The 288,358-nt window shown below is 40.4% G+C and overlaps 1 protein-coding gene across 1 annotated transcript; it reads right to left on the reverse strand.

Moving 5' to 3' along the window:
* Nucleotides 1–321: 321 nt before the first annotated feature.
* Nucleotides 322–132,851, reverse strand: LOC136857359 (transmembrane protein 117). The gene is made up of 11 exons (XM_067135972.2): nt 132,728–132,851; nt 117,627–117,906; nt 109,052–109,134; nt 102,225–102,335; nt 64,775–64,911; nt 54,612–54,868; nt 42,722–42,883; nt 27,667–27,771; nt 20,648–20,770; nt 14,380–14,516; nt 322–5,455 (listed from the first exon to the last, which is right to left on the reverse strand). The coding sequence occupies exons 2-11, from the start codon at nt 117,886–117,888 to the stop codon at nt 5,369–5,371; spliced, it is 1,464 nt and encodes a 487-aa protein (XP_066992073.2). The 5' UTR covers nt 117,889–117,906; nt 132,728–132,851; the 3' UTR covers nt 322–5,368.
* Nucleotides 132,852–288,358: the final 155,507 nt, after the last annotated feature.

Here is a 288,358-nt window from a genome sequence, read left to right on the forward strand (position 1 = left end):
GGATAAAAGTGACTGAATGGGCAAATTTCTAGAAAACATAGCTCAGAGAATTACGAGAGTATGAAGGATTATTTGATACTGGAATAATGATTATAAGGGGGTTCCCCAAGGCAGTGTCATTAGACCTTTATATATTCTTATGTATGAATTGATGCCTATGGGACACATACAGATCGGTAAGGGTATGCACGTGATTTCTAATGTTGAAGACAACACACATACCCAGTACCAGGGCTAGATGAATTAATTGATCACGATTAAATGTCCCGAATCAAGTTGGAATTGAACTCGAGATCCTTTGCACCAAAGGCCAGAAACAATTCAAAACATGCCATGATAGGTTCCACGAACAGAAAAGTAGCGGTCCACCCCAACCGAAAATCATAGACAAGACTGCCTGTATGGTTTTTCGGACAATACCACAAAATTATTTGTAAATATTTTAGTTAAGTGCTATAGTTGGTGGGTAGCTTGGTCACTGGGAAATGTAGTGGTCTGGTATGATCCCTTCCTGTGGATAACACGCCTCATTCTCCAGTTCAATGCTGTATGATTTGTTAAGGACAAGGCAGGGCACAGTGATTTGTTGTGTTCGACGCCCTAACAATCACTCAGTGACTCTGTGTGTGTCATTGTGACACAGGACAGTGCATCTCCATGACTACGTACTATCGCGTATTAAGTTCCACCTTTTCTTCAGAATTAATAACATTGAGAAACACAGTTTCTGACTTGCCTAAATTTTTACTATAGCAAAATACACACTTCTGAAAGCAAACTAAACATCGAACTACTCATTAACAAAACCACGTAGCAAATTGGTAATAATTCACATAGAAAAATAGCCATTTCAATTCCAGATTGAGACCCTGTTTGGTTAGTAGGAAATCAACACGTGAAACTAAACTAAATGTTAGGTTTTGTCTCTTTGTGACTAGCACTTTCACGGTATCTCCTTTGTGTGTGGCTGATCTTTAGTCCTAGTAAGTATTATTGATGTCACAACTGTTGTAATAACGTCATCTTGTTTCATTATACGTAACATAGAATACTTTACACTTTTACCATAATATCAGTGTTTCCTGAAATACTAAGGGTGTTCCTAAAATACCCTGTAAAAATTCAGCAGAGTTGGCTTCCTTATATCTAGTGCAGAGAATAAGGTCATGAAAACATAGGGACAGAAATCCATTATTACCGAGATATCAGTCTATCAAGTATCATAAACTGTATAATTAGAATATAATTCATACACGATGGCACTCCTAAAAAAGCATTTAATTCTGATCAACGAATAAGTAAAGGTGGATGAATTGCATGGCCTCCACACTCACGTGACCTGAACCTGCTAGACTTCTTTGTGTGGTAGTAATTAAAGTCGCTGGTGTTCGCGACTGCTGTAGTGGATAAAGCAACACGCGTCTTAAGCGATAGGAAAACAACCAGACCTTTTTGACCATGTTCATAACACATGGAGATGATGAGCAGAAGCCTGCATTATGGCTGGGGGTGGGCATGTCGAACACTTATTATAAGGTTATCAATAGAGTGCATCATTGCAGGAAATTCAAACTAAATTAATTCCAGCTTACGTTACCTGAGATATCTCAGCAATTGCGAATTTTCACACCTACATTCATATAAAATTTTGTCTCCTCTATAGAAGAGGAATACAATCCTGCTATTTCGTCATGTATTTACAAAATACATTGCACAGGGACGAGTCAGCAAAAGTGTTCACCTTTAATAACTCTTAAACAGTTAAAGATATCGATAATCTATTTTCAGTATTAGCAAGAAGCTCGTAATCGAACTTGCAAAATTTTTTCAGGGTGTGGATATCTTCCAGTGCAATGTACGATTCTTTATTTTAAATTAAACCACTCTTTTTACACCAGACTTAGAAATAAAATAAAATATGATTATTTTCAAAATTTGACAATTACTTATCAGAAAAAAATTATATTTTCCACCATTCCTTCATCAGCTATTAGGGTCTACTCAGATGAATCACTAACAAGGCGGGCATACAGTTCATTTACCTTCTGATATCTACGGAAGTTATTCTCTCTCTACTGTGCCTTAAACACAATGGAGACAATGTATGATTAAAAACCTTTAATATCGCCGTATGTAGCAGGTAAAGGAAAATGGATTTGCGACGTCTAAGGAACAACATTTGTTTGAATAAGGTAACCCGCTGCTGGAAAATAGAGTACATTACGTTTGAAGATACAGCAGAGACCCGGTTAATCGCGGTACGAGGTACATCTTAGAAAGAAAGAAAAACATTTTTATATTTTTATGTAGTGACGAACTGCATTGAGAGATTCTGCATTACTATCTGTAACTGATACAGACTCCTCACTAAGCTGAACTTCTAATTGGATAGAGCTTTAAAACCTGCGTATTGACAGACATAGCGGGCCGTGAACACTTCGCCAAGCTTTTGTGTACATCGCGGAAACGTTAAAGTGACCATCCCCCATCTCCCTCAACAACTCAAACTTGTTTCCTGCACCCGCTCTTACAAAACCAGTGTCCGTGTTTGAATTTTAGCTTTTGTCAGACAATATCCTAGTTAAGTCTTGAATTCTGTGCAGGTGGTGTGATGTCACAAAAAATAAAAGTGTACTCTGGGATAAACTGAACATACTCGATCGTGTGAAAAATGAAATGTCGAATATGTATTTTTTGTTTCTTTCATAAAATTGTGTTCTTTTGCAGCCTACCATCTTCTTCCAGCCTATAGGTCATTTCCAATTACCGCGATTAAGCTATAACACGGGGTAAAGCATACCCCACCCCGATAACCGCATTAAACCGAACTTTATCTGTATTTCGTTTTCTTCAGAAGTAACTTTCTTCTCAAATTCGGAAGGTAATCACTCCGCTCAATTGACTATCTCCTTATCTCTACTGACAGGTACAGAAAACAATGTATTTTAAGAAACAAAGCGAGTGTCATAATCTCTGCTTCTCTGACCGAGGTAATTAACTACCTAGAAAAGTACTGCATTAGGTTTTCAATATCCTCCATACTTTACGAATTGTTCGAGCTGAATTTTTTGTTGTCTCACCCTGTACACGAGAATAAAAGTCATAAATATCATAGCATTTTTCAAATCATAAATAATCGCCTGCAGATAAATGTATTATTGTTAACAACACAGAAAAGCCTAGCTCTAACTTTACGAATTGTTCGAGCTGAATTTTTTGTTGTCTCACCCTGTACACGAGAATAAAAGTCATAAATATCATAGCATTTTTCAAATCATAAATAATCGCCTGCAGATAAATGTATTATTGTTAACAACACAGAAAAGCCTAGCTCTATACTCGTCACCAAGGCAAACATTTAATATCAGCTAATGAAGTGGAGATGTTCTTACCGTACCGAGCACTAGAAATTATATTTTGAAGGACTGTCTGGAGTCGAGAGAACTGTAATTGAATTAATTGCTATGGTAAACGTTACATGAAACATCATTTGAGAAGCGAGTCTTTCCGGCACTGTTTAATGCATCACTTTTTGGAAGGGATGAGATAACTGAGTGGGTGAGGGAGGATAAGGAAACGGGTCTGGTTACAGAACACGTGATCGTGTGAATTTGCCGAAGGATAAGGAAATAACGATGTCTGTTTGTAGCAGACACGCTGGAAGAGATGAGGATGGGTTATTGCTAAAAGGGGAGAGATATATTCCTCAGATTTTTCGTATTACAATCAGTCTTTCTGGATGTTAATAACAACAACATTCTACCATGAGGAATGATTTACGATGGACCTATAATCGTAATATTGAAAGATGCGTTCTATCAGTTCTCATAAGTAGTTCCATTTACTGCCGGCCTGGGAGAGGAAAAAGGAGTAAGGGATATGTTTGCAATGGAAACGAGAGCGGACACACTGCGGATGCCATGGAGATAAGCCTGCTGGTCGGCTTGTATAGCTTGGAGTTGCGAAAAATCTCACTTCTGAGTTACGTACAGCAGAACACAGCGGTCTGAATGAACGAATAAGTGAGCCGGAAGCGAAGGGAAGGAGAAAGGAATGCAGGAATGTGGCAACACTGTGCAATGCCCCTCCCTCCAGACCTAGCTGTCAAAACGCTTCTTTTAATATTACGGGTTTAACAAGGTCACTGTCGGTAGTTCTAAGTGAGCCATCTTTTATGTATAGTACATCAAGGAAATGAATGGATTCACTGTCGCTCAATACTTCGAGCTGCGAGCACTGTCTATAGTCTTCCTTCGTGGCGGTTTCTCCGACGAAATTAGAAGGCCACACCTCGCAATAATTCAGCACGCCATATCTTGAACTGCCATAACACCGAGGATACTGGTTGAACACATGTTGCTCCCAGTGAAGACCTCTGCACTCTCCTTGTCCTGGACCACATTTTTCGCTGACAACTGTCACTGCACGTAGGTTACTCGCTGTAACGATCCTTGCAGTTTCCTTGTCCAGGTCCACACCTCTCACTGACAACTCTAATAGTACACAGGTTACTCGTCATAACGAGCCTTGCAGTCTCCTTGTCCTGGTCCATATCTCTCACTGACAACTCTAATAGTACGCAGGTTACTCGTTATAACGAGCCTTGCAGTCTCCTTGTCCTGGTCCACACCTCCCACTGACAACTCTAACAGTACGCAGGTTACTCGTTATAACGAGCCTTGCAGTCTCCTTGTCCTGGTCCACACCTCTCACTGACAACTCTAACAGTACGCAGGTTACTCGTTATAACGAGCATTGCAATCTCCTTGTCCTGGTCAATATCTCTCACTGAAGAATCTCACAGTACACAGGTTACTTGTTGTAATGACTCTTGCAGTCTCCTTGTCCTGGTCCATACCTCTCACTGAAGAATCTCACAGTACACAGGTTACTTGTTGTAACAACTCTTGCAGTCTCCTTGTCTTGGTCCAAACCTCTCGCTGAAGACTCTCGTAGTACACAGGTTACTCGCTGTAACGACCCTTACAGTCTCCTTGTCCTGGTCTATACCCCTCACTGAAGACTCTCCCAGTACACAGGTTACTCGTTATAACGAGTCTTGCAGTCTCCTTGTCCTGGTCCATACCTCTCACTGAGGACTCTCGCAGTACACAGGTTACTCGCTCTAATGACCCTTGGAGCTTCCTTGTCCTGGTCCAAACCTCTCGCTGAAGACTCTCGCAGTACACAGGTTACTCGTTATAACGAGCCTTGCAGTCTCCTTGTCCTGGTCCAAACCTCTCGCCGACAACTGTCACTGCACATAAGCTGCTCCCAGTGACGAACGTTGCAGTCTCCTTGTTCTGGCCCACAGCTCGCGCCGACGACTAGTGAGGTCACTGTCTTGGAGGCTGGACCAGCGGTTCAGCTACCTGGAACTGGCCTCTTGGATCTTACTCTCCTTCTCCTTGCGACAGGACGGCGAATAGTGGGAACGGTCTGCCACGTGGTGAGACTGAAAACAGGAAATATAGTACAACAGAATTAATATATGTAACCAAGTTTTACGATCTAATACAAAATACAATAAAAAAAAAGACAGACATACAGGGTGTCCGGTAAATGGTAAAGCAAGACGGAAAAGAGGCATGAAACGCCTCTGAAGAAACAAACTTAGCATAAGGTGTAAGGTGCGGTATAGTTTCGAGGATATAGTCTGTTGAAACTGCGGTGAAAGACAACGTTTATTGGCCAGTGCGTGGCATGGACGCGGCTTGGCATGTGCTTAGTCAAACAGTTGCTCCACTCGCCTCGGTTCTTCGTCGTATATGGCAGAGGAAGATAGCAGATGACCCAGACACTCTAAGTGCTCGTTTTATTTCCCAGGAGTGTTTACAATACCCCCTTGTGAAAATCATGTGCGATTTTGCCAAGATCCGAAACTACGTTCAGCATAGATCAGTCTTCGAAAAAACGATATTAGCATTTCATCGCACCCAGCATATTCGTGAGTATGAGTTGCTCTACAATTTAACGGACAACCTGCATGCAACAATATGTATCCAAGACCTACTTATGGATGCAAGACTTTGACTACTAATAGAAGGCACATAAAATAACTGGAAAATCTCCACCTGGGCTTTCTTAGAAGAATGTTCTTCCCAATCCTATATAGAAGGGGCATATTTATGATATTGTATGTGTATATGGGGGTTTGTAGTGTGTTGATGCTGTTGTTTGGGTCATCAACCCATAAGACTGGTTTGATGCAAGTTACCATACCCTCTTATCCTGTAGTAACCATTTGATTTCTGTTTAACTACTATATCTACTTGAATTTGTTTGTCGTATTCATGTCTTCGCACACCCCTAACTTCACTCAGAAACTAAGTGAACAAGTGTCTAAAGATATGTTTTATCATTCTGTCCCTTCTTCTGGCCAAATTTTACTAAATCGTTCTATTCTCGTGAATTATATTTAGTATGTTTTCATTCGTGATTCGACACAATCTTTTATTCTCTTCCTTTCTGAACAAGTTATTGTCGATATTTCACTTTCGTACAATACCTCGCTAGAGACGTATGCCTTAAAAGTCATCCTTATAAATTCTATATCAGTGTTCGAAGTGAGCAAATTCCTTTTCTTAAGAAAGGCCTTCCTTGGTCACCCTAGTCTGAATTGTATGTTCTTCTCACTCCCGTCATCGTTTAATATCCCGGTACCCAAGTAACAACATTCATCTACTTCCAGATCTTCTGCAGACTCAGATAAAATAACAATATTATCGCCAAATCTCAGAGTGTTTTCCTAGCCTTGGGTTGTGATTCCCTTTCCAAATTCCTATTTGATTTTCTTTACCGCCTGTTCGTTATAAACGAGGTGAGTTTGGTGAATTTTGAAAAAGGTCATTTTCTAAAATGTAATTATTACGTTGCATAACGAAATTCCTTTTTGAAGAGTACTTCCTTGACGTATTCATACTAAAATATAGTAATGTGGAGTTTACTTTTTGCGAAGTTGCAGTTTATAAATGTATACCTATGTAGTAGAGTCATTAACTTCGTGCACTGGCCGTCTAGTGTCGCTGTGGTGCACTACAGCGGAGAGTTTGAACCACAGGATGTAGCCGTGGCAGTTCTTCCCTAGTCCCGGCAAGAGGTAGTTGCGTGTATATAGTATAAGCAGAACTAGTAGTTGAATGTCAGCGGAGAAATTTGACACTGTCGTAGTTTTTAGCAATTTTATATTCTGTCAAACATGAGGCATATCCTCTAGCGAAACGTTTGAGATGATGAAGTTAAAATCGCCCCGATCACCACGACGGTAAAAAATTGCGAAAAGGCCAGTCAAAAGACTATGTGATCCTTGAACTGTTAGCCCCAGTCCACGAACATATTTACTGTAGTACATAAGTGTACACTGTGCTGCCTGAACTGTCGGTGAAAGTCCAAAAAGTTTTGACTAGTACATGAGTGCATGCTGTGTTGCCTAAACTGTAGGTGCCAGTCCAAGAAGTTATTGACTAGTACACATGCTGTGTTGCCTAAACTGTAGGCGCCAGTTCAAGAAGATTTTGACTAGTAAAACACTGTGTTGTGCTGTGTTGCCAACACTGTGAACCCCAGTTCATGAACTATCGGCCATGCGAGCTGCTGCTAAAATGCCGGGGGCTGATCTGTCGGCTATGTCTTTCTTTCGCCTGTTTTCTAATTCCTTCTGCACGTTGGCAGCATAAGTAATACCGCAAGAAAGATTGAAGCTCTGCTCTCTGAAAATATCGATAACCTGCGATAGCGATATCAGCGAAGTTTTATAAAACCTTCCGTTCGACGCATTGTAAGTTTCGAGCGTGGTAGCCCTGCAATCTGCCGCTTCGTGTCACTTGCTTGTTATCTTGCTAGATTATAATTATGTTCGTTTATTTACTTCCAATAGTGTAGAGATGGATAAGTATATACACAATAATTTAATATTAAGTTATTCATTAGAGAATAAATTTTTTTTTTTTTTGCTAGTCGCTTTACGTCGCACCGACACAGATAGGTCTTATGGCGACGATGGGACAGGAAATGGCTAGGAGTGGGAAGGAAGCGGCCGTGGCCTTAGTTAAGGTACAGCCCCAGAATTTGCCTGGTGTGAAAATGGGAAACCACGGAAAACCATTTTCAGGGCCGAGAATAATTTAACGACTAACAAATATTCGAAGCAAAGAAGAGTTTATTGTGTATTTAACCTGCGTGTGCATAATTTTGTAAAAATTCGTAATTCCCCAAAAAGTACTATCAAAAATTGAGTAAAACATTACTTTTTAATTCAAAATTATCTGAATATTCTCCCGAAGGTATCATACTCATGATAATAATACACTATAAATATAAAGCTTACGTCAAATTTAGAATTTTAAGTTTTCAAAAAATAATAAAAAGTTTGTACACTTTTAAATGAAGAAAATGAAGCTCTATTGCAGTTACAGTCATACTCACATGTTCTCTATTCACCTGTGCGCTACAGAAAAATCAGATATTTACCTCCAAAAGGTACAGTAGGTAGAAGAATGTTTTTCCTTAGTGTGTGCATTTTCGTTAAAATTGTTTTGGCATTCCTAGCGCAACCACTACATTACAGCCTGGCATCAAAAGTGTTTATCTAGCAGCTGCGAATTTGCTTACAACTTAATAATGTAATGTACTTCTTGACCACCAAATCTCACCTCGATGTCTGGGGGCTCGATAAGATACGGTCCCTTGTGCAGTACCGTGCAGTATTTCAGTCTGTCGGAAATAATACAGGATTAATAGAAGTAGAAAATACCTGAGAAAACATTTAATTAAAAACAGAATGACCTATTAAGTCCTTGAAAGGACATCATCAGATATACACGGAATTGCAACATAAATGTTTTAAAACTTGTCCGTAATATTCACCAATTCTTACAATAACATTATTATTATTATTATTATTATTATTATTATTATTATTATTATTATTATTATTCTTATTATTATTATTATTATTATTATTATTATTCCCAACTAAGGAGCATGGTTGAACTAATTGAGCTGATGTTTTTGCATTTTTCTTCACCCAAAATCTCTTCATCCTCTCTTCATCCTTCGGATTCGATTACCGTATTATAATACCTTAGTTTTACTTTCCTAGATATTGTTTTTTTTGTTATGTCATGTGTTAGATGTTCTGGTGTTGGTTTCGTCTGCAAATTGGTGATTTCTATTAGTGTCCGGAATTTACATCTATCCCATATAATTTCCTCGGAGATGTTCGTTCTTAATGAAACGGCAAGTTTGAAAATTATTTCAGTCATTCTATCCTCTCTCATTGTGAAAATATGCTCATAGAATTTCAATCACTTTTTTCTGGAGGTGCGAGAAATTTTTTCGGCATGACAATATATTTCCTGGGATTTCCTTTTCATCCAGATTGAATATCTACAAACTTAGTTCAAGAATTTTCCTTTCTTGATTTTCTGTCTTTGATTAACGATTTCGGATGCATATAATCCTTCGGATTCGATTACTGTATTATAATACCTTAGTTTTACTTTCCTAGATATTGTTTTTTTGTCATGTCAAATCCAGGTTCTAATGGGCCGTACCCCTAAAGTTTATGCAAAACTCATAGCATTACCGTTGTGCAGGCTAGAGTATACTTATTACTCACTTGTGTATCTTTTCATTCTAAGCTATTAATGCCTAAAAATCCAGACTCTGCTAATAAATTAGTAAGAAGTATAATAAGAAGAAGACGTGTACATATTTCTTCCGGTTTTTAACTACGCTTTCTCTAATTTGAGTTGCTAAGTTAAGAAAATATAGATTTTATGACAGCAATAACTCACACGGTTCATGATAATGGAGTACCGAATGCATTCCTAACGGTCTGGTGTATTTGTAAAAAATATGAACTGAACATTTGTGTTGTTAGTCTTTAGTTTTACCTTCTTATGACATTAAATCAGTCGAAGTGTCCGCTGCTAAGTTGGTGGCAGATTATGGAAGAGGAATATAAATTGACCGTAATAAAAAAAAGAATAGCTGGGGGATTTTTTACCGATCTGTGATTATGGTGATGATAATGATAATGATGATGATAATAATAATAACGGAATGTGTGCCTCTGAATGAGTAGGAAGGCTGGCGTAAGAGAAGTTGAGAAGGTTGAGAGAAAAAGACTTCGCTAGATAATGAGTCCACAAATTGTAAATGGACAATATAGGGTATGGGGCATGAAGAACTGTGTCTGGAAAATGAAGGACCAGTGGACATTATTAGAAAAAGAAGGACCGGAATTCTATGGACACCTTTTCAAAATGGACGGAAATCTTTCAGGCACTTGATAGTAGACCTAAAATTTCTGACAAATAGTTCCAGAAGGTGAGGAAGGACTTCAACACGGTTGGACTATGGCAAGAGGACATCCCCGATCCATGACAGTACCAGTTAAAAATCAACAACTTCAAGGCATTCCATGAAGAACAAACGCAGAACAATTGCTGTATGATGGAAATATGGCAGGCTGGCATGGAAAGGATGCAGCGATTCTCGGCTGAAAAAATACCTTCCAAAAATGTCTAACATTTATTTATCACTAGCATATGTACCCGTTCTTCGCACGGGAATTGGTCATCGATTTCAATATTCCTTAAATAAGGTATGCGAAGTTACATGCCTGTATTTAAACGTTTAATACGGCATGTTAAACGGATATTCTTACGAAAGCTCGTGACAGTAACGTGAAGTACGATAAAGCAGTGCAAAGTGGAGACAGAATGGGGTAGATCGCAGAGTTTATTGAACGATACAGTTCCTGGTCCAAAGTTGTGCGTAATTCTCTCTACTACTCGGTTAAATATTATGGTTCATCTGAAACCGGGAGTGGCGCTATGGCTGAAGACCTTGACGATAACCTCTCTTATCATCTGTTCTATCGAAAACAGTAAAATGGTTCTTTAGTTAGAACATTTAACCCAACTTGAAGTGACATGACAGTCTGTAAAACAATCCATTAATGATAACTCCCTTGTTATCCTCCTATTGAACAGGTTAGTAGTTTCCCATTAATGTTGGTCCTCGGACACTCCCGGCACTAAAAGCCATACGCCATTTCATTTCATTAAGGTTGGTCATGTACGTTTTGGGGAAGTGTAAAAATCGCTGCTTCGACTTCCTCTAAACTCCCAGACCAATCCGGGATTTAGAAATAATAGTGACCCTAATACTTACCCAAGGACAGATAAAAAGGTTCGTAGAAATATATAGAGTAGTTTCCCAGTTATAAGACCTCAACAAACGGAAGAACAAACAAATTGACAAAAATGGTTTCAAAATCCGCTCAGAGTTAGACTGAAAAACGGTCCGTTAAAGATATCTCCCTCATTAATCCTCGTATCGAAATGATGCACATCAGAAAAAAAAGTTTTGTAAATTGCTTTCTATTAAGGCTGGTGAATTTCCATTGAGTTTGGTTGTGTATATTTTTGGGGGGAGTGCAAAATCAAGGTTTCGGTTTAGTATAAACCCCCAGTCATTTCAAAGATTTAGAAACAATATTGGCCATAAAACCTACCCAAGTACTGGTGGATTCTAAATATGAAGTTTGGTAGAAATATATCCAGTAGATTTTAACTTACAAGAACTCTGACAAACAAACAGACAAACGGACAAAAAGCACCAAATCTAAAAAATATGCAAGTGGTCATTATTACACCTAAAACAGATAAATGAATGAAAAATTCGCCAAAATAGTCAATGTACAGACACGCGGTCTTTTGTTTTTTATTTATATAGATTTAACGTGGTCTTTACTGGCCCTAAACGGATAATAATAATAATAATAATAATAATAAGAAGAAGAAGAAGAAGAAGAAGAAGAAGAAGTATTTCGACCCCCTCGGTTAAAACGTCAGGCAAATAAAGAGGGATTCTCTAAATTACAAGAAACCTACCGAATCACCTGGATTCGAAGTAACAAAAACATCTAGGAAAGTAAAACTAAGGCATTATAATACAGTAATCAAATCCGAAGGATTATGTGCATCCGAAATTGTAATCATCGGCGGTAGATCGTTAATCAAAGATATAAAAAAGCAATGAAGGAAAATTCTTGATCTAAGTTTGTAGATATGGAATCTGGATGAAAAGGAAATCCAGGGAAATATATCTTGCCGAAAAAATCTCACACACCTCCAGAAAAAAATGCAATTGAATTTCTATGAACATATTCTCACAATGAGAGAGGATAGAATGACTCAAGGAATGTCCAAACTTGCCCTTTCATTAAAAACAAATTAATGTTACTCTCCCTACATTACGGTAGAGCGAGCTAATATCCGACCTAATCTCTTAGAGGGGCACAAGTGTGGATTTGGTCCAGTTTCACGGCCCTTCCTGAAGACCACCTTACGTGGAGGAATGTATTAAGTCTTTTTGATGGTTGATAGCGTTTGTTGTACGACATCGAGGGAAGTATTCAGTGTCTGTAATCGCTGATCATTTTAGCCAATCTTTTGTTACTCATCCGATGGATATTCCGGTGAACTTGAGATGTCTTTTTCTTTTTTGATTCCATCTGTCAGTTCATTAATATGTGTTAAAAATGTCTTCATTATCCATTTTCTTCCACAGGTAGGCTGTTTTTATAGTGTCTAAAAACTTTCATAGATTTTTCCACTCTTTCTCATCTTCTCAGCTTCTGTTTTCCTAAAGTTAATCATTCGGATGCGTATAATGTTTCTGGCCTTATCATGGTGCCTTACGGTCTTGATTTCGTTCTGATGAAAAATGAATTGTTGTTGTATATGTTCTGTGTGAGTTTGTACACTATTCCATCTTCCCAAACCGATCTTTATTCATCTCTGACCGCCAGGCTGTACCTATTCTCCAACATATTCAAATGTGTCTACTTTCTTGACAATCCCGTGTTCTATTTTGCAATTTGTCGTTACATTAATTATTTGAGTCTTTCCATATGATAACTTGAGGCCTGATTTTCGTGCTATTTCATCAAGCTTGCGTAGCATCACTTCAGTTTGCCCTCCTGTGTCCTGTTCAGGTTGTGCTTCATGTAACCCACTCTAATGCCAGTTGTACCCTGTAGTTTTATTTTAATTACTTATTTTTGTCCTGTTTTCTATGGCGTGACTCAGGCTATACAGCCTGTTATATATATATATTATGCCCAACCGTCATCATCATCATCATCATCATCATCATCATCATCATCATCATCATCATCAGCCAGTTCCATCATTACATGATGTGGCCTCTTTAAGTAGTGAACTCAGGTAAGTCTTTAGCAGAACTCTCCAGGTGAAACGGTCTCGAGCAGTTCTCTGCCAGGTAGCTCTGTCTTTGTCCCATCTGTCTGGCGGTCTTCCTCTAGGCCTTTGATGATCTCTTGGACTCCATTCTAACACTAGATTCGTCCATCTGTCATCTTCCCTTCGAGAAATATGTCCAACCCATTGCTATTTTAAGGTGTCTGTCTGTCTGTCTGTCTGTCTGTCTGTCTGTCTGTCTGTCTGTCTGTCTGTCTGTCTGTCTGTCTGTCTGTCTGTCTGTCTGTCTGTCTGTCTGTCTGTCTGTCTGTCTGTCTGTCTGTCTGTCTGTCTGTCTGGTAGGTCATCAGCCCAGAGGCTGGTTGGATCCTCAAATAGCACCACAAAAGGTTAAGCGGTTATAAGGAAACCGCAAAAACCAATGGCAGCACCAAAATGAGGCGTACTAGGCAAGACGAGGAGTGAGGTAGTTTGTCATTGCTTTCCTCACTGGGTCAGAAAGTGCTATTGCAGCACGACCGACCCTATGAGCAACACCTTTCATAACACTCAGATGCACTAGTCGTGCTCTGAATGTCATTACTCAGCACCACCCATACCCCAGCAGCTTCCATATTGTCATAGTCATGGATGTGCCAAGAGATGGATGCAAAAGTACTGTATCCATCAAGAAATGGCAGCAGGCAAGGCTTTCTCTGAAGAATGTCATTAACTTTAGTGACTGATCTGATGATATCTGCTCTCTTCTTACCTTTCCTTGTTAAATTCCACAACATACTAAAATTGTGTAACATATACCAACTGGAAAATCTTATCATCTAGTTCCTACGATTAATATTTGCATGAAGAAAGTAAAATTGTCTTAGGATATTAATGTTTACAACTTTTTCTTTTGAACTGCTGAGTTCTAGGAATGTATTTAATTTCAGCCGGCAGGGAATTCCATAGGCAGACAGTGTCGAGGATGAATGAATTACTGTAAACAGTAGTGTGATGGGCATTCTGTTCTCCATACTCCAAACAGCATTTTCAACTTTATTGTTATTTTATGTTGATAATGTTTAATTATTTTTATTTTATTTTTACGAATAATCCGCAAACCGCATAACTTACATTGTCTTGTCAATCTGAAGTTACTACTCACCACTTGATTGGACGGGAATCTTCCATACAGCGATATCAGCGCCACGAACAGCGTGAGGCCAATTCCAGAAGGAATAAAAGCGGTCCATTTGACGGACAGTGGATAGTTCATGAACCGTGAGTTCATCTGCATGTCCTCTGAAACAGACAAATAAAGCATTACTGTATCTGAACTGTGAAGGTACCTTCAATTTCGTTACATAACAATTCGGTTCTTAGCCGTTAATAAGTAGAAAGAAACTCTCCTGGCCAGAGAGAGGGCGTTACCCTCTAGGTGGCCCGCTCCACCCCTTCAGGTTGGGGAATGAAAACTTTTCGACGAGGAAAGAAAATCCTAAGCCTGTTTCAAGTCATTCGACCGGATCAGAATGGGATGAATGAAGCCCCCATCTAGTGGCGAGGATAGAAATTGTGCCGGTTGCCGAACCCCGTCGCACTTCTTCAGGGGCAATGATTGATGACTGACAGATGAAATGGAATTGGAGAGTGTTGCTGGAATGAAACATAACAGGGAAAACCGGAGTACCCGGAGAAAATCTCCGCTTTTTTCAGCAAAAGTCTCACATGGGGTGACCGGGATTTGAACCACGGAATGCAGGGGGTGAGAGGCCAGCGCACTGCCACCTAAGCGTGAGCCCGTTAATCACTAATGCGAGATAAATATAACGTATTACGACACTTCACTAATTTATTATATATTTAATGCGTCTCAGAAACGGCGTTCCCTACGAAAAAGGAAGTATTGAAACTAAGGCGTTTGAGATGTGGTGCTGGCGTCGAATGCTAAGAAAACCTTGGAGTGATAGAGCTGCAAACTAGAACGTTCACAAAAAGCAAAAGAGAAAATCAGACACGCACCTTGGTTGAAACCTTAAACTAGAAGATGCTGGCAAAAGAACGGAAACGCTTGGAAGACATGCATGTTACCCACCAACCTTAGGGCTGATAAGAAGAGAATACAGAAATATTAACCTCTCTGAGGAGATTCGGAGGATAGAGACAACATTTTCACATACCGTTCCATATTGACATCCCACTCAGAAACAATCCTGTTCTTAGCCGTTATTCACTAGAAAGAAAATCCTAAGCCTGTTTCCAGTCATTCGACCGGATCAGAACGGAATGAATGTAGCCCCCATCTAGTGGCGAGGATAGGAAGCTAGGGATGGCTGAAAAATAACGTACCATTTACTTTATCACGTTCACGTACTTATAACAGTTATAGTTCGTAAAATTAGTTTACTATCACACGCGTCTAAATTCTAACAAACATAATTCTAAGAAGAATTGAATCCAAGATAGATCCTTTACTTACTGAAGATCAATTTGGCATTAGGAAAGGAAGAGGTACGAGAGAAGCAATTCTTATGATAAGACTAATATTAGAAAAACGTCTAAGGAACGGTAAGGAAACCTATGTTGCTTCTGTTGAACTAAAGGAAGCATTTGAATTTTTTTTCTTTTTTGCTATTTTGCTTTACGTCGCACTGACACAGATAGGTTTTATGGCGACGATGGGATAGAAAAGGCCTAGGAATGGGAAGGAAGTGGTCAGGGCCTTAATTAAGGTAGAGCCCGAGCATTTGCCTGGTGTCAAAATGGAAAACCAGTAAAAACCATCTTCATAGCTGCTGACAGTGGGATTCGAACTCACTATCTCCCGGATGCAAGCTCACTGCTGCGCGCTCCTAACCATTTGATAAAGTAGAAGGGTATCAGTTATCTCAAATGTTAAAAGAAAGAGGAGTCAAATGTAAAGACAGGAGACTTATCTGGAGTTTCTACAAAGGAGAAGTGGCGGTGATAAACTACGGTGGGTAAAAACAAAAAGAAAACATAAGAGAAGGTGTAAGACAAGGATGTGTCCTCTCACCAGTACTATTAAACGGATACATCCAGAAATCTCTAGATGAAGCAAGGGAGAAGTTACGAGAAAGAGGTGGTGTTAAGACTCAAGGAGAGACAATAGATACAATTCGTTTCGCTGATGACATAACAATAATAGTGGAGAGTGAAGAACAATTAACGACAATGCTGGAAGTAATGGATAGTACTTTTACATATGGATAAAACACGAAAATCTACAAATATTACCTTAAAACTGAGGAAACAGTGAAATAAATTAGTGTCTAGCAGGCAAAAACTGTCTCAGAGGAAAGCGACATCCAGATCTACAAGACGGTTTTCCTACCTACTCTCACAAATGGTGCTATTTAATATGGACCATGCTGGAGATGCATGAATGTAGAGCAGGGGTGCTCAGCTGGGCGCCCGTTGAGGCCAGCCCAGTGCGGCCGGGCTGGCCTGACGTACATGCGGGCAGCTTACGTAGCAAGCATACGCCACAGTGAAGCAAGAGAGCGAATGTACTTTGCAGGGAAGGGAAGGAGCATTGACGTTCAATTGTGACTACAAAGCTCTCCTCCACTATTCAGCGAAATGTTGATTGGGGTACATCACTTTAATAATAAATTAAAAAACTAATATAATTCCAAGAAATTCGACCTTTCCAAGATATTCAGTTTGATTTATACTGCGTTCGATATGAACAGTCAGTTTCATTTTCTAATATTTATTCATTCGAAGAAAACTGACACTTTATGATTTTTTGTTACAATGTACAAAGGTAGAGGATTTAAGCGTACAAGCTACGATTTACGATTCCTTGGATGGACATGACAATATTCCCTTCTTAAAAAAGGTAAAATTCCTGATATTCATTAAGCAAAAAGTAATATAATTACATCATTCAACAAGTTTACTGCTTGATTTTGCACAGTGTAGTAGTGCTGTGTGACTTTCTCCGTTTACTGAATTTCTGAAAACAGTATTTAAAAGGTGCCCAATGATAAAAGCTAGCCTCTAAATGGCGAGGGGACGTTTCACCACGAGTGAGTACATAGATATTTACTGTCCAAGATTAAAGTACAACAACAATGTAAATATATCTGCCAGAAATAAATAAACTAACTGATCTTATTCCCGGTAAGCATGATTGGATTGTTGGTGAGTTTATCAGATAATTTAAACCCAAGCCGCAGCTTATCCACCTTAACTCCGTGTTATATTAGACATGTTTCTAAAGCACCTCTTAAAATGTAATAGTGGAAACTGTAATTCATTGCGTACATTATAAAAATATTTGAGGTTGTACGCCTAACTCTTTATTGTATCCGTTCAAAATACATAGACTTCAATGACCGTAAATAACTTATTTCTTACAACGTAAATTGAAAAGGACGTGGATTTCTGCCCTCTTTCATTATTTTCTGCCTCCATTTCAAACTCGGGTATCGCCACAGTGATCGAGAGTCCTGGGAGACTTCGCCCAACCTTCATGGCCTGTGACGTAGCCACGTCACTAATTGAACAGCATACGCTCATCGCCTGCCAGCCCGCCCACTTACAGTGTAGTGCGCCCGCGAGACGAAATACCGAACGTGAGCATCTCTGATGTAGAGTCACCGTCTCAAGAATGAACAAAATAAGTAAGACCAGAAGAAGCAGAATAGGAAAAGCAGCAATCGGAGAAGGGTGTAATCAGCAGTACATACCATACAGAGGCAAGTCTTGATATGGCTGGACACATTAGAAGAATTTAGCCGCTATTTGACGCAAATCTTAGGGTAGTCCAAGAAGTCCGGGAAGGAACGGATCCGGTACGTCGGAGAGTGCCAGAATAGAAGAAAAGAACTCTGCAGCTCGGTGGGGGTTGGAATTCGTACAGAAGTGCCCGGGATGCCCGATGCTCAGGGGTAGAAGTAGAACAAGAAGGAAGGGAAGACGAAAGCGAAAAGAAATTAATCCATAAAACCCAAGAATTGTAAAAAGTAGAAAATATAGTTCAAATGTAGTTTGCATTATCCCTCATTCAGAGAGGGGAGGTTTGTACCCCCACAAACCCATCCACTCTCTACGTCCCTTAGTCGAACCTAGGCTCAACAAATTACCTCTATAGTATGTCAAGGAAAACGCCGAACTACTGAGGTGGCAGAGGTGTAGTACTGCAAACACGCACGGGCGCAGAGGTGGTCGGTGCACTAGTACAATGGGCTTGGGTTAAGTTATTATTATTATTATTATTATTATTATTATTATTATTATTATTATTAAAATTATTATTACATACATCGCAAATGGTAAATATCCCGGTAGCAATGGTCACTTACAGTAGTGTAATAATAAAGTAAAGTGAACATAATTACCCATTATCAACAACAACAACAACAACAACAAGAATACAACAAGCAATTCCACCGAAAGAAAATATTACAAGAAATACTGCTAGTTTAACTAGTACCAAGAATACGAAACTGAAGCTGGTTATTGCGCTGATATTGCCGATCGCCGCGTACCACGCTGAGATATGGAAAAAATAAAACAGCGGACAGGAAGAAGAAGCGCTGGAAATGTTGGTCTACCGGCCAGTCCCACGCATATCTTAGACGGAGCACCAAACCAACGCTTCAGTTCTTGAGGAGAGTAGAGTCAAGGAGAGGCTCATGGAGAATATTAACGGAGCATTCTTGATATACTTCGGCCATATTTCAAGGAGGAAGGAAGCCATGGAGAAGATGGTGGTAGAAAGGAAGGTAGTTTAAGTTATTTCATCAATTCACAATCAAGGTCTGAATGCATTCTCTCCAGTTGGTGGCTATCCGTGACTGGGAGAGAGGTCTTGGAATCGAGTCCATTCATTCATAAACTCAGTCATTCATCCGTTCAATTATTCATTCATTCATTCCTTCAGAGAGTCAGGAATTCATTCATAATAAATGCTCAATTCAGTCCATCAAGGCATTCACGTACCCAATCAATCACTTATTCACCAGTGAATGTACTCTCCCCAGTTAGTGGCTATCCGCGACCGGCTGAGTACAGTATTATTCATGCACGACCACAATTCAACCATGAAACCATCCAGTTACCAGTTCATGCGGTCATCCAATTCAGTCATAATCTACAGGATGACCTAAAAAGTCCGTTAACATTTGACGAGGCAATACTTTACGACATATTGGAGACAAAGTGGTAATAATTGACACACATGATTGGCACGACATGGGGTTTTATTGACACCAAAATAAAGTCACAAAATGGCCAACAGATGACGCTTAATACGATACACAAGCAATAATTAGCATAATAATAGAGGTTTAGCAAAGACGATGTTCTTTATAACACACACTCAACATGTCAGCCGTCATTCATCGACAATACTATAGTCGAGGGACAACGTTGTGAGCAGCACTGTACAGCATGTCCGTAGGTATGGTAAGAAATTTCCATCGGATGTTATATTTTAGCATCCCTAATGATGTCGGATGATCGCGGTAGACTTCCGACTTCGGGCAACCCCACAACCAATTATGAAACGGATTGAGGTCAGGCGACAGAAGAGGCCACACCACATCTAACGCCCGCATCTAATGCCCTCTATTACAACAGCTCCTTTTATATCGTACACTTATACCGCATACCGTATGCCATCTGTTGGTCTGTTTACGCACTCATTATTGGTGTCAATAAAACCCCATGTCATGCCAATCATGTGTCAATTATTACACTCTCTGCCTCCAATAATCTGTGAAGTATTGCCTCGTCAAATGTTAACGAAAGTTTGGGTCACCGCGTGTAATGTAAAGGTAGGATACTACATAAGACTTGTGACACAAAAGTGAGCCTTAAATAACCTGAGGAAGGGGAAGATACATGTTGTCCTAGACTTTATGACATTGTTAACGTCTAGGACAAAATAAATTATATTTAGTGTAGTAATAGTCAAACAATTGGAAGAGGAGAATTTAATGCATGTATTGAATTTAACGAATTGCAATAAAAGAATGCTCTCTCCCAGTTTCAGGCGATACGGAACTAGGGTATGGGGGTATACTATTCTAGAAAGAAAGGTACGAGGATGGAGACTTCAGGAGCGGGCACCTGCGAAGTGGGTCGATCGGATAAGGGCTCTTGTTCGAAACACTTTTTTCAAGGCTTCGCAACTGGCAAAGGTTGGTCAGCGTGGCGAAAACTCTCCAACTACTAGTGACATGTCACCACGCCCTGCAAGGCCAGAAGAGTAAAACAGAAGGAAAGAGGGCGATCGAAAGAGAGAGAGACTCAGTAAGAACCGCAAAGCCAAAAATCATCACGTAGTTTGCAATGAACGGGCAGGTGGAGGCACAGTGCCATCACCGGTAGTTCGCGCGAAGGTTAAGTACTACTCGTGGTTCGTGAAACAGTAAATTCTTAAAGCATGGTAAACTCACCCTCGTATAACGGCATGTTAGTCTTGTGGTCCGTCTGACTTCTGCTCTCCCAGGTCCAGAGTGAGGCATTTCCTGTGTTGAGCAGCTCCTGGTCGTTCACTGTGCGCACCTTGTCGTCCGGTCCTGCAACCAGCATAACACCTAATTAACGTGGCCAGTAGAGCCAGTCAGTTGGCAGACGCGTATTATTGCAAATACGCACGGGATCAGAAGTGGTCGGTGCACTACTGCAAGGGACCAGTTTATGTTGAGCTGTGAAAATATATGAAGGGTAGCAGGCAAAAGCCAAGAGAGTTCAAAACTGACATTATACACGAGAAACGAATACACTTTCAAACTAACTCAGATGCTTTTGTGACAGTGCAAATAATTCTTTTAAAATTTTTGTAGAATAATTACTTTTCATAAACTATGAAAATTATTATTAATTTACCAGTACAATTAATTATTTAATTAATCAATGACGTGCCTTTGTTGTTTTTCCCAGGATGTTATAAAATCTTTGCCTGTACAATTAATTATTTAATTCATCAATGACGTGCCTTTGTTGTTTTTGCCAGGATGTTATAAAATCAAGCCGTTTTCAAGCATTTGCGTTTTAGTATGCAATTTATGTAAGAACACAGAACTATCATGACAAACTTTATTCTAAGTCAAAAGACAGAACAAATTGAGGCAGAACACATTGTGTGCGTGCGCTGATTGTCACTTAAATTGCCTCTATTGGCTATTATCGTGGTCGAGATAGACTCAGGTAGTTTTTCCAGTGCATGTGGTTTCTTCAATTATGTAATAAGTGGAGGGTGTTGTGTTTTCCCCTATAGTGATGAAACAGCCAAGACTGTAGCATGCATTCCTTGGACTCTGTTGGTTTTCTCCTGTACCCTTCATATTGAAGTCGTGTATTTACCATGGTAAAAATACAAGAGTGTAGTAGTAAAATAACACCAATTTACACGAAATGTATATCCTAGGGGGACACTTATTCTCAATTATAGGCTATGGAGGAATGGCAAAGTGTGTTATTTATGGCAACGTGCTGTACTATGTAATAAATTTCAACATAAGTAGTAACATCATTATTCTGCATACTATTCTAATGCATATGAGAAAAACTTCTTAGCTGTTGGTCTCCTTGGAACTCCATTGTCTGGCTGTACTAAAAATCAGTTTACCTTTTGACTGAACCGATTCCTGTCTTATATTCCTGATTTATGAATCTGGGATTTCACCTGGTTGTATCCGTGTTATCCTCTTCAGTTTTGCGATGTATGTCGCGATCTTGTGTGAAATCCTTGTTCCTGGGAATATTTGAACGTGGCCATATAATGTTAACCTTCGTTTTCTGATGTCTGCTGACAGATTGGACGGTTTCTCTGTTGATTTACGGTGTTTCAGCCTGTATTCCCCTTTCGTTCTTTCCGGTCGAAGAATTTTCCTCATGATCTTTCGGTCTTCCTTCAGGATGTTCTCCAAGTCTCCGTTTCTATTGATGATCAGCGTTTCGCTCTCGTACAGTACTTCAGTTTGGATCACCGTAATATAGTGTCTCATCTTTGTGAGTGTGGACATGGACTGTTTGCTTGTTCTCCCATATGCTCTCTAAGGTTTATGTAGGCGAACTATATGTGCTTTCTTATGTACCCATGCTGGTTTTAGGATCTTACCGAGTTATATGAAGTCTGAAACACATTTCGTCTGTCGGTATTTCTTTTTTATGAATGTTGAATCTTGTACAAATGAACTCAGTTTTCTGGAATGAGATTTGTAGCCCACCTTTTTCAGCGCATTCCTTGATGACTTCTATCTGTTCGATTGCTGTAATTTAACTGCCCGCTAGTACCACTAGGTAGTCTACGAAACCCAAGCAAATGATCTTGATATCATCTTTAGTTCGTCTGAGCTGAGTGGGTTTTCAGTGGTTCACATATTTTATTCTAAAATGATTTTACTTAGGACGAGGTTGACAAGGAGTGGAGACACTCCGTCACCTTGTCGGACGCCCGTAATAATCTCAAAATAATCCGATATTTCACCCAAGATTTCAATTTTGATTTTATGTTAATGACGATTATTATTAATAATAATAATAATATTGGTTTTACGTTCCACTAACTAGTTTTACGGTTTTCGGTAACGTCGTGGTGACGTAATTTAGTCCCACTGAGTCTTTTGGGTTAAAAGTAAATTACCGACACGAGGCTGACGTGTTTGTGCACGCTCAAATACCACCAGACTGAGCCAGGATCGAACCTGCAAAGTTGGGGTCAGAAGGCCAGCGCCTCAACCGTCTGAACCACTCATTCCGGCTTCTTCTTATTATTATCTTTATTATTATTATTATTATTATTATTATTATTATTATTATTATTATTATTATTATTATTATTATTATTATTATTATTTGTCCAATATAAGCATAAAATCCATCATAAAAATGTGTGCTTACAACATGTCGGGCATGCTAATAGAAAAACTGAATTTCTTAGTATTTACACCAAGGAGCATCAGTCACTCGGAGAGGTCGTAAGGGTAGTGATATTGTAAAATTCAAATTTCATCTCAGTGTTGTGAAGGATCACCAAAATTCATAAAATATGCCAATTATCGAATTTTTCGTAAAGGGATCGAACACAGATCATTGCGAGATATAACACTCAACGAATACCTCCGGGACACGAAAAAACAACATTTTAAGGCCCTGAAACCAATCGTTTCCAAGATATTTACACAAGGATCACCACACCCCACCCCCACCCCCAAACTCTGGGAAACTGATCAAGTAATGGCCAGCCGTGACCATGGTAACGCCAGCTCAAGATGTCCTCCTCAACTTTCCTTCTAGCCCTGTAAAAGGCAGTGTCAAGACATGGCGGGACTAACTTACACAACTGTTTATTTTGTGTTGCCATCTCTTGACGTCCTCAGGAAACGCTTCTTGAAGTCTTCAAGGCCTCCTGTGACAGCTTACTTTACAGATGAATGTTGCTCTATGATACAATCTAGCAATTAATTATATCGAAAATTAACCTAAATTCCGTTAATGCTTTCGAATGTGGATTACTTGCTTCAATCGTATGTATCGTAGTTGGCCATTCCACTTTGCCTCCTAATTCTAAAATGATGCCTTTATTACGTCTTTTGTTGACTCTCTTTAATCCAACCTGTATAGGCTTCGTCTTAGTCGTAGATTAAAGCAATTGTAAAGTCAAATGTGAATCCTTCACCTTAACTTCATAATAAGGGAAATCATAACTACATACTTACTAGTAAAAAATAAGCTTTTACCATGACGAATATAAGACCAAGTGTAAGGACTGAGCCATTATAGCATGGTAGTCTGTGGTCCCGCCGCTGCAAGCGCTGCAAGCGATTATATCCAACACATGCTCCTGTAGTTCTAGCAAGCCGGGTACAGAAAATTGTGGAAGACGTTATTGTGTGAGATATTTCAGTAAAAAAGTTGAATTATCTTTTGTTTCAGATACCAAACTCAGTTCATTGCGTGTTGTGTACTTCAAGCATGTATCTTATATGGCTTGATTAACTAAATAGTTCAGCATGCCGTACTGCTTTGTGCCTGGCTGTAAGTCAGGCTATGGTAGAGTAGATGATGATATGCGATTTTTTTCACCTCCGAAGGAGATAAATCAATTTGAAAATGGGCCAGAGCTATTCCACTGAAGGATACTGAGTTAATGCCTAATAGCAGAATTTGTCACGTTCATTTCTCTGACGATTTGATAGTAAAACCAGTTAATTTTATAGTGAATAGTAAAAAATTGGATATCTGTAGGCTGTAGTTCTTATTTCTATGCATGATTTTTTTTCCATTCTACCCAGTCGTGGTATTTTAATTGTAATCTCTCATTGTTTTTTTAAAAGATAGTATATATACTTATCAGTTACGCAGTAATACGTTTCCTGGGGCATGACTCTTAAGACCAGCTGATCGGTACTGTGGAGCTTGCTCACTCTAGCGCTGCTTGGCGGGGCGCGCTTGAACTAGAGGAGTCCTCACACTTGTTCTTATATTCGCCTTGCTTTTACGATGACTGTTAACAAGGCTCAAGGTCAATCACTGAACGTAATAGGGCTCAATTTGCTCCAGGGTTGAAACTCAGAGGAATGTATACATTTACGCTCGTAAGAGTGCGATACGTAATATCGTTTATCCAACCGCAATGGATTAATGATTTTACAGTTAGAATAGATGTACAAAGCTAACGAAAAGATGTAAGTAATTGAAGACCTTCCTGGAATGAGGATGTAACCAACCCATTTTTGAAAAGTAAGATTTCAGTGACAACAGGGTGTGTCACCACGGCTCTATGCTGTGGTGTCATATTATGTCTTACATTTGAACTTCAAGCTGGTTTACAACCAACAGAACTTTGTCCTCCGTGGTGTGAGCATGGAACATCAGTCAAGACGGTGCACAGTGCTTGTGTTGGTTCCTCACCAGGTGTAACAGATCATTTAAATAAAGGCCAGAGACGAAATCACATGTATATTTTGAAATATTTTCTTGACATTTTTGTTATTTTCATTGTATGTATGTTCAGTCCTCGGCCCTAAGGATGGTTGGATCCTCAACCGTTCCACCATCAGCTGCCATAGATGGCCTAGGTATCACTGAAAAGGCGTACTAGGGAAATGAGGAATGAGGTAGATTCCTGTTGCTTTCCTCACAGAGCCAGAAGTTGCTATTACATATCAGTCTGCCAAGCCTACTGAAATTTTATTATTTATTTATTACTTTTATTGTTTTATTATTTATTATTTTTGTTATTACACTAATGATATTTGCTATTATTTATGCTCCAAATGCATGTACAGGATTTCTCTTACACACGTAAGCCATGTTGCAGTTTGTTTTCCATTGCATAACTTCCAATTGATACATTACTTTTGAAACCTTAACAATAAAATATTGTTTTAATACATGAAATCATGTGTACACTTGCAATTGGTTCATGTACTTAATACCAAGGAAAAAACCTCAAAAATAATTTTCCTCTCTCCTGAAAAATTACTAATTTGTTGGTTACATCCACCGTTGCCAACCGTACGGTCTGAACCGAACTTTCAGGTTTTCAACACTCTATGTACGGTGTGCGGTTTTGATGTCAAACCGTAGGCCTACGCGCTATACACGTTTCTGCAAAAAAAATTTAATGAACATATTATATTATTAGAAATGTTCAGATTCTGTATATACGGTACCTCGTTTTCTGGACATATATAATGCGGCCTCCATTTATCCTGGGACCTCCCGAGCTCTGAATATTGTGATTCTCCTTTGAGCTGGTTTCAGATCAACCAATGAAGCGCCTGAATAGTCTGACACGTGGGATTTTTCTATCTCACTCCGCGGCCCGGATTACGCTACTTCAAGCTTTATTAACTGTGGATCTCGTAGCCGTGTATGTATGTTGGATATTCAGCCCGAAGGCTCGTTTGATCCTCTACAGTTCCACCATCAACTGTCATAGATAGCTTAGGTGTCAATGAAGAGGCATACTAGGGAAGGGAGGAGTGAGGTAGTTTCCCGTTGCTTTCCTCACCGAGCCAGATGTTCCTATTACATATCAGTCTGCTAAACCCACTGAAACGCATGCACCAACCGACCCTATGAGCTATATTTTAACATCATTCGTAATAGGGACTGGCTGCATAAGGAATGGTATTACTAGCATCACTCATACCTCAGTCACTTTCATACTGTCCAAGCCAAGGATGAGACAGAGACAGATCAATAAAAGTAACAATTTTATTCTAGCCCATACCAGAAGACATAGTGCACTGTAAACACTATATCACGCCAGAAAAAAACATCTTGTAGCCGTATATTTGCTCAGTCACAGTCTTAGATGAGCCCACACCGAACTCCGTCAATCGTTTCTTAACCAGTGTAAAGTGTGGTGTAACACTAAACATGTGACAGTGCAGGGACCGGTTGTAAACTCTTACGGATAACGTGATTTCGTCAAAATTTGGAATAATATTGTGATGTACTTACAAACTCTTTTTCGTGACAGTGCAGTGCTTCAGTTTATTGTTAGTTAACTTATTATCTATTAATATTAAGCGTACATTATTTTCTTTTTCGTTTATTTTGAATTTTAAGTAAGTAAATATGCCGTTAACTTCTGATTCCAAAAATAAAGCAGGTCGTTCGACACCCAGAAAATTAAAACTTTGTTAAAACACCCAGAGGGAAACAAAAGTACACCGAGCTCGATAGCTGCAGCCGCTTAAGTGCGGCCAGTATCCAGTATTCGGGAGATAGTAGGTTCGAACCTCACTGTCGGCAGCCCTGAAAATGGTTTTCTGTGGTTTCCCATTTTCACACCAGGCAAATGCTGGGAATGTACCTTAATTAAAGCCACGGCCGCTTCCTTCCCACTCCTATCCGTTCCCTGTCCCATCGTCGCCATAAGACCTACCTGTGTCGGTGCGACGTAAAGCAACTAGCAAAAAACAAAGTACAAGCAGTCGTGGGAGGGTATAGAAAGTACAATAAGTGAATGCGTCCTAATCCAACATGTGAAGGAAGGCCGAAGTGTATATTTTTTCGTTTAATTTCAGTTAAGTGTTCCTATTTCACATTATTGCTACTTGCTATTATGAACACATTCTATTGAATTTTAGTGTGTTTGGGTGAATATTAGTACTGTACGGTTTTACGATAAAGAATACGCATTACTTTGAATTTCTGTATAGTTTTTCAATTTTCGAAGGTTGGCAAGGCTGGTTACAACCTTATTCAGGGCAAGTCTTCAATTCGTAATAACTCCAGAAAGTTACAAGACCGCAGAAGAAGAAACGGAATTGAATTTCAATTTGTGATAAATTTTTAAATTTTGTTTATAGAATATTACATTCTGTTACCACAACAGCTCATGTGTATTATTTGGTTACCTCTAAACTTTGCAAGTGTGTGTTTGGGGATATAAATTAACATGATACATTGCGCGTGGAAACCGCGAGAAACTGCGTGACATAGAAGAACTTACCCACATACTGGCCAAAGTCGGGAGGATGGTAAAATATCTGGTTCTTCCACATGTTGAGGTCCAGCAACATCACTAGGAAGATGATCCCGTAGTTGAACCACTTGCCTGAGAACACAATCAGTTTCTTATCATAATAGAGAACAACCTTTATACTTTGAACTCTTACTGGAACAGAGTTAAGTTTAGGACTTATGACGGGAAATTCTTTTGAACAGCTGTATAGAAATCACCACAACATTAAATACACTGATGCCACTGTTGTATGAACATCCTTGCAGGAGGTTGTTTGATTTATTTCCACAAGAGGGCTGTGTGTCTCACTGTGTGATATTCAATAGCAAGTGATGGTATAATGACGTAATCATACCAACCTTGTTAAGAAACATTGTGTTCGTATGGAACCAAGTTTCCTGTTACCGAGGGCACAATTTAGCGTGGGTTAAATTTGTATTCTATTGCTAAAGGAAGGAGCAAGATTTTCGGGAGGATTGGACTAAAAATCGCCTGCAACAATACCAAGACTCTGAATACCACCGTGGATTGGAAAACACCAGAAGGTAGAAAAATTATCTTGGAGAATATGTAAAATGAACGAACAGGTATAAAAGAGAGGGTGAAAAATACCCACCTTGCGACCAGAGAAGTGTACAATAAAATAAACATATGAACAGACTCAAATTTCAGGTGCTACAAGATAACAGTAAGGAGCGCGGGATTGTACGCGGCCGAGAAGATGGCACTAGGAAGGCATGGGGAAGAGGAAGTGGAGATAGAAAAACAAAATGTCCTGATGATCTCCGAAGGAAGAAGGCTCAAAAGAGCGAGATTTGCAGGACATATGCTCAGGATGGACATAGAGTGAATGACTAGAAGAGTACGGGAGACAACGGATGGGACGAGAGGAGAGACGGGAACTCCGAAAGGACTGGACTCAGATGGGGATCGAGGTGAAAAGGGCGGAGAACTGGAAAAATAAATATGCACCAACCAATATCCCACAGAAATGTAGAAGAACGGGATAGAGAAACACCAGTGGGGCAGACAAGAGAACTGAAAATATCAGCTGAAGAACGGGAAAGAAAGAGAGAGAGGAGGAAGGAGTGATGGGAGGAGAGGAGGAAAACCCAAACCATGACAAAGCTGCCTGTGGTCCTACAGAGGCCGTAACGAAAGAAGAATAAACTATCCACGAGAAATCTCTCTTTCTTTCGTTCTTCCTTTCTTTGTTCTTGTTTTCTTAATCCGTTTATCCTCCATGATTGGTTTCTCCCTCGGATTCAGCGAGCGATCCCACCTCTACCGCCCCAAGAGCAGTGTCCTGGAGCGTGAGACTTTGGTTTGGGAGGTACAAACGGGAAGGAGGCCCGGTACCTCCCCAGGCGGCCTCACCTGCTATGCTGAACAGGGGCCTTGTGGGGGAGGGGTGGCAATAATGAAAGGGATATACAAGGAAGAGGGAAGGAAGCGGCGGTAGCCTTAAGTTAGGTACCATCCCGGCATTTTCCTGGAGGAGAAGTGGGAAACCACGGAAATCCTCTTCCAGGATGGCTAAGGTAAAAATCAAACCCCCCTCTACTCAGTTGACCTCCCGAGGCTGAGTGGACCCCGTTTCAGCCCTCGTACCACTTTCCAAATTTCGTGGCAGAGCAGGGAATCGGACCTACTGGGTGGCAGCTAATCACGCTAACCACTAAACCACAGAGGCGGACTCGTTCTTTATTAGCGAATTCATTTCCTTTTCCGCAGGTTCTCCCACTCCCAAGTAGGTTGCAGGTGTGACGTGTGTACCACATGTGGACTTGGACCAGATTTACGGATGGATGCCCTTCCCGACACCAATCCTGTATGGAGAAATGTATTCATTATTGCGAGTTTTTGTGGTGGTTGCTATGTTGTGTGTGAATGAAGAGATTTGTAATAAGACAAACATAAATACACATTCCCCGAGTCAGAAGAATTAACCTAGTGAGACCGAGAATCAAACCAGGGATCCTTAAAATATCAAACACTGACAGTTACTACTAAAGTAATGCATAATGTATGCGCATACAATCAGGATCTGATTTACAAAGTGCCGGGTGGAGTGGCTCAGACGGTTGAGGCGCTGCCCTTCTGACCCCAACTTGGCAGATTCGATCCTGGCGTGGTCCGGTGGTATTTGAAGGTTCTCAAATACGTTTCTCGTGTTGGTAGATTTACTGGCACGTAAAGAACTCATGCAGGACTAAATTCCGGCACCTCTCAATCTCCGAAAACCTTAAAACGTTAGTGGGACGTAAACTCAATAACATTATTATTATTATTATTATTATTATTACTATTATTTACAAATTCTGGGCTAGAATATTTTTATAGGAATGCTACCAGCGTAAATAATCTAGGTGTTTCTAGGAATTAGTGTGCAGCTCCAGAGCTAAATGGTTAGCATTCTGGGCTTTTGGTACAGAGGGTCCCGGGTTCGAATCCCAGCTGGGTGCCGTCTCCATCATTATGAATCGTCTTTGGTACGGTCCCATCTCACACATATGTAGGACTTCTACTAGGAAATGATCTGCACCGAGCCTTTCCAGAGGCCATACCCCGTTGTTGTTATTATTATTATTATTATTATTATACAGTACAATATGGAGAGCCAGTGTGACCATACGATATTGTGATCAGGGAGGATTTCAGCGATGACGGTTCTGCACCGAGTAGATCTTCACCCTGGAAACTATTCTCTAGTTAAAATATGTGAGGGATGTGAACTTCGCCGTGGTATTTGTCGACGTCAGAAAGGCTTACGACTCAATTGACCGCCAGACACTCTTCTCAGTGCTGCAAAAACGAGGAGTGGACTACAACACAAGCACCATCATCCAACAGACTCTACAGACACCTCCTCTAAGGTAAAATTCAGAGTAGAACTGTATCGGAGTTTCAAAATCACAACTGGCATAAGACAAGGAGATGTCCTCTTACCTGGTCTCTTCAATTTGGTGCTCGGCAAAGTCATAAAGACCTGGGAACTTTCACTGAGCAATTTCGGAATCAAACCGGTTACCATTGGAACAGAAACAAGGAAGATCGAGATCAGGAGCCTGGTCTTCGCTGATGACATCGCCATCCTAACCAACAACTCTAAGGATGCTGCAGTTGCTGATCAATCCCTGCATGAGACAGGGGCGAAGACAGGATTGCACATATCATACGACAAGACTAAGTACATCGAGAGTAAGCACCCCGGGAAAGCTCCTATGACGACCATCTATGGAAAGATTGGAGAAGTCAATCGTATCTTGGCGAATGGGTCCACCCGAACGGTAGAGACGGAACCTCCATCTTATCCAGATGTGCCAAACTCAACGCAGCATAACAACTGTCGCAAAAACGTTACAACAAGAAGTGCATTTCGAAGAACGGCAAACTATGCCATTACAAAACTTGGTTTCGACCCCAGCTTTCATATACCTTAATGATGAACAGGAAAGGTACCATGGACGACCTGAACAAAAGGCGAATATTCGGAACATTCGTGGACCAAGAGGGCTCCCAAATGGAACCTACCAACTGAAAGCGAACTCTGAATTGTACTAACAGTTGAAAACGGCTAACACTAGCACACGACGTAGGCGGCTGAAGTTTTACGGACACCTTCTGAGAATGGAGAACAGTAGGCTTACGAATAAGATCATCTCACTCATCAAAAGCTCAATAAAGTAAAAGAAGACTTAGCTTCCACTGGGATTTCTGATACTTGAAAATGATCAGCTCGTAGTCTCTCCTCTACCAGACCTCTTCGCAAACCTCTTTCGCAAAGGAAATAAAAAAACTAATAATAGAGCTCAAGAAGTATAGCGAAGGAAAGTGAGCATCCATAAAGAACTAGACATAAACACTACCTAGTGGGCTTAAATCACTAATAATAATAATAATAATAATAATAATAATAATAATAATAATAATAATAATAATAATAATAATCAGTATTATTATTATTATATACCAGGATAGTTGGCCGTGCGGCACGGCTGTGAGCTTGAATCCGGGAGATAGTGGGTTCGAATCCCACTGTCTGCAGCCCTGAAGATGGTTTTCCGTGGTTTCCCATTTTCACACCAGGCATGTGCTGGGGATGTACCTTAATTAAGACCACGGCCGCTTCCCTCCCACCCCTAGGCCTTTCCTATCCCATCGTCATCATAAGACCTATCTGTGTCGGTGCGACGAAAAACCAGTAGCAAAAAATTATAGTGTATAATGTATAATGTATAATATATCATTATTATTATTATTATTATTATTATTATTATTATTATTATTATTATTATTATTATTATTATTATTACAAATTATTGGAAACTACATCGTTCTACTGTTTTGGTTTTCAAAATGTGGACTTTCAAGAAAAGCATTTGAAAAATCGGGTGAGTTTAACAAGAAATCAGTAAACATAAAAAAATCTTGTTACTGGAGCGATTTTCCTAATAAACATTGCAGTGCACTATTTGATAAGAAAATACAGTGGAACCTCGATATCTCGAATCACCTCAGTCGAGTTATCGAAATTTGGAGATATAGAGAATACCGTTTTTCAGCATGTACTGCACATAACTGAATCATATGTATCTACGGGCTTATACTGAATACATTATTTTTAAGAGTATTTACAAATATGCAAACTCTATTTTAGGGCATCACTTTAATTTTAACCTTTATTACAGTCATTTTTAGAAGACAGGAAACAGTACATACGGCAGTGAAACAAGGAACATACCTCCGTTAACACCTTTATCAAAATCCGTTAATCTCTTCTGTTTGTTACTGTTAACCTTTCCTCCCTTCACGTTGAAACTTCTCGTCAATACCACGCAGCCGAGATTCGTAAATGGAGCTTGTCATTTGCGACTTCGGGGGAGTTGCTTTCGTATGTGACTGGTAATTAATTCGCACCCGAGAAACAATGAGGTTTCGCCGATTTTCCGATCACTAGAACTTCTAGTTTTTCGTTTCCCGTCATATTCGCTCCCAGCATCACTGTAACCCTTTCTTTACTTGTTAACTGTTCCTCACAAACCACAAATGCCGTATTGCACAGTTAATGTTGCACAAAATTCGAGTTACAGAGTATTTTTTGCTTCAAGGGGGAAAAAAGTTCATTGGAGAAATCGAGAAATTCGTGTAACAGAATTTGGAGTAATAGAGAAAAAAATACACGTGGATAATAAGACAAACGGCCGGGAAATTTATGTTACTTCGAGATACTGAAAATTCAATTAATGGAGGTTCGAGATATCGAGGTTCGACTGCAGTAGATTTATTTAAGAGATGAAAATTTAAAATGGTAAAAACTGTGCATGAACAGTCAAGATAGCTACATAATGACACTTCTTATAGAGTAATGCAAGAGTTTTTCTTGATGAGTGGTTGTTATAAAAACTTTCCCGAGCAGCCAGAGAGAAATTACATAAAATATTAGAGGAATTTGGAGTTAAATCTAAATTAGAAAACTTAATACGGGAAAGTTTTACAGATATAGATTCAAAAGTAAATTAAAAAATATATAAATACGGGTGTACGGCAAGGTGGTGGCTGATCGTCAATAATGCTCAACTGCATCCTAGAGAAAACTGTAACAATTTGGAGTGAAAAATTAAATGAACATAAAATTTTCACCGATAACTTTGGGGAGAAGAAAGTGCTGAAATTAATTCCCTGGCATTGGCAGACAATTTTGCTATACTTTTAAAGTGTCTGACAGATGAAACAAAACAAATCAATCTCTTGTAAAAAAAATAGCCAACAAAACAGGTTTGAGAATCTCTGTAGAAATAAACAAATGTATTATAAACATTAAAACCGCTCCAAAATTTTTGACAAATAATTCAAGAAAATAATCAATCTATTCAAAATGGTTTTATAAAAATCTCCTGTATTTTTCCTTAATTTATTCCAGTCCCTTATTCCTCCTCCTATAAATGAATATTTGCCAAAATCTGTCCTCTTGAATTCCAACTTTGTCTTCATATTATGATCTTTCCTACTTTTAAAAGCTCCACCCAAGCTTATTCATCTACTTGAGTCATTCCACGCCAACTCACCACTGACAACTCGAAACATACCACATAGTCGAGCATCACGTCTCCTTACTCCTAAGTCCTCTCAGTCTAAAGTTCGCAACACTTCAGTAACACTGCTCTCTTCTCGGCAATCACCCAGAACAAATCCTGCTGCTTTCCTCTCAATTCTTTCCAGTTCTCGCATCAAGTAGTCCTGGTGAGGGTCTCATACACCAGTGCCATACTCTAACTCCGGTCTTACTAGAGATTTACACGCCCTCTCCTTTACATCCTTGTTACAACCCTAAATACTCTCATATCTATGTGAAGAGATCTGTAACCTTTCTTAACTACCTCATTCGGTTGCGTCACTTTCTATAACTTTTAGTTTCTCCAGCATCATCTCAAGAGCCTGATTTCTGGCATCCTTCTTTATATACTGCTATCTATGCCGCAAACAAGTACAGAGTGCCAAGAAATGTTTTCCGAAGTGCCTATATGCTGCTGCGCGAAGTGACATCAGCAGTGAAGTTGGCACCACGGCTGCTGCCGCTTGTATCAAAACAAAACAAACAAACAACAAACATTAAACTTTGTGCTCACCACAATAATTCATAACAGATGCTGCAAGAGTTGTCCTTGTATTCGAAGACAGACTTCAACACGTCTACACATATTGTCGGAGACTTTCGCTAGAGTTTCTTGCGTAATGGACTGCATACATGTCAGTTCATCAATCCTTTCTCGACTCTTAAAAGCATAGGCCTGTCTGTTCCCGGTACATCATGAACTGAGCCGATCACTCCAAATTTACTGATTAAATCCCCAACGGTATCGCAGTTAGAACACGCTGAATCAGGATACAGCGCCTGAAATTCTAGTTTTACATGTTCTGTAAACCCATCGCCTTCGTGGAAAACGTATTCCAACAAAATACTTTCTCTTCAGTAGTAAACACTACCGCTTGTACCCTGTTGCTCTATTCCAATAATCTATCTGAACGCTCGCTTCATGCAATAGCCCACAGCTCACACGTGGAGCCTTCTCTGCACTGCTATCCTGTCAACCTTGGGCTATCGTTGAGTGAGCGTAACAGGTATGACACCGTGCTGCCAAGTAAACTGCTGATGCTACCTTACCCAGCAGCACAAAGGCACTGCGGAGAACATTTTCTGGCATCCGTTATATTTTTATTTAGTTCCAAAAACTCCGCAATAACTTCCCGCTCAGTAGTCACGTACTGTATGTAGGTCTGCTCTGGTCAACTGACGAGCCGACCTGCCTGACAACGCTCCAGACGGTCTGATTTGGTAAGGTGGTCAGGTGGTCGAATTGCGTAGTCGCCTGACTTCACCCGACTACCCGACAAGAGTTTCATCGGACGACACAGCTACACAAAAACCTGATTTAGAGCCTGATCTGACCATATCAGATTGTCTGGAGGGTCTTTAAGAGGGGATAAGCTGGGCCACAGTGCAGCAGATCACACTTCAGGTCAGTGCTGGACAACAACGACTTGTGAGCAGCCGTAACATCTAGAACCATCTCCTCGCCATAGGGTACAGAAGTAAGCGACCAACATCCCTCTGCTCATCACCAGTTACAAGGCACGACGACTGACTTGGGCAAAGGAACACCGCCATTGGACGCTCAGAGCATGGGGAGATGCGTTGCGGTACCAGTTGGTACAAGCTGATGACCGGGTACGGTTGTGCCGTTAACCACATGAAGCAATGGATCACTCTTGCAAACAAGGCACGGTTTAGGCCGGTGGTGGTGTTATCCTCGTATAGGCAGTGTTTACGAGGGCTGAAATGGGACCTTTGGGAAACCTCCCTCACCAGAGAACATTGCATTGTTCATCTCCAGCATCCTGAAGGCTACAGGTAAGGTAGAGGGCCAATATTTTGTCCCTTAGCAGATTTGGACTTAAATTCAGGAATATTATGGACAAGGCTACAAATTGGTATATATATTGCTGAACATATTCTCCACTTAGGAGCAAGTTACAATGAAACTGTTATAATGTAAGATAGTCAATATTTGACATAAATACAAAAAAATAAACTATCAAAATTTGTTCGTAATTTCGTCCCCCACCAAATTTATGAAAATAATAATTAATGTTAATATATTTTTCTTTCTAACCATACCAAACAATTTTCCTATAATATATTACTTGAAGGCCATTTATGAAAACTATTTTCTTGGTATTCTTTTTAATATACTCTTTCAGCGTTGCTAGTGAGATGTAAAACGCTTTACTTGCGCGTTTCTAACCCATTATCTTGTCCCTTAACATCCTTTCTCATAGCCTCCTTATCCCATAGATTGCATTTTCCCATCTGATAATAATAATAATAAGAAGAAGAATCTTCATAAATAACAAACAAAATGAAGGGGGAAGAAATTACGAACATTCCCTGATATAAAGGCGAAAGACAGGCATTTATACAAGTGAAGGCACATGCTTCCCCTAGTGCACTGTCACTGCATTGTCCTACATAAGAGGCTTGCAGTGTTGTCCCAACGACGCACTAGCCGCCAGCGTCTTGGAAAGGTGTACCAATCCAACTGATGAGCAAACTGCTACACTGGGGTGAAACGCTGGCAATTTCACGATTGAAAAAGCCTAAAAGGCTTAAATGTTCTTATTCCCTGATTTATTATAATGGCCACTACAGTAACTCACGCCAACCACCTCACGCCGGTAACTACACTACACGACTGAAATGCAGTCCAGTATTTCATAAACATATCAGTGTTCACTCTAGGAATAACAGACCTTTAATTTGAATGCTGCACAGACTCAGCTCAGCATGAAAAATAAATCCTCCTTGTACACGGAAACTAAACGTGGTGCACACGACCAACTCTCACAACAAGACAATGGGATGAGGCCACGCGAGTGCGCGCGGTTAAATATTAGGTATCAACCGTGCAAACTGTAAATTTCTAGTAGCATGAAATTAGGTGCGGGGACGGAATTTTGACGCCCTACCTCATATATCCCACTCATCGCTCCTCCATTGTGGCTGATTGGTTCGAAGAGCACTCGACGGATGTAAAGATGCTTGCCTACACTCGAGGAGCACCAATGTCAATCCCATTGAGCACATGATGGGCCTAGTATCAAAAGCCGCCAAATCCATTTACCCTACTTTCGGCTAACTGCAAAAAACTGTCCAGAATAAATCATTATTCAGAGAAAGATTTGATATTACAATTTTAAATTGGCCATTTATCGTAGAATTTTTAAATATAACAGTTTTATGGACTATGGTTTTCTTAAGTATTTATGAAGCAAAGCCCAGGAAATTTGAATGCGGCGGTGTTTCATACTGAAATTCGGATTTAGTGGGTTCTGAAACAAAGGAATGAAAGATTTGAAAATACGGATAACTCTGAAAGAGCTGCTATTACTTGCGTAAATCAATAATCACTTATAATAATTAATGGTTACTAGTTTGAATGTCCGCCTCTGTGGTGTAGTGGTTAGCGTGATTAGCTGCCACCCCCGGAGGCCCGGGTTCGATTCCCGGCTCTGACAGAAATTTAAGAATGTCAGGAGGGCTGGTATGTGGTTGAAATGGTACATGCAGCTCACCTCCAATGGGGGTGTGCCTGAAAAGAGCTGCACCACCTCGGGATGAGGACACGAGTTTACTTACTTTACTAGTTTAAATTAATTCAGATTTCTAAAAACAGAGATTCACTACCACTTATAAAGAATAGTATCACTTAATTATAATGCAGTTCAAAAGGCATTATGAAAATTAAACGTAGTTTGTTTACACTTTTCTTGCATTTACTTTACATCTGTGTCTATATCTTCTTCATAAACTACAACGTCTTCATTTTCTTCAGTCTGAAGTCCTAGACCTTCCTGTGTTTGTAAAGCAGAATAAAAGTGGAACAGGGCCGATGATCTTCGATGTTAGGCCCCTTTAAAAAACAAGAATCATCATCAAAAGTGGAACAGCTCATTGTTTCTTCATTCTTCTCCAAATCTTTCTGATAGTAATTTTGAGACCTCATTCAAAGAGAAGAGAAGGCTTCAACAGTGTGACATGCGAAAAAGCAGTAAACATATACTGAGCGCATGCTGGGAAGTCATGGGAAGCACTGATTGGCTGACGGGGATTTGACGGCCTTCGACACTACAAATGTCACTACAGGTATGGGATTTGGCGGTTATTGAAATTTAGCCTTATATTTGACTATGCATTTTAATGTTATATGAAAAAAAGGATGGTTGGATTGAATTTCTCGGGGTAAAAATTGTCAGTAGTGATGTGTAATTTCATTTTTTCAAAAAACAGATTTGGCGCCTCACATCTGAGGTGCTGTCGCTATTGATATGCGTGCTCTAGACATTGCTCCGACAAATCGTCGTAGATTATGGGAGGCTGTGCAGAGATTATGGATCAGTATGTCTCCCGAACACTTCTGGTGTCTTGTGGACTCTATATCTCACCGTATCGCCGCCGTCATCAAGGTGAAACGGGGTACTACACGATATTTGCCAATAATGGGCACTCCAAGGATGTGAATATGCTTGCCTACCCCTGAGGAGCACCGATCTCGATCCCATTGAGCACAGAGTCTCAGCTCACGTAGGAGTTTCATTAATAACACCAGAACACCATCAGCCACATCAAGTGCTCTGGCAGCAACAGTCTGCACCGTAATCGGCCAACAGAAGGAAGTTCAGCACATACTTCACAATTTTGGCCTGTCTCGAACACCCTGAATCAGATAAGAACTGGAACAAAGTCTACACTCAAAAAATTGGGTTATACACAGATAATGACAGTGGTGCAATTCTAGACCTTGAGCATCCAAATTGCCCTGTGGAAACGCATCTTTAAGATTTCAGTACAGTCAGCGATAACCTATTGTGGCTGCTTGATACTGGAGCGCTCTCAACATTTGACGATACTTGGATACGGTCATCATCATCATCATCATCATCATCATCATCATCTGAGTTGTTGTCGGGAGTAATGTGCGTGCCCTTCACTCTGCTCCGACCAATCTTCGTGGATTATGGGAGGTTGTTCAAAGAGATCATGGATAATTACGGTTGCCCAGCGCTCCCGGTGTCTTGTGGAGTCCAGTGCCACGCCACATCGCCACCTTCATGAAGACGAAACGGGGTGTTAGACGCTACTTTCCAAATATATCTAATTCAATTACTCATCAGGTAGCCCGAATGTCAATGTTGTAATAGGTTAGAATACCAACATACTAGAGCAAACAAAAGGTATGCTCTACTCGGACAACAATCCTGCTATGAGATTTGCATAAACATTAGGGTCCCGACCTATTTGAACCCCTACAATTTATGTTACTCTATATACATTACGGAAGAGCGGGTAGACAACACTTCCTACCGGGCTCTACTCATCAGTGTACAAAAATGCAAGCCTTTGTAAGCATTTCGCATTATATAGCTGTTTCGACAAATCACGAATCCTACGGGAAGATTTTCAGCAGTTTAGCATTGAGGACACAGGCTCTTTGAAGTCACAGCATTCTATGGCTCGCAGAGTACAAGTGAAAAATTTCACAACAGATCCAAATGTGTATGTGAAGAATGTTATATCCGGTATGGCGAAAGAATTTATAAATATTTATAGGAAACATTACTTTGACACCATCATGCGTATTTATGGCCAGCGAGCATCAGAGCGCCATAAATTATGCACATTTACGTCAGCTGCCCAGTGTGGAATATTTAATTTACTAATATCCCAACAGACAGGTGTGTGTCTCTATAGGGCAAAGAGCAGACTAGAGAGAAAATTGACCGAGCTCGATAGCTGCAGTCGCTTAAGTGCGGCCAGTATCCAGTATTCGGGAGATAGTAGGTTCGAACCCCACTGTCGGCAGCCCTGAAAATGGTTTTCCGTGGTTTCCCATTTTCACACCAGGCAAATGCTGGGGCTGTACCTTAATTAAGGCCACGGCCGCTTCCTTCCCACTCCTAGGCTTTTCCTGTCCCATCGTCGCCATAAGACCTATCTGTGTCGGTGCGACGTAAAACAACTAGCAAAAAAAAAAAAAAAAAAAAAAAAAGAGAGAAAATTGCGTTAATATCACAATGTTACTGTAAACACCTGCTATTTGCTGAGGGTGCGTTGAGTGATATTGATTCGTGTTAGTGAGGTGGGTCACATTTAATCATCAACCCCGTGTATACATTATTTTACAGATAATTGATAAAGCTGGACTCAGTAACTCGGACGGAAGAGCGCTGGCCTTCTGAGCACAAGTTGGTGAGTTCGACCCCAGCTCGGTCCGGTGGTATTTGAATGTGCTCATATATGCAGAATGATGCCGGTAGATCTGCCGATTCTCAAAAGAACTCCTGCGGGAAAAAATTCTAATACCTCTGAGACTCTTGAAGCCATAGAAGGAATTTATCCACAGTATCCCCTGCTAATCGTAAGAAGCGATTTGTTATTGTTATTCACTATCAATATCACTATCACTATCAGCCATATTCAATCGTTTTAACGATGTGGCCTCTTTAAGTCCGAAGCAAGGTAGGTTTTCATGAGGTCTCTCCATCTGGAACGGTCTTGAGCGATGTTCTGCCAATTGATCCCAGTAATCTTACGGATGTCTTTATCCCATCTGTCCGGTGGTCTTCCCCTAGGTCTCAGATGATCTTTCGGACTCCACTCAAGCACAAGCTTTGTTATTGTTATTATTATTAGTAAAATAGTGTTATTTTCTTTACCTCCAAATAACTATTTTGCGGTTCTCTGAGACGCCGGAGTGCCGAAATTGTGTGCCACAGGAGTTCCTTTCTGTGCCAGTAAAACTTCCGACACGAGGCTGAAGTATAGGAGCACCTTCAAATACCACCGGGCTGAGCCAGGATCGAACCTGTCAAGTTGCGGATCAGAAAGGTAGCGCCTCAACCGTCTGAGCCACTCAGCCCGGCTATTATTATTATTATTATTATTATTATTATTATTATTATTATTATTATTATTATTATTATTATTATTATTATTTACGAGGGTAAAATATCCCTCATTGTCTCACAATTAATGTGCCTTAAATTATTTTGGGGTTTCACTCATTTTCCTTCGTTGGACGAGTTGGCCGTGTGGTTAGGAGTGCGCTGCTGTGAGCTTACCTTCGGGAGATAGTGGATTAGAACTCCACTGTCGGCATCCCTGAAGATGTTTTTCCGTGGTTTCCCAATTTCACACCAGACAAATCCTGGGGGTTGTTCCTTAATTATGGCCACGGCTGCTTTCTTCCCACTCCTAGCCCTTTCCTAACCCATCGTCGGTGCGACGTAAGCAACTTGTAATCGTTTTTCTTTCGATTTAACGGAACTCTTTATCTCGCTTGTAGATAAAGCTAATGCTTGCATTGTCGGTGTCACCTCCATGTCGTAAGAGACTACTAAGAGGGAAATAATCAGAGGATCAGTACGCGCTTGTAAGGAGCGTGCAATGTATCCAGACTATGATCACAAACATTTAGGTGCATTCAATTTATGGAGATTGTAAATCATTTGTTGTATGACCTACCACGTTATTCTTTCTCATCCCACTCCTTCAGCAACGGATGAGGGAACTATTTCCTGCTGCGCTTTCTTCATTACCAGGTGTATCCATAAGATTTTTCCGGATTTTGTGGTTGAGAAAACACGTAATTTTCAAGGTAAATTCATTGTTGGTTTATTTAAAATATTTGCCAACAGCTTCTACACACTTCGCCCATTTTTCAGGTAAATTATGAATATTATGCCAGAAAAAGTGCTTGTGTTTTGTAGACAATCATTCGTCTAGCCATTTTCCAACTTCCTTGAAATTTCTGAAGTACTGCTCTGTGAGCGCGTAGCCCGTTGATGCGAAGAGGTGATAGTCAGATGGAGCCAGATCGGGGCAGTACGGCGGGTGCGGAAGGATGCCCCATCCAAGCGATTTCAAGGTGCCTTTCACTGGTTTTGCTGTGTGAGACGGCGCATTGTCGGGTAACAAAATCACTTTGCCATGTCTTCTGGTCCATTCCAGTCGTCTTTCGATCATGCGTTGTGCATTAACGGTTTAACTGGCTTCAAGAGTTCATAATACTTTTGTGGTCTACCAGAGCGCACACTGTCTTTCACATTGAATTCGCCACGTTTAAATTGTCAAAACCATGTCTCACATGTTCTAATCGACGGAGCGTGTTCACTATATGTTTCTACCAGCAAACGATGATTTTCCAAATCCTTTTTATCTTTTGATTAAATAAAAAAAGCAATGCGTGCCGCAATAGTTCTTTTTCAGTTACAAAAGTTCGACATGATCACTGAACGATACAACACATACGCTAGTGTTTGACAGACTCAACTTGTGTGTGTTGCTAGTTTAATGTCAGACGAACAAACTGACGTATAGTCCGCGCACCTTTTAGCGATATTTCGTTGTACGGGGCGGTGGAGTAAGGAGGGACCTCTTACGGTTCCGGTAAAACTGCCAACTGAATGAAAATGAAATCTGAATTGAATCGATAATATGATCGATCGATATTAATTCTCTAAACCTTTATTATCTTAAGCCAACAACTGTATCATACACACCTTATATAACATTATATAACATTTGTTGATGCGAATCTTGTTCCCAGCATGAATTCTATAGTTTGGCTTTGCTGTGTAAACAACAACAGTAGGCCTACTAGTACGTAAAGTGTACGCCAGATGTTACACATCGATGCATAAGCGATTCATAGTTTGTGTTTCAAAGGTTGCCGATACGAATCTCGAAGATGCCCGAGGTGGACCTATTCAGCACTAGGGTGTCCATGTATCGCTAAAAGGTGCGCGTACGGTATGTGTCAAGTTCATACGCTGCGTACTGTTCGCTTGCGCTATCTCTTAGTGAAACCGGAAAAGACTTATGCATACACTTGGTAATCCGACGCAGCAAGGCCAACATCAAAGAGTCTACTTCCTTGAACTAATGGGTACTTTATTCTAGTGAGAAGGGCCATGGGAAAGTCACCTGTGATATTGACTTCAGCATACTTCCACTTGAGGGTGGCGACGCTGAAACCTGGCAAGTTGACATGCAGAGTGGTGGTGAAGTGCGGGAAATCCCAATCCTGCATCACGATCAGCAAATCCATGACGAGGATAAAGGAGGCCAGGAAGGCTCTGGACAGCTCTGAAACGAACAACACACTTTGAGAAAGAATCCATGTAATAACTAATAAACAAAACAACAAATAAATTATTGTTTAAACTTAGGGAATAAACAACTGAATGCATAAAGAGTGGGAAGAAAAAATGGTCTTCCAGATTACTTTTGTGGTTGTCAACCATGAGGTTCTTTATGAAATAATAGAAACTATTACCAGTCACAAGTTTCAGAGATTTTCTCCATCGTCAGGTGATGAGTGATGACATATCATTGTTGCTCTACTTGATAGACAAATGTTTGCAAAGAATAGTATACTACTGCATTGAAGAGTACGGCTCTTCAATCTCTTAATAAATTGGGCCACGCGAAATAAAATCAGCATAAATCTAGAGAAAACAGTCCAGTGGTCAGGAAAAGTGGAAGAATTACACAGAATGGCACTATTCTTTTCGAAGAAGAACCCTTGAAAATTGTCCACGCCTGAACATACCTAGAAATTACCCTACAACTAACGTCTAAATCATTCCGCATACACACTAAGGAGAAAGCTGTAACAGCGACCAAGGCAATATTTGATATTAAGAATATCAGACAATTAAGCATCGCTATAAAACTTCTAGAAGTCAAAATTATCCCAATATCGTGTTATGACATAGAATTGACCTGGGAAAGCCTCAGCTTATCAGATCTCAGGACATTGGAAAGAGTGAAATCACGATTTTTGAAAGTTACACTTGGACTAGCAAAATTTGCCCCATCGAGGCTTGCATATTAACTCGCAAAGGAAACCTTTTTAATGGAGGATCTACGACTAAGATTCTCAGTCCCATCACAACAGTAAAATGGTAAAAATTACTTGGAAGAAAGGAAAGAGAAGAGAAAAGAAATATGACCGAAATTCTACGTCACAAGTGCAATGGCGGACCAAACACGGATGCAACCTAACCAACCACTCACTTCGACACATAGCTACCATCACAAAATATGTAGGACTAAGACATTCCATGAACCAAGTCGTGATTGTGTGTGTGAGATATGAATGCTGTGACAGATAACACGAAATTAAGTGCTCAAAGAGAAAAATCTCAACCTTGTAAATCTTAGCTACATCTGTATGTACAACTGTGCGCGTTTCTTGTATTATTATTATTATTATTATTATTATTATTATTATTATTATTATTATTATTATTATTATTATTATTATTATTGTTATTATTATTATTATTATTAAGAATGTATTACATCCATGTTGGATCAACTATAGGTCTATGACTTGTCAGAAATGTACAGTTGCCCATAAAGCTTAATATTCATTTTCATGCAGTGAGTATGTGTCGTCCAGAAATTTGTCTACTTGGGCTCCATGATTTCCAATACAGGAGGCAGTTCCGATGAAACCAAGAGAAGAACGAACCCTACTGTCGACAGCCCTAAAGATGGTTTCCCGTGGTTTCCCATTTTCACACCAGGTAAATTCCGGTGTGTACCTTAATTAAGGCCATGGCCGCTTCCTTCTCACTCCTAGCCCTTTCCCGTAACATCGCCGCCATAAGACCTATCTGTGTCGATGCGACGCAAAGCAATATTTAAAAAACAAAAATTGAAGAAGAAGAAGAAGAAGAAGAAGAAGAAGAAGAAGAACGGCCATGGCCAGGGCAGCCACCACAAAGTAGGGTAGGATTTTTTAAATTTTTGTTATTGCTTCAAAGATCCCATGAGCTTATGGTCTTATTGGAGCAGTACATTAAGGAGCTGGCACAGTTAACAATACATACCTACATACATACATACATACATACATACATACATACATACAAACATTATCATTATAGACTGTTATGCCTTTCAGCGTTCAGTCTGCAAGCCTCTGAATTTACTAAACGTCGCCACAATCCTCGATTTGCAACTAGTGTTGTGGCCTCATTTAGATCTATACCTCTTATCTTTAAATCGTTAGAAACCGAGTCTAACCATCATCGTCTTGGTCTACCTCTACTTCTCTTACCCTCCATAGCAGAGTCTATTATTCTCCTAGGTAACCTATCCTCCTCCATTCGCCTCACATGACCCCACCACCGAAGCCGGTTTATGCGTACAGCTTCATCCATCGAGTTCATTCCTAAATTAGCCTTTATCTCCTCATTCCGAGTACCCTCCTGCCATTGTTCCCACCTGTTTGTCCCAGCAATCATTCTTGCTACTTTCATGTCTGTTAGTTCTAACTTATGAATAAGATATCCTGAGTCCACCCTGCTTTCGCTCCCGTAAAGCAAAGTTGGTCTGAAAACAGACCGATGTAAAGATAGTTTCGTCTGGGAGCTGACTTCCTCCTTACAGAATACTGTTGATCGCAACTGCGAGCTCACTGCATTAGCTTTACTAAACCTTGATTCAATCTCACTTACTATATTACCAACCTAGGAGAACACACAACCTAAATACTTGAAATTATCGACCTGTTCTAGCTTTGTATCACCAATCTGACATTCAATTCTGTTGAATTTCTTACCTACTGACATCAATTTAGTCTTCGAGAGGCTAATTTTCATACCAAACTCATTGCACCTATTTTCAAGTTGCAAGATATTAGACTGCAGGCTTTCAGCACAATCTGCCATTAAGACCAAGTCGTCAGCATAGGCCAGACTGCTTACTACATTTCCACCTAACTGAATCCCTCCCTGCCATTTTATACCTTTCGGCAGATGATCCATGTAAACTACGAACAGCAAAGGTGAAAGATTACAGCCTTCTATAACCCCCTGTAAGTACCCTGAACCAAGAACTCATTCTACCGTCAATTCTCACTGAAGCCCAATTGTCAACATAAATGCCTTTGATTGCTGTCACATGATTTCTCTAGATCTACGAAACATAAACACAGCTGTCTATTCCTCTCGTAGCATTTTTCAATTACCTGGCGCATACTGAAAATCTGATCCTGACAGCCTCTCTGTGGTTTGAAACCACACTGGTTTTCATCCAACTTACTCTCAACGACTGATCGCACCCTCCCTCCCTTGCAAGATGCCAGTGAATACTTTGCCTGGTATACTAATATATATATATTATTATTATTATTATTATTATTATTATTATTATTATATAATGCATTTGCCTTCCTTTGTGCCTATATTTTCATTCTTTTTCTGTGGGCTTCCTTTCTGTCTTCAGAACAATTTTTTCCACTCTTCTTCTGTGGTCTTTCCTCTTGTTAGACTTGCCATTTGCAAATTTTGGATTTGAAGATTACGCAGTTTTGGACACCTGCTGGTGTAATTCCTGCCTGTCTCAAATCGGTTTTTATTTCTCCAATCCATTTCATTGTCTCTGTTCTGGCTTTACTCCTGTTTCCATAGAAATCGACTATTTTTATAAGTATGTCTGGACGCATTCTTTTATTGTATCCATAGAATCTTAACCTGGGGTTTCTAATTTCATTGTGAATATTTAAGTATTATTTTACTTCCTGTCGACCTTTCAGTCGGTATTGTACGTCGGCGAGTTTTTGGCCTGGAATTTTTCTTATGATTTTGCGTTCCTTTTTCTCAGTGTTTTCTATGTCTGCTTTTCTATTCACAATTCGCGTTTCTGATCAATACATATATTCTGGCTTAATGACTGTATTGTAATATCTTAGTTTTGTGTGCTTGGAGATTTTTGTAGATATTTTGGGTTAGTCGCTATGCAGTTTCCATCTTTTGGCATGTAATTTCATTGGCTTTTGTTTCGAGTCCATTTTCCTGAAGTGTTTCAGCAGGATACTTAAATTATGATACCCGTTCAATTTTACCATATATTTCGTCCATATATTATTTTGATACTTATTTATTTCAGGGCATGTATATTGTCTTTTCAAAAGTTATCTGAAGAACGATATTTTTTTCCACAGTTTCATTTAGGAGTTCAGTCCGATTTTGGGCTGTTGAAATATCTCGCGTAAAGGTTCCTAGGTCGTCTGCAAATGCTGTGCAATATATTGCTAATTTTCCTCTGCTTGACGCGATTACTGGTGAATTTTGAGGACTAATTTCTGTTTGCGGCAATCTTGTATCACTTTTTTAAAGAATCAGTTGAAGAGTAAAGTGAGGGTCCATTTCTATGTCTTACTCTCGTTTGGGTTTCAAAGAGATTTTAGATTTCCTCCATGAATTTAACCAGGTCTCTTTTATGATTGCAAGTGTTTTCACGTCAAGATCTTGTTTTACAATATTTGAAAGAGTGAACCATAGCCTTTTCTAAATCAACAAATATACAGACTAATGTTTTGCTACAAATTCACTCATGTCTTAGGATTAGCTTTAGGTTCAAGATTTGCTCTGGACACGATCGGCCTGGTCTGAATCCTGCCTGGCATTCTCCGATTTGTGGTTCAAGATGTTGTTTTGCTCTATCTAGAAGACACCGAGATAGAATTTTGTATGCAACGGATACTAGTGAGATTCCTCCGCAATTGTTTACATAGGTTCTGTCTCCCTTCTGGTGTAGTGGGTGAATTAATGGACTTTCCAGTCTTCTGGGATTTGTTTTGTTTTCCAAATGTCTTGCATGATTTTTGTGACTCCTTTTATGGTGTTCGGGTCTGCTGATTTGAGAACTTTAGCTATAATTCCATATTCTTCTTCTTCTTCTTCTTCTTCTTCTTCTTATTATTATTATTATTATTATTATTATTATTATTATTATTATTATATATTTATATACATATACATTCGTATAGCCCCTTAAGGAGCACGTGGAACCATTAAATAGCACTGGTATTCTTCATCTTCTTGTTCTTCTTATCTTCCCAAAATTTCCTCATCCTTTCACTGTGGGCCTGCCCGTCTTTCTTGAGTCCATGAGTTTTTGAGTTTCAAGCTTTTCTCAGATGGATTCGTGGGTGCAAATTTATGGGTATTGATCTTTGTCTGTATGTATTCCTTGTGGTTGCCATTGGATCAACGTCGACTACTGCGAGGTCCTTTTGTGCATCCACTACCAGCGAACTTTGGTTTGTCGGTTTCCAGTGATAATAAGAAATTATTATTATTATTATTATTATTATTATTATTATTATTATTATTATTATTATTAGCACCTGCTAACGTGTCACGAGCCACCACTGCTGCCATTTGATAACACGATATATTATGTAGTTCGTTCTAGGAATATGCTTTGCTAAAGGCGGTACTTCATAGTGGACGAGGCGTTAGTGTTCCCGAGGCAGTCCTAATCTCAAAGTATTATCATAGCTGATAATCGGTGAAGCCCCTAGCGTTGTGAATTAATGAGTAATGTTTACTCAATAAGGAACGCGCAGGCTATATCGATCGCACCTGCCGATGGTCCCCATGACAACAAGTTGCTAGGTTACAACACCCTGACCTCTTCAAGCTGTGTTTACACACATCTGTCGCACTTTATTTTTCATGCAGAAGTGGCTTCCTGCACGCGTTACTCCGTGCTGCGCTGAAGGCATTTACAGTTTGAACAAAGATATGTGCACACTGGTACAGTCATTTTTTGAATGAAGCAACACCGTAGTTGTCCCATGCCTACAATTACCATATCGACGGCTAAGTTATATAATATTGGAGGGCATGTGGGTACTATATTGATACAACAGCCACGTTAAACTGGAAGTCGCGTGTCTATGATCACGTTATAAAGAGTCATATAAAACTGGAAGTCATGTCTGTATGGTCACGTTATCAAGAGTCATATAAAACTGCAAGTCATGCCTGTATGGTCACGTTATCAAGAGTCATATAAAACTGGGAGTCATGCCTGTATGATCACGTTATCAAGAGTCATATAAAACTGCAAGTCATGCCTGTATGGTCACGTTATCAAGAGTCACATAAAACTGGAAGTCATGCCTGTATGGTCACGATATCGAGAGTCATATAAAACTGGAAGTTATTCCTGTGTGGTCACCTTATCCGGAGTCATATGAAACTGGAAGTTGCGTGTCTATAATCGCGTTATCAAGAGTCATATAAAACTGGAAGTCATGCCTGTATGGTCACGTTATCAAGAGTCATATAAAACTGGAGGTCATGCCTGTATGGTCACGTTATCAAGAGTCATATAAAACTGGAAGTCATGCGTATATGGTCACGTTATCAAGAGTCATATAAAACTGGAAGTCATGCTGTATGGTCACGTTATCAAGAGTCATATAAAACTGGAAGTCATGCTGTATAGTCACGTTATCAAGAGTCATATAAAACTGGAAGTCATGCCTGTATGGTCACGCTATCGAGAGTCATATAAAACTGGAAGTCATGCCTGTATGGTCACGTTATCGAGAGTCATATAAAACTGGAAGTCATGTGTCTATGATCACGTTATCAAGAGTCATGTAAAATTGGAAGTCGTGTGTCTATGATCACGTTATCAAGAGTCATATAAAACTGGAAATCATGCCTGTTTGGTCACGTTATCAAGAGTCATATAAAACTGGAAGTCATGCCTGTATGATCACGTTATCAAGAGTCATATAAAACTGGAAGTCATGTGTCTATGATCGCGTTATCAAGAGTCATGTAAAATTGGAAGTCGTGTGTCTATGATCACGTTATCAAGAGTCATATAAAACTGGAAGTCATGCCTGTATGGTCACGTTATCGAGAGTCATATAAAACTGGAAGTCATGTGTCTATGATCACGTTATCGAGAGTCATATAAAACTGGAAGTCATGCCTGTATGATCACGCTATCGAGAGTCATATAAAACTGGAAGTCATGCCTGTATGGTCACGTTATCAAGAGTCATATAAAACTGGAAGTCATGTGTCTATGATCACGTTATCAAGAGTCATGTAAAATTGGAAGTCGTGTGTCTATGATCACGTTATCAAGAGTCATATAAAACTGGAAGTCATGCCTGTATGGTCACGTTATCGAGAGTCATATAAAACTGGAAGTCATGTGTCTATGATCACGTTATCAAGAGTCATATAAAACTGGAAATCATGCCTGTTTGGTCACGTTATCAAGAGTCATATAAAACTGGAAGTCATGTGTCTATGATCACGTTATCGAGAGTCATATAAAACTGGAAGTCATGCCTGTATGATCACGCTATCGAGAGTCATATAAAACTGGAAGTCATGCCTGTATGGTCACGTTATCGAGAGTCATATAAAACTGGAAGTCATGTGTCTATGATCACGTTATCAAGAGTCATGTAAAATTGGAAGTCGTGTGTCTATGATCACGTTATCAAGAGTCATATAAAACTGGAAATCATGCCTGTTTGGTCACGTTATCAAGAGTCATATAAAACTGGAAGTCATGCCTGTATGATCACGTTATCAAGAGTCATATAAAACTGCAAGTCATGCCTGTATGGTCACGTTATCGAGAGTCATATAAAACTGGAAGTCATGCCTGTATGATCACGCTATCGAGAGTCATATAAAACTGGAAGTCATGCCTGTATGGTCACGTTATCAAGAGTCATATAAAACTGGAAGTCATGCCTGTATGGTCACGTTATCAAGAGTCATATAAAACTGGAAGTCTCGTGTCTATGATCACGTTATCGAGAGTCATATAAAACTGGAAGTCATGCCTGTATGGTCACGTTATCAAGAGTCATATAAAACTGGAAGTCATGCCTGTATGGTCACGTTATCAAGAGTCATATAAAACTGGAAGTCTCGTGTCTATGATCACGTTATCGAGAGTCATATAAAACTGGAAGTCATGCCTGTATGGTCACGTTATCAAGAGTCATAAAAAGTGGAAGTCATGTATCTATGATCACGTTATCGAGAGTCATATAAAACTGGAAGTCATGCCTGTATGGTTAGGTTATCAAGAGTCATATAAAACTGGAAGTCATGCCTGTATGATCACGTTATCAAGAGTCATATAAAACTGGAAGTCATGCCTGTATGATCACGTTATCAAGAGTCATATAAAACTGGAAGTCATGCCTGTATGGTCACGTTATCAAGAGTCATATAAAACTGGAAGTCATGCCTGTATGGTCACGTTATCAACAGTCACAGAATACTGGAAGTCATGTGTCTATGATCACGTTATCGAGTGTCATATAAAACTGGATGTCATGTGTCTATGATCACGTTATCAAGAGTCATATAAAACTGGAAGTCATGCCTGTATGGTCACGTTATCAAGAGTCATATAAAACTGGAAGTCATGCCTGTATGGTCACGTTATCAACAGTCACATAATACTGGAAGTCATGTGTCTATGATCACGTTATCGAGTGTCATATAAAACTGGATGTCATGTGTCTATGATCACGTTATCAAGAGTCATATAAAACTGGAAGTCATGCCTGTATGGTCACGTTATCAACAGTCACATAATACTGGAAGTCATGTGTCTATGATCACGTTATCGAGTGTCATATAAAACTGGATGTCATGTGTCTATGATCACGTTATCAAGAGTCATATAAAACTGGAAGTCATGCCTGTTTGGTCACGTTATCAAGAGTCATATAAAACTGGAAGTCACGTGCCTAAGTGATTACGACGTAAAATGTGTGTGGAGGACGGAGCTAGAGCCAGGGCTGTAGAACAGAGAAGAACTCTCGCATTAGCCGTAGTGTCAGAAAAGAGGTACGATAGTTGTGCAAGCGGGATGCAGTGAGGAGGATATGAAAGACAGTAGTGTACCTGAACGTATTTATTACTGTATTTGAATTTTACAGTTTGTTTTTACGTCAAACCGACACAGATAGGTCTTATGTTGACGATGGGACAGAAAAGGCCTGGGAATGGGAAAGAAGCGGCTGTGGCCGTAATTAAGGTACACACGGAGCTCGATAGCTGCAGTCGCTTAAGTGCGGGCAGTATCCAGTATTCGGGAGATAGTAGGTTCGAACCCCACTGACGACAGCCCTGAAAATGGTTTTCTGTGTTTTCCCATTTTCACACTAGGCAAATGCTGGAGCTGTACCTTAATTAGGCCACGGCCGCTTCCTTCCCATTCCCAGGCCTTTCCTGACCCATCGTCACCATAAGACCTATCTGTGTCGGTGCGACGTAAAGCAACTAGCAAAAATTAACGTACAGTTCCTGCATTTGCCTAGTGTAAAAATAGGAAACCACAGATAACCACCTTCTGTGCTGCCGATAGTGGAGCTCGAACCCATTATCCCCCGGATACAAGCTCAAGCTTCGCGCCCCTAACCGCACGGCTAACACGCCCGGTATTTATTATTATTAAGCAAAGGTCTTTCAGTAGAATTTCTGTTCACTCTAATGTGTAGTTGGAGGAAGGGTAGGAAGGAAGAGTAATTGGGACGCAAGAAACTTTATGTTCCGAAGGGACAGAGAGACATAATATGTTTGTGGAGGACTGAGTTAGAGGCAGGGCTGTCCAATGGAGAAGAACTCTCGCATTAAATGTGGTGTCGGAAATGAGTTAAGATAGTTTGCCAATGCGCTTATGTGAAAGCGAGATCGAGTGAGCGAGATATGAGAAAGTGTAGTATATCCGGACTTTTTAATATTAATGGAGAAATTTCTTTCAAACTTCCCGATACTTAAATATTTCTGAGAAACACTACAATGTAGAGGGAATACACATGTAAAATTTGAACTTCCCAAATCGTCGTCCACCTCCATGGGTAAATGGTTAGCGTGCTGGCCTTTGGTCACAGGAGCCCCGGGTTTGATTCCCGGCAGGGTGGGGAATTTTAACCAACATTGGTTAATTTCGCTGACACGGGGGCTGGGTGTATGTGTTGTCTTCGTCATAATTTCAACCTGATCACGGCGCGCAGTTCGCCTACGAGCGTCAAATCAAAAGACCTAAATCTGGCGAGCCAAACATGTCCTCGGACACTCCCGGCACTAAAAGCCGTACGCCATTTCATTCTTTCCTAGCTCGTCAGGAAGTTAGTAAATGCTCTCGGAGAGATTCACATGATCTGTTTGCCCGGCTGCTTGGATGAATGGTCAAAGTAGCGGTCTTCGATTCGGAAGGACCTAGGTTTAATTCCCAGGCAGGCCGCGGATTTTAACTACATACAGTTAATTTCTCTGACTAGGATATTGGATTTTTGCGATCGTCTAAATAAGAATCTTCATCTACAAATATCACATTACCAATCACCCCAGAAACGCGCAATACAAGGTGTAACGAAAAAGGCATGGCCACACTTCCAACACAGATTCCTCACACGTAGAGGAAGAAAATATTTTATATGGACGTGGGTCCAGAAACGATTTTTTTTCATGTTATAAAGCATTTTCTTTACAATTATGAGAAACACAAAGGAAAAGAACGAACCTGCGTACCCTATAATGAAATGTCGTATGGCTTTTAGTGCCGGGATATCCCAGAACGGGTTCGGCTTGCCAGGTGCAGGTCTTTCTATTTGACTCCCGTAGGCGGCCTGCGCGTCGTTATGAGGATGAAATAATGATGAAGACAACACATACACCCAGCCCCCGTGCCATTGGAATTAACCAATTAAGGTTAAAATCCCAGACCCGGGCGTGAATCGAACCCGGGACCCTCTGAACCGAAGGCCAGTACGCTGACCGTTCAGCCAACGAGTCGGACTGCATGCCCTATGAAACTATTTCTTATGTGAGATGTCCAAAATGCCCTCGTTAACATTCATACAGGGTGTTTCACTCAAAGTGGGGCCGGCGCAGCGCAGCGCAGCGCAGCGAGTAGATGGGCGAGCTGAAGGTCAGACGAGCACGTGGTAACTCGCTGAGTTTGGGGCGGGAAAGCGCTTGTATGAATCGCCTCTAAATAACAAGCTCACATAATAATGCAGGATCAAAGTAAAATAATATATACACTTTGTCACAGAGAAGATGCTGGAAATGTCCTCTCTCTGCATCTACACATTTCTGGCTTTATCTAAGGAAATAGGTAGCCTCAATTTCTCTCGTGATATTTTGTTTGAGTTCATCTACAGTGTGAGGGTTTATAGCATAACCTTATTTTTCAATTTTCCCCATAAATAAAAATCGCAAACCGTAAGATTTGGGGATCTTGCGGGCCACAGAGGTTTACTAATTATTGTTGTCAAAAGTTTCATAAATTGTAGTTAATGACTCGTTAGTCGAATGCGTGGTTGCCAAGTCTTCCTGAAAATATCCAGACTGGCATTCATTGTCCGTCAATTGTTATAAAATGGTACGAGAATGTCATTCCTATATCTCTGTCTAGTGATTGTGGTTTCAAAAATTATAGGTCCTCTTATCCTGCTTGCAGTTACTGCCGCCAGCAGTCCCATTTTCACACTCTAAGAAAATATGACGAGATAAATTGAGGCTATCTCGGTAGATGAATTAATGCGTATGAATGAGAGTTTCCTTAGATGAAGCCAGAAATGTATAGATGCATGTGGAAGACATTTTCAATATTTTCTGTGACAAGGTGAGAAATTATTTTACTTTATGCGTTGTTATTATTCTGTTATTTACATGTGATTCATGAGGGCGCTCTCCCGGCCCCAAGCTTAGCGAGTTGTCATGTGCTCGTCTGACCTTCAGCTCTCCCATCTACCCGCTACGCTGCACCGGCCCCACTTCGAGTGAAAGACCCTGTACATCCATCAGCCCGCCGTCGCATTAAATCGCGGATGCATTGGAAACAAAACTAGTTCTAACATGGAAATACAACGTTTCTTCTTCTAAGTGTGAGGTATGTGATCTCAAAGTTTGGTGATATAAAACACATCCCTCCGACATGCATAGGGAAGGGCAGCCAAACTTAAAACTTGGCTTATTAACGCTTGATTGGGGAAATGATGTATCACCTGTAGTGGCCAGGAAGTCTCTGTTAAGATGGTCCCACGAGATCCAGTCGCTGACGATGAGCGTGACGACCACGGAGGTCGCTACCACGGAGCCCACCCAGAAGATGAGGATACGAGGTATGTTGGAGCGTCTCCACAGCTGGCGGAAGCGCGTCGCCCAGTTGGGGTATAGGTTGTCCTGGAGCATCATATCCGTCACCATGAGCGCCGTGATGAGGTCTCCGAGCCACGTCCCGCAAGCTGCTGCCTTCATCACACTGCACACATCATCATCGTAATCATTAACATCGCCATTACTACAAACCACAAGTTAAGGTATTTATTTTTTGCTAAAATAGGCAGGCAAATAAGCACGTAACATTTATGAATTAGACAGTAAAGTTATTAAAATAGGCATTTCTATTGACTAAAGTAGGCACTAAAATAATAAGAATGCTCTAATGTAAGCTACGTAACACACATCTCCAACACAATTCAGTACTTAATCTTACATCCCTCTGTGGGTGGGGATGACAGATTAACGTCAAAGGTATCCCCTGTCTGTTGTAAGAGGAGACTAAAGGGGGATCATTGCCTCTCAACTTGGGAGTGTGGATTAGCCACCACGGTTCCCCTAGCTGAGTCTGGTGTTGCTCCCACTTACTTGTGTCAGGTTTCTCGCTCTTAACTTTCCTGTCTAACCTCCCTTGGTCAACTCTTGTTCTTTCCCCACCTCGACGGTAGTAGATTTAGATCGCCTGGGGAGTCTTTCATATTCACGCTCTTCGTGGGCCTTCCCTTTGCTTTGCCGATACCTACATTTTTCGAAGTGTCGGACCTCTTCCATTTTCCTTCTGATTAGTGTTAGTATGACTAAATGTTATTTTTTATCTATAAATTCAAAGCCGGTCCCGCGGTATAGGGATAACGGTGCCTGCCTCTTACCTGGAAGCCCCGGTTTTGATTCCCGGCCAGGTTCGGGATTCTTACCTGCATCTGAGGGTTGGTTCGAGGTCCACTCAACCTACGCGATTGCAATTGAGGAGCTATCTGACAGTCAGATACCGGCGACCGCTCTAAGAAACCAAGAATATCGGCCGAGAGGATTCGTAGTGCTGACCACACGACACCTCGCTATCTGCAGACCTTCTGGCTGAGCATCGGCCGCTTGATAGGTCATGGCCCTTCGGGACTGTTTGCATCATGGGGCTTGGTTTGGTTTTATTAAGTTAAAATGTTTTTTCTTTATTATTAATACAGTACTTTGGAATTATATATGTATTCTTTCCATTGATTAATTTTAATACAAAAATAACTGCAGAAAACATTCACAACAACTTAAAAAAGGCATTGAACTATCAAATTGGCTACGGAAGCTAAAATAAAGCCAACAAAAAGCAAAAATAACTTGCCCTACCGTTCCCAAACGTGCGGAAACATGTTTCTCTCCATGTGGCACCAAAAAAGAAATGTATTTTGTCTAACTTCCAGCCTCTAGTCATTACATTCACAAACAACATCCATCACATACAGAGAAGAATAATGTATCAAATTTCCTTTGGCAAATCAAATGAATAAAACTCAAATTGAAAACTATAAAATTATTTGTATCTAACAAATCCTTTTCGAAAGACAACTGTATGGAATTTGGAGTCGACAAGAGTAGGATTCAGTGCATCGCAAAGATAAAACTGGCTCAGGGCGTATGAAACTATCACCATTGAATCAGTCTCATGAGGGGCAGCGACGATTATTGAAGGGGTTGTAAGTATTTGAAGAGCGAAATTTTATTGAACACACACAATTCATAGAATATTATACTAAATTTAGTAACTACTAGCTGATGTACCCGTGCTTCGCTACGGTATTCTCAGAAAGACTGTCTTAGTGATTTTTTCCAATATAAGTCAACGTAGGTCAGTAGGAATGTAGCGATTAAAAGCAATGCCATCATATAACATACTCGATTAAATGAGGAACCGCACATTTTGTCACTTTTAACGAAACGTACGAAGGTGCCGATCTAACAATACAAAGTTCCATTGCTGGAATGTTCAGGCCGCAGACAGCCGCGCACAATTCTCTGCCATTATTCCGTCAAATATGCACACCCCACATTCCAGTCAGTGCCTCAGAATAGGGTTTTTTTGCTATTTGCTTTACGTCGCACCGACACAGATATGTCTTATGGCGACGACGGGATAGGAAAGACCTAGGAATTGAAAGGAAGCGGCCGTGGCCTTAATTAAGATACACCCCGGCATTTGTCTGATGTGAAAATGGGAAACCACGGAAAACCATCTTCAGGGCTGCCGACAGTAGGGCTCGAACCTATCCCGATTACTGGATACTGGTCGCACTTAAGCGACTACAGCTATCGAGCTAGGTCCTCAGAATAGGGATCCAATAGCTGGAACCAATGTTGAACCAATGTGTTACGTACCAGTAGAATCAGAAAATGTATGAACCAGAGGAATAGCATGCTAAACAAAAAGTTATCTAACTTCCCCAGCTACTTCCGGCCAATATTCAGACAGGCTGTTATACACGGTACGCAGCAGTAATCCTATCTACTGGATATGAGTGGCAGCAGAAGACACAAAGCACATCACTAAAACAATGGTCAATGTAATATTATTGTTGATCAACTTATGAGCTTTCTACATTCTAAGCCTTCACATTTAGTTTTCTTCCGACTCTGTGATATTAGGGCATCTTATAACATTATTTATAGTGTTAACTGTAATTACTTATTTCCCGACTTCACATGCCAATTTTCATTAGATTCTGTTAACCCATTTTCTCGCGACTCGGCGCTGATATGGACTTAGCAACAAAAATCCCAATTCATGAATATATCTGTTATCATAGCCGGTATGTTAAAAATTGATAAGACATAAATGAGCGGAAATTTAATACGTTATAACTTAAGTTATGCAATACTTACCCATACGACCACTAATAACATAAATATTTGAGAATTAAATATTAGACCTTTCGCTAAACTACCATTTCACTCAGCGTGAATAAAATTATTTATGGCCTAGATTGTAGAGGCTTATTCTCCGACTTTACATCCCGACTTTCATTAAATTCTCCTCAGCCGTTTTCTCGTGATGTGCGTACATATATACATACATACATACGTACAGACAGACAGACAGACAGACAGACAGACAGACAGACAGACAGACAGACAGACAGAGTTATGAAAAATTAGAAAGAGCATTTCCTTGTTACTGCGGACACGACCGATACAGAAATACCATTATTTTTAAATTCTGAGCAATATGTAGACGAAACTCTAATTTTAATTATATAGATGTCATCACTGTTGTAAATTTGTATGTAGTATAAGTAACTCTTAACTTGGCCGATAGATGGTACAAGTTAGCAGCGGAAAAAGAAGAAATACAACAAGGCAGTGTAAGTCGTGTAATTGTGAGACACTTGAAATTGCTAACATCCACACATAACCATATTTTCTGCCTCTGGTTGAGAAAATCTCGTGGATCGGAAATCCCTTCTTTTGAGACTGAACATGAACTGCATTCCCTTGAAGACGATCAACTATCCGAAGTATTTTGGAAGAAAGAAAGTGAAAATGAATGAAGTATGACACTGATGGAGAATCAGATGGAGTGGCATGTTGAGCTCCAGGAAGTTCTACACAACTCCAAGTCTGAACGACTTTTGTGTCCATGACACCCCCTATACCCTACAATTTCTAGAAAGAAAGTACTTCGTTTAATGCCTTTCATGACAACATATCTGTGTGAACGTACCTTTTCTGCTCTCACACAAATGAAAATGAAGTACAGGAATAGAGCTATGTAGAGGCTAATCTTCGGTTCGAGTGACTACAAAGTACAGGAATAGAGGTATGTAGAGGCTGATCTTCGGTCCGAGTGACTACGGAGTACAGGAATAGAGCAATGTAGAGGCTGATCTTCGGTTATAGTGACTACGAAGTACAGGAATTGATTTATATAGAGGCTGATCGGTTCGAGTGACTACATTTGTAAAACGCTTGGTCTCTGGAAAACAATACTATCTCTTTGTCCCACTGATCCAACAGCCGCAACGAGCGATTTTTTCAAGGAAGTTTCCAGGTCCAGACTAGTGTAATTATAAGCCAAGTGACACAGTTTTTTTCTAATTTCTGTGCACGTATAAAGTATATTTATGTAAATGAAGTCAAATTAAACTTTCAAATAAATTACATATTAGTATTAAATTATACGAATAAAATTAAACATGGTTATCATTACAAAATTCTGTTTTTTTGTTTGTTTACTGAATGCAGTCTTATGTCCTGTGGCTGAGGAAACATTGGACACGCATGTGGTATGCTCAGGGGCCACAAGGACTAAACGTTCGGGGAACATTGATCTAGAATACGATGAGATAAGGCCTCTTTGATAAATAGAGCCTTCTACTTGTCTCTCAATCATGGCTATCCATTAATACATCACATCACTTTCCATCACGAAAGTAGCGATACAAAATATGCGACGCGATGTTACCTAGCAAACGTGCAGGCTGTGATGTGAAGTATTAACGGATGGCCATGGCTGAGAGACATATAGAAGGCTGCTTAATCAAGGAAGCCTCGTCTCATCGTACTCTATAGAACTGATTAGGTCACTTGTGGAAGATTCATAGGCCCTGAAGCAGTTTCCCCCTTTTGATGCACTGAATCCTACACTTATCGACTCGAAATTACATAGAGATTCATTAGATGCAAATAAATAATTCGTTATTAATTTCAGTGTCATTTATTGAAAGATATATTTATGATAATTCACAGAGGGAAATTTGACACTTTTTTAAAATTGTATTTCATTGAGAGATCTACTGCATTGGTGATTGAATTTTAATTCAAGATTTGTTGTAAATTGTTCTCTGGAGAAGCTTGCAATTAGCACGGTGTCAGTAAATATTTGGCGGGGCAGTCTCTTCCTGTTCATTTCTAAGCCATACTTGTTCAATTCGAGTTTTAGGAAGGGGTAAATTAGCGTGTTGGTAAAAGCTGAAGGCGAACTGCAAGTTATGATGGAGGGTATTTTAAGAGTGGGGGAAGGAGTCTGGAATCAAACTGAACATTGGCAAGTAATGATTTGATTCCAAAATTTTAGGTAGTAGTAGGTTAGAATGCCGGCCCCGCGGTTTAGGGGTAGCGTGCTTGCCACTTACGCGGTGGCCTCGGGTTCGATTCCCCGCCAGGTCAGGGATTTTTACCTGGATCTGAGGGCTGGTTAGAGGTCCACTCATCCTAAGTGATTACAACTGAGGAGCTATCTGACGGTGAGATAGCGACCCCGGTCTAGAAAACCAAGAATAACGGCAGAGAGTAATCGTCTTGCTGACCACACGACACCTCATAATCTGCAGGCCTTCGGGCTGAGGAGCAGTCGCTTGGCAGGCCAAGGCCCTTCGGGCCTATTGCCCCATGGGTTTTGGTTTAATAGGTTAGAATGCCAACTTATTGAAGCGAGTAACCCGTATAGTCTACCTGCACAAAGGTTATGCTATGAGTTATACATTAATCTTCAAGGTACGGGGTGCCTCCGTGGCTCAGACGGCAGCGCGTCGGCCTCTCACCGCTGCATACCTTGGTTCAAATCCCGGTCACTCCATGTGAGATTTGTGCTGGACAAAGCGGAGGCGGGACAGGTTTTTCTCTGGGTACTCCGGTTTTCCCTGTCATCTTTCATTTCAGCAACACTCTCCATTCTCATATCATAGCATCTATCAGTCATTAATAAATCACTTTGAGAGTGGCGACCCCATCGTACTAGTAGCCTATATCTGCTTCATTCATTACATCCCTGATCCGGTCATTGGCTGGAAAACAGGTTGTAGGTTTTCTTAAAGGTACGGCCAATCAGAGCCCCTAGAATTTATGTTACTCTCGCTACATTACGGAGGAGCGGGCTAGTCGGTACTTCTTTATGAACGGATTACTTTCGATTCTAATCAATTACTGCCCAAAATGTCGGGGTCCAGGGATGATTATATTTAAAAGGAACTGTACACTGTTATGTATCACTAGAGGGAATGCTACTAGAACAATGTAGGTCATAGGGTCTATCAGTATTTGAGAAGTTTGGTGACTTGGAATGGAAGCTGTACTGAGGAAGTCAGAAGAAGAATTTCTGCGGGAATCAGAGCCTTTGGAAGCATAAAAGTTTTGCTGGTGACCAAGAGGTTGTAACTTGAATTAAGAAAGATATTTGGTAAGTGCTTCGTTTGTAGTGTGGTGTCTTACGGCTCTGAGACGTGGGCGAGAAAATTCCTCGGAAATTTCTGAAATGTGGTTGTAGGGAAATAGAAATGGATAGACAGAATTAGGAATGAAAATGTGCTGAGGAGGGCAGGACAAGAGAGGAACTTGATGAGAAATACAAACAAACAAAAAAGAGGAAATATCTTTGCCGGGCTGAGTGGCTCAGACGGTTGAGGCGCTGGCCTTCTGACCCCAACTTGGTCAGGTTAGATCCTGACTCAGTCCGGTGGTATTTGAAGGTGCTCAAATACATCAGTTTCGTGTCGGTAGACTTACAGGCATGTAATATATATTATTATTATTATTATTATTATTATTATTATTATTATTATTATTATTATTATTATTATTATTATTATTATTATTATTATTATTATTATTATTATTAATCTGTTTACCTTCCAGGGTCGGTTTTTCCCTCGGACTCAGCGATGGATCCCACCTCTACCGCCTCAAGGGCAGTGTCCTGGAGCTTCAGACTTTGGGTCGGGGTCTACAACTGGGGAGAATGACCAGTACCTCGCCCAGGTGGCCTCACCTGCTATGCTGAACAGGGGCCTTGTGAAGGGATGGGAAGATTGGATGGGACAGGCAAGGAAGAGGGAAGGAAGCGGTCTTGGCCTTAAGTTAGGTACCATCTCGGCATTTGCCTGGAGGAGAAGTGGGAAACCACGGAAAACCACTTAGAGAAAGGCTGAGGTGGGAATTGAACCCACCTCTACTTAGTTGACCTCCCGAGGCTGAGTGGACCCCGTTCGTGGCAGAGCCGGGAATCGAACCCGGACCTCCGGGGGTGGCAGCTAATCACGCTAATCACTACACCACAGAGGCAGACATTTTTATTATTAAGTTATTATTATTGGAAGTAATAACAGAAAGAAAGGAAAATTGTAATGCTAACAGATGAGAAGAAAGGAAGAAGATACTAACGAATGAAGGAAGATGCTGAGGACCGAGAAGAATGGACTTGATACCTGTCCGAGGTCAGATTTACAGAAGAAGATGAAGAAATTACGTAACATGGCTCTGACGTAAAAATACAATAAACGTTGTAAGCGTTTGAATTCCAGTATTAATACTATAAAGGTCTGTTGTGTAATATTATTTGCTTGAGTGCAGACACGTTCTAAGTTGATATTAGATCGTGTTCTTGTCAGCTCCAGAGCAGTAAACTGTTATCATGTAAATTCAATTTCCTCGTCACCAAATCAATTATTTCACTACTAGGGGCGGCCTTGATGTCACTTCCTGCAAAGATCTCTGTGAAATACGAAACACTGTCTCGCATTCTCGTGTGTGAACTACTCTAGGGGTGTTGCTGATCCTATGACTTTTTCACACTAAGTTCGAAGAGCTGAGTCCTTACGGCTGGGTCCCTCGGTGACTACGCCGTCTCTCAATATGAAGGGAGAGCAACGTGTAGAGAGACCGTTCAGACCCTCTGAGACGTAGCTACATACTTCTGTTTATATAATAACATGCATGTGTTTCTGCACTGGGGACAGGGACGTAACGAATGGGATACGCACCCGACTGCCAAATTAAAAATTCAGGCCCCTTTAAATAAAATGTAAAAACCTATGAATAAATATGAATTTAATTACAGGAGGTGGAGGTAATGCAGTCAAGTTATATGAACAAAGGGATTATTCATTATCGTGTGATTGTTAAAAATAATGTTTAATAAGTTTTATTTAATGAAGCCTCCGTGGCTCGGGCGGCAGCGCGCCGGCCTCTCACCGCTGAATACCGTGCTTCAAATCTCGGTCACTCCATGTGAGATTTGTTCTGGACAAAGCGGAGGCGAGGCAGGTTTTTCTCCGGGTACTCCGGTTTTCCCTATCATCTTCCATTCCAGCAACACTGTCCAATATCACTTCATATCATTAATCATTCCCCAGAGGAGTGCGACAGGCATCGGTAGCCCGCACATTTCCTGTCCTCGCCGCTGGATGGGGGCTTCATTCATTCCATTACTGACCCGGTCATATGACTGGAAACAGGCTGTAGATTTTCATTTTCATTAGGTTTCATTTGACGGTCTCAGTGGTTTGACATCTAAGGTGCTGAACTGTCAACCATGAACAACTACAGAGGAATCACACTTCTAACGCAGGTAGTTAAAATACTGAAAAGGATATTAGAAAGAAGAATGAGAAGAAAGGTTGAAGGAGAGTTACAAGAGGAACAGTATGGTTTCAGAAGTGGAAGATCTACAGAGGATCCAATCTTTAGCATGAGACAGCTGATGGTAAAGAACTAGGAATATGGAAAGTATCTGGTCATGACTTTCATAGATATAGAAAAGGCATATGACAGAGTCCCCAGAGAGAAGGTTTGGGAAACCATGATTAAAAAGATACTCCGAAGAGAAATGTTAGAAATGGTGCAAGCAATGTACAACAACTGTGTTAGCAGAGTACTGAACACAGTTGGAAAGACAGAATGGTTTAGGAATAACACTGGACTAAGACAGGGGAGTGTGCTGTCACCCCTTTGTTTATTATGGTCATGGACGAAATTGTAACGGAAACACAAAGGAAGCCTATGGAGATAAAGAGATGAGGGTACTACTGTTTGCAGATGATGATGTGATCTGGGGAAAGAACAGCAAAGAAGTGCAACAGAAATTAGATTAAGTGAACGAAAAAATTGAGAAGTATGGCATGAAAATCAGTACGGAGAAAATCAAGACTGCAGTGATATCGAGAGGGGAAAAGCAAGAAAAGGGCACTGTGAAAATTGGAAGTCAGAGTCTGAAAATTGTGGACAGTTTTAAATACTTAGTAAGTGAATTAATGTAAACTTCTACGGTTACGCTAATTTCTAGATTTCTCGAAGCAAACGTTTCTCCCTATGAAGCAAAAAATACTCTGTAACTCGAATTTTGCACAACATTGACTGTGAAATATATCATTTGTTGTTTGTGAGGAACAGTTAACAAGTAGAGGAAGGGTCACAGTGATGCTCGGAGATAATATGACGGGAACCGAGAAACAAACTTCTAGTGATCGAGAAATCGGCGAAGCCTCGTTCGTTTTCGGTTGTGAATTCATTGCCGATCACGTACGAAAGCAGAATCTTGGCTGCGTGGTTTCAAGCCTACATGCAGAGGCAGTCGAATATAAATTACAGCGTTTCTCACCAGCACTAAATGTTGTTGAAAAGTATGTGGAAGAAAAGAAAGTTAACAGTAAAAAGCAGAGGAGACTAACGATACGAAGGTACGAAGGTGTTTTTCTTGTTTCATTACCGTATTCTATCTTCAAAAAAGTTTCTTTAATAAGAGTCAGAATTAAAGCGATGCCGCAAAATACGAGTTTGTGAGCATATTTTTAAATACTGTAAAATATACTGTATTCAGTATGAGCCTGTAGATACATATGATTGAATTATGCGCTATATATGCTCATAAACGGTATTCTCTATATCTAAAAATTTCGATAACCCGAAACAAAATTTAGATCCCAACGTGATTCGATATATTAGGGTTTCTGATGGGCCGTACCCCTGATGGTTATGCAAAACTCATGGCCTAACCGTTGTGCAGGCTAGGGTATACCTTTCTTTTAAATTTGAATTACGTGGCACCTCAACAGATAGTTATTATGGTGACAAAGGGGTAGGAAAGGAGTGGAAAACAAGAGATCGTGGCCTTAATTAAAGTTACAGCACCAGCATTTGCCTGGTGTGAAAATGGGAAAACAAAGAAAAACTGTTTTCAGGGCTGTCGACAGTGGGGTTATGTACCCGATATCTCCTGAATTCAAAGTTACTTGTTACTCGCTTCAGAAAATTTGCGTTCTAACCTGTCACTCCATAAAACTCGGAACTCTAGATAGACATCCATTTGAAGTATCTGTGTGTATAGATGCACGTTGTGGAGGTTCCGTACCTGGCATTGGTGACTCCCATGTGACTGTTGATGAGATAGTCTTTGTTATCGTACCACAGCATTAGCAGCATGTTGTAGGCGTGAGAGAAGACGTACAGGGAGACGATCACAGTCAGGAACATAGTCATCCATGATCCCTGGAACACACGTCAATTATGCACTATTATATCTATTGTAATCACAAAGAACAAGGAAAAGGTTTAAGAATCAATGGATAATGGACAAAGTGTGTGATTCTGAAATATGGCATTCTAATTGGTGCGAATTCAGAAAAGGAAATGAACAAAATATTTGCTATGTGATGCTCTTGAAAATAAAAACACATCAGTTTCAGTCGGGTCAGGAATGGAATGAATTAAGCCCCCATCTAGCAGCGAGGATAGGAAATTTGCCGGCTACCGAAGCCTGTCATGCTCCTCCGGGGCAATGATTAGTGATTGACAGATGAAATAAAAATTGATATTGGAGAGTCTTGCTGGAATTAAATTTCCAGGAGCAAAACCTGTCTCGCCTTCACTTTGTCCAGCACAAATCTCACATGGAGTGACAGGAACCCTTAAGATATTACCAAAGTAGGAGAGCTTCTTGATCATAACAGCCTTACACAGTTCTTTTTCTTTACACATCCTGGTCAATATCTCTAACCATCTGATACGAAGCATACCCACATTTCAAGTGCTTCTATTCTTCTCATGGTATTTTCTGTTATGGTCCAGGATTCCACTCCATACACTACGATGGAGAACACACACAGTAGCACCGTGCTATCCTAACACGAAGCTGCAATGGAAATTCTCTACAACAGAGAACTAGACGGAGGATTGTCAGGTACCAAAATAGGCTCAAAAGAGCAATGTCAATTTATATCTTATAAGAGTTGTATAGTGTTATTTGAATAATTCAACGTACTATTGAACCCATGACCTTTGTCCAAAGGGTTCACTATATACGAGTTGATCATGTGCATAAGTACAGAAGATATTATTAGTAAAATTGTGTAAATAATATAAATTTATCAGGTATGAGCTCTGAGTTTAATAGAAAAATTGTTACTGTAAATTGTATAATACTGTATTTTAGGAAAATGTCTTCTTTTCCTCTTAATTTAAAATGTAGTGATTGATAATATATTTTTGTGTATGATTTTGATTTGATGTGAATTGAAATGCTGCCCTGGCCTTCGCAATGCAGCACTCCATTCATTATGAATGGTCTCAGTTTTCGTTGACGACGCTGCCAAGGTACGCCATTTTCTCGACCGTCTGTATTGGAACTCCGCTGAGCCACAGACCTGGATCTACGACAGGGCCTAGCTCACAATTATGTTTCCTTATGTTCAAGTTTAGACAGGGGTATTCACATGTGTCCGCTATTTCTGACAGGATGGCCTCATTTGCAAATAAAGTATTTTGAGACGAGACGAGACGAGACGAGATGTGGTGTGGTGTGGTGTGGTGTGGTGTGGTGTGGTGTGGTGTGGTGTGGTGTGGTGTGGTGTGGTGTGGTGTGGTGTGGTGTGGATAGTAATTTCAAGGTGGGTAACAATTTAATACAAGATTAGTTATCCATCTTTTACTCTTGGACTGACATGACTCTGAAGTAGAGTTCAACCAGTCAGGCGACTTTTAAACCGGTAGTCGTAATACTGAAACATGCGTTCTGTCAGTTCTTGGAGGTAGGTCCGTTTACTGCCAGCCTTGGTCGGGAGAAGAGAGTAGGGAATATCGCTTCCATGGAAACGTGGGCAGACCCACTGCGGTTGCCATGGAGATAAACCTGTTGGCCGGCTCGTGTTGTCTGGAGTTGCCAAACCTCTCACTTCTGAGTTACGTACAAGAGAAGACAGTGGTCTGAACAAACGAACAAGTTATCTGGAAGCGAATGGAAGTAGAAATTAATGCAGGAATGTGGCAACACCGTGCAATGCTCTTCCCGCCATCCCTATCAGTCAAAGCGCATATTTTGATATTAGGGTATAATAAACAGTGCGGAAGATAATTACAGTACGGTCAGGTGTCAATTACTTATTAGAGCGAAATAAAATATAATTGTTATAAAATCATCCTTCAGATCAGTTCTGAAACAAATTAGCACACATTACTGTGGACTTCGTTTTACATTAAAGAGTCGAACTTGCGAAGGGAGTAGGGGGTGTGGTTGCAATGGAAACTAGAGCGGACCCACTGTTGTTGCCATAGAGATAAACATGTTGGCAATGTTTCTCAGGCGTAGAAACTACTAACAGGACTATGACACTGAACTTCCCACCTCCTTTCCTGCTGAACGGTTAGTGCTCAGGCCTTCGGTTCACAAGAACACTGATTCGAATCCCGGCCGGGTCGAAGATTTTAACTGTGTATAGCTAATTAATCTGGCTCGGGGAATGGTTGTGTGATTTGTCTGAATATCAAATATGAAGAGGAGAGTGTTGCGGTAAACACAAACAATTATCCACCACAGAAACGTGCAATAGTGATTACATCTCTCCACATAACATTAGCATCAGGATTAGCATCCTGCCATAAAACTGGGCAAATTCATCTCAAATTCTGATCGCAGCAACTTGGGAAAATCCCCAGGAAAATAAAGAAAACCTAAGTCGAAGGTCCAATTTCATATATGCCCAAAAATGTTTGTGCCCTGTGGGGCACCCTTTCTTATTTTCATCGGTGAGCTCAGAGCTCATAACATTATAACCCCTTCAATACCTTGCAAAACTCAATAATAATAAATAATAATATTATTTCGTGTGGCTATTTCTAGCCTGGTGCAGCTGTTGTTCTGCACACCCTCCGATAAAGGTGGACGGCATCTGTCTTGTATACGATTCTGCGTGTTGTTGTCGGGAAGGATAGTGTGTATGTGATGTGTGAGTTGCAGGGATGTTGGGGACACTACAAATATCCAGCCCCCGAGCCAAGGGAATTAACCGTAGGTTAAAATCTCCGATCCGGCCTGGAGTTGAACCCGAGGCTCTCTCAGCCAAAGGGCACTACGCTGACCATTCATCCAAGGAGCGAGAAACTCAATGAACTATCGCGAGATACACGCAATTAGATGCAATTATTCAGAGAAAAAATCTGTAAATTTCTGCGGCAGATGTTCAGATTAAATTCCATGGTACTCGGATGTACTCGCAAACATTTCACCGGTACTGTAAGTGTCGTGCACTTCAGTTTTTCCTCTTTCATTACAAAGTTCGAGCCTACAGCGTCTCAGCTTACTAAACTACGTTCGACGTTTCCTGGGACTATCACATCATTCACGAATATCTACCTTTACACGACTCTGAGTAAATATAAATCATACATGAAAGCTACGTTCAGAAATACACTCCACTATATTTAGAGTCTATTTTGGAGTTGGTAACATTCATGTCCGAAGTGAAAGTAATATAGCAGGTATGCCAACAGGAGATGTAATTTCGATACCATTGATGATCCGTGTTCGTTGTGCACGGCCTAATAGAGGCAGGGCTTATCTGTAGTCCGCACGTAGTCTGCAATCAATAGCTCAAGGATTGGAGCTTCCTGGGATGAGCCATGGAACCCGGCTCACACCAAGTTAAAGTCGTAGTCTAAATAGCCTTTCAGCTTAATAGATTGAGTGAAATATGTTAAAGTTAATCAATCTCTGAGTACTCCGATGAAGATAATAACGAGGGTACCACAGGGCACGGTATTAGGTCCGTTATTATATATAATACGTATTAATGGCCTAGAGAAAGCTGTGGGTAACGGCGAACATACGTATTTTGTAACATATGCAGACAACACAGCCAACTGCAGTATGATGAGGAAATAGCTGGAACCTAGTCGGATAGAGAGCAACTCAAGTGCTGCATAAATTTAAAGTTTGGTGATAATCTAATTATTCATTTAAACATTAACAACACAAGATTTATTTACTTTAATAACGCAGACAAGAGATTATTTTGAAAAATTCGACTGTATGCAACGTCAACCGTAAATGTAATTGTAACCGTAGCAAAATATATAAGTAAGTAATGTTAAGTATTTGAGATTATTTATTGATACGAACATTAAATGGGAAAATTTAAGAAAGAAACCCAAGACAACTGTCTATATATTTCACCATTTAAAATAAATGGCCAATATGAAACTCGTGAGAGAGTTTTACTCCACTTTCTTTCAGTCTATTCTTAGCCATAGAATATTGGCAAGTAATCAATAAAGTGGAAGGTGTACAAAATCGTATATTACGGATAATGAAAGAGAAAAATCACAACTATGTGGTCAATTATATCCTGAAAGAAATATTTGTAATGTAAAACAGATGCATGCATAAGAAATGTAAAATTATTAAAGGAAACAAAATTTTAAGCATTAATCACGAATATTCAGCACGCAGTAAGATGATCAACCGCAAACAAAAATTAGTGTAACAAACTGCAATTTCTTGTACTTCATTCCAAAATAATTTATTGTCCTCACCGATTACTTGTAAACCTTTGTTTCTTCTTGATTCTTCTACCGCTTTCACCGAACCCCGTGGGGTCGCAGGTGTGAACTGGGTCACACATATGCTGATTTGGCCCTTTTTACTGCCGGATGCCCTTCCTGTCGCTAACCCTATGTGGAGGGACGTAATCATTATTGCGTGTTGCAGTGGTGGTAGGTAGTATAAAGTGTTGTCCGAATGCGAAGATAAGATTGTTGGGACAGGCACAAACACCCAGTTCCCGAGTCAGAAGAATAAATCAGATGCGATTAAATTCCCCGCGCCGGTCGGGTCGAAACAGGGACCCTCTGAACCGAAGGCCTCAACGCTGAGAATTCAGCAAGGGAGTCGGACATTATTTCTATACAGGTAATGTTAACGAATAAATATTAAAAATTTGCAATTTCCCCCTCCACTCCTTCCTTAATATTGTAACGGCACTGTACACTAATCAAATAATACTGTATATAGCTTCCTGCACAAGCCAGAAATCCCTGAACTTAATCACTAGTTTACAGAAAATTCCATGAATAATACGTAACAACAACAGAAACGAACATACAAACAGAGAGACAGATAGATTTTGAAATTAACCCGCTATAGATTTCTGTTCGCCTAAGGCCAGATATAAACGAAGTATGAGACAAACAGTTCAAGTGCACAGTCAAAATTATTTATATAAATGTCTATAATACTAAAAATTTAAACAACATAAATTTCTTCGAAATGATGTTACGCATTATGAAAATCCGCGAACAGAAGTTCTGGATTCTTAATGAGACAATGCTCGTCAAACAAATCGCAACCAACTTCCTATTTTCAATGAAATCTGTTGGCAAGAGGATCTTTGTCAGAACGCCTGCCGACTGCAACACACTGAACGCACTGATACTGCGGGTAGCCCTACTATCCTCATTAAGGATTTATGGCATTACAGCAAAAATCGCACCGATTTTCCTATCGTGATCGTAGCCTTAAGACCTCCAGTATCACGTGGAATCCGAGCCACAGGAACGTGAATTTTGAAATAAAAATGCTACATGTGTTGGTTGGAATCGAACCGCTGTCGCCTCGGTGAACACAACAATTCTCAGCTCATAAGTTGCCCTAAAAGAAACGTGTCGAATAATGAGCGTCTGCATGAAATCTACGCAATTAGACAAACTTTGTAAAGAAGCAGTCCTCTCTTCACCAATCATCCAAATATCAAGCTATTGAAATCACTGACAAATTCAAGCAGACCTTTGACGAAGGAGCAGATGATATCTCCGGTAGACCTAAAAGTTGAAATGAAGAAGTAGTTTCTTGTCAGAAGTAATCATAGGCCCTTCAGTCTGGACATCAATCAATCAATCAATCAATCAATCAATCAATCAATCAATCAATCAATCAATCAATCAATCAATCAATCAATCAATCAATCAATCAATCAATCAAACAAAAAACAATAAATCAATGAATGAATGAATTAATTAATTAAATAATCACCATTGATCTGCATTTATGGCTGTCACCGACGTGGCGCATTTCCTAAAACAATATCAAAGAAATTGAAAATTTGTCAAACATCTCCCTTGGGAAATCATTCCAATCCCTAACTCGTCTTCCTATAAATGAGGCTTTCCCCAATTTGCCCAAAATTCCAAATTTATCTTCATATTACCATCTTCCTTACTTTCAAAAGATCCACTCAAATTTATTGTCCCCAGAGATCCCGAATGCCTTTCTGTAGTAAGTCCATAGGTGTACATTGTGTTGCCTACACTGTAAGCGCCATTCCAAGAAGTTATTGACTGTATTACACGAATGTACGCCTTGTTGTCTACACTGCAGGCACCGGTCCGCGAACTTATAGACTAGTAGTATGACATCCTATGTGCATGCAGCCAAGTTCAAGATGTGAACCACATCTGAACTGCGCTGCCTGTCCATTCTTGTCTACGCTTGAGTCTTTCCCGGAATGAGGAGGTAAAATCTACGTTAGGAATGAACTCAATGAATGAAGCTATACGTGGCTACGATGGTGGCCATGTGAGGCGAATGGAAGAGTATAGGTTACCTTTGGGAATTATGGACTCAGTCATGGAGGGTAAGATAAGTAGAGGAGGATGGGTAGTCCTAGCTTCTAATAATTTAAGATAGCAAGTATGGAACTAAACGAGACCACAAAGGCTTAACAGTTTACAACGTAAGTGTATGCAGAGTATTTCAGTAAAAGTAATTGAATTACTTGTAACGATTACATTCCTAGTTACATTCTAGTAATTGTTATACATTGCACGGAAGCCGAAATGTGAAAAAAATAGATGATGAAGAGAACATTTTCAGTTCTCCTACACCAGAACCTCTTCTTCACCAGTTCTGGATGAGGTATTTCTTTACCTCTCCAGTACTGTTAAAGACATGTCAACGATGTTCTCAAAATTAAACACAGGTTCTTTTTCAAGTGGCCCTGTAGGGTGTCTTTTCAGTAAATGCAAAGATGTACTTTCCTCTTAAGACCTTGAAAATTAGCGATGAGAATATTAAGATCAAATTACATTATTTTCAAAGTGAATTGAAAATCATTTCACGCGTTTAAGAGTCTCTCCTCACTAAAATAAAAATGATGGGAAAATATCATTTCAAAAATTCCTAATAGAGGCAGGGCTTATCTGTAGTCCGCACGTAGTCTGCAATCAATAGCTCAAGGATTGGAGCTTCCTGGGATGAGCCATGGAACACGGCTCACACAAAGTCGTAGTCCAAAATGTCTTTCAGCTTAATAGATTGAGTACAATTGTTAAAAGTAATGAAGGTAATAACAGGGAACGGTAGTAGGTCCGTTATATATATTACTGACCTAGAGAAAGCTGTAGGTACTGGCGAACATATGCATAGTGTTCTTAAAATTAAACACAGGTATTACTTCAACTGGCCATGTAGGGTGTCTATTCAGTAAATTCAAAGATGTACTTTTCCCCTTAAGACGTTGAGGATTTCCTGCTTCAAAAAATTAAACCACCACTGAAATTTTATTTCTGCCTACATTTTAATCATTCTTCACAATATGTAATATAAATACGTATTATATACGCCAGTAAAATATCAGTCTGATACCGTCAGAATTCATACCTTAATATGTTCCCGATCTTGTAAACAATGTTTTCAATTTGCCCACGCTCTCCCCACTCCTAATTTTAGTTCTCACGAGCATATTGTTTCCTGGTAGATTCGCAATACCTGGATCAGAATTTTTAGAATGTCTGTAATGTTATTGAATAACCCAGTAGGCTGATGGTGTGTCTGTAATGGTAAATGAGAACCCAATATTTACAAGGAACGTCTGTAATGTTATTTCAAAACCTAGAGTACAATGAATTATTTTCCGTGACACTCCTCTATCTTGCTCTATCATATATAATATATTAAAATTATATTGATAACTCTGCAAAGTTTCAGTATTCTTTCTCTCAAATTGTGGGTTCTGTGCATTTAAAATTATGTATTATCAGTTATATCCCCTCACTCCTTAAAGAGAACCACGAACAAATTGGCTGTACGTACACCTCCGACCCTCAAACGCTATAGGTAGTGAAAAACCCACAATCTCCATACATACGTCGTAAAATAAGGATTAAGAACAGAAGCTGACCATATTTTGTTTGGCCATGGCATTGCTTTTCTGTACTTTTGCGTTTGACTGTTATCTGTAAGGCAGGCCTGTCAGACCCTCAGGGGAGCCCTCCTCACCTCGTACAAGACCGCACTGACCACTAGTCCCGCATGAGATAGTGAACTCTACAGCGCTATCGATCAAGCTAAAGACGAATGAACTCTAAACTTTGCGTCTGTCTGATATTTCTGTTTTAGAGTTCTGTCCAGAACTAAACCAACGAACTTTCAATAAATGTAACATACATTTTAATGAGACATTATTAGAAATTTGGTGCATTGGTTACTAATTTCATTCGTAAATTCTAACTGAACCTGAATTTTAAATCGAATTTGTGGAGATTGGTACGTATACTTGTCGTGACCCAACAATTGCCAAGGGTCATTAGGCTCGAATGCTTTCTAGTGTTGGAGTCGAATAAATCAGCAGAGCTTTTAACCTCCTGAGGCCCGGTGTCCTTTTAAAAGGACACTATTTAAAATAAAATATCCCGCAAAAGAAATATTTAAAAAATAATATAAATAAAAAATGGGCATATGTTTGTGTTCCAATTTTCTTTGATATTCATTAACGTTGCTGTGGTATGCTTCTCACTTCACTGTATCCGACCAAGATGCTGCTAGAGAAGTACACACCTTTATAAGATTTGACCGAAAGAGAAATATGTCCTGGACCTCAGATCATCACTGACATACAAAGTGGTCTAATAGCCCCTTACAATTCTTGAAGATATGCAACCAATCGAACACCCAAGTTTTTAGGTTCGAAATTGCTTTTCTCGCCACATAAATCTGAAAAGAATGTAAAATCCATCAACCCTGCGCGGAAAACCAACTCATGGCTAGTCTGTATTCTCACTTTTATACTCGCATTCTCCCTCTCTCTCCGTATCTCTTTCGCATACACAAATGCGCACATAAACTGAATAGCAGATTTACCCTTCCATCAACCCTTTAGACTCCCCATATAAAGAATTAGATGACATGGCGATGAGTTAAGTCCCCCACGGTTTTTTTTTTTTCTGAAAAGGGCATCTGCTACTAGAAACTGAAGAGAGGGGCACGTGGACAAGTAGCGGGGCGGCAAAATCTCCGCATTGTAACACACGTTTCACTCAATTGGCCTGGTCTAGCAAGTGCAATAATTGTACCTGGCTGAGGAGGAGTGAGTAATTAGGGTCTCCAGAAAGTGCTGCACCCTGACGTCAGCCAGTGATGGTGGAAATTCTTCCCAATGTGTACAGGTTTCCTGCAGCACATACTGCAACTCGGAAAATCGAATACGCAGAACCTGTCGTAATTCATAGTCTTGTTCAAATGTCTTTTACTAAACTGCCTTACCCCTGCTACCCGCTACCAGTTTTGTTCCACAAACTCACAGGACCACCCGCATGATCCCGATATTGCGATTCTGCCAGGAAACAACAAGCTCGTGAGAACTAACAACAGCAGTGAGGAGAGCGCAGGCAAATTGGAAACATAGTTTACAAGATCTGGAACGTGTATTTTCTCGAATTTCTTTACTTTAAATTAAATACCGTGCATGTTAGGTAATTTTGGTGTGCACTTGCGAGTATTCCAATAACGAGGCGCCGCCACTGGCCGCAAGCTACTTAGGCCACGTGTTCTGACGAAATAAAATGTTAAGATTTGCTTGACTTTCGTTTATGAGATATCGGCTTAATACTAGTTATAATGTTTGTAACCGCAGGAAGACAGCAATGAAAGTTTATTTGGACCTTCTCACTTTATTGTAAAAAATATTTATTTTGATTTTGTATAAAATTGTATTCAATAAAATTTTAGATTGGCTGTTTACAAAGTCTTATTTATTTTATTGTAGCAAAAATTATCACCTTCTCTGTGGATCCCAAAATTTTCTTTCGGGTCAAATTATTTTGTAACACACTGTAGTATTATGCACAGTGCATTTTACATAGCGTCAGCAAGAAAGAAGAGCGAATTTATTGGTAGGAATTAAACTATTTCTTATTGGGTGAATATGTTCTTCTGGAGGTGACTACTGCATTGTGATTGGTTTTCCTTGGTGGTTGCACAATTTCCGGTTTCTCGATCTGCCGGGCTGAGTGACTCAGACGGTTGAGGTGCTGGCCTTCTGACCCCAACTTGAAAGGTTAGACCTGGCTCAGTCCGGTGGCATTTGAAGGTGCTCGAATACGTCAGCCTCGTGTGTGTAGATTTACTGGCATGTAAAAGAACTCCTGCGGGATTAAATTCCGGCACCTCGACGTCTCTGGAAACCGTAAAAGTAGTTAGAGGGACGTAAATCCCATAACATTATTATTATTATTATTATTATTATTATTATTATTATTATTATTATTATTATTATTATTATTATTATTATTATTATTATTATTCTCGATCTTGCCATGCTTCTTCGGCGGGAGCGACGTAGAGTCTGTGCGTTTGAGTTTTCGTGCTCGACTCGAGTTCCCCGCTCAGAACTTTGGCCATCTCAGGGTAAGCACTTTTCTTTCTTTCATTATCGGTTTTAACTTAACTTAGATTTAAATGTAATACTATGATTTATTTCATAATGCAGGAGCTTGCCTTCGAATTTCACGTTCACCGCTAATTTTAAAGTTCACGATGTCTTAGCTTTACAGCTAAGATTAAGCTCATCTTTCTTTGTCTTTCAACCTTTTCGATTATTTTAATGTTAATGTTATCCATCGGGTTTGCCATCATTGAATTCCGCTTCACCTAATATAATTGTATTCCTGCCTCATCGACATGAAGTATTTCAGCGATGATGCAGTTAGCGCTTATCTCTTGGTTAGCGTAAAATTTTATTATGATTTTGGTTTGTGTAGAATGGGACTAGCCCTTATTTTAATCGACACGTGTCGTCGGAACATGTTCAAACATGTTTAAGTTTTGTGCCGAAGCAATTTTAACTTGTAAATTATTCATCTAGCGCACTGCCCGCGTGTTTTGGCAAGATATGTTCAATAAGTATTTTATTTATTTATTTATTTATTTATTTATTTATTTATTTATTTATTTATTTATTTATTTATTTATTTATTTATTTATTTATTTATTTATTTATTTATTTATTTATTTATTTATTTAATTTTCAGACGATTGAGGTTACTAAACTATCAAGGAATATCACACAATTCAAATTCAGTAATCCAGCTAAAAATAAAAAATAAAAAGTAAACAATTATTCGAGTGAAAATGTAGAGAAAATAATCCTTACCGACAAAGGTATATAGAAGAAGTAGTGAAAATACTTCAATGATTTATTTAAGAGGGTGGTGCGTTGAGGTGAAGTCTCAAGATCGATATTGAGGCTTTCAGTGTAAAATATGTATGTCCCAGCTCACAATACTCACACCAAAGCGTTGTAAGTCGGTGTAAGTAAGTCGTAAGTAAGTGACAAACCAGTGGTTTGAAAGAGTATCTGTAATGTTGACTGAGAAGCACTTTTAACTATCTCTGTTAACCTATCGGTTTGTAATTAACATTACAGACACTCCTTCAAACTACTGGGTTCTCCAGTAACATTGCAGATACCCCATCAACCTTCTGGGATTTCAGTTATCAAAAGAAACACCCCGTACTATACTGGGATCATAACAAACATTACGAAAATTCTGACAATATAACATATCTTATTTCAATCTTACAGAACATTTCCTCATATAAACAGTTTTGTGCCTGAAGCACTGTCTTTACAAGTGTCCTATTAATTCTGCATATTAAGTTGGATTTGTCCATGCTGTACGCTCAATCGACCGACGTCTAAATATATCTGGGATGGGATAGTATGCAACGTTTGGTCAGACCTGACTGCGCGTAAGACAGACGGAAAAGTACACAGGCTGCACGTATATCGATTGATAATTTATTGAAGGAAGAGCGCCGCAAGAAACGCAGCAACAACCTTGCTCTACAATACAAACATGCAGCCTTAGCACTGCAATCCCCTCAGACACTCCATCAGCAAGCTGGCCACTCCACTAGCATTACAGACACACTGTCAGCATGTTGAGGCGGGTTGAGTGGCTCAGACAGTACAGCATCGACGTTCCTTCAAACTGCACGAAACATTCAATAATAATGTGCAGACACTCAATATCAAGAAAGATCGCACGGGTCGTAGATACACTTTCGTCAAAAACAACTGAACCTATAGATATACGTAGTGGACTCATTAAGTTGGTGGACTGGCCGCCTAGTGCTGTCTGGAGGTTGCTGTGACAATTCGTTGCTAGTCCCAGGCGTACTACAGTCTACAACTTTTTGGACTGGCACCTACAGTACAGGCAACACAGTGTACGCCACTGTACTACTGTCAGTACGTTCGTGAACTGGCCCTAACAGTTCAAGGATCAGATAGCATTTTGACATGGCTTTTGAAGTCTTTCTCCCGTAATGGTGATCCGGGCGATTTAAACTTGATCATCTCAAACGTTTTGCTAGTAGATTTGCTTCATTTTTTGCAGAACTTGAAATTTGTCCGCTGCTCAAACTACGACATTCTCAAGTTCCGCTACTGACATTCAACTATTCTTCACAAGAGAGACCGTAGTTCTGCTTATACTGTAAGCACGCTGGGACTAGTGAAGAACTGTCACGGCAACATCGTGTGGTACAAACTCTCCGCTGTAGTGCATTACAGCGACACTAGGCGGCCAGTCTACAAACTTAATGACTCTGCTACGTATAACCGCACTACGCACCATATGATATCCCTTACTCCTGTTTGGAAGCATTTCATTCTTTATTGACATTTTTTAATATTTTTCCCAGAATTACGATAATGTTCTTTTAGTCTTACATTCCGCGATTATTTTCTCCTTCTCAATATGTTTCACTCGAATTGTTACTTCTTTGTAGAATTTGTTACCCTTGTTCTGAATCTCTTTATCCCAGTATCATCCCATTACTATTCTTTTAAGCATCATTTTAACTTTCATTAGCCAGCAATCATCATTTAAATGTTTCTCCTGGTGTTGGTATGCTAAATTTAATATTTCCCTCCCGTCTTCCCTTCTTAATCTCGGCCAGCATGTTCATACCTTTCTAGCTATATCTAGTATTATAGCTCCGATATTAACTGTATATTCTGGTAGACAGATATTTCAGATTTACTAATTATATCTGCTTCTTTTTTGTCTACTTAAGGTGAGTCAAGACTGAATATTTGAACTTCTACAATTTACCACTATCAAAAACAACTATAAAACCCAACGCCCCCCCGCTCCAATTGGCACTACAGCCCTTGAAGGGCCTTGGCGTACCAAGCGACCGCTGCTCAGCCTGAAGGCCTGCAGATTACGAAGTGTCGTGTGGTGAGCACGACGAATCCTCTAGGCCGTTATTCTTGGCTTTCTAGACCGTGGTCGCTATCTCACCGTCAGATAGCTCTTCAATTCTAATCACGTAGGCTGAGTGGACCTCGAACCAGCCCTCAGGTCGAGGTAAAAATCCCTGACCTGGCCGGGAATCGAACACGGGGCCTCCAGGTAAGAGGCAGGCACGCTACCCCCACACCACGTGGCCGGCAAATTTAAAACGCAAGGACATATTAATATGATATAGCCCCACAGAAAATTCGGAGTTGATTAGTTGAGTGGTTGCAAAGTTATTGACAAAAACACGTTTAATATCTTGCATGGGAAATGCTCATTGAGCCACAGTTTTCATATCTTGGGCTATGATTCGGCAGACTCGTCAAACAGAGTCATATATTTCATACCAAATTCGGTTTTTTAGTCGGGTATTAACTGTTTGATATATTTTTATTTATTTTCATTCAATAGGCAAAAATCTAGTTTCGTGCCATTTAAGGAGTAAAAATATAAAGTAATATTGAACTTGTAATAAAATGCAGAACAATGTTTACTTCCTGTACATATTCAAACATTATGAAAATGTCAGGTGAATTCTATCGTAAGGAGCATTTCATGCACGGCAAAGAGCTGAAAAGAATTTAAGGTACGGTAAATAAAAGCAACTGAAAGGTTTAAGAAACTTTAAAAATTCCCAGGACTGTAAATTACTCCCTCAGACTTCTTCCTCCCATAACGCATAGCCTAGCTCTACTGCAAGGTAAATATATTCCAGCGGAATTATTGAAAGGGTAGTCCGAAAGATCTTTGAAGATAATACTGTCTGACAGCGCGAGAGGAAGGGGCGTGGCCTTGGTCTATGTACCCCTAACCGCTACCTTTCAAATACAGCATTTAGAGCTTTAAAATAGGGAAAACTCATAACGCAATTTGAAAGAGGGATTTTTAGACTTTAAAATTAATTTTTTTGGGTCAAAAGTCACAACATTTCAGTCAACACTCCCCTCTCCTATCTCAAATATTTTCATGTAGCTTATAGTCAGTGTTTGGCATCTTCTTTCCAGACACTCCGAGCTAGAACGAGCGGCCAACCATTTCAGTTTAGCTCATCTTTTTGTTGGTCACACATCCCATTTGGTGTTATTGTAATTACTAACTATTTTATTGACCACTTCAATTTCTATGGTTTCCAACCACCACCTTTCATTTTTTAAATTTTATTTCTTTTTAAAGTTGAAAATATTTCTTAGCAGACAAATTAGGGGTCCCCAAACTACGAAAAACGAAAAATTAAGTAATTTCCTCAATTGTGCAAATAAGTTAAAGGGCCCGGAAAGGTTTAAAATTGCGAGCTCTGGATATCTCCATCAAACTAAAAAATAAATTTCGAAAATCACTTCCAACCTAAATGGACTTCCGAAAAAGCAGACTAAAATCGCTTCTTTCCCTATTCGTTTTCGTTTTTGAATCAGATACTAGCCAAATTAACGTATTTACATAATAATTTCTGTAATGTCTTCCTTGGTTCAAGACCCTCAGGTGTTTTTATATTTTTTAAATGTCCACACCGAGTGTAGTTATAAGGGCTTAAGTGAAACTCTGCATTGACTCACATTAGCGTTCGTAGTGGTGCTTAAACAAAACAGTGGATTGACTCCTAGTGCTCAGGCAGTTAGGTCACTTCATCAGCCCAGAGGCTGGTTGGATCCTCAAATAGCACCACCGAAGGTTATGCGGTTATAAGGAAACCGCAAAAACCAATGGCAGCACCAAAATGAGGCGTACTAGACAAGACGAGAAGTGAGGTAGTTTGCCATTTCTTTGGTCACTGGGTCAGAAAGTGCTATTGCAGCACGACTGACCATACAGAAAAAGGAAAACTGCTAATGTAATCGGCCAGATAACGATGATTAAGAAAAGTATTGCAATCTTGAGGAATAAATAAAGAATATATTCTCATAATTTTTATATTTTATTTGTCCGGCTCCATGAATAAATGGTTAGCGTACTGTCCTTTTGTCCAGGGGGTCTCAGGTTCTATTAGCGGCCGGGTCGGAGATTTTGACATTAAAATGGTTAATTCCCTTGGCTCGGGGATAGGGTATTTGTGCTGTCCCCAACATCCCTGCAACTCACACACCACACATAACACTATCCTCCACCACAATCACACGCATCTACCTACACGTGGCAGATGCCGCCCACCCTCATCGGAGGATCTGCCTTACAAGTGCTGAGGAATAGCCACAAGAAATTTTTGTTATATTTTATTTGCCTAAAATTCGCAGCTCATATCCCTAGGATGTTTTCAACATTAACTTGCTTGCCTGAAGGGCTAGAACTGTGGATTTTTAACAAACCATTAATTCTGATACTTGGTTTTTAGTGTACATTTTCAAATTCCATTTTCTGCAAGAAAAAATTCTTTATACTGATTTGCTTATCGAGTGATATCAAAGACTGGGGTATGAATTTCTCTATTATTCAGACATGGGAATGTCCTATTCTCCTTCCCTTCATTGTACAAAAGATCGTTACTAAAGATTGGTGATAATTTACAGTACATCCCCGCTTAAGCCCAATATTTGAATGCATCTCTCCCACCGCTACGTCGTCCTTTACAAGCACCGGTGACTTGAGATAGTACTGGGTAGCGTTTGTAGAGTAAAGATAGAGAGAGATTATGAAATAGTTAAACAAAAATCGGATCGCACAGGGTACGACTCCAAACTTTTTCGAGGTACTAATAAAGTATGTGCCAAAAGAGAATGAAGAAAACCAAGCACAAAGTTAACTTTTAGTATAATGGTTGCATTGTTGATGTCATTGTGGTTTTCATCAAGGTAATTATGTGTTAATTGCATGTGAAATGTCTTAGGTTACAATAGATTAAATAAGTGGGCGTCGCGTGGTTAAAATATTTGTGTGTTCACACAGAGCTGCCAGTTGATTTTTTAAAAGCCGATGTATATGCCTAAGTTGATCCTCAGTCGGTCAGTACGTTAATGGAAGTCGTAATGCTGTATGTCGTCAATGTTAAAGTAGCTTAATAAATGAACCTTTTTCTCAGGAGCCATGTAATGTAGGAAGATGATTTTTTAATATGATGTTAACTAATGTCTGTTACATACACTGATATTGAATAGTTTTAAATATATGCTACAGAAAAGTTATGATATTTTAAAAGTTTTCCCCAATTTTAAATGTTTTCTTCAGGTATTTTATCATACAAAATATACTATTCAGGAAGTGTCAACCAAAGTAGATCCACACTACCAAAACACTATCATAAACATATCATGGAAATACAACCAGTAGTTTCTGAGAAAAGGGAGCATTTCTTTCGTAAAAAGTGATTTTTAATAAATTTAAAAGTAAAAGCTTCGGTTAATTTCGCCTACTACAGAAGAGACGCTTTAAAATCGTCCGCCAAAACAACACTGCATCTTGCGATTGCAGCTCAATCAGGGTGACCAACTATTAAAACATATATTTCACTACAAAACACGCCAAATCACAGCCTTCTAGAGTAAATAGTCCCTGAGGTATGTGTAAATCAGTGATACATTGAACAAAACGTGCCTTGAAATAGAAGTAAATCAATATATTAAATAAATTCTTAAAAATATTAAATATTCGAATATTTGAATGAAACAAATGCCACAGTAAACAGAATGATTCACATGTTAATAAAATGTAATATGGTGAAAAGTGTCAAAATTTGCCGATTTGGACCTTTACGGCTTCTATTAACAGTAACTCAGTTAGGCTATGTAGTATCGCCGCTTTGGTTCATTACGCATTAGCTACTGTCAGTACCACGGACTACGCGATACGTCCTGCCATTTTTGGGATTTAAAAAGAACTTATAAAGAACGCATTGGAAGCGGATCAGCGGTCCGTAATCCACTGCCTGCTCGATATGAAGCAGCCATCGGATGCATATCGAGCAGACAGTGCTGTGATCATATTCGCCACTCACACAGTATTGCCCCTTCAAGTTCTAACTATGCAATACACCGAAGTTGGAAGTTCAAAACGGGGTTGAGATCGACTGACGCGGCGCGTGATTCAAACGGAAACAGAAAGTGAATCGGCACATACAGCTTCGTAAATACGTTTTCAGCGCACAGAAATCTTGTTCTCATCATACAATATCGTGTAAATTTCAAGCGTTTTAGGATTAGCAGGGTGTTCACCTGCTCGTGTGATCCTTAAGACGAGACGCCCCTGGATTAAATGTTTCTTCCTCAGCTGCTGAAGTACATTAGCTGTAGGCTGAGAGCATTAACTCACTGATTCATCCATTTTACTCATTCATTCATTCATTCATTCATTCATTCATTCATTCATTCATTATTCATTCATTCATTCATTTATTCACCCAGCAACAAAGGTTTTCTCTCCACAGTTGGTGGTTATCCGTGGTGGGGAGAGGGACATTTAGTTTTTATTCATGCATGAATTCATTTCATTCATTCATGCATTCATTCATTCATTCAGTTAAGAGAAATGAATCAATGATTGCAACTAATCGATACTCTTTATTTGCCTTTGGCAAACTAAAGATTACACTCTGTAATATTCATGGGTAAGCTTTTTACGGCAATCAAAATAACCATCTTTTTTAACAGTTTCCGTATTTATTTCCGGTTACATATCAGGTTACAAACCACTAGCCGACTTATAAATGCAGTCTACTGCCAAAAACCCCTTAAGATTCTTCTAAGGAATGTCAGCTCCAATGAGGTTATAAGTTTCGTCAACACGCGCATGATATAGTTAAAAAAGTCTTTAAAATGTTTTTCAAACCAATAACAAGGGCCATAAGACAACAGAAACTCATCACATTCCCAGAATATACGTGACTTACGCTAACAAAAGGAATACTCAATTTATTAAAACTGCATTGAGTGTGACATCAAAACTATTTTTAGCTATAACCATTTTTAACTGCTAAAAATGTTTTAATCCATAACTAGAGGATCCGCGCTGCCCCGAAACGTCTCGTTATAAATAGGTCCGATAACTTTCCTTAATATAACTGTCGTAGACATATTGTTTTTCCTGCCCTTTTCAATGGTTTTATGAACATTTAATAAGAAGCACATTATGGTATGCCACAGTTCGTAGTCAGAATTCATCTATTCTGACATCATCACGCCGTCTGTTTGGTAAAACTCTGTCCATATACTCGCTTTTTATGCTGCAGTTCTTGATATAAAGCTTGGGATTGTGTCGTAGAAAACGATGGTATTTTTAATCGCAGTTCTATATAGAACGGTTTTTTGTGAACTCATAGGTTAGTCTCTAAGGAGAGTTTTTTTCCGACAGAGAACTTTTTAAAGATACATGGCCTTCACTCTTTCTAGTGTAGGTAGGTTATCCTTCGATAGGTGTTTCCAGATAATATCCAAGGCGTATACCACGATGGCGTCTGTTTGTATGAAGACTTTCTGTCTCTTAGCAGCATGTAACTTCTTAGGAGCATTCTGCCATCTGTTGAATATATCTGGAAGCTAGGAAATGTTACAAAATCAAAGAGTATCTAGCACGGAATAGTATTCTTCCGTGATCAGAGGAAGTGTATACTCCCTGGATTGACAGGTAGTAATCAAACATGGCTCATCAAAACATTAACGGAAGTGTTAGTCGCTTAGCCACCTGCTAAGTACAGAATGCATTGCGGGTTAGGGCAAGCCTTCGCCTGCAATTATTGGATTGATCATTTAATGATTTTATTTTTTGATCACTCAAATTTGGCTGAACTTGGATGCCTATGAATGTCTCATGATTCACCGGCAGGTAATTCCGGAGAGAATGAAACACAAATGAATCAAATCGGTCCAGTAGAACGGACGGACGGATTTGCCAAAGCTGTTTTAGTAAACTCTTTTAATATGTAGATTTATTAGTTTCATCCCGCCTCCTATTTCCATAGCACATTCCTTTGGTTTGAGCTACGTTGATTATTTTTAAGAATTTCAAATGTCTTTTTAGAATTAAGAAAAGATGACTAGGTCCTTACTTCTTGTAAATAGTACATCTAAACAAGACGTTGCTGATAATGTCTAGTCACTAGACGAAATATGTACTACAGTTTTAGCTTGCCAAAGGTAAATAAATAGCATCGATTAGGTGGAATCATTGATTTATCAACCATCAATTGTATATCACATCGACACGGATCATGAGGATGATAGTGTTACGAATAAAACTCCATCTGTTCCATTACTCTAATTTATTTCAGGATGGCCTAATAAATAGGCTACACATACACATATTTAAACACAAACAATTCTACACTAATTAAGAGTCGATTTACGAATCTCTCTACCTTATGGCACAGCAAGGGTCCAGCCAGTTCTTTTACCTGGGACGCTAATCCTTACTTTCACTTTCCCAAAATCCAGTCACCTCCTACAGCCGCTGTGCGTAGACAGCTGGATTTGAACACAGTGCTACTGGCTATACAACACACGACGACTATTCGTTGGTTCGGCTCCACAGATGTACTTCCCACAGTCCCATGTAGTGGACGACTGAACAGCTCAACAGTATTCAACAGCAGGACGATACTCACAACAGCGAACATTAACACAGGCCCATTTATCCTCGCACTAACAATAGCTCGTTTCCTCGCTGGCTTACGGCGACTCTCAGTCCACAGAATTACACGAACACACAGTACAGTCTACCGTTCTGTCCCCTCCAGTTACACACTCACTGGTCTCTCTGACACCACTACAAAAGCTCCTGGTTCAGACCCCGGTGGGACATTAGCGACAGCCAACACCTCTGTCCCCCACAGCCTAGCCACCGAATCCCAACACACCGAGTCTCACACGGAGTCAAACACTGACTCCGAGTCCAACACTAACTGACTCTCCGCGGCAAGCCTCCCTTTTTATAGCTCGCGTGATTTGATCCAGAAATTTCGCGATGTCACTGCAGGCAGAACTCCTAGGAACTCACAGCTAAGCCGGCAGCCGTGAACAATACACGGAAAGGCCGCTTCACCTCACAGGCCAGCTGGGAGATTCCAGGTCGTCTGAGTTACCAGCTCCTTCCTGGAAGTACCGAAAGGAGCTACCACGGAGCTGGTACGTAACAATAGTTCGCAATTAATTAATTAATTCATTCATTTAGTTATGCAATGTACCAATATAATCCATCCATCCATCCACCCGTCCGATTCAGCCCCTCTAAAGTGGCCCGTGAGGTTAGCATTGCCCTCGTACGTAAGGGTATGACGACATAACTTCACCTAGCGGTCAGAAACACTCCAGGTTAGCCAGTGAGGCTAGAATTGCCCTATTACGTGTGCGTATGACGTCATAACCTCACCTAGGTGGGTCAAAAGTACCCCAGATCATTCCCTGACCAATTAGGTCTCTCCAATGGAGTCTGTGATGTTAGCCTTGCTCTCGTACACAAGGTTATGACGTTATTCCGCGTTCAATTGTCTATAACCTACGTAGCCTTACTAATCAACTAGGGGTCAATGACCACGTGGGAAAATACTGACTCAGTCCCCATTGTTCTAGAACATACATAGCTCATCTACTTCGGCCACACTAACTTTTATTGCTATTGGCAAAGGTAAACAAATTCCCTGTGATGTCATAAAATTCTTGTCAACTGAAACTTGTGTACCATCAAAATTTGATATTGAAAGCAAATAAAGCTTATTCCTGACGTTTGAATTCTGTTAGTGATTTACACTTAGTTATAGTAAAATGTTCAAAGTTCATTCTTGAAGTTTCAAGCAAACGCTCAATTCAAAATTATAATGAAATAAGTAAAGTTCCTTCTTGGAATAATTAATCAATTTGACTTATTATGATAATAAATAAAGTTCACTCTTGATGTTTTAAATTGAATGCCTAATTCAGAAATTATCGTCAATTAATTAGAGTTCACTCTTGAAATAATCAGTAAAATCCATATTACTCAAGTTCTAATTCACTGTAAAAATATCTAACGAAATTGCTAAGTTTCGATTGCATTCTATAAATATCCTTCAAAGTTCTTTCCACTCGTTAGCAAGTTCATTTCAGCTTTGGAGTAGCTCTGGTAACACTTAGTATTACACCGGCTTTACCTACAAAATTGAAAGTTATTTGAGAAATTGAAAGTCACTTGAGAAATTGATAGTTACTTGAAAAATTGAAAGTGACTTGTGAACTTGGAAATTAAATTAGAAGTCACAGTTCATAAAGTTCGAGCTGACTGTTCTTTAAACAACACACATGCATATCACCTTTAAGTTGTTCTGGATCTTGAAGTTGCTGACTCCGTTTGACTGCATCCTCACAGCTCCAGAGTATCACGTATCCGCCGGAGACCAGGAACACCATTACCATATGTCCCCCGACGATCCAGAACACCATCACCACGTATCCTCGAAGCTACCACGTCCCACGATGGAAGTTTACACGATTACACGGGTGGTTAAGTCTATGCATGTGACGTCAAATTGCTCACGCCACTTAGTGTGTTATAGCACTGTGGGTTCATAATTAACAAGTGTAACATTCGTAGAGATATTTCACTTATGATATTTTGAACCAAGGTTCCACTTAATAATGCGATCGAACCGTCACTGTCCAACTGCACAAGTTCGATACGCTGAATGCACTGTGTTCCTGATAATATCGTAATGTTCAATTACACAGTCTATGTTCTCTTACAGAAAACAGCCTACCGCTTATCTCGCACACCATAAAGTATTAATGCTCACTTTCACGGTCTATGTTCCCTTACGTGAAGTAATGGGCACGTAATTTTAAGAAACGGGGTCCTAAATAGCTGGTCACTTGCAAAAGTTCAAATACGTAAATCTCTTTTATTAAATTTTAAATCACCGAGCTCGATAGCTGCAGTCGCTTAAGTGCGGCCAGTATCCAGTATTCGGGAGATAGTAGGTTCGAACCCCACTGTCGGCAGCCCTGAAAATGGTTTTCCGTGGTTTCCTATTTTCACACCAGACAAATGCTGGGGCTGTACCTTAATTAAGGCCACGGCCGCTTCCTTCCCATTCCTAGCCCTTTCCTGTTCCATCGTCGCCATAAGGCCTATCTGTGTCGGTGCGACGTAAAGCAACTAACAAAAAAAATTGTAAATTATGTTGTTTACTTACAGTTCTGTAGCACACGGCACGAAAATAATATGTCGCAATGAAAAAAGTATAACACTTGTGTTTTCAAGCAAGCAACGTAATATGTTAAAGTGTTTGAATGCTTTTAAATAAGTCCTTTAGAAGTGGACGAAATATTTAAAGTATAAAATTAGACTGTTGTCGCAGTCAAAGTCCACGCCTAGGCCGTACCTCGAAGTTACAGACGTTCGGAGTTTGGCACTCCACGCACTAAATTAAATCACACTCGCCGGTACTACGTCATGCAGCAGACCTTCAGCGGTCTCTGTTGTCGGTCTATGTGCGTAACATTGAGTTTCCAGGCTGTCCTTTTATACAAAAGCTTGACCCTGGGCGTGAACGTCATGGATATCGCCCGGTATTTTAATATCTCAGTATCTCCGTGAAGAATGCAGCTATCGACTTGAAATTTGAGTACGGGCTATTTGTTATTGCCAGCTACACGATCCCGTTGTCCATTTACAGTTATCTCATCAGGAATCAGGGATAGAAAAAAAGCTTCTAGACCATTCCTTTTGACGTGCAGGCCACGTGTTCAGTGACGTCACGGTCGTGCCTTCACAAGCTGCAGCCGAGCTTGTTAGCAGCATGCTTTGCGTCACGGGCTACAACGGGCACAATTTAAACTTATGAAGCAGGCCGTGTGGTCTCCAGTTCGATCACGGGCAATTGCAGGCGTAACCGGATGGTTTCTCTTTCAATATGAAACTATAGGATAATTAAGGGTATATCCCTCTCACTCCAGTTCAGTAAAGTATGGAGTGAAAGACATAGAATCGTCATTTCTTTTTTTGCTAGAGGCTTTACGTCGCACCGACACAGATAGGTCTTATGGCGACGATGGGATAGGAAAGGCCTAGGAGTTGGAAGGAAGCGACCGTGGCCTTAATTAAGGTACAGCCCCAGCATTTGCCTGGTGTGAACATGGGAAACCACGGAAAATTATCTTCAGGGCTGCCGATAGTGGGATTCGAACCTACTATCTCCCGGATGCAAGCTCACAGCCGCACGCCTCTACGCGCACGGCCAACTCGCCCGGTCCTCAATTTTTAGGGAATATAACGCATCGCCTCATGATATAAAGAAATGTAAATCGGTTAAATATATTAAGAAAAACTAAATGAATATTACTACTATACAAATATATTAATATAACTCTACAGTATATAACTTACATTAATTCATGGATATATAGTCCATATTTAATATTTTATAGCCATGCAATATCTCAATATACTTCTGAAAATCTATGACCGAGCTCGATAGCTACAGTCGCTTAAGTGCGGCCCGTATCCAGTATTCGGGAGATAGTGGGTTCGAGCCCCACTGTCGGCAGCCCTGAAGATGGTTTTCCGTGGTTTCCCATTTTCACACCAGGCAAATGCTGGGGCTGTGCCTTAATCAAGGCCACGGCCGCTTCCTTCCCACTCCTAGGCCCTTCCTGTCCCATCGTCGCAATAAGACCTATCTGTGTCGGTGCGACCTAAAGCAAATAGCACGAAAATCTATGATGCTAACACGTTAAAAAAACTATCTCTTACTTATCTAAAAATGTATCTGTCACTTTACTGACAAAGCGTCCGACTCGTTGGCTGAATGGTCAGCGTACTGGCCTTCGGTTCAGCGCGTTCTGTGTTCGATTCCCGGCCGGGTCTGGGATTTTTACCTTCATTGGTTAATTCCAATGGCTCGAGGGATGGGTGTTTGTGTTGTCCCCAACATTCCTGCAACTCACATACCACACATAACACTATCTTCCACCACAATAACACGCAGTTACCTACACATGGCAGGTGCCGCCCACCCTCATCGGAGGGTCTGCCTTACAAGGGCTGCACCCGGCTAGACATTACCACACGAAATTATCATTATTATTATTATTATTATTATTATTATTATTATTATTATTATTATTATTATTATTATTATTATTATTATTATTTATTGACAAAGCTATAATATCTTAAATTAAGTATTGTGTCGCCTTAACAAAAGTATGTACTGTACCGTCCCTATCACGAGCTATAGGCTAATGGGACATTTTGTCACCGACATATAAATTTAAAAAATACTTTCTCTTGTCTGTACATTTTTTGCCCCCTCTCGTAATTCCCAATCGCCACTACTGTGTCATGATGTTTAACTTTCATAGCTCAGTGTGACTGTAGTATGAGTGTTTACTGTTGAAGACATTTGGTTACTGATGTAATCATTATTTAGATATAACTGTAGTTATTTCCTGCAATAGCTACTCTATTGTTTCTAATTTCTCTGGACCAAGCAGAGGCATTTCAAAGACGCAGATTAAAGTTGTGCCATAACCTGCATTAATTTTTTGTAACTCATTTTTAAGAGTTTGTGTGTCCCGTAGACATTTCACGTGCAAAACTATTCAAAATGTGCCATAACTTGAGTTCATTGTTTGTAACTAATTTGTAAGGGTTTGTGGTGTGACCACTGGAGATAATAAAAGAGTTTCTGACTACGTTTCCCGGTATTACAATTCGGGGAGCAAATTTGGCACAAAGTGCAACCCTCGCACGCTCTTGCAACAAAGGAAGGTGCGCCTGCCAGACGGTTAAGGTCAAAGCAACCTTAGTGTTAAATACATTAATATTTTAAATACTTTTCCATACAGAAGGTCGTACGGGATCTCTCGTGACGACTCTGAAGGCCGCTGGTGGCGGCGTTATCAACTTCAGCACGTCAAAACGGGGAGTGATGATTCACGTCTGTACTGAGAACGTGTGTGTAGAGTTACCGTGACATTAGCTGCAACGATGCCGAAGCGGATTGACCCTTACTGGAAGGGCCACACAACAGCCCTTTCCGATACTAAATATATATATTCTGCAATCCAAGGAATGTGAAATAAGCGTTATTTATTTATATCAAAGAACGGGATCAGTGCCGTATTGAATTAAAAAGGCAAAGGTCGACTGGGCTAAACTCCAGAGGAAAGAAATAGGTAAATGACCAGTCACCAGCCGTACACTAGAAGTGGTGACGAAAGTGAAAGCCCTTGTCTCAGGTGGTAACCCCTGTCCCTCAAAGGACTATCGCACGTAAATTGGGGATTTCTGTTTCAACAGTTAACACCATAATGAACAAGGATATACAATTAGAAAAGCGGCACAAGCGCTGAGTTCGCAAGCTGTTGTCTCGTCGCATTTTGGAACGCCGCACTAACGCAAGAAAGCTGTATGAGGGCTATCTGGCAGCGGACAGATGGAAAAATATGGTAACATTAGACGAATCAAACGTGTATCTTTGTGATAGTAGCAAACCCCACTCGATTACTACCTCCCTAGAGACAAAAAAATGTCAAACATTGTATAAAGAATGCCAGCCAAGGGGGTTCATGATCATCACTGGATACTGCTACAACGGCAAGTTAACCATTCGCCGTGTCACTAATAATGTGAAGTTGAACTCTACATACTGTCAGCAAGAGGTTTTAACACTCACCTACAACACAGATAACCCAGCACTGTATGGGAAGCCGAAAAATGAATTATAGGTAGCCTACATCAAGATAAAGCATCCAGGCACACCTCTCGTTCGACTTCTGTGCTCCTAGAGAAAATGAAGATAGAAACTGGAATCCGTGCAATTCGTTTTACTGACATTGCGATGAATGCACGCGATGGGTTACCTATGAACTTCTGTACATTTGGACTCCTAAAAACGGCCTTAGGAAATAGACGTCCAAGCACTAACAATCGCCTCTGGAAAGCCTGTCAGGAGTGGGATAAGATAGACTGCTAGCTCTGCGAAAAATTCTGCTGCAATGGAAATTACGTTGTCGGGCTATAGTTAGACCTCCTATGTGATAATATTTCTGGAGGTATACTGACCCGCAGCACATACATTGTGAAGAGCGAGAATGCCTTGACTACATGCACACAATATTGCACCTTAGATGACAGAACCTCACCGGCCAAAGTTCTAAGCTAAAATATTTCACATAGGAGGTTTTGTCCCGGCAGCGACGAATTGCTGGTTTTCCAATTGAGCATGATCATCGGCGGAGACATGGCTTTTCATAACCTATTCACCATTCAAACATCGTCCCCAGAGATACCGAACAACCTTCTGTATTTTGGTAAATTTAATTTTATATTTTCCATACTATGTCTGCCTCTTGTTATGCGATGCAATGTTGAACTTACAATGCGTGCTACAGCGCGGAGTCAGATATCCAGTTATTATTAATAGATTACACTTTTACTTGCCCGTGCTGCTCTGTATTTTTAAGCATGAAACTTGGAGCTGTTAGGGGGGCATTGCACCAGAGCTGGATATGCCCTATATTTGTTCAGCTCCTGTATACACAACACGAGGAGAGGCGAATGAAATGGAAAGGAACTATCCTCGCTGCATAGAAAAGAAATAAAACTTACGATGGCCTGAATACGTAAACTAAAAGCGTTCGGAATAAAATGAATGTATAATCGATAGCGGGGAGCAGGTGGAAGTTCAAGGACTGCTTTCAAATAATCGCTGAATAGAAAATTGGATATCTTGAACAAATACACCGGGAGCCTTGTACTTCACCTGAGGTCCGAGGCAAAGCTCTTTACGTAACACAATAACTTATAATATATGGAACGTTTTTGTATATTATTTTAAAGAATTCCGAGGCTGCCCGTCCGAGGCGGTAAAGGTGTGCTCGGTTCGACTGTAAAGAAGTGGGTTCGAACACCCGTCAAGAAGTGGAAACATTTAAGAATTGACATTTCCGTTTCCGGAGGTACACATCTCTCTTAGTTTCTCTATCCTGTGCCGAATATATGCAAATTTATCCGGTACACGCAAAAGCACAGAATTAAGGCTTAGATCGCGAGAGAGAGAGAGAGAGAGAGTACAGATTCTCTGGTTGTTCCGCTCTTAGCAGCCTTTTATGACATGCGGTGTAGTGGCGGCGAATAGGGTAAAGGGGGTGGGAGGCATTCCCCACTTTATGGAGAAAAGTTAAAAATGCTGAGAAGGTAGCGTGCCTCCATCCTACACTAAGGACACGCGTTTATTTCCCGACCAGGTCAGAGACTCTTAACTGGTTTTGAGGGTTGGTTCGAGGTCAACTATGCCTATGTGATTACAATTGGGGAGTTATCTGAGGGTAAGATAGCGGTCCCGGTGTAGAAAGCTAAGAATATCGGCCGAGGGGATTCGTAATCTCGTAATATGGAGCCCTTCAGAGTTTGCATGGGTTGCTCCATGGGGTTTGGTTTTTTAAGGCTATGTGGTGATTATTTCTGACATAAATATCTCTTTTGGCTTGGGGTCATCCGAAAATTTGTGTAAGCGTAACGCGACAAAATGCTTGACGGAAGTGTAACCATAGCAACCGTGCAGGCAGTGATACAAGGTATGGATGGATGGTCAAACAATGTTACCTAGCAACCTTCGAGGCTATGATGTAAAGTATGGATGGTAGGTCAGACAATGTAACCAGCAACCATGCAGGCAGTGATACAAGGTATGGATGGTAGGTCACACAATGTTACCTAGCAACCTTCGAGGCTATGATGTAAAGTATGGATGGTAGTGCACCCATCAGATGAGTCTGATTGGCTAATTTTATTAATTATATTTAATAACTAACAGTAATAGTCAGGTAGGTAAAGATAAAGGACAGCATTAGAATTTTCTAGTAGCCAGTGCGTGAGAACAAAGCCTTGACAGAAGCCCACGCTTCCTTTCTTCTCTAAAAATAACTTGATATCTCTGAAACACCTGTTGTTGCACCAGCTTTGGAAATTACGCAGCAGTAGTGGAAAAATACTGGGGAATGAGTGAGATAGAGAATCGCGGTCCTAGATACCTGAATTCCCTTGATTTGGAATAGACCCGTCCATACAGTTGAATAACGTAATGTGTGCTCCAATCAAATCACTGAATTCATATATTTTCAAAAGTAGCGCGATAAAGTTGTGTGTAGCTCATTAATAATCCAGGCCAATAATTAATGAAGATTGTGTCACAATAGGATGTCAATAATTACTGAAATAATTCTTGACCAACTTAATGCCATATTGGATATGAATTGAAATATTTGCGTACTCAGATATTGGGTCACAACAAGAGTGGAAATCCCCTGCCGGTGTGGAGTTGGTTCGGTAGCGCAAGAAGAGATATAGTCCGGGTAACGCCAACGGGATTGTGAGATAAATTACGAACAATTCTACGAGCACGCTGTGTTACTGTGGTGACAAGCAACTATGGAAATTTTATGTGCAAGGCATTTCATTTTTGAGTAACTTTATTTTGGAGCTACCCTAGCACTATTTTAGTTGGGATTTTATGTGTCAAAATTAGTATTCTTACGCCGATAAGTGCGCCAAACATCCCCGAGAGACAGTTTTCCGCTAGTTAGTCAGCATCCGGAATGTCAGCGTGACCAGACGTGTTTTAACCTCGCTCCGTTCTTCGGGTACAGTTGCATTGAGTTAAGTGTATTCACCAATATATTTGAGATAGAATCAAGTTTTAGAAGTACAAGCTGAGTTGGAAAGTGTTTGTAATCACATTATTGAGTTGATTAACAGATTAACATATTTTATAATGTTCAATCTACGTAGTGTTGAAGTGAGACTTGAAATTGTGCAGTAGTTGCGTCACTTATGACACAGTTGAAATATGTTAGCCCGAAGGAGAAGTTTGACATTCTAATAAGTACGTAAGCTGTAGTTGAGTGGAGAATATTTTCGCCTGCTACTTTGAGCAGTCAGTTGGTTGTTGGAACGTTGTGTGGAGAGGACACACTTTCACTATCTACATAGATTTAGGTCGAGGGGGTGCGAGACCCCACACAGTTGTCTAGTAAACGCACAGGAAGAACAGATACCGCTAGAGACTACACTGCACCACCAGTAAGTTTGAACGAGTGCTTAGAACGGTAAATCATGCTTATGTTACCAGGCATTTGAGCACTGTGTAAAATGTATATAGTGTAAATGTTTAGTGTTATAACAAGTTGCCTATATCAGTGATATCATCAAAAGAAAACGTGTGCAAAGTGTTAATACTGGTGATAATTAGTACGTAAGCCAATAATGGATACCAGAAGACGCAAGATTGGGATAACTATGTCTGTCATGAGTCTATAAACACCATGACCGCTTCAAGCCCGGGTGGCTGTAAGATGCCAATAATGTGAGTACAAATCTCATATTTCTAATAGAATCTAAAGCTTTTCTTTGATAAAATATCTAGATGTAAAAAATATGCGAGTGACTGTGATATAGTAAGAAGGCCCGAGAACATAGCCAGATATTTAGGGTAATTCGTTTCATGATCAGTGTAGCTATTATTATTATTATTAATATCATGTGTGATATAGGTTGGAAGTACAATTTGATCCTTTAGTATCGTCTGAAATATATTTATTTTGAGGTAATCTAAAATAAGCGGTTTTTGTATATTTGCTTTATTATTATTATTATTATTATTATTATTATTATTATTATTATTATTATTATTATTATTATTATTATTATTATTATTAGCACTTCATATATCCATACATTTTATTTGTTAAATGCAGACGTAGATACCGTGGTATTTGAATGATGAAGTGAATTAACGATGAAACCATATCTATGAGAGTTACTGTCGAAAAATTCTGGTGGGTCGACAGTAATGAATACACATATGTTTTTGTTATGGTAGCAAGTACCATAATTAAACAGTTGGGTGGACAGTACTAATAATTAAATTTGTTTCGAGTAATTGAAGTGCTCTTGAGCAATAGGCACGATATTGGGTGACGGCAATATGTTTGAGATGTTGAAAGGTCCATATATAAGATAATATAGTGATACACGACGTTATTTGCTAAGGAAAAATAATAAATATGGTGAACATATTCTGTAGTTTGACTGGAAATAAAGGTATCCAGCGTGATAGCAGTGATGTAAATGAATACATGCAGATTGGAGTAGAAATGACTCCATAGTGAGAAATATAATGGGAAAATAAGCCAGTCAATGATAATGTATGATTCGAAAGGACCAATTGACGTTTATACTATTTTAACTGTGACACAATATCGCGTACTGAGATAGAAGTTATCATACACGTTTGAGTGCAATTTTAATATTATGTTGGCAACACTGAACACCCAACTGAGCTATTCTGAATGCTTCCTAGGGCTTGCTAGTTGGAACTACTTTCGTTGATTACCACCAATGGTTATTATTATTATTACTATTACTATTATTATTATTATTATTATTATTATTATTATTATTATTATTATTATTATTATTATTATTATTATTATTATTATTATTATTTAAAAAACTTTTTTGCCTCTTATTAGCAATTATTAGGTGCATTTTTATTGTCTTTACACTGTCAGGGTATTCTATTGTGTGTGGACCACGATAATAATTATTCCGAGTTGTGGTCAATTTTCAGCTAATTATAATCACTTGGGCGCTGAAATAAACCAATAATTTGGTATGAGGATAACGATATGAGGATTTGTCAATGTATATTTTCTGTATATATTAGCACTAATTTATGCACTAGGTTATTGTTTCTGGCTGTGTATCTCGCGTGGTGTACATAGTAGATTAATTTAGAGTATAATTTATTTTAAGTGGGAGAGTGTATTTCTCTCCAGATTAATTTAAGTTAAATAGAAAAAAACACTCGCATACATGGAAAAGCAAAGTTTTAGATTCTCATACAGCAACAACCCATGTCCGTCGCCTGAGTTACATGTTACTGAATTCTAAGGTTTAAAATTATTGTTTAGTGTACCTGGAAAGAGGATATTTAAAATTATGAATTCCATATGGGAAGTCAGTAACACTTTTATTCAGATCAAGGTTATTATTATTATTATTAATATTAAAAGACCTGTTTTGGAAAAACGATATTTACGCCTTTACACAGTGAATCAGGTATTTCGTTGAATTATAATCTATCCTGGAAAATATTGTTTTATAAATGAAGAAAATTCAGTAAGCTTTATTAATGAAATTTTGAATACCAATGGTATGTATTATGGTAAAATGAATGTTCGAAGGTACCAGATATGAACACATTATGGTGTATTAGGATGGTGGTTTAATAGTAACTGTATTTCTATGTCAGGTTATAAGATGATGATGATGATGATGATTATTATTATTATTATTATTATTATTCATATTGGTTCTTACTATTTAATATCTTACCAGTGCAATTCACAGGTTATTTGGAAGGCCTGATGAGTATAATATTAATCATTTGAGACAGTCAATTGTGGATTTAATAATTAATTCAATATTAACATTTTTATATTTTTCTATCCAATTTATCTAATGCTTTGTTATCAACAGTATTGAATTTGGTGTATAATTATTAATATTCTTAAGGATTTATTCAACGATAGCCAATAAAAAAATATTCATAAAAAATATTATTATTATTATTATTATTATTATTATTATTATTATTATTATTATTATTATTATTACTGCATATTATTATTATTATTATTTCAATGCGTTGCTAATTCATTTGATATTATGAGGTCGGAAGATTTGGAGTCATAATATAAATGATTTATAATGGTCAGCTACGTAATTAATTAATTAATTAATTAATTAATTAATTTGATTGCAATTTAATTAGTTAAAAATTAATATTTTTACAGTAACTTCTTGTAGGTTTGTTTGTAAACTTATTTTTATATTTGGGGAGTTATTAATAACATTTCTGGACTATGATTTACGGAGAATCGTCATATTACTTCAGTTATTATTATTATTACTATTGTATTACATTTTCATTTTGGTTTTCCAAAACTTTATACAGGTATTTGTGATACATTGTGGAGACATTTCTGAGTTCTTTTAAATGGTTTATAATGCATTTCAGTGATATCATAAATTTTTATTAATTAATTAGCATCAACATTTTTATTTATTTAAATATCTTAGAAGTATTTGTTATTATTATTTCGACAGATGACAAATAGTATTCCGACGATTAACTTGGGTTATCCACATTAAATTTCATTCACATCGGTATTATTATTATTATCAAATATTTTTATTGTTATTATTACTGTTATTTATTGATCCACCTGTTATATGAACGCTAATAGCTGGTAATGTCTACAGTCACACTGATATCAAGGAATTTTGATGAACAAATCTGGAAATTATTATTTGATATAAAAAGTAAATAATTAATTATAAATATTTTTTTTTTGAAATTAATAAATGAAGTGGTCATGTGTGTTAGTAAGAAAATTTTTTCTTTGTATAGTCTCATAATGTAATGACATGCTATTAACAAAATTTATTTCACATTTTTATAAAATTGTCTTCATTTTTTTATTTTATCAATAAAATTTTATATACACATTTAAATTGAGATCAGTCTGTGTCATAATTATCATAGTGAGTAGTTTTCCTGATGCACTATCCCTATGCATCCCTATTCGACGACGGGGGACTGATCGCGCCTGAGAAGAGGATCTCACACATCTTCGGTATTTTTTTTAGGGCAGCCGAGGCAACATTTGGACATCCAGTAAATACCGAAGGAGCTCTGCAAGGGTGCAGTAGGTCAGACAATGTTACCTAGCAACTTTGGAGGCTGGTATGTAAAGTATGGATGGTAGGTCAGACAATGTTACCTAGCAACCTTGGAGGCTGTGATGTAAAGTATGGATGGTAGGTCAGACAATGTTACCTAGCAACCTTGGAGGCTGTGATGTAAAGTATGGATGGTAGATCAGACAATGTTACCTAGCAACTTTGGAGGCTGTGATGTAAAGTATGGATGGTAGGTCAGACAATGTTACCTAGCAACCTTGGAGGCTGTGATGTAAAGTATGGATGGTAGGTCAGACAATGTTACCTAGCAACCGTGCAGGCAGTGATACAAGGTATGGATGGGTGGTCAAACAATGTTACCTGGCAACATTTAAGGCTTTGATGTAAAGTATGGATGGTAGGTCAGACAATGTTGCCTAGCAACCGTGCAGACTAAGTCTTATGGCTGGTTGCCATCTGAAATTAGCAGCCGTTGATGGACGGCCATGACCGGGAGAAGTGAGCTACCATTCTTAAAATTAATCGCAGGGAAAACTGAAAGATGTCCGCCACTTCGAAGAATTAAGGTATCGCCAGAGAAGGTGAAAGGTTACGAAAGGCGTGAAAATGAAGGACTCCTGGAACATCGCAAACCTAATATCGTCGGAAAGGAATAAAAGTTGACCGATTGAGGTCGCATACGATAGATGAAGGTGAAGAGCCTGGGATAAGTTAGTGGAAGTAATTTCATACTCAAACACGGGAATCGTGGTTGCTAACCCACGCTACCCTTTTAGTCGCCTCTTAAGACAGGCAATAGACACGGGGGATGTATTCAACCACTTCCACACACAGGGGGTTCTACGGGTAACGATTAAAGACTACCTCATAACGTGAAAATGGAGAATAAATAAATAAATAAATAGCCGGGCTGTGTAGCTCTCAGAGTAGAGCGCTGGGCTTCTGAGTTCAACATGGCAGGTTTGAGCCGGTGGTATTTGAAGGTGCTCAAATACGTCAGCCTCGTGTTGGTAGATTTACTGGCACGTAAAAGAACTCCTGCGGCACTAAATTCCGACACGCCGGCGTCTCCAAAAGAAAATAATTATTTAATGGGATGTAAAACAAAGAACATTAGATATTACAAATAAACACTTGTTTATAAAATGCTATCCTATGCTTTGGTGGGAAAGAAAGTAGGAGCTAATTGAATTCCCAGCCGAGCCATGTTTTCTTCGCCTGTTCCATTCATCACTTGCTAACTTCACGGAGTGATTTAGGAGGCTTTGAGGTGAGATCACGTCTGTCAACACAATAGTGCTCCTTTCAACAAACCCATCCGGTGCTGTGGCGCTGAGCACATTGCATGGCACAAAACCATCCCAGGGTGGTTGACGCAGCCGCAGGCTTTTAGCTTCAGACAGGGTGCGCACTGCGCAGGCAAAACATTGTGTTTGTTCCAAGCTGTTTTGGTCACGCAAGAGTTCTGTTTGTTTGTTTCAGCCACCACAGGGAATCCAAGGTGAGACAATTGTGGGTGGACATGCAGAATATGTTAAACATATCTTCCACCTGCATGTATACATTTCTGGCTTCATCTAAGGAAATTTTCATTCATACGCATTAGTTCATCTACCGAGATAGACTCAATTTTTCTCGTGATTTTTTTTTTTTTTTTTTTTTGGAGTTCATCATTTTTAACACCTACTGTGACAAGGTGAGAAATTATTTTACTTTCATTATGCGTTACTGTGTGTGCTTGTTATTTACATGCCATTCATATGGGCGCTCTCCCGCTCCAAGCTCAACGAGTTGCCATGTGCTTGTCTGACCAGCTCGCCCATCTACCCGCTGCGCTGCGCCCGCCGACCGGCCGGCCCCGCCTTGAGTGAAAGACCTGTATATTAACAAAATAAATAAATAAATAAATAAATAAATAAATAAATAAATAAATAAATAAATAAATAAATAAATAAATAGTAAATACATAAACTATTTTTCCTATCACATGCTCTTTCATTTTATTTTGTTTCCCTTGTATTAAAAGTCACGTAGCTTTTCATTTATAGGAGAGAATTTTTTTGAAAATTCGTGTCTTGATCTCGCTCTCGATAAAAACATGAAATCAAATCTTTGCAGAACTCATTTTTCTGTAATTAAGATACGTATCTTCGTAATGAAGCCTCTATGGCTCAGATGAAAACGCGCCGTCTTCTCATAGCTGGGTTCCGTGGTTCGAATCCCGGTCACTCAATGTGAGATTTTTGCTGGACAAAGCGGAGGCGGGACAGTTTTTTCTCCGGGTACTCCGGTTTTCCCTGACATCTCTCATTCCAGAAACACTCTCCAGTATCATTTAATTCTATCTGTTAGTCATCAATCATTGCAACAGAGGAGTGTTACAGGCCTCCGCAGCTGGCACAGTTCCTATCTTCGCCGCTAGCTGAGGGCTTCATTCATTCCATTCCTGATCCAGTCGAATGACTGGAAACAGGCTATGGATTTTCACTTCATCTTCGTAATAGCGCAGTTGATATAAGAAGGATATTATGACACACTTAAGAGATGAATATACGAATTTCGTGATTGTTCTGTATTTAAAACCAGTCACGGCCACAAAACTGGTATACATTGGTCGATGTCTTCTTCCTCAGAAGACATCTCCAGTCTTGACAACTGACTCACTGCTTCCATTGTATGTGTGTTGCAGTTGTTCGAAACAGCCGCAAACACTTTGTCTCAGGTAGTTTCAGGCAGTTTGCGGCACTGTTGCTTCAGCCTTTAAAGAGGCTAAGGAGGTACAGGGAATAAAATACGTGGGCGCACGGAACAGTACCCGAGCTGCCGTGCAATCGACTACCTCTCTCACTGGCAACCGCTCGAATCGACTGTGCATTTTGATATTGTAGATGGTGAATGAGGCACCTTCTTTTTTAACCGAATTTATAGGAAGAGTAGATTGATTTGTAAGTAGTGTGTATTAATTATTATTCAAATCAACTTATCCAGGGCCCGGATCAGTAGTGGCGACTGGGAATTAGAAGTAGGGGGGGGGATATTTACTGACAATAAAATGTAGCCGGGTTTGTGGGATACAGCGGGCGCGGGGGAGGGGGCATATAAATCAAAACTGAAAAAACATAGCTACAAAATTGTAAGTGTTTTATGTTCTCTGAGAGAATTTCGACAGACAGGCTCCAAATCAAACTTAAGTGCGGTAGTAACAGTTTTTCGAGATTTGTGTTGAATACTATAGAATAAAACTTTCAGCAAAGGAACAATATTACACATGTATTAAAATTAAATGGAAGTACGGCGTGATTATACCATTTTGTTTGACTGCACACTAAGAACCTATCAGACACTAAAGAGACTGCCAGACAGACGAATGCATGTGGCAAGCGGGTCTTAGAGCACATGCAAAGTCTCCACTACTTTCTGTGACGCTGTACAAATCGGTTAGCCACGACGAACGACATTTTGTGCATATTTCCGCAAGTAATTTTGTTAATATTTAAAGAAAAAAGGAAATAATTAGCTGATAAGGCAGTAGGGCTTGTACAAGCTGCATTTTTCTTAAATAATTCCTACAATTCATAGAATAAATGGAATAAAAATGATGTGTTTTCTCCACAAAGTAGGAAGAGGGGTGACTGCCTCCTCTCGCTCCCACAGTCGTAGCCACTGACCAGGATTTTATGTAGTAATAGGTTAAAATGCAAACTAATTGAAACGAGTAGCAAGCATACGCTAGCCTGCACAACGGCATTGCTATGTGTTTTGCATAAACATTAGGAGTCCGTCCAGACCCCTAGAATTTATGTTACTCTCGCTATACTATATAAGAGCGGGCTAGTCGCCACGTCCTAACAACAAAATTAGTTTGTGTTCTAATCTCTTATGCCTATAACTTGTCTTCAACACTAATATAACAGTGATGTTCTAAGTTAGAATGCTAACATAGCGAAGAGAGTAACAAGTACACTCTAGTCTGCATAACGGGTGTGCTGTGAGATTTCCATAAACATCAGTCGTACGGCTTATTAGGACCCCCTAGGAATTATTTTACTCTTGCTACATTTCTGAAGAACGGGCTAGAAGAAACTTCCTACTCGTCAGATAACTTAACTTATTACTGGGAAAACATCTGTCCTCTAGTAATAGCCATCTAATTTGTGTCAGCGATAGAGCCTATAATTTTCATTTTTTCTTGTTTAGTAAATCGCTGTGTTCGGCCGAGTAAGAAGCTAGCAAATTCTTAGTGGATGTTCGAGTTACACGTAGAGATAGTTGGTAACACTGCTCACCTGGTCATCTCGGAACATCTTGAGCCGCAACAACGTACTGCACAGGTAGCCATGTATCAGGAGCTTTCCCAGGATCATCCCACACAGGATGGCCAGCAACCACATCAATACCTGTGAATATAACATACACATGTCACTTCACTAATTTGAGGAGTTAACATCCTGGGAGCGAAAAGAATTTTTAAAGTTATGCTATAAAAGGGAAGAGGTAGTGGAAAAGGAAAGAAAAATTCTAAGAAAAATCTGGGGCCCATTAAAGCCTGAAAATAGGGAGTTCAGACACAGGAAGAACGCTTCCCTCAACAAAAATTAAGAAACTGGAAGAAATTCGCATCAGGAAGTCGTAAAAATTTAAGAAACGAGATTTCCACTTGCGGAGGTGCACGTGGCCCTGAGGTTCACTCAGCCTACACCAAAAATGAGTACCAGGTTGTGCCCGTTCGCATCTCGTAGACCATTTACAAAATGGCGGCGTAGGAAGGTATGGCCCATGCGATCTATTAGAGGCAATGAACTTCTCATTAATGCGGTATATAGAATACCATGCACGTCTCGGAACGGACCAATTTGGAAGACGCTACAGGACAGTAGAGGGTCAATTGGATTGTTTTACGAAAAATATAGCAGCGGAGTAATTGTTAAAAAAACTTATCTCTAAAAAATTTTCATCGGTAGAATAAGGACGCAACTCCAAGCCAAGCTTCACATCTGAAGATTATTCAAGATTTCTGAAGAAGATATTGACTATTTCATGATCGACGTTCAAAACAGACGAAATAATTCACCGGCGCACAGTATAAGAAGAGCCGAGATATTACAAAAATAAGTAAAGTACGGTGAGCTACATCTGACTTGGATCCCGTGAGCAACCATTAGCGAAGAAGGACTCACTGTATCAGAGGACCGATAACTTCGTATGGGCAGAAGATTATCCCTGTTGAATTTAAAGAAGAACAAAAGTATATTTCGAATTCTGGAGAAAAAGGCTGTTACATAAATTAATATATATACGGAGAACTTATTTCCGACTGAAGAAAATTTCATCCCTAAGAATAAGAAATAGAACAATCGATTGGGATAGATCATTAAATAAATGGAATATATCATGACTGATTTCTCCGCAGAAAGAATTTTCTTTGCTGTCTGCAGAATTGGAATGATGACTGCTTGCTAAATCTACAAGATGGACTGAACTGGGGAAAGGTACCTTCCCAACCAGACGACCAGCCGATGATGGGAAGGCAACGGCCAATCAGACGACCAGCCGATGAGGAAGTAGGCAACGGCCAACCAGACGACCAGCCGATGATTCGGAAGGCGATGTCCACCCTAAGATCCAGATCCTAACAGAGGGTCTAACCACATCCAAGCAATGGAGCGACAACCAGACCAAACATAACATCTAACGAGCTAAGTCTTTACATTTTCTAGTAGAGTAGTTTCTTTCAATCTACACCCTCACTCTGACTTCGGCATGTGCTGATTAATTGGTGATATTTATGAATCAATTAATAACGTGTGTGAATTATAAAGTGAAGTGTCAGATATTTAAGGCTATAACATAAGATGGCAGTGTAGAATTAGTTCTATTATATCGTATACATGCTACCGCACTTGCACACAAATAGTAGAAACCATGAGTAAATGAAAGAAGTGTTTCCTGTGAAGATCCGATAGCAATGAGTCTATACAAGTCGTGAAACTTCGATTGATTTCGTATTAGTTGTACACTGATTACGTCACGATTTACCTGCGCGGCAGACATGAATATATTTAAGTTACGTACTCCTTACTCTATAGAAAGAGGGCATTGAACTTCGATAGCTGTTAAAATATAAGAGGTTATTGAAATGCGTTTATAATAAGGCAATTCTAAGATGCTTGGCATAGAGCTTTAAGAGTAATCGGCGATATGCGTACGGTAATAAGTATGCCAGTGGTGTGATAATGTACTGTATATTGAAATGGTGTTATAATATGGTTATTTCTCGGAGTATATTAAGGAATATTTGAAATGCAGATGTTTGTTTATGTGCTGCGGTATGAAAAAGAATTGCTATTTGCTGAGGAAACGTTACGTTAGATTAACATGAGGTGAGTTCTGTGTCACACAAAAAGAGTACGTTAAAAGAGTGCACATCGCGCAGATGACCCATTTTAAGGTAAGATTGACATGTACTATGGTAGAATTGTGAATCGTGACAGTTTTATCTGACATTGGTAAATGCTGTGTAGCATATACGAGAGAGTTCTTTCACATACGGTTTAACTATGCTCATGGCTAAGTCTACTTATGATATGCTCTCTTAAGTTTGCATTCATAAATCTGAACTCTGATTATTTGGTCCATCTTCTTGAATACGCTTAAATAACAACTCACGGGCTAAGACAATACCTCCCTAGAGCCTACGACATACGGCTCCTAGCTTACCATTTTCCTACTCATTATATTCTTTAAGAACTTCAACTCAATTCATCTCTGCGTTAAAAGAAATAAATCATCTATCTAACAGTTTAGGTAGTTTCCGATCTACACACACCTCCACCATCGGCTCGATGTGCTTTAGCTATCTCCTATTACTCAATATCTCTCATGTATGCGAGCTACTCAACTCATATGGTCAGTACAGAATGAAATTAATACGCATTCATATTGAAATATGTCACCGCACCAGTTTTGTGATTTCATAGTCACGCTAGAGTTTACTTGGGAGACATATAAGCAAAGATATGCTCAGATTTATATTCACAATCTGACTTTATCCCATTTAATTATTATTACGCTTCATTCTAGCAAACTAAACGTTTTTATCACACAGAATTGACTTAAGTGTGGTGAGAATAATTAATGTAATTATCGTGACAGTATTCACATCAACAGAAAGAAGTATTTAAATGGAGACTGTGATTACTCAGTGATCTATTGAATATAATTAGAGTAATTTAAACTCATTTCGGAACATGATTACGAATATAGACATAAATAATGAAGGTGAACTTGAACATTGAATGAGAATGAGTGTAAATAATTTAAAAATCTCAATTATTTTACTTTTATTTCAGCCAGCGCTGACTCTGATCCCTTATGCATAAAGGTTATCAAGCTTATACTACCCAGAATCCACATCAACTTTTCATTGAACGTTATTTTATTCCAATAAATCTTGTTATATTATTTTTCTAGAAAGTGTCTGTGTTATGAATTCTTTTTGGTAACACCTAGTTTATAAGTTAGCTGGTAAGTTAAGTAGACATAAGTAACTGAAGGATTTGATGAATGAAAGAGATTATTTTTGAGATTTTCGGCCGTTGGTACTTACTCGAGCGAATAGATTCCCCAGTGATACGTGTCTCAGCAGACCGAGTCTCTTCCGAAACCACGTTAAAAACAAACTAATATAAAATCTCAGATTTTATGAGCGATAGATAGAATACCCTGAGAAGAAATAGAGCTACCGGGAGAATAGTGTGCAGACCGCATGACAGCGGGCACAAGGTTAATTCCTAGGGGCAAAGGCGGCCGGGCGTAGAGCTAATCACTCTACCCCACCAAGTGCCAAGGTTACGGATAGTGGAATCCTTTACCCTCCACCACTCCAGGAGCCTTCATGGCCTGTACGGAGATGACTTAGTGCTCTTTCTCTACATACCTTAGCTTCAAATATGTAATTATTTAAAACTCTCTTTCCACCATGTATACTGCTCCAGAACTATTTCTTTCACTACATGCATTCTTTTCAGAACTTCTTCAGTCAATAAACAAGATTAGGCCCTACTATTATTTGTTGTTTGGGTTCAAAACTCTCTTCATCCTTCTTTTAATTTTTCCTACATTTTCAATTTAAGTTCATGTTTTCAACAATTACTAACACTGCATAAGCTAGATTGCTATCAGCTCCTGATAGAGGACGAAAGACTGAATGACCCGTTAAAATGGAGGAAAAACCAAGAGAAATATTAGAGGTGAATAAAAAGTAACCCCATGGCACTACAGCTCTTGAAGCACCTTGGTGTACCAAGTGACCGCTGCTCAGCCCGAAGGCCTGCAGATTACGAGATATGTGTGGTCAGCACGACGAATCCTCTCGGCCGTTATTCTTGGCTTTCGAGAACAGGGCCGCCATCTCACCGTCAGATAGCTCCCCAATTGCAGTCACGTAGGTTGAGTGGATCTCTAACCAGCCCTCAGATGCAGGTAAAAATGTCTGACTTTGCCGGGATAGAACCCGAGGCCTCCGGGTAATGTAAATGGAATAGTCGGCATAAAAAATGCAAAATAATATCAGTATTGATTACTCTTAATTTATTTATTTTCAGGATGTAATAAGAAACAGCGTGTTTATAGTTGTGGTGATTTGACACTGCAGGATATGGAAGAATTTTATGCAGCCTTTTATACCAACTATTCAAAAATAGACCAAGATTAATTCGGGTCCGAGTGGAGAAATATCAATTATTTGTCATTTTATAAAGATGCTGTGTAGGGTAATTCCTACTCAAATGAAGACCGCGAGGAATTACATCATCCCACTAAAGAGAACGATGACCTGAGGATTTGAACTGTTGTGTTAATTTTGATTTAATGTTGGAACATTTTCCATAGCAAAGAAAAAGGTCAGTATGATGTCACTAAGAAACGCGTTTGAGTTTTAGAAAGCTATTTGTAAAATTTTACATTTTTATGGTAATGATAACAGCATTTCAAGTTTATGATTTCTGCTTACAGGAATGTACATAATTATAATACGTTCCTATTACTTTAATCCAAATGATGAAGTCATTTTCAAAACTCTCTCATTCCAGGGTACAATTCGGAAACTTTCTACATCCAACGAAAAATCTTTAATAATTTCGCAAATATCGAGCCTTGATTCATAATTATGGCTCTAATAAATGTGTGTTCGCCCAGCTATAAAACTGAAAAAAGTTGGCCACTGCCAGCAAAACGAAAGGAGTTATTAGATTTCCGCGACTATTACAAAAAGGTTTATTAAGAATGTAGGAAGTTTTGGAAGTGGAGCCTTCATATGCATAATTCAGGAGTTTACTTCGAGGTAGATTTGTATAATAATAATAATAATAATAATAATAATAATAATAATAATAATAATAATAATAATAATAATATCGTGTGGCTATTTCTAGCCGGGTGCAGCCCTTGTAAGGCAGACCCTCCAATGAGGGTGGGCGGTATCTGCCATGTGTATGTAACTGCGTGTTATTGTGGTGGAGGATAGTGTTATGTGTGGTGTGTGAGTTGCAGGGATGTTGGGGACAGCACAAACACCCAGCCCCCGAGCCATTGGAATTAACCATTGAAGGTTAAAATCCCCGACCCGGCCGGGAATCGAACCCGGAACCCTCTGAACTGAAGGCCAGTACGCTGACCATTCAGCCAACGAGTCGGACAGGTAGATTCGTGTGACAGTATCTAGAACGGTTTTTGTTTGTAAACGAGTGGAAAGGTAATTATTATCAGAAATGTTCCAAGAACAAAGCTAGATAAATTTTAGTTTTTGAAGATCTGACGGGAAATATTGAAAACTCCTGCATGAATAATTAGAACAATACATCCAAGCTTCCAAGCTATCAGGTTTAAAAATGTATATCCTAAAAATTCCATTATCTATGCTATAAGAATCAATATATTTTATTTCCTAATCATATGGCACGTTTTACGGAGGGATGCCCTTCCTGACGCCAATCCATGTTGAGGAGATAATGAGGATTGATGAATGATGGTGATCGAAATTGGGCAAAGAGGTGGAAGTAATCAGTTGTAGCCTATGAATAGTAACCGTCTAGGCATTTGCCTAGAAGTTAGAATTGGAACATTTCCTTTAGTCGAGTAAGTTGTATTAATTTATCATAATTTCAAACCAATATATTGGTTACTTTTTCTGCAATGATATAAGATCGCTGAACACAATTTTCTAACCATGTTAGTATGCCATGCCATAAAATACTGCAGAAGTGTATTTTCTGTAAAGAGGTAGAGGATGAGTCAGAATTGTAAGATCATCCGGCTAACACTTACTCCATTTGACTGTTAAGAAAAAAAAAGCCAGAAAGAAGATATGACCTCCTGTACAGGATGTTCAAAATGTGCAACCTTGAGAATGTCAAGAACGACATAAAGAGCAATTTATTTGTGGGCACCATTTAGTCTAACTTCATTGTGTTCACAAACGGCGATCGCTTCATTAATTGTTATCTCTGCTTTGTATAATGATTTGAGTCCAGAACTTTAAGCTGTAACAGGTTCGAATGCAAACTTCCTGAAGAGTATAGCAAATTCTTTTCTAGCCGCACTACAGTTAAGTGGAGAGGGCTGCATAAATTTCATGGTTATAGTGGGTGTACCCCACCCGAGCTAGACGATATTTTCTACTCGCTTAAATCTTACTCTAACTTACAGTGTTGCAGCCTGAAAATCGGAACTCTAACAAGGACCATGTCTAGAACGTCTTAATGTTTGAACGCAGTCATATTTTTACAGTGTGTGTATAATTTAAGTTCTTTCCCACACTGTATAAAGCTTCTTTTACACTATAAAGCTGAGTTTTGAACCACTGTCAGATACAATACTTTAGGTATCTTGCAAATATCAGTGAAATTGAAGAGGTTCAGGCTTTCCCATTGGCATTCCGCCAGCATCTTGGAAAGGTGTGGAAATCCAAGTGACGAGCCCACTGCCACAATGGGGTGAGTCGCTGGTAATTTCACGATTGAAAAAACCTTAAGTGTTTGAATATTTCTATATGAATTTGATTCCTTTGCATTCTATAGATCTTGTGAACAGTGAGTCAAGGCGGCAACAGACCTACCTTGATGAGGGACCAGCGCCACTCTGGAGGGTACTTGGTGAGCACAAAGCTGAACACATTGCCGACCATCGGGATGTCCGACTCTGAAATCAATCAATCAATCAATCAATCAATCAGTCAATCAATCAATCAATTAATCAGTCAACAATGAAGGGAAATACCAAAAAATTGACCATCCTTCAAAACTCGACCACTTCAGTCTTGAATAAACCCACAAACTTCGGATCATTTTTCAGCCACTCTAACACTGATGATTCGCGCCAGGAACATTCACGTTAAGAACAAATACTACGTACAAAGAAATCTCAATACAATGAAACCAGACGGAACAGAGAAAATGAGGATGTAACAACGCGACAGGCCAAATTCTCAGGACACATTCTTCGCACATAGAATAAAAATATGACACCTCCCTGACCTCCACACTCTCCGGACCTAAATCCACTAAACTTTTATTTGTGTGAGCATTTGAAAGTTCATGTGTATCGAAGCCAGGTACAAGATTCAGAGAGTCTTCATGTCCGTATTGCTGAAAGATGCGAAACTATATCCATACACAATACTCTAGCACATCCCGGCGAAGGTGGGTGGATATATTATTCCGGGTGGTTCACCAGTCCCTTATATTTTTCGGATATAGGTAACCTGACTAACGCGTATATCATATGCACCCGGAAAACATTAATACCTGCTTCTTTATGGCCTTAGTACAACTATGCCGTTTATATAATGGTCGCGAATATGTTAGAAATCATTAGCGGCAGTGTCATTTCTATATGATTTAAACTATAATGAATGTGTAAAACGATCACATCTGCGAATAATACTATCTTAAGTTTGGAGAGGAAGTGTCTATAAGGACTACAACGTGCTAGTTAAGCGCCATCGCTCGTGGTAGCTAAGGTGGCAAAATCATGCATCACGCCAAAACAGAGCGCATCCCTTAAAACTAATAGGATAAAAATATTGATTATTATGTTATCCCCACTAAATTGGAGCACCTCTATCGTTAAAGAATTGGCCATATGCTGGATTCGAACCACTATGCTGCCGACACTCACACACCATTTTCTCCATCCCTTAACCGATTCGGCCACAAATACGTATGGCCGTTCCACCTCGAAAGTTAACCTCCGTGTCAAAGTCTTCAATGATGTTTTACAGTGTTCATTAAACATCTCTACATTACAGAACACGTGACATTACCTATTAATTCGATCGTATTACGGGTACCTGTTGTATTTAAAGGCGCAATAAACCACATGTTTGCAGAACGGTCCTTAATATTTAGCGCGGAATTGTGCATAGTGGTTTTTTTCCTTTGCTAGGTCCATGATTCAATTTACAGTGATGACACACAGGTAGCGGAGAGATTTATCCATTATAAGGAGAAATGTCAATTTATTTGGTGCTCATAAAACAAAATTATGAGGATGTTTAGGTTATACGCGTTATTTGGGTTGCCTTTCTCCGAAAAAATAAGGGGCTGCTGAATCACCGGGTATATCAACGTAAGAAACAGTTTCATGTGATATGTTGGTACATTTTTTTTTCCTGTGTGTTCTCCATCATTATTTTACTATATATTGTAGAAAATGAGTTCTAACATGGAAATAAATCGTTTGTGGATACGTGTAAGTATAAGATATTTTTACGTGTGAGGGACGTGTCCTCAAAGTTTGATCATACCTCATTGTTACATCCGATATTGTTGTAGAGGGGTTATCTTTATATCGAGGAGTTAGCATTAATTCATTGGCAATTTGACAGGTGAATAGGTAAACATCCTACAATTGAACTCCATTAATTACCTCACATTTCATAACATTTAACTCCGACAAATACGAGGTTTCAGAGCACAAAACACAAATAATGCATAAACATTAAAACTAGAAAATCTTACCTCGTATTCAGTTGGCAACGGTGTACTTTTTCTTCGCATCAGCAAAGAATTACAATCGAAGACAAAGATGGAAAAGGGGTGAAATTGCCAGAAACATGTCTTCGAGTAAACGCCAATAATACGTAGTTCCCGAGCACAATGGCACTACATCTAATACATTTCATATAATTACATAACAATATTTAGCTTCTGTAAATTTCATTTCTTTAATGAAGTGGCTCAGAAATTAGAAAATACACGAGTGATAGCACACTGAGAGAACAGAAGAATTGCACATTGGACTGTGGCTCTACGTACCAACTAAACTAATGACCTCAGGCACATGCATCACCATATGCGGTGTGGCCAATACATCCCCTTATCACAAAAACAATTTTTCATATTTCGGTACCTTCCGAAATGATGCAGGACAAAAGAAGGCAATGAAGCACGAGCCATATGAATTCATAAATGTTTGTGTATGTTGGGTATTCAGCCCGAAGGCTGGTTTGATCCTCTGCCGCTCCGCCAACAGCTGTCATAAATAGCCTAGGCGTCATTGAAGAGGCATACTAGGGAAATGAGGAGTGAGGTAGTTTCCCCATAAATGTTTAAGATAACGAAATGCTACTGCCTACAAATTGAAATTAAATCAAGATCAAACAATTACTGGCATTTGAAGTTACTTTTGCTGATGTTAGATTTTGCTGATTTTTTTAGTAGTCTTGACAATTATTTATCTATTACAATTGAAAATTTTGCACTGAATTAAATTTTCAAAGGTAATTTATGTTTTCGGTATAAAATTATAAAATGAATTTAAAGAACAAAATGTATACTTTCAGTTCTTGATTTTATTGCAAAAAGGAACCTCAATCTGCAATTGAGAGCACTCATGCTAAAACCACATAAGTCCACTTTTGATCATAAACGAGGTAGAACATGCATAATTGGAATTAAATCAAGATCAAACAACTACTGGCATTTGAAGTTACGTTTTCTGATGTTAGATTTTGCTGATTTGTTTAGTACTTTTCAATTATGTATATATTACAGCTGAACATTTTTCACTGAAATAAACTTTCTAAGGTGATTTCTGTTTTCGGTATAACATTATAAAATTAATTTAAAAACCAAAAAGGAACCTCAATCGTCAATTGAGGGCATTGGTGCTAAAACCAGATAAGACCACTTTTGGTCATAAACGAGGTAGACAATGTGCATGTTTTGGTGCATGAACCAGACTTGTATGGACTTATCTGAAGGAATACACCTACTTGCAAACATAGCTGTGGTTATATTTGGGGCAAGATTCTGATAAGTCTAGGATTTGTCTCGTTTTGTTCATTTTGTTACAACTGTTTGTTTACCGGATTTAATGTGTTTTAATTTTTCTAAACTGTTTGTTCATATGCCGCTTATACGCTAGAGTACGACATTGATAATATCTTGTGAAGTGAGTGATTGTTTATTTAATTAAATGAGACTATGGTCAGTACGAATATTTATGTTGTTGTTCGCAAACGATGCACCCAATCACTATTAACCCCGCTTAAATTTTACGGATATAAAAAAAAATTAGATTATTGGTGCAAAAAAGGATAAGTTCAGTTACAAATATAATATATTTCTTATAGGAATACATACTTATTTTTGCTTCCTTTCCTAGTATAGTTCCAAAGATATACAGAAATCAATCAGTGCAACTGGTTTTCAAAAATTCCAAAACGTTTGCGAATAACACTTTTTTTTAACTATCTCAAGAAGTGTCATTTTTGTCTTGCCTTGTTTTTGCACCAGTGCCCCCCAATTTTCAAAACATTCTTTCTGGAATAAAACTGGCTTAATTATTATTTAGTTATTTTTCCTCGTTGAACCGTGTTGTTGTTTTCTGTACAATCCGTACAGTTTGCCGAAGTTTCGAATACACTGCAGTATTCTTTTTCAAGGCGACTGAAATACCCCTACTCGATCGGAGGTAATCAGTCTCCCAGGCAGTAATCAAACTACGACAGTGGTTCGTGACCTCAGTCTTATATATCCTACCCTTTCTGGCTGACGTAAACCCCCTGGCTGTCTAGTGAGAATTCTCGAAAGTATGTGTCACAGCCAGGTAGTGGGACTTGCCCGCACTGTTATGTAATTAGAGGTTCATCCTGCGTGTTTATGTTGTGGTCCATATGTCTTAATCTACGTAATACAGGGATCCAAGAATTGCTGATTTTATATTTATTCTAAATTCATATTGCTCGGGTGTTTCTTGATTTCGATAGCCTCAAGGATTTTCCTTTTACAGATTCCAAGGGATAGCTGCTAGGATCTTGGCCTTGTCAAATTATATTCCGTGTCTTTTTTTCTTAGAAATGCTTGGCCTCAGCTGAAATACCTATGTTTTGGTTCTTGGTGTGACGGATGTGTTCCTTTAGGCGCGTGGAATCAGACGTTTCGTTTCACCGACATAGAACGTTCTGCAGCTACATTCAATGTGGTATACTCCAGGAACCTGTAGTTGTATTGTGTCTTTTACTGGTGGGTTTGCTTCCGGTGTGGTTTATACAGGGTTTTTATGTCGTAGTTATCCATTACCTTGCCTATCCTCTCTGTAGTGTTTTTAATGTATGGAAGTATCTCTGTAGGCAAAACACAGATATCTCATCTGTAGCCAAGCATTTCTACGAAACAAGGCACGGAATATAATTTGACAAGACCAAGATCCTAGCATCTATCCCTTGGAGTCTGGAAAAGAAAATCCGTGAGGCTATCGAAATCAAGAAACAACCGAACAATATGAATTCAGAAGAAGGATATAAAATCAGCAATTCTTGAATGCCTATATTACATAGATTAAGATGTACAGATCACAACATAAACACGCAAGACGAACCTCTAATTACATAACAGCGCGGACAAGTCCCACTACCTGGCTGTGACACGTACTTTCAAGAGCTCTCGCGAGACCGCCAGAGGGCTTACATCAACCACAGAGGGTAGAATATATAAGACCAAAGTCAGGAACCACTCTTGTAGTGTGCTTGCTGCCTGGGAGACTGATTACCTCGGATCGAGTAGGGGTATTTCAGTCGCCTTGACAAAGAATACTGCAGTGTATTCGAAACGTCGGCAAAGTGTACGGAGTGTACAGGAAACAACAACACGGTTCAACCCGGAAAAGAACTAAATAATACTACACACTGTGAAAGCTTCACTTCTCAATATGGCTTAATTATTGTTCATAAAAGTGTAAAATGTGCATTAAGTGCAGGTTTAACAAAATTATAAAAGAATAATTTGTATAATTAAGATGACCAGTTCCATGGCTAAATAGTTAGCGTGCTGGGTCTTGGTCCAGAGGGCCTCGGGTTCTATTCCCGCCTGGGTTGGTGATTTTAACCTTCACTGGTTTATTCCCATGACTTGGGGTCTGGGTGTGTATACAATCTTTATCTTTAGAATTCATCATCCTCATTCATCGCCATCCTCATATGCGCGCAGGTCGTCTATACGGCATTAGCTCCAAAGACCTATACCAGGTCTCTTCGGAGGCCAAACACCATTATATTATAAATTAAAATTAGACATATTATTATGTTGTTTTTTTTTTTTTTTTTTTTTTTTTTTTTGCATTTTTCTCAAAACCATAGAAGAGTAACTCTGATCCCCTTCTGAATTAAGCTGTTCTAAAATAAAATATGTGAGTGCTATTCAAGATGCAATAGCACTTCAAACAATGGTGACGTGTTTTCCTGACCCTTCACATCGTGCAGAGGTCTGGGCTGAAAAATGTGCAGGTTCTCTGTATTTCAGATCTTATTGCTCTGTGAACTGGCATATTTGCTCAAATTAAACCATGCTTCGTCACTCTTCAAAATAAAGTTCGGATCCTCGATACCATCGTGGACACTATTCACTAGCCAATTGCAAAATCTTATTCATGCCATGGCATCTCTAGACTATATGTTATGGACTGCAATATTCGCTGAAAATGCGAAATACCACTTTCCTGAGTTACTCTCCGAAGCGACTTATATGGACTGACTTGCAATCTTGATTGTATCAGGTGTATGCACAAGTTTTTCCGGTATTTGTGGTAAAGAAAACACGCAATTTTCAAGGGAAATGATTTTTTTATTTATTCAAAACACTCGTCATCAGCTTCTACACACTTCGCCCATCTTTCAGGTAAGTTATGAATACCATGCCAGAAAAACTGCTTGTCTTTTGCGGCAAACCATTCGTCGAGCCATTTTTCAATTTCCTCGAAATTGCTCAAGTGCTGCTCTGCCAAATCGTGCACTATTGATGCGAAGAGGTGATAGTCAGATGACGCAAGGTCGGGGCAGAACGGCGGGTGTGGAAGGATGTCCCATTCATGGTGTCTTTCACTCGTTTTGCTGTGTGAGAAGGCGCATTGTCGTGTAACAAAATCACTTCGCCATGTCTTCTGGCTCATTCCGGTCGTCTTTCGATCAATGCGTGATTTAAATTAGTCATTTGTTGGCGATATCGTTGTGCATTAATGGTTACGCGGGGCTTCAAGTGTCTTCGCACTTCCGTGGTCTACCAGAGCGCGCACTGTCTTTTGCATTGAAATCACTACGTTTAAATTGTCTCACATGTTCTAATCGATGGAGCGTGTTTATCGTATGTTTTCACCAGCATAAGATGACTTCACACAGCCTTTCTCTTTTGATTAAATAACAAAATCAATGCGTGCCGCAAACGTCCTTTTTCAGGCACAAACGTCGACATGATCACAGACCCTAGTGTTTGGCGGACTCAACTAGTGTGTGTTGGTAGGTTAATATCAGACGAACATGCCGACGTATGTGTCATATTCATACGGTGTGTACTGTTCGCTAGCGCCATTTCATAGTGAAACCGAAAAAGACTTATGCATACACTTGGTATATCTTCTAACTTCTCCTGTGTGATAGCTGTTCTTCTTCGCTGTTTTTCTATCTAGTTGCGGAACCAGTACTACGAGTTGTTGCACGTAATGTTCTGGTGGTACTATAGAACCGGAAAACTGTCTATGAAAATTTCGGAGGCACCTTTTACAAATTCTTCTTGTACAAATGACACTCGACCAAAAATATTATCTGTGCTACATTGTATTTGACCATTGCGATATAAACCTCACAACATACCTTAAAAGTTCAATAGTCACTAGCCAAGAGTCTCGAAGCTGTCAAGACCTCATATGACTCCAAGCTTGACACAAGCCATATGGCGCTCGGTGTGGTGTTCCTGTAGACTCTGAGCAGAAGTTCTAAGCCTTAAATTATCCTCCCTGCATTATAATCATTATCACAACAATAATTTATTAATCTATTAGCACCTAAATGAACTCCGATCCTGTTTGGCCGAAAAACTATTTATAGAAAAATTACATTATGTAAATTATGATAAATTTTGGTTCACAAATCAATGTATATTCTCTGTCTTAAAATGATGTGATTGACACCAGGCGTCGCCGTGAATACAATTTTCCTGGGTGTTTTTGCATCTTATATCCATTTCCATTTTTAGTCCGTGTTCGCACAGCATCACCTCCAGCAACGTCATCACTTTCTGCGTTAATAATATCTTTAATATCACTAATAATAATAATAATAATAATAATAATAATAATAATAATGGCGTATCGCCTCGTGCAGGTCTTTTTCTAGTAGACGGCCTATTAGGCGACCTGCATGTCTGTGAAGATGAGGGCCCTACCTAGGTTTATTTCTAATGTTGAATACGCTACACACACACACCTCGAGCCATTGGAATTAACCAATTACGGTTAAAATCCCCGACCCGGTCGGAAATCGAACCCGGGACCCTCTGAACCGAAGGCCAGTACGCTGACCATTCAGCCAACGAGTCGGACTTTAATATCACTTGAAACCAATCACGCAAACCACTATTATCACTGCAATCTTTGTCTTCATTGTCACCGTACAAATTCGACTTACAATCATATTTGTTTATGATATAATGAATTTTGATATTCATTTCTTTATATATAATGTTATTACAGTATATATCACTCCTTGTACTCTGCACGGGAGCGTTCTCGCATAACATTCTCTGTGAAGTATTGGGGATGCATTATAAGCACATCAAGAACCATCTCTTGTCTGTCACGCAAATTACGAACTTTTTGAATACTCAGACGGAATAGATTTTTTTAATGAAAGAAAAGGGAACTAATAGTAAAAATTTGCAGTATATAGCTTCATTTCAAACCAGTGTAAAACTTGTGAAACATTAACTTCAATGCATATTTTGTTTCTATATATATTTCTATATAATCAAACTCAGTCCCTTAGCCGTACATTCCTTATTCCCTTCACAAACCTTCAAATCTACCCCCCAGTCACCTTGATCCTCTACCAAATCTCCCTATTTCACAGAATCTCCTTTCCAGATAGAAGGCGTAAACTTCTAGGTATTAATTTGTTTCTATATAATGTTATAATTCCTTGTACTCTCCCCTTCAGGGAGAGGAGTGGAAACTTGTTAGCGAGCGAGCCATTCCGTATGTCGGCTTTCGTTCCAAAATGGCAGTGTGCGGAACTGTTCCGTACGTCGGTGCCAACGGGCTAACAATTCCAAGTATTTGCTCCTCTCTCCATCTCTCACCACATAACGCTGCGGGTCACGACCCACAGTTCGGGTAACATTGGCCAAAAATAATTACTGTACCTGTATGACTGTGCGAGATGGGGTCCTCGGCGAAGAGCAGGAAATTGCAGAAGATTACGAAGTAGGTGATGAAGAGTCTGGGGTAGGGGTGCTGGAAGTAGTAGCGGAGATCTCTCTTGTCCAGGAGCTGCAGTTCCGAAGACGTGGGCGGAACCACAGGACAGGAGGGGACTCCCACTGCCGACAGGCTGGCCAGCATGACGCTCCTCCGTCTCTGAACGGCCTCGCTCTCCTCCCAGCTGCTCGCTTTACGAGCCACCATCCCGTACTGGTTCGGCTTCTGCTGGAAAAGTTGTATTTACAAACTGAACACTTAGAACGAAAAACTACAGAAAGTTCAGTCTTGAGATCAGCAATAACTTCGTTCTCTGTCTTCATTTCTCCTGAAGGATATATTATGAAAGGATATATGCAGCATTTAGACAATAAATTAAAAAGGTATCTTCAGCTTCGACAAATATCCCCATTAGTAAAATATTATACAGGGTCATTTTTTTAAGTTCTGTGCGAGTGTTCAGGGAGGTACACGGAAAGGAAATAGCACGGCTGGGTGACTTATTTTCTTAGATATATATTGCTTCATATCCATGTGATGTGATCTAATACAGTAGCGATTAAGCGATAAGTCCCACGCATTTACCGCTATAGTTTAACACCTGTGTACTTATACTGTGTTCAAGGTGTTAGCTTTGCAAAAGCATAGTTTCTGTATGAATACAAAAGTTATTGTGTGCTGAATGAGTGATGTATACAGTAGAATAGCGTGTACTCATTCTGTTGTGCTATGCGAAGCATTCTTCTGTCAGAGAGTGACGCTTTCGATTCATTCGCAAATTTCCTAGCATCGTCCCTCCCCATAGGAAAACGGTTCGTAATTTTGTGAAGAAATTCCACACCACCGGCTCCATTCTTAACAAGAAAACACTCAGGAGACGAACTGTTTCAATAGAGTAACAGCTTGTGAAATAGCAGCTCTCTTGGAAAATCCATGTCGCGTCTCGCCGTAAAGTTTAAGGTGTCATCATCTTCTGCCCACGAAGCAACAAATGTCTTAACTCTATGTAGGCCTACTCTGCAGAACGTAACACAATACTTCACATGTTTCTAAAACTGCCGTACTGATTAAAACCGGTGACATTATAGCGGAAAACTTTACATTTTCGAAATGTCTTCCAGTTCCAGGATGCCTCAATGTCACTGCTAATCTCCCTGCCACCGATAATGTGTGTATTCTGCCTTATTAGAAAAGCATCTAACCATCCCAAGTAATAATTTATCAAACGTACCCTCACTCATTCGGAGGTCGTTTTGATGACCTTCTCTGTATATTTATCAATTTCTCAAAAGTACCCTCACTCATTCGGAGGTAGTTTTGATGACCTTCTCTGTATATTTATCAATTTCTCAAAAGTACTCTCACTCATTCGGAGGTAGTTTTGATGACTTTCTCTGTATATTTATCAATTTTTCTAAAGTACCCTCACTCATTCGGAGGTAGTTTTGATGACCTTCTCTGTATATTTATCAATTTCTCAAAAGTACTCTCACTCATTCGGAGGTCGTTTTGATGACCTTCTCTGTATATTTATCAATTTATAAAAAGTACCCTCACTCATTCGGAGGTAGTTTTGATGACCTTCTCTGTATATTTATCAGTTTCTCAAAAGTACCCACACTCATTCGGAGGTAGTTTTGATGACTTTCTCTGTATATTTATCAATTTCTCAAAAGTACCCTCACTCATTCGGAGGTAGTTTTGATGGCTTTCTCTGTATATTTATCAATTTCTCAAAAGTACCCTCACTCATTCGGAGGTAGTTTTGATGACTTTCTCTGTATATTTATCAATTTCTCAAAACTACCCTCACTCATTCGGAGCTAGTTTTGATGACATTCTCTGTATATTTATCAATTTCTCAAAAGTACCCTCACTCATTCGGAGGTAGTTTTGATGACCTTCTCTGTATATTTATCAGTTTCTAAAAAGTACCCTCACTCATTCGGAGGTAGTTTTGATGACTTCCTCTGTATATTTATCAGTTTCTCAAAAGTACCCTCACTCATTCGGAGGTAGTTTTGATGACTTTCTCTGTATATTTATCAGTTTCTCAAAAGTACCCTCACTCATTCGGAGGTCGCTTTGATGACTTTCTCTGTATATTTATCAATTTCTCAAAAGTACCCTCACTCATTCGGAGGTCGTTTTGATGACCTTCTCTGTATATTTATCAGTTTCTCAAAAGTACCCTAACTCATTCGGAGGTAGTTTTGATGACTTTCTCTGTATATTTATCAGTTTCTCAAAAGTACCCTCACTCATTCGGAGGTAGTCTTGATGACTTTCTCTGTATATTTATCAATTTCTCAAAACTACCCTCACTCATTCGGAGGTAGTTTTGATGACTTTCTCTGTATATTTATCAATTTCTCAAAAGTACCCTCACTCATTCGGAGGTAGTTTTGATGACTTTCTCTGTATATTTATCAATTTCTCAAAAGTACCCTCACTCATTCGGAGGTAGTTTTGATGACTTTCTCTGTATATTTATCAGTTTCTCAAAAGTATCCTCACTCATTCGGAGGTAGTTTTGATGACTTTCTCTGTATATTTATCAATTTCTCAAAAGTACCCTCACTCATTCGGAGGTAGTTTTGATGACCTTCTCTGTGTATTTATCAATTTCTCAAAACTACCCTCACTCATTCGGAACTAGTTTTGATGACTTTCTCTGTATATTTATCAATTTCTCATAAGTACCCTCACTCATTCGGAGCTAGTTTTGATGACCTTTTCTGTATATTTATCAATTTCTCAAAAGTACCCTCACTCATTCGGAGGTAGTTTTGATGACTTTCTCTGTATATCTATCAATTTCTCAAAACTACCCTCACTAATTCGGAGCTAGTTTTGCTGACTTTCTCTGTATATTTATCACTTTCTCAAAAGTACCCTCACTCATTCGGAGCTAGTTTTGATAACTTTCTCTGTATATTTATCAATTTCTCAAAAGTACCCTCACTCATTCGGAGGTAGTTTTGATGACCTTCTCTGTATATTTATCAATTTATAAAAAGTACCCTCACTCATTCGGAGGTAGTTTTGATGACTTTCTCTGTATATTTATCAGTTTCCCAAAAGTACCCTCACTCATTCGGAGGTAGTTTTGATGACTTTCTCTGTATATTTATCACTTTCTCAAAAGTACCCTCACTCATTCGGAGGTAGTTTTGATGACCTTCTCTGTATATTTATCAATTTATAAAAAGGACCCTCACTCATTCGGAGGTAGTTTTGATGACTTTCTCTGTATATTTATCAGTTTCCCAAAAGTACCCTCACTCATTCGGAGGTAGTTTTGATGACTTTCTCTGTATATTTATCACTTTCTCAAAAGTACCCTCACTCATTCGGAGCTAGTTTTGATGACTTTCTCTGTATATTTATCAGTTTCTCAAAAGTACCCTCACTCATTCGGAGGTAGTCTTGATGACTTTCTCTGTATATTTATCAATTTCTCAAAAGTACCCTCACTCATTCGGAGGTAGTTTTGATGACTTTCGCTCTGTATATTTATCAATTTCTCATAAGTACCCTCACTCATTCGGAGGTAGTTTTGATGACTTTCTCTGTATATTTATCAATTTCTCAAAAGTACCCTCATTCATTCGGAGGTAGTTTTGATGACTTTCTCTGTATATTTATCAGTTTCTCAAAAGTACCCTCACTCATTCGGAGGTAGTTTTGATGACTTTCTCTGTATATTTATCAATTTCTCACAAGTACCTCACTCATTCGGAGGTAGTTTTGATTACCTTCTCTGTATATTTATCAGTTTCTCAAAAGTACCCTCACTCATTCGGAGGTAGTTTTGATGACTTTCTCTGTATATTTATCAATTTCTCAAAAGTACCCTCACTCATTCGGAGGTAGTTTTGATGGCTTTCTCTGTATATTTATCAATTTCTCAAAAGTACCCTCACTCATTCGGAGGTAATTGTGATGACTTTCTCTGTATATTTATCAATTTCTCAAAAATACCCTCACTCATTCGGAGGTAGTTTTGATGACTTTCTCTGTATATTTATCAATTTCTCAAAAGTACCCTCACTCATTCGGAGGTAGTTTTGATGACCTTCTCTGTATATTTATCAATTTCTCAAAAGTACCCTCACTCATTCGGAGGTAGTTTTGATGACTTTCTCTGTATATTTATCAATTTATCAAAAGTACCCTCACTCATTCAGAGGTAGTTTTGATGACTTTCTCTGTATATCTATCAGTTTCTCAAAAGTACCCTCACTCATTCGGAGGTAGTTTTGATGACTTTCTCTGTATATTTATCAATTTCTCAAAAGTACCCTCACTCATTCGGAGGTAGTTTTGATGACCTTCTCTGTCCTATATTGCATTTCCCTCTATAACTCCATACGAGAATATTCTCATTTTCAAGCCATCTTTAACCCATCGTTTGCGTTTAACACTGTGTTTCATGCAGAGTGCTAATATGATAGCTACACATGCCCGTCTTTTATGATCCATTTTGATGGAATACGGCAATGATCAACAAGTGGACAAGTACTGACCCGGATATTGACAGAAATAGTGATCATGTGAGGTCTCTACAATTCTGATGTGCAATGTCGGTATTACTGACTCTGTATTATTGATCGGTATTACTGACCGTGTAGGGTCCACTTAAGAGAACTTTGCACAAGTTATTTCGAACACACGGGGTGAGATTCGCCGAGTGTGTGCAAACCACATTACAAGGTGCCAGGCGTGTTTTACAGCTGAGACAGAATATTTTAAACACCAAATGCAATGCCAGGTAGATTTTAGGCTAATAGTTTCAGTAGAATTAACTTTCCCTAAATGCGAATTGCAACGATGCAGTGGAGAGGTAAGGCGCACGTTATACCGGCTAGCGACCGAGTGTCATTGCACCAGCCGTGCCGTGCTCTGAGTTGTGCTACAACCAAAGCTTAAAAAACTGTATTTTGCTAGGAGTTTTGAGAGCTTAGGTTCTCTGAAAGTAAGTAGTCGTTAGCGTGCGAGGTGAGTGTGTTTTTGGAGTGTACTATCGACGACTTGATTACATCTCACATTCATTGGAACACCCTGCATTTAGCTATGTCTATAAAAATGACACCTCAGATATTTATAAAGAAAAAGTAATACAAAAAAACTACTCTTCGAGATGATCACTTTCTATAACTGAAAAGAACATTTTCAAGGACATGCACCCCATATTATATTTTGCGTGTGTGTTTCCGTCTGAAACTGGCTGTTATTTGCAATGAATGAACATGTACCTCATGCAAAGAAGAAATGTTTTCACAGTTGAATTATAATATAAATACCCAATACCTATCCAAGAAGGAGTACAACGAGTGCGACCAGCCCTCTGCAATTCTTTTGAAGATATAAATATTAGAAGGTACGGAGATTGGTGGCAAATTAAATGGAACAATGGTCAGGATTATTTTGTTGATTAGCAGGCAATATTGGCAGGAAGTCCATCCTAACAACAGTGCCTGATCTCCAGAAAGAAAAAGAAATGGTTTAACACGCTAAAGACCAAATGTTGGCGATCTCTTCAAACATTCTAAAGCTAACAATACATGATACTACGAGTTCAAGGATTCACTGAGGATGGTAGCAGTTGGCGGAAACCAAGAATCGGATGACTCAAGCAAAGTAGGTGGAGAGTGCTATGTAGAAACAAGTTCAATCTTCACTTTCCTGTAGGGATTATACATACATCGTCTAGGCCATACAGCTGTATTACTGCGACTCCTGGACGTCAAATAAAAGTGACATAATACGTCTGGTGCCTTTGAAATGAGTTATTTCCGAAAAAAGTTTACCTGGACAGATGACAGTTCTATGTTTAGTTAAGGAAAAGATATCTCCGCTCAAATCAATATCCAATATCCAAACGGAATGCTCACACTCATCAAACATCTTGCACCAAGCTATGTAAGCTGAGTCTATAAAAATGACAGTTCTGATATACATAAAGAAAAATCAAATTCAAACAACTACTCTTCAAGATGCTCACTTTCTCGGACTAAAAGAATTTCAAAGACATTCACCTCATATTACATAAGGTAAGGGTGTATTCTGCCCGAATGCAAGTCCGAACCTCCGCAGAGGTGTGCCTGAGGCGGAGTTTACGTACGGTAGGGTGTCCAGTTCCTTTCCGATCCTCCATTCCCTTACCCCACACCAAAAGCGCGTGGCAACCTATCCAAATATTGACCACGCCCAATGTTGCTTACCTTCGGAGATCTCATGGTATCCGGTGTTTCAACACGGCTACGGCCATTGACTCATACTACATGGTGGGCAAAACAAAAGTGACCCGTCTAATATTTATAAGACTGACGCGGAAATTACCGGAGGTAATGAACAGGAGAAGTCCGCCTCTGCAGTGTATTAGTTAGTGTGATTTGCTACCACCCCCGGAGGCCCGGGTTCGATTCGCGGCTCTGCCACGAAATTTGAAAAGTGGTACGAGGGCTGGAACGGGAGCCACTCAGCCTCGGGAGATCAACTGAGTAGAGGTGGGTTCGATTCCCACCTCAGCCATCCTGGAAGTGTTTTTTCGTGGTTTCCCACTTCTCCTCCAGGCAAATGCCGGTATGGTACCGAACTTGAGGCCACGGCCGCTCGCTTCCCTGTTCATTGTCTATCCCTTACAATCTTCCCATCTCCACGACAAGGCCCCTGTTCAGCACAGCATGTGAGGCCACCTGGGCGAGTTATTGGTCATCCTCCTCAGTTGGACCCCCCTCCCCAATGTCTCATGATCCAGGACACTGCCCTTGAGGCGGTAGAGGTGGGATCCCTCGCTGAGTCCGAGGGAAAAACCTACCCTGGAGGGTAAACAGATTAAGAAGAAGAAGAAGAATAAACAGGAGAACTCACCGTCACAGGAAATTCTGGAGACCGTGATTTCGATGCACCAAAGAGTTCCTGTCACCTGTCTGCGCGTGCTCACCTCCCGCATGCTCAACACGCAATAGTTCGTCTGGACGCTTTAACGCACGCACAACACTAAATTTGTAAGAATACAGGTGCAGGTCCTTTTAGAGAATGTTTCTACACGACGCTCTCTTAATTCCCACTTGCACAGATAAACGGCGTTGAGATTTCGTCGGACTTCGAGGTTTCCCTTCACTCGAGCAATGCTTGCTGTTGTTCGAACTCCTTTCAAATAGTTACGGTTTTTATTCGCTACAGAGCCTGTTTCAGGTCATTTTGCCACTAAGATTTGCATTGCAGACTTTGCTGGAGGTTTTGCCTGCCAAAACACTTCCAGTCTTAAACTTTTGCGCCTAGAGTTCTGTACGCGTTTTCCACGAATCGTGCATCGCATAGCACTCAACGCGCTATTTTATCGTGAGCACCATTTCGTGTTACATTCAACTGGTCACTAAACAGGTCTGCTCCTCTCACTCACACAGCGACGTACTCGCGAGATGCGCACGTGCAAACATGTGACAGCAACCGGTTGGTGCATCGAAATCACGGTTGCCAGCATTTCATGAGATGGGCACTTCTGCTGTTTATTAACAAGGGTCAGTTCCGCGTCAGTCTTATAAAAACGGTATTTACCGGGCCATATTTATGTTGCCCACCCTGTACAAGCATTTTGCGTATGTGTTTCAGTCTGAGCCCGGTTGTTGTTCGAAGTAACTACAAAAGTACCTTGTTTTGTACTGTTTTTAACTATCCGGATCTGTGTTGAGGAGTGTTTGTGCAAAACGATTTATGTGCCAGGGGGCCTAATTTTCATATTTTCATTGAAAGCGTTTTATGTTATCTCGCTGATACTGTAGAATAGTGATGGGAATATCGAATGTTCTAAACTATCGGCAGACTAACGATTATGAAGCGTAAATATCGAGTGGAAATATTCGATTGTTTTCATTCGGTTTGATTTTTTTTTTTTTTTTTTTGCTATTGGCTTTACGTCGCACTGACACAGATAGGTTTTATGGCGACGATGGGATAGGAAATACATAGGAGTTGGAAGGAAGCGGCCGTGGCCTTAATTAATTTGCCTGGTGTAAAAATGGGAAACCACGGAAAACCATATTCAGGGCTGCCGACTGTGGGATTCGAACTCACTATATCCCGGAACCGAGCTCGATAGCTGCAGTCGCTTAAGTGCGGCCAGTATCCAGTATTCGGGAGATAGTAGGTTCGAACCCCACTGTCGGCAGCCCTGAAGATGGTTTTCCGTGGTTTCCCATTTTCAGACCAGGCAAATGCTGGGGCTGTACCTTAAGTAAGGACACGGCCGCTTCCTTCCCACTCCTAGCCCTTCCCTGTCCCATCGTCGCCGTAAGACCTATCTGTGTCGGCGCGACGTAAAGCAACGAGCAAAAAACTATATCCCGGATGCACGTTTACAGCCGTGCGCCCCTAACCACACGGCCAACTTGCCCGGTCGGTGTGCAATTGGTTTTAGAAAGTAGTAAAATAGGTTTCGTACTGCGGTGCTCGACAGCTAGTAACTAGTAATAAGTCATTTGCTAGTAACTACAAAGATCGAATGTTGAAATGTGGATTGTTGTGTTATACTGCCGATTTGCACAGCATGTTTGCTTTTTGGTAGTGATATAATCGGAAACATAGACTAGTATCAAATGTTACGCAATATTCGAATGAAGTGATCGCAAACAGAAATACATTGGTTTATAAAGTAAGGTAAAAGTTCCCGATTAATGTAATTGTGGTCGTTATGTTTCAGTTTAGATGAAACGCATTTTTGTGTCCAAGAACCACAAGTTAATGAATGTTTGATCGTCTATTCATAAAATAACAAACGTTAGGTGATTTCATACCAAGATTATGGTTACACCTAATTTTAATGACTCCGCGTATTAAAGAAATGTGAATATAGCAAACTAAACTAAATGAAAAGACAGCATATTTTTCCAGGACCAAGTAACACTGCATATACTGTATTACTTTTAAAATAATTCCACTGAGTTAAGATTATTGTTCAATCATTAAGAGGTTCATTGTTAGTACATGTAAAGTATATATAAAAACTATAAGATGATTATCTCTTGATAAAGTGCACAATATTAAACTTGCATTCATCTTTATACAAGTTTGAGTCAGTCTGCGCGGGGGAAATAAATCCGAACGTATTATTCACTTTATTAGTTTATGTTTACATCATAATTCGCCCCTGACAAGGGGTTCATGCCAAAGAGTATAGAATGTACTATCAACTCTGACCTCAGCGCCGACAAGTGGAAACAACAGGAAATTGCGATCCAACTGAAAAATCGAATGCAAACGAAAACAATCGATTGTAACGGTAGTTGACGACTATCGAATAATTCGGTAGTTTTCATTCAATAGTACCGTCACTACTGCAGAAACTGTCAGAAGTACCAAGCGTTCCAATTTAGTTGTTGCAAAAGCATGATCTAACACTTTCCATAAGAAACGATATAAGTGCCATCGACATGTATTAGCTGTTGCTTGTGCTATTGTCTTTAAATCTGGATTTACATAAAAGAACTTTATTTTTGGTACGAACATTACGCGGGCAGAAGTAAAAACAGAATGGTACTGATGACTACACAAGGGTATTTTAATACAATACGAAGTAGAGTTATTAAGTTCGTGGACTGGCCGTCTAGTGTCGCTGTGGTGCACTAGAGATAAGAGTTTTCACCACAGGATGTTGTCGTGACAGTTCTTCGCTTGTCCCAGCAAGAGGCAGTTATGTACATACAGTATAAGCAGAACTACGGTCTCTGTTTAATGTCAGCGGCGGAACTTGAGAATGTCGTAGTCTGAGCAACTGACAAATTTCAAGTTCTGGAAAAAATTAAGCGAATCAGCGAAACGTTTGAGATGATGAAGTCAAAATTGCCCAGATCACTATGACGGGAAAAAGACTCCAAAAACCAGGTCAACGGACTGTGTGATCCCTGAACTGTTAGCGTTAGTCCACAGTGTATACTGACTGTAGTACATACACAGGTGTACACTGCGTTGGCTACACTGCAAGCGCCACTCCAAGAAGTTATTGACTATAGTACATGAGTGCACGCCTTGTTGCCTACACTGCGGGCGCCACTCCACGAACTTATCAACAGCAGTAATATGTATTAAATTCCTCATTACAAACCACAGCTATGTGAATGTGACAGGGATTTCGGTATAATAAAAAACGAAACATGAAGTATAAACCCAGGATTTCTGAAGAAATCCAGGAAATGGCCAGGTCAGCCAAATTGAAAAATTCATTCACAGTCCTTGACATGCAACGAGAAGAATTTTATGATATGAGTGCAGTGGCTGATAAATATAATCAACACATCAAAGCTCAAGCTAACCAAACTAACTGCAATAAGAATGTGTAGTGCTGTCACTATTCTGACCAAGGACAACCTCAGTGGAACTGAGTAATGGGGTACGAGTTCAATCTTGAAGATAAGTTACAAAATGTGGGATATGAGATGTCTGGAGAATGTTCTGTAGTTCATTCCTTTAAACAATACAATTGGTGATACAAAACATAGACCATCTGTCTATTCTTGATTTTAAGGATAAAACATACCGCAAGTGTTATAGAAATGTATATGTCAAAGAAACAATTTACACTACATGGAAGACAACATTATTTCAATTTCGGACTCAAGTCGAAATGTATTACAGTTTTCCCTTTCAGTGCTGGTTATTTTCATGTACCACTTAGCTCGTAACGCCATAATTTCTATTTATATGTTTCCCGGCATGCGCTGATGATGAATGGGATGTCTAATAACTGATTTTCTCAGGGGTATTACTGCTTGCAGGCAAGTTACGTCAGATACGAAGAGATAACTACCAACGACCGCTCGCTGCATTGTTCCTCAGCGCCAGCCGACTAATCCGCCCTCTTGTGTTAGTAAGACTCGTTTTCAAACGCATAATAGTAGATAGATAGATAGGTAGATAGATAGATAGATAGATAATGCCTTTATTGGTGGTGAAGTTAGGGCTCAAGGCCCTCTCTTCCACTTAACCTGTAGATGAGTATACATTTACATAATTTATAATTTCGAATACAAATAAAACAAATTATATTAATAATAATAATAATAATAACAATAATAATAAAAGAAATTTAAAATACACAAAATAACGTACACTTAAATTATGTAACTGCAGTAATCCATTCATTCATCTCATTCATTCCTTCATTCACTCAACAATTATCCAACAAGTCAGCGGGATCTACCCAGCAAATGCTCGCGGCAAGCCACTTCAAACTTGCGATGAGAAGGATTGTCCCTAATGTTCGCAGGTAGCGAATTCCATGACCTAGACACAGATATTATGAAGAAGCGGTTGTACACAGCAGTGCGGTTTACAGGTATAGCAAGAGAGGACCCAGATCTTGCATTGTGTTCATGATAGGACGAGAGGTAAGAAAAAGATGAAGACAGATAGTCGGGAGTATTAGTGGAAAGTACTTTGTGCAGAAGTGATAACATGTGAAGTTCACGGCGCTGGTGCACTCGAAGCCACGACAGCTCCTTATAATAAAGTGATATATGAGCATCATATCGCAGATTAAAGATATTTCTTACGCAGCTATTCAGGATCCGGTCCAGTTTCTTGTCACTGTCGCAGGTTATTTCAGTCAACACAATGTCACAGTAGTCGAATATAGATAGTATAAGAGAGCGAATTATTTGTACTTTAAGTCGAACAGAGAATACATTAGCGTGCCGTTTCAGGGGATATAAGCATTTATTTACTTCATTACATGTGCTTATCACCTGTTGAGTCCAATTTAGGATCACAGTCATAATAATTCCTAAGTTAGTCACTGAAGTAGAGTAGGGTATGATTTTATTGCTTAAAATTATTCGGGATATGTTCTTTTGCTTGAGGGAATATAGGTTTTTACTGGTACCGATAATAATAACTTGTGTCTTATTTGGGTTCATTAATAAACTGTTTTTATCTGCATACTCACTAAGATGTTGAAGGTCGGAATTTAATTTAGTAATTGCAGTATCAATATCACTCTGTTTTGAATGATAGTAAATCTGTACATCATCCACGTGCAGAATTTAACAGCTTTTGATATATCATTAATTTGGATGATAAATAACAGTGGTCCCAGGACCGACCCTTGAGGTACACCGTGGGTCTTGCATTGCCATCCTGAACTCATATTTCCAACTGTCATTAGTTGCCGGCGATTTTCAAGGTAAGATGAAAAAAAACGAAGTGATACACTATTAAAATTTAGCTCTCGAAGTTTCTGCAGTAGTAACTGAGGATTGACAGTGACGAAGGCACTAATGAGATCTAATAATGTCAGTACAGTCACGTCCCGCTGGTCCATTGCACGTCTAATATCATCTGTCACTCGTAGTAAAGCTGTCGCAGTGCTAAGTCCTTTCCTGAAGCCGGATTGAAAGGGATTATGGAGGGAATACTTGGTAAGGTATTCAGTAACTTGTGTATAAACTAGACGTTCAAGCACCTTGGATAAGGGTGGTAGAATGGATACTGGACGATAATCTGAAGGAGAATCCAACTTGGAGCTCTTCGGGATGGGTCTAATTAGTGCATCTTTCCAAACATCTGGGAAAACTCCGTTTGTCAGGCAGTAGTTAAATATATGAGTTAGTATTGGCAGAACAGCTCCTAAGATATCCTTAATAAGCGATATACGAATGTCATCATTACCTGTGGCATTAGATGTTATAGCGTATATCACACCTTTAACTTCATTCGAGCGGACATTTCTAAAAGAGAATTGCTCATACACAGACTGCTGTTGTAACAAGGGTAGTGAACTCTTAGGGAAGGAGGTAGAGGCTATTCTTGGCCGTGCGAAATGATCATTTAAAACCTCTAGCGATATGCTTGGTACATGTTGCTCTACGGCTTTACCTATACCCTACGTGCGTAATTTACTTCATTTTTGTCTAGGGCTGTTATTGTTCATCAGTTCCTGAAAGTATTTATATTTAGAATTCCTAATTAACTGCTTGGTTCTGTTTCTAAGAATCTTGTATCGTTCGAAATCATCTGTGTCATGCGTCAGTCTGATTTGTCTATACAGTTTGTCACGACTGGCCATAGCAGATCTTGTATCGGCCGTTAGCCACGCGGAAGAATGGCGGGTGATTCTTACCTGTTTCTCTGGTGCGTGCTTGTCAAATATTTCCAGTACCAGTGAATTGAATTTATTTACTTGGAGTTAATGTTCTGAAAATTTCATATACTATCGCAAGGCAAGTTATATGCATCGTGGCGTAGTTTATTCAGGTCCATGTGTCGTAAATCTCGTGTTGTAATGTAGCGTAGTTTGTACTTAGGTAATCGTGTAGAATAACACACGTACAATAGGTCATGTGAAGAGATGCCAGGAGCAGGGATCTGTCCGTGCTTAACTACTTTTTGAGGTTGATTTGTCACAAGAAGATCAATTAAGGAATGACTTGTGCGGTCAGAGTCATGAACGTGATTAGTAGCATTTAGGGGTAAAAATTGTAGGCTGGTGATATATACATCTTCCTAACTTTAAATTTATATCACATATGTTTAGTGTTCACAGGTATCAAAAACAGCTGAGTACCTGCGCAGGATGATATTCTTTCGTTTGACAAACAATCTCTCGTAACTTATTATTGAAACCACACTAAAAGTCATGAAACTATACTGAAGTGTGCTCTTTGATCTGCTTTTATAAGCAAAATAATACTACCCTTTAATTCATATATGGAAATCCAAGGTATAAGTCAGTAGAGGAACATGTGGCATATTCTTGTTCTTTTAACAGATCGGTACAGAACTGTCTGATGACGCTGCATATGGGTACAATGATAAATTCTTTCCTATTATATTGGTAAATGCAATGAATATTCCATGAACTCTAAATTAATTTTTCAATGCGGAAATGCCCTTCTTTTATTTGATTCCGCGTAAATTCAATGTTTAGAGAAATATGGTAATCAGATGCTGTTGATGGACAGTCCCTTTCATTTTATCTCATGTTGGAACATTCAGTTTTATTTCAGTATTACTGTTAAGGAAAGTATTCATTCAGGTAACTATCTTACCTGCTTTAAGAGTTACGAAAGATATGATGGTTTTCAGACACCTTAGTTTCCCACATTAACACAATCTTGATCGAGTCTCGTGTACTATTTAATTTGTATTTAAATATACATGACTGCCGGGTAAGCTGGCCGTGTGGTTACAGTCGCGCAGCTGTAAGCTGCATCCGGGAGATAATGGGTTCAAATCCCACTGCCAGCAAATCTGAAGATAGACTTTTCGTTTTTTCCCCATTTTCACACCAGGCAAATGCTGAGACTGTACCTTAATTAAGGCCACGGCCGCTTCTCACTCCTAGGCCTTTCCTATCCCCATCGTCGCCATAAGGTCTATCTGTGAATACGTACCACTGGTATTTGGTACAGCAGCACTACAGTTGCTGCTAGTGTGTTCAGTAACCACGAATACACAGGCATAATTTTAATCTCTGGAGAATCTGGTGGGAATGCAGCCGAAGCTCGCGGACGGTATGAAGATGAGTTTCCAACTAAACACCTGCCATTTATACACGTATCTTACGAACACAGTTGCAATTAAGAGCTAATGGATCGTTCAAGCCACATACTACATGCAGGGAACTTTTCTGTAGAGTGAAATATCTGTACGTGAATAAATCGATGAATTATTAAACGTTATTTTCTGCGTCTTTGGCGTACTTTCAAATGCACCCTGTTACAGGTTCTGAACTTGTGAAGTAAAATGATTGCTATTTGTTTCACATCCCGAATACAACGCGTTGTGGCGCTCCTTTGTAAACCAGCGGTTAGACATCCCATTCATCATTATTGCATACGGGACACTTATAAGTAGAAAGTACGGGGCTGGAGCGACAACTGGTGTATGATCCAGAGTAAAATGTTTTAATAAGAATTAACCATTAAGTAACATTCGAGATACATTTTTCATTTCCTGAAAAATTTGTCACATGGCACTTAAATCGTTTCCCGCAAACACTCTTCAATTATAGAAGTTATTAATGTTACTGGAAGGCAATACTTACCCCCGTGCAGTAGCAGTCTCGCCCACAAAGGCTGGCCTGTTTTGTAAGTCTGTGAGCTTTGGTGGAATTACTGCGTATAGAGGCCGTATCGAGCACAGCTGATGTGAAAGTGGACGAGTTGGGAAGAGCTGATGGACATCCCTGAGGGGCTGAGTAAGTCAGCGGTTGCAAGACCTCCAGTTCGACCCCCTCGTCATCCTCGTCTGCATAGTGGAAGTAGTTCTCATAAATACTGGTCTTAGTGGGCGGCCTGTCGTCGTCGAAGACAGTGTCCTGGCGCTTGAGGGCTCGCGGGGATGGGGTGGGTGGCGGCGACGCCGTAGCGGCACTGCTGTAGGAGCAGGTACAGGAAGTGCAGGACGTCGTCGATGCGATGTGGCGCTTGCACGACACGGCGGGGATGGACACTACTGGAAGACAAGCTGGAGCGGGGTGGTGCTGCGCGGGTACGGGGTTGCCGATCAGCGGGTTCACGTGCAGGTTGATTACCGGGGTGCCGTCGATATGGACAGACCCTCTGGCGCTCGCATCGCCCATAGAGGAGCTGCGGGTGCTACCATCTATGTACGCCATGTGCTGCGAGACTCGGCCCCAAAAGTCCACCATGCTACAGGCCAGCGCCCCTGTCGTCTTGCAGCTGGTATTGCTGTCGCTCCGCTCCTTGTGCTGGTTATTGTTCCAGCTGTTCAAGGACAGAAGCGACTTGCGCCCAAACCCAGAAGCCATTGTTTTTATATACACTTTTTAACACTTTTCCAAAAAAATAACTTCTCAAATCACTATACAGTAGAAACTTGGAGTTCACTTGCGGTGATGTACAAATCACAGGTTGGTTTATCACTTTATATACAAAATAAATAAAGAAAGCAAAAGGTCCTGCTACAGACGAGAGAAGGAGCAGTTTTGTCTAGCCTATGCCAGTGGCGAAGAAGGCATGGCAAAACGGAGAAGGTTCATCGAACGTCATTCCTAATCCTTGCTGGATCTGGCTTTGGGGAGCACCAATTTCCTCTTCTTGTGATGTCTCCTCAGCATGTTATGAGCGGCTGGCAGCTTCAAGTCACGAACTTCCACATGAAGCGCTTCCATCGATGAGGTGAGACGGCTAGAGGCCACTGCACCTGAAAAAAAGACAAAAAGTCGGTATTACGCGAAGGTTGTTCAGAAACTACATTGTTGCCTTACTGGTCTTTCTCTCCTCTAAAACGTCTAGCAATATCCTAGTGTGTCTATTATAAGCAAACCTTTACATCATCTTTACAGTATTTTGTAAGGTACTAAAGGATTTCAATTCGTTCCGGATTCCTTATAATATTTGAACATATTTCAGGAATATTTTCAAAAATATTTTAATAAATTATTGAATCATTTACACTCCTAACCTGCAGCTACCTTTAAGATATGAAGCCTATCAGATGTATACATCCAATTGGTTTCATATTATTAATGGATATCAATGCATTTTTAAATTAATTTATATTTCCTTAAAATATTAGATTTAATTCGTATCTATAAAATCAAAACAATAAGTTTATTTGTTCGATATGCAAATCAACACGACTGCTCAGATCAGTACCAAAATGTACACCACGGCGCATGAGGAATTCGGACAGATCGTAAAATTCAAATTTGACCTCCATGTTGTAAGTGAGCATAAAACAAAAAAATATATGAAATAGGCAAAATATCAAAGTTGTCGTACAAGGATTAGACACAGCTCATTTTACATCCATCGCTGCGAGAAACAATTCTCCAAAGAATCACATTTTACGAGTAGTTTTGTAAATTCAGTGCATTAATACCATCAAGTGATTTTTAACATTACATATTTTATGAATATTACATACTTCACTGATACTTATTACATTTGTATTTACATACTCTGATATTACATACAAATGTGGACCCTAGTTATGACGTTAAAACTTAATCCGAAAAACCTGATTGTTTCACAGACAAATGCTTCTTGGAGCACCTATGCATACATACATACATACATACATACATACATACATACATACATATATGGATACATAAAAACTGTTTTGCAATTTTGCTAGTATGGGCTTTCAAATAGCTGCTCAGTTTTTCAGGCTGAACTCTGGACCATAAAAAATGAAATGCTGTGGTGTAAAACTAACAACAAGAATATGAACACACTCAGTTATTCGCAAGCATCGTTGAGCTCCATTAACAACAAGTACAATATGAATCCAACAATCGCTAGTACAATAACAGAAGCTGAAGCTGTATGTCTTGGACTTTTTTTTTTTTTTGGTCATACAGGATTTTATCGAAATGAAAAAGCAGATACTTTAGCAAAATTAGCCGCCACATCAAACATCGGAATTACATATGATGAATCTCCAGTTAAGCGACAAATCAAGAAATATATTATACACCAATCGAACAATGCATGAAAGGATCTGTTACAAGAGAACTATTCTTCCCCGAAGTTAGAGATCGACTTCAGCGTAAATTATTAGTGCCTAACTTTGTCCTAACCGGTCGAGTTGGCCGTGCGGTTAGGAGCGCGCAGCTGTGAGCTCGTATCCGGGAGATAGTAGGTTCGAATCGCACTGTCGGCAGCTCTGAAGATGGTTTTCCGTGGTTTCCCATTTTCACATCAGGCAAATGCTGGGGCTGTACCTTAATTAAGGCCACGGCCGCTTCATTCCCATTCCTAGGCCTTTCCTATCCCATCGTCGCCATGTGTCGGTGTGACGTAAAGCAAAATAGAAAAAAAAATTGTCGTAACGCAATTTCTATCGAGACGTGGAAGATTTAAATCTTACTTTGAGCGATTTAAAATCCAAATTACAGATGGATATCATTGCTTTTGTGGTTCTGTTCCTACTGTGGATCATCTACTTTTCTCCTGCCGCGTGTTTGGAATAAAAACACTTATATTTGAGTACCACCTGAACAGTTGTGACCTTGTATTTTCTAAACCACTGTGTGATATTTTCGAGAAGCCTTGTTGTTATAAGCAATTCTTAACATTCATTCAGCACATCCTTAACAAACTGAACTCTTAATCTTCCGTTTTGAAATACTTTTAAGAACTACAGCCCTAAAAAACTAGAGCCCTAATGTCCTCTTGTGAAATAGGGCTCCATAGTGTACTACATATTCAATAATAATACACACTAACTCACTACTAGCACTGCTTTGGAAGTGAGCAGAGTATTTTCTTGTGGCTCTGGAAGTGCAGTAAATTCCATGAAGCACAGTTCCTGGGATATTTCCGCAAGAACTCCAGTTTAATTTATTGCGTTCCTCTACTTCTGTTCTTCCGTCTGACCGACCACATGCTCTTACCCGCTCAAGTAAACAGCACTAGACGAGATCAAACGGCTGCGTTTAACCTGCGGCCAAACTTTAATACCCACCGACACCAGCACTGGAGTTGTTGTGATAGATTCCTGCAGTGTCCATCAGTTCAAGAACAGAGGAAAGCCTCTGATGTCGGTCTTGCTACTTCGTACTAGTGAAGTGAATGTAGCGGAAAAGAGTTCCTTCATACGGTCACTGCATTCCAGAAAACCTATTTCACAGTCAGAAACAATACCATGACAGGGTATAAAGTTGTTTACCTAGCCTTCTGTCAAATTGTTTCAAAGAAGTTAGAAGTCTTCTGAACATCTTCCTTGGTAAATTATTCAAATCCTTAATTTCTATTCATATAAACCGAATATTTGAGTCGTCTATTTGCAAAATCATATCTCAAAATTTGAAATTTAAATATTCTAAATAATTGATGATGATGATGATGATGCTTGTTGTTTAAAGGGGTCTAATATCTAAGGTCATCGGCCCATTCTAAATCATTATACAAATAAAACATTGATATTGTGTAACATTAATTAAAATGATATGTATAAACGATTAAGCAAAGAAAAATAATTCTAAATCTCATTATTTATATTTTATAAGTTTTTAAGGTTTCCTGAAAATTTAACCATTTGGAGATGGCCGGTTTGGAAATAGACAGCTCATTTGATCCAATGTTTCTTTTGAATTCCAACTTTATCTTCACTTCCTATTTTTCTATTTGCAAACACAAATAGAAAAGGATCTGCAGGTGTTCGCTATGCCCTTCTCACTGGATGTGCAAACTGTTAGACCAGAACTGCAGCTAAAACTGATTGACTTCCAGTGTGATACACAAATGAAAGATAGTGTCTGTAAATGTGATTCCACGTCATCTCTTCACTAAAAGCTGAGAACGCACCACTTTGTAGAGAAGCTCATCTCCTCAATCCCAAGTCTTCTCAGCCCAAAGTTTGCGATATTTTCATACCTAAAAACAGGCATCGTCAATCGAGAGCGAAATGCCTTCAGAGCCAGTTTGCTTCCCGCTCTCGAGGAACAAGAGCAGCTTAGCGAGCAAGTAGGGGAAGTGCATGACGTAGTACGTACTGCAGGCCAGTGGCGCAAAAGTGTAGCACATCTTCCTGGACAGGTTAGATTGCGACACGATACGCGTCAACTCATATGAGGTGACAGTAGTGTGTTTCCGTCTTTATCCTCACACCATACGACGCTCAAATATAGTCCATTAACGTTGCATTTACTATGGGAGAGAGCTCAGCATAGCGTAGGCCATCAACGCCAGCAAGTTTCAAACTTTCCTGGGAAGAGGAGTATTTAATAGTTCAAGAAAATAACACAGCAAAATGTTTAATATGTAATAAGATATTGAATCACATGAAAAAACGTTATAAGATTATAAAGAGGTTTTAATGTCACTGTATGATGATTTTGAGAGTAGATTTCACGATATTGGGGCATTAGAAAAGGATCTGCAGGTGTTCGCTATGCCCTTCTCACTGGATGTGCAAACTGTTAGACCAGAACTGCAGCTAGAACTGATCGACTTCCAGTGTGATACACAAATGAAAGATAGGTTTGTAAACACAAATAGATTGACTGAATTTTATGTTCGTTTTCCATGGGAGAGATTTCCTAGATTGTACAAATTTAATTATCAATTTCTTCTTGTAGGTATATTCGGATCAACTTATTTATGTAAACAGATGTTTTTATTAATGGAGATTTGTAAATCTAGACACGGAAGTAGGCTTGCCGATGAAAACTTGAAATCTATTTTGCGACTAGCCAGTACGCAAACGATAGTACCAAATATTGATACAATACTATCAAAACGAGCCCAAAGGTCCCGTGATGGAGTACACCAGTGATATGTTTCAGTTCGCGTGTTTAATTTGTTATCATAGTCATAAATGCCATACAAATATTGAAATGCATGTTAATGAGAGTGCAAAGACTATGTACAAATCACATAAACTGTATTTTATTTCGGTAAATGTACGTGTCCCAAAGCTTCAGTTAATCGTGAAAATGTATTTATTCAGGAAATATTGCACACTGCTGTATATTTACATTGTCAATGAATAATTTGCTTGTCCTGTTATGCTCTGTAATCTGTGTCCTGTTCGCCTCACATGATCCATGCTCCAAATTATTATTATTATTAATATTATTATTATTATTATTATTATCATTATTATTATTACTATTATTATTAAAAAAATTTCATATGGTAACATTTCCGAGCGGCAAATACAGTACGGCCACGGTATGCAACCCGCCTGTCCGCTGCTCTCTTGTCACGTGACAGACAGCCGTCCCGAGCAGAGCAAGTAACACCAGCTTTCTAGAGCAACTACGTGATGACGTCTGCCTAAAAAGAATGCCACCAAAACTTATTCATTTATGGCAAGGATACATTGTTGGACTTACAGCCTTTCAATGACAGAGTGTTTTATTATGTTTATTTATTTACTGCGCAATGGAGGATTTCTAAACCCAATTACAGCGGCAATTGTTTACATACGTTTATTTTTCAATGTTTCGATTTAATCTAATAACCTAATATCTGTACTATTTTAATATTAGATTTTCATTGAGAAAGGAACAATATTTCATATGAAATCTAATTTAATCTTTACAAGAAAGAGTAAAATAAAAAATAAAAATCCTTTTTTCATATCTAAACTATTATTTTATTCTGGTTCTAACACTTATAATTATGGTATAGGGCTTAATGCAGAATGTTTAAAATACATTTTGTGGTTCAAATCAGCATTACAAGTTATTTAGAGAGTTCAGTCAATGGACAGGTATGATGCAGCTCTCCATCCCACCCTAACCAATGTTAACCTTCATTTCTACGTAACTACTACATCCTACATCTCCTCTAATATTTTTGCCATATGTATGGCTTTGCCTACCCCTAATGTTCTTACCGCCTACGCTCCATTCAAAAACTAACGGAACAAGTCTTGGATATACTAAGATGTGCCCCTTCCTCTGATCAAATATCGCCAAATCGTTATCTCACCAACTCGATTGAGTATCTCTTCATTTGTGACTCGATCTACCCTTTTCGCATTCAACATTATGATGTAACACCACATTTCAAAATGGTATATTCTCTTGTATTCTAAGCTAGTTACTGTCCATGCCTCCGCTTGTCACTTGTAAATAGTCGAAGTGAAAAAATAAATCTTAAGAAAGGCCTTTCTTGCATTTACTGTGTGCCTTAGTTCCGTCAGCGTTAGTTATTCATGTGCTCCCTTCAAGACTTCATTTCCTAATCTAATATTTCCAGCGTCACCTGGCGCGTTATGATGAAGCTCACAGACGTGTCACCCGAGGGAACATCCCTGTATTATCTACTCAGAGCGGAGACACGCGTCAAGGACGAGAAAGTTTAACTGGGGCAACCCTCCACCGCCCCACCAGTCCTCTATACATCTAGTACGATAGTAGCCAACCCGGAGGAAGTACCCGTTCTCTTATCGCTTTAAAATAGATCGCCGAAGAAATGTTCAATGTTCGACAGGGGATAGTTAAAAATATTATATAACATACAAGCCCACTTTGTCAAGGTTCAATTAGTCCGGACTTGACTTAATCCTGACAGCCCTTTAATAATAATATATCAATGGAATTACAATTTCAGATCCATGATTTTCAGTTTTGCGTCTACTGTCAATGATACAAAATCGTCAACTTGGATTAACTCGTGGAAGAAACGTTTATTAAATGAAGAGGTTGAGCCAGATACGGCTGTATTACAAATAGTTTCCCGCTGCTTTCCTCACTGAGCTAGACGTTGCTATTGCATATCAATCTGCCAAGCCCACTGAAATGCCTGCACCAACCGACCCTATGAGCAATATTTTCACACCATTCATAAGAGGGACTGGCTGCATAAGGAATGGCATTACTAGCATCGCTCATACCGCAGTCACTATCATATTGTCAAAGTCAAGGATGAGACTGATACAAGTCAAGGAAAGTAACAAGTTTGTTGTAGTTCATACTAGAGGACAATGTGCACTATAAACACTGTGTCTCCCCAAAAATTGATCTAGGCTTACAACGTGTTTCACAATAAACCCTCGATAAAACGTTCCCGTTTATAACGCTAACTCGAGTAACACGTTCTTTTCGCATTATACCTAGATATTTCCCATACGATACCATTATAAAACACCCCGTTATACCGTGTTTTTAAGGAATATTTTCAGTTAATTGTTAGCAAAGTTCGGGAGAACGGAAAAGGTTCTTCGTCCTAAGTGTACCCACATACCTAAAGAACACTGTGAACTTTGCCTGGAACGAAATACTGGGTACAGTAGGTCGACTTTTAGATCTCGAAATCATATTATCTTAATCTTCAGTGTACACGGAGTACACAGATGGAACAATGCTGTAAAGGCGCGGAGAGGGCAGTATAGGAATTCTTGAAACCAAGTTGTCACATACCCACGTAGAAATTATGGACAAGGGAGTGAGAGAACAAGACTTCTCATCACATCTCTGGACAATTCTAAGATTTCCTTCTTTTTTTCTTTTTTCTTTTGTTTTTGTTTTTGCTATTTGTTTCATGTCGCACCGACACAGATAGGTCGCATGGCGATGATGGGATAGGAAAAACCTAGAAGTGCGAAGGAAGAGGCCGTGGCCTTATTTAAGGTACAGCCCCAGCATTTGTCTGGTGTGGAAATGGGAAACCACGGAAAACCAGGGCTGCCAACAGTGGGGTCCGAACCCACTATCTAAGATTTCCTATTGCGTCCTGTGTACTGAAGCCCTTCTATTATGAGTATGGAAAGGAAAGAGCTTTCCTTATGTCATAAATTAGAACATTTATGGAAGTGCGGTGATAAACACCAATCTTAACCAGAAACAGCTCGTTGATTCGTTTTGTGCGACCGCTTATACGGCTAGACCTACTCCTTGAACGTACGGCAAACACGGATTACTCTGTACATGCGATGTACTTCCAGGACTTCGTTCACTTGTATCCGGACATGTCTTCACGGACGGAGTGAGTGTTGGATGCTCGTTCGTCGCCAATCCTATCAGCATCATGATCTCGCTTCCTAATGTCTCTAGCGGGTATACTGCAGAGATCTTCGTCGTTTTGAAGTTTGCGCTAAATCAAGAAGTAGACAAATTTCTCATGTGTACCTAAAACAGACACTGGTGCAGCGGATTCATGACCTTCTAGCCAGGCTGTGAGGTGCTGGTACTAGAAACACTTTCGACTGGCTTCCATGCCACCTGGGGATTGAGGGGAACGCAGTTGTGAATGAAGCTGGAAAGGAAAGGTATATTTGTTCTCAGCTACGTCCTGGCGTCCTGGGAATCAGAGTGCCTAGCTATCCGAACTCCAAACAAGCTGAAGGCAATTAAGAAGACAACTGCCGTCTAGTGGTCCTCTTTCCGACCTTCACGGAGAGAGGCCTTAGTATTATGATCATGGAATATCTGCACACGCTTATCTCCTAAAGATAGAAGGCGCCCCAATGTGTATTTGTGGTGCCGACTTCGCCGTGGCCCACATCCCTACAGACTGCACCGATCTCTCTGGCGTAAGACGGAATCTTGGTCTGCAAGAGACGCTCGAACTCATACTAGCGGATGACGAGAATACTGCTGATCTCGTCATTCCCTTTATGTGTTAGAGTGGATTAATAAAGAGCGCATACATTTCAAGCATTCTGTTACTGAAGGTTTGGTGTGTTCGTGTCCTTTTTTCCATAATAAAATAAATCTTGTTACACACAGGCTATATTTGTTTTTAACGTCGGAATAACTCATCGAAGGTTTTCGTTCGAGATTGGAACGGTATTGCCGTGGCCTTGATTAAGGAACATGTAGCTTGTATGAAAATAGGAAACCACGGAAAACCATCTTTAGGGCTACCACCGGTGGAGTTCAAACCAAATATCTCCTGAATGCAAGCTCAAATTTGCACGACCCTAACCGCACGGCCAACCTTCTCGGTGTATTTTTAAGAGGTAGGTAATGAAATTAAGTGAAAAAAATTAAATAAATCGTTTCATTTTATTTTAAAATTTATTGTTAAATTTCCCCGTTGAATAAATATTTTTATTTTATTTTAATTTTTGTCCCCACTTAATTTGATCAGAGAAGAGAGTTACCTATATTTTGTACTTCATCTTAAAACAAAAATCCCTACCACCACGATTCACTCATTCGTTAGCGATTCAATGGTCTGCATTAAGAACGATATTCAAAAATCATGATTTAGTCACTGCAGACCCGACCTCAGAAGGATGTAACACTGTACTGCTGTGCAAAACTTAAGGACGAGGCAGATAAAGCAACATAACATATCAACCACTCGGTGGAAAATGAATGAAAGTCTGGTAACATGTTTCCAGGTTTCTCCCGCACGTGCTTAGAAACCTGGCGTGAGGTCAACGCGACTATAGCCCCACAAAACGAGGCAGTTGAAGGAGTCAATCAGCAAGCTGTTACGGTGCAGCGAGGTGGCGTTGATCATTACAACATGGCCCGGAGACAACATTTGGATGACACGGGGAAGAATCATCCGGAAAATGGAAGAAGGACAAAGTGTGACGAGTGTAGTCCAGGAGTTTGGTATTGCTCAAAGCATTGTTTCACGTGCATGCAGAGCGTGCCGAACCACAGGAACTCCTTCCAGAATGAGAGGAGGGGTCGATCACGGTCAACTACAGCAGCAGATGACCGCTGTATTGTGCAACAGGCAAGAAGAGACTCACAGCGGATGCAATTGCAACCACATTTAACAGGACTGCAAGGCACGCAGTCTGACCCTCCACAGTGACACGGCGGCTTCATGGGGGTGGTCTTATTGCCCGACGACCATTACGTGGTGTTCCGTTGACACCCGCACAACTGTGGCACCGTTTGCGATGGTGCCAAGAGCATCAGGTCTGGGGTCGCGTGCTCTTCTCAGATGAGAGCAGATTAAGTCTGAGTAATTATCTAGACGTACCTTCATCCGACGAGAGGTATGAACACGTAATGCACCCAGGAACATTGTCGAACGTGGTCATTGTGGTTGTCCAAGTGTTATTGTGAGGGGAGGCATAATGTTACATGGGCGTATACCGACTTCCAAATCTTTGAACGGAGTACACTCACTGGCCAACGTTATTGTGACAGTGTACTCCTTCCCAGTGTGCGTCTTGTCAAGGGTGCATTCGGCCCTAACTTCATTTTCATGGATGACAATGTACCACCGCATCGAACAGCGCAGGTGGAGGAGCTCTTGGAACGAGAGGAGACCCGGCGAATTGACTGGCCTGGCGGTTCACCAGACTTAAATCCCATCTAGCACGTGTGGGACATGTTAGGCAGACGTATTTCAGCACGTCTACATACATCAACGAACATCCAGCAGTTGTCAACCACGCTGCTGGAGGAATGGAACGGCCTACAAAAGAACTGCTTACCAATCTTGTGCCCATCATGGGAACACGTTGCAGAGCATGCACCTCTGCCCTTGGAGATCACGCACCCTTTTAAGAACCATGTTCCTTCTTTTGTGAAATCCAGGGGACCATCATGAGTCGCAGTGACTTACGTGTAATTTATTGTCTCTTTATAAAAAGTGTCATTTTTGTTCATCTTATCCCATATTCCTTTCAGTTGAATACCGTACCATACTCTAGCAGTTCTTCCTACGTATGGTTCAAATTTTATCGAGCTACGTTACTTGGCAGTATACAACATGCGAAAGTTACTTTCGTCCTGCACAGCAGTGTATATGTACAATGTGGTGAACTGTATTTTATGTTACTAATATATTTGAAACAAAAAAATGATACTTCTGTATATTATCTCCTTTACAGTAAGAATCAAATTTACCGAGCTCGATAGCTGCAGTCGCTTAAGTGCGGCCAATATCCAGTAATCGGGACATAGTGGAGATCAAGTCCCACTGTCGGCAGCCCTGAAGATGGTTTTCCGTGGTTTCTCATTTTCACACCAGGAAAATGCTGGGGCTGTACCTTAATTAAGTCCACGGCCGCTTCCTTCCAATTCCTAGGCCTTTCCTCTCCCATCGTCGCCATAAGACTCATCTATGTCAGTGCGACGTAAAGCAAATAACAAAAAAAAGAATCAAATTTACATTATTATTATTATTATTATTATTATTATTATTATTATTATTATTATTATTATTATTATTATATTGCTTAATTCCTCCACTTTTAACCCTTTTTCACTCCGGTCGACTCCTCTGGCAGTCGGGAGGGAGCTGTGCCTCATAGCCGGTCGACTGCTGTAGAAGTCGCGTGACTTTCGGCTGTTTTCCGTTTCGCTACGATAGACTTCCGGGGACGTTCGGCCCTGGAGGTCTCTCGTGGATGACTTGGGAGTCTATAGTTACGGCTATGATCACCAGATGACAGGAGTAACCAGTTCGAAGACGAAATCAATGTGTCCGGTATGCTACTCACTTCGCGTCTCGTTGCTCCCCTGTGCAGACGTACTTGTGTTTCTCGATTTAGCTTTCAATCGCTTTAAATTGTGAAAGGCCTGATAACGGAGGAAAGATATGCTGCGGAGGAAGCTCTTTCCCACATATTGGGTAGTGAGTTTGAAGAAGATGACGATGATAGTGATTTATCATCCGATTCTGGTGACGGAACGACTTCAATCACACCTTCAACTTCAGGCAAGTTTTCTATTTCAGTTACCATTTCGTCGTCTAAAAGGCCAGCTAAAGATGAAGGTAGTGAGGATTAAGACCAGGTGCCTGAACTACCGAGCAGAAAACTAAATTGCAAAAAAGAAGAACCTGAATCCGAAGAAATATAATTTCGACGCAGCAAATTCCGGACTGAAAAGTTTAATACGATTATCATAACTCTTCTGTGTGGGGATATTAATAGATACTTTTCTCAAAAGATGGATGCAAGTGGAATTCAGCATTAAATATAAAATAAATTACGTTTAACCTCTTCCTGTTCTTTCCTTACGTCGCTAGCCGTGTGCGGACGGGAGAGCGGAGCGAGACAAGTATCCCGTACAGCGGCCCCGGTGAGCCACTCGCTGCTCGCGTCCAGAGGGTCACGCCACCGTACTCGCTACGCCTCTGTGAAAGGGTTAATATCCTGTATTCATGCCGCCCCTTACGCAGCGATTTATCGAGGTGTCACAGAGTTTAGATTGCATTATGTTTAATCTAATTATAACAATGAACGCTTTCAATGCAAAAGCGTATTGTAGGAATGGCTGCTTGTGAAAAAAAATGTGCCCCAAGGCTTGGAATTTCACCAACTCCACAATCGCATCTTCATTTATGGGCCATTTCTCGATCATTATTTAGAGAAAGGGATTTTAGGCATTGAAAAAATAAAATGACGCAAGGCTTTTAGTGCGGAAGTGTCCGAGGACATGTTCTGTTCCTCGGGTGCAGGTCTTTCGATTTGACACCCATAGGCGACCTGCACGTCATGATGAGGATGAAATGATGATGAAGACAGCATATACACCCATCCCCCGAGACAGAGCATTTATCCAATGATGGTTAAAATTCCGGACTCTGCCGGGAATCGAACCCGGAATTACTGTGACAAAAGGCCAGCACGCTAACCATTTAGGGATTTGAACTTTTCAGGCACTACTAGGTTATAATGCAAACATATTTGAAAAAGGAGCAAGTATCGTCTAGCCTTTGTACAGATATGTAGGTGAGTTGCATACCTTTTAGGGGTTCAGATAGATCAGATCCTTTCCCTAGTCATCATGTTAGTAGCATGGCAGTCTATTGATGAGGCTACGTTTACTTTAGTTTACAGCTGCTAATGATGATGATAATGATGACGTGCACATAGAGGGCGTGGACAGTTTTGAACCTTGACACTTGACACTTCTCGACCCTTGCGGCAGATCGATACCCTCCCGTACTCTCTCGCTACATAGATCGCGATAAGCAAGGAAATCGGTGACATTTCGCACTGTGTGCGCTAACTTAATACACCATACTGCATATTGTTTTCAGACGAATGTATAATGTTCAGAGAAATCTGAATCTTTGTCTATAATAGGTTATTACTACAGGCAGTATATTTCGGCAATAATACGTTAGAATGTAAACATACTGAAGTGAGTATCAAGTAGTCTACCTGCACAACGGTTATGCTGTGAAGTTTACATATACATTAGGAGTATGGCTCTATCAGAACGCCTAGAATTTATGTTAATCCCGCTACATAACGGAAGAACGGGGTAGGCGACACTTCCTAGTAAATCAAAAGACCTGCACCTGACGAGCCGAACATGTCCTCGGACACTCCGGCACTAAAAGCCATACGCCATTTAATTTCATTTGTTGTTGTTGTAGTTGTTGTTATACTGTAAATATATTGTGAACAAAGATGACCTTCGATTTAAAACGCTAGGAACTTACACATCGATCCAATATTTATTTTATACCCAACCATTCGTAAACAGTATGGATAATACGGCCCTTGGCGGATGGTATAGTTGCCTGTAGGGAGCAAGCATTGCAGGTAAATTGATTTCGAAACGTACTTCATAACTTCTGAGCATATTTTTATGAAAGCATGCACCATGACAGCAGATACCATTCAATTGCCTTTCAAAGTGGAATGCGAGGGGAAGATATATATCTACCAATATGTGGGTCGTTGGGCGTTCCGGACTCGTGAATCACATAAATGCAGTGAACTCTCAATAATGTATCTGTGATGGGTTTTATATAGGATACATGAAATACTGTTCTCAACTCCGACACGGCACGGGAAAGTACCGGGTAATTTCCCCAAAATAAATCTTATACAGTAAAACTTGTACTCGGCGGAAACCCAACGGCTCGGAAATGTTTTCCGTTGTATACAGGATTCCGTTTCGGAAAGGTAGTAACAAATAAAATAAAGATCATAAGTACACACCTCTGTCAGATAATTTAGTACTAGATTTATATGTGCGCTAGTAGATACAATAACGACACTAATCACACACTTATATGCACTAGTTCATCAGCACAAACACAAATCCGTCCTTGCCTAGAAACACCAATAGCGATACTGTACAATACCGTCATTTACTTCTTCCAGTAATCTATAATTTTACGCTGGACACAACTATACCTGGTGGCGCGGTTCTCATGGAAAATCATATCGAAACAATTTTTGCGTTATTTTTCACTAGCGAAAAAGACTGAATGTCCTTTACGGCTGATAGAGCATATCGGTAGGACGTCACGTGACATAAACCATCTTATTTGTCGTCTTCCTTCTCGTCATCATCGGCATCCTTTTTCCTTTCCTTTTTTTCTCTTTCGTTGGAGATGACGGGTGACGAACTCTTCGATTTCTTTAGCACCGCCTCTGTCTCAGCTTCTAGATCAGGGTTTTCCAAATGGCATCCCGCGGGCCTCGTGCGGCCCGCAAAGCCATATTTTGTGCCCTGCGAGAGCTTTAAAAATATATTTTAAGAAATGTGAAAGAAATTTTCAAAATTATCCCATAGCACGTTCAAGAATTTTTTTTACCCTTTATAGACCCAAGTCAATATTACTTCTTTTATGAATTCACTTGGCTGTATAGATTATTTCTGATTTCAAAACCGAAAATCCTAACTTCGGTGGAGAATGAGCCCTCACAAATGCCAGTTATAGATCTTAACCATTGTCAAAATGGCTATGGGATCCTTACCAATTCTTGAACTCCATGCCAACTTCATTGTCGACATTTCATGCAACGTAGCATGCAATGAATATCAAGAAATACTTATATTCTCATTGGTGTAAGGAGCAGTTTCAATTCGTCTTCCCTCAATCGTAGTACTGGATGGTACACAGAGCTGCACACTCCTGGAAGTACGCTGTTAGGGTCAACACTGTTCCCACTAAATTGTCGTTCTTTAAGTTTTGTTTTGACTACATTATTAATTTCAGTTTTTCTTTCGGACATTTTCTTTACTTCTTGTCCCTTGTGAAAAATTAATTCAAATGAACTGACAGTGTTAGGTGCTCCTCTTCAAAACTGAATTGTCCTGGGTATAATAGTGGGTTTTTTCATTTTATACAATGATAAAGTAGTGTTTTAAGCAACTAAAATGATTGAACCTTCATTTCTATTGAACTATGCATATTTTTTCATACGGGTACTTCTGCTCTATTTACATAATTTACGAAAATCGGCCCATTATTCAAATGCAGGCCTCGAGCCCATAAAAATTCGAAACCCCTGTTCTAGTTCAATGGCCACACAATATTCTACATTGATATTACCATAATTAAACTGTCAAATTCCTAACCAGAATTGGTTCCCTTGTCCACCGATGTGCGCCCTGTTCTCTAAACTTCCACCCAGTTGTAAACTGTTTTCCGTGACGGCGCATGTTCCCCACAGACTACCACCAAGCGCCGATGAGTTTTCGCAGTGGTCACGCCTTCCTTCCACAGGAACCATGTCGTATAGCGCTGTCCCTGGCGGTTGCTTACCATGTTGTCTGCTCCTACGCTGCCAGTGTTGTTACGAAATGGCTATGACGAGTGCATTCGTTGGCTCCTGTGCGTGTGCTGCTACCAAACGGTGGAACAAGGTACTAGTTACACATTACCACCTTCAAAAGTGAAATGTGAACCATACCCTGTCGTACAAAAAATAAAGTGTAAAACATCATAGTACGCCCCTAGTATTTATTTATTTATTTTTCTGAAGATTACGGTCGGCGGATGCAGGATGGGTCTCGGCCCACAAGTGGCCACGGCTGGTGTGTGGTCCGACAGCTCTGCACTCCGACCGGCCAACCGAGCAGTGGAGGGGGTGGCCAAGGCACTACTGTGGCTCTGTGCCTCTATATTCTGGAGATGGAGTAGGCTGGTCTCCACCGTCGGCTGCCCAGATAATTGTTTCCATTTTCCGGCACTAAGGCAAATGCCGGGACAGTTCCTAGTATAGGAACCCTCTCATCTTCTCCGCACATCTCCTTCTCCGATACAAATCTCCTGGCCTGAGAGACGGCGTCGCCGTCCAGGAGGCCCGCCTCCCCTCTTCAGGGGAGGAATGAAAGCATTTAGTTGTAGTAGTACATCTATAGCTCATTCCACTTCAAGAAAGCAGAACTGCTCTTATGGACCTACAAGGAGTAAACACAGCCCCCTCTGAGACACACATAATTCCTCGTGACTAAGGGATATTATGATGTTCTTTGGAATGTATTATGAAAGATAGATAAAAGGGATGAGGTATTTTTGCCCTGAGTTATTAAAAAACTACAAAACATTTCCTTTTTCAAAAATACCTTTGTAGGGAGGAAGCGCGATGGCGGTAACAGCCATAGCTTCGTTGCCTTCCTTCATTTTCCTTCTTCTGTGTTGCTCTGGTACAAGCCTCGTGTAGTCCCTCACTCTGTGAACCGCCGGCAGCTCACTTCCGATAGTCGATAGCCGATAAGCCTACATGTGTGATTTCTTTAATATTAATGCTGTGATATTTCGCAGAGTAATCTACAGTATTCATTTGTTGCGTCCGTCTTCTAGTCTTATTGCCTGGAGAAATATATTAAATGAAATTCAATTCATCCCTCACCCCCCGAGCCCATAAAATTATTTGTATATTTATCTCCAATTTGTCTTACACTTCAATGTTGAGGTTTCTTATGTGCCGTGGTTTACCTCTGGTTCTGCATAAACCAAAAATAAACCTTGTAAACCTCGCGTCCCCTTTAGTTCATAAAAGCAATGTGCAGTTTACTTTCTTCAGCTTTTTGTCTTAAACGTAAATACTGAATTTCACAAATGTATTGTACCGGGAACGCCGCTACGAGAGAAGTCCGAAGTATGTTTGTTGAACTTCGCGCGAGATGGAAGGTAGGCAGCCCGCCGAACACAGTGACGTACCCAGCGAGTGACGTGGCCGCCGTAAGCCAGCTATCCGCTACCATATATGGTAATGTTCCAGCTCATCCTCAAAAGTACATTTTGAGCTACTTTATCGCTATTTTGACACTGCCGTCTTAAAAGCCTTTACAATGGACATCATCTGTTAAGATTTCAAGAAAATCCACCGAGTATTATAGAAGTTATAAGGGTAGATAGTACCCGAGTTCTAGACACTTCCATGCGAACGTGTATAAAAGGAGGACCACCCGACCTACGAATTCAGTGTCTGTCACTCCGCCGTCTCTGTGACACGGGTGACGGGAGAAGTATTGTGTGTGTCGAACTTCTAGTTGACAGCCTGCGAAATACAAGTATTGGCGGTATTTTCTCTAAGTGTTGTATCGGGACTTTATCATATTCTTGAAGTGCCTGAATGGGACTTTATTTTTTGCGACCATCGTATTGGAACTTTGTCATATTGACGCATTGGAACTTTTTTTTTGAAGTGCCACATAGGGACTTACTTATTCGACGACGATTGAAAGGACTTTGAATTTTCACGAGTGTTGTGTACCGCATTGAACTTACGTTTCAAACTTATTCGAACTTGTATTTTTTTAATCAATTTCTGGAACATTGAAATTTTCCGAGCATGTAGGATGAACTTGTGCCCTACCAACATAAACTTTCATGTGAACGATGTGACTTGTTTTCTCAAGTGCCTCATTGAATTTACGCCTTGTAAAGACTATGAAACTTAGGGGACATTCAACATTACGTTTAATTGTGAAATATGCAATACTTTCCAAGTGCTGCACAGGGACTTATGTTTTGATTCTTAAAGACTGTGACAATTCAGAATACGCATATCGCGTTCCCAGAAAGCCTAGAACTTTCCAGTATTTTGAGTGATCCATAATTTATGAAGTCAGACTTTTTCTTTCAAATATTATTTTCTTTAATGGCTATTCACTTCGCCTATTGACGGAACAGGACAGTTTCCGAGTGCTACTTATTCAGTTCATTGCCAATATGTTTTAAATCTTCAGAACTATGCGTTTAGGACTGCAGTGACAGTAATCCTCTAGAACATTCTGACTTACAGTGGGCTTGCATTATGAACTTGCATTTCTACCAGTACTTGTTCTTCGAGTGATTATTCCAGAACGTTTTGATTTAATATCTGGAGTGCAGTAACCATAATTAAAAGGTCATATCTGTTCAGACAGTGCCCTGAATGTGTGGAGTGCCGTGCAGGAAATTCTAGTGTGAATTACGTCTCGAATCGAACCCGGGAACGTGTGCCAATCTTCGAAACATTCCAGAACGTCGGGACATTCCAGAACGTCGAGACTTCCAGAACGTCGAGACATTTCCAGAACCTCCAGACATTCCAGAACTCCTCATCCGAGCAGGTGAGGTCCCTGCCCAGTCGATGTCCAGCACCATCCCAGGACTTGGAGGTACCAACCAGCCACGACACTTCCACGCTGCTGTACGAAGGTGATATGAACTTGCTTTTGATGATCAATAAACTCAATTTATCAAAAGAATCTCTCAAATTGATAACTATACCTCTCTCTGTACCAGCTCCAATAATAAAGCCACTCCCTAGGTTAAGAATCATGCTCGTTAATTTAATATCAAGCGCCTTAAAGATTTGAGCACATTTTTACAGGTACAGTATGTGTCTCCGTTTTCCCGTGATAGTGTTGAGCAGAGCCGTTCGATATTGCAACCACTCTGTCATAATAACAATACTGTTTTCTTAACATGGAATGAGCTAGGGGCCCATGCAGATCTCTAATACCAAGTTTGACACTGATCCTTCTGTACAAAATCTCCTCAGTTCTTTTGCCATAAAGTACACGACGTGGAAGACTGAATCGATTTGTTTTTCATTCTTCAAGAATTTAACTATCAATCTATATTCACTACCTGTGATCCGCTATTAATCGATAATGACTGGATAAAGTTTTACTATCCTTTTTACTCAATTTTCTCACTCTTGAACTAGTTGTTTTTTAATCATTTCTTAATAGCCTTTACGCACCTGTTCACAAAAAGATTTCTCTCTCTCTAGTGGCTCGCTAATTTCGTATTTCTATTATCGTTTTCGATTAGCGCACACCATTACGTCGAAATTAGCCGGAAACGTTGTTAGCTGGCAATTACCAGACGCAAACTACAGCTGGTCAGTACTTTTGCAGACAACAGCATTACTGAGATTACATAGCAAAAGACCATAAAATTGATTCAGTGACAGGTCACAGGAAATGAGTCCCTATCTTCGACCAGGTCAGAGTTGGTTTGTTTTTGATAAGAACAAAAGATGAATACAATTATTTGGTGTCACTACAAAAATATCAAAGCTTGTCCAGACCGTGAATGTCCTTAGAGGAGTGGAGGTAAAAGGCTTCCACTATCCGTAACGTCAGCATTAACAAGGGAGGTACAGTAAAACCTCGTTTATCCGTACTAATTGGGACGAAAGGCAATCTGGACAATCGAAAATCTGGATAATCCGAGTTATATGGGTAAGAAGTAGGGCTCGAAACTTCAGGATTCCTTTTCTCTCGAGTGTCAGAAGAGGACATAAAATGGTAGGGTTTATTTGTTTTTTCTTGCCTTTTTCGGTATTTTTTGGCTTATTGGTCCTTTTTTATACTTTCTTAAGGTCTTAATGGCTTTTTTGCAATTTTATCTTCTTTCGAATACATTTGTACTGCCCATTATTAATTCGATTCATTAGTTTATCCATCACCACTTATATATCTCTTTTTTGTCGTAAATACATTTGAATTACCTTCCACTGGGATTTCTTATACTGATGACTCAGACCGCCCTAAATTTTGTAAATTGGTAAATTTGTGATCTCCTCTACCAAAAGTTGTTAAATCTCGCAAACCTCTTTCAGAGGAAAGGAAGGAAAAACGAATAGCAGGACTAAAGGGGTATTGAGAACGAAGGCGAGGAACTACTCATAAGCGCACCGTAGTGGGCTTAAATCACTAATAATATATGGTTTTTACAATTGGCTTTACGTCGCACCGACACAGATAGGAAAAAATGCCTCGGAGTGGAAAGGAAGTGGCCGTGGCCTTAACTAAGGTACAGCCACAGCATTTGCCTGGTGTGAAAATGGGAAACCACAGAAAACCATCTTCAGGTCTGTCGACAGCAGGGTTCGAAGCCACTATCTCCCGGATGCAAGCTCACAGCTGCGCGGCCCTAACCGCACGGCCAACTTGCCCGGTCTAATTATAAATTTGAACCATATCTGAAAAGAAAGTACATTAAATGAAAATGAAATGAAAAAATGAAACGGGTACTTGAAAACAATCACGTATCAAATTATGTGCAAGATAGGTGAAATAATGAAAGTAGAAAATTACGATGTGTGTATTTTTGAGGAGAAAGATCTCACTTGATTCAAAGACGAGACCCAACATAATGTATGCTCATCTGGGTTATTGCAGGCGAGAAAATGGTGGGTTTTATTTGTCTTTTTCTTGCCTTTTTCGGCTTTTATCATTATTGTTACTTTTTAGCCTTTTTAGGTATTAACGGCTCTTTTGCAATTTTGCCTTCTTTCGAATACATCTTTACTGCCCATTCTCAATTCGAATCCCTGGAGAGAATTTCCTTGATGTTTCACGACGTGCTGTTTGAAAACAGACGATCCTTTACACCTAAGAATCTGGAAATGATTATTGCGATATACTGCAACGCTAACTGAGGTAAGATTTCCGCATTCGAGTTTCTGTAACCCTGGTGTGGTTAAGCTAAGTATGATTCCAGTTATACTAATTTCAATTTCTTTCTCCGGGATGTCCATTGCGGGTTCGGTGAGTTCATTCTAGCTGGAACAAAATATTTCATTCTAAATTCTGCAAGAAAACAAAAAAATGGAATTCCTTTTTTAATATGTTAATCCAAAAGCATATACTGTCGGAAAGATGTATTTCACTTGTAAGTTTTTGCATTGAATGTTGCATACCACCAAAAAATTTGCATTTTTTCTTCGTTAAATATGTAATTAAAACTAAAATTATGAATTAATTTGTATCGCATTTTTACGTTTTTTGTCAGTTTGGGGGTACTTTTTGATATTTTTAGGAATTTTTGAAGGTTTTTAGGCAATTTATAGGTATTCAACTTCCGAGTACTAGGAATAAGCAAAACAAAATCCTTAAATAATACTGGAATAATACCATGAAATACAGTTTATGACGAGAAAAACTGTGTTTTGTAACAAAATTATTTAGGCTCCATAGTATTGTTTTCAAGACATTAAAAAGTATAAAAATCTTAATCATCTAACATTTAACAAAGAATTGGTCCACTGTCTTCTGTTTCAAACACGTGTTGCGTTCGAATGAAGCACGGAGTGGTGTCGAGCTGACGTTCCAACTACATCATGATATTTTCCATCTGCATGTATCGTTCACTGTTGTGGTGCAATCTTTCCCTTTTCGTCCACGTCATCTTATTTCTCACTGTCTGCTGTAGATGTGGATGCCGCTACAATTCCTTCTTCCGTCATAGTGTCGTAGCCACTATCATACTACGTCATCGCCCTGTGACACTCCAGTAAATTTTTCTTATCTTACATTCTCGGTAAATACCAGGCGATAGGAAACCGTGGTATTGTCATTAACTTGTTGCACCATTGGTTTCTAAACCGTGGTTTCTTGACGCTCGTTTTCCTCGCAAGTAATTCAAAGTAGTATTCAGAAGGCAGTGATGAGTTCGACAGTCACTTGTCTTTAATTTATCCAGAAGGCAGTGATATTTTCTACAGTCGTGCGTCTCTAATTTATCCAGTTCCCAGTTGTTTACGTTTTGTCTGGAACCGTCAATTGTCTTTTAATTTCTAGGACGAATATTATTTAAATTATTTTACACTAGTATAAAAAAGTTTTATAATCACTTTTCTCCTTGTCAGCATCAGTGTAGTCATTTTAATGTTGTAAATATTTCTTAGCAAACAAAGTAGGAGTTCCCATACAACTGAAAACGTAAAATCAAGCATTTCCTCAATTGTGCCGAAAGTTGAAAGGATAAACAGCCCGAAAGATTTCAATTTGTGAGTCTTGTATAGCTCTATCAAACTAAAAAGACTAATTTCAAAAATCACTTCCATTGTAAATCCAGTTCGGGAAAAACAGCTTAGATTCGCTTGTTTCTTTACTCGTCTTCTTTTCGATGCAAATCCTAGCCAAACTAATTCTTTCTGTAATATGTTCCTTTGTTCAATACCCTCACGTACGTCTTGATCTTTTTAAATGTGCACACCGAATGTAGTTATAAGGGCTTAAGTGGAACTCTGCATTGGCGCTCGTAGTGATAGAAAAAGACAAATTGTTAATCTAATCGACCGGATAACGATTATTAAGGAAAGGATTATCAGTTTTAGGAATAAATAAAGAATATATTTTCAAATTTTATCGTATTTTATTTATCAGAAAGTCGTAGCCCATATCCCTAGAATTTTTTCAACATTGAGTTGCTTGCCTGAAGGGCTACAACTGTGGATTTTTATCATATCTATTATATCTATTCAAAGAGCCAAAGATACCCGTATGCCTTAATCTCGAAAACCATAGATTAGGGAGAGGGTATTATTTATTGTAACCGTTTCATAATTTGTGATACATGCAGTATACAAAATTAGAAGGAGTAACTTGAGATAACTATTGAGAATTGTGTTAATAACTGGTACATTCGATGAATATTAATATAAAACAGATGATTAGAGATTGAACAGAGAAAGAATAATGCAAACTGAATGTTTGACCATATCTCTTACAGACCCTTATTTCTAACTTTAACTTTGTTTCGTTAAGTTAGGAAGGGCGAACGAGATCACCAAATTTTAGTGCATTCGAAACTGAAATGCTCACTGAATTTAGATTACTTCTTGGTAAAAGGATTATTTCTCTGGAACCCGAGTTGGTCACCTATTAATTGTAAGAAGGGCCCCACAATCTCTGTCTCTCTGTTCATCATCCTCAAAATATTGTAGATACAGGATATGCGGTGCCAAATCCATTTTAACGATAACATCACGGCACTTTGGATACACACAATGCGCACTAGCACCAGCGTCTTGGAAAGGTGTAGCATTCCAACTGACGAGCCCACTGCTACACTGGGGCAAAACGCTGGTAATTTAACGATTAAAAAAGCCTAAAGGCTTAATGACAATGTGAGTCTATCCATATATCCCTTTCTCACGACCGGTACACTTTTAAATCGGATCACGACAATTTTGATGCACGTAATATACAACTTATTGCACTCGTGAAGTTAAGTAACGTATGTGTGCCTAAAAGCCTCGGTTAGCTGTTTAATCGCTCCCTCATGACCGGTTAACTTTTAACCGCGGTAAAACGCCACAGATTTCAAAACCGGGCTTGAAGCAACACAATTCATTTTACGTAGGCAAGTAAATAAGTATTTGCAATTTTGCTCTTTAGGTTGACTGTATGGCGTTGTGTGCGCACCAGCCTCTAGATAGCACCGTTGTCTACGTCTGTGGTAGGTTTCAGCATTATCAGATCAGATCATAGAAGACTTTCAGCACAATGCGGGGACTAAGTTTTGTCACAGTGAAGTGTTTACTACTGGAATGAACAGTTCAAAATTGGTCAAATAAGCGTGAACGTTGAGGAAGGATTCGGTCGTCCATCTGCAGCCGTAACTGATGCCAATATTGAACAAGTGCGTGATATGATCCTGAATAACAGACGAGTGACTGTTCTACGAATTTCCACTCCTCGTACACCCTCAGCCCACAAGAAACGGATTACGGAAGGCTGTTCTTCCATGATGCAAACAGAGAGTGGTGCGGCCATCTTTACGTCGCAACAACGCAAGCTGTAGTGATCTCATAATGCTGAAACCTAGCACAGACGTAGACAACGGTGCCATCTAGCGGCTGGTGAGCACACAACGCCGTAGAGCCAACCTAAAGTCAATTAGAGCAAAATAGGTGGTCCTTATTGACTTGACCTCGTAACTATGATAAGCTATCCATTTTACCACTGTTAATAGTAAGCGAGGTCGACGCACCCGGGCATTAAATTAAAATAAAAAATAACAGTACAGTAATACATAATTTTTTGGCACAATTAAGCTGCCTCTGTGGATCAGTGATAGAGTGTCGGCCTCCGGATCCCAAGATAGCGGGTTCAAGCCCGGCAGAGGTAGTCGGATTTTTGAAGGGCGGAAAAAAGTCCATTCGACACTCCATGTCGTACGATGTCGGCATGTAAAAGATCTCTGGTGACACATTTGGTGTTTGCCCGACAAAATTAATTAAATCTCAGCCATAGACGCCCAAGAGAGTTTCGGTTTACTCGGTCTGCCATCTAGTGGGCCTAGAGTAAAACGGAACGTCGAAATTGACGAGCAGACAGCCAGATGGCGTCAAATTGAAATGTCTGCACACGGTAGCTGAGGCCATACGATTATTATTATTATTATTATTATTATTATTATTATTATTATTATTATTATTATTATTATTATTGGCACAATTTATGCAAGAACTGTACTGTGAATCAAATTATAAAGTGAACGTTTGGCGCACTTATAGCTACGTTATTGCTATCATAGTTCAAAATGTTTATCTAATGTGAACATCAAATTAAACATTATCTATAAATCAGATCCGTATTATCCAAAATCCAGATCGATGAGGGCCAAATAAACGAGATTTCACTGTATTTGCGTTGGGCCATACAGAGTGCATTGAAACTTGCTAGAATGGTCGATTAAGACATCACAACATAACTGTCTAGTACATTACCACCAACAAATTTGAACGAGCATCGTCTCTTAAATATCGCTCTCTATACGTAGAAATTCAAAAGCGGTGAGAAGATGTTATTAATACACTTACGTGCAATGAAATAAGAATCTCAGCTCACTGTTAAATACACTGTCCGGGTTATTTTTGCCTGGGTTAATAAAATATCATATAAATAATATGCGCGTGTATATAAGCAGTAGATGCACAATACTGCGTACTTTACAATACTATATGTGGCAAAACAAACAAAACTGCAGGGTCTCTCATAAAAACCCAGTGTCTGTACTCTGCGCCCCGGCAGATGTAATATGAGAGGCACCGCATAGTTCTTGACCTTGAAAGCAGTCTGCACGTGTTCGACCTGGCAAGCATGAGTCGCCAGTCTGAATCTCAGCTGTTATCACGGTCAGACAGTTCTCATTGCAACACCGTATTTTCTGGTTTCATCTTAGTGGTCGTGTGGACAGTGCAAGACGAATAAAGTGGGCCTATTCTATTCGAGACGACAGTAAATGCAGAGAAGTACCAAGATGACATTTTGACGCCGTTCCTCCATCAGTTAAACGGAAGAAGAAAAATCGCGTGGCCAACAAGATTCAGCCCTTGCTCATACAGCAGAAGATTCCATTCTTACAATCTCGGAAGTGTTTGTAGACAGAGTGATCAATGCTGGTCTATTTCCCCCTCGTTCTACAGATCTAGCAGTGTGTGATTTTTACTCGTGAGGTAAAGTGAAAGAAATATGTACCGAACAAATCCTTACACATTGGAGGAACTGAAAGAAAACATTACGAATGAAATCAGAAACATTACAGTGGCAAAAATCACTCGTGTCAGCCAGAATGTGGTTATCAGATACAATGCCTGTATAACCCAGGAAGGACGACACTTCTAGCGTCTTTTATAAGGTAAGATTTCATATAAGACTGTATACATGCTTATAGCAGGGCGGCCGCGCGACATAAGTTCGGCAGAGGCAGCTGCCGTAGCGCAGAGTACAAATACCGTACGTTCGGTCTGAGTTTATAAGAGAGACCCTGAATTCTGCGGAGTTTGTAGCAAAGAGGTGAGTGAAATATGTTTTATATTCCCTCCTAAGGAGTTAATTAATTATTAATTTATGAAAGAATTTCGCAAAGTATTTTGTGTGGAGTGTGGTATCGTATGTAACTGAAACATGTACGTTAAGAAAGAAAGATACAAAGTATTTGGAAATTTTGAAATATGGTTGTGGAGAACAATGAGAAAAGTGAGGTGGATAGATAAAGTCAAAAATGATGAAGTGCTGAGAAGAAAAGACACTTGATGGAAACGATAAGGAAGAGGAAAATATCCTGGTTGGGTAGCACACTACGTAGAAATTACCTTCAGCAGAGCATGATGGAGGGGAAAATAGATGGAGGAAGAGAAAGAAGAAGGTTTGGAATGTTAACAGATGCGAAGCATGGTAGAAGCTATGAGCAAGTGAAACAAGATGCTCAGGACAGAAAATTATAGAGGATGTCCAGTTGATACCTGTTTCAAGACATTCACAGAAAAAGAAGAATGTATTATCAATTTAGCAATATAAAACACATTTTAATTTATAAATGTCCTTAAAACTATTAAAAATTGAAGCTGCGTGAAGTACATTTTAGAACCTATATTTTTCACATTTGAGAGCCTATTTTAGGCACCTAAAATAAAATTTTAGAACCTAATAAACTGAGATCTATTGATGACTCTAATTCCAGATAGAACCCCAACTACCCAGCCCTAAAACATATCCATGTTAAAAATCTGACGGGCCCTCCACGGAATCATGTCTCTACCCAGTCACAGTCGTCGTCGTCGTCGTCCGTTGCAAATCGATGTCTATGAATGTCTTCACTTCGAACATGGGGCTGTAATCAATACACAGTGCTATGAAGATACTTTGCAGAAATTGAGGCGCGCTGTAAGGTCAAAAATTCCAGGTATTCTATCGAACACCATTTTCCTTTTCATGGCAATGCCAGCCCCCATATTTCCAACTTTGCGAAAAATGCACTTCAGAGAAATTGGGGGAGGGACTCTTCAACAACCTCCTTATATATATAATGTGTGTACCTTTCGACATTTTCTTCATCGGCTTAAAAGCCAGGTGTTTGAAGTTCACATCCATTAATTGGACTGCCCTTTTATTTCCTGTGGACGTAAATGGTCTGAAAGTCAATTACACCAGCATAGCGTGTGACATTTTCGATGCGACTTGTGTCGCCGTCTATGCTTTCATTACATTTCCTCTCAGCAATTTGCTGGGGCGGTGTTGAGTTATTTTTAGCGACAGTCTCCGCTAATCAATCTTCCTGCCCTGCCTGTGTGTTTTAGATCGTACGGCTCTTCCTCGCCAACGTATATAGCAGCATCAAAAGAATAAGTACACCCCATTCATTTAGCCGTACATGGAGGATCTTAAATTGGAAATCCTGCCATTCTCTTTTCATTTCTTTATTTGAGATCTGTGGCGCCTCCTGAAGTTTGGTGATGGGCATTCACACATTTAACTTCAAAAGTGTACGGCATTCGTACGAATATGAGCTCGGATGACGGTAAAAAATAGGATCATCATCACTTCACTTGTAGGCACTCTTAAGGGAGGACCTACACCTTTGAAAGAAAAATGGGATAAATTAAACTTTTTCCGCAGCAATGGAAACTAATACTAAAAGGAAACTTAGTTATTCCTTAATAATATGCCTACATATTTAGAAAGCATATAAACCTATGCCATTATATACCAGGTGGCTCCTGAACTCCGTACTTTCTACTTATAAATGTCCCGCATGCACAAGTGTTGAATGGGATGTCTACCAACTGATTTTCACAGGGGCACTACTGCCAGCGGGCAGGTTACTTCTGAAACCGCACTGTCGCGCTCGCAGCATGTTACTCATCGCTACAGGTCCAATGCACCCCTTGTATTAGTAAACCTCGTTTTCCACCCCGTAGTTCTAGGCTGGTGTATGGTACAGCCGCACTATATTTTCTGTCTGCATATCGGCAATGGCTAGTATGTTCAGCAGCGAGGAATACACAGGCATTATTTTAATCTGGACAACCTGGTCGGAATGCAGCCGAAGCTACAAACAGACGTATGCCTTCTACACACGTATTTCGTCGAACAGTATTAGTTTTTGTTTCATACTAGCAATTCTTTTTTCGAGTGGAATTTCTACACGTGTATACATTAATAAGTTATTAAATTTTCTTTTATACATAATTGGCGTGTTTACAAACAGTAGCGGTGATTACGGGGTGGGACGAGGATGGAGAGTTGGCCCCCCGCCCACTTTGTGGAGTAAACATTACATTTTTATTCTACTTTAGCCAGTTGGAACTAGGAATTATTTTTAAAAAAGCTATTTGTACAAGCTTTGTTGTCTTATATGCTAATTCTTTCCTTTATTTTCTTTAATTATTAACATAATTATTGGCGGAAATAGCACAAAATGCCGTTCGTCGCGGCTAATCAATTTGAATAGCGCTACGGCAAGCACTGGAGACTTTGCATGTGCTGTGAGGAAGGGAAGTAGGGGTACATATCTTTTGGCCAAGGCCGTGGACACTGAGTTCTAATTCACCCGTTTCCCGCGCGCATTCGTCAGTCTGGCAATCTCTTTAGTGTCCGTTAGTTTCTTAGTGTGTATTCAATTACTAAATGATTTTTAATTGCATAATCATGCCGTACTTTTATTTCACAGTACCGGGCAAGCTGGCCGTGGGGTTAGGCACGCGCAGCTGTGAGCTTGCACCCGGGAGATAGTGGTTTCGAATCCCACTGTCGGCAGCCCTGAAGATGGTTTTCCGTGGTTTTTAATTTTCATGCAAGGCAAATGCTGGTGCTGTACCTTAAGTAAGGCCGCCGCCGCTTCCTTCCTACACCTAGCCCTTCCCTGCCCCATCGTCACCGAAAGTCCTATCTGTGTCAGTGCGACGTAAGGCCAATTGTAAAAAAATATTGTATTTCATTGTAATTTCAACGGGAGATAATACCAACTTTACATTCACAGGACTAAATTATTTCGAGCATGGGTTGGCAACCACGGGGCCCTTAGTTGAATCCTGTCATTTATTCCACTTACTTGTGCCAGGCTCCTCAACTTAGTCCATACTATCCGAAGTTCTTTGGTCAACTCTTGTTCTTTTCCGGCCCCGAGTGTATTAGAGCACTTGACGCCTAGGGAGTCTTTCATTTTCACGCCTTTCGTGGCCCTTGTCTTCCATTTTTCTCTCTGATTGGTGTCATCTAGAAGATGGTTGCCTACTTGTATTTCCTCCTAAAACAATAATTACCACCACCAGCACCAGATACAACATGAGCTAGAATCAGCGAAGTCCATCAAGATAAATATTTTTTCATGAAGTTACTCTCAAGTAGTTAATTTTCTTGTAAAATATCTTTTAAACTTAACCATTGAAGCTAGCTCCATGATTCTACTGTATTATCTTCTTGTTCTCTATGAGATATACATGCATGCACAATATCTTAAAAACTTTCAGAGTTATCGGAGAAAAGATTCTGAAAAACAAAATTTACGGGCAACGAGAAACAAACTTACCTATAAAGGGCTTGCTTGGGTGACAGGGCTTCATATTTATGGCCATAACTCCGAAAGTACTGAAGATATTATCAAATATTTTGCACTGTTGTACAGAGGAATGTTCAATTTTAAATAAAAAATGGAATAAAATTCGCATTTTTGTCGTTTCCCGTCTTAAATGCTGTTAGATATATTCATTAACATGCGAGGAACAAGATTGAGTGCAAAAATACTGCGTTCTTGTCATACCTAATTTCATAGTGTGATTTATTTATTTATTTATTTATTTATTTATTTATTTATTTATTTATTTATTTATTTATTTATTTATTTATTTATTTATTTAGCCATGGCAAAGTTAGGACTCGTGGCCCCTGTCTTACAGTTAACCACATAATTACAACATAATAAAGAAATACTATCATTTTAATTAGATACATAATCAAGATAATGAGTTAGAATAATACATCTCTCGAAAACGTAGGCCTATTAGGGTTCGTCCTACCTGTGAAATAAATACTTCAGGTCGTGTGTCACAAGAATAGTTATGTATATGTTTTGAAGTGCAATTATTTTGTGTCACAATGTTAATTCATTTATAAGTTTCGTTCAGCTCCACAAAGTGCAGGTCATGTCAACAGGTTCTCTATCGCAGCAACGATAAGAAAGCTAGTTGTTTCAATATCGGTACCTCAGGTTGGTATAGTTAACATAAGAAACGTGTAAAAGTAACCTCTTTGATTTCGGTAAGTGGTACATGTGAAGTAATTTGTAATAATTTATGAAGTTACATAACATGACATAGCTATACAGTGAGCTAAATAATGAATATTCAACACCCTAATATATACCCTGACTGATGGGTATCTATGCATCTTTCAATTACTCGTAGATTGTTTTCAGCGTTTTAATTCTTTAGTACGTTATCGATAGTGAGAACGAATACAAATACAGCTTGCATAAAGGATTATGCAAATAAACCACGATTCATTCATAGATTTACTGCTGCGTGCAAATTAACATAGCGTAGATTGGATTCATTTCCGTGGTATTGTTGATCGTTCGAATGAGCTCACGTGAAGCACAACAACGCAGCTCAACTGTTCCAAGTTCCCGCCAGATGTGTCATTTCGTACTTTGGAAGTAGAACTGTTTATATAATGAAAGACTTTCTTGGTTCACGTGGCAGCACTAACACCCCACTGATGCTCTCAATTATAAGTCAATAAACTCGAATAACTAGCAATATATTCCTCCTCTTGTGAGGGCATTAGTGTACATCCACGATATCCGCTGCCTGTTGTAAGAGACGACTAAAAGGGACCTCAGGGGTTATTAACTTGGGAGCGTGGGTTGGCTCTTAGCTGAGTCCTGGCATTGCTTCCACTTACTTGTGCCAGGCTCCTCACTTTCATCTCTCCTATCCGATCTCCCTTGGTCAACTCTTGTTACTTTCCGACCCCGCCGATATTAGGTTCGCGAAGCCTAGGGAGCCTTTCATGTGTGGTTAGGGGCTCTCAGCTGTGAGCTTGTATTCGGGAGATAGTGGGTTCAAACTCCACTGTCTGCAGCCATGAAGATGGTTTCCCATTTTCATACAAGGCAAATGCTGGGGCTGTACCTTAATTATTTACCTTGATCATATTGTTCTTGTTCTGTATTCTAATGTAATTTTTGTAGTGTACTGCAATCCGAATATCCTTTCGTTTTATTTTTAGAATCTGTTTTACATCGCACCGACACAGATCTTATGGCGACAATGGGATAGGAAAGGACGAGGAGTGGTAAGGAAGAGGCCGTGACCTTAGTTCAGGTACATTTGCCTAGTGTGAAAATGGGAAACCATGGAAAAGAATCTTCAGGGCTGCCAACAGTGGGGTTCGAACCCACTATCTCCGGGATGCAAGCTCACAGCCTCGCTCCCCTTAACGCACGCCCAACTCGCCCGGCAATCTGAATATCAACATAATTTACTTGTATCAATGTCCTTATAACGAAAAGTCGCACCGCATAGACACAAGTACGTTCATTCTGTTCTATCACTATTTTGTAATTATAAACCCCCTCCCCTCCCCGTCGGCCGTTCCTGGCTACGCTACTGCTAGGATTTCATAAACTCATCTATGACTGATTTATTTTATTTAAATTTATTCTTACTCGAAAATCTACTGTACCTTTCTGACGTCCAAGGTATATTTTATATCATATTTTGAACGGCCAGAATAAATAGGTTGCGTTGTTCAAGTACGGTACATGCTTTTTCGTATATTTGACGGTGCAACATACGTAGAGCTTGTTACATAAACTAAAAATAGGAACGCAATTTTGTTATTTGACTACTTCAGGACATTACACAAATAATGATATTTTCTAATGCGAGGTAATTATGGGCAGAAATGCTGAAGTGTCAGCTATGAAGACCTCATTTACTGACAGTGGTACAAACGAAGTTCTTTAATATACGAGGTGTCTTTATGAGTTGATAATAAAGCTTTATATAGCCTAGTTTGAACACATCGGGGACGCTGGATGAAATGAGCAAAATGCATCACTTTCTAGAAGTTATAACCCAAGGGCGATTGATGAGGAATAGAAATGAAGAGAGCGACTCTACAGAATTGCGGTCAATAATGTACAGCCGAGATGGAAATGAACATTTCGAGTGGAGTTCATAAGGCAATAGAAGAAGACCAGTCACGTTGAAAGAATAAACGACAACGGCTTAACAAATCTGGGTCATTACAGAGCCATAGGATGAGAGAGCAGAACACTCAAGCGAATATCGAACAATAAATTCCCTAAACCTAGGAGACACTAGAGACTAATCCTAAGCGATGATGACACAAATTAATCTCTGTGGATGGGAGATTACGTCGATAGAATCCCTCGTGGTGATCCCCAGAAGGCTTTCAACTTGAGCGTTAACTGGCAACCAGGAAAATCCTGCCTCATTCTGGTATTGCTTCGTCATATTTGGTGCAGGTTCCTATGTCTTATCTTTCCCATTCTACCTCCCTTGGTCGAATTTTGTTCTCGTCATGCCCTTCGTAACCTTTCCCTTTATTCTGATCTTTAATTCTTCTACGAATCAGACTTCTGATAGGAGCAAACAGGGGACCGTTATCTAACTGAACTACCATGAACATTTATGGGTAAAATATTAGCATTTTTCAATTTATTTTTGTCTTTAGAGAATAAAACTCCCTCTATAATTATGTAAAAATATTTCGGTACTTGGATACATAAATTGATACATCGATATTCATTAAACACTGTCATGCCTTTCAGAGTTCAGTCTGCAATCCTCTGTCTATTTATTAAACACTTCCACAATCCTCTATTTGTTACTAGCTCTGTGGCCTCGTTTACACTCATGTTCATAAAAACCAGAACACCTTTACAGACTAGGGACAGGAAGTTCATATTCACAGGACATGTCCATTAGTACGTTCTGAAGAAATGATTAGTATTTGAATCATGTCGACCCTCAGGTTCAAGGTCCACATCGATATCTCGGCGCACCACCACCGACTGGTAAAATGTGCCTGCGGCTCTCGTTGTCGCTATAAACCGAAGGTAATGGATCAGTGTGACTTGAGTATACGTGCAGGATGCCTCGCAGACCGTACCATCAAATGAGTGAGTTTGAAAGAGAGCGTATTATTGGCATGAAAGAACGTGATGCCTCCATCCGGGAAACTGCTGCTCGTGTAGGACGAAGTATGTCGGCAGTGCAACGGGTGTGTGCAGAATGGTTCACAGAAGGCCGTAGAACACAATGAGATGGGTCTGGTCGTACCACCCAGACACCCGCCCCCGAGAATATCGACACCTCATCCGAATGACAATGCATGACAGATCTGCGTCCTCCCCGGCTCTGGCGAAACAGTGGAACAGTGTAACACATCGTACACTATCAGGAGTGTCAGTCCCTCGCCGTTTATTGCCGTGTGGATTACCGGCGCGTCGTCCACTTCTCCGCCCACCTTTCACTAATGTGCATAAACATGCTAGACTGCAGTGGTGTATGGAACGACGTCACTGGGGACAGGAATGGCAGCAGATAGTGTTTTCGGACGAATCCAGGTTCTGTTTGTTTGTACATGATGGCCGCATTTTGGTTCCCCCAGACAGTGGGAGAAGCATCACACTGACTGCATTCGCACAAGACATACAGCGCCAACTCATGGCCTTAGGTGTAGGGTGCTATTGGGTACAACCACAAATCACAGTTGGTGCGTGCCCTGGGCACTGTGACCAGTTTGACCTACGTGAATGATATTCAGCGACAGTAGCCATACCCTTTCTGCAGGACACCTCAGACGTCATATTTCAGTAGGACATTGCGCGACCACGTATTGCTGCACGAACACGTGCGTTCTTGTTGTCACAGGGTTTCAGACTGTTGCCCTGACTCGCCCGATCACCGGACTTGTCGCCAATCGAATATGTGTAGGATATGGTGAAACGACGGGTGCGGCGCTGTGACCCAATACCAACCACCAAAGATGAACTTCGGAAGCAGGTGAATGCAGCATGGATGGCTATACCCCAGGACGCAATACGCGTTAATGCCATCCGGCGTAGAACAAGTTATCAGTGCCCATGGAGGACCCACTGCCTACTAGACAACAGGACACATGCAGAACCTAGGTGACTGAAATTGGAACAATTTCTGAAGAACATACTAATGAACATGTTCTGTGAATATGAACTTCCTGTCTCTAGTCCTTCAAGTTGTTCTGTTTTTTTATGAACGTGAGTGTAGTTCCAAACTGCTTATATTTAAATTGTCACCATAGTCTCCCACTACTCTCCTCGACCGTGTCCTTTATTCTCCTATGTGACCTAACAGCCTCCATTCATCCCCCATGTGCCCACCATCGAAGCCGGTTTATTAGTAAAGCTTCATCTATCGAGTACATTCCTAACATAGCAATACTTTTGCTGCCATCATTAGTTCTGTGTTCTGTGTTATCTGTGCTGAGACTTGGACCGTAACAGAAAACACCACCAAGCAACAAAAATCTTTTATCCTTTTATCCGACGCCTGCTCAGAATATCATGGTTTTATAAATACCTAATACTCGAGTATTCCAACACTTCAGGTCATACGCAACATGGTTTGTTTGTCCAACCCTTGACCCGTTTCTTTACGGAGTCGGGTATGAAGTGACATGAATGTATCGTGGCGAGTTTTTGTGACCGGATGCCCTTCCTGACGTCAACCTCATCAGAGGAGTTAATAAGATGAAATGAATGACGTGATATATGATAGTAGGGAGAGGGTGAAACCCGGTGCTGGCACATAGCCTACTCCTGTCGAATAGCACCAAGAGGTCTGCTCAAGGCTTAACGTCCCCATCCGACGGACGAATCACCATCAATAGCGTCATATTCTCTCACTCCATATGAGCACTGCGCAGAGATTTGGAATTGAATCCAGGGTTTTGGCACGCAATCACCACCTCTCCTACCCTGCCGGCCAACATTCTGATGGTGAATTTTTTTTTCGACCAACGGAACTCGAAACGGCTAACCACGGTGTCAGACCGTGTTGACTTCAACGCTTTAACGATCGTGGTTACCAGCCGGGCTAGGTCATGTACATCAAAAAGAAGAAATTATGACCATATCGTTCGAAATTATAAGGTAAAATTACAAGATAAAATTATTGCAAGGGGAAGTAGAGGAAGGAGAATATCTTGGCTACGTAACCCACGAGAATGATGTGTGCTTAGTGCCCCCACTCTTTTCTGACTTGCTGAGGACAATAATCAGATCACCTTGATGACAACCAACATCCCATGAGGATATGATACCTCCCCCTTAGCATAGTAACCACCACCTTCGTCACTGTCACAGGAACCATCTACCATGGAGAAACTTCATCTTTCTAAAACGGGTGAGGTGACCACGTTACATCGGCTGAGTCTGAAGTACCTCTCCCAACAGAAGACAACATAAACGTACTTTCAAACGAACACTATCATCTGATATGTTCAGTAATGTTCCTGTCACACTGAACTATACGGTACGTTATGCTACTCTGTCTGCTCACACGACAAGGTGTTGCAGGGAAACCTAATCGAGGCGTCAATGTGCTATGTAAATTAGGACAGACCCTTGATCCTTGAAGTACTCCCCCTAGGGAACTCCAGTAACGATGCAAGCGGTGTAGGCATTATTTATAGCGCAAACACGATTCCAACAACAAAGCGCCTGTTCCTTCTTTCTTCTTCTTTTGGGCTTGCCGAGCTAAACCTTTACGTGCCGATGTGTTTAAAGGAAAATATCAACTTATCTTCCCCAATCCCGGATTTATTTTCAGGACTGGATTGAGAATATAAGATACGCTAAATCACTTATAAGATGTTTGTATGCATAGCACAAACAGGGGCGTAATGCAGTGATCACATCTGAAATTATTTTCTGTGTAGTTGAACTCAGATAAAGTAAAAAGATCTGAATGAATATGTTAGTTCGCCACTTCAGCACCACAGAGACGTTACTATCAAAAGGAGAGATACCATCGCTCGATATAACTCATTACTATCAGTTTCCTCTTGTTCTGAATGGCTCAGACGGTTGAGACGCTAACGTTCCGACTAACTTGGAAGATTCGATCGTGGCTCAGCCCGGTGGTATTTGAAGGTGCTCAAATACGTCAGCCTAGTCGGTAGATTTAAGGACATGTAAAAGAACTCCTGCGGGACAACGTTCCGCCATCTAGGAATCTCCAAAATTGTTAAAAGTAAAGCGCGAAGTAAAAACAATAGCATGGTTATTATCTTGTTGTTCTTCATCTCTTTGTATGTGGATTCTGACTAAGCTATATGTTTTGTACGTCTACATCACATGATACATGTTTAATCTAACAAAAGAAACATGTTTGTAATGCCCCGCACCTTGATATCCTAAACACAAACACTATGAAGTTATTCGAGCCCTGTTTAAAAATATTAAATTACGAACTTATTAAGCGATATAATTTACGATCATCTAAAAGAAACGTCTATTATAACCTTATCCTCTGTTGTTGATGCTAGTTAATGACTGAAAAACTTTATCTACATCCTGAATTACTAGGTACTCTGTGCGCACAAAAAAAATCAAAGTCACCTCCATACAGGCTATGAAGGCCCTTGGAGGAGTGGAAGGTAAAGGCTTCGGCCATTGTTAACCTCGGAACGTGATGGGGTAGAGTGGTTAGCTCTACGCCCAGTCGCCTTTGCCCCCAGGAATTAACCTGGTACTAATTTTTGGTGTAGGCTGAGTGAACCTCAGGGCCATATGCACCTCCGGAAGTGGAAATCTCGTTTGTTAAATATTACGACTTCCTGACGGGGATTCGAACCCACGTCCTTCCGGACGAACCGACTCTGTGCGCACAACGAATAGCAATTTATCGTTGTGCAATTCTACATTAGTATAATATCTTGTAATGCAAAATATTTCGATGACAATAATAATTTCGTGTGGCTATTTCTAGTCGGGTGCAGCCCTGATGAGGGTGGGCGGTATCTGGTGGAGGATAGTGTTATGCGTGGTGTGTGAGTTGCAGGGATGTTGGGGACAGCACAAACATCCAGTCCACCGGACGAGTTGGCCGTGCGGTCAGGGACGCGAGGCTGAGAGCTTGCATCCGGGAGATAGTGGGTTCGAATCTCACTGTCGGCAGCCCTGAAGATGGTTTTCCGTAGTTTCCCATTTTCACACCTGGCAAATGCTGGGTCTGTACCTCAATTAAGGCCGTGGCCGCTTCCTTCCTTTCCTATCCCCTCGCCACCATAAGACCTATCTGTGTCGGTGCGACGTAAAACCACTAGCAAAAAACACCCAGCCGGGAATTGAACCCGAGACCTTCTGAACCGAAGAGCATTGCGCTGACCATTCAGCCAAGGAGCCGGACAACGTTTCGATTAGTCATGTCTAAAAATAGGATTTTAGGAAGTAATAGGTTAGATTTTTCCTATTCGTTTTTACATTCCACTAACAATTTTTTGACGGTTTTCAGGGACGTCGATATGCCGGAATTTTGTTCCGCAGGAGTTATATTACGTGCCAGCAAATCTACCGACGCGAGGCTGACGTATGTGAGCACCTTAAAATACCACCGGACCGACCAAGGATCGCACCTGCCAAATTGGGGTCAGAAGGCCAGCGCATCAACCGTCTGAGCCACATAGCCCGGCTAATAGGTTAGAATAAAAACTAATTTGGTTATCATAAAGTGACGTCTAGCCCATCCTTCCATAGTGTAGCGAGAGTAGCATCAATTCCAGGGGTTCTGATGGGGTTTACCCGTACTTTTTATGCAAACTCATAGCATAATCGTTGTGTAGGATAGAATACACTTGCTTCTCCCTTCAGTAAGTTTTCATTCTAACGTATTACTCCCTAAAACTCTCAGCTCTAATCATGTCATATTCCTTCCTGTCACAATCTAAGCTTGCGACACCTGAACGCCCAAGAAAATGAATCGTCGGAGGATATGTTCTTTGAATTATGGCTCTGGAGGAAGCTCTTGCGTATTCCACGGACAACCAAAATCCCTAACAGAGCCGTACTTGATCTTTCAAACCAACGATGTTAGTAAAAGACAAAGAGTCACGAAACAGTATCTTTAATAATTTGGTCTTGTAATCCATGCTGATTCTTTGGAAAATTTGAACATCTTTGGAATATTAAGTGGTGTGCAAAGAGGCCACCCAAAAATGCGTTGCATTGACAATTAAAAACAGATAGGTTAGGGTAGTTTCTGGACAAGAACATTGGTCTGGACTGGTTAGGGTTGGGCCTGGAGGAGACCATTTATCTGGATAGGTTAGATTAGTTCCTGAACCAGACCATTGGTCTGTAGGAATCGCCGAGACTAGGTATATAGAACCAGCAAAGAGGAAGCCACCAAGTAAGAGTCCCGAAGTGGCCTTGGACCTCTAGTTACCTGTGTAACAGCACTGGTTGGGGTAGGGTTAGGGCGATAGCAGCGCATTCTACGTTGGCTAATGGTCGTGGGAAGCTGAATTACAACTTCGGGTACATAAAAAACAGGGGGCGACATTTCAAGCACGATAGCTACTCCGTTGAAGATTCCGGCAGGCGGAAACACCACTTCGCGGGATATCTTGCCGAATCCCTCTTTAAGAGCTCCTTCCCCTTAGACGCGAGGGTGCACGAATACTTTATCGATGCTGCAGCCCTCCCTTCACTACATCAAGGTAAGTTTCCTACAAAATTATTCTGATTGTGTATTAGACATTCTTTCCTTTACATGTTCTATTTCTTTGTGCTCTTACTCTGCCAGGGATATAACTATTATGATTGACGGGAATGACGTCACATCCGTCTTTAAGTTAGTCAATAGGAATGCAAGTAGCTACTTTAGCAATGGACAATGGCGAGTGCTGCTCTTTGTTAGGTTATAAAATTAAATGTACTTCTGGCGGCGGGCTAGTGGGTTCCTAGACATCGCAATAAACACTTCTTTTCTATAAAAGGAATCCTAGGTAAGGATTTTTATACATTCTACTTCCTAATAATGTTAGAAAACATCATCCAACGTCATTAATTGGCGTGGACACAGAACCGACAGTGCGGTAACCAGGCAACCAGTATTCGTCAACTGTCTATACTAGGTCTTCGTCATCTTCTTTCTCACGTTATTACCGTGGGCCAGAACAATACCTTCTATATACAGCAGGTACAAATGGCGCCGCGTTTAAAACGAGTTTCCAGCATCTTTGACTAGCGTTTCGTCTAGGTCACAGTAAAGCCCCTTACACACGGTAACGTCACCGAGGACAGTAGAATTTTTCTCATAATACGTATCTTGCGATCATTTACGGCCATAAAATTGTGCGCTAAATTAGCGACCATTTTGTTGGACGTAGAATTTAATATGTGGGGTTCTCTGATAACATGGCATGGGAATGTTGTGTTCTGGATCAGCTGCCATATTGTTGGACGTAGATCTTGACAGGTAAAGCTATCTTGTGGCATGGCATGGGAATTTTGTGTGCTGGATCAGCTGCCATATTGTTGGACGTAGATCTCGATGGGGGTTGGAGCTATCTTGTGACATGGTATGGGTATGTTGTGTGCTGGGTCAGCTGCCATATTGTTGGACGTAGATCTTGATAGGTAAAGCTATCTTGTGGCATGGCATGGGAATGTTGTGTTCTGGATCAGCTGCCATATTGTTGGACGTAGATCTTGACAGGTAAAGCTATCTTGTGGCATGGCATGGGAATGTTGTGTGCTGGATCAGCTGCCATATTGTTGGACGTAGATCTCGATGGGGGGTGGAGCTATCTTGTGACATGGTATGGGTATGTTGTGTGCTGGGTCAGCTGCCATATTGTTGGACGTAGATCTTGATAGGTAAAGCTATCTTGTGGCATGGCATGGGAATGTTGTGTGCTGGACCAGCGGCCATATTGTTGGACGTATGTCTCGATGGGGGGTGGAGCTATCTTGTGGCATGGTATGGGAATATTGCGTGCTGGGTCAGCTGCCATATTGTTGGACGTAGATCTTGATAGGTAAAGCTAACTTGTGGCACGGCATGGGAATGTTGTGTGCTGGATCAGGTGACATATTGTTGGACGTAGATCTTGATGGGTGGAGCTATCTTGTGACATGGCATGGGAATGTTGTGTGCTGGACCAGCGGCCATATTGTTGGACGCATATATCGATGGGGGTGGAGCTATCTTGTGACATGGTATGGGTATGTTGTGTGCTGGGTCAGCTGCCATATTGTTGGACGTAGATCTTGACAGGTAAAGCTAACTTGTGGCACGGCATGGGAATGTTGTGTGCTGGATCAGCTGACATATTGTTGGACGTAGACCTTGATAGGTAAAACTATCTTGTGGCATGGCATGGGAATGTTGTGTGCTGGATCAGCTGACATATTGTTGGACGTAGATCTTGACAGGTAAAGCTATCTTGTGGCACGGCATGGCAATGTTGTGTGCTGGATCAGCTGACATATTGTTGGACGTAGATCTTGATGGGTGGAGCTATCTTGTGACATGACATGGGAATGTTGTGTGCTGGATAAGCTGCCATATTGTTGGACGTAGATCTTGATAGGTGGAGCTATCTTGTGACATGGCATGGGAATATTGTATGCTGGATCAGCTACCATGTTGTTGGACGTAGATCTTGATAGGCAAAGCTATCTTGTGGCATGGCATGGGAATTTTGTGTGCTGGATCAGCTACCATATTGTTGGACATAGATCATGATGCTACATATTTCTTTCGATTCATCCGAAATTTTATCTCCACTGTGAGTGGAGTGAAATGAAGCATTATCTGTACGCCCTGCATGCCGTAAGGGGCTACTAAGAGGGGAACAACCAAATAATCTTTACTCGCTCTCTCGTCTTCTAACCCCCAAAAATATCCATGATTCTATGCTTTTCCGGAAAATTTACATAAATTTCCCTTGTGTTATCATACTATGTATCAAGTGTGATTATTGCTTCAATCTATTCATCGTTTATGGTATTTCTTCAAGAATTACATTTATTTCCTTTGAATTTCAATATGATCAATCAGAAATTATAAAGCGATGACCTTTTTAACTTTTTCCAAGTTAAAATATTCGTTATATTTTTAGAAAAGTCTTGCTCGTTTTTCGCTAAATCAACTCCACCATTACAGCGCAGTGGTAAGACCTTCGGTTCTATACGTATCAGAATACTTATTACATAATAAACAAACAGCCCCTACGAAAACTATATCAAGGTTGTAGAACGCAGTTAAAATGTCAAAAAGTATATAGGAGAAGGCACAGTGAAGAACTTTACCATCATAAAGAAAATATAGCAACAGCCATGAGGAAGACAAGACCCTGTTCGATGGTCACCAAGAACGACTGGGTTAGCAAAGACAAATATAATCGAATTAACAACACAATCTCCAAAGACCATCTTATGTCGAGTGGACAAAACAGCTCAAAAGACATATAGACGAAACAAAATCTGTCCATCACTGTACGGACCAACAAACATCCTGGAACCTCTACCACTAATTACGCATTGTCCAAGAAGCCAATAGATTCGACAAATGATAGCACATGTAGCTAGAATGAAAATAAATTGGGCCTGAAAGAGAGCCTAGGTAAGATGAAACAACGTGGTCCATACATAGCCTAAATGACGCGGGGGTAGAAAAAAGGCTTATTAGACCTATACTTATTCATCTGATTTCCGAAACTAAATTAGCTAATATCTGAAAATGCTGAAAGAAATGTGTAAATTCTCGGGTTGAGTGTGTCAGGCAGTTAAGGCGCTGGCCTTCTGACCCCAACTTGGAAGGCTCCATCCTGGCTCATTCCGGTGATATTTGAAGGTGCTCAGATACGTCAGCCTCGTGTCGATAGATTTACAGGCACGTAAACAACTTCTACGGGACTAAATTCCGGCACCCCGGTATTTCCGAAAACCGTAAAAGTCGGACGTAAGGGCAATAACATTATTATTATTATTATTATTATTATTATTATTATTATTATTATTATTATTATTATTATTATTATTATTATTATTATTATTATTATTATTGTACCGGGCGGTACACCTCCACGCCGCGAATTCAAATATTGCGCCAGTTGAAACCTCTCTACAGGAGAAACTCTGAACTTTAAAATCTGTATTAAATCAAAGGTTTCTCGGAAGATGTCTCTACTGTAAATTTTGAAGTGTTCTGAACTATGTCTATTTCGATTTGTACTTGTTTGCTCTGTAGCAAGAAGTGTGGACATTCTCTTCTAGATGGCACTACTTAAGAACTATAATTGTGCACCCTAGTGCGAAGTGAAGGAACTGGGTTTTTTTTTTAAGAAATTAGGTATTCATAAGTTTGTTCTTTGTTAAATTTCTTTTAGTCATTTTTTGGGTTGGCAGTATAACCCTTCTCTTTCCGCCAGTTTTGAATTTAACCAATCATTAATTTCTGTAATTAATTTTCCTCCAATCATAGCTTTCTTCCTCAGGTTTCCATGTGTAATTCCTAGTCTACCAATAAAGTTGAAGGGGTGTGTCTTTTTCATTCTTGAAAGGTCTCGAATTTTCCACGAGGGTATAAAAACTGCTGATTTTCTGGTCTCGGGGCCACTTCAGTAACATATTTCGCAGTGTGTGAACGTATATAGCAGGGGGCGGGAAGCGCCTCTTTCTCCAAGCAGCAGTTCATCTACAAGGTAATGGCCTGTTAACATCTTCATTTCTTGCTAGCTCAGCATTTTTAACCCGCGGGGGAAGGTTCGAATCCTTTTTAATGTAAACCTTACTGTATTCGTGTAAATTAGCCGCAATTTGGGATAGAGAGTGCTTAACCCTCTCGAACTCCCCTTCATTTTGAATTTGAGGTGACTATGTTTTCGTAACCGTTTTTCTCTTCCTTCTTAAAGTCTTAAACTTATTTGCCAACTAGTCACCTCCCTAGTATGGGATTAGCCCCTGTATAACTGGCCGAGTGCCACCTAGGTTTTAAGAAGTTTCATGTAGGAGTGCAAGCTACGCCTCCAGTCAATTTGGTTTTTTGGGCCATTTAATTAACCCAGAGTTGGTTTTCTGTAGGCCCTGTAGGTTGGGTACAAGATACCCCTGTTTCATTGTATGTGTGCCTTAAGGGCAGTTAGGAATGAAGCTTGTTGTAGCCTTTGATAGGCTTGTAAAATTGAGAGCGGGTCTGCTCTTTTCATCTTAACATTGTAATTAGGAGCAAGTGCTCCTCGTACTTAGGGGTTTTCTGCCCTTTAGCTATTGTGGTGGTGAGCTGAGAGCTCAGAAATTAATCTTGGGGCTAGAAGCCCAAATCTTGTAACAATTGTAATTTCTTAAATTGTTTTCCCGCTACTTAGTACCTGTTACTCTGTTGTTGTTATCTGTTGATTTTGAAAAGAAAATATAACCTTTGTTAAAGTTTTAAATTAACTTTAATTTCGTAAGTTGAGACCTATTCCCGCCCGCACCTTCTTTCACCTCTAACTACCACGGATAACTCCGTAACAATTATTATTATTATTATTATTATTATTATTATTATTATTATTATTATTATTATTATTATTATTATTATTATTCAATTGTAATTGGAGAAATCCAAACAAGAGCAGTGCCAAAATTCAGACAAGACTAACAAAAGGTGGGACTGGTACAAAAATAGTTATCGGAGCTGATAATCCCACTGTTCCTCCTTTAAAACAAAAGTAAGAAACACTGACACACCGCACCTGGAAAGGAAATAGAAGCTCCACCGTAATTACCAGCGCAGCCTCTTGACACGGCCATGCGGTAACCATGGAGACTGAGTGATGACGTCACACCGGTCTCAGACAATGCCGTACTTTCTTTGTACCATTTCAACTTAAGACATTGTACTACCACTACATTTTGAGGTTAAGTATGTGGCGGGTATAAAACCCTTGTGTTTGGTGTTATCTACAAACAAGTTGTTTGTCAAAACTGTGCCAAAAGTTAAACAACATGTTTTTCTTTCGTTTCCGCGAACTTTTCTTGAGAAATATTATATTGCTAACACGTGGTTTACTGCCGCGATAATTACGAATCTTAATATAAATAAAAGACATTGTATAATTGTTTGTTTATGTGTATGTGGGTTTGTTCCATACCTCCTCGTAAATCACAGGGCTGGTATCAACAAAACTTGGTATACATATTACGTACTATCTGGAAAATATACTGTGAGGGTAAGATAACTCTAGAACCACCAGGGGTGACGTGTAAAAATAATCCAAACTAGTGCCGAATCGACAGTTTACGGGCATCGCTGAGATGAATAATGAAATCGGAATGCGGGATGAGAAGGGGTGGAAAAGATGTCCAAAACGACCACGATTATGGATGTATGTTTCCAGCGTAGTTCTCAACCAAACTTGGTACACATATGACTTAATATTTGGAAAATATACTGGTGGGGTGATAAAAATAAAATGTCCATAGTTTTCGCGGTCTCTAGGCTGCTTGGTGACAGTATCAGTGACAGTTGGAATAGTATACATATCTATGGCGCGACGAGCAAAATACAGTCATCACTTATTTATTATTTACTAGCACACCCGTCACAGTTTCGCCCGTGGTAATAATGCGCGGAATGGTGCATGTGAGTAAACTGATGAAGTAGTTTAATTAATTATTCAATTAGTCTCTTTCATATGATACCCCCTCAGCCTCACCTGTCTCGGTAAATCTCCCAACGATTCTGCTCAAGTTCCAAATTAATTTTGAAATGTACAAATTAAGCTCTTTCATTCATTTATTTGATACCCCACTCTGTCGTCTTTTCTATGTATCGATTTTAACCACCCCCCTCAGACCCCGTGTTACACTAATCCCTCCGACCAATTTTGCCTGTCAGACCCCCTGCCACGCTAAACCTTCTACCGATTCTGCATTCTGCACAAGTTCCAAATTAATGTTTTAATGCACAAATTATACTCCTTCATTTCATAACGCACTCGGCCGTTTTTCCTAGGTTAATATTTTTAACCCTGTCCCCTAACCCTTTGGGGGGGGGGGAGATTTCCAAAAACAACGTGTTCCCAGGAAGTCTGTAATCAGAGAAAGTAAAATGCTTTCCAAATTTCAAGTCTTTAGGTTTAATGGTTGTGGAGTTCGCTGACTAATGTATCAGTGATTTCAATTCGTTTGTACCACAACCCTTAAACGCCTTTGGGAGTCAGCAAAAACTTATATCTAACAATATAAAATATAGCCTATAGCACTCTGCGATAATGTATCCTTCTATTAGTGAAAGAATTTTTAAAATCGGTCCAGTAGTTTCTGAGATTACCCTCCAGATATACACAAACTCACAAAAGTATCACTCTCTCTTTATTGTATTACCAGCAAGATACCCATGCTTAGCTACGGTATTATAATGAAATTTGTATTTGAATGCTTAACATTTTACATATAATCCACCGAAATTCGCGATCTAACTCGTTTTCTGAGAGAATCCGCCAAAATTCGTGATCTGACTCGTTTTCCGAGAGATTACGGCGAAGTTCCTCCCATTTTTCAATCTTTCTTTCCAGAAATCGATTTCGTACTTCCTGGGATAGGTCCAGGTATTCCACCCAGCCAGTTGGGTCCCTAAATATTTTCCTATAAGCATTTTAATATGGATCAAATCCTTGAGGAGATCCGGCGCGGTGTCGTCTTGGGTGCCTTGGCGGTACTGAACCCGCGGCCGGACTGCAATCGTAGTCATTACCCGGCCAGGACCCGTTTCCAGCGTGGTCCGCACATTTTGACGACGGTCCAAAACATTATTATTATTATGAATATTATTAGGGTGGGTGATATTAGTTGAATTTAGGTTATTATTATTATTATTATTATTATTATTATTATTATTATTATTATTATTATTATTATTATTATTATTATTATTATTATTATTATTATTATTATTGGTCGGGAACCCACAGCAAGATGCAAGACTGCTACTTGACGGTAAATTACATCCTCCGCCATTGTCATTGCTGACAATGTGATCAGCACCATCGTCGCGCGTAGGCAAGTGCGCGAGATTTCTGGCGACACGAATGATATACTTCCGTGAATTATTGACCTTATTAAAGAGGTGAATAATTGCACGGTCAATTTCATTCATATCGTTTATTTCAAATGTGTTTAAATTTTTATTTGTATGCCAGGAGAATGTACTGTAATCTAATTTTATGTATTCCAAAAGAAAAGATGGTTCTTGGAAACGAACCCAGTAAAGATTAAAGATGAACAGTTTATGACCAGAATAAGTACATTATGAACAGTAAAATCAATTGGTCTCAACTCCTTTTTCACCCCACTGCCGATAATTTGATTTACTCCCCCTCCCCAAAAAAAAAGAAGGCGTGTTTCTTTATGTTTAAGGGAGATTCCAAATACCAATGTGCACGTCTGTTACCTTCAGTTCTGAGATATAAGTACTCCCATAAAAAGAATTCACTCTTTTTACTTTCTCTCACTCCCCCCCCCCCACTTAAGTGAATTTTCCGTTAAAAACTTGTCTCTTTAATAGTAAAGGATCTTCTAAATACCGAGAATACGTGTTTGTTTAAATTTAAAGCAGATTCCAAATACCAATTTTCACGTCTACAATATCTTTCGTTTTCGAGATAATAGTATCCTCATACATATATTTCAAGTAATTTTTAAATTTCCCTCCTCCCTTTAGGTGGATTTCTGAAAACAAAAAAATATGTATTCCTTTATTTTTAAAGGAAATTCCAAATACCCAATTTCACGTCTGTAACATCTTCAGCTTTTGAGATATCAGTATCCTAATTAAAAGAATTCAACCCCATTTTCAGTCACTTTTACCCCTTCACCCAAGTGGTTTTTCACCAAACAAAAATACATGTTTCTTTATTTTCAATGGAGATAAAAAATACTATTTTTCACTTCGGTAACATGTCAAGTTTTTGAGATATACTGTAGAAATGCTCATTTTAAAATTTCACCCCCTTTTTAGTTCCCCTTAAGTGGAGTTTCCAAAATAACACTTATGTTTCTTTACTTTTACAGGAGATTCCAAATACCAATTTTTACGTCAGTAACATTTTACATTTCTGAGATATACTGTAAATATAGTCACTCAATTTGTCACTCCTGTTTAAAACCCAATAATTAGATGTTCCAAAATCAAAAAATACATGTTTCTTTATTTTTAAAGGAGATACCAAATATCAATTTTCAGGTCCGTAATATCTTCAGTTTCTGAGATATTGTACACATTAAAGGCATTCAACCCCTTTTTCACGCTTTTTCACCCTTTTCTACCCTTTCTATTAGGATTTTCCGAAAACAAAAAATACGTGTTTCTTTATTTTTAAAGTAAATTCTAAATACCAAGTTTTACATCTGTAAACTTTCAAAGTTTTGAGATATAGATACTCATTTTAAAATTTCACCCCCCTTTTACCCCTTTAGCTACGGAATATCCAAAAATCCTCTCTTAGCGAGCACCTACATCTTAATATGAATGTATCTACAAAATTTCATTTCTTTATGTCCATCAGTTTTGGCTCGGCGATGATGAATCAGTCAGTCAGTCAGGACAGGTTATTTTATATATATATATATATATATATATATATATTAGTATAGATTTCAAAGGATCAACTACTTCCCAGATAATCCGGACTGTCACGAAAGGGGTGTATTCTGACCGAAGGCAGGTCCGAACCTCCGCAGACGTGTGCCTGAGCCGGAGTTTACGTACGGTAGGGTGGCTAGTTCCTTTCCGCTCCTCCATTCCCTTACCCCCCACCAACAGCGCGTGGTAATCCATCCAAATCTTGACCACGCCCAATGTTGCTTAACTTCGGAGATCTCACGGGATCCGGTTTTTCAACACGGCTACGGCGGACTGTCACAAGCACGAAGTTTAATTAACCCGGAATAAATTAATGTAAAACTAAAACTTTAATTTGAACACATAAGTTTAACTCTAAAACTACAAAATAATAGTCCGTAAAATATCAGTCAACGTCACAATAAATAAATCTAAAAAATTTCACTTCACACACAATTAACATGTAAAAGCAAACATTCAGTATCCGGGCAATGCCGGGCAGTGCAGCTAGTAATAATATTTTTTTTTAAACGTGCTGTCAGAACCATGCGGTTTCTGAGTGCATTTCGATCTTCATTTTCTTCTCCATTTTTTTTCTTTCGTCGCATCGGATAGGAAAGGGCTAGGAGTAGGAAGGAAGCACCAGTGGCCTTAAGTAAGACCCTGTATTTGTCTGGCATTGCTCAAACCGCATAGCCAACCCACTCGGTCTGCACTGCTATATTGTCCAACAAGGCACAATAATCATTACCTAGAAATGATGGCTATTTCCCTGAAGTGATATTTATGTCGCAGACACATTTTAATGACAAAAATGTAATTATAACAAATCTTAAATCATTTAACTCAGTGTATTAGTTGAAATGGCAAAAGGTTTTATGGCCGGATGCCCTTCCTGACGGTAACACTACCTGTTTATTCGGACTTGGGGCTGGTAACAGCAACTGGTGAGCTGCTCAATCCACACAGTAGTTGCTGCAGGTGGAGTGAGACCAGCTCTCCAACTCGACGCCAGTGCTACACCATTTTAGCGCCCTCCAAACGCATATTTCATTTTACCAACTGTTACCGTAGCTAAAAGTTCGGGATTATTTTTGAACATACAAATAATGGTTATTTTTTCCCTAACATCACACAGTTGTGATTCACCTCTCTCTCTCTTCTTAATTTTAGTGTTACCGAGCTCGATAGCTGCAGTCGCTTAAGTGCGGCCAGAATCCAGTATTCGGGAGATAGTAGGTTCGAACCCCACTGTCGGCAGCCCTGAAAATGGTTTTCCGTGGTTTCCCATTTTCACACCAGGCAAATGCTGGGGCTGTACCTTAATTAAGGCCACGGCCGCTTCCTTCCCACTCCTGGCCTTTCCTGTCCCATCGTCGCCATAAGACCTATCTGTGTCGGTGCGACGTAAAGCAACTAGCAAAAAAAAAAAGAAAAAAATTAGCGTTACTCATTTCGCAGCCCATATCTTCTGATATTTCAGAATATTCTCCCTAACCCATTCTTTCTGTTGAATAACAGTCGTTAGAGAGAAAGGCTGCGGGATGAGGTGAATATTTAGACACTTTAGAACACCTTCCAGGGAACGATCGCATTGCGAATGTTTCATTAATATCAACAGAATTACAAAGAATTTGTTGTTCACGGCCGTAGACCAAGTATTCCCACGGAATTCTATGTTGAATTAGAGTTGTATCATGACAAGAAACAGTGTGCTAGTTATCTGTAAGTGCATTTTATTTGCCCTTCTATTTAACTTTCTTTCTTTCTTTCTTTCTTTCTTTTTTCTTTCTTTCTTTCTTTCGTTCTTTCTTAATCTGTTTACCATACAGGGTCGGCTTTCCCACCTCTACCGACTAAAGGGCAGTGCCCTGGAGTGCGAGACATTGGTTCGGGGATACAACTGGGAGGAGGACCCAGTACCTCGCCCAGGCGGCCTCGCCTGCTATGCAGAACAGTGGCCTTGTGGGGGATAGAAGATTGGAAGGGACAGGCAACGAAGAGGAAAAGAGGCAGCCGTGGCCTTAAGTTACGTACCATCCTGGCATTTGCCTGGAGGAGAAGTGGGAAACCACGGAAAGCTACTTCGAGAATGGATGAGGTGGGAATCGAACCCCACTTTATTCAGTTGACCTCCCAAAGCTGAGTGGACCTAATTCCAGCTCTCATTCGACTTTCTCAAATTTCGTGGCAGAGCAGCGAATCAAACTCGTGCCTCTGGAGGTAGCAGCTAATCACACTAGCCACTACACCACAGAGGCGGACTTCTCTTTAACTTTCAGACTAAAATTTTATTTTTACTCAATGAAGAACCGAATTTTCACAACCTTAAATTGTATTTATGCTGACTGCGAAAGATGTACATCAGTTATTAACCTGCAGTATTATTTTATATAGTCGTTCTAATCATGACTGTTGTCACGGCCACCAAAGTAGGCGGGTGGGGAAAACTGCGCTGTCGTCAGATATGGGAACGGCAAAGCGACAGGTGGTCGGGAGTCGCTTACCTCCGAGCACGGATTGGCAACGCTGATCGTGCAGTGCTGTCTAGTTGAAGCCCATCCACTCCGGGCCACCTTACCCCAGTCATTCCCTGTCATGCAGCTCTTGAGTTCGCACCGTAAGTGCAGTTAAAATGTGAATTGATATGGGCTCAAATCAAGAGAGAAGTGGCAGAAAGTCATAATGTAATAAAACTGATACGAATTAATATGTAATCCGAAAGTATTTACGGCGTTCTGCAGCCTGTGCTGGCGCGCGCGCCCCGAACTGCCTCAGCCAGCGACATTTACATGATCGCTTTCCGGACCATTTTCCAGGAAAATTACAAGACTCACGGAACTATGTTTCAGATTTTTAAAAAAAGTCAGGCAATTCTTTACATTTTTCCCGCAGACAAAATTTTATTGGCTGAAGAAATAAAAAATTGGCCGCTTACTGAAATTTTCTATACATGATTCTACGGATTTAAATTTACTCGTTCAAGATTTAATTTTTAATAATCATTTGAACTAGTTTATATTGATAATAGTTATACCACTGAAATCAGCAGTATTTTCTGAAGCTTGTAGTATAATTTGTTTTGAAACATTGTATGAAGTAACATCAGGAGCTTGAGAGAGAACAACTTGCCTCCCGCTCCGAAATGATGTGTTCAGTTAGGCATTTCTTCGCCAGTTGCTACATAAGCTTGGCAACAGCGTAACTTCTCTGACCCGCCTAATTTGGTGGCCGCGGCAATAAATGGTTACAAACCTGCAGTTTTAATAGTGAATGAGGAGAGCATTACTGCTCCTACCTACCAGCGAACATGCGATGCCAGATTTCACACTCATTACGTAAGTACGACACGTTTAAAAAATGTTAATTCAACATGTTTTATATTATTATTATTATTATTATTATTATTATTATTATTATTTTACAAGTTCATTTACGTCGCACCGACAGAGGTACAGTAGGTCTTACGACGACGATGGGGTAGGAAAGGTCTAGGAATGGAAAGGAAGCGTCCGTGGCCTTAATTAAGGTACAGTCCGTGCATTAACCGGTGTGAAAATAGCAAACCACAGAAGACCATCTTCAGGGCTGCCGACAGTGGGGTTCAAACCCAATATCTGCCGGATGCAAGCTCGCAGCTGCACGCCCCTAACTGCACGGCCAACTCGCTCGGTATTATTATTATTATTATTATTATTATTATTATTATTATTATTATTATTATTATTATTATTATTATTATTATTTACAATGAGGTCTGACAGGGACCACTTGTCAATTTCAATTCATCCTTAATTGTTGTTTCCTCTTGCGTTCTTTCCAGTATTCTTCTAGCCTGTCTTCCCTCCCGTCAATCCCCTCCTTGTGTAAACAAAGCGACGTCACCTTCTTACACAAGTCCCTCACAGGGGCCATTCACCTTTCACCATTCCCTCGACTCTCCTTATCCTACAGCTTCGTCCGTAGAGGCATAGGGGTGTGTCTTATACCCCCCTTTGCGCGAACTGAGTCATACAAACTAGGTTTCTTTGTTCGTTCAGCGCGGGTTTGGAACGATCTACCCGCCAACATTAAATGTAGAAAATAATATAGTTAAATGTTACGTTAGGAAGCACATACGCTGAGAAGATGCATGTGAATATGTGGAAGAATGGATGAGGGAGTGAAAGGCTGTATAAATGAGAAATATGAATATACAGAGTGATCGACGGGAATCTGACGTTTTTGGCATGACTAGTACTCTCTCGGTAGGAGGAGTGGGGAGCGGAATTATCAAGCAGGACACTCGCCATGCGTTGCCGTTTCAGTAGCTGTGGAGCAGTGGTCGGTTGAACATGGTATGTTTGCAGAATGGCGTCACCGCGACTCTTACACGCTCGATGTTTTCTGGTGTTCTTGCTGTCTTAGTCGGACCTGGTGGCGTCTTTTTAACAATAGATCCTGTTGTCCGTATATTATTAACCCAACTGAGAATCATGTTGCGGCTGGGAACGACACCACGACGCCCACGGTTGAAACGCACACGAAAAGTCGCTGCACTGTTATAACAGACCCGCCATTCTGCAAACATACGATGTTCAACCGACCACTGCTCCATAGCTACTGAATCGGCAACGCATGGCGAGTGTCCTGCTTGACAATTCCGCTCCCCACTCCTCCTACCGAGAGAGTACTAGCCATGCCAAAAACGACAGATTCCCGTCGATCACTCTGTATTAGGCTATTCTTTGTTACTTTACCTGTAAATAGTGTATATGACTGTTTAGTTTAGGATTTAGGTAATTATTTCAAAGGTCAGGGGGCACTACGTGTAGGGGGCCTGTCCTTTTCCCCTGGCCTTCCATAGATACTGTAAAGGTTTATGGTAAATAAATAAATAAATAAATAATGAATGAATGAGCTTTGCACTATGGTTTATTCTTCTCTCCTTTGGACTATATTTCCTTTTCATGCTTCCTTAGAACCCTTCTAATCTCAAAACCTTCCTTTTAAAAAATCTCTCTTTACATCGTTCTCTCTCAGTTTAGTTATTTCTAAATCTTTCTTGACCTCTTGTATCCAGCTCGCTGTTCACATTTTCTCCCGAAGGGCCATGAATATCTGTTTGTCAGTATGTTATCATCCATTCTATAGACATGTCCAAAAAGCAGCATTTTTCTTATCGTTTCTGTTACATTTTCTATGCCTGCTGCCATTTCTTGATGGATACAGGCCAGAGCAAAGTGTAGCTTCCACCGGTCCTAGTCTCATCCATGGCTGTGACAATATGGAAGCTGCTGGTATGGGTGGTGCTGAGTAATGACATTCAGAGCACGACTAGTGCATCTGAGTGTTATGAAAGGTGTTGCTCATAGGGTCAGTCGTGCTGCAATAGCACTTTCTGACCAAGTGAGAAAAGCAATGGCAAACTACCTAACTCCTCGTCTTGCCTAGTACGCCTCATTTTGGTGCTGCCATTGGTTTTTGCGATTTCCTTATAACCACATAACCTTTGGTGGTGCTATTTGAGGATCCAACCAGCCTCTGGGCTGATGATCTAACAGACAGATACATTTTCCATGTTCTGGTAGGTTTCCTTATTACTTCTTATATTCTATTGTTCTGTTGTTTACATTGGCCTTAAGATTTTTCTCATGATTTTTCTTTCTAGTACTCCCAGTTTATCTGAACTATAGTTTAAAACTAGACATTCACTTGAGTAAAGACATCCTGGTTTCACCACAGTATTGTAGTGCCTTATTTTATGATTTTTTTGCTAGCGAATGTATGTCGCACCGACACAGATAAGTCTTATGTTACGATGGGATAGGAAAGGCCTAGGAATGGGAAGGAAGCGGCCGTGGCCTTTATTAAGGTACATCCCCAGCATTTGCCTGGCATGAAAATGGGAAACCACGGAAACCAATCTTCAGGGCTGCCGACAGTGCGGTTCGAACCCACTATCTCCCGGAGTTTTATGATTTTTAGATGAGGATTGTTTGTTGTAAAATTCTTAGTGATGCCATACGCTCTTTCCATCTGTGTACCACCTTTCTTGTACGACAGACTTTTCTAAACTATTTTCTTGAATTATTTCTTTCAAGTATATGTTGTTGTTTTTTACTTTCTCTATTCGACTAATGTCGTTAAATATTTTCGTACTTTTTTATGCTTGTAATAAATTTATTTTTCCTACAGAGATTCTCAAATCTGTTTTCTGTTGCTGCATTTCACAAAAAAATAAATGTAATAATTAATCCGTATTGTCAGGCTCAACAAGATAGAAGGTCTCAATGATTGAGTGACTCCACCTTTACTATACAATAAAATATTATTCTTTTTTAATTTATTTTAAAAAGTGACATGTTTCTTTTCTTGTTTGTGCGACATCTTTAGCCTAAAATATTATGATAAACACATGATATTCTTAACACTAAAAAACAATGGCATATCTTTAAAATGTTAACGAGTCAGGATGACTCAATCTGTCACATGTAAACACAGTTTCAAAAAGGGTGTATGTTGTTAAAAATTGTCCTAAGACCAATTACTAAATTACGAAATTCTCATTGAGTTTTGATACTTAAAATAAAATGAATATGATGATCACAGCATTCTAAAATCGGAGTAAAATCTTGAAATTAAGTCGATGTCATCCCAAGTTGGAAGTTTGAATACGTATGAGTCGGGTTAAACAAGGCTTGCTTTTTTAGGTGGAATTACTCAATATGTTGGATTATGTAGCCGGACAATTCGTGCGATCCATATATCATTGGTGTATGAAAGATTTTCTTTCCCCTGTTTCTCTCTCTCTCTTGTCCGGGCGGCTCGTTTGTGGTTCTGTGTGGGAGTATCAAAATCACCCTTTGCCATTGTGTCTGACCGGCAAATAATGCTGAACACCAAGTACGACACACTCTCACCATGGCACTGAAAGTCACTGACACATAGCCTGGGCGGCTTTGCCGTTGAAGCGCTACAGGCAACATGTGGTACAAATCGGTAACATTTGTGTATGTATTATGTATCAGTTCAACTTTTCGGCGCTAGATGACAATTATATCTCTTCTCGCTTGTGTTGCGGGTACGTTGTGGATTTACACCGTTGATAGAAAATACATATTATAAGGAATATAGTTAATTGATATTTTTCTGTATGTTACCGGCGGCAACACCGACAACGTAGACACCGCGCTCCTGGTATACAGGGTGGGCAAAAATAACACTGGCCCACAAAATATTTGCAATAGAACTGACGCGGGATTGAACCTCGTTAATGAACATCACAGAAGATTCTGGAAATGGCCTCATCTGAAGAAATAAACAACTGAGGATCCGAAAGTTCTGACTCCACTTCACTCAGAAAACACCGGCAGAACTCAACACGCGAAGTTTCGTCTGAACACTTTAACACAAGCACAACAGCAAATGTGTAAGGATACAGATGCAGGTCCTTTTTGAGAATGTTTCGACACGACACTCTCTTATTTCCCACTTGCACAGATAAACGGCGTTGAGATTTCGTTGGACTTCGCTCCAGGCTTTCCTTCACTCGAGCAATGTTTTCTGGAGTTCAAACTCTTTTCGGATAGTTACGGTTTTTATTCGCTACATTCACGCCATTTTGTCAATAAGTTTTGCATTGCAGACTTTGCTGGGGGTTTTGCCAAAACACTTCCAGTCTTAAACTCTTGTGCAAACTGTTCCATACAGATTTCCCACGAATTGTGCTTGGCATAACACTTGACAATGATCACGCGCTGTTTTATCGTGGGCACCATTTCGTCCTGCATTCAACTGGTCACTAAACACGTCTGCTGCACACACTCACACACACGTAATGCCACATCGACGTACTCGCAGAATTATGACAGCAACCGATTGGTGCATCGAAATCACGGTTTCCAGCATTTCTTGTGATGGTCAGTTCTCACGTTCATAAAGAAGGGTCATTTCCGCGTCAGTCTTATAAATATTTTCCCCAACCTATGCATACATACATAAATGAAATGGCGTATGGCTTTCAGTGCCGGGAGATCTCAGGACGGGTTCGGCTCGCTAGGTGCAGGTCTTTTGATTTGACTCCCGTAGGTGACCTGCGCGTCGTGATGAGGATGAAATGATGATGAAGACAACACATACACCCAGCCCCAGTGCCAGGGAAATTAACCAATGATGGTTAAAATCCCCGACCCTGCCGGGAATCCGGGATCCCTGCGGCCAGAATGCAGCACGCTAACCATTAAGCCACGGAGACGGACCATACATACATAAATGCATGTGCTCGAACTGTGTGCTTCTAGTCTCCTGTGTGCGTTATTTTTATTTGTTGTGAGCTAGCACTGTCCTCGAGGGCGAGCGGTATTGTCTCCAAGAGGGCCAGTCAGGTCGAGACGTCCAATAATCGATGAGAACACTTCCGGCAACTGGTGTCTCGTCCTGCGCGACATTCAACATTTAGTGCCGCATTTCTCTGCTGCTCCTAAGTGTCTCTCCTACGTTACTGTGCTCTTTAGAAACGAGTCGGCGGTAGTAAATGAACTTTTATACCTTAAACCGCTCAGCGAGAGCTTCCCATTGCTATCCTGAGCGCTGGTGATGCATATTGTATGGAAAAACAATTCAACAAGGTTAAATTAGGTGTTGTCTGATTATCTGTGTTTATATTAGTGTGAAGCGGAGTTCAATCAATCAGAGACTATCTATCTATATAAAATAAGAGTTTTTCTGTACATTGCTCAGAATTTAAAAAGTATCGGTCGTGACCACAGTAATAAGGAAATGTACTTTTTCATTCTCCGCAATGTCTGTCTGTCTGTCTGTCTGTCTGTCTGTCTGTCTGTCTGTCTGTCTGTCTGTCTGTCTGTCTGTCTGTCTGTCTGTCTGTCTGTCTGTCTGTCTGTCTGTCTGTCTGTCTGTCTGTCTGTCTGTCTGTCTGTCTGTCTGTCTGTCTGTCTGTCTGTCTGTCTGTCTGTCTGTCTGTCTGTCTGTCTGTCTGTCTGTCTGTCTGTACGCGCATCACGAGAAAACGTCTGAAGAAACTTTAATGAAAATCGGTATATATAAGGACGCAGAATAATTCACTACAATCTAGGCTATAAATAATTTTATTCACGCTGAGTGAAATGGTAGTTTAGAGGAAGCCTAAAATTTATTTCTCCAATATTTATGTTTTTATTGGTCCCATCGATATATACTACATAACTAAAGTTGTATAGTAATACATTTCCGATCATGTATATCTTATACATTTTTACCGTACCGGCTATGATAGCAGAGATATTCATGAATTCGGATTTTTGTTGCTAAGTCCATATCAACGACGAGCCACGAGAAAATGGGTAAACAGAATTTAATGAAAACCGGTATGTAAAGTCTGAGAATAAGGAATTATAGTCTACGTTATAAATAATTTTTTCACCCTGGTTGAAATGGTACGGTAGTTTAAGGGAAGGTGCCTAAAATTTAATTTTTAAATACCTATGTTATTGGTCCTTTTGAAAAGTACTATATAACAAAGTTATAGAAAATACAATGTCCGATCATTTATGTCTTATTCAGTTTTACCGTATCGATTATAATATGATTGGTGGTGATGGTGATTAAAATGAGGAAAAAATCATGAAGGAACGCTTGCTTGAATTATAACACAAGAGGGAATCGTGATAGAAGGAAGGACTCACGTTACATTAGATACCCTAATATCACAGAGTCGGAAGAAAGCTAAATGAGAAGGCCTGCAATACAGAAAGGTCATAAAATTGTTCAACAATAAGATTATATTGTGATGTTCTTTGTCTCTTATGCAGTAACTCATCTCCGATAGATGGGATTGGTGGGAAGTGGCTGGGGAGATAGATCTCTCTTTTCTTTAGCATGCTATCGTCTGGTTCATATATTTTCTGATACTGGTACTTAACACACTAGTTCATCATAGTATTCCAGCTATTTGATCCCTACTCTGCTGTACTGATTGGAATGAGCAGTGTGCACAATTAACGGAATAATGGCAGAGGAGTGTTCACAGATGCCTGCGGCCTGGTCATTCCAGCTCTGGAACTTTGGACTGTTAGATCGGCAGCGCAGTACTGTTCGTTAAAAGTGATAAAATGTGCAGTTTTCATCTGATGGAGTTTTTCATATGATAGCATTGGTTTTAATCGCTATATTGTCATTGTAATGACCTATGTTGACTTCAGTTGGGAAAAACAAAGACAGTATTTCTGAGAATTCCGTAGCGAAGCACGGGTACATCAGCTTTTCTAATAAATCAGTGCGAAAAATAATTACCATACGGTAAAGTACAGGAAAGGTGGTCTCTGGGCCGAGGCGGTAAAGGCGTGCTCGGTTCACCCGGAAGGACATGTGTTCCATTCCCCTTCAGGAAGTCGAAAAATTTAAGAAACGAGATTTCCACTTCCGGAGGTGCACATGGCCCTGAGGTTCACTCAGCCTACACCGAAAATGAGTACCAGGTTAATTCCTGGGGACAAAATCGGCCGGGCATAGAGCTAACCACTTCAAGTGCCGGAGTTACGGATAATGGAAGGCTTTACCTTCCACCCCTCCCAGGTCCTTCATGGCCTGTACAGATGAAAGTACAGGAAGAAAACAATTACGTCATAGTATGCACGAAGCATATTTAAATGGCAATTTATGGTGAGAGAAATCTGAGTTCTGGGTGAAAGACTGGATTTCAAATAGAGGAAAGTGAATTCCAGGTGTAATGACGTTAGTCACTGCAGGAAATAAGTGAAACTCAGATATAGACAAATGAATTTCAGGCAGTGAAGAGTGGATTTCAAATAGAGGAAAGTGAATTCCAGGTGCAATGACGTTAGTCACTGCAGGAAATAAGTGAAACTCAGATATAGGCAGATGAATTTCAGGCAGTGAAGAGTGGATTTCAAGTGAAGGAGACGTGATTCCCAGATCATCTTCTTCTTCCCGTCCTTCTTCTTCTCCTTTACCGCAGTCTTTTCCCACGACAAGTAGGGTCAGCGTTGCTTTGTTGGATGATTCTTCTCTTCCATAAATATCTATCCAATGCATCTTCCCTCTTCCAATATTTTTCCCTTAAATCCAATACTATTTTCCTCTCCATTCAATTTTGGTCCTCCTCTCCTCCTGCATCCTTCAATTTCCGTACTTCCTACTCTTTTCCCCACGGAGCCCTTGTCTCTTCTCTGCACATACCCATAACCTCTTAGCCTATTTTCTTGAATATTCTTTCCTGTCGGTCCCACTTTCAATGATGCTCTGATGTAATCTTCCTTGTTTTATACTTTCTTGTAACTCCGCTCATCCATCTCAACATTCTCATTTCTGACACTTCCATCTTTCGGCGAAGTTTCAGCACTATAAAGCATCGCAGGTCTCACCACAGATTTGCAGAGCTTTCCTTTCATCCTGCAGCTGGCCTTCTTATCAAACAGTTCTCCACTCTATTTCTTCTAGTTCATCCATCTATTACTTACCCTGTGCTGTATTTCAGCCTCCAGTCCTCCATCACTTCCTACGCATGAACCCAGATATAAAAGTTAATTTATCTCGCATTGTGCCGTAATTTCCTTCTTGTCACTTTACCGTACTGTGACGACTTTCTGCACTGATTTATTAGAAATCGTTTCTGATTGGCTGAATTGCGCTTCATGGTGATGTAAGCATGGATGGTCAGAGAGAGATTATAAATCAGAGAACTGCTAACTTAACCTCCCGGTTTATTCAACCTCAGTTAACATTTAACTGCATGTTAAAATAATTTAACAGTGAGCTTAACCAAATTAGCATTTAATCAACATTGGTTAAGGCTAACAATCTGTTAAACTCTCAGTTAACTTAACTGCCCAGGTTCAAGTAGTTAAATTCCCCGTTATTTCAAAACATGGCAGGTGCATGAGATGCAAAACTTCTGTATCTTGAATGTTTGGAATATGATAGACCTTTTCCAGAAAGGGTTGGAAACATAGGAGATGATTTTCATACCGTTGCTCCACTTGCTTGATGGAGCGTTGGCTAACATCAGTATGCACAATGATTTCACTACAAGTTTTCTGCCAAGCGTCACTTTAGCCTTGAGCACGGATCCATTTATATACTTATTTATATACTTTCAAAAGAAGAGAAATATCAACCACGCATTCTCTTCTCGGCTTTTTCCATATTGGTCTATAGAGCAACAAAAATTCACGGTCAAGACAAAATTATAATAAATGTTGACTTTACGCTCCTTGGTTTACAACTGCATTCAAACAAAAGCGTATCAGAGCGCGCTCAAAAACTGCATGGTTCTGCCACTGCCTTCTAGATTCTCACTGATCTTGACTCTTGTGAATGTTAACACCGTCTCAGCTAACAGTTCGCAGGAAATGTTTGGATAAACGCAAGAATCTTAACTCTATGTTAACAAACATTGCGTTAAAGTTCTTTTAACTGAGAATGAATAAACTGGGCCTTTCTCTCCGCCTGATTGCAGCACTCCGGTTCCGTACCCATCTGCACCAAATATGGCCTCTCTGCATTTCCTCCCCTAGTAATCTGCCACCCATCACAATATTGAATAACGTATAGAATAATCCATTTCTTAAAGCACACAAATTACACAAAGAGACTGTTTTGTTTTTACAAATATGTACAAGCTTTAGTCTGGGATAGACTTTCTCAAGTCCTTGTTTTCCCAAATTCTCTCTACGCACGTTAATTTAGAGATGCTAAAAGCATTGAGAAACTTGTATCGTGTTCAAGGGTCTCCTTTCTTCTCTTTCTTCCATCTTCTCTCTTGATTCGTCTCTCGGCGACTCCGTAGCCGTCTCGGACGTCGTGATGATTAGCTGAAGCGGAAATGCGAATACAGAAACTCAAACTCGGCACATTCAAACACTGTCGTCAATCAGCTTTGATGAATTTCTCTTCACTACTGCTTGCATTTTTATTATTCGTTGTTGAGTGTAATGGCACATTACCATAACTTGAGTCTTTCTAGCAATCGGGTCGGTATTCTCCTTCGGTCTCTATGGCTCACTGCCACGACACGCAACTCACAGTCGCTGATCAGATTCTCCCCCACGAGTCTCCCAAAACCTCTGCCTATATGCTTACTTCGTGCTTTCTCGAATATTAATCATCCGCTACTCTCCCAGAGTTCTGTTGTGTCTCAGTCTAATTGGCTCACGTGTTCCTCCCACTGAACTAATGGGGAGTGTCGTGGAGCACTCTAGAGCAGGGCCTCTCAGAGTGCATGCACTAGGTACACTGTGCATGGTGCAAAAGACGACTTCGCTTGGTTGACCACAGTGCAGACCCCCAATCCTCGATTTGGAGCAATAGCGCTGTCTCTCTCTTTCCCCACGCCTGTCTCGCTCGCTCCGCCTGTCTCTCTCTTCCTCACTTGCTCCGTAGCGCTCGAAATCCGAGCCGAGTTGAGCCGAGCTTAGCCGAGTAGCCAAGAGACGAAGCGTTGGTCCGAGCCGAGCCGAATGGGACCGATGCACTGTGCACAGGAACTGTGCGCCTCAATTTGCACGCGTGAGATTTTGGGCGTTTGATAGGCCCTGCTCTACAGCAAGGTATTTTTCTGATGCGTCAAAATCACTGCATTGGCCTACGTGATATTCTTTTCCACTCGTTTCTCGAACTACCCCCAGGCTTTCTATTGCGTTTCTCTTTCTACATTGTCGTCACTCTGTCGAATATTTCACAATGTTGCACACACACTGAGCTTGCTTCCACTAAGCTTTGATTTATGTTAAATCACATTTAATTATTTGCTTTGAATATTTCGAACTTCCATTCAAATAAAAATATCACTCACGTAAGTATTCGAAGCACTGTAACTTCTTGCCACTGTTATACATTCACTTAGGGTACAAACATACCGAAGATGCCTCGCAGCTCGCGGTCGCGGTCGAGGTTTACGTCGCGGTCGCGGTTTACGTCGCGGTCGATGGAGGGTGAACATACCGGGGAGGTTTACCTTTCAGTGTTCTGAGATGTGTTTACAGTGAGTGGATGTAATGTTTAGATCTCCGCGTTCAAGTTAAAGATAATTTATCCTCTATTGCTGAGCTTTTACACGTATAGAGTATATATTCAAGTGACAGTGGAGATAGTGATTCATTGTGCATAAGCACACGATGGTGGCTACTTTCAAATCAGTCAGCCCGCCAGTGGAACGCTCATCCTATAAATCAAAAGGGCAGGCGCTCGAGGAATATTACAACTTATTTGAAGAACTGAAACACCACCCGGACAGATTCCAGTCATATATGAGAATGTCCCTTGAGACGTTCCAATACATCACAATGTGGAATCAAAAATTGATACTGTGAAGTACAATAACTACCACACGAATACAGAACACCCGGATCAACGGCACAGTAGAACGGGGGGATATATCACGTGATCTCAATCCGGATAAGCCAGTCAGGAGCAAGCTACATCGATGCCTCCCGTTCTACAGCGATGAGGACACAAACTTTCTTGTCATCGCGCTAGACCTCCTGGTAAATCGCGATGGTGAATGGAAGCGAGCCTCTTTGACATGAACTGTTCCATTTAAAACTGTGTGTTTGTGTTACCAGGAGGTGACATCGAGGCATCGACCGCGATGTAAACCGCGACCGCGAGCTGCGATGTATCTTCGGTATGTTCGTACCCTTACGTTCTAGACCTACAGTACACTCCCAATCTCTTCGTTCTCGGAGGCCGCGTAATCGGGACGCGCGCGAGTCCGTTCGCTCGGCACTGAGATATAAAAAGGGCGCGTGAACACATATATCACAGTATATTCGTATTACCTTCATTAATCCAGGACCGAATGGCCATGATTACGACTCCGGTATCCTACTGCACTGTTTACTGCTTCGAATAACATTAATTTTGGTGTTTTATTACCGCATAACTCCATGTACACACCTCTTCTGTCTTTTGTCGTAATCACAAAGACTCACACAGGAGATGTTGTCAATTGTGTACACTGTTTTATTTACAAATTATATACATCTTATACAAACACATTAATAAACCACCATTTTCAACAAAACACATGACTGTTACATTAGCATGTCAACCATCACAACAAAATCACAACATGAGTTCACACACTGAATTCGACTAGCGACTTTCGCTAACAAGTCAACTCCACTACCCACGACTGTCTCTTTATATACTTTGCCTGGCCAGGCTTCTAGAAAAGTATGACACAACATGTTTTCTCGTATCTTCTCGAGTCTCCAATAACCTATGTACAACTGGATGGAACATTCTATAAAACTCTAGTGACAAAACGTGCGTTGTTCTGGACTATTACCCTGTGATGCACAACATTACATGGGATTTATACATCAAATTTACAGGTAATAATAAATTATATACTATTAATTACATTAATTACATTAAATATTACATATTAATATACATACACCAGACGTGTCGTGACATAACCTCACATGTTTTGTTACACAAGACAGATCATACAACACACAAAGAATAAATGATATGACCATTAATTATACTAAATAAAGTCCGTACATAACCTGTCGTACATAACTACGTAGATAATAATAATAATTGTACTGGAAGAACACCCGCTCCGTGCATTTAAAACTAGCACCTTGTAGAAGGCCATCTAGATCAGGAAATCTGAAACTCATTTTGGAAACAGTGTAAACATTTCTCAACATATGTCGCTACTATCAATTTATGTCACGCCCTCTGGGGTGAAGATGGCTACTAATTTTTAAAGTAGTTTTGTATGTAAAGGTTTCCTAAACTGAATTGTTTGTACTTTGTTTTCGGTATTCCAAAGTTTACAATACTTCTATCTCTTCCCTCCAACTTACACGTTGGCCAATAAGAAATGTTGTACATTTATTTATCTACCAATCAAAATTTTCTGATATTTATTAAATTAACCAATTAGAATAGTGGGTGTGTCAGGGTCCAGGCCCAGAATTTTCTGGAACTTTCCTCTCTGCTATAAAAGCCGAGGGTTGGTGAGCCATGTTCTCTTTGTAATCGCTCCAGTCTAGAGTGTGTTCATAACGAAGGCGGGGGCTGCCTCGTCCAACTTCGGGAGGTCCACCAGCTCAAGGTAATGGCAGTTTCAACTTAACTATATGATAGTCTTTGAAAGCTAGCTCGATGGGAGGGTTTCAAACTTTTAGTAATGTAACTTTTATTTTCTCAAATGTAAATTTCAATCTTTAAATGTAGATTTCAAACAAGTAAAAAGAACTCAACGGAAATCAGGGAATAGAGAGTGAGTTACCCTCTTGTATTCCCTCTCAACTTAATATTCAGGTGACTATGATTTTGTGACCTTTAAAATCTATCTAGCAATTTCTGTAACTTAAATATATTTCTCCATCTAGTTACCTCCGTCGTATGGGCTTAGCCTCTGTAATGTCGGGTCATAAGCCCAAATAGGGTTTTACGCATTTCATGTAAGTTTCAAGAAGTGCAAGTGTTCGCCTCGTTACCATTTGTTTTTACCAAAGGCCATGTAGAATGGCTACTTGCTACCCCTGTTAAACTCTATTTCATGCAATTCACTGTAAAGCAATTAGACTGTTGACCAGTTAAGACAGTTAATAGTGTTTAATTTTGTTAAAAGTAGGTTGAACCTTTGATAGTCCTGGAAACTGTAAATTTGTAAAGCAAGGATGCTCTTCCTTCTGATGTAAAAATCGCGAGATCCGTCTCCTTGACTGTTGATTGAAAGGAGCCGCAGAGCTCATGTAAAATTTGTAATTGGGAAACTTCAAGCTCAAGGATGTTAATTAGTTATTACTTAATTGTTCTGATTTTCTAAAATTGTTACCCAAGCTCACGGGCTAAATTTTGGTACCTCAATTCTAAAGTCTAACATTTGAAAAGAAGCCAAAAAGATATAAGGAAGAAATATAGCTCCAATTTTAATATTTTAATTAATCTTTTGACTTTCCCATATCCACTCATTCATGCCCACACGTTCTTTCACCTCTGTAAACCACAATATTTCCGTAATAATAATTGTACCGGGCGGTACACCTCCACGCCGCTAATTCAAACTTGGCGCCAGTTGAAACTCCTCTGCTGGAGGAAGTCTGAACTTTATCTACTGTGTTAATTTTCAAGTTTCTCAGAAGATGTCACTACTTGGAAATTTTGGAGTTTCTGAACTGGGTCGTTTTCGATGTATTTTTGTTTTACCTGTAGTAAGAAGTGTGAACTTTCTCTTCTAGAGGACACTACTGAAGAACTACAATGGTGCACCCTAGTGCGAAGTGAAAGAACTGTTTTTTTTTTTTGAGAAATTTTTATTTCAAAAGTTTGTTCCTTGTTAAATTTCTTTCTGTTATTGTTTAAGTTGGCTGTATAACCCTTTCCTTCCCCTTGTTTTGAATTTAGCCAATCCCGATTTTTTTAAATTAATTTCTGACCAATCAGATGTATCTTCTCCAACTTGAATATCTTGCTTAACCCTAGCCAATAAAGTTTTTGTGGGCGGGTGTTCTCATTTCCGAAACGCCTCGAACTTTCCACGAGAGTATATAAACTGCTGATTTTCGGGTCTCTGGGCCACTTCAGTACCAACTTTCAAAGTGTAAAGTACGTAGCAGGGGGCGGGAAGCGCCTCTTTCTTCGGGCAGCAGTTCAACAACAAGGTAATGGCCGTTTAATAACTTCTTTTCTTGCTAGCTCAGCAGTTTAACTCTCGGGGCGGGTCCGAAGCGTTTCCACCATGTAACTTTCCCTAAAATGTAAAGACTCTTAGCATCTATTCTCTTTTAAAGCTACATATTGGGATAGAGAGTGCTTAACCATCTCGAGCTCCCACTCATATTGTTTTGAGGTGAACTTATTTGTCATAACCGATTCTTCCTTAACGTAATGTAAATTGTTTCCTAAAGTCACCTCTTTAGTATGGGATTAGCCCTTGCATTAGCGTCCTAGAGCCAGATTAGGTTTTAAACAAAAGGTATTAGGAGTGCAGATCGCCTCCTCTCAAATTGTTATTTTGGAGGTCATGTAATTAACCTTTTTCTCACTTAATAGCCCTCAGTAGGTTGGGTATTTTACCCCCGTGTCTATGTCCTTAGAGGACAACTTGAAGGTGGAGTTTGGTGTGGCCTTTGATAGGCTTAAAGTTGAGAGCGAGTGGCTCTTTCTTGAAAATTGAGTATGTATGCCTCGAGGAGGCTTTTCTGTGTAATTTAGAGCAAGTGCTCCTGGGCATGAATGGGGTTTTCTGCCCCTCTGTTAAATCTTGTTTTGGGGTAAAGTTGGGCTAGTTGCCCAAGAATTGTGAGTTCGGGGCTCGAAGCCCAAATCCTGTAAATACTGTAATTGTACTGTTGTTGCCTTGCTACTCTGTACCTGCCATTCTTGTTATTTCTCAATTTTGAAAAGAAAATATAACCTTGTTAAAATTTTAAATTAACTTTAATTTCTTAGCCTGAGACCTGTTCACCCCCGCACCTTCTTTCACCTCTGCTAATCCACCAAACCACGGTAACAATAATAATAATAATAATAATAATAATAATAATAATAATAATAATAATAATAATAATAGACGTAAACAAATTCAAAGCCACACCTCACAAGTAAGAAGAAGGAGAAGAAGAAGAAGAAGAAGAAGAAGAAGAAGAAGAAGAAGAAGAAAAATAATAGTAATAACACCTACTAATCGAACTCGATATTTCCACAATTTTTCGATGCTTTTAGAGAATTGTTTCCAAGTTATACTAGTCCATTACACTTGCATCACCTTCTTAGCAACATACTGACAACACAACAAAAGAACTTCACTGCACGAGACAAACAGGGATGACTTGCATGACGATGTGTCAGAATTATTTACAAGTCAATATTTATTCATCGCAGTATAAAATAAAATATTGTACTCAAGAGCCACTAAAGTGATAAAATTACGTTACCCGTTTCGAATTTACGTCCGAGCAGCAGGCTAGGGTGTAAACATCTCATTTGTAACGTGGCCTTTCGTGTCTATTGCATAAATAACTATTTATATCGGTGTGGAAAAGGAGTGAATTTTGGATAGAAAATTTCATAAATGGAAAAATGAATTTATCATTTTATCAGGAGTGACATGTGTGCAGACGACCTATCGTACACCATGTATATCACCACGCAAAGTGACGGAATCCATGGGCTATACGCTGCTGACACTAATAATAGGAGACGTTCATTATGATATGAATCAAGTGTGTATTTTTTCTTTAACTCCTCGTAGCCGAGTAGCTTGGCCAGCTGGGGCTGGCAGAGTCAATCGAGCGAAATTGTGCATTAGGGAAGTACGGCATTGCTTGACATTTAACGCTGGATATCAAGTTTGTCACCATAGCTCTGGTAGTGAACAGCCGATGGTACAGTAGCTGTTCTTGCCTTGTAGATGAAGAAAACCCTTCCACTTCCGCTGCAACCACACGGTCGGCAAGTACAGCGAGCTTGTCCCGTAAGTCTCGGCGTGCGCTCATCCGACTAAACAAAGGAGTCCACTCAGCCTCGGGAGATCAGCTCATTAGAGGGGGTTCGATTCCCACCTCAGCCATCCTCGAAGTGGTCTTCAGTGGCTTCCCCACTTCTTTTCCTGGTAAATGCTGAGATGGCCGATTCCTTCCCTATTCCTTGTCCATCCCCTTTGGCCTTCCCATCACCCCACAAGGCCTATACTCAGCATAGCAGGTGAGGCTTCCTGGACGAGGAACTGGTACTCCTCCATAGTTGTATCCACGACCAAACGTCCCACGCTCCAGGACACTGCCCTTGAAACGGTATAGGTGAGATCCCTCGCTGTTGAGTCCGAGGGAAAAAGCAGCCCTGGAGAATAAACTGATTAAGAAAGAAAGAAAGAAAGAAAGAAAGAAAGAAAAAGGAGCAACAGAGTCAACGCAATTAGAGGCGGTCGAAATGTAGTGTTACACACGCATGATGTAGGACAGAAGAGTAAACAAGACTAAAAGGAAATCCTTCGCAGGACTGAAAGAAAGGAAAACTTCTGCGGGAACCATGTGAAGAGGAAAATGGAATTTATAGGACACGAACTAAGAAATGATGGGATACTCAAAAATATCGTGGAGTGGAAGAACTCCAGAGGAAGGCAGCGACACAGTTATATTCGCCAGATTACTAATGATGCCGGTTGCAACATCTACTTGGAAATGAAGATTTTTTTAATCAATTTGCATTACGTCACACCGACACAGACCTGTCTTATGGTGACGATGAGTTGGAAAAGGCTTAGGAGTGGGAAGGAAGCGGCCGTGGCCTTAATTAAGGTACAGGTCCAGCATTTGCCTTGTGTGAAAATTGGAAACCACAGAAAACCATCTTCAGGATTGCCGACAATGGAGTTCGAACCCACTCTCCCGAATGCAAGCTCACAGCTGCGCGGCCCTAACCACACGGCCAACTCGCTCGGTCAATGAAGAGAAAATCCCAAAATAGAGATGCATAGAGAATTACTACCAACCAGTATAAGGATTGAAACGAAAAGTGATGATCCGGCAAAATATTAAACCTTTCTTAATTGCAGTTATTCTAGAGTCCAGAATTTCAGGCAATAATAGGTTAGAATACAAACTTACTGAAGCGAGTAACAAGTGTACTCTTCCCGCACAACGACTATGCTATGAGGTTTACATACACCTTAGGGGTACGGCACATAAGAACGCCTAGAATTTATGTTACTCTCGCTACATAACGGAAGAACGGGCTAGGCGATACATCCTACTAAGTTAATTAGTTTGCACTCTGACCTATTAGTCATGGCAATCAAGTGCTAAACTTTGTGTAGATTGGACTAAAATTACCGAGAATTTAGACTGCAGTAGGCTCTCCTCTTATTTCCACTCATGTTACAATAGCTGAATCAGCCTCCTCACAACCGGTAATCTGATTAGGACACGACCACGTTTGTAGAAGGATCAAATACGAGGCCGCTTATTGAGTCTACACGCGTCTTCTAGGCCGTCACCTTGCGGCTAGCAGCACCAATCGATAACACCACTGCTACAACTCCACAGAGATTTGCCCCACTTTCTTGATGACTGGCTGCTGAGGCAATTAGAACATGTCAACATTTCCTTTCTTAAAAAAGTATCTTCTAGCTGGCTGGTAGAAAAATTAACGTTTATCAAATACAACCATTTGGAAAATAATGCAAATACAACCATTTGGAAAAAATGTTCTTCTTCTTCTTCTCCTTCTTCTTTCTCCTCATGCTCCTGCACCTCCACCTCCTCCTCTTCCTCTTTTAGTCGCATCACCTCACAAGAGGTCAACCGCTTTCTTTATCGTCTTCTTATTCTGCTTCTTCTCCTCTCCCTCTTCTTCTTATTCATCTCTTCTTTCTCTCCTCCTCCTCTAGACCCTTCTCCTCACAGAAGGTTGACCTCCTCCTCCATTTCCATCTCCTCACAGAAGGTTGAACTTCTTCTTCTTCTTCTTCTTCATTTTCTCCTCCACTACATCCTCATCTTCCTCCTCTAGTCCCATCTCCTTATAGAAGTTTGGCGACGTTCTTCTTCTTCTCCTCCACCTACTCCTTCTCCTATACTCCCATCTCCACACAGGATGTTGAGTTTATTCTTCTTCTTCTCCTATTCCTCCTCTAGCTCCGTCTCCTTACAGAATTTGATGAAATTCTTCTTCTTCTTCTTCTTCTTCTTCAAGCTAGCTCTGTCTTCATTGAAATTCACTGTGTTTGACGAATTTCCTCCATTTTCCTGCCCACTGCTCACGTAGGTTCTTTTGTTTCATGTCTTTGGATATTAGTTCCCTTCACCTTCTTCTGCGTCAATCTCCATCGCTCATCACCTTCATTCTGATGCTATGTCCTTTATTAAAAAATACGGCATACATCATTGCTGGTCTCACCAAAAATCTTGAACACTCCACCTTTACACCTGGCTGGCACCCTCCTCATGTCTTCTTCCAGTTTTTTTTCAAGACTGGCCCCAGGTTCACTCTCTTGATGCCTTCACCATTCAGTTGCAAGTTTTCTCCATCATCGACATCATCAAGATCTCCAACATGAAGATCCAGATATTCAGTTTTCGTCCTGCTGGTCCTCAACCCTCTGTCTTCCAAGAGCTGAGGCCGACTGTCTTCAGTTTCCTAAGTATTCCTGTCCTTAGTCCTCTTCAACATAATACGACATCATCTGCGTACGTGATACACCACAGTGCCGCTCCAACTCACCTTCTCTGTCATCGCATCCATTACTTAAAACAGTAATGGACTCAAAGCAGATTCCTTGGGCAACCCGACTTTTATTGCGAAGTCCCCTGTTTTCTCCGATACTACTGTGGATATTCGCTCGCACATGTCTCTATACCTCCTGTGCCGATGTAACATATCTCTCAGAGGCACTCCTTTTCCTAAAAGTTCTCCGTACCTATTGTCTAAGCACTGTTCCATAGGCCTTTTTCCAAATCAATAACACCAGGTGAAGGTCTCTGCTTTTCCTAAAACCTTTCCATGGTTTGATACAGTCCAAACATTCGAACTATTGTTCTCCTGCCAGGCATAAAGCCATCATAGAGTGTTATTTCTATCTTATGTTTCACGAACTAGCGTTTCCGCCTATAGGTGAGGGCGGTAGAATACATCCACGGTATCCCCTATCTATCGTAAAAGGTGACTGACAGGAGCGCCAGGGGCTCTTAACTTTGGAGCATATGTTGGTGATCATGGAGCCCTTAGCTGAGTCCTGGCATTACTTCTAATTACTTATGTCAGCCTACATTTATTTCTTGTAAATCCTGATTAACTTTCCTCCAACCAGTTGATTTTGACCTTCTTTGAATTGATTATAGTTTTTTAGTAAACCCATTATTGTCCATTCTACAGATGTGACCCTAGAATATCAAGCGTCTCCTACGTACAGTATCAGTAAACTTATATGCTGCTGTATACAGGTCTGAAATGTTTCTTTTATCAATATGCTGTTTACATCAGTGGACCATATATTACTTTTTATTTTATTTATTTATTTATTTATTTATTTTATTTATTTATTATTTATTTATTTATTTATTTATTTATTTATTTATTTATTTATTATTTTATTTATTTATTTATTTATTTATTTATTTATTTATTTTATTTATTTATTTATTTATTTATTTATTTATTTATTTATTTATTTATTTATTTATTTATTTATTTATTTATTTATTTATTTATTTATTTATTTATTTAATTATTTATTTATTTATTTATTTATTTATTTATTTATTTATTTATTTATTTATTTATTTATTTATTTATTTATTTATTTATTTATTTATTTATTTATTTATTTATTTATTTATTTATTGAGAATCATAAAGAGTGTAACGCTGAATTACAAAGATTCGTAATACTGTAAACCTCTTCTGTACAGTACTTACAACAATTAATCTGAACGAAAATCTACAAAGGACACAAATATAAAGGAAATAGACATGGTTTGGGCTTATGGGCTTATTCCGTGCCAAGAAAACAAGGTAAAACTCTTTATGTTTCGCAGAGAACTTTGCTCATCGTCTTCAGAGGAAAATCTCGACTGTTCACGAGGAAGACATCTACAGAGTTCCACCTTGTTTTCTTGACACGGCATAAGCTCAAAAGCCTATATCATGTCTACAGGTACGGGCCGTGAAATCATCAATGTTAACATAAACAAAATAAACTGTACAAGGCTAATGCAACTAAACCTCTATACGTCATATATTTGTATAAACAGTGACGTAAAAACCAAACCAAAACCCATGGTGCAAGAGTCCCAAAGAGCCATGGCCTACAAAGCGACCGCTGTTCAGCCCATTCGCCTGCAGAATGTGGTGTCGTGTGGTCAGCACGACGAACCCTTTCGGCCGTTATTCTTGGCTTTCTAGAACGGGATCGTCTCTCACCGTCAGGTAGCTCCTCAATAGTAATCACATAGGCTCAGTGAACCTCCAATCAGCCTTCAGAACCAGGTAAAATTCCCTGACCTGGCCGGTAACAGAACCCGGAGAACCCGCGTAAGAGGCAGGCACAATACCCCTAGTCCGCGCAGCTGGAATACGGTGACATAAAGAGAGGATTGTTCACTTAAATACACCAGAAGAGATAGGGAACTGAAGATCAGGGAAGAGATGGGAAGGGCCAAATGAGTCTATACAATTAACCAAATCATGGTAGAAAGAATGATATGGGTACAAGCTTTTTTCGTGACTTGCGAAATTATGTGTTCTGCCACTGCCGAGTTGCGAAAATCACTATTGTTATATTAGCGAGAATAAGTAAAGCATATTTTCTTTCTCACTAGGATTACAAATTAGTTTGGATACTACTAAGTAAATAGAATTGTGACATCCCCGAATAATACATTTAATAACGTAGTTGGTGTGAAATGACGAATACAGCATTTTATTAATACGGCCTTACCTCGTCCAATTCTTATAAATAGAATTCAATTAGCATTCATAAAAAGCAAGAAAATTCTGCAAGAACTCCTCTGAAAAGGTAAGGTATGTTGCCTCTTCTATTCAATGCTATTTTAGTCTATCCTATTCTATTATACGTTTCTGACATCATGAGAATCAGTTGAAATGGAGGGAAATTTAATTATCAACCTAAACTAACGTAATCCAACTTTGTCTTGTCTCGACTTTGGTACGATTTGCAGACTTAGGCTTTGCGTATTCTAATTGACTTACTGCATATGTGTATGTAATATATTTGCTTGAGTGTATTATTACACCATGGTTTCATTTCAGTTCGACAAATACTAGCAAAGTTTAAGAAGGGAGCTGATTTCCCAGACAAAAACTCAAAAAAGAATACGGTTATAAGGGGTCTCTCCTATAAACCCGGACCAAACGCACGGTGTTTGTATTCTGAGCTACGGCAGCTGCAGTATGAGGACCACGTGCAAAGTTCTTGACCTTGCAAGCAGCCTGCACGTGTTCGACCTGAACATGGTGAGACAGTTATCATTTCAACACGGTACTTTCGTATGTAAAAGTTCTGGTTTCATCTTAATGGTCTCGCTATCAGTGTGCAGAAAATGCTAATGGTGCTTATGAAAACCCTCATTATGATAGAGCGATTGGAAGATAGGGCCTACTTTTTCGATACGGCAGTAAATGCAGAGAGATATAAATATGAGATTCTGATGCCGTTTTTCTAAGTTAGAGAAAAAAGAAAAATCGCGTGGCTGGTTTCAACAAGATTCAGACCCTGCTCATCCAGCCAAAGATTCCCTTCTTACAACCTCGGAAGCATTTGCATACACAGTGATCAATGCAGGTCTATTTCCCCCTCGTTCCCCAGATCTAACAGTGTGTGAGTTTTACTTGTGGGGTAAACTGAAAGAAACAGTGCACCGAACAAATCCTCACATATTGGAGGAACTGAAAGAAAATAGTACGAATAAAATCAGAAACATTACAACGGCCGAACTCAGTCGCGTCAGCCAGAACGTGGTTACCAGATGCAATGACTGTATAACCCAGGAAGGACGACACTTCGAGCATCTTTTATAAAGTAAGATTTTAAATAAGATTGTATACTCGCTTAAAGCAGGGGGGCCGCGCGTTCGGCTGAGGAACCTGCCGCAGCGCAGAATACAAACACCATGCGTTCGGTAATAGTTCACATGAGAGACCTTGCAGAAATGCGCATATAAAAATAAAGGCATAAACACATAACATTAAATTAGTGAGGTTGAGAGAGTGTGTTGAATTCTTCATTGACTTTGAAAATGGCTTAGTAATGAATATCCTGATTTCTCATTTACTTGCGTGAGGGAACATTTATTATCGATGCTTATACACAGGTTATAGTTCGTTGTTATTATTATGTCCCGTGATTTTAATATAGCGGTGATGGGTCATTAAAAAACCGAGAATAAGGCGGTGTTCATGTAATGCCTTACGTGCCGAGTAGGGGGAAATAAAGAAAGGAATTCAGGTGACCTAAATACACCATTGGCTGCTTTGTATAGCAGCGTTCCTCCGAGCTGAAAGACTTCTGAGGTTCAATTAATAAATCATTAAAAATAATTAATTGCTGGGATCAATAGTAAGAGAACGTGACCACAATGTTTACTCCTTCACTCTTCGTTGGTCTCATTCGCACTTCTCGAAATTAAATTCTGCATACACCCGTGACAGTGTATTTCTTCGGCGTATTCCGAGCTCCCAGTGATAAGAACGAGCAGCGGTGGAGAAAGATAGCGATTGAGTGGCGAGTGAGGACACAGGGGAATCAGAAATACGGACGGCACATTTCATGAGACACAGAAAGAATATTCAAGAATAACAAAAAATAGCCTTTACAATTACAATTTGGTTCACACTGCACCAACATACATAGGTCTTACGGCGAAGATGGGATAGGAATGGTTCGAACACACTGCTCTGCCGATTGCAGAGCTTGGCTCCATATTCTTACGTGGCCATTTTGCTCGGAATTTGTTCTAATATAATAATAATAATAATAATAATAATAATAATAATAATAATAATAATAATAATAATAATAATAATAATTGTGGAAAATTGCGGGAAAAGTCGGCCCTCAGATATCTTTTGAAAAGACAGAATATGTGATCTGCAACAAACTGCTGTAACTACAAAGATGCATACAGGAGATGTTGTCAATTGTGAACACTGTTTATTTAGAAAGTATATACATGTTATACACACACACACACTAAAAAAACAATGCTACGAAGAAGAAGACTTCCACATTAGGATGTCAACTAACTACCAACACAACAAAATCACAACACGAGTTCAACACTGAGTTCGACTATTGACTCCTCACTAAAAACTCGCTAACTCCCAAGACTGTTTATTTATATACCTTGGCTGACCAGGCTTCTAGAAAAGTATGACACAACATGCTTTCTCGTATCTTCTCGAGTCTCCAATAACCTATGTACAAATGAATAGAACATTCTGTAGAACTCTAGTGAAGGTGTATTGTTCTAGAATCTCACCCTGTGTTGCACAGCATTACATCGGATTTATACATCATATTTACAGGTAATAATAAATTATATACTATTAATTGCGTGTTCTTACAATAAATAAAAGTCGTGTTATTAGACATACAGCACATGTATCGTGACATAACCTCACATGTTTTGTCACACAAGACAGATCATACAACACACAAATAATAAATGATACGACCACGATTTATACCAAATAAAGTCGTTACCTAACTACGTACATAAGAATAAGAATAAGAATAAGAATAAGAATAAGAATAAGAATAAGAATAAGAATAAGAATAAGAATAAGAATAAGAATAAGAATAAGAATAAGAATAAGAATAAGAATAAGAATAAGAATAAGAATAAGAATAAGAATAAGAATAAGAATAATACCTACTAATCGAGTTCGATATTTCACTATTTACCCATGGGTTTAGAGAATATTGCTTCCAAGTTATACTAGTCCATTACACTTGCATCAAAACATGCACCAAAATTTATAGAGACAAACTATGGCAAACTTAAACGAGTGGTGAAACAGTTCAGGAAAATGGACTCGAAACAAAAACCAATGAAATTAGATGCCAAAAGATTTAAACTGTATATCGACTAACCCAAAATATTTATAACAACAAAAGTGTCTCCAAGCACACAAAACTAAGGCATTACAACAGTCATTAAACCAAATTGTCTTTATGGACCACAAACGCTAACTTTGAACAGGAAAGCAGACATTGAAAACACTGAGGAAAAGGTACGGAAAATCATAAGAGAAATTCTACGCGCAAAACTCACCGACGGAAAATACCAACTTATAGGAGACAGGAAATCAAACAATACACAAATATTTACAGTAACATAAGGAAACGCACGCTGAGATTCTATGGACATATTAAAAGAATACATCTAGGACTGACTTACCAAACAAATTCTATGAAAACATGAGTAAAGCTAAAGCAGACACAATGAAATGGATTGGCGAAATGAAAACGGATTTGAAACAGGCAGTAATTACACCAGCAAATCTCCTCAACAGGGTAATCTTCAGATCCAAAATTCACAAATGACAAGTTGATCAAGAGGAAAGACGAAATAAAAAGACTGGAACAACCTGGTCTGAATAGAGAAAGGATGCCCACAGTAAAAGGAATGAAAGAAATATGAGCACAGAAGAAGGCAAATCCACGCCTTTAAGTACTTTGCGTAGTCCTAATGGGCTTATTCGCATGTAGGTATAATAATAATAGAAATTTGGAGTGGATGATAAAATAACAGAAATTTTCAAGCAGGCACTAACTCTCAACCCCTCTAAAATAAAATTCGTGGGTGAATTGAATGGATGAAAACCATAAAGGTATAAGTAGCATTTTGTTCATTCAGAGAAAAAGGCATTTAAACATCTTAACACTCATATAAAGCATGCTATTTTTGGTTAGACCACCCATCACTAGAGCGCAGAATATTACCGCTATCACTTGTATCTCTTTGCTGGTGAAAAGATACATCCTCCCGGAGTTACATCCTGCACTTAAGTGATTTTTTTTAAATGTCACGTATACCGTTGTGGTTTTCATCCATTCAATTGTCTAATGAGTTTGAAATTAAAACGGGAGTATGGACTATCACCTACTCTCTTTAATTTCGTATCCGAGAAGGTTATCGCTGAATGGGAAAAGGAATTTAACTAGAAACGTTTACTGAACCAAGTATACAGTGGAGCTTCTGCTGATGATTTAGCGATTCTTTCTGGAAACACAGATGCAGCTGAGGAACAGATAAATATTTTGAAACAAAACGCAGAATATGCCAGCCTTAGGATCTCCTTTGAAAAATCAAAGTACTTGAGTAATTTCCCCATAGCTCCCCAACAACTAAATACTAGATATGGTAAGATTGAATGAGTTCAGCTTCAAATACCAGAGTGAGGTTGTGCAAATGGGATGAAATTAAAGAAAAGATAACAACAACAGGCGAGATAGGATGGCTGCACCGTTTCACAGAACATAAGACCTGCAAGTAAAAGGCAATTTCAATTCAAGCTAAACTCAGACAGTACAACGCTATGATTAAACCCGAACGTCTCTTTGGAAGTTAATGCCTCCGAGTTACTGGAAAGGCTGATCTGAGAGAAGCTGAGAAGTTTGAGAGGAAGATCCTTCGAAAGATAATAGGCCCATAGATGGTGGCTGAACAATACAGGTTGCGAGGATGAGAGGAACTATATCAGAAAACCATACAACTGATAGAATCCATCAAGAAGTGACAACTCAAGTCATCTATTTAGAATGGAAGACAAGCGGTTGACTAAGAATATTCTTACCATATTGGATATTAGACCTAAAATATGTGATAAGTGGTACAGGGAGGTCAGGAATAATATTAAGAAAAATGGACTAAATCGTCAAGACAATGTTAACAGAACCAAGTACCGACACCAGATCAATAACTTCAAGAGCTTTCTTGAAGAAGAACAGGAAAACAGCGGGTAGGCAGCGGAATGGAGACAGGCTGGCAGAGAGAGAATTCAACCACACTGGGCTGCCAAGAAGGCTTCTAGAAATGTGTAAATGTTGCTTATTGTGGTCTCTAATGGCAGTAAAAGTCTTTAATAAGAAGAAGAAAAAAGAAGAAGACGTTACCTAATCAATAGTAACTGATACAATAAGAAATGTACATCTAAAATGCAAAATTACGACACTACAACAGTGTCCGCAAACCACCAAAGGCGCTTTAAGCACCAGAAATCCTGCTAACTAGCGACAAGTCACAGATAAAAACACATCGAAGAGTAAGACAGGAAAAGTTTCAGAAAATCCTAGGGCCAAACTGCGAAAATGGAATTTGGATGAAAAAGAAACCAGAGGAAAATTATCAAAGAAAGAAAGAAAAAGCAACAGAGTCAACGCAGCCACTCTTGTCTTCTCTCTCTCTCTCCCTCTCTCGCTACCGAAGGGTGAGTATTCTACGTGTACGATTATTATTATTATTATTATTATTATTATTATTATTATTATTATTATTATTATTATTATTATTATTATTATTATTATTATTATTATTATTATTATTATTATTATTATTATTTTTGCTAGGGGCTTTACGTCGCACCGACACAGATAGGTCTTATGGCGACGATGGGATAGGAAAGGCCTAGGAGTTGGAAGGAAGCGGCCGTGGCCTTAATTAAGGTACAGCCCCAGCATTTGCCTGGTGTGAAAATGGGAAACCACGGAAAACCATTTTCAGGGCTGCCGATAGTGGGATTCGAACCTACTATCTCCCGGATGCAAGCTCACAGCCGCGCGCCTCTACACGCAAGGCCAACTCGCCCGGTATTATTATTATTATTATTATTATTATTATTATTATTATTATTATATATGTGTGTGTGTGTGTGCGTGTGTGTGTGAGTGAGTGAATTGCGCCATCCTGCATTTACAAATCTCTATGCGATTACAACAACGTTTGTTTCTTTCGATGGAAAAGACTTAGAAGCACTTTACCTTAGAAAGGAGAAATCGCCTTTCATGGTTTCCTGTTTTTCCGTCTCTCCCGTGCTCGAATATTTGAAATCCTTCCCCGTAAGGAACGCTGCATATATCCCACCAGTAATGGATTTCATCTAGTACCTGCCTCGCTGCTTCTTTCCGTGACAGAAGACCATTAACTCTGCCACCCTTGGTTATTCGATAATATGTCACAATACTTCTCCATCACATAATGTGTTTTATAGAACTGATTCTTTTTTTTTTTCAATCAGAGACGATTTGTACGCAAAAATAATATTTATTTTATTTATGTTTATTTATGTATACACGAAATGCAAATACACAAGCTACTTACCATTTCACGTCCTGGGGCGTAGATCTTTTTCTTTACATTCTCACCATAGGTTCTCTTCCTCTTCTCCCATTCTTTCTCCAATATGTTCCGCAGTTTAGTAGGGTGTTCTTTTGAGATTAACCCTAAGTTCCCCAACGTTCTTTCTAAACGCTCCTCTGTCTTCAATTTGATATATTTTCACATATTATTCGCTCAGATCTTTCAGTAACACTTCGCCAATTATGGGAAAGTTTCCCTTTTTCTACCGAAGGGTGAGTATTCTACGTGTACGATTATTATTATTATTATTATTATTATTATTATTATTATTATTATTATTATTATTATATGTTATGGCCTGCATTGGACCAATTTATCAATTATACAAAGGATTTATTTATTTCCTAACAGCCCAATAAGTTTTCATTCCGTGAGATGCTGCCTTCTTTTAAATACCCTCTCATTAGACCTTTCACTGATCTTGGTCTTGTTATTCCATATTTTTTTAATTATTCTTCTGCTAATTCTGGTGTCAGGTGCTCTTAAAAGTTGTCCAAAGAATGATATACGTTTTTCTCTAATCGTTTTCAATACTGGTTCAGTTTTCTTATGAACTGTTTTATTTGTTGCTCGATAGCTGCAGTCGCTTAAGTTCGGCCAGTGTCCAGTATTCGGGAGATAGTAGGTTCGAATCCCACTGTCGGCAGCCCTGAAAATGGTTTTCTGTGGTTTCCCATTTTCACACCAGGCAAATGCTGGGGCTGTACCTTAATTAAGGCCACGGCCGCTTCCTACCAACTCCTAGGCCTTTCTATCCCATCGTCGCCATAAGGCCTATCTGTGTCGGTGCGACGTAAATCAATTAGCAAAAAAAACAAGCTACTCTCCATTAACTTGATACTGTTTATTTATGCAAGTTTTAATTATTCTTCTTTCTGTCTTAAGTATTTTGTCTGTTTCAGCTGAATGAGTAGTTTTAAAAATGGCTTCACTAGCATAAGTTATTTATGGCTGTGTGACTGTTTTACAGTGTCTTAATTTTGCTGCTATCGATAAGCTTTCTTTTTTGTATGTAGAATTGGTAATATAATTTGCTTCGTTTAAGTTATTATTATTATTATTATTATTATTATTATTATTATTATTATTATTATTATTATTATTATTATTATTATTATATAAACAGTGTACCGTCCAAGGTTTGTTTTCCCCCCGGTCTCAGCGAGGAATCTCACCTCTACTGCCTCAAAGGCAGTGTCCTGCGATGTGAGACATTTGGTCAAGGATACAAAAGGTGCGGATGACCAGTACGTCGCGGCCTCACCTGCTATGCTGAACAGGGGTCATGTGGGAGAGAGGGGAAGATTGGAAGGGATAGACAAGGAAGAGGGAAGGAAGCGGCCGTGGCCTTAAGTTAGATACCATCCCGGCAGTTGCCTGGAGGAGAAGTGGGAAACCACGAAAAACCACTTCGAGGATGGTTGAGGCGGGAATCGAACAAGGGCCTCTGGGGGTGGCAGCTAACCACGCTAACCATTACACCACAGAGGCGGACCCTTATGCCATATAATGTGTATAAATGCTGTGTGTGCTTAGTAATTAAACAGGAAGGTGGTGACAATATGATCATATTATAAAGGGAAATGTGGCCGTAGGAAATGATTCTGACTGTGGCAGATCTAAATGTCCTAACGAAATGCATGATTCAGGGAGTAGCCCGCGTCGCTGCTACCGTTGACATAATAGCAGATATTATTCACAGACAAGAAGCCCGATGAGTCGGTCCCATGAAATAAATCAGAAGCAAGAAGCTTTGCACGCAAGTGAGTAGAGAGCCGACATGATGGAAGAGCAGCTAACTAGCCATAAAGCTGGTGCTTTCTCGTCTACTTGCCTCCCTCACACCTGCTACTCCCGGTTGTAAGTGAGCAGTGAAGATGCTTCCTATGTTCACGACTCCAATAGCAAGTTACAATGGCTGCGAATGCTCGGATAACAACCACTTTCAGTATTTGAAACAGCTGGGCTTTGTGAGGTTATACCATGTTATTAAGAAACTTCACCGTCATTTGAAATAAATTTTCAGCTATCAGGTCGGGTTGAAAACGTGTAGTCCTAGCAAGAAAGGTGCGAAGTAGGCTACAGTGTAAAAATACCAATGCCACTGGAGCTCAATCGTAAAGCATCGACCACAGAATTAGAACACTGTGTGTTTGAATGCCACGGGTGTCAGGTTAGCCACTTTACTCAGCATGGGAATTTTTGACAAGTTATTTATTTATTTATTTATTTATTTATTTATTTATTTATTTATTTATTTATTTATTTATTTATTTATTTATTTATTTATTTATTTATTTATTTATTTATTTATTTATTTATTTAATCCGTTTACACTCCACGGTTCGTTTTCTCGTCGGACTGAAGGGCAGTACCCTGGAAAGTGAGACATTTGGTCGGGTATACAACTGGTAAATAGGACCAGTACCTCGTGCAGGTATGCTGAACAGAGGCCTTGTGAAGGATGAGAAGATTGGAAGGGATAGACAAGGAAAAGGGAAAGAAGCGGCCGTGACCTTAAGTTAGGTACCATCTCGGCATATGCCTGAAGAAGAAATGGAAAACCACTTCGAAGATGGCTGAAGTCGGAATCGAACCCCCACTACTCAGTGGACCCCTTTCCAGCCCTCATACCACTTTTCAAATTTCGTTGCAAAGCCGGGAATCGAAACGGGGCGCCAGCGTTGGCAGCTGATCAGAGGTGGACTTCGTTATTTAGCTCCCAGTAACACTTTTCTGGTAGTCCAGCAAACGTGTAGATGTCAGTGATTACAAATGACTAGTTGATCACGAGTGTTAAAGAGAATGAATTCTTTGTGGCAAGAAGCGGCTAATTAATCGAAAAACTGCTGCCAAACTGACTTTAGCTCATGTGACTGTCCAGTACGTAATTAGTAGAGCCCGGAATTTTATGCACTAATAGGATAGAATGCAAACTTACTGAAGCGAGAAGCAAGTATAGTCTACCTTCACAACGATTATGCTATGGGGTTTGCATAAACATTAGGAGTACGGCCCATGAGAACCCCTATAATTTATGTTACTCTTTCTACGTTACGGAAGAGCGGGTGGCCGGCATTTCCTACTAACCAAATTAGTTTGCAGTCTAACCTATCACCGCACGAAAATCCGGGCTTTAGTAATTAGTAAGTACAAAAGGACGGGATCTGTTGCGAATGGCCGAGATCTGGATGACCTGGGGCTCTAACAGACAGGGAATCACGGTATACACTACAGTGCAATAATTGCGCAAGAACTCGTAAGATAGTGCTCGAGCAGATATTAAGAAACTACATTCATAAAGCTCGCTATACAAAGCCGAGCAGCAAGAAGAAGCCGATCATTATCGAGAGCAACAGAGTGAAAAGACTAGAATTTGCGTGTTCGTATCTCACAAACCATCGGAATTCTGAAAGAAGGTTGTGTTCTCTGATGGAAGCAAGTTCAAGATAATTAGGTCAGGTGGGCAAGGTTTTATATGGCATAAGGCGAACGAAGAACATAGTGCCCACAATCACACTCAGGAGAAGACATGTCCCTGGAAATTAGAGGCAGGGGGCACAAAAATGTATAGACAATAAAAAATACCCAGGTCCTAGGGGTATAGCGGTGATGAAGGACAAGCAGGGGCAGACATCTACATTTTTAAAAAGCACACAAAATGGTAAGTTTTTATACTCTCAGACCGAATTTCCATAGAGATGTAAAGGTTGACAGTCCATGAACGTAAGTGGGGTAATAATAGTTCTTCGAGATTTTGATTCAATACTACATAAAACCGTCGACAAAGGAACAATAATTACACATGTATTGCAATCAGACAGAAGTACGGCGCGGTTATAAAATTTTAAATAGTCATTTAGTGTTTGACTATACACTCAATAAGACTGCCAGGCTGAGGAATGTGCGCGACAAGAGGGTGAATTCTGTCCGGTGTCCATAACCTTAACAAAAATATAACTCTGCTAGCCTTCCTCAAAGCATATGCTACAAATTGCTGCTCGGGTCTCCACTACTTGTTGTAGCACTACAGAAATCGGTTAGCCGCGAAGAACGGCATTTCATGCCTATTTCCTCTAAGTATTATTCTTAATAATTGAATAAATTAAAGGAAGTAATTAGCTGGAAAAATAACAGGGATTTTACAAATTCCCTTTTTATATCATTCCTAGACCGAGCAAGTCACCACGCAGTTTCGGTCACGTAGCTATCAGCTTGCATTCGACAGACAGTGGGTCCGAACCCCACTGTCGGCAGCCCAGGAGATGGTTTTCCGTAGTTTCCCATTTTCACACGAGCCAAATTCTGGGGAAGTACCTTAAATAATGCTGAAGGTGATATGGATAGATGGAATCACAAATTAAGAGATACTGAACCGAATTGGTGAGATGAGATCGATTTGGCTAAATTTGACGAGAAGAAGAGATAGAATGATAGGACACATCTTAAAACACCCGAGACTTTTTCAGTTGGTAAAAGGGGTAGAGGTAGACTTAGGTATAATATGACAAGCAGATTATAGCAGATGTAGGATGCGATAGTTACAGTACGTAGAAATGAAAAGTTTAGCACAGGATAGGGTGGCATAGAAAGCTGCATCAAACCAGTCTATGACTGATGACTCAAACAACAACAACCTTATTTAAGGCCTCGGTCGCTTCCTTTCCACTCCTAGCGCTTTCCTATCCCATCGTCGCCACTAACCTATCTGTGTCGGTGCGAAGTCAACCAAATTCGATTCTATAATTCCTAGTTTCTGGAGATGTTTAAAAATAACTTTTAGGTTCTTCATCCAGCCGAAACTAAAAACAAGAGCTTCAGGCGCCTGAAATGAAATCAAAATTTATTTTTCTACACAAATTAGGGTCAAATCCATCCCTCTGGCCTCCGCACACTCCTAATCACCGACACTGTGTCTTAGTGTCCGAAAAAACTGGATGTTATTGAGGGGAAGGTGGATGCCACAAGGTATCTGCCTATGTTCCGCGAGGATTTACAGAGCATTGTCACAAAATTATGTGTCCAAGACTCATTTATTTTTCACCAGGACAGTGAACCTACAGCTCGTACAGGATGTGACAATAAAACAATAAGGTAGGACAAACTTGCAGGGGACCGAACTTTCAAGACACATTCCTCACATACAGAAAACATATTTTATATGATCACGATTACGAAAACACTTTATTTCCATGTTAGAACTCATTTCCTACAATCTAGTGAGGTGGCCGTGTGGTTAGGGACACGCAGCTTTGAGCCTGCATTCGGGAGAAATAGCGTTCGAGACCCAATGCCGGCAGCCCTGAAAATGGTTTTCCTGGTTTCCCATTTTCACACCATGCAAATGCTGGTGCTGTACCTTACTCAAGGCCAGAGACGCTCCCTTTCTATTTCTCTTACAATATGATTTAAGTCGCACTGACACAGATGTGTTAGTGAGTCGTTAAACAAGTACCAAAAGAAAGCCACCAACCACCAAAGAAGGACGCAACAATGAATAAAGTTCCGAAATATACCATTTATTTATTTATTTATTTATTTATTTATTTATTTATTTATTTATTTATTTATTTATTTATTTAGAATCGGAAGCAGCATAACTTCAAATTACAAGGATTTCAAAGTAATACGTAGTACAGTCATTAAGTTCGTGGAGTAGACGTCTAGTGCCACTGTGGTGCACAACAACGGAGAGTTTGCACCACACGATGTTGCCGTGACAGTTCTGCGCTAGTCCCAGCAAGAGGCAGTTGCGTGGTCTCAGTATAACCAGAACTACGGTCTCTGTTGTGAAGGGTAGTTGAATGTCAGCGGCGGATCTTGAAAATGTCACAGTTTCAGCAACGGGCAAATTTCAAGTTCTACGAAAAGTTTGGTAAATTCGCCAGCGAAATGTTTGAGGTAATCAATTCACCCCAATCACCACGACTGGAAAAAGACGCGAAAAAACTACGTGATCTTTGAACTGTTAGCGCCAGTTCACGAACATATTGACTGTAGTACGTACACAGGTGTACATTGTGTTGCCTAAACTGTAGGCGTCAGACCAAGAAGTCTGTAGTACATGAGTGTACGCTATGTTGCCTATACTGCAGGCTCCAGTCCACGAACTTATTGATTGTAGTACTAGTTGCAAGGCTGAATCTAAATTATGAAATATGCAAACATTTACAAAGGACACAAATATAAACAAAATAAACTGTAACGCAACTAAAACACTATATTTTACATATTTACGCAAACAACGACAAAAAGAAAGAAAATTCACCCGAATACTGTATAGGAGACAAAGAATGGAAAATCAGTGAAGAACCGGAAGAAAAAGAAAAACGGAGCTAACTATTATAAGAAATATCATGGCTAAAGGAAGGATATGATGAAGAAAAATATCTAAGGTGCCTGTTGAGAGATAAGGTATTATACATGGCTGCAATGCGTAAAAAAGGCGGGAGTATAGAATATGTTAGACGATCTTCATTCTGGTACATCGCGAAGGAACGTTGAGCGGAAGTCAAGAAGGGCATCCGGCAGTAAAATAGTGCCAAGTCCATATACGGCAGACAGTTCACATCAGTGATAACACCAGCATGTGGGATTATTATTATTATTATTATTATTATTATTATTATTATTATTATTATTATTATTATTATTATTATTATTATTATTATTATTATTATTATTATTATTATTATTATTATTATTAGTATTATTATTATTATTATTTTACAATGTGTTTTATGTCGCACCGACATAGATAGGTCTTAATGGCGACGATGGGAAATAAAAGGCGTAGGAGTCGGAAGGAAGCGGCCGTGGCCTTAACTTATATATCACCCCGGCATTTGCCTGGAGAAGAAGTGGGAAACCAGGGAAAAGCACTTCGAGGATGGCTGAGGAGGGAACTCGAACCCTCCTCTGCTCAGATGTCCTCCCTAGGCTGAGCGGACCCCGTTCCAATCCTCGTACCACTTTTCAAATTTCGTGGCAGGGTCGGAAATGAACCTGGGCCTCCGGGGTTAGCACTAACCACTACACCACATTATTATTATTATTATTATTATTATTATTATTATTATTATTATTATTATTATTATTATTATTATTAATGTGTGTAAATTTGCAAATATAAGTTTCTTTTATTTTTCAGAACTGGCATTATACAGCGATTGTATCAAGATATTTTCTGACAGAGAGATGAATGACTACCTTCCTCCTCCCCTATCACAACTCTTGACTTTATAACATTTGAAACTCGTAACTTTACGGCGGTTTCATATCAGTTCAAGTTAGTTTCTGACAGTTGAGGATACCGATCTGAGGACGATTCTCCGCTTAACTTTATGAACACTGCCCTCTTCTACAAACTTTATTCTTGAATGTTTTCTGTTAGAACATCAGCCGGAAGGCCGGTTGGATCATCAAATAGCTCCACCAAAGATATTATTATTATTATTATTATTATTATTATTATTATTATTATTATTATTATTATTATTATTATTATTATTATTATTATTATTTCTAGTCGCTTTACGTCGCACCAACACAGATGGGTCTTATGACGACAATGGGATAGGAAAGTGCTAGGAGTCGAAGGAAGCAACCGTGGCCTTAATTAAGGAACAGCCCCAGAATTTTCCTGGTGTGAAAATGGGAAACCACGGAAAATAATTTCAGGGCTGCCGACACTGAGATTCGAACTCATTATCTCCCAAACGCAAGCAGACAGCTACGTGAACAGGGGGACTTTTAACCGAAGTGCTAAATTAATAACAATTTTAGTTAAAATGTCATTATTTTATTTATTTTATTTATTTATTTATTTATTTATTTATTTATTTATTTATTTATTTACCGTCCAGGGTTGTGTTCTCACCTGGACGTAGCGAGAGACCCAACCTCCACCGCGTCTAGAGCAGTGCCCTGGAGCTGGGATACAACTCGGGAGAATCACCAGTACCTCTCCGAGGTGGCCTCACCTGGTATGCTGAACAGGGCGTTGTGAGAGGATGGGAAGATTGCAAGGGATAGACAAGGAATGGGGAAGGAAGCGGCCGTGGCCTTAAGTTAAGTACAATTCCGGCATTTACCTGGAGGAGAAATAGGAAACCACGAAAAATCACTTCGAGTATGGCTGAGGTAGGGATCGACCCCCCTCTTCTCAGGCTCAGTGGACCCCGTTCCAGTTCTCATACCACTTTTATTTTTAATTTCATGGCAGAGCCGAGAATAGAAAACGGGCCTCCAGGGAGGAGGGAGGGCAGCTAATCACACTAACTAACCACTACACCGCAGAGGCGGACTAGTTAGTATTATTGTTAAGTAAAATTGAAGAAACTGGGCAGAGGTGACACCCACGGAATACACGGCGGTGACCTGAGTTCCAGCTCGCTCGTATACATAGTATCAGCGCGCCATGTATTTCTTGGACTGTGTGCGGTAGTCGCACTGCCTGTGTCAATTCATTTTACCAGTGGCAAGAAACCAACAAATTTCAGCAATCGATATAAACGACAAACACTGGTTTCCAGGGTTACAATTGTGTTTGGAAATTGACTACTCTAATTACGTTTGGTCGATTTTGCATTGCGGAACTGAACCTTGGACTTTGAAAACCTTCACCATAAAAAGGGTCCGACTCGTTGGCTGAATGGTCAGCGTACTGGCCTTCGGTTCAGAGGGTCCTGGGTTCGGCTCCCGGCCGGGTCGGGGATTTTAACATTCATTGGTTAATTCCAATGGCCCGGGGGCTGGGTGTTTGTGCTGCCTCAACATCCCTGCAACTCACACACCACACATAACACTATCCTCCACCACAATAACACGCAGTTACCTAGATATGGCAGATGCCGCTCACCCTCATCGGAGGGTCTGCCTTACAAGGGCTGCACTCGGCTAGAAATAGCCACATAAATTTTTAAAAAAACATAAAAAAGGAAATGTGGTTTCAGAGAAGAATGCCAAAAGTCTCCTGGATAGAGCACATCTCTTTACGGCAGCGCCGATCGGGTATTAGAGGTGGGGGAGCGAGAGCACTGAAATTTATAGACAAAAGTAAGGTGGGGTTCGAGAGGTGGTACATCAAAATTGAAAAAAATGAATAGCTACAAAATGGGAAGTTTTATTATACTCCCTGAGCGAATTTCGACAGAGAGGTAAAGTCTACCAATTTAAGTACGGTAATAACCGATTTTTGAGATGTTGATTCAATACTATACAATAAAACTTTCACCAAAGGAACAATATTACACATTTATTGCAATTAAATAGAAGTACGGTATGATTATACAATTTAGTGTTTGACTATTCACTAACAAAGTAACAGACACTAGATATAACTCCACAGACACATTGACTCAGTGAGACTGCCAGACTGACGAAAGCACACGGCAAGTGGGTGAATTATACCTCATGTAACATAAAAGCTTTACAGTCTCTCAAATACACAAGGTAAATATTACACTATAACATACCTGTAAAAGCAAACTACGCGTAAACCGCGTTATACGCGGATTCGTTGTCCGCGATTTCGCATATACGCCATTTTGGTTTTAAGTCTAATGCTGCCATCTGTTAATAGCATAAAGAAGCTGTAATGTCTTAAGGCGTATATAGACATGTGTACCGAACTCTTTAACATACACTACTTCGCGCGGCAATGTTAAACAAGACAAACGCATTTTCTGTCGCGTTTGTCAAGGCGTGAATCGTCAGTTCCGGTCAGTAGAGCTGTGAAGTTGCACTTGAGAGGTTTCGTATTTAAAACGCCGAAAGAAAGTTTGCCTGCCGAAGGAAAGAAGTGTGTACCAAAGTCGTATTCACTAGAAACAAAGTTACAAGTTTTGGATCACTATGAGAATGGTGAGTGTATTGTTGACATTCAGCGTGCTTTGGGACTGCATGAATCCACTGTCAGAACTATTCGAGACAATGCGGAATCAATTCAAAAACTGCTTAATCTTGTACTAAGTTAAGTGTGACTAGAGTAACCAAATCTCGCTCGGAAGCGACGGATAGAATGGATTGCATTGACCACTACAACCAACAACACATGCCTCAAGTTCCCTTGTGGTGGTCAGACCTAGTCGATCGGAAAGTTACCGACGAGAATGCCTGCCCTCACGTTCCCATGCAATTTAACATCGAGCCATTGTCACATCCAAATGACCCACAACGTGAATATTGCACGACTCGAGTAGCTGGCCGAATGGAAACCCATATTGAGGCCCGTTTCAGGCAGGTGCTGATAACGGCTGTCTCACACGAGTACGCGGCATCTCCATGTCCTTCACAGTGATCACTCAACATCTGACGCTGTCCACACCCCATAAATACCCTACCAGTCCTAATCACGAACATAACTAATGCATGATCATTCTACCTGTCAAAGAGAATTGCAAGTCTAATCTTTTACATACCTGCCGAAGGTGTGTGAGTGTACGAAGTTACATTGAAATCCGACCATTTCTTCTGGGTGCTTCAATTTTTATTTATTTATTTATTTATTTATTTATTTATTTATTTATTTATTTATTTATTTATTTATTTATTTATTTATTTATTTATTTATTTATTTATTTAATTTTGTCAGGCAGTGTACTTGTGGCAGGCTCCTCACATCTATCTGTCTTATCCGACCACCCATGATCAACAGTTATTCTTTTCTGGGTCCAAGAGTATTAGGTTTTCGATGCCCTCCTTGACCATTTTCGATACCTTCATTTTTCGAAGCGTCGGACCTCCACTCATTTTTTTTACCTTTTATTATTTTTAATAGAGAATGGTTGCCCATTCGAAACCTTGGAGCGAACTGAGAAGTAGTCTCAGTCATTACGCAAGCATTCCGAGGTATCTACATCAGCACCGGCCAATCTTTAACATCAAAATCACAAGGATTCACATCATCAACTGTCCATGATTTTTTCGGCTGGGTGGCGCTCTTCTCTGCTGCAGCTCAGTCGGCCCAAGAATAATCTAACGGGCAGACGCCTAGTTGGCTATCGCCTTCCTGCTCCACTATGTACACCTGTCTCTTTAAGGGCGTGGACGCTACCTTTTCGGACCACTTCATCTGTATTGAACTTGACAGATCCTACGTGCCGGTCTGGGAAGTTCTCCGGCTCCAAGATAGATCTTCTGGTCAAACTTCACCGGACGTCCTGGCCTTCTTCCGAGAACAAGATTACGCGGCGGCCCTCATAACCAGCGGCGCCCTAATCTCCGGTCGCCTGCACGAAGTGGTGCCTACTCCGGAGAGTCTCTTACATCAACTGCGCTTTCTTCCCGACCCCCTCTTACTGTTCAACCCCGTTCATCTCGCATACCACAGCAGTCCCCACCGCCCCCCACTTCGCTTTCGTCCATCGTAACCACTACTACTACTACCTTCACCAGTTCTGCCCATATTCCCTCCTCTACTTCCGTCCTTACTACCACTACCAGTCACCCCTCTCTTATCACGTCAACATCCACCACCTCCCTACCCACCACACTAAGCAGTCCCCAGCAACCCCCTGCCACTTGCGTGGATGACATCTCTGCAGCTCAACCAAACTCCAACGGACAAGATACCGCTCACACAGCCCATCAGCAACATCCATCTCCGAGCTGCGTCATCCGTAATATCGACCCTACAATCACCGAACAGGATATACTGCAGGAACTCCAACTGGCAGATGTCCCAGCTCGTCGCGCGTTCCGCACATTCAACACTCACGGCCCAACATTCATGATCCGCCTTCAACTCTCATCTGACGCCGACGTCGACCAGTTGATCGCCACCGGCGTTCGTCTCCGCAGAAGAACTTACCGAGTGGAGCATTCACGCTCCACCCCCCCCCCCGTATTGGTGGCTCCTCTTCCACCACCCCTTCGCATAGTCCCCCACCCATCCCGCCACCCTCCCCACCGCGGCAAGCCATCTACCAACCTGCCCCACAGCCACCCGTTTTTCTACCGCCCCTTCCCATCATGGACCTACTTCGCCTACTCGCCACCTCAATAACCAACATTACCACGACCCTCTATTATTTCATGTCACAATACTACCCTACTTCTTACTCCACCTTTACGCCGAACCCCCCTACTGTATCAGCTCAATATATGTGAATTATTCTGTAACAAATTATCTTTTCCCGGTTATTTCTCCAATGCCACCTTCCACACTTAGTGGAATTAATGGCGATGCCACCGCCATCTCTAATTACTTTTGTGTTCAGTGTATGACTTCTCAGAACTTATGACGACTTGGCTTTTCTACTTGGACAAGAATTCGTTAATAATATTATGTCATTGCTTGTACATTTAAATTCCGATCTTGTTTATCATTTCATATTCTTTCTCTTCAAGAAAACAATGTTTACTGTTCTTATGATTTTGTAGTGCTCCGTACTTCAAGAAACCGACTTTCATTTCTGCTGAAGTGTTCTACAATTTTTTTAACTTTCGTAAAACGTGTGCTATTAGCACACACTCATATAAAACACTTCACACCAAATTATTGTACATGTAATCGGCCAAAGAGTCCCTTTGTTGGACTGATGGCCCGCTCCCCTCATGGGGAGAATGAAACAACTATTTGAAAAAACAATCTTTAAATTGTGCTATGAATGCAACAACAAAATTGTACTCCCTCTTAAAATAGTGATCATCATCACCCTCTGTGTCAGAAAGGAATTAAAATTTGTCACGGAAGGTGCAGGAACCTGAAACAAGAAACAAGCCCTGAGATCGCTATTTATGATTCACTTGTCCAAATCAAAGGCGAAGATGAATTCGCTCTTTCCTTACACATATTTTAGTGAAAGATGGCTGCAGACGTACGATATTGATAAGTACAGAACATATTCCACATCTCTTTTTTTTTCTATATTGCTCGTGCGGGGAAAATAACCAACAACATAAAAAAGTCGTGTCTAACAAAGGAAACACTTCATCATTTCCTTTCACGTTGAGCATGTAATTAATATACACTTACCGCCTGATGACATGCAAGCCCGCTCTACAGTGACGTCAGACGGTCGGTATACATCGACCGATAGGCTACAGTGGACTGCATCCTCTACATTGAGCTTTTACCTCTTCTTTATGAAGCAGGCTCACATAAAATCATAGGGTAGGTAACAGAAATCTGTTACACATGTAGAGTCACTCTCTCTGTACAAGTAATAACACAACTCAATTCGTAACGAGGAACAAAAAGATCCTATTAATGAGAGTTACAGATTACGTTTCTTTGCTCAATACAAGATGGTAACGGCGGTTATTATCGTTTTAACTTCTTAAATGTTTTAGAATAGGGCATGTTTAACACTTTATCTTCGATTCACGGACACCCTTCGGCTGAGCTAAGGTGGTGGTGGTTGTCGTGATGGTGATTATTGCTTTAAGAGGAAGTTTAACTGGGCAACCATCCTTTATTAACACAAATCAGAAGGGAAAATGGAAGGGATCCGACATTACAAAAAAAAAGGCACGGTTCAGTACGAAAACACTCGAGGAACTGTAAAAATTACCACGTGCAAACCATGAATTCGAAGTTCAAGCGTCCAAACATCGCAATGCGCAAAAGTGTTCAATATTCTGCATAGCATCAGCATGCCTGTGAGTCTGGATTTTTAAAAAACGATGGAGCAACAAACCCGAAGGGCCATGGCCTGCCAAGCGACCGCTGCTTAGCGCGAAGGCCTTCAGATTATGAGGTGCCTTGTGGTCAGCACGACGAATCATCTCGGCTGATATTCTTGGCTTTCTAGACCGGGGCAGCCATCTCACCGTCAGATATCTCGTAAATTGTAATCAGGTAGGCTAAGTGGACCACGAACGAGCCCTCAGATTCAAGATAAGAATTCCCTCACCTGGCAGGGAATCGAACTCAGGGCCTCCGGGGAAGAGGTAGACACGCTACCCCAACACCGCGGGGCTGACTGAGAGTGTAGATAGGTAATATTCAAGTATTTCAGGGCCAAAAAGGGCGTGATAATGAAATACTCCCTAGGCCTCGAATGCTCTAATACCGTCAGGGTCGGAAAAGAGCAAGACTTAACCAAGGGAGGTTGGGTAGGATAGATGAAAGTGAGGAGCCTGGCAGAAGTAAGTGCAAGCAATGCTAGGACTCAGATGAAGGTCAACAACCCAAGCTCCAAAGTTAAGAGACTTGAGGCGCCTTTATTCTCCTTTTGCAACAGGTGGGGAATATTCTACCGCCCCCACACAGATGAGGGATAGTTTACCTGTACTCTAACGCCCCTCATTGATAATATGTCTCTCAGGCATGGCCATCCATCAATACTTCACATCACAGCCTGCACGATCACATCGACCATCTGTACTCTAACGCCCCTCATTGATAATATGTCTCTCAGGCATGGCCATCCATCAATACTTCACATCACAGCCTGCACAGTTGCTAGGTAACATCGCGCCACACATTTTGCATCGTTAATTTCATGCCGCAAATCTTCAGATGACCTGTAAACTGTAGGATGTATTTAGGCCTATGTCAAAATTAAACAGGATCATTCATTCCAAGAATGATGGTATAGATGAAGGCCGGCGAAGGGCAAGATAGTAGGCGGTCAACTTACAGGACGAATTATACATATAAACTAATGGGGATATGCTGGTTCCATGAAAGCGGCCCGGAATTTCCCACTGGAAAGGAGATTCTAATGCTTTATAGATTGACCGACCCGATGCTTCAGTTGACTTCAATGCGCCGAGGTCCCAAGATCAAGCACCGATGAGTGATTACATGTATATTGCTGTCAACTTCACAGCGACACGTTCGCAGCAGATAATCGAGTAACTTAATAACGACCCCGTTACATAATTTTGAAACCTCACAAGCCCAGCTTGTTTGTTGAGTGTAGGACAAAACCTTCACATCCTGATCTCTCATTGTCAAAGTTCAAGTTTTTTTTCTAGTTGTTTTACGTCGCACCGACACAGATAGGTCTTATGGCAACGATGGGATAGGGAAGGGCTAGGAGTGGGAAGGAAGCGGCCGTGGCCTTAATTAAGGTACAGCCCCAGCATTTGCCTGGTGTGAAAATGGGAAACCACGGAACACCATTTTCAGGGCTGCCGACAGTGGGGTTCGAACCTACTATCTCCCGAATACTGGACACTGGCCGCACTTAAGCGACTGTAGCTATTGAGCTCGGTAAGTTCAAGTTCGATAGCGATACAAGAATGTATTAGGGCACAAGTACAAGGTCATCTCCACACAGGCTATAATGGACTGAAAGCTGAAATTTTCACTACCTCAGGATAATGACGACAGTAATATTTAGGGGATGGATTTTGCTGCAGATAGTTTTCCGGGGTTTCCCATTATCACACCAGGCTGTACCTTAATTAAGGCCACGGCCGCTTCCTTCCCACTCCTAGCCCTTTCTTACCCCATCGTCGCTATAAGACCTATCTGTGTCGGAGCTACGTTAAGCAACTTGTAAAAAATGTAGTATAAAAATGCATTCTGCGATATAATACACGATAATAATACTTTTTATATTGTAATATTTTGCATTTTTTGCCGATTTTTGATGAAAAGTCATTACTTCAACGTTTAAGAAGGCATTACGACAAAATATTGTATTTTGAAGAATTTTGTGATAATTTTAAACTGTTTCTAAATGCATGCATTCTTTCTTGTCACACTGAATAAAATCCACAAGTGACAACTTTATAAATTTTTTCTACATGTGGTTAAATTTACTAGATATATTTCATGACGAGAAGTGACCAGCAATTGTTGGTGACCATAAAGGGTAAGGAAAGTATCTTCACCGGTGAGTCTTGTGTTTAGAAGATACGTGCAGGAGCACAACACAGAACTCTGATAATTAACACAAAGTATTTCCTGACGTGTCTCAAGCACGAGGAATGCACCAACTTTCGTACGTGCCCCTACAGCCAGTCAGTAGAGACAATGCCAGGTTCAGCTATCTTATTCTACAATCTTCCTTAAGACTGAGAAGAAGATAAAGGAGGAAAATTACGATATCCCCATTTTCTATTTATTATTATTTTTATTATTATTATTATTATTATTATTATTATTCACAATTTTACAATTGGGTCTATGTCCTTCTTCGGCACAGTGTATTTCGAAGAAGTACTATTTAGTACATACGCACATTGCTCCTTACATACCGCTATATACTTACAATTATGACAAATAAATTTGACGGATATTTATGGGATATTTACTATTCATAAATAGTCAAAATTATTAGTAGACGATTTTCATTACTCTTTATATGGTGGAAGGTTCATGCCGATAAACTTCCTTACTATATGGCAAGTGGCCAGGATTGCTGTTTTCCGTAATTCTCTGTAAGTGAGGGGGTGGAGATTAAGAGCTTCAATGCTCCTGTGTAGTGTCGTCGGTATAATATCATTGCTTCCAATCACTCGTGGAATGGTGATAACATTATAGAGTTTCCACGCGGTTTTTGTTTCTGTGGCCAGATCTTGTTCACTTGGATATCCTCTTTGTATGTGTTGATTGGAGGTTGTGAGGATTAGGGCAGACTCTGTCAATAATGAAGCAGATTTTCTTGTTTTCATCTACAAAAGTTATATTATTGTGATTATGATTATTATTCTTAATATTATTACTAATACTGATAAATATTATTGTCATCATAGTTACACGCTCTGGTGTACGGAAAAGGAGGAGGAAGGAGAATTTCAAGAACTTACTGTACCTTTCTTGTCCTCTTGTTCTTCAATCTTCCTTAGGAAGAAGAAGAAGAAGAAGAGAAGAAATGTTCGTACATTCTTCCACGTTGTCTACAGGTTCTCATAATTATTTTATTATTTCGATTTCTGAACATTATTATTATTATTATTATTATTATTATTATTATTATTATTATTATTATTATTATTATTATTATTATTATTATTATCCTGTGATTATTATGATAGCTATAATGAAATGAATTATATGAACAGAAATATAGCGCGTTTGAAATATTATAGTAATTTAATGTAGGTAGTGATTTATTGGTAATTTTATAATTGTTTGATGACTGCCCCGCATAAATGGTCATAACTTCTGAAATATTCGTGAAAATTATATAATTTAAAGAATTTTCATCCTTATAAAGGAGGTTAAACAATTGATTTTGTTTGAAGAATTACTGAATAATCTCAAAATAATTATTTAATTTTAACGTGTTACCTTTTTACCGTGAAAATCGTTTGTAGAGGGCGATCGGTTGGAGATAAATATATGTCGTCACGGACTTTTTTGTAGAACATTTTACGATCTACAATTCTTGCCTTTACATTTTGACGGTTCGGGCAGTTTAAGCGAAGAAATCCTATGGACGCCACTTTTACTTATTTTAAAATATTTTCTTTTTGGTGTTAAATCCGTCATCACGCAGTGCACCCGTGTGAGTTACATCACCCTGGAGTGCTTATCTTAATTTACGACACTACTTTACATCGCCCCTTTTATTCCCGTCTTCGGACAGGCAGGAGATATAGTGGTTGTATTCTACCACCTCCATTCAATGGCACCAGACACCCCCAACACCTGCGGGTACTGTACTTAAGAATGGGACAGAATACCACAAACCTCGAATCTTCTAGTATTACAGCTCCCTTCTCCTGCACAAGTAAATAGGTTGTCAAGTACACGCGCACGGAACTAAGAATAGACCTGTGCTGTCACCTGGCAACGAGAGACTGATTACCACGCCATATTTTTGCACGCTGTTCTTGGCGGTTGCACGGCGGGTTACAAGGACACAGCGTGTGCCAAAATTATCAGGAGGGATCGTAAAGAAGTATCTTTTAGTAAAGAGCAACTCTCCCTGAATAATTATAAGCTATAAATTTCATTTTTGTTCCGTATTAAAGTGCAAATATAAATTGACAAGAGGGTCCACCTTTTCAATGCAATATACACAAAGTAAATTATATTATATAAGTCTTGGGACTAATTTCAGGTACTTAGCGGCCATCTTCAGCCAAATCAAACATTTTATTTGACTTTTTAATTCCTAACTATACTAATGATGCCTTAGATAAAAATAATTATTGCTTTTATAATCACTTTAAATTCCCCTCACAGCAGCAAGTCTTTTTTCATCATCCGTCAGCCCCACCTTAGACACCACTTCACCTCTCCCTCCCTCCACCCCTCCCCCTCCCCAACGCTTGTTTCACATTGCCTGCTTCCTACAGCAAGTCAGAGCTTGTTCCCTATCGAAATGGCCTTCCTGCTTCCTCCAGCAGTACTTCTTATACATAAGAATTGTCTCCTTTTCAATGTCCGGCTCCATGGCTAAATGGTTAGCGTGCTGGCCACAGGGGCCCCGGGTTCGATTCTCGGCAGGGTCGGGAATTTTAACCGTAATTGGTTAATTTCGCTGGCACGGTGGCTGGGTGTATGTGCTGTCTTCATCATCATTTCATCCTCATCACGACGCGCAGGTTGCCTACGGGAGTCAAATCAATAGACCTGCATCTGGCGAGCCGAACTTGTCCTCGGACACTCCCGGCACTAAAAGCTATACGCCATTTCATTTTTCAATTTCTTTTCTGTATATTTATTCATTCATAATTCTGGATATAGGTAGTTATGTGATTAGGGTAGTTTGTTGTGCGATGGCATCCTGCATGTGTGCTGGCTATCCGCGCACGTGTGGGATGACACTGAGTACATGTAGAGGTAGTTAATTAGTAGTTTAGGAGAGGTGCAGTGGCTATTTTCTTCCTGTCTTTGTTACCTGTAAGCCGATAGTGTATACTATGGTGGGGAATAAAGGTATGTATGTATGTAATTCTGGCTATCATATCCAGATTTACTTACTTGCCTGAGGCCCTTAGTCAACTTAAAGACATCATATTGTGACAAGAAGATCATAACCTTAATTCCTGTTATTACTGTATATATATTCTAATGTTATAATTGTTCCTACAACATTGCCTTTGCCTAGTACCGTATACATATGTTTTAGTTATCTCATAATTTGTTCAATTTGGCTGAATGTGGCCACTAAGTGGCTGAAACCAGTCCCAAGACTTATGTAATATCATGTACTTGATATATTGCATTGAAAAGGTGGACCCTCTTGTCAATTTATTCTTATAATATCCCTGAATGAAACACACTAGAGACCTACACTAGTAAATAACGCATACAGATACAATACACACTACACTGTAGTCAATCAATCACAATTAACCTGCATTAAAGGCAGTCCCCAGGTGGCAAATTCCCTATCAATTGTTTACCTAGCCTTTTCTTAAATAATTTCAGAGAAGTTGGAAGTTTATCAAACATCTCCCATCTGTTCTATTCTCCTTCGTACCCACATTTCTAGTGCCTCCAATCTTCTCTCCTTTCGCGATGTCCAAGTCTCTGCATCATACAGAGCTATGCTTCAAATATAACACTTAGCAAGTCTTATCCTCAAATCTTTGTTTAGTGGCTTACAAAGTGATTTATATTTTCTCTTAAAGCCTTCTTTTGTCGTGGCAATTCTTTTCTTAATTTCTGTCGTTCAATACATATACTGACTTGCTCCATTTCTTCTCGCCCTATACAAATACGACAACTACCTCTTCCTCCGATTACCATACTTTTGGTCTTATTAATTCTCATTTCATATTCTTCTAGTTTCATGTTTAATTTATCTAACATTTGTATCATTTCACGTTCGCTTTCTCTCAACACAACCATATCATCTGCAAATCTTATACATTCCACTCTCCTACCTCTGACACAAACTCCACTTTTTCCATTAAAAGTTTCATTGATTATCTCTTCGAGACGGATGTTGAACAGTGTCGATGATAAAGAGCAGCCCAGTTTTGACCTCTTCCTAATTCAGCTTTCTGCGCTGCGAGCTTGCATCCGGGAGATATTGGGTTCGAACCCCACTGTCGGCAGCCCTGAAGATAGTTTTCCGTGGTTGTGGTTTCCCATTCTCACACCAGGCAAATGCTAGGGCTGTGCCATAATTAAGGCCACGGCCGCTTCCTTCCCCATTCCTAAGCCTTTCCTCTCTCCCATCGTCGCCATAAGAAGTATCTGTGTCGGTGCGACGTTAAGCAAAATAGCAACAACAACAAATTCAGTTTTTTCACTCATCTCTTCTCCTTTTCTCACTCTCGCTCTCTGGCTTAAATACAAATTCTTTATTAGCCTTCTATCCCTCCAATCAACTCCATGTTTCTTCAGGATTGTTATCAATTTGTCCCATCTGACACAGTGAAAAGTCTTCTGCGATTAGTGTTAATAAAGTATGGTTGCCCAATTGTACTTCATCCCAAAACAATAACTACTACCAACACTACCACCATTCTCTCCATTGACAGCTCGGAACATGTCTCGCAGTCGAGCTGCTCGGCTCCTTACTCCGGAGTCTCTCTAGCCCAAAGTTTGCAACGTGTTTGTAACACTACTCTTTTGCCAAAAATCACCCAGAACAAATGGCGCAGAGTTTATTTAGATCTTTCCATTTCTCGAATCAAGTATACTGGCGAGGGTTCCATAGACGGGAACCATGACGAATATAAGAACAAGTGTGAGGAATCCTCGAGTTCAAGCGCGCCCCGCCAGGCAGCGCTCGAGAGGGCAAGCTCCGCTCTACCAATCAGCTGGTCTTAGGAATGATGCCAGAGGAAACGTATTACTCCGTTACTGATAAGAATATGCACTGCCTTTAAAAAAGCAATGAGAGATTACAATGAAAATACCACGGCAGGGTACAATGTAAAAAACCATACATGGGAATAAGGGCTACGGCCTTCATCTCATGTTGCGGAAAGAACAGGTGACTGGAGTGTAAATATACAGATAAAAACCCATAACTCCCAGCATATTACAACAAACACCCATGAACTATTTACTTACCAACTATTTATCTACTTACCAACTCAATTTGTCGGTAACTGGACTTTCGAAAGCTTGCGTGAAGATTTGGCGGAAAATTATGGGAAATGAGCGGCACTGCTCCTGGACGTAATTTCCATCTCGCATGAGAGATATCCACTTGTTCACCAATCACTATAAAATTATCTGATTTTACAATCAAATCGTCACGGAAATGAACATGGCAAATTTTGCTATTACGCGTTAACTCAGTATCCTTCCGTGGAATAGCTCTGACCCAGTTTCCGAATTGATTTCTAACCTTCTGTGGTGAAAATAACGCATATCATCAACTACTGCACCATAGCCTGACTTACAGCCAGGCACAAAACTGCACGGCATGCTGACTTATTAAATTAATCAAGCCACTTAAGACACATGCTTGAAGTACACAACACACAATGAACTGAGTTTAGGAACTGCAAGCAAAGAAAATTCAACTCATTCACTGAAATATCTCGCACAGTAACGTCTCCCGCACTTTTCTATTCCCGGCTTGCGGGAACTACTACTGGAGAACGTGTTGGATATAATCGCTTGCAGTGCTTGCAGTGGCGGGAACACAAACTACCGTGCTGTAATGGCTGAGTCCTCATACTTGGTCTTAGATTCGTCATGCTGGAAATGAAAAAACACAACCTGCTTTCCAGTCATTGACCGGGTCAGGAATGGAATGACTGAACCAGATATAGGCTATTATTACAATGGGGTCGTCACTCCCAAGGTGATGTTAATGACTGATAAATGCTATGAAATGATAATGTAGAGTGTTGCTGGAATGAAAGATGACAGGTAAAACCGTCGTACCCGGAGAAAAACCTGTCCCGCCTCCGCTTTGTCCAGCACAAATCTCACATGGAGGGACGGGAATTTGAACCACGGTATCCAGCGGTGAGATGCCTCGTCGTGCTGAAACCATAGTCTAATTGGGGTCTTACCAATGACTTGCATGCTCTCTCCTTTACATACTTACTACAAACCCTAAACCCTAAATACTCTCAAAACCATATGAAGACATCTGTAAACCTGTGTACGTGATTACGCCAATGGCAATATTTCGTTTAACACATAGGTACTTAAAGCGATCCCCACGAGGAACCTTCGCACCATCAGAACAGTTATCCAAACTGAGAGGAGTTTTCCTCTCCATGAAACTGACAACCTGAATTTGCCCCTCATTTACTATCGTTCCATTGTCTGCTGTCCAACTCACAAGTTGCAGCCGCTTGCATTTATTAGTCTGTACAATTTACCAAAGGAGTTGTTCGATAATTATTCCCATCTTCTACAAAATCATTTGAGATACGACTAGCTAAACAACTGATAGGGAATTTGCCACCTGTATGACAGCCCAATATGCAAATCAGTGTTGTATGAATGAATGAATGAACTCATCCTTTTCCAGCTCAAGTTTACCGAGTGTGGTGTACAAGCGCTCGCCTCTTCTTCCTGTCAAAGCACAATTTCTGTCCCTCTATGTCCTCCCACTTGGCATTCCTCTTGCCAGTATCCGATTTCACTGTGTCTATCCATTGATTCCTTGGCTTCTACCCTTTCACTTCACTGTTAAAGTATTCCTTGCTACTCTCCTTCTGTCCATCTTCATTACATGCCCAAAACTTTGTAGCCAGCGTCCTGCTAAAGGCTCGGTAACTGGTATTTTGATGCCAACCTCCTTCCTGTTTGCTTCATTCCTGGTCTTTTGGTTCATTGTTCTGATGAACTTAATTTTCGTTCACTGGATTTTACTATCAGCCTTGTCCGTAGATGAAAATTGGAATATAGGTATGAAATATGATCAGTTTTGCTTTCTGGGGTATTTTATCTTCCCACAGTAGATTTATCACTTGAAAATAAAATGGAGACGCCGTCTGTGTCCTATTAAGTATTTTATTTCTTGGTTTATTGTCTTATATCCTGAAGTGTTCCTGAGGAACAAAATTTTGAGGACGTCGGCGTCACTAAGAACCCTGAAGAGTAGCTAGATGTGGCGTTGATTATTGTTTTAGGAATTCAGCTGGGCAACCATCGTCTGTTATCTCTAATCACAGGGAAAGGTGCAAGTGGTCTCTCTCTCTCTCGTCGAAGAATCAAGGTATTGAGGTGACGCCATGTCACCTACAAAATTTGCTCCGATGACGTTGACACAATAGACACAGACACTCATAACGGACCTACCATCAAACACTCAGCAGCATAAACAAACCCCCCACCTCATAAGTTCACTAAATCTCACAGACTCATGATAACAAAATACACCAAACAACACAGACAGACGTTACTGTAACACCAGACACAGAACCTCCCCCCATCCTTCCCCTCTCTCTCCACAACCACCAACCCAACCCGTGATTGAGACCTTACCAGTCTCGCGACCGAGAACGGAAACACAAACCAAGTACACACAGACTAGGAGCAGGCGTAAGAAAAACTACCCCTAAGCCACAGGAACCACCAGCACGCAACACTCCCACAACAGCAAATAAGACCCGCACACCCACCAGACCTACACTCATCACACAATGCTTTAATCACCTCATATTGAACCATTCTGCAGAAGTTTGCTCAGAACCCACCCGCTGCAACAGATGTAGGGGTTATTGTAAGGTACCAAGGGACCGGCGCGAACTGCCACGGCAGTCACGCCGCCTCATTCCCTGGCTGCCCTTTCCTTAAAAGGGCAATTAGAGCTCACTACAGGCGCACACAATATCTAAACACGCACACAAAGCCTCCCCCACTACTAAGCCTCGAATCCCACCACCCTCAAACCCCAGTCCTCGCACCAACGTACACACCCACCAACCCAGCCAAGATACTTCCACCCTCCTACACATACTACTCCCAAGTTATCTCGTCCCAAACCCCGCCCCTATTACCCACCATGCGAAGCAGACAATTATCCCACATTAAACCCCACCCCACCACCACACAAGTGAAACGATCCCGCCACGAAAACATGAAAAGTTCTTACTTCCTCACTTCCAGCCTAAAGCAAAGAAGCAGTGGAACCTCAGGTTTCGGCCGAGACGGAGTGCCACAAGCTGCAAATTTACACATGCAGCTTTTTCCAAATTTGAATTAATCCACCCGCAGATACTTATTTATAAATAAGTTGCAATAACAACATACGGTGCAGCGTTGCAAAACCAAAAGCAACATTAAGCTAGGTTAAACCCTACATGGGTAACCATGCAGGGTAAACCACATCGTATAAATGTATTACTGTGTCAGCCAACAAAAAGCTTGTCAATTTATCTGGTAACACATACACATACTGTATCACAAATTTAAATTCACTACACAAAAATTAACCCCCACACAACGGAAATCAATTCCCTGTTCAATTATGTATAATCATAAATTAATATAATTATATACAGACCGATCATTCAGTACTCATTGCCCCAGAGGAGTGCGACAGGCTTTGGCAGCCGGCACAATTCCTATCCTCGCCGCTAGATGCGGCTTCATTCATTCCATTCCTGACCAGGTCAAATGACTGGAAACAGGCTGTGGATTTTCATTTTCATACACCGACCGACAGAGGAGCGCGATAAAGCCCACCGGTATCGGTACTTCTCACACCACCTATCTCTCCGTAAATAGCTGGCACATACAGGCAACCAGGGGCTTGGCAATAGGGAGGGAAGAGCCGGGAAGAGTATGAGGGTGAAATACTCCCGAGAACAAACAAAACTAACACCGTCAGGGACAAGAGTTGACAAAGTGACTTCATATAGGAAGATGAAAATGGGAAACTACGAAAAACCATCGGCAGCCCTGAAGATGACTTTCCGTGGATTCCCATTTTCACACCAGGCAAATGCTGGTTGTACCTTGATTAAGACCACGATCGCCAAAAACCTTCAATGTGTTAGTGTGACGTTAAACACGTAGCAAAGAAAAAGTCACTGCCGAGGTCTTTTTGCAGTTGCTTGCAGTCCTGTAGTTTATATACACTGACTGACAGAGCAAATGCAACACCAAGAACGAGTGGTTCGAAAGGGATGAAAGTTGGGGAAAAAACAGAGACGGCACGGACGAATAATTGATGTTTATTTCAAACCGATATGCAGGTTACACAATGAGCACGGCATCGACTCAGTAGGATGTAGGACCACCGCGAGCGGCGATGCACGCAGAAACACGTCGAGGTACAGAGTCAATAAGAGTGCGGATGGTGTCCTGAGGGATGGTTCTCCATTCTCTGTCAACCATTTGCCACAGTTGGTCGTCCGTACGAGGCTGGGGCAGAGTTTGCAAACGGCGTCCAATGAGATCCCGCACGTGTTCGATTGGTGAGAGATCCGGAGAGTACGCTGGCCACGGAAGCATCTGTACACCTCGTAGAGCCTGTTGGGAGATGCAAGCAGTGTGTGGGCGGGCATTATCCTGCTGAAACAGAGCATTGGGCAGCCCCTGAAGGTACGGGAGTGCCACCGGCCGCAGCACATGCTGCACGTAGCGGTGGGCATTTAACGTGCCTTGAATACGCACCAGAGGTGACGTGGAATCATACGCAATAGCGCCACAAACCATGATGCCGCGTTGTCTAGCGGTAGGGCGCTCCACAGTTACTGCCGGATTTGACCTTTCTCCACGCCGACGCCACACTCGTCTGCGGTGACTATCACTGACAGAACAGAAGCGTGACTCATCGGAGAACACGACGTTCCGCCATTCCCTCATCCAAGTCGCTCTAGCCCGGCACCATGCCAGGCGTGCACGTCTATGCTGTGGAGTCAATGGTAGTCTTCTGAGCGGACGCCGGGAGTGCAGGCCTCCTTCAACCAATCGACGGGAAATTGTTCTGGTCGATATTGGAACAGCCAGGGTGTCTTGCACATGCTGAAGAATGGCGGTTGACGTGGCGTGCGGGGCTGCCACCGCTTGGCGACGGATGCGCCGATCCTCGCGTGCTGACGTCACTCGGGCTGCGCCTGGACCCCTCACACGTGCCACATGTCCCTGCGCCAACCATCTTCGCCACAGGCGCTGCACCGTGGACACATCCCTATGGGTATCGGCTGCGATTTGACGAAGCGACCAACCTGCCCTTCTCAGCCCGATCACCATACCCCTCGTAAAGTCGTCTGTCTGCTGGAAATGCCTCCGTTGACGGCGGCCTGGCATTCTTAGCTATACACGTGTCCTGTGGCACACGACAACACGTTCTACAATGACTGTCGGCTGAGAAATCACGGTACGAAGTGGGCCATTCGCCAACGCCGTGTCCCATTTATCGTTCGCTACGTGCGCAGCACAGCGGCGCATTTCACATCATGAGCATACCTCAGTGACTTCAGACTACCCTGCAATTGGCATAAAGTTCTCACCACTCCTTCTTGGTGTTGCATTTGCTCTGTCAGTCAGTGTATTACTCTACAGTATAACATCATAAGAAAAAATCCTTGCCTGTGATTCCACTTCCTTACTCACATAATTTGTACGTATAAGAAAACAAAGGTCCAATAACACAACCTTGAGAAACTCCCTTCTTAATCATTACAGGAGCAGATAAAGGAAACATAATGAAGCAGAACGAATGAGAGAGCTACGGGAGCTTCGCAAACTTCAACTGGCAATGCTGGGCCTGTATTCAAAGAAACGGCAAAAAAACTGGTAAACGCTGCAGGTTGAGATCGGTGGTTCGTGTCAGTCGCAGCCGCGGAGAATTGGGAGGAGAAAGCTGCGTGTTCAATAGTACGCTCGTCACGCGTGTGTGAATACATGATAGACATTTTTCACGTAAATGACTCCAGCGGCCGTGCCTAGTACAACCTGCTACATCATTTGTCTTTGTGTAAGCAATGTACCTGTCAGATCAATTTGCAGACAGTCGGGCTGAGTGGCTCAGACGGTTAAGGCGCTGGCCTTCTAACCCCAACTTGGCAGGTTCGATCCTGGCTCAGTCCGGTGGTATTTGAAGGTGCTCAAATACGACAGCCCCGTGTCGGTAGATTTACTGGCACGTTAAAGAACTCCTGCGGGACTAAATTCCGGCACCTCGGCGTCTCCGAAGACCTTAAAACGTAGTTAGTGGGACGTAAAGCAAATAACATTATTATTATTAATTTGCAGACAATAAAGTTCACGGAAGAGGTGAACACGTTGCTCTTAGACATAAAATGAAGTACCTCTAACGACATTATTGACCTCAAGGGGCGCTTTCTCCCAGTCTCGCTTTAACTTCCACTAAGATGGGAGTAATAAACCTAAAATATTCAGTCAGTGAAATCATCTTTGGCTTCCTCCAGTATCGATCTGTTCCACCCTCGTCAGAAAGGCCAGTAAAACTGGCTTGCAATGAATGAGAACGTCAGTTTTGTAAAATTGATGCCAGCATGCTACTGTGAAAACAAGAGACGGTCATGGCGCGCTAGCTCCGCTGTGTCTGGGTCAGATCTTAATGGCCGACAGTCATTCGTGACGCCTACAATCAACTAGACGAAATGCGTCAATTCTCTCGCGAACATTTACACAGATTTGTCTTCCAAGAGCCTGTTATTCTGCCCAAAGGCAGGTCCGAACCTCCGCAGAGGTGTTCCTGAGCCGGAGTTTACGTGCGGTAGGGTGGCCAGTTCATTTCCGCTCCTCCATTCCCTTACCCCCCACCAACAGCGCGTGGCAACCCATCCAACTCCTGACCACGCCCAATGTTGCTTAACTTCGGAGATCTCACGGGATCCGGTGTTTCAACACGGCTACGGCCGTTGGCGAATAAATAAAAGTAGTCTATAAGTTTAAACCCAAATATTGGAAAAACAGTACAGCCTCTGTTGCTCAGGCGGCAGCGCGCCGGCCTCTCACCGCTGGGTTCCGTGGTTCAAATCCCGGGTACAGATTTGTGCTGGACAAAGTGGAGGCAGGTTTTTCTTCGGGTACTCCAGTTTTCCCTGTCATACTTCTTTCCAGCGCCACTCCACAATATTATTTCATTTCCTCTGTCAGTCATTAATCATTGCCGCAGAGGAGTGTGACAGGCTTCGGCAGACGGCACAATTCCTATCCCCGCCGCTGGATGGGGTCTTCACTCATTCCATTCATGACCCGATTCATTTTCATGGGAAAAATACATTTCTTTCCCTTTCGTTTTTTAATGTTTAAAAAATTGTCCTGGCTGACAAAGTCGGGGACCATATACAACGTAAAACGTAAAGTTAAGAAATGTCCTCAATTGTGCCGAAAGTTTAAGGGATAAAGGGCCCAGAAATGTTTTAAATTGTGAGTCTTGGATAGCTCTGTCAAACTAAAAAATAAATTTCGAAAATCTCTTCCGGCCTATATGCAGTTCCTGGAAAACAGCCTAAAATCGCTCCTTTACTAGTCTTCTTCTTTATTCAAATACCAGCCAAATTAACTTACATAATTCTTTCTGTAATGTGTTCCTTGGTTCAATACCCACAGGCATTCTTTAATTTTTGAAAAATGTCCACACCGAGTGTAGTTATAAGGGCTCAAGTGAAACTCTGCATTGACTCACATTAGCGCTCGTACTGGCAGAAAAAAGCAAAGTGATCTAATTCGACCGGATAACGATGATTAAGAAATGGGTTATAATTTTTAGGAAAAAGTAAAGAACATATTCGCATACTTCATCACATTGTATTTACCTAAATTCGCATCTCGTATCCCTAGGATGTTTTCAACAACTACAACCTTTCAACTTTGAAGAGCTACAACTTTGGATTTTTTGCTAATACATTGAGAGTTTTACCTGCCACCAAAACGGTTGCAACGAGACCGAAACGCTTTGACATGTGCTGGAGTTCTGCAGGGACGCCGCATTACTGCGTAAGAATGGTCACGATCGAGTAAGAAGATCTGAGGCACCGTGGATGTGAGGTGCACCAAGTTCACTGCGTCTCTACCGACGACTCAACGAGAAGGTTGGACATTACAGCCTTCAATAAGAAAGAGAAAAGCGATGGTGTTAGATTCTACCATTCACTTCGAGAGGGACCAGCAACAAGCTCTGGTTGTTAATCACCGAGCTCAATAGATGCAGTCGCTTAAGTGCGGCCAGTACCCAGTATTCGGGAGATAGTGGGTTCGAACCCGACTGTCGGCAGCCCTGAATATCGTTTTCCGTGGTTCACCATTTTCACACCAGACAAATGCTAGGGCTATAACTTAATTAAGGCCACTTCCCCTTCTTCAAAATTCCTAGTCCTTACCTATAACATCGTCGCCATAAGACCTACCTGTGTCGGTGCGTCGTAAAGAAACTTGGAAAAAAATGATGTTAATATGAAAAACCGAGCAATGTATACACCATGTCTGTCATATTCATCAGCCAAATATAATATTCCTCTTGGCCAATGTGTTGTCAGAGGCATCTTGTGTCGATCCAGAGGTACCCTGCCGAAAAGAAACAGCAACTATCCTCCAAAATTTGAAAATTCAGTTTTATGACGTGGAAAAATGTAATTATTAATCGCAAGATATTCTTTGCAAATTATACAGACTCATCTATACCCGAAATCGTAATATCCGGCTAACGACGAATTTTCCTGCAAAAATAATTAAGTATAATTTAATTCTTATAATTATGTTCTTCTTTCTTTTCACCCTCCTTGGGGTACGTTAGTTATCTTCCAAGTGGTTTTCCGTGGTTTTCGACTTCGAAGATGGCTAAGGTGGGGAATCGAAGCCCCCTTCTACTCAGTTGATCTCCTGAGGCCGAGTAGACCACGTTCCAGTTCTCGTGCCACTTTTAAAATTTCGTGGCAGAGCCAGGAATCGAACCCTGACATCCTAGGGTGGCAGCTAATCACACTAACCACTACACCACAGAGGCGGACAGTGTTAAATTTTAACCTTGAAAATCTTTGGGAGACTGACTCTAGTGAAATATCTTCTTTAGTTGAGTCCACCTAGTGATTGCACAATGCTCGTCCAATAATCACTAGTTATTAGTCCCGCTCTAATTACAGCGCAGCCAGGAGATTAAGGCCGTACATCTGACGCTCGATACAAAATTGCAGCTTGCCACCAGATTGCGTTTGCATTGATGATGGGAATTAACAAGAATTAAAATACAAATGCGTACCAATATGGGTGTATTATTTGTTTGATATTTCAGAAACTATCTGATGTGTATTACATTGTAATTGTGAAATTTACTTAAAATAAAGGTAGGCTAAGCCAGTGGGTGGAAACATCCATGTTATACCTTGGCTTATCGTAACAGATTACTAATAGTGACGAATCCCTGCAGGACAAACCTACAGCTGGCTGTTTGGATTGTTACCTAAAGCCTATAAATTTAACACAAAAAATCTCCACCATTTCGGTGTCTCTGAAAATCGCAAAAACATTGTTAGTGAAACTTACTACCGGTAACATTACATGTCAGAGAACATTGCGCGACGCTATAATCTTCTTAATCTGTTTACCCTCCAGGGTCGGTTTTTCCCTCGGGCTCAGTGAGGGATCCCACTTCTACCGCCTCAAGGGCAGTGTCCTGGAGCTTCAGACTCTGGGTCGGGGGATACAACTGGGGAGAATGACCAGTAACTCGCCCAGGCGGCCTCACCTACTAATCTGAACAGGGGCCCTGGTGGGGGATGGGCAGATGGGAAGGGATAGACAAGGAAGAGGGAAGGAAGCGGCCGTGGCCTTAAGTTAGGTACCACCCCAGCATTTGCCTGGAGGGGAAGTGGGAAACCACGGAAAACCACTTCCAGGATGGCTGAGGTGGGAATCGAACCCACCCCTACTCAGTTGACCTCCCGAGGCTGAGTGGACCCCGTTCCAGCCCTCATACCACTTTTCAAATTTCGTGGCAGAGCCGAGAATCGAACCCGGGCCTCCGAGGGTGGCAGCTAATCACACTAACCACTACACCACAGAGGCGGCCGAAGCTATAATCGATGTATTAAATTTTAGAATGCAAGTTTCCAGCATCCCCTGTGGTACTGAATGAAGGATGATCACTGGCTTGTATTTTTCTTACTTTTTGTGTACGACAATAATACTGACTTCACTTCAGAATGGTTGTGTTGCACTATTGTAAATTATTCAAATCGTAATATTCAGTTGATATTTATATTGTACGCAAAAAGCAAAATGGTACCGAACAATTCAACTACATTTTTATTTTGTTTATTCATGTGTGTCCGCCTCTGTGGTGTAGTGGTTAGCGTGATTAGCTGCCACCCCCGGAGGCCCGGGTTCGATTCCCGGCTCTGCCACGAAATTTGAAAAGTGGTATGAGGGCTGGAACGGGGTCCACTCAGCCTCGGGAGGTCAACTGAGTAGAGGTGGGTTTGATTCCCACCTCAGCCATCCTGGAAGTGGTTTTCCGTGGTTTCCCACTTCTCCTCCAGGCGAATGCCGGGATGGTACCTAAACATAAGGCCACGGCCGCTTCCTTCCCTCTTCCTTGCCTATCTCTTCCAATCTTCCCATCCCTCCACAAGGCCCCTGTTCAGCATAGCAGGTGAGGCCGCCTGGGCGAGGTACTGGTCATTCTCCCCAGTTGTATCCCCGACCAAGAGTCTGAAGCTCCAGGACACTGCCCTTGAGGCGGTAGAGGTGGGATCCCTCGCTGTGTCCGAGGGAAAAGCCGACCCTGGAGGGTAAACAGATGATGATGATGATGATGATGATGATGATTATTCATGTGTAATGCAACTCAGAAATACAAACGTACACAATTTTCTTTGTTACAACTAACTGATCTATATTTTCATCAAAAGTGTTTGGTGATTAATGTAACGGAGTTTGTATTTTAGTTACAGACGAAGAAATCTATAATATTAATAAAAATTACATGGCGTTTGTTTGTCTGTCTGTCTGTCTGTCTGTCTGTCTGTTTGTTTGTTTGTTTGTTAGTTGTATTCTCCATAACTTTCTTTTTTGCTACGGGCTTTACGTCGCACCGACACATGCGGTTGAGGGCGTGCAGCTGTGAGCTTGCATCCGAGAGATAGTGGGTTCGAACCCCACTGTCGGCAGCCCTGAAAACGATTTTCCGTGTTTTCCCATTTTCACACCAGGCAAATGTTGGGACTGTACCTTAAATAAGTCCACGGCCGCTTCCCTCGGACTCCTAGGACTTTCCTATCCCATCGTCGCCGTAAGACCAATCTGTGTCGGTGCGACGTAAAACAAATTGTAAAAAAAAAGAATATTTTGTATCCTTGAATAATCGGGAAGTAATATTTGGCTATTTCTTCAATATATATGACGAAGTGAATTATTTCTTTTAGTGTCAAAGGATAGAGAGCTTTGACCTTACTAGGTTACTGCAAGAATTTTTAAAAAAGGGAAGAAGACGTATCTGGTTTTTTTTGCCGGGATGAGTGATATTTATTGAGTTCCTGATAATATCGCTCCGTATAGAACTGAACCTCGCTACAGTTTCTAACGCGATGCTGAATTAACAGATCTCCTCTCGGTTGAATGAGCGAACATTTTCTGCAGTCCTCAGTGTTAACATCAGCAATGCTGGCACAAGTCCAGAGTTCATGCCATTACTCATGGAGCGTGACCTACTTCAAACGGGATTGGGACAGTGGCCTTCCTTTCTAGAGGTCATTATTTGTATTCATAAGACTGATATTTGGATGCTTCACAGAACAGTCGGCGAGAGCATCCGTCTTTGAACAAGCGTGTGAGCATCGTCTGAAAAGATCTCAAACAGTAGCGGCGACTGAGAATTAGAAGTGCGGGGGAGGGGCAAAAAATGTAAAGGTTAACAGTTAACCAACTTAAGTGCGGTAATAATAGATTTTTGACATTTTGATTCAATCATTATCAGTGATTTTGCTCACTGCTGAGCGTCGAGACCTCATCATTTCTGCGTTGCAACCTTGACGAGATGCCTCCGTTCAGAGCAGTTTTGAGCTTTATTTAGCATGATCTGAAGAGATAGGCCAGTGATATTCTTCGCCTGATATAAACATCTGCTCGCTGTTCTTCCCCGTGGTCTAATGCCTTCAACTTTGACTTGCAAAGTGGTCGTTTCTAAATTCTCTTCTGAAAATGTGGCCAAGGAACTGGAGGTAACACTCACTCACACGGGAAAATATGCGTTTCTTGATGCTCAGTTCGTCAATAATGGAGACATGGGTTCTTCTTTCCGTCCAGGGTACACGCAGCATTCTCCGCCAACACCACATCTCAAAGGCATCAATTCGACTTTTGTCTCTAGCATTCACAGCCCAGGTCTCACAGCCGTACAAGAAAGACTGAGAACACTAGTGATTCCACCAAGCGCATCTTCGTACATTTTGATTATACCCGGTTCTGCCAGATCTTAGGGAGTTTAACCATTGCAGCACGACCAAGAAAATACGTCTTTTGATATCTATTTCACAGCTTCCCGTGTCATTGATGACTGACCCAAAGTATACAAATTCCTCTACTATCTCCAGGTCCTTTATACTTCCTGTAAGTTGGATTTGACCTTGCCGATCAAGTACCATTAGTTTGGTCTTGTTCATGTTTATCTCTTTGATTCAGTACTATACAATACAACTTTCACCAAAGGAGCCATTACATATGTATTACAATAGAATAGAAGTACGGCGTGATTGTACAATTGAAAATTTAGTATTTGACTACACATTAAGAAACTAACAGACGTTAAAGAGACTGCCAGACTGACGAATGCGCGCGGCAAGCGGGTGAATCATACCTCACTGTCCATGCACACTAAGGCCCGGTTTCACAGTTTGAGTTTAAGCCGAAGCTTTAGTAAGCCACGCACGCCGCTTAAGCAAGGCTTACTCTGTGGCTTAAACACTACGAGTTTCACAGTAGGGGGACCATGTGCAGCTTTACTAAGCTGAACATCTCCGAAGTTGGTAATGCTTGCGCATGCGCAATGATTCAGTTCTCATCTTTGTTTACATCCGTACTAGAGTATTCTAAGTTCCTTGACATCCGTAGCCTATGATTGATTGACTTGTAGGTTATACATCGTTTATCAGCCAAGATAATTTAGAACAATGAACGGAAAATGTGATTCCAATAATAGTAACAAAAATAAAGTTTAAAAAAAGGTCACTCGCCCGTCCTGCTGACACGTACTACCACTACAGTCTAAAATGGCCATAACTTCTGAACCATTCATGCAAATAATGTCCTGACAAGGTTATTGTAATCCTTATAAAATACTGGAGGAGGTCAAACAATTGATTTCGATGAGGAATTCGAGGATAATATCGAAATATTTATTTAATGTTAAGGAGGTATATTTTTACCACTGAGTATAGCATAAAATCGCTTCTAGAGGGCAAACGGTTGGAAATAGGTATATACCATCGCGGACTTTTTTGTAGAGGTTTCTGTGCTCTACAATTCGTACACTTACACTTGGGGTCTATCATTGATGGTTCACGCAGCGTAAGCCAAGAAAGCAAGTGACCGACCGACATTTTTGTCTCTTTTACTGTATATCGGAACACGGAAACTGTATTATTTCACGAGCCTCGAAATATATTCAGAAATATAAGTTATTGGTTTTACGTCCCACTAACTATGAATTTGAGCACCTTCACCACAGGACTGAGACAGGATCGAACCTGCCAAGTTGGGCTATAAGAAGGCCAGCGCTCTACCATCTGAACTGAATCCTTAGCTTAAACCTCAGTTTCATACAGCTTAAGCCAGTCACAGATAAGCTCGGCTTACCACTTGCACTCCCCACTGTGAAACTCGTCCAGAGTTTAAGCTCCCGCTTAAGCCCGATCCAAGGCTTAAGCGTATACTGTGAAACCGGGCCTAAGAAACTAACAGACATTAAAGAGACTGCCAGACTGACGAATGCGCGCGACAAGCGGGTGAATCATACCTCACTGTCCATGCACACTAAGAAACTAACAGACACAAAAGAGACTGCCAGACTGACGAATGCGCGCGACAAGCGGGTGAATCATACCTCACTGTCCATGCTCTTGGCCAATAATATAGCCCCTGATATCCTTCTTCACAACACACTACTTGCTCTGGCACTGTACAAATCGGTTAGCCGCGACGAACGACATTCCATGCGTATTTCCGCTCATAACATTGTTAATAATTCAAGAAAATAAAGAAAAGAATTGGCTTATAAGACAATAGGGCTTGTAGAAATTGCGTTTTTAACAATTCCTATAATACCTAGTTTCAGCCGGCTAAAATGGAATAAAAGTGCAATGTTTTCTCCATCCCTAATCACCGCTACTGGTCTCAAAAAGTATGTCTCCAACTTAGCCTCTAACAGACCACAACAAAAATATTCGATCCTTTCCCGTACACAGAACCACTGTCTACCGCAGCATAATAATGGAATCTCCTGTCAGTGGACGTCGGAGGCATGTCTGATGGTAAATCTGCTTTTACAGGTGATGGTGTAGAAATACCGGGAAAAAATGGGCGAATCACCATTATCATCATACTCCTCTTAATCGTCTTGATGGCCTTTGTGACGACCAATTATTATTTATTTATTTATTTATTTATTTATTTATTTATTTATTTATTTATTTATTTATTTATTTATTTATTTTATTTATTTATTTATGCTCCGAGCGAGCAGCTGGGTTCGAAACCCACTGTCGACAACGTTGAAGACGGTTTCCCGTGATTTCCCATTTTCACTCCAGGCAAATGCTGGGGCTGTACCTTAATTAAGACCACCGACCTTCTTTCCCATTTCTAACCATTTCCTATTCCATCGTCGCCGTAAGACCTATCTGTGTCGATGCGACGTAAAGCAAATTGTAAAAAAAATATATAATTTATGTATTTATTATTTCTTCTTCTTCTTCTACCGCTTTTCCCAGATTTGTGAGGTCGCGGGTGCGAACTGTGGATCATGGCCACGTTTTACGGCCGGATGCCCTTCCTGACGCCATCCCTATAGGGAAGGATGTAAACACTATTGCGTGTTTGTGTGGCATTTGTTAGAGTAGTGTGTTGTTTGAATACGAAAAGGAAAGTGTTGGGACAAACACAAACACCCAGTCCCCGAGCCAGAAGAATTAATCAGACGCGATTAAGATCCCCGACCCGGCCAGGAATCGAATCCGTGCCCTCTGAACCGAAGGCCTCAATTGCCAAGGATTCGTACTTAGTTAGTTAGTTAGTTAGTTAGTTAGTTAGTTAGTTAGTTAGTTAGTTAGTTAGTTAGTTAGTTAGTTAGTTGCAGTACATGCGTGGGCGCTGGGTGGACTCATGATATCCTATTCATAAGCTAGAAGTAACAGACATGAAAGTAGTGAGAATGATTGCTGGTACAAACGGGTGGGAACAAAGGCAAGAGGGTACTCGGAATGAGGAGATAAAGGCTAAGTTAGGAATGAACGAACTGGGTAAAGCGGTACGCACAAACCGGCTTCGGTGGTAAGATCGTGTGAGGTGAATGGAGAAGGATAATTTCGTAGAAGAATAATGGACTTGGTCATGGAGGGTAAGAGAAGTCAAGGGAGACCAAGAGGGGGCATGTTTAGACTCAGTTTCTAGTGTTTTAAAGTTAAGAGGTAAAGAACGAGGATTGTGGTGGCATTTAGTTAGTCCACAGAGGCTTGCAGACTGAACTCTAAAAGGCATAACATTATGTAATGAAGATCTATGTGTGTTATTTAGCACGTGGTTTTTTTTTTGTGCCGGGAGTGTCCGAGGACATATTCAGCTCACTTAGTGTACGTCTGTCTATTTGAACCCCATGGGTGACTTGCGCGTGAGATTATGATGATAAGGAGAGGTTGAAACTGGATGTGGGCACTCCTGTCAAATAACACCAAAACTTAATATCCTCTTCGATCGGATGAATCACCATCAACAGCGTAATGTGCCCCTCTCCATATCAACACTGCAGAGAAGTTAGGATCTGAACCCAGACTTTCGGCACGCAATCTAGTGATTAGAAAATACAATACAATCCCCCCTCCTACCTTGCCGGCCAACATTCTTACGGTTAAAATGTTTTCCACCAAAGGAACCGGCTAACCACGATATCATATTATATACACTTGACGCCTTAAAGATCGTGAACACCAAGCGTGCCAGTGTCATATTGACATTAACAAGTCTCTAGGGCTCGGAAGTTGAGAAAAAATCCCTTTCTTTCTCGAGTGTCCGAAGACGAGGCGAGAGAATAGTGGGTTTTATTTGTCCTTTTTTTCCTTTTTCGGCGCCTTCTTTTGCTTATTGGTCCTATTTTAGCTTTTGTTTACGTCTTAAAGACTTTTTTTCAACTCAACTATCTTTCGACTGCATTTTTACTCCCCATCCTCAATTCGAATCATCACCCGCTCTACAGCCGCGATAACACCGGTGTCTTTGCACAGGAATGGCTAGGAGTTAAGGCGGCAACTTGTCCGGCCTCGCCGTTAAGTGGCTATGCATACCTTCCAGGCTTTCTAAATGGTGATGCGAACGGACTTTTGTCCCCACCAGATATTTTACCCTATCATTAGTTCATCCATCTCCTCTTAAACATCTTTTCTAAAGTAAATACATACATTTGAACCATATCTGAAGAGAGGAAAATGTAACTAAAATAAAATAATGAAACTAGTGCTTGAAACAAAACAGGGGTACCAAATTATGTGCAAGATAAGTGAAATATTGAAGGGAGAAAATTTTGATGCGACTTTTTTTTATTTAAGTATGAACCGTTAACACCCGTTGATGTAGAGAGAAGTTTCTCGATGTTCCGCAACGTGCTCTCTGAAAATCGACATCCTTTACATCTAAGAACCTGCAGATGACTATTGTGGTGTATTGCAAAGCCAACTGAGGTAAGGTTTCCGAATTCCAATTTCTGTAACCCTGGTACGGCTAAGCCAAATAAGATTCCAGTTATACTACAATTTCTTTCTCCAAAATGTACATTGCGGGTTTGCTGAATTCATTCTAGGCGGGGAAAAAATTCGTTCTAAATTCTGCAAGTACTTTTTAAACAAACACGGAATTCCTTTTTTAAATTTTGTTTATCTTAAAATATACTGTCTGAAAGATCTACTTCATTCACATATTTTTGGACTGTATGTTGCATATCACCAGAAGTTTGCATTTTCAAACTATTCATTTATTAAATAAGTAATTAAAACTAAAATAATAAATGAACGTCCTTTTTACCTGTTTTTAGGTCTTTTCCTGGATATTTAAAGTCTTTTTACAGGTCATTTTAGGCAATTTGTAGGTCTTCAACTTCCTAGCCCTATATATCACCAACACCACAGAAATGGGCCTGTAAATTCCCTGTAATATAATTTAAGGCAATAAAAATAGCTTCTAAACAAAATAAATTGTGGGGACACAAGTCCGTTCGCCTTGTATTCCATACAACAGGAATATTCAGCCTGGTGAGGTTACAACCCGCTCTACAGCAGTAATAACACAGGTGTCCTTGCACAGGAATGGCTAGGAGTTAAGCCGGCAACTTGTCCGTCCACCCCGTTAGGTAGCTATGCATATCCTCCAGGTGTTCTAAACGGTGATGCGAACGGACTTTTGTCCCCGACAGATATTTTAACCTGACGCTGGATAGGTTAGTAATACTTAACACTAATGTATTAATTCATTAAAACTGCTCTCATTTGAGTACATAGAATAAAATTTTGGACGAGTAAAACTCCATTTTTAGGTGCCTAAAAATGATTAGTACCTATTCGATCATTTTAAGAGTCTATTCAGGTGCTTGAAAGTCAATTCTCAAGGGCATAAAGTTTTAGGTCTGCTTGTCACGTATTGCAGTAGTTTGCATACTGCCACAGACATCTGTATCTTGCCATAGACTGCGCCATCATGAAATGACAAATTATTATTATTATTATTATTATTATTATTATTATTATTATTACTATTATTATTCCGTTAGGGTCTTTTAAGGACCACGTGCCAGTTTCAATGCTTCATCCTTCGTTAGTTCCTTCTTCTTCCTCAAATACTCCTTCAACTTCACGACATATTTCCTTTTCCTCTTCTCTGACCATTCTGAGTCTGTTTTCTTTCCCTTCCGACCTTGGATTCCTTCAATTTTTAACATTCTCTCTAACAATCAATCTCTCCCATTCTCTGTTGTTTCATCTTCTCCTACATTTTTTCTTGCCAAATCTTTGTTGGCTTCATGAATCCAAGGTTATAATAATAATAATAATAATAATAATAATAATAATAATAATAATAATAATCATCATCTTCTACTAACTACATTTTGACGGTTTTCAGAGACGCTGAGGTGCCGAAATTTTGTCCTGCAAAAATTTCTACGTGCCAGTAAATCTACTGACACGAGGCTGACCTGACATATTTGAGGATCTTCAAAATGAAATGGCGTATGGCTTTTAGTTCCGGGAGGTGTCCGACGACTTCGGCTCTCCAGATGCAGGTCTTTCGATTTGACTCCCGTAGGCGACCTGCACGTCGTGATGAGGACGAAATTATGATGAAGATGACACATACCCCCAGTCTCCGTGCCAGGGGAATTAACCAATAATGGTAAGAATTCCCGACCCTTCCGAGAATCGAACCCGGGACCTCTGTGACCAAAGGCCAGCACGCTAACTATTTAGTCGCGGAGCTGGAATGAGCACCTCCAAATACCACCGGACTGAGCCAGGATCTAACCTGCCAAGTTGGGGTCAGAAGGCTAGCACCTCAACCGTCTGAGCCACTCAGCCCTGCAAATCCAGGTTGTTGTTCACTTTTTGTTCCAAGGATAATTGAAGATCTGTTTGGTTAAGCTCTCGTATTATGTATAAAAATTATTATCAACCGTATCTTCTGTAGTGTTTCCGCTATGTTTTCTATGTTCCGATATATTTCGTTATTAATTTTTGATTTCCGTATAGTTCTTCTTTCCAGTACTTCTAATTTATTCAGCTTCTAATTCATTACTGGACATTCACTCGCATGTAGGCATTACGGTTTGACTGCTGTGCTGTAGTTTCTTTTTGAGGTTTTAAGATAAACTCTTTTTGTTGTAGATATTCCTACTTATACCGTATTCTCCTTCCATCCTGTGTATCCTTTCTTCTACAGCGGATTTTCCTAAACCATTTTCTTGAATTGTTTCCCTCAAATATTTGAATTTATTTTTCTTCTTTATTCGGTCAATTTCTATTATTATTATTATTATTATTATTATTATTATTATTATTATTATAGAAGCCCCGATTTTTATGCAGAAATAGGTCAGAATGAAAACTTAATGAAGCGAGTAACAAATATAGTCTAACCTGCACAACGGTTATGTTAAGAGTTTTGTAAAAACATTAGAGGATCGGCCCATCAGAAGCCCTAGAATTTATGTTACTCTCAGTACAATACGGAAGAGCGGTCTAGACAACACTTCCTAATAACCAAATTAGTTTGCATTCTAACCTATTACTGCACACAAATCCAGGGTATTTTTTTGCTAGGGGTTTTACGTCGCACCGACACAGATAGGTCTTATGGCGACGATGGGATAGGAGAGGCCTAGGAGTTGGAAGGAAGCGGCCGTGGCCTTAATTAAGGTACAGCCCCAGCATTTGCCTGGTGTGAAAATGGGAAACCACGAAAACCATCTTCAGGGCTGCCGATAGTGGGATTCGAACCTACTATCTCCCGGATGCAAGCTCACAGCCGCGCGCCTCTACGCGCACGGCCAACTCGCCCGGTAATCCAGGGTATTATTATTATTATTATTATTATTATTATTATTATTGTTATTATTATTATTATTATTATTATTATTATTATTAACAACGCTGTGCCCATCTAATCAGTGCGATTGAACTTATATAGCAGATGAATTTGCTTTCTTCTCTTCCCTGAATCTCTTCATTCTCTAACTGCGCTATTTATTTCGCTCTTCTGTCCATACAGTGGTGGTTCTCATCTTGGGTTTTTTTCAGCAAAATGACGTTTGTTCACCAACATTCTAAAGCTGGGCCTGTCCCTTATAATTTCACCTGTTTTGCTGATTCCTTGAAGGTGTTTTTCAATTTCGATTATCCAGTTATTCTTGACTTTTGGTGAGGAAGCACAACTGCATTACTTTTTAGTAAGTCTTTCACTGTCCATTTTTTAAAAAGGCTATAATATTTCAATCGTCTTTTCCTAATAGTGTCCGATATTTTCTCCAGAAGACTGGTATACTTCAGGAGATCACCTTTCCAACCATACTCCTTCTATGCAGAATTTCTAAATTATTATTATTGAAACTTAAAATGAGGAAATTTAAGATATGTTAAATCAATAAATAGTATCAATATTATTGTTCAACGTGAAAGGATTAAATTACGGTACTAGGCTTGCTCTGCAAATATTCAGTGGACTGTATCGCCAAATTAACTTACTCTACAAAAATTGATTGGCTTTACCTGGGCAAATATTCCAGTAATTAAGGTATTATTGTCACATCACTGAAGAACCTTGTATTTTGTTCCGCGAGGCTGTCACTAAGTTAGCTTGTTAACCACAGCGGTGCAGAGATAGCTCAATGAGAGTGTTTTGGTGAGTTGTGTGAAAACCTGGACCTAGCACAGTGAGTGACATCATTGGCTGAGTCAGGATAGCAGCAGTCTGGCGCAGTGGGTCGTTGAGCGAGGCTGGTCAGGAGAGAGAATGACGCACGGCGAAAAATAACCCCATACATGTTTAATAACATAAATATCTATTTTTAAAAAATCTAATGAGTAAGAGTAATGAATAAATGTGTTTCTGGTTAATTCCTGATTATGTAAGGTGAGTGGTATACGGGCTGGCAGTACTCACCTGCTAGTGATCATAGTTGTCCGCACCGCTTGGTCCTCTGCTGTCACTACTGTCTAACACACACTACTGACATGTCAAGAGCTACCGTAACACTACTAGCCCGGGAACTGCGCTATGCTCCACTGACCGTCGCGACGCGGTGCGTCAGGATCGATAAGTCGCTAGAATAGATCACACCCTAAAGGCACGTGCAGTAGCTGCCATCTCCAGGCAAATGTTCTCAAACACCAGCTGTGGTCCCGACACCCGCGCAGTCAGCGCATTCTGCAGTGCTCTCCACGAAACTCACTTCAAATACCAGTGAAGCAGTAAAGGTCAGTCAACACATCTCTAAGGCTTTGATAAATAATAATAATAATAATAATAATAATAATAATAATAATAATAATAATAATAATAATAATAATAATAATAATAATAATAATAATAATAATAATAATAATAATAAATGTCCGCTTCTGTGGCGTAGTGGTTAGTGTAATAACAATTTCGTGTGGCTATTTCTAGCCGAGTGCAGCCCTTGTAAAGCAGACCCTCCGATGAGGGTGGGCGGCATTTGCCATGTGACGGTAACTGCGTGTTATTGTGGTGGAGGATAGTGTTATGTGTGGTGTGTAAGTTGCAGGGATGTTGGGGACAGCACAAACACCCAGCCTTCGGGCCATTGGAATTAACCAATGAAGGTTAAAATCCTCGATCCGGCCGGGAATCGAACCCGGGACCCTCTGAACCGAAGGCCAGTACGCTGACCATTCAGCCAACGAGTCGGACAGTGGTTAGTGTAATTAGCTGCCACCACCGACGGTCCGGATTAGAAACCAGGCTCCACGAAATTTGAAAATTGGTACCAGGACTGCAAAAGGGTCCACCCAGCCTCGGGGGTTCAACTGACTAGAGGGGGTTCGATTTCCACCTCAGAAGTCCTTGATGTGGTTTTCCGTGATTTCTCACTTCTCCGGGATGGTAACTAAGATAAGGCCACGGCCGCTTCCCTCCCTCTTCCTTGTCTATTCCCTTTCAATCTTCCTATCCCCCGTAAGACCCCTGTTCAGCATAGCAGGTGAGACCCCTGGGTGAGGTCCTGGTACTTCTCCCCAGTTGTATCCTCGACCAAATGTCTCACGCTCCAGGAGACTGTCCTTGAGGCGGTGGAGGTGGGATCCCTCGCTGAGTCCGAGGGAAAAACCAACCCTGGACGGTAAGCGGATTAAATAAAGTAAATAAATAAATAATAACGCTGGGTTGAGCGGCTCGAACGGTTGAGGCGCTGGCCTTCTGAATCCCAACTTGGCAGGTTCGATCCTGGCTCAGTCCGGTGGTATTTGAAGGAGGTCAAATACGTCAGTCTCGCGTCGGTAGATTTACGGCGGGGCTGAATTCCGGCACCTCGGCGTCTCCAAAAACCGTAAAAGTAGGAACGTAAAGCAAATAACACTATTATTATTTATAAAAATAACGCCAGTCTGAGTAACTTAGACCGTTGGGGCGCTGGCCTTCTGACCCCAACTTGGCAGGTTCAATCCGGTGGTATCTTAAGGTTCCTAAATACATCAGCCTCGTGTCGGTAGGTTTACTGGTACGTAAAAGAACTCCTTTCCGCCTCTGTGGTGTAGTGGTTAGTGCGATTAGAATCGAACCCCCAAGGCTTGGCTCTGCCACGAAATTTGAAAACTGAAACGGGGTCTACTCAGCCTCGTGAGGTAGAGGGGGTTCGATTCCCACCTCAACCGTCCTTGAAGTGGATTTCCGTCGTTCCCCACTTCTCCAGGCAAATGCTGGGATGGTACCTAAATTAATATATCACGGACGTTTCCTTCCCTCCTCCTTTTCCATCCCTTCCAAATTTCCCATCCCCGTACAAGTCCCCTGTTCAACAAAGTAGGTGAAGCCGCCTGGGTGAGGTACTTGTCATCTTCCGCAGTTGTATCCCCGACCTTAAGTTTCATGCTCCAGGACACTGCCATTTAGGCGGTAGAGGTGGAATCCCTCCCTGCGTCCGAGAGAAAAACCAACCCTCGAGGTTAAATGGATTAAGGAAGAAAGATAAAATTAATAATAATAATAATAATAATAATAATAATAATAATACTTCGAACACATAGCCTGCTTGAAAAATAGGTAATTAGGGAAAGGAGGATTATCCGAAAAATTCTCGCTCCCAAACTCCAATACAGTGTTTACAGACTTCAGAGCAACCTAGATATATACACCCACACTGAAAAGATATCGAGCGTAATCGGGAAAAGAAGGATAACATTTTACGCTCACCTCTTCAGATTGCCAGCTGAAAGAATCTGTAAACGTTTGTTATCCTACTTCAGAAATTTCAAAGCGATTCCTCCTTGGTTGGTGGGGTTCGATAAAGATATTTTAAAGTATGGAGTCACAGAAAAGGGCATTCAACTCCGAGCACAACTGAAACACAAACTTAGACAGGTGCATTAAGAAGTTCATCTCTACTAAAGCATGTCCATTCTATTCTGATACATGGAAGAAAGCACACTCCGAAAAAAATGAAAACCTGGCGGGCCCGCAAGAAGACAAACAGTTCAGATCTCACGGTCCTTAGTGGCCCTAACGACGAATAATAATAATAATAATAATAATAATAATAATAATAATAATAATAATAATAATAATAATAATAATAAAAATGATAATAATTGTACCGGGAGGTACACCTCTACGCCGCACATTTAAATGTTGCGCCGAATAGAACTCCTCTACTGGAGAAACACTGAACTTGAAACTAGACCTACTTAAACTTTTACTCAGAAGATGTCACTACCTTAATTTTGTGATGGTGAAGTTTCCAGTAATGTGTGTATTTCAACTTGTTTTTGTTTTCCGTTCATCAAGAAATTTGGACATTCTCTCATAGAGGTCACTACAAAAAAACTATGATCATGCACCCTGGTGCGAAGTGAAGGAACTTTATTTGAAGAAATTTTGTATTCATAAGTTTGTTCTTTACTAAATTATGTTCATTCATTTTTGGGTTGGCAATATTGACCTTTTCTTTCCGCCAGTTTTGAATTCAGCCAATCCCTAATTTCTGTAATTAATTTTCAGCCCATCACAGGCTTCTTCTTCGATTTTGTGTGTAACTTTTTCATCTACCAATAAAATTGAGAGGGTGTGGCTTAATTATTCATGAAAGGTCTCGAACTTTCCCCGAGGCTTTATAAACTTCGGATTTTCACGTCTCTTGGCCACTTGATCAACATCTAACTAAGTGTGTGTATGTGAAGCAGGAGGCGGGAGGTGCCTCTTTCATCAGGCAGCTGTTCTTCAGGAAGGTAATGGCCGTTTAACATCTTTAATCCTTGCTAGCTCGGCAGTTTAACCTGAGGGAAGGGTCCGAAACTTTAATATGTAACCAACTTCTCTAAAATGTAAGTTCTGCCGGCTAATGTGAAAATCTCATAAAATCTGTAACTGTAATTCGGGGATAGAGAGTGATGCACCCTCTCGAGATCCCCTTCGTTTTGGTTTGAGGTGACTACGTTTTGTAACTAATTTTCTCCCTTCCGTAATGTTTTAAATTCCCTCATTACACGGTTCACCTCCATAGTTTGGGAATAGCCCCTGTTTCATCGGCCTAGTGCCCGTTAGGTTTTAAGAAGTCACATAGAGGAGTGCAAGTATTCGCCTCCTTTCATTTTGTGTTCTGGCCATTTATTTAACTGTTATTTCTTTTACACGAAGGCCTTGTAGGTTGGGTGCGAGATACCCCTGTTTCTTTTTTGTAAGTTGTGCCTTGATGGCAAGTAATTGTAAGGTCTGATATTACCTCGAAAAGGCCTGAAAAACTGAGAACGTGTCAGCTCTGTTCAAGTGTGGTAAATGTGCCTCTGGGAGGCTTGATATTTGGAGTCGGGAGCAAGTGCTCCAGGGACTAGGGGTTTCCTGCCCTTGTAAGTAATCTGTTGTAAGGTCGAGCCGAGAGCTCAGGGAATGTAATGCGAGGGGCCGGAAGGCTGGATTACTAAACTGTCACTAAATTTTGGATGTACCTGCCTTGTATACATTTTGTAATGGTACCTGGCATGTTATTGTTATCTTAACTAGTGAAAAGTTGTTAAATTTTGGTTCTTATTGATTATTGAAACTCAGAAAATATAACCTTTGTTATAGTTTTAAATTAACTTTGGTTTGGTAGTTAGACCCATTGACCCCGGCACCTTCTTGCACCTCTGCTGATCCACCAACCACGGTAATAATAATAATAATAATAATAATAATAATAATAATAATAATAATAATAATAATAATAATAATAATAATAATAATAATAATAATAATGTCTGCCTCGGTGGTGTAGTGGTTAGTGTGATTAGCTGCCACCCCCGGAGGTCCGGGTTCGATTCCCGGCTCAGCCACGAAATTTTAAAAGTGGTACGAGGACTGGAACGGGGTCCACTCAGCCCCGGGAGGTCAACTGAGTAGAGGTGGGTTCGATTCCCACCACAGCCATCCTGGAAGTGGTTTTCCGTGATTTCCCACTTCTCCTTCACGCAAATGCAGGGATGACCCCTAACTTACGGTCACGGCCGCTTCCTTCCCTCTTCTTTGTCTATCCCTTCCAATCTTCCCATCCCCCCGCAAGGCGTCTGTTCAGCATAGCAGGTGAGGTCATCTGGGCGAGGTACTGGTCCTCCTCCCCAGTTGTATCCCCCGACCCAGAGTCTGCAGTTCCTTGAGGCGGTAGAGGTGGGATCCCTCGCTGAGTCCGAAGGAAAAACCAACCGTGGAGGGTAAACAGATTAAGAAAGAAAGAATAATAATAATAATAATAATAATAATAATAATAATAATAATAATAATAATAATAATAATAATAATAACCCTCTCCTGTGTCACCCCTCGAGACAAAATGTCTGGAAGTTATCGGGTTGAAGCGGCTGTCTGGTGAGATGAGTGGGATTGAGATGATATAAACCTAGATCCAGCTAGTGGTGGTCGTGATTATTGTTTTAAAAGGAAGTACAACTGCGCAACCATCCTCTATTAACACTAATCAGAAGGAAAATGGAAGAGGTATGACAATTCAAAAAATAAATATAACGGCAAAAGAAGGAGAAAGGACACGAAAGGCATGAAAATATGTAAGATTCCCTAGGCCTCGGAAAGGAGGAAACTGCTGTTAATGTAATACTAGAGGGAAAGAAACATTGGAACAAGTAAAGTCATTCAGATATCCGGGGAGTTTGTTAACATGAAATGGAATCTGTAGAGGAGAAGTAAGAAGCAGAATATCTGTGGGGAAAGAAGCTTTCGGAAAAGTGAGAGGGCTTTTGACGTCTAAGGCAAACCTATTCTGTAAGAAAGAGTTTCGCAAAGTATTTTGTGTGGAGTATGGTGTCATATGGAGCTGAAACATGGGCATTAAGAAAGAAAGAAAGAAAGAAAGAAAGAAAGAAAGAATATTGTAAAGTTTTGAAATATGGTTGTGGAGAAGAATGGAATAAAGTGAAATGGACAGTTAAATTGAGAAGTTTTGAGATGCTAAAAAGAGTAGGAGAGAAGAGAGACTTGATGAAAACGATAAGGAAGAGGAAAATGGGTCACATGAACGTACAACCTGTTTTCTAGTCAATGACCGTTCAGGGATGGAATGAATGAAACCCCATCTGGCGGCGAGGATAGGAATTGTGCCGCCTGCCGAAGCCTGTCGCACTCCTCTCAGGCAATGATTAATGACTGACAGATGAAATTAAATGATATTGGAGAGTGTTGCTGAAATGAAAGATGACAGGGAAAACCGGAGTATCCGGAGAAAAACCTGTAGTTGTGTCACATCCTACGTAGAAATTGAATCGGTTATTTTTAAAACCCCGTAAGTCAAGAATTGTACGTTTGTGGGAAAATATAAAACTGAATAACGACTTAAGTAGACGACTTTTATTTGCTGTTATTGCTTCTGAAATTTAAAGCTTGATCCAGCATGCCATGGAGGTATGCAATTTGCTTGTATAAATATTACAATTGTTGCAAGACTGGTTTAAATGTTCATGACTTACCGGATTTCAAAAACTAATGAAGATTTTTTATCATACCACGGCACATGTTTCTTACAATAATATGTCGAATTACGAAATTCATCTAAAAAAAAATTTATATGTCAATTATTAAAATTCATATCTAGAAACTTAAGAAAATTGCGTTTTTATGAAAGTACACACCGTAGAAAGGATTTTGAAATGAACAAAATGTTTAACCAGTCTCTCTGTCACTGATATCCCAGTCATACACGGTTTTACAGAATATTTGAATTTCCCCTTAATTCGGTATGTTGCAACCATATAACCCACGTCATTGCCCCATAGAACCATACGACAGCATCATTTTCTCATAATTTCGGGCTACCGTCATATAGCACCATACGCCAAGGCGTTCGATGGTATAGGACCTTTGAAGTCTAGAGTCAAATGCCACCTCATCTAGAAAGTAAGGAAAAATAAACTTCAAAGTGATGGGTGAACAAAAGCTCTTTCGACCGTGCAAGGATCAACTGCACTCCTCTGTTCCAAAGAATCAAACCAACGGCCTCCCAGGGCCATGGTGCGTTCGCGGCAAAAGATTTAAATATGACACTAAACTAGCTTAAGGGCGTAAATGAACGGAGGAAATTTTAGGATATACTTTTTTCGACAAAATGACAAGCAAAGAAAATTTTTAACCCCTATATATTATCCCTTGATAAAATCACGATTAATTGAAATCAACCCTGAATAATTCTACAATAATAAAACCAAAATATATACAATGTCCGATGGACTAAATATAATTCATATTTGACCATTTTATCAGTTGAAATATTGTAGTTAATAGTTCCATTCCCTTTTTGATATGACAATAAGTACCAATATCATTATTGGTACAAAATCCTTTTCAACCCTTTAACCGCCAACGCCGATTGATCGGACGTTTGAGGTTCAGTCTAAAAACGCCAACCTCCGATTGATCGGACGTTCCGGAAAAAAAATACTTTTCAACTTATTTATTCGTTTTAATAGTGTATAATACATGTTTTGGACTAGTATTGGATTAAATAAGACTACATACAACAAGTTCAGTTGAGAAACTTGCTGCCGAGTGGCTTGGTGACCAAGCGGCAATTCAGCTCCCGCGGGCGGGTAACGAACCCCTTACTATTTACCGAAAAAAAAAAAGGAACGCAATGTTCCGTATTCAGAAAGATTAGTACTAGTCAAGGTGGTAATTGGAAAAAAGACCAGATACATTTGTAAACAGTGTAAGAAAGGTGTACACCCTTTGTGCCCCCCCCCCCCCCCCCTAAGCACATTTGCTAGAACACGTCATAAACATGTGTAAATATTAGTAAATAATTTCTTGTATCATATTTTTAAAGCAAAAAGTGAATTTTGGGAGTTACATCTGTGTGAAATAGACATTATTAGTATTTTTTTTTTTTTACTTAAAACTAACCAGGAAATGCAGCATTTGCATATACTGTAAGATTAGAAAATTTCACGTTAATATCATGATAATAATAAAAATATTGTAACTGTAATATTGTACATAAGGCTTTATTTTTTTACATGTAGCATAGGAAACACCACCTCTCTAAAATAATCCAGCTTTTGATAATAAAATGTTTTTTCTTACCGGTTTTTTTAACATGAAATACATTTTTTCAAAGAAAGGAAATATTTATTTAAATTATCACTTCATAAAATAAAACATTTATAAAATAAAGTTTCATTAATTTACATCAATAAAATGCCCGAAGCTTTACCTTCGAAACAAAAAAATGACCATCCAATTGACATAAATTGAACAGAAGTTATTACGAATAATTTACTGCAATGTAAAAAGTGATCATTAGGCCTTGGCGGTATAGAACATGGACACCGCATATGAGGCTGGCGGTCAAAGGGTTAAGAACAGAAATATCCTTGTAAATACGACGGTTCTCATTACAAGCTTTCTTCACTATTAGAAGAAACACATTATCCATGCGAAAATTCGAGACAACTTGGAGTGGTCGCCTAACTAATTAATTATACTACTAATTAAATAAACAAAAGAATAAGCTAACACTAGTGGGCAAAATCACAACCATCAAAATGAAATTAGACAAATGTCGGGTCCAGAAATCGAAACCAACATCGCAATGAATCCGATGACAAATAACGAGGCAGAATCCGTTTTGGAATTCATACAAAAAACATTAAACACAACTCAAGTAACATATTCAAAAATATTATGTACACATATATTAAAACAAAGTATAAGCAATTTGCGAATGCAACTGGCTGTACAACACACACAAAATTGTGTGTGACGAAAAATCCATGGTCTGCCTTGGAGTTCGAACCGATGGTCTCCAGGATGCCACCGACAAACGGGTCTCTAAAAAACTCCCTATCACAATTATTCATAAGGTCAACATATCATACAATACTGGCGTTCTAATTATTCAATTTCTTTATAGAAATAAACATGAACGAGCTAAAAAGGAATCCTTTATATGTAATTGGGTTCATATGAAAGGGCTTGAACAGTAACATTGGCAGTGACCCTACTGACAAGGGAGTGCTAGTGCACCTCCTTCTAAAATCATAAATCATACAGCGCAGAACCACACCTAATAATGGGTGGCCGCAGATCACTTCTTGTCAACAAACTCAAGGCGAGATGAACCGTCTCCCTGAAAATACATCATGGTAAATAATATCATTTCAACCGATATCCTCTTATCATATTCCATAGCTCCACTGCCTTATTAATTCTCTGCCCATTTACAATTCTTTAATTCAATATCAAGCCACTATTCATCTTTTCAATTTCACATCCATGGACTTAGAATGTCCAGGTTCACATCCATCCGACTACATAAAATATTTCAGCCTATGTTTTCCTACAGTTTGAACTCAGACAAAAATCAAATATGGATTTAAACTTATCCATACTATTATTCTAACATTAAAGAAAAGCAAATACTTGACATACAAGGAAAACTGTATCTAAAAATGGGAGGGCGTTCGTTCGTGTCCAGGCTTTTCACTACTTGCACAAATAATTAATACAGCCATCTACATATTCTATCCATGCAAACTTACATTAAAACAAGAGTGCCTTCCTATCCCCATGATTATTATGCCAATAGTAGCATTTTTGAAGACACTGTCACCATGTATTACCAAAATAGGTTAAATATTCCACAAAATAAAAATATACATATCACGGTTTGAAATCATCAATAATGCAAATCTATATTTTTCCCTCCTAATCTAAAACACTCTCAAACTTACTGATATTTCATCGTTAAATCACATACATGCATTACATTAAATTTTATTTTATAGGCCCGAAATTTTACCCCATATAATAGAATTTCCATTCCATCTAGCTGAATATATTTTAAACAATATGAAGACCACTCACAAGTCTCTCTCCAATTCAAGAACACATGCAATTTACATTACTGACCTAATTTATGTGATCTACATATTACATAACCGTGCATTTATTTGGATAATAGATATTCTGTACTTATCGTCATGTCGAGAAATCCATGTTTCGGGCCCAGGAAAGGCCCTTATCGTCGTTTAGCCTCTCATGGTGCTGCCGTGGATCACAGGTTCAAATCCTCTTCTATTCCTGCTGAGCACGTTCATAATCCCAGGGTCCTCTTCTTCACTGTAACAAGTCTAATGACGTTGAAATAAGTTGCGTCACTCACAAACACAATTTTTCAAAACTTTAACACAGTTCTCGCGGTCACGTTATTTAAATACTTTCAATACTATCACTTGGACAAGGTTTTCACACCGCGTATTTGCAAAATGTATATTATCACTCCCCAATACAGGTAAGGCCAGAACACCAGCGGACCGTGTGTCTGCCTTCAATCTTTTGCGTCAAGTGGACGTTGTCTCAACATGGCTGGCCCTTATATAATTTTACCCCTACACGAACAATAGACGGCGGTCAGTCCCCCACAAAAGTTTTGCAAATTAGTGGTTTTACGGGTTGTGTGACATCGGCAATGCACTCGAATGTGTGACTCCGACTTTTAAGTAATCTAGTTATGTGCGGAAAACGCATCGATCGACGGTTTATTTAAAATTTATTATCAAAATCATGCCTTTTCGGGGATCCCCCTCCGGAGTCTGCGTACTTAGTTGGCGTGGGTACGTTACTGGTGCTTATATAATCAAATGGCAGCGTAATTTTCCACACAATAAAATGTTACAAACAACTCTAATTTTGGCAGAGGTCTATTATGAAAAATGATATGCCGAGGTTTCCCTTACTAATGATTTTGCATATCTCGAAAACTTACAATACAAATCAAGCTTGCACGTTGGCATTGCCGTGTTTTGGCCATTTTTAGTGGGCGAAGTTATTAGTGTAGATTTTCTTTCCTTGACATTTTTCATAGCTCGCTCCCTTTCTGGGGATTCTTCCAGCTATGACGGACTCGTGTTTACACTACCAAGTCGGAGGCGTTGTGCAAACAGATGCAACCTAATGCAACTTCCTGTAATATGGACAAGGGAGCTTAACGAAGGATTTCACCGCCTAAAATAATTATAAAATAAATATGTACATGACCGATACGGTCACATTGTATCCTTCCATTTGTTTCAAATCCTCTATTTTCTGTATATTAATTGGAAGGTTCTGTTTGCACGCTCTTTTTTTCTGGCATGACACTGGCACTGGGAAAACTGTTAAAAAGCCTGAGGTGTTAGCTTATAAGACTATCAACGTACTGGGTAGTATTAGCTATACCAGAGTGGTCCCTAGAATACACAAAATAGTTATACTGTGACCCCTGAAATGTTACTTCCTTATCTCGAAGCACTCCCTCCCCATGCGAATCAATGGACAGGATAGGGCAGGACAGAACAGTGGAGGCTAAGCAGATTAAAAAGAAAATAACCGATTCAATTGTCCTCAATACAAGGTGATAGAGGGGGGAAAATACTTGGAAGAGGAGGAAGAGGAAGAAGAAGAAGATGTGTAATGTTAACAGATGTGAAGAAGGCCTCGCAAACCTAATACCACCTGGCCGGAAAAGAACAAGAGTTGACCAGGAAAGGTCGGATATGAGAAATAAAAGTGAGGAACCTGGCACAAGTTGCTGGAAGCAATGTCATTCTCATCTAGGGGAGCCTTGGTCACCAACTCACGCGTCAAAGTTCAGAGCCCTGGTCCCCTTTTTAGTCACCTTTAGTCTTTCCTCTCACTCTCACCAACGACTGCTCCGGAGCTCTCCACTCGACCGGCTTATATGGACTCAGGGTGAGCACGTGTACGTGAAATAGCAGACTAAATATGGCCTAGAAAGTTGAAGAGACGAAGGTTCACAACCCTCCTCTGCTGCTCCGGTGGAGTGTTTGTACAAATCTGATCCATGAAGGTTGCGTATTGTGCCGATAAACCTTGGCAAAGAACACTATCAGGGCTACAAATGCGCAAAGAAGTAGCAGTGTGAAGCACCATCATGAACCAACACATGAATCCCGAGTCAATACTGTGAGCCTAAGGGGCCCTGGTGCTGTGGACCAACCAGATCCCCGTCCGCCGTGGCCCCTCCCACGACGCCTTCCGCCGCGACTGATCGGTGCCAACATGGTGGGCTGGACGAACTGTAACCCTGGAGGGAGGTTAACCAACTCGTCCCCAATATCTGAAGAGAATAGCGCGCCTTTCGCGCACTGGGCGTGTCTAAATAAGGCCACGCTCAAAGGAACCAAAGGACAGTCAGAGTACCGTGGTTGTCCCATCCTTGAGAAGTCTGGAGGAGCAAAGAGTCCAAAGCTTCAGCTAATCGGAACACGCGATCCTTGTCTGCCAGGAGCTGGAGACCCTTGGGACATACCAAAGCGACCAGCTTCCTCCATCCATCTTGGCGCTTTACTCCCGTGTCCTGGTGGAAAGTCACATAATTTGCTGATACGTGTCTTAAGCTACGCACAGTGGGCCTTGAAATTATGAACTTCCTGAAACAAGTAATTAGAAGCTGGTTCTGCACATCATCTCTGAGTTGCCATCAATAACGCCACCACCAAATAAATATCAGTTCGTCGAGGAGTTTTCCAGAGGGATGTCCTCAGACCATTATGGTTTTCTAGAGCACTGAACCCACTCTCCAAACATGCTGAATGAAAAAGTGGTTGTGGGTTTAGTATTAAGAGCAACTCGAGAGAAGTACACAAAATCACTCACCCGTTTTACATAATGATATCAAGCTGCGTTCATCTACGAAGGTCCTCCTGCAATACCCAATCTCAGTTAATCGTAGCTTTTCATCTGACATCTGTATTGCAGTCCTTGACTAAGACTGCATTTACGAGTCATTGAAATGTCCCATACAAGATTTATCTAGTGGTTCCTTTTCAGTAAAGTACCCATTATCTACCGCCAGTCCGCACAGTCCGGCTCCATGGCTAAATCATTAGCGTGCTGGTCTTTGGTCACAAGGGATCACAGGTTCGATTCCCGGCAGGGTCTAGAATTTAACCATAATTGGTTAATTCCTCTGGCACTAGAGCTGGGTGTATGTGTCGGTCTTTGTCATAATTTCATCGTCATCACGACGCGCAGGTCGCCTACGGGAGTCAATTCAGAAACTGCACCTGGTAAGCCAATCCTGTTCTCGTTCACTCTTGGCACTAAAATCCATACACCACTTCTTTTTTTTTTCTTTTCTTTTTTTTTAACCTTCGCACACACTTTGAATAGAGGCACCCATACCATTCAACTGACACTGCCATTTCTCAAACACCAGGATGGCAATGGAGCGTTTTGTTATGTAAAGAAGACATGGTAGAATGTAACTAAGTGCTACGCAAGCTTTATAACATTTAAGAGGAGAAGAAATTATGCAAATTTTACGTGGAATTCCTTGTAAAGGAGAGATGTGTTCATTACGATAACCGAGGACACACCATCCCGCCCCAATAAGAACATTCACTTTTATAACCTAATTAAGGGGTTATAAAAGTGAATGTTCTTATAACCTAATTAAATGCCTTTGCTGGCAGGATGTAGTGTTTGCGGTGCACTATGTCTTCTGGTATTGGCTAGAATAAATTGGTTACTTTCATTGACTTGTCTCAGTCTCATCCTTGGCTTTGACAATATGAAAGTGACCGAGGTATGAGCGATGCCAGTAATGCCATTCCTTATGCAGCCAGTCCCTGTTATGAATAGTGTGAAAATATCGCTCTTAGGGTCGGTTGGTGCATGCATTTCAGTGGGCTTGGCAGACTGATATGCAATAGCAACTTCTGGCTCAGTGAGGAGAGCAACGGGAAACTACCTCACTCCTCATTTCGCTAGTACGCCTCTTCAGTGACACCTAGGCTATCTATGACAGCTGTTGGTGGAGCTGTAGAGGATCAAACCAGCCTTCGGGCTGAATACCTAACATACACAACATACTGTACAACCTAATTAAATGTAGCACGCGCCGCTCCCCAATGCTTGGGCAGCTACTAGCATTGCCATTGGTTGACATGTAATCGGATATAACGTCATTCCCAACAATCAAGAGAAAGACATTCCGTTACCAACCTGAGCAGAATAAAAGTACAGTCAGTGACGGGGACCTGTCATATCAAATGCACTGCTGTCTCGATTTCGAGGCACTATAGACCCAGAACAATTTATTAGTAACCAATGCACACCAGTAGATCTGTCACTATCCGGCATAATTGATTCAGCTTTTCACCACTAGCCCAACAACTGGAATTCTAGAGGCCAAACAGCATCTTTACGTCCCTATACTTGGGGTTTGGGCCGCTTGACCCACTTTGCTTGACGGTAGTACAATGGTTTTTGTCACTAGCCGGACCAAACGAGTCCAGACCAATGGTTATGTCAATAGCCGCAACTAACAATGTACAGCAATCGTCTTATCCCTACTCTCTAAGCTGTGCACCACACGATCACGCCATCCGCGAGAAAGAAACAAACGACAGTCGTACAGGGCCTATACTCTGAACGGCTCTACTTCTAAATTGACGTTTAGGCCGATTTTGGCTCTGTCTGGTGGTTGTGCACCGAAGCATAGACATCCAACCAATCCCAACCTGCCATTTATATCGATTTATATCGGCAGAGCACGATCTCGAAACCTAGTTGCCAAGTCTAATATTTACATTCACCACGTGGTTAACCTATCTCGTTCAACGTGTATGTTATTCGGTACGGTTCGCGATCTTTTGCATTTTCCTCCAGTAATTAGTGTTTTATCATATAAGTTTTATCTCTCTAGTATAGTGCAGTATAGCGTAGTTTACAGTTTAGCATAGCATAAGTACAGTATAGGTTTAATTATTAAATAGCTGTAGTTTTATTTACGTCCGTGTATCAGTGTACTTAGTTCGTCGTGTTTACCATGTCTCAGTGTAGTTCGGGAAAGACAAGTGGCAAGAAATCGAGACGTGTGGGACAAGGCACGCCCTTGAGAAGCCAGGCTCGTGAAATTGTGTCCAATGTGCGCGAGTACTTTGAGAAAGAAAAGGAGAACGGTGCTACATTGCTTCCTTTAGCACAAGCTGTACAGAGAACTGCCGACGCTACCAAAGTGAGTAAATACACAGTAGTGGCAATTGGAAAGGAGAAATACCACGCTGAGGAACAATCTCCTGGATCCTCTAAGTTTGAAACACCAGGTAAGAAAAGGAATCGGGCCAAACCAGTGACGAACTTGGACAGTTTCGAGAAAGATGCCATTCGTCGTCATATTTATGACTACTACCGCAGAAAAGAACACCCTACTCTTGCGAAGCTACGCGAGTCTCTGAAGGAAAGCAAACTATTTAAAGGCAGCAAGACTTCACTGAATGTTGTGGTAAAGGAACTGGGATTCTGTTACAAGAAATTAAACGGTCGCCGAGTGTTAATGGAGAGAAGTGATATTGTGATGTGGCGCTGCCGGTTTTTAAGGGACGTTATGAAGGAAAATTTTGATTCGATTGTGTGGTTAGATGAAACATGGATTAATGCAAACCATACCGTAGGAAAAGGCTGGACAGATGATTCTGTGGAAGGTACAATGGCAGTGCCCATTGGAAAGGGGGGAAGAATTATTGTGCTACATGCCGGTACCGCAAACGGATTTGTACCTAACTGTTTATATGTTCTGAGGTCTAAGAAGACTGGCGATTACCACGAGGAGATGAATAGTGTCAATTTTCAGAACTGGTTTGAATACACATTGATGAATAACCTGTCTGAAAATTGTACAATAATAATGGACAATGCCCCCTACCATTCTGTAATTCAAGACAAAGCTCCGACAATGGCAGCAAAGAAGTCTATTCTAGCTGAGTGGTTAAGGAGGCACAACATTCCTGTGCAGGATGACATGAAAAAAGGTGAACTGTTGCAGCTTGTGAAAGAAAACAAGCCACAATTTCCTGTGTATGTCGTGGACGAAATTGCAAGACGTCATGGACATAAAGTTATTCGACTTCCACCTTATCATTGCCACTTCAATGCAATAGAGAAGATTTGGGCTCAGGTTAAGGGTTATGTTGCAACAAAAAATAAGCGTTTTACTGTACCCGAGGTGGAAAACCTGTTAACCGAAGCTGTGGTGAACGTCAGTGCCGATGACTGGAGGAAAGTTGTGCGCAGTACACAAAGATTAATACGTGAGGCGTGGGAAAATGAAGATGTACTGGAGAACTCCGTCGAAAGTTTAATAATATCTTTGGGACCTGGTGATAGTGACAATGATTCATCGTTAGAGGGTTCCAGTGACTCTGAGATCAGTGGAGTGTTCCCTTTGTAGGCCATAACCTCCTTCCTGTGTCAGCCATTGGCGGTGAGTGATGTGTTATTTCCTAATTCTCTTTTATTCTGAATAATATATTCTCTTATTAGTGTCAGATGTTGTTAGTAAGTGTAGATTTTATGAATTTGTTTTCATTCCATATGTATTCGTTTTTCTGAGTACGGTATTACATTTTACTATATATGGCTGTTTACCGCGGTCGTATTGCATCAGCTGTTCTCGCGGGTGTAGCGCGCTGGCAACAGAGGATTGGCGATGCTCATTTGTTTTGCGAATCTTCAATTTAGAAGTAAGGCCGTGCGGAGTATAGATGTCTGCACTGCAAGTCGTGACTCATGGTACTAACGTTGCGTATCACAAGGTAAAACTTTGCCGAAGATACGTTATTGTTCTAAAAGTTGTACAATGAGGAGCAGTAAGCAGTGTATAATGAGGTTCTAGAGCAGGAAATCAGGGACGCTGGCCACTGAACATACGGTGCTACAGAATCTCAGACGCAAACTGCCAACAGATATGCAGACTGTCAAATATGAAAGGGCTATTTTCCTGTTAAATAAGGGCAGATGGCATAAACCCTCGGGCACATGCTTCTTTATTTTTAAGGTTGGTCAAACTCCGGAAATATAAAAGAAATCGGCAACCCAATAACTGTGGCCTACCCTTGTTAGAACATTGTAGACTAAGATCAAATTATGTAAACACTAGCAGTTCTCCGCGGGCTCCGCTTGCAATGTAACATGTTTTTTACCAGTGACCGATTGGCACAACCGCTGCAAAATTCAGCATTTGTATTTAATAATAATAATAATAATAATAATAATAATAATAATAATAATAATAATAATAATAATAATAATAATAATAATAATGGTGCAGGGCATCTGTGTAGGGTTGGTGGTGTCCTAATGAGGATAAAATGAATGGCGAAGACGTCATAAACACCCAGTCCCCAAGCCAGGGGAATTAACGTTATGAGGAGGTTGATTCTGAAAATTGATCCGGGGCCATCGGACCAAAGGCAAGCATTCTATCCATTTAGCTACAAAACCGGACTTTAATTTGCTAAACACCGGGCGAGTTGGCCGTGCGCGTAGAGGCGCGCGGCTGTGAGCTTGCATTCGGGAGATAGTAGGTTCGAATCCCACTATCGGCAGCCCTGAAGATGGTTTTCCATGGTTTCCCATTTTCACACCAGGCAAATGCTGGGGCTGTACCTTAATTAAGGCCACGGCCGCTTCCTTCCAACTCCCAGGCCTTTCCTATCCCATCGTTGCCATAAGACCTCTCTCTGTCGGTGCGACGTAAAGCCCCTAGCAAAAAAAAAAAAAAAAAATTGCTAAACCTTCGGCTACCATCTCCACTGATCAGGGGTTGAGCATTGGCAGCAGCAGAGGCCAGGGCAATAGCTCGTGAAGCAGATTTCACAACACAGCTGGCTTCTCCGTTAGCTATTGGCTGCAGCTCAAACCGCTGAAGGCTTGATGTTCACTTAACCTGCCATTGAAAAGAGTAACCTGAGTCTACTAGTAACCCACGTCTTGATCCCAGCATAAGCCACTGACAATCAATCAATCAATCAATCAATCAATCAATCAATCAATCACCACTGATCTACATTTAGGGTAGTTGTCCAGGTGGCACATCGCCTAGTCTTTTCTTAAATAATTGCAATTAATTTGGAAATTTATTGAACATCTCCCTTGGTAAATTATTCCAATCCCTAACACCTCTTCCTCTAAACGAATATTTGCCACAATTTTTCCTCTTGAATTCCAACTTTATCTTCATACTTCTTTCCTGTTTTTAAAAACACCACTCAAGCTTATTAGTCTGCTTATATCATTCCACGCCATCTCTCTACTGACAGCTCGGAACATACCACATAGTCGAGCATCTCGTCTCCTTACTCCCAAGTCTTCCCAGCCTAAAGTTTGTAACATTTTCGTAACACTACACCTTTGTCGGAAATCATCCAGAACAAATCGTGCTGCTTCTCTTTGAATCATTTCCACTTCTCGTATCAAGTAGTCCTGGTGAGGGTCCCATACACTGGGGTCTTGCCAGAGACTTACACGCCCTCTCCTTGTATCCTTACTACACCCCCTGTCCGGCTCCATGGTTAAATAGTTAGCGTGCTGGCCTTTGGTCACAGGTGTCCTGGGTTCGATTCCCGGCAGGGTCGGGAATTTTAACCATCATTGGTTAATTTCGCTCATCATCATGACGCGCAGGTCACATACGGGAGTCAAATCAAAAGACCTGCACCTGGCGAGCCGAACATTTCCTCCGACACTCCCGGCACTAAAAGACATACGCCATTTCATTTCACTACACTTCCTAAATACTCTCATAACCATGTGGAGAGATCTGTAACCTTTCATGACAACCTCCTTAATATGATTTTCGATATACCTGGCCCTGAACTATTCCTTAGTATCTAGTCAAACAATCAGCAGTAACAACGTTAATATTACGGCGAATTACCTCCAGAAGACAAAGGGTGAATGCTAGTCGAGATGCGATGCTCGCCATGCCAGTTATTTCTCTTCTACCAGACGTAAAGTTTGTGAGAGAGCTTTAATATACTTTAACTTGCCTTGTGGGTGAGGGCAGTAGAATAACACCCACGATATCTCCTGCCTGTCGCAAGAGGCGACTAAACGGGGCTCCAGGGACTCTTAACTTGGGAGCGTGGGTTGGTGACCACGGGATCTTTAGCTGAGCCCTGACATTGCTTGTGCCAGGCTCCTCACTTTCATCTGTCCTACCCGACCTCAGTTGATCAACTCTTGTTCATTTCAGACCCCGACGATATTAGGTCACGACGCCTAGGGAGTCTTTCATTTTCACGCCCGTAGTGGACTTTTGCCTTTCTTTGGCCGATACCTTCTTTTTTGTAATTGTCGGATCCCTTCTACCCCCCCCCCCCCTCTGATTCGCGTTATAGGAGGATGATTGCCCAGGTGTACGTCCTCTTAAAACAATATTCACCACCACCGCTATGACAACAATGGTGCGGCACCACATTCTCTATGCGGTCCGTCCTTAATGTTATAAGTGGCGGCTGCAATAATATCCTACTTTGAAGGGGGTATGCGAAGTAGCTCCTTTGGGAAGAGCTTTTGCATTACTGGCCATCCGCATGGGCGTTTGCAAGACTACTTTTTATTTCTTTATTCTCTCTCGACCGCGCGTCACAATTTCTTTTTAATTTTATTATCTTCTCCATTTTCTACCTTGAAAGCCTTGCAGACGGCCATGGACCGGGGGTGACAGTGGCTCTTGAGCGGCAGTGGTCTAGCGCCGGGGATGTCTTGGCACGACCGCGACAGAGTAACCAGTGCCGAAAGGAGATATGGGATTGCCTGGTGGGTTTAGGGAGGTTTCTCATAACTTCTCCTTTACGGAGGGGTGGAAGTAGCTAGCAGAAGACTAGCCTTTGCACCTCAAGTTATTCTGTACTCTTGTACTAGGCTATGTTCCTGCATTAGTACTCTCTTGTCGGTCATTTGTCCAAACAGGTAGGTCACCACGGGCTGTGAGGCGGGGCGGAGCCTCACGGCACCCCCCCCCCCCCCCACTTCCCAATAAAAGACACATACTAACACAGGCAAACCTTGTCGAGCTGGGCTGAGCGATGACCATCCGCCCAGGCTTCCAATGATTTCCATCTCTTCGGATCGTTGATGAATCACGAGGATGAACGTCATGACGTGCCTTCAGAAACTGGAAACAGATTTCTGTCTTGCCAACATCGATGTTTTGATGTAGAGGAACAAGAGCTTGGATAAGAATATGAGTATGTTGAATAGCAATGTGTACTACTATGATTGTATTCTTTTATCTGCCTGTAAAATAAAGTCTCTCCGTGCAAGATCTCCTTTCCTTATTTTTTTAAGGTACATTGTATTTATATAATACATGGTGCCCGTCATCGCTGAAGGGTCTGCCTTACAAAGGCTGCACCACTCTTAGTAATAAGCCATACAAAATATACCCTGGGATGTACAAAATTCCCTGTACTTGCGGCAAGGTATACATTGGCCAAACATTCCGGTTCCATTGGTACTCGTATCAAGGAACACCAACGTAATATTCGTCTCAACCAGCCAGACAAATTAGCAATAGCTGAGCGTGCTCTATCAACGGGTCATGATGTCGCGTTGCAAGATGTTCGACTACTACTAACATGTTTTCATTCCTTCCTTGAAGAAGGAGGTGAGCCTCTTAGACGGTCACGCCGTTTCTCAGACCAGGAGATGCTTGAAGAAAGTGAGGGGGGTAGGCGTTCGTTGCCTATACTAGGAACTATATCGGCGTTCACTTTAGTGCAGGAGAATGGAAAACCACGGAAAACAATTTTCAAGACAGCCGAAGGTAGGGACCAGCCCCTCTCCGTCTCCCGAATTCATAGGCGTGGCCATCCCTTCTCTGCTCAGTTGGCCGGTCGGAGTGCAGATCCGTCGGACCATGGACCAGCCGTGGCAACTTGTGGCCCAAGACTCACCTTGCATTCGCCGACCAGATGATCGACCTCTTACCCACACAAAACACTACAGGTCTGAGATTATACGGGAAACTGTGGAAATACGTAAAAATCCTGACAGTTTCAACAGCGACACCCTGTCACTTAAGTAATACGTGGTTGCCAGCCATTAAGGATTTTTATAAGTAGTTATCTTCCCTGTCCTTTCACTATTATTTTTTTTTCGATTGTTTCCAAATTCGTATTCTCCTTATCACGAGATGGTTCACACTGCGCACAGGGAGCCATCTAGTGGCGAACAAGAGTACCACTTACTATAGACAAGGGTAAACCATTCTTAAGTTCAAGTGATTCAAACCTTCATTCCTTTTTATAGAAGTCTTGCTCGTAAACAGACATATTTTGAAGACGCAGAGCAAAGTTCCCTGTAAAAAAAAAAAAAAAAAAAAAGCTCATTATCGTATCGACATACAAACTATTATTATCTATGTAATGTCATCATCATTCATTGTGCAAAATTTGAATCACCAGTATACTGTATTTCCGGGAAAGTGTGTGTTTAGTGGTTACTTATACAAATGCCTGTATTTCATGTACATAATCCTTTAATTGGTCAGTTTCATTTATAAATGGTCTGAAGGAATGCTGTTTATCAAGTTTATCAAGATCATGGGAGACTACTGGCAAAAATTAGTGCAATTGGACTGGAAAAAAGAGTGACTGAATGAATGGCTATATTTCTAGAAAATATAACTCTGAGAATTAGAGTAGGCGAAGTTTTATCTGACCCTATAATAATTAAGAGGGGAATTCCTCAAGGAAGTATTATTGAACCTTTATGTTTCTTATATATATATCAATGATATGTGTAAAGAAGTGGAATCAGGGAAAAGGCTGTTTGCAGATGATATTATTCTGTACAGAGTAATAAATAAGTTACAGGATTGTGAGCAACTGCAAAATGACCTCGATAATGTTGTGAGATGGGCAGTAGGCAATGGTATGATGATAAACGGGGTTAAAAGTCTGGTTGTGAGTTTCACAAATAGAAAAAGTCCTCTCAGTTTTAATTGCTGCGTTGATGGCGTGAAAGTTCCTTTTGGGGATCATTGTAAGTGGTACCTAGGTGTTAATATAAGGAAAGATCTTCATTGGGGTAATCACATAAATATGATTGTTAATAAAGGGTACAGATCTCTGCTCATGGTTAGGAAGGTATTTAGGGGTTGTAGTAAGAATGTAAAAGAGACGGCATATAAGACTCTGGTAAGACCCCAACTACAGTATGGTTCCAGTGTATGGGGCCCTCACCAGGATTACTTGATTCAAGAACTGGAAAAAATCCAAAGAAAAGCAGCTCGATTTGATCTGGGTGATTTCCGACAAAAGAGTAGTGTTACAAAAATGTTGCGAAGTTTGGACTGGGAAGACTTGGGAGAAAGGAGACGAGCTGCTCGACTAAGTGGTATGTTTCGAGCTGTCAGTGGAGAAATGGCGTGGAATGACGTCGGTAGACAAATATGTTTGAGTGATGTCTTTAAAAATAGGAAAGCTCACAATATGAAGATAAAGCTGGCATTCAAGAGGACAAATTGGGGCAAATATTCGTTTATAGGTAGGGGGAGTTAGGGATTGGAATAACTTACCAAGGGATGTGTTCATAAATTTCCAATTTCTTTGCGACCGTTGAAGAAAAGGCTAGGAAAACAACAGATGGGAAATCTGCCACCTGGGCGACTGCTCTAAATGCAGATCAGTATTGATTGATTGATTGATTGATTGATTGATTGATTGATTGATTGATTGATTGATTGATTGATTGATTGATTGATTGATTGATTGATTGATTGATTGATTGATTGATTGATTGATTGATTGATTGATTGATTGATTGATTGATTGATTGATTGATTGATTGATTGATTGATTGATTGATTGATTGATTGATTGATTGATTGATTGATTGATTGATTGATTGATTGATTGATTGATTGATTGATTGATTGATTGATTGATTGATTGATTGATTGATTGATTGATTGATTGATTGATTGATTGATTGATTGATTGATTGATTGATTGATTGATTGATTGATTGATTGATTGATTGATTGATTGATTGATTGATTGATTGATTGATTGATTGATTGATTGATTGATTGATTGATTGATTGATTGATTGATTGATTGATTGATTGATTGATTGATTGATTGATTGATTGATTGATTGATTGATTGATTGATTGATTCAAGAGGAATTATAACTGGGCAACCACACTAAGCAAAATTTGAAAAATGCCAGCAATTCTTAGAATGAATATATTGTCCAAAGAAATACAAGCACCATAAAGGGCTTGACAATAAAAGACTCCCCAGGCCACGGGAACCTAACACCGTCGGGACAGAAAAAGAACAACGGTTGACCAAGGGAGGTCGGATAAGAAATATGAAAACTAGTAGCCTGACACAAATAACTGGAAACAATGTCAGACTCAAAAATGCTACAAAACTGAAAGCCTCTGGGACCCCGTTTAGTCGCCTTTTAACGCAGGCTAGAGACACCGTGATGTATTCTACCGGCCCCATCCACAGGGGGAAAGTAACATTATTATTGCTATTATTATTCCTGTCCTATTACTAAATTCATTAGTCAGCCCGTACCGTAGTTAGGTCTAGTTTTACGGCTGGATAACCTTTCTGACGCCAACGCTGTGTGGTGGGACGTCATCAGTATTACGTGTTTCTGTGGTGGATTGTAGTGTGATGTGTTTAGTGCATATGAAGATAATAATAATAATAATAATAATAATAATAATAATAATAATAATAATAATAATAATAATAATGGGGCTGATGACCTTCGATTTTAGGCCCCTTAAAACAACATGCATGCATCATCATCAATAATAATAATAATAATAATAATAATACCAGGGGTTCCCCGGCTATTTAATTTACGCGCCTTCTCTAAGGCCATCTTTACCAATGGACTTGAACGTGTAAACTCCTAAAGAATTTCGTCTTCTACAGTTTGATGGCTCTAACATCGATTTCCTAGCTCACTCTCACGCACAAAAAACGAACCTAGAACTTAGGAAGTTTCCTGTTTATTAGTAAACCTTTTTCTGAAGACTGTTTCTTTAAATGTACCGAAGTTTTCAACACTTTAGCTGGTTCCTCTTCTACTGTAATCTAACTATCAGATGCTTGTAAATATGTTCCCTAGCCAATCAAAACCGGGGTTGTGTACAGGAATTGAGTCTATCAGCAAAGTGTAGTTCAATTTAATCGGGAAGCTTCCGCTTACAGAACTACATAAGCAGGGCACGTTAGGGCCGTCTTGTCTGAATTGCTCCAGTGCCTGGGAGTGTGAGTTGACAGATGCCTAGGAGGCAGGGGCGCGACCTGCTTGAAGAATATCCAGCGATACAAGGTAATGGCAGAATTTTCCTAAACATGTGATAGCGCCTGCGGGTAGTTTGAGGGGAAGGTTTTAGCCGTTTTCTTTTAATGTAATTTTGTGAACTGGTGGTTTAAATATAAAATTTTCAGCGAAGTCTGAGGACTCTGTTTCTATTCCCTACCGGGAAATATGTAATGTAAGGGAAAGAAGGGTGGTGGCCCTCTGCCGTCTCCCATTCAACCTTGAAATTGGGTGACTAAAGTTTTCAAACTCTAAATTTTGTAAATCTCGTCTTGGCTTTAAAGGTTCCTCCTTCAGTCATCCTCTTGTAGTATGGGATTAACCTCTCTATCTTTGTGCCGTAACCCCAGTTAAGTTTTTAGTAATTTCTATAAGGAGTGTTAGAGTTTCGTCTCCTTGCCTTTTGTTAATGGCCAGTTATGTGCAACCTTTTCTCTTTTGCTCATAAGGCCATGTAGTATGGGTAATTTATTATGCCCCTGTTAATCCTGTATTATCTATAAGGCAACTGTTCTTCGTTTCAGATTAAAACGGTTAAAAGGCTTGGCATTCACTAAACCAACCATCGCAAAGGGGTAACCTAAGTCTAGTGGTAGCCCACGTCTTGAACTCAGCATACGCCACTGCTCTACGTCATGTTTCCTGTGTAAGCGAGAATTGCTTATTGCTGTATTTACAAAACCCTGTTAAAACTGTGAGCGCTTCGATCACTCTTGATTAGCAACGGATCTACAATATATATTTTTGTTGCTGTAGGAAGAAAAATATTGGTATTCATCGACCTAGAGAAAAGCAGAGCACAAAATATTTATTTTAAGTAATAGATGTTTTACATCACAAAATTGATATCTGTTATTAAACTACGTTTACATTGTTTACATAACTATGTTACAGTATTTACCTGGGTATGTACTATGATCCTTGTCAATGCCACGATGGTAACGTAATTGCCCTTCGAGCATTCTCACACTGATTTCATTTACTGAATTTAGGTGTTTTAGCATGGTGTTTGTACTTCTGTGGTAACTTAAAGTATTTTTACATATGTTGCACACAGCTTTTTTGGGAACAGTTTCAGACACATCAAAGTAGTCCCATACAGCCAATCTCTTCCTACTTGTCATTGTTGATGTTTACAGCACTGCTTAAATCCCGCAAGTATTCTTCGACATTCGCTCAACTTCTAAAGAGTGCAATACACTCGATTTTGTTCCTTTACACAGTCATGTGTTGCAATGATAAACGCCAAAACGGAGGGTGTATTTTGTTCTAACAGCTATTTAGCTAGAACAGAATGACGTTCTGTCTGATGATTTGCTGCGTGTACATACAGTACATCACATTCTGGACGCCTAATCTTAATACCCTACATTACATCTGCCGAAAGTATGACGTAGATATAAACTATTCACCTGTTCCCCCAGACGATTGTACGCTTTGGCGTGGTTAGTAATAGACTATGGTTACTGTACCGGGTGGTACACCTCAACGCCGCGCATTCTAAATTAGCGCCTAAATGAACTCCTCTATCAATCAAAAGTGGAACTAATAACACAACAAATTGGAACTTTAGTCAGAAGATGTCACCACTGAAATATTATGTAATGTTGTTATTGTGCAGTTTCCTAAACTGAGTGAATTTCTCCTTGTTTTGTTTGCCATTCATCAAGAAGTTTGGACATTCTTCCATAGATGACACTACCAGAAAACTATGATCATGCAACCTGGTGCAAAGTGAAAGAACTTATTATTTAAAAAAGTTTTGTATTTCTGGGTTTTTGTAACTGATTGATGTTCATTTATTTTTGGGTTGGCAATATTTCCTATTTTTTCTTTCCACCAGTTTTGAATCTAGCCAATCACTAATTTCTGTAATTAATGTTCAACCTATCACAGGCTTCTTGTTCGATTTTGAGTGTTACTTTTGAACTCAACCAATAAAATTGAGAGGGTGTGGCTAGTTTAGTCTTGAATGATCTCGAACCTTCCCTGAGGACTTATAAACTGCGGCTTTTCACGTTTCTTGGCCAACTGATCGACGCCTATCTGAGTGCGTGTGCGTTTAACAGGAGGCGCGCGGCCTCTTTCGCCGGCAGCTAGAACATCTACAAGGTACAAGGTAATGGCCACATAACTTTATTCTTTCTTGCTACCTCCGCAGTTTAATCCGAGGGAAAGGTCCGAATCATTAACTATGTAACCTACTTTTCTAAAATGTAAATCATCTTTCGGTTAATGTAAAAACTTCGTAAACCCTTTAATTGTAAGTGTTGGATAGAGAGTGAATTACCCTCTCGAGCTCCCCTTCATCTTGTTTTGAGGTGCCTACATTTTTGTAACCTTTCGTTTCTGCAATGTGTTAAAGTTATTTCCATGCGTGCTACCTCAGTAGTTTGGGAATAGCCCCCTGTTTCATCGGCCGAGAGCCCTATAGGTTTTAATTTTTTGGAGCACAGTCTTCGCCTCCATTCAAATTGTACTCGGGCCGTTTATTTAACCTGTTCTTTTTCACTAAGGCCTTGTAGGTTGGGTACTAGATACCTCTGTATAATAATATTTCTATTTGTAAATAGTGCCTTGTAAGGCCAGAGATTGTCAGATTTTCATGCAATGTTGCCTTGAGTAGGCTTGGAAGCTGAGAGCCTGTTAGCTCTTTTTCAAGTTATGTAATTGTAAAGAGTGCCTCTGGAAGGCTAGATATTGTGATTTTAGGAGCAAGGGCACTTTGAATTAGGGGATTTCTGCCCTTGACTAAATTTGTTCTCATTTTTTAATTGTAAATTTGAGCTGGGAGCTCTGTAAATTGTAAAATTACGGGCATGAAGCCCAGGATCTGTAAAAGTTCACTAATCTTGGATATTCCTAGACTTGTTTCAAGATTGTCATTGTACCTGATGTTGCATTGTTATGAAAAATTGTTAAGTTTGAAGTTCTAAAAGAAATATAACATTTGTTAAAGTTTTAAATCAATCCTTGATATCGTAGTTAGACCCATTCAAGCCCGCACCTTCTTCAACCTCTTTCTGCTCCACGGGTATCCCCGTAACAGTTACATTAAGTCTGTCATAATACCGATCATGTTACCATATCTATGGCATAATGGCTACCTGAAATCTAACTTTCCAGTAGCGAAGCAATACAATGTGTGCAGAACGACCGTGTATAAAATACACAAAGTACAATATAAATACCGTGACAGTGATTTATAATAATAATAATAATAATAATAATAATAATAATAATAATAATAATAATAATAATAATAATGTTATGAGTTTTACCTCCAACTACGTACATTTTTATGGTTTTCGGAGATGCCGAAGTGCTGGAATTTAGTCCCCAGGAGTTCTTTTACGTGCCAGCAATTCTACAGACACGAGGCTGACGTATCTGAGCACCTTCAAATACCACCGGACTAAACCAGTATCGAACCAGCCAAGTTGGGCTCAGAAAGCCAGATAAGTTATATTATCAATATTAGAATAGATGGCATATTCAGTGGAGTGGGCGAGAGACGCCGTGAACGGATATTTTCATATTATGCGTATATAGTTGTAGTATTATCGTTGTCATTCATCATCAAATATAGATTATTCCTTTTGCTCATTCATAAAGAGTTTTTTATATCGTACCGCGCTATCGCAATCGCATAAAACCTCAGGGACCACTTGTACGCATGCTTCATCCATCCAAGAGCGGGCGAAAGAGTGAACGTGTGACGTCATGCTGTCATCGAGTCTTCGCAAGCGAAACGAGTGCGAGCCTGGACTCGAAAGTATCGAGTACCGGGATTCCAGGCATCACTCGCGTACATCACTATTGTTCATTAATATCCTCACTTACCGGGCGAGTTGGCCGTGCGGTTCGAGGCGCGCGGCTGTGAGCTTACATCCGGGAGATAGTAGGTTCGTATCCCACTGTCGGTAGCCCTGAAGATGGTTTTCCGTGATTTCCTATTTACACACCAGGCTGTACCTTAATTAAGGCCACGGCCGCTTCCTTCCAACTCCTAGGCCTTTCCTATCCCATCGTCGCCATAAGACCTATCTGAGTCTCTGCGACGTAAAGCCACTAGCAAATATATATATATATATATATATATATATATATATATCCTCACGGATGCACTTGCACTGGTAGTTCTATTCAGACCCTCTTCACCTCCAGAAATTAACCTGATACCCACTCTTGGTGAAGGAGGACTGAACCCCATGCATTTCTCAATAAGTGAATGCCTCGTTTCTAAATGTTTCGACTTCCTGACGGGAAATCAAACCCTCCTCTTTCCAGATAAACCGAGCACGCCTTTACCACCTTGGCTAAGTAGATCCAGTTGGAACGAGAGTATATTAATGTCTGTCCGTTAGTGCCGCTATTTAATGCGAGGTGGAGGATGAGGAGAAGTGAATTTTATATGGCATTTTTAGAGCTGTTATTATTGTTTATTATTGGTATTCTTCATCATCTTCATCTTGCCGTGGTTCAGTCAAGTCAATATTTTAACAGCCAGGCTGAGTGGCTCAGACGGTTGAGGCGCTGGCCTTCTGACCCCAACTTGGCAGGTTCGATTCTGGCTCAGTCCGGTGGTGTTTGAAGATGCTCAAATAGGCTACGACAGCCTCGTGTCGGTAGATGTATTCTCCCGTGTCCGGCTTCATGGCTAAATGGTTAGCGTGCTGGCCTTTGGACACAGGGGCCCCGGGTTCGATTCCCGGCAGGGATGGAACGGAGGCTGGGTCTATGTGTCGTGTTTATCATCATTTCATCCTCATCACGACGCGCATGTCACCTACGGGTGTCAAATCAAAAGGCCTGCACATGGCGAGCTGAACATGTCCTCGGACAGTCCCGGCACTAAAAGCCATACGCCATTTCATTTTTTCATTTTTTTTTCGGTCACGTTAAAGAACTCCTGCGGAACAGTAAACACCACCTTCTGCAAGTAATACTCCAAGAGAAAATTAATGGAAAACGTGGTCCGGGGAGAAGGAGGACATCGTGGCTCGGCAACTTGAGCCAGTGGTTTGGGGTGACAAAGCTTACTCTGTTCAGAATAGCTCTGAAAAAACAACAGATCATACTACTGATCGCCAACGTTCTGCGAGGACAAGGCACATGAAGAAGAGGAAGAAGAAGAAGAAGAAGAAGAAGAAGAAGAAGAAGAAGAAGAAGAAGAAGAAGGCCACTAACATTATTAGAGTTTTAACAAATCATACACTTCATCAGCAATTTTTCTTCTTGTTTCTGAAAAACGACAAGCAACTATTCCCGACTTTCACCTTTTCTACCGTAGAACAGAAGGAGCATGCAGGGTCTCTCCTACAAACTCAGACCGAGCGCACGGTGTTCGTACTCTGCTCTACGGCAGCTGCCTCAGCCGAACTTACGTCGCGCGCGGCCGCCCTGTTTTAAGTGTGTATATAAGCTTATATGAAATCTCACCTTATAAAAGATGCTGGAAGTGTCGTCCTTCCTGGGTTATACAGGCATTGTATCTGATAACCACATTCTGGCTGACGAGAGTGATTTTGCCAGTGTAATGTTTCTGGTTTCATTCGTAATGTTTTCTTTTAGTTCTTCCAATGTGTGAGGATTCATTCGATACACGTTTTCTTTCAGTTTACCCCGCAAGTAAAACGCACACATTGTTAGATCTGTAGAACGAGGGGGAAATAGACCAGCACTGATCACTCTGTCTGCAAACACTGCCGAGCTTGTAAGAAGGCACATTTCTGCTGTATGACCAGGGTTGAATCTTGTTGAAACCACCAAGGCGATTATTCTTCTTCCGTTAATTGATGGAAGAAGAGCTTCAAAATGTCATCTTGGTACCCCTCTGCATTTACTGTATTCTCGAAAAGAAAATAGGCCCATTTATTAGTATTGCACTAACTGCACACCGAACACCCATGTTCCTATCATAATGAGGGACTTCATAAACACCATTAGTATTTTCTTCACACCAGTAGCGAAAGTTTTGATTGTTCGTACGACCGTTAAGATGAAACCAGAACTGTTACATACGAAAATACGTTGTTGCAATGATAACTGTCTCACCATATTAGCAACTAAGATTCAGAGTGGCAACTCATGCTTGCCATGTCCAACACGTGCAGGCTGCTTGCAAGGTCAACAACTATGCCCGCGCCTCCCATGCTGCAGCTGCCGTTGCGCAGAGTACAAAGACCGTGCGTTCGGTCTGTGTTTATAAGAAAGACCCTGTACAATGACTCTGATCGCTATTGAACAACCAAACAACGTTCTACCAGTTTGCGCGCTGCTTATAATAGTCGTCACGTGAGGCTGTACGCTAAAGAGCAAATATCACCGCTCTATTATCTTCCCTAATGGCTCATCACTGTTGCCAACTTGACTACTTAAATATTGAAATCAGGAGACATAACCATCAACAAACTGACGTCAATGTAAGTATCAATAGTGGAGATTTACTTACCCAAGTAAATGATCAATCAAGATATCCAAAATTAAGTCAGTTTTCAAGCTCAGTGAGGAATTAAGGAAATACACAATCTTACTTAATTAATTATTATATATTTATGTCTTTATTTTGAGTGCCTCTTACCCGGAGGCCCCGGGTTCGATTCCCGGCCAGGTCAGGGATTTTTAGGACCTGAGGGCTGATTCGAGGTCCACTCAGCCTACGTGATTAGAATTGGGAAGCTATCTGACGGTGAGATAGCGGCCCCGGTCTAGAAACCCAAGAATAACGGCCGAGAGGATTCGTCGTGCTGACCACACGACACCTCGTAATCTGCAGGCCTTCGGGCTGAGCAGCGGTCGCTTGGTAGGCCATGGCCCTTCGGAGCCGTTGCGCCATGGCGTTTGGTTTTACAGCTGTTTTTACTGTACAAACATGTACTCACACCGACTCAATGACAGTGATATCTTGGATATTTTCTCGGGAGTACCGGATTCGGAAATAGATGACAGTGTTGTTGTTTTGTGACTTACCTGATCGTTTCTTAAACAATGAAAATGCGACATAACGCACATAAGAGACGACTACATGCAAATCAGTGTGATAGATATTCTGTGTCAGGTCAGGTGATGTTTTTTATCTACATCTGCAAAATAATTTTAAGTAAGCACAGAATTTACGGTAATATGACACCTCGAAAACTTAAAGTCGGATAGTTTTAACCGGGAGTTTTGAGTATTCTTTCAATAGTTTACGTCGTCCACTAGCGATTGAGACAATGGTCATACTGTTCGAAGGCGGTCATACGGCAGTGTTTGTAAAGTGGTTTGAGGGCTGGAACCGGTCCACTCAGCCTCGGGAGGTCAGCTGAGTAGAGAGGGGTTCAATTTCCATTTCAGCCATCCTCGAAGTGGTTTTCTGTGGTTTCCCACTTCTCCATGCAAATGCCGGGTTGGTACCTAACTTAAGGTGTTCTATGCAATAACAAATAATTTACTTTAACACAAGTTTATTCATACAATTCAACACGATATTCAAAACTATAAGCAAGGAAACTACATAACAACATAGAACAAAACACTGTCTTTCTTCCGTTACTATCAGAAGGTATAACTTGCGTTCTCCGCATTCTCCCACCTTGCAAAAGCAGTTTTGCAACACATCGACAACTGAAAATTATACTCTTACACTTCACTCATAGATGTGAACCACTATAAGTCTAGTTTCTTGAGTGGTCGAACAGCTCTACCACAGCGAGTCTCGAATTCACTCCTGTTTTCATTCCTGGAGTCACTACTGGCAACATCTTCGTTGTTTACTGTTTCTCCTGTTCGGTATTGTGAAGCATTCGTAAAATCTTTCTTCTCAAGACAGTTTATCTCTAGAGGATAAAGTCTTTGTACTGGACGAAGCAAGATACCAGTTGCTGTCTTAATCCTGCCCAGACGAATCACATTGTCTCCTCCAGGTAACAGCTCCACCACTCTTCCTAAGGACCAGTTGATTCGCTTCTTGTCGTTGCTCTCCACCAACACGATGTCTCCAACTTGGAGGGATCCCCGTTGCTTTTGGCTCCGTGATTGCTGAAATCCTAAGTATTCTTTTTTGAAGCGCTTTCTAAGGCTCTCTCGAACAGCTTGTAGATAACGCCATCTGTCATTCAAACTGCAAGACTGAACTTGGTCCAAGTCGGTTACATCATTACCCTCTAGATTCTGTAGGAACATGGAAGGGCGTAGTGGCTTCAGTTCATCTTCTTCAGAAATATAAGTTAGAGGTCGGTTGTTCATCAAATTCTCACAATCGCACAAAAGAGTGCACATTTCTTCATAATTTAGACAAGCCTTGCCCAAATTACGGCGTAGCAAATCCTTTAAAATCCGAATAAGCCTTTCCCAGAATCCTCCCCACCAGGCTGCCGTGGGAGGGTTCAGCTTCCAGGTAATTTTCAGAAGACCACATGTCTTCTCTATTTCAGTCCAGTCCAATTGTTCCAGCGCCTTACGCAGTCCTGTGAAATTCGTCCCATTGTCAGAATAAATGGTATTCACTCTTCCTCTTCTTGCCACAAATCTGCGTAGAGCTTGGACATAAGCTACCGTACTAAGTGAAGTTATCAACTCTAGATGCACAGCCCGATAAACCTCACAAGTGAAAGTAACAATCCATCCCTTTTCTGCACCTCGTAGAAATACAGGGCCTTCTAGGTCTGTACCACTGATCTGGAAAGTACTCGATGCCTTAATTCGATCCTCTGGTAATGGAGGGAAAGGTACTTCCAAAGCTTTAGCAGAGTTACAACGACAGATCACACATCTCCGAACAACTGCTGCCACCGTTCTTCTTCCTCTAAGAATCCAAAACAAAACAAGTAGCGTATGTGTCCCAGCATGATTATGAAAATAATGAAACTGTTCAATCATCCTTTCAACCACTACATGTCTTGATGGAAGTACAATTGGATAGGTATATTCTGGAGTGTCGTCAGAATCAACAACTCTTGATTTCATGCGAAGAATTCCTTCGTTATCTGTGAACACCTGCAGATTCTTCAATTGCTCCTGTCTTTCTTCTTCATAAAGAGTTTCACTCTGGATAAGGAAGAACAGCTTCTTCTCAGTGTAGAGAAATTCTTCACTACCAATTTCCTTAGATACATGATCCCTATGATTACACTGCCTGAATCTCAAAATCCAAGCAATATTCCTAACGATTTTAGTGTATCCAGAGAATCGTGAGCTTAGTTGCAGTAAGATCGTTCTCACAACAGTGATCTTGGCAGTTACAACTGTTTTTCTTCTTTCCCTGTTGACTTCTTCCCATACTGATTCAGGACGGTTAGAGACCCATTCTTCCTCTTTACTTTTAAGCTAAGAGGGGCCCTCCCACCATCGGGATCTCCAAAGTTGTGCAGGTGAACATCCTCTAGACAGCAGGTCTGCTGGGTTGAGACCGCCCGGAACGTGCCTCCATGAATCAGCCTTACTGTACTCGTGAATCTCCTTTACCCGATTCTCTACAAACACAGACCAATGTCCTTTGTTTTCTATCCAGGATAAGACTACTGTTGAATCGGACCAAAACACTGTGTGTAGGCATCGCAGGCTCAACCGAGACATCCTAACTCCATCAGTTCGAGACGAGGTAGTGTTAGTTCCTTGAGAGATGCCACTCTCGATTTAGCCATCAGAAGGCTCAGTTTGATTTCATTTTCATCTTCTGTCCTCAGAAATATACAACAACCAAACTCCCGTTTGCTGACGTCAACAAATACATGCAATGAGCTGTTGTCATGCAGGAAAATCCTTCTGGGTATCCGGCAGTCATGTAGGTATTGTAACTGCTGGTTCCATTGATGGAATTCTTCACAAATATCTTCTGATAAAACCTCATCCCATCCTATCTTCTTTTTCCTCGTCTTCTGTAGAATGAGTGTGGGAATAAGGGTTACTGGGGTCGAAAATCCAACCAGATCAAATATTTTCTGCACACTGGAGAGTACCACCCTTCGGGTTACCAAACCTGTAGTTGGGTTGAAGTTGCATCCAAGTTCATCTACATCACAATACCATCGAAGTCCTAAGACATTTTCAGTTGTGCCAACATTACAATCTGAGGAATTCACCCATCCCCTCAAATTGAAACCTGCAGAGGACATCAACTCTTGTGCCTTTAAAATAAATGGCCCAATCTCTTCTTTTGAAACAACTCCAGTAAGACAGTTGTCCATATAAAATGCATGTTTCTATTTATTAGCTACTTCCTTCAAATGATTTGGGGCACCATCCAGAAGGTGGTTCAGTACTGAAACCAATAAAAAGGGACTGGAACAGACCCCAAAAACCACCCTACAATGTCTAAAAGTGGTGACCTTTCCCTTATCCCACCAAAGAAAACGAAGCATATCTCTATCTTCAGGATCAATTATAATCTGCAGGAAGACCTTCTCTATATCAGCAATTAGACCTATAGAGTAGGATCGGAAATTGGTGAGTACGGATGGAACTAGGTCAATGAGGTTTGGTCCAGGTTAGAGGCACTTATTTAAAGAATTACCATTTCTGTCCTTGTTGGAAGCATCAAACACTGGCCTAATCTTTGTAGTACCACTGTCTTTCAGCACAGCTCGGTGAGGCAGATAATGCTTAGGTCCATCCGAAACCTCGTTTGCAACGCCTTCAATGATCCCCTTACTTTCCCATTCTTGAAGCACTTCATCATGATCCTGAAATTTCTGCATTCCTCGTAACTTTCTTGAAGTGTTCAACAATCGTTTCTCAGTAACTTCACGATTTGATTCCAGAGAAGCACAACCGTCAATCCAAGGCAGTTTAACAATGTAGCGTCCAGATGCTTCTTCTCTCTTTACAGTCTTATCGAAGAACATCTTGACCTGTTGTTCCCTCTCTTCCTTTTTGATCTGCTCGCCAGGATCTTTTATACCCATAGCTTCATTTTCCCACAAATCCGCTACTCTTGTTGATTGAGTCAATGTAAGTAGAGTGTAAGACGAGGCAGTTGGTGAGGTGGTCTCAGAAGGACCCATAAGTGTCCACCCCAAACAAGTTCTCACAGCCACCAGATTCTTGTATACGTGCACAAAGTCTGGCGTGATTATCTGAGCCCGGACATCAGCTCCTAACAATACCTGTATTTCACTAGCATTGTTATCATCACCCTGTCTAACATCAGTAAGTTCAACTCCCTTATCCTTCAGTAAATTAAACAAGTCAGCGTCAACTAGGGGAGCACTACCACAAATACAATCAGAACCTAACACAGTAGCCTCACATCTCCTTTCCTCGTTCATACCCAACAGGGTTATCTGATAGGACTCGAAGCTAACAGGTGCTATTTTCCTACCTCCAAATAACTCTTGACTTAGGGTTACCTTTCCGGTTTGTTTCAACTCTAATTTCTTAGCACAAGACTTCTTAATGTAGCTTTTCTGCGATCCACTGTCGCAAAGAACTCTCACTCTGTGAGTGGACCCACCAACAACTACCTTAGCAACTAAAGTCTGCAGATAGGTCACTTGTCTTTCGTTACTACCTGCTATCATGCTAACTGTATTTGAAATTGAATCATCTTTAGGTTCATCTGAGGCTGTCTTCGCACACATCAAAGCGTAATGTTTCCCTCTGCAAAACGGACACTTCACGAACATCTTACATTTAGCACTGACATGTCCCTGTCGTAGGCACCCAAAACAAGCTCCCTTTTTCTAACGTCCCTTGACGTTCTTCTAGAGAACAATCGATAGCTACAGCACAGTCTTGGGAGGGATGTGTGGTTCTGCTACAAAACACGCATGCTAGTTCTCTGTTGTTCTTGCTTCCCTTACTAACCGAAA

This window comes from Anabrus simplex, chromosome 1 (genome assembly GCF_040414725.1).
Source record: "Anabrus simplex isolate iqAnaSimp1 chromosome 1, ASM4041472v1, whole genome shotgun sequence".
Classification (NCBI taxonomy): Eukaryota; Metazoa; Arthropoda; class Insecta; order Orthoptera; family Tettigoniidae; genus Anabrus; species Anabrus simplex.

What these genes read in the sequence shown, in the direction of transcription:
- LOC136857359 (XM_067135972.2), bottom strand. Translation starts at nt 117,888, where the DNA reads ATGGTGGCTCGTAAAGCGAGCAGCTGGGAGGAGAGCGAGGCCGTTCAG. An exon ending in ATGGGAGTCACCAATGCCAG is followed by an intron (nt 54,869 to 64,774) that starts GTACGGAACCTC and finishes TGATGTGTGCAG; the next exon opens with TGTGATGAAGGCAGCAGCTT. An exon ending in CGACTTTGGCCAGTATGTGG is followed by an intron (nt 20,771 to 27,666) that starts GTAAGTTCTTCT and finishes TGCTGGTTGCAG; the next exon opens with GACCGGACGACAAGGTGCGC.